The sequence below is a fragment of the Aphelocoma coerulescens genome, assembly GCF_041296385.1.
Source record: "Aphelocoma coerulescens isolate FSJ_1873_10779 chromosome Z unlocalized genomic scaffold, UR_Acoe_1.0 ChrZ, whole genome shotgun sequence".
Lineage (NCBI taxonomy): Eukaryota > Metazoa > Chordata > Aves > Passeriformes > Corvidae > Aphelocoma > Aphelocoma coerulescens.
Window position 1 is genome coordinate 61,532,508 of NW_027184085.1, and position 265,471 is coordinate 61,797,978.

The 265,471-nt window shown below is 38.6% G+C and overlaps 4 protein-coding genes across 6 annotated transcripts; 2 read left to right on the plus strand and 2 right to left on the minus strand.

Annotated features, from left to right (window-relative positions):
- The first annotated feature begins 2,183 nt into the window (after positions 1-2,183).
- On the plus strand, positions 2,184-31,398 carry GDA (guanine deaminase). Its single transcript, XM_069001514.1, has 14 exons — positions 2,184-2,404; positions 7,565-7,653; positions 9,351-9,522; positions 11,977-12,064; positions 13,311-13,416; positions 15,439-15,466; positions 16,830-16,937; positions 17,413-17,520; positions 19,649-19,746; positions 20,326-20,393; positions 20,851-20,997; positions 23,213-23,331; positions 24,150-24,177; positions 24,868-31,398. The coding sequence occupies exons 1-14, from the start codon at positions 2,282-2,284 to the stop codon at positions 24,936-24,938; spliced, it is 1,353 nt and encodes a 450-aa protein (XP_068857615.1). The 5' UTR covers positions 2,184-2,281; the 3' UTR covers positions 24,939-31,398.
- Positions 31,399-47,745: 16,347 nt separating this feature from the next.
- On the minus strand, positions 47,746-63,131 carry ZFAND5 (zinc finger AN1-type containing 5). 3 transcript variants are annotated; one of them, XM_069001387.1, is made up of 6 exons: positions 62,849-63,131; positions 59,640-59,797; positions 59,120-59,231; positions 58,611-58,708; positions 49,641-49,766; positions 47,746-49,395 (listed from the first exon to the last, which is right to left on the minus strand). In XM_069001387.1, exons 2-6 carry the CDS (start codon positions 59,788-59,790, stop codon positions 49,247-49,249), a joined length of 636 nt encoding a protein of 211 aa, XP_068857488.1. In that variant the 5' UTR covers positions 59,791-59,797; positions 62,849-63,131; the 3' UTR covers positions 47,746-49,246. The 3 variants fall into 3 exon arrangements, with proteins under 3 accessions (XP_068857488.1, XP_068857487.1, XP_068857486.1); XM_069001386.1 differs by lacking the exon at positions 62,849-63,131 and adding an exon at positions 62,119-62,796; XM_069001385.1 differs by lacking the exon at positions 62,849-63,131 and adding an exon at positions 61,594-61,755.
- Positions 63,132-84,138: 21,007 nt separating this feature from the next.
- TMC1 (transmembrane channel like 1) lies at positions 84,139-182,529 on the plus strand. The gene is made up of 23 exons (XM_069001782.1): positions 84,139-84,251; positions 95,186-95,260; positions 96,620-96,731; positions 123,661-123,829; positions 132,020-132,082; positions 132,224-132,587; positions 138,231-138,371; positions 146,744-146,834; positions 147,879-147,960; positions 153,638-153,744; positions 156,575-156,673; positions 160,209-160,351; positions 162,637-162,781; positions 164,783-164,977; positions 166,949-167,128; positions 167,332-167,484; positions 168,789-168,917; positions 171,825-171,892; positions 173,483-173,722; positions 176,248-176,373; positions 177,931-178,009; positions 178,105-178,240; positions 179,107-182,529. Exons 4-23 carry the CDS (start codon positions 123,796-123,798, stop codon positions 179,373-179,375), a joined length of 2,844 nt encoding a protein of 947 aa, XP_068857883.1. The 5' UTR covers positions 84,139-84,251; positions 95,186-95,260; positions 96,620-96,731; positions 123,661-123,795; the 3' UTR covers positions 179,376-182,529.
- A 17,673-nt stretch (positions 182,530-200,202) lies between these two features.
- Positions 200,203-230,934, minus strand: ALDH1A1 (aldehyde dehydrogenase 1 family member A1). The gene is made up of 13 exons (XM_069000781.1): positions 230,750-230,934; positions 223,445-223,549; positions 219,436-219,576; positions 216,326-216,455; positions 215,188-215,249; positions 213,079-213,207; positions 210,526-210,639; positions 208,805-208,907; positions 208,054-208,238; positions 206,387-206,551; positions 204,425-204,582; positions 202,887-202,961; positions 200,203-200,800 (listed from the first exon to the last, which is right to left on the minus strand). The coding sequence occupies exons 1-13, from the start codon at positions 230,837-230,839 to the stop codon at positions 200,728-200,730; spliced, it is 1,530 nt and encodes a 509-aa protein (XP_068856882.1). The 5' UTR covers positions 230,840-230,934; the 3' UTR covers positions 200,203-200,727.
- Positions 230,935-265,471: the final 34,537 nt, after the last annotated feature.

A 265,471-nucleotide genomic window follows, 5' to 3' on the forward strand; every position in this document is an offset into this window, starting at 1 on the left:
TCCATAATTTTGTTTTTTTTTCTCTTGCATAAATACTATCTGGATTACATCTCACTCAAATCACTGCACTTCTTTTTGTAAGGAAGCTGGACTCAATACTTGAGATTTTTAATGGAAAACCAGGGTTGAAGCAGTCAGAGATTCTCAGGAACAGCCCCCTTCCCCACCAAACACAACCAAACTCTGCTGAATATTATTTTGAAAGGCAGTGTAACTGAGTCTGGTAGCAGCAGCTGCCTTGGTTTACCTCCCCAGTGTGCTGCCCTAGGACAGCTGTGTGCTTCACTTAATGCAAATCAGGCTAATACAGCTTTTGGCAGCAAATCCCGAGCTCTTGTGCTGCCTGCTGCCACCAGGGCAAAGGCAAGTTGTGTGGAGCAGCAGAGCTGTTTTCACTTCTCTCTTCAGGAGGAGGAAGTGAATTTACCGCTGCAGGGCTTGGTCCCTTCACCCTATTTCTCATCTCCACTCACCTTATTATTCAGCCTTTCTCCCACTCTTTATCCTTCCTGCTGCAAAAGACAATTTTCCTTGCCTGGAGTAATAGCATGGAATACAGCTCGTTTCAGCTGCTGCCTTGACAAACACAACAACATCACCCTGAGAAACAACTTTGGAAGAGCAGTTTTGAACGTACTAATTGAGAAGGCTTTTAGTGCTATTTTTTAAAATTTATTACTCTGGTCTTCAAAGAAACAGAAAGTGTTATTGTGTTTTAAACAGACTGAACTGCATGAAAGATTTTTATGCCAGTCTCTTCTTAAAAGTAGATTAATCTGCAAGGCTTGTGATTTGTTTTGTGTGCTAGATTCTCGTGTCAAAGATGCTAGAAATACAATAAGAAACTGCTATGTGTCTTAAAACCCCAATTTTATTTCATAGTGAGTTTTCTTAAACTCCAAGACCTCCTACAAGAACTGCCAACATAAGTAAGTAAAAGTCACTTTCACAAGTGTGTATTTTTTTGGACACTCTTTAGTGCCTGTTTAAGCTGATCTCAAAATCCATGTAAGAACATCCCATTGATATCAAGAAATCCAATATTTTTTAACTTTATTCTCAGCAACCTAATGCACTCTTTTGAAAAGAAGGCAAGATGAAGGTTAATGACTTGCCCATGGCAGGCTAAAATTAAATTTATTCTGCGCTTTCCTGCTGTGTTTCTCTCTCCTCCCACCATTAGTCTGGAGAGTTTGTAGGATAGATAATCTGCCATGCATTTGTATAGTGTCAGCACAATGGGGGGTGCAAAGGTCTTTTAATGATAAACCATGTAATGACAAACTTCGCAATGCAGCCTTGAGAACGATAGTGTCAGTGCCCTCGGTGTCAAGTTCATTCATCACTTGACAAGTTGATGAATAAAGGTGCCTTCAAACACAAATTCAGAGGACATTTGTGGTGTTACCCTTGATGCACATAATTCTGCCTCTGTGAAGTCTTATCCCAATACTCTCAATAGTGATCCTCTTAGCATGTGTTTATTATGTACTTTGACCTAGGTTGTTGGAGCAGAATATCGTTCTGGGGACACATTTCTCTGAGTTAACAAAATTAATTTTTCTCTGCCTTTCATTTTCCTGGGGTTGTTTTCTCTTTTTCTGTAGACCATCTCCATTGAATGCGGCTGCCTACTTCTGGTAGGCATCTTTTCCACCTGGTAGGCATCTTTTCCACCTCAGCTGGCATCTTTCTCTACTGCTACACCCTTCTAATATCCAGCACAGAGGCCGAGGACTGATTAGACAGTCTGAGATTTGAAGATCTTAAAGGTCTTTTCCCACCTACAAACCCAACCTCCTGTAAATTAAACTTCTGCAAGTGATTACATCCCGCAGGTTGGTTGCAAAAAGTGAGTTGCCAGACACTCTTAAAACACTACCAGACTACCTCGTCGAATCCCTCACTGCTTCCCAGGGAGTAACCGGGACCTCAAAACCCACCGGGCATCGTTCCGGGCGTTCGCGCCTCTTGCACGGAGGAGGACACACGCCTGGGATGGGGGGCTCAGGGGCGGGGAGGCCGAGGGTTTGCGGAGCACCCCTCGCACCTCCCGGGCACCCCCGGCCGCCTCCCGCCCGGCGGCGTCGGGGGAAGGCGAAGCGTGCGGCCCGGCCTCCCGCCCTCCTTGCGCCGAAACCACTCCCTGAAGAGAAAGTCACCAGGGGGTGGGGAAATGGTGACAGCTCCAGGAAGCCGGCGGCGGCACCGGGAGACACCGAGGGGACGCAGCCCGCGGGGTGGCAGCTCCCAGCCCGCGCCCGCCAAGCCCGCCGCCGCCATGGGCTCCCCGCAGCGCCCGCCGCTCGCCCACGTCTTCAAGGGGACCTTCGTGCACTCCAGCGCCTCCGCCCCCATGGAGATCCTCCACGGACACCTTCTGGGGGTGGACGATAACGGGACGGTGAGTGGGGGGCGCGGGCGGGGTGTCGCGGCCGCCGGCGCGGTCCGGGCGGGGGGAGAAGCGGGGCAATCCCTCCCGGTCCGCTCGGCGGGGGCGGTGGTCCCCGGGAGCCCCGCTCTTCCGCAGGGTCCATCGGGGCGGTGAAAACGACCCTTTTCGGCCCCGAGTCCGCGTCCGGGGGTGGTGAGGCGCAGGGCCGGCTCCGGCGGTCTTTGGGGAGAAAGCGGAAAATTTTCGCACTTCTGTCTGTCGGGGCAGGCGCCGCGGAGAAGGGTTTTCGCACTTGCGGGAGCTGGAGGTAACCGGGATGGAGCGTTTCGTCGGCACGAGTCTGCAGTTGGCGTAAATCTGCTTTTGAGGTGTGCTGAGTGTTCCCAGAACAGCAGCGTGCCTAAACCTGGCATTCTTTCAGATTTTCTGTTTTCTTTCAGTTTCACAAGCTGTTTTGTTTTTCTTAGGGTATCTAAGCAGGGATTGTGAATAATTGCTGTGTACCCACTGCACGGCCGTCTAAATGAGGCTTTTTTGTCTTTTTGTCACAAAAAAAAAAAAAAAAAAAAAAAAAAAAAAAAAAAAAGAAGCCCCACGACATATACCCATAAAGAATTAGAAAAATTGTGATGTTGGGCATGTCAGTAGTATGAGCCAAGCTTAAAAGAAGCATTGCACTTGCTGAAAATGCAGGATAGAGTCTAGCAGGGAAGCAGTGTCATTCCCTTTACATCACACTTGAAACTCAGTTTCACAGTGCAGGTTGTGTAGGCAGACTGGTGATTTCTTATAGACTCCATAACATATATGGGCACCCTATACAAAATTTTTAAAAGTAATTTTCTTTCTTGTGGCTAAGTAACAGGCTTCAGTGTGCCAGGCTTCAGTAACATTTGAAATCTGTGCAAAGCTCATTTTGAGCCCTAACTGTTTATTTTCTTTATTCACACCAGTCCGTGAGGGCCTGTTTCAAGACAGCCCTTTTATAGCTGTTGAGGAGTCTGGTGCAAGGTATATCAAGTCTGTGAGGAGCTGTATTTTGATGTACAGGAGGGGAGTAAAAATTTGCAGAGGTATGTATGTATTGGCTGGTATTCACTAAAATAATAGATTTGAATGAAAAAAGGTTTGGGTGGTGTAACTCAGATGCAGAAGACAGAATTTCATACCCCATCAACTCTTTAATGGCAATTTCTGGAAAAGTGTCTCTTCACAGCACTCATAGGAAATCAGATTTTTTAGTGATTTTCTTGAAAAAGAAGTACCTTAGTAAGCTACACCTAGGGATCTGTGCTCTCACTTATTCTCTCTCCTTCTCCTAGGGAACAAGGATTCACAGTACACTGTTTTCCTTGCATAAATTAGCAGAAGATTTTGGTTTGTTTTTTTTTTTTTAAATTTCCATTAAAACACTATCTTCTTAAAATAAAATTCCCACCCGAATACAGAAACAAGCCCTTTTAATTTATTCTCTTTTTATTACAAATTCTTGGCATTTTAATATTCTGGGGGTTGATACAGTGAGTATCCCATATGCTCTTTTCCTTCCCTATTACTCCTAATGTAGCCCCATGCAGAACAACCTCTGGAATCACAGAAGAGTTGGCTTTTTGAGAAGGACATAGTGGTTAGAAAATGTCTTACCTTTATTATTCAAATTTACACCAAAACTTCTTCTCTTTTCCTCCCAAAGATGTAAATTTAACTGAGCAGGTGCTTTTGCCTCACGTCGCTGACTCCATCATGGAAGATTCTTGCATGGTCTCTGATACTGTGAACAGGTCAACTTGTATGAACGTCTGGGTCTTGTTGTGTGAGTCCCTGCATATTCTCCAAGGGATGTAAAATGTCATCTTTCTCTGCTTTTACCCAGATGTAAAGGGAGTTTTATGAAGAAAAACATTGCTTTTGGGTATAAAAACCCAAATTATCATCAATTTAGCAAAGTAAAGGACCATGTTTAACCAAGTGGTTTGCAGAGCAGTGTAGTGTCTCTCTTGAGGAACAGCAAATAGAAGGAACATCATTCCTTAGGGTAAAGAAAACAGACATGAGTGCTGTTCAGTAACATAATTGTTATTGAAATGTTGGTGTAATTATCCTATGTGAGTAGAATATTTAGTAAATAGAAAAAATATTAAGATAAAAGCTCCTGTGAAAGTCATGAAAAGCGCAAGAGTTGAGGAATAAGGATTTTAAATCTAAGGTTTGATTTAAGTGAGTTTGGACAGCAAGTGGACATGTGTCAGCTGTAAAAGGAGGAAGGTACCAAGGTACCAACAGCCACCTGGAGTTCATTGCTTAGCCTTTCTCAGCAGGCTGGGCAGTTCCTTTAGCAGCTGGGTCTAGTAAGTGTTGTTGTCTCTCATTTAGCCTCACATTCTAGTTTTGGGAACCAGTCAAACAATAGGCATCATGTCTATAATTGCAGAAGTAATTTAATGACTGTGGGAATAGAGAGGGAAGAGATCATGTGGGAGGGGGAAGAGGGATCACCCCTTCTCATGCTCACCTATGAATGTCATAGCCAGAAATAAAGTAAGACTGGCACTGTTGGGTCCAAACAAACCATGTTTCTTCAGCCAGTATCATTCATTTTCCATTCTCTTGTTAGCAAAATATTTGCATTGTGGTGCTTGGAGGCACTCGGGGTTTGCTGCACTGGGGTTGATGCACAATTTAGTTGCCCAGCTACGCTTTGATGGAAGAGCTTTGGGTATCACTTGGTATAAAAAAGACCTGAGTTAGTCACAAGCATAGGGAGGTCTTTACCCCTGATCTTTAGATGCTTCAGCCCCATTACAAGGGTAACACATGAGAACTTACAGAAGTGTTTGGTGTTAGCAGCCACTGATTCTGAGTTTTTTGATATACCTTTCCCAAAGTGCCAATTATTCTCCTTGACTTTCTTCTTTAAAGCTGAAGTTCTTAGTATTATGCAGTTCCCTTGACTCTGTAGTGACACTGCTGTAAAATTTTTTCATGCTTCTAGAGTGTTGAGGTGCAGAACTAATTTAAAGAACAGTGCACCTGGTTGGTTACCTTGAATGCACAAGCAAATGCTGGAGCAAATATCCAAGCATAGAATCCCAAAGAGCTTAGAGCATTCAGTATTAGAAATGTGTCTAAAGCAAATGCATCCTAAAGCAATAGGGAACTACTCTTGGCTGACTAAAGAGTTCCATTGGTAAGTTTGTTTGAAAAGAGTGTAGATGTCTTGCTGATTTACCCATAGTGTCATTTGACCATAATGGACCAGGTGTCAGGTTTAGAATTGATTTCATGTATCCAGCTTCCTTGAAACATATTTTCTTCATTTTTCCATGATTCAAGTATTTTATTTTTCTGCGCCCTAAGAGTACATAACAGCCACTGCTTTTCCATGGCAACGCCTGTTTCCAGAATTTGTCGTCTGGTGTTTCATGTTTTTCTCTCTCTCTTTTTTTTTTCCTCCCTCTTTACCCATCTCCCCCCCAGCAGCTCTAACATTGCTCATTGTGCATCCATTTTGACTTCAGTATCTGAATGACATTTTCTTTATTGCACATCAGATATTTCAGTAGGTCTGTGTTCCAAGCCTTCTGCAGTTATAGAGTTAATTAAGTTGGCTGTATTCCTCTTTGGAAGGAAGATGACACTGCTTTTTGCGAACTATTAATGGAATACTATAATGTTACAATTTTTGCTAGTGCGGTATTTATTTATATGGCATTATTTTAATTTTTTTTTCTGACTAAAAATGTAAAACATCTGCTCTTTAGACAATGTAAATCATACCAGCCATAATTAATTTAAAAGACTAGGCAGCTGATAACTTCTTGTCTACAGTTTAACAGCCTTTACAGTTTTGCAGCTTTGCTTATTTTTGTCTATAGAAAGAACACAAAATGGTAAATTTCTATGCAAAAGAAAGACACACATAAAAAAATGGCATGCAAGTAACTGCTAAACAATGCTTTTTTGGTCCTCTTGCTCTTCCTCCTAAGTTTCTCCCTATTGACTTTTTACAAGTCTAAGTCTTGCCTTTTTTAAATGTGCTATTTTTTTTTTTTCTTTTCAACTGTTGCCCTAGAAACTGCTGTCATGAGGGTGATACAGGCCCTCAGCGTGGACATCTTCCCAGGAGAAGTATACTGGTAGCAGAAATAGTATTCCCTTGAACTTAGGGGAATGAGCTCTTACACCAAGGGAGTTGGAAGACCATGAATTGGTTTCTGGCAGAAACTGTGGTTAGGCAAGAATTTCTGCAAACTCAGATGGGCAGTCGTTGGCCAGGGGAGACTTCTGAGTCCTCTAAATTGTCAAGTCATGAGGAAACCTGGATCCCACCTGGACCCTGTAGCAGGAATTGCAGTTCCTAGGCTCCACAATCTCTGTTTCCTGGGGAGTTGTCATGCCTATTATTGACAGACGAGAGAATCAAAGAGTTGAGAATTCAGCTGCTAAGAGTCATTTTGTAGATTAAAACACCATGGAATTTAAAAATAAGTAGGAAGTATGCTAAAATTCTGACTTGGCAACAGCAACTCATCATCAGTAGAGTCGATGTTCTCTAGGAGTCAAATGGGGTTGAGTTTGGCTCCAGATTGCAGGTTTTTTTTTTTTTTTTTAAACAAAGATCTCAGCATCTTTTTTAACTTGTTCTGTAGAATGAAAATATTATCCACATTTTCCCCCTCAATTTCTTTTCTTATCCTAGGCACTGAAAAAATTAATAAAGCCCAACACAAGCAGAAAATTAGAAAATACTTCGCTCGATGCCGGTCAGTTGTAGGCAAAGCAAGTAATATGACCCCTCTGGTTGTGAATACTGTAACTGCATTCCTGTAAGGCTGTTGTGCACCTCCTCAGCAAGTGACTGTACTGCTAGCATGATGTTACATTACAGGACACCAAGGTCTGTGCCTGTGTTCTGCCTGTGTATTACCTGAGAAGAAATTAATTGTTTCATTACAAGTTACAAGGTGGGTACGGTTATTCACTGGATTATGAGAAGGTATTTCAAAATCATGCTTGACAGTCAGGAAGAACAAGTGTCTCAATGCAAACCTAACACCTTTGTAGTAAGCATGTAAAATTTGTTTTAAGATATAACTTGTTTTGCCTTCACATAAACCTGATGAGGGATGCACGTTTAAAGAACCTAACTGTGTTTTCTTTTTTTTTTAGATTGTGTTTGTGGAACAAGCTGATCAGCTAGAGGAACTGGCTAAGACATGGGGGTTCAAAACATCTGACATAAGACAACTGAGTAAACAGTATGTGTTCTGTTGAGATTAATTTCAGCAAACGCAGTTTATTCTTTGAGTGAGGGCAAGTGACGCAGGGAGCACATTAAATCCACATAATACCCATAAATATGATGGGCAAAACTCTGCTTTGGTGCAGTGACATCTCTTTACCCAAAGGTGCTTGTGCTCTGGAAGAGACTCGGAGGCTGGACAGTCCATGTTATTTTTGCATTCCTTGGTTTGGGATGGCAGACATGGCTGAATTGTGCTGGCTGATGTATACTGCACAGAACAAAATGCCATATTTACTTTTCAGGCATAATCTCTTCTGTGCTCACAGAAGTAAGTGCCATTCTTTCTTGAGATTACATTTTATATCCCTTTTGTTAGCACTGGGCTGTGCCTAACATGAAACTCTAAATGCAGTAAATGTAGGTAACACTGACACTGCAAATATGAAACTCATTGGCTTGGACTTTGACATATTCCATGATAAAATTTAATACAATTAGAAGATTTAAAACTTCTAAACACAGAACTTCTGATTTCTCACTATACTGCAGCTAGAGGATTTCCTTTTTCTTCAGCCAGTGGAATGCCCCAACTTTATGGTGAAGTTAAATAGTTTTGGACTGTATCTACTATGCTTTGCTATGTAGTATGCTATGTATCTACTATGCTACTATGTAGTAGCACTGTGAACAACTTGTGGCTTAGAATTGAGAGCTACAGCATCCTTCTAGTAATCAATTGTTAAAAAACTTGTATGTTTTGCTGAAAGGCTAATCATATAGTATACATCAGTCATCAGATATTTTCTTCACCTGAAATAGCCTGAGGAAAGTGGAAGGTGCTGAGAATATGGATCAGGTTGAGGAAGACTTTTCAGCATTTATAGCCTGCAAGAAAACAGAAAGAAGGGGAATTAAAAAGAGATAAAATTCAGCTCATTCAGTAGTCAGGAAGAAGGAAAGAGGAGTGAGAGAAATGTTACGCAGTAGGGAATTTCAGCACAAAACAAAATAGTCATAGCAACTTCCTAGTAATGTTGATATATTCACCCCTGTTATTGCATGAACATTACATGACAACATATAGTTTTACAGTTCCATTGTAAACATGCCTTTTCTGTCAAGATATTGAGCAGAGCTTTTTTCACCAGTGCCTGTGTCTGCATTTTTAGGCACAGTGTCTGTTCTTCCATCAAACCTTGAAATTAATTGATTTTATATATCTATATAGACATACAAATAATGTAGAGGAAAACTAGCATATAGAAAGGCACATTTTGTAAGTATTATGGTCTGGAAGCTAAAAGCATTTAATATATATCCATACTAGAAATCTAGCAAGGCTGTGTACAAATGTCTTTTTCAGGTGGATTCGACAGTGGAATAATTTTAGTTACTGTGAAGTCAGTTTGCCTTTGTTGGCATTTAGGGTGGGTCAATACTAGAGGTAATTGGATTCATGCTCTTGTACTGTTATTCTCACAGGTAGATATGTGTATTTTGCCATGTAAGTGTACTACTCAATTGCTTCATACCAAAAAATGGGTGTGGGTAGAGGTACAGCAGGAATTATAGGCTGGAAGAGACAGGTTAATCTGTACTTGCTATTTACTCTGGTGGATTTTACTCAAATATACTGTTTAGAACAAAGCTACTTACCAAGGAGAATTTTGAGGCATTTTGGATTACTATAATTTTATTTTCTTTCCTTAGTGAATTCTTCATGCCAGGATTGGTTGATACACATATTCATGCCCCTCAGTATTCATTTACTGGTACAAGAGTAGACCTGCCTCTTTTGCAGTGGTTGACTTCCTACACATTCCCAACAGAAGCCAAATACCAGGACAGTGGTTTTGCAGAAGAAGTGTACACCAGAGTTGTTGTAAGTCCTGCAAACAACATTTACCTGCTTGACGACATTAATTTTTTTGTAATATAGGTATGTTTTCAGAAGGTCAGCAGAAAGAATAGCGCATGTTTTACTGTCATGGAAACCAGATAAAACCAAGATAGCCACTCTTCTAATTGCTAGCCAAGATTGTTTGTTACTAGTTCCAGTCTCATTCTGTTGTTGCTGGCAATAGAGTTCATTTAATCACAAGGTTAACAGTGAACTGTTTATCACATTTTCTGAATGACCAACATTTAAGGCTACTCTCAGAATTAGTACAGCCAGCAGGTGCAGACAACCTCAATGCAGAAATAACCAAGCATAGTAAAAAAAAATAAAAAATTCAGGGGATGTTTCCTTTGCTGCACAAAAATCATCTATTAGGAACTCATCTTTTGCCAAAACCACATGAAAGAGAAGATGCTTCTCATAGACTACAAATCTGGGGTGTTTTGGAGCAGTAAAGGAAGACACTGCTGCTGCTGAGGTCCTTGTAGTAGGAATGTCTTTCACTGCAGGGCCTTTAGATGGAGTCTCTCAGTGGTATTGTGGGACAGAACTGTGAGCTAGACTGGTTCTGAGTGATGTGAAGCCTTTTTGTCCACTGGATGGACAATAAGCAGCTAGGTCATATTGCAGAGTACTAGTTCTGTCCTATAACTGAAATTTATCCTTTAATATGTGGACTGAAGTATCTTCAACAGATTAAATTATTTGGCCAACATAATTTGCCTTGCATTTGTCTATTAGTGTGACAGCATCTGTTGTCAACATAATATAACAAATCTGAAATAGTTATATTGTTCCTTGCCACACAAATTTAAAAAGAAATTACTTTCTGCCATCTGCCATGATAAAAACACGTGGGAGCAGCTTGGTCATAAGCTCTAGTGATAAACACACGTGCCTTCAGCTGCTTAAAACATCGAGGTGACCTCACCTTCGAGCTCTGTGCCCCCACATGCTGTTACAGTGCAGACTGAGTGACCCCGGCACAGCTAGAGAGCTCACCGTGCAAGGTGTGTCACAACATCATCTGGAAAAGAGCTGCCAGCGAGAGGTGGAAGTCAGTGGTGGGAGCCTGGACACAACAGTAAGGCTCTCCCCATGTGAATCAGATAGAACATGGTCAGGAAATCACCTTCAACCCACAGAAGATGCAGCATACCAGTCACTCTGCAGTGTTTGATGGGGCCAATAATAACCTTCAGCTGTTAGAAACAGGACTAAACCTGCACAGAACAGATGATTTTTCATAAGCTTCATTGTACCTTTGAAGTTGTAATGAAAAAAAAAGTGGATTTTTTCAAATCAAAATCCTGTTTCCACCAAACACTTTCTATACTCAGAAAGAAAACCAATTTAGGTGAAATTTACCTGCTTTTAGCTGGAACCTCCTCTTTCATCAGATTGTTTTTAGATTTCATTTAATAATGTTAGGATTTCAGAAGTAGAGAATTCTGAATTTTAAAAGCTAAGAAAGACAAAGGTAACTTGTCTCAGTAATGACATTGTTATTTTTGAGACTCATTTTTGGAATTCTTAAAGATTTTCATTTGAATATTGTAAGGAAAAGACAGAGCTTGGCTTCATGTTTGTCAAATAATTAGCTCTAGCTTTTCTCAAACATTGTGTTGGATGTCCCACCTTCTATCTCACTGAAAAAACTTCAAGAAAATTCTCAAATTACTTGGCAACCAGAATCCAAAAATATGGTTTAAACCTATATGTTGGATAAGTAGTCAATACAGTTTGCATCAGTCCCAAGGACAAGAGAAGCTACAAATTTCATCATGAATGAATGTAACTAAAATAGCTGGTCATTTACTATTATGTTCCCCAGAAGTGTAATATGAAGGAGTGTCAGCCACCAGTTCTTTTCAAATGATATATTAGATAAATAATTAGCTCATAGTCTGAGTGGTTGTGCTCAGTTTACTTTTACAGTAAGTTTGTTACTTTGTAATTGGGGACAACAAAGATTTTAGATACATGAAAACCTGACTTGTTTTTCCAGCTAGATCAGGTAGCTAAAAGAAAATGACCATGTTCCCCAAAAGCCTTGCTTTGCTAATGCTAGATAAACAGTGCTTCACTGTGAAAATTGGAGAGCCTTTCATAACTAGGAAATAACAAAAATGACTAGTTGTTTGTATTTCTAAATATAAATTGGAGTATTTCCAGTTTGGGGGAAGGAATATAGACTGGTTTACATGGGTTTAGCCATTGCAAGAATTCTGTGAGGAATTCTTTGTATTTATTAACACTCAGACTTAAAAAAAGCTATTATGAAATTAAAAATCTATATTTTTACCTTCCCACTTCACTGCACAATTTCACAATAACTAAATGTTCTTGCAGTTTGAAATGAGACTGCCTGTTCTGCATTTTGGCAGCTTTATTGAGGTTTTTTTCCAGACAGTTGAAACTGATTTCTTTTTTTAGAGACGAACTCTAAAGAATGGCACGACTACAGCTTGCTACTTTGCAACAATTCACACAGATAGTTCTCTTCTTCTCGCTGAAATTACTGGTGAGTCTAACAGTGAATTCTGAAGGATATTGTGTGCATCGTATTAATTGAAGGAAGCAATGTTTAGGAGTTTGAGAATAGCTAGGGATCTGTCTTTCTTCTAATTTGTTTTTTATTCACTGTACCTGTCACACTGTGTCCCCAAACCCCATCTGTTATCCACATTCACTTAAGCACCTCTGTCCTACTGTTGCTTCTCCTTGTCTCTTCACTCCCAAACCTGCTGCTGGCTGAGCTTGAATTAGGTCTGCTGGAGCTATTCTCCAGCTGCAGCTCTCTGCTCTTTCTAACCTTTTCTTATTTGAAGTTTAAAAGAACTGAATGCCAAGAGGCCCAGCAGTGAATTAATTTCCTGATACTCTGAGGTTTCAGCTGATAATCAATGTCAAAAATCTCAGCCTCTGAAATTGGAGAAGTGGAACCTGCATCAGAATCTTACCCTTCCCTTCTGTTCACAGTTGCAAATGTCTGCTGTTTGAAAATGCTGTAGTTCTTGCAGGACTTCTCAAGGCTCAGACAACTCCCAAAGCAGAGAAATTTAATAAAAACCTCAGATTTCATCAAAAATTACCTTGTCTTTCCGATTTAGTAGAAAATTTTGAAGCCATTACATTCAACAACTCAAATAGTAAAAGTGGACAAAAGATCTGATTTAGAAACACATTTGACAGCCTAGAATTGAATATTATATGCATTTCTTACATGAGTTCTGATTTATTCATCTGTCATGGGTAAATCTCAAGAAAGAGGCTAGAATAGATCTGGAAATTTCTCCCTCTAACTGCATGTGGGAGGCATGTTGGCAATCTTGCTCCTTTCCTTTAAGAAGACATGGTTTGCTGAAATCTTTGTGCCTTTTCTCATCTCCAGGTAGACATCTACTACAGCTACTGGACTTCAATGCTTGTGTTTCTCATCCTCTATTTCAGAGCCATCTTCATATACTACCATTATGAATTCTAGTTGTGGTTAAATTACAGTACTCTAGTTCTCATTTATAAAGTTGGGTAATAATGTGGAAGACAGCTCCTATTTAAGTGTGTTTGTTTCCTTATTTCCTCTTTTCTTTTTATCCTTAAAAGTCACATGAATGAGCCCAACTTAGAGCTAAGAAAAGAGCATAAACTCTGGTCATCTTAAATGAAGCTGGGTGGGGTGGAATTTGTTTTTTATTTCAGTACAAGTTTTGATAATGGTTTCTGGGAACCAGTGATTCTGAGATTTTTATTCTAATGCATCTCAACAGATAAATTTGGTCAACGAGCATTTGTTGGAAAAGTCTGCATGGATATGAATGACAGTGTGCCACAATACAGAGAGATTACTGCTGACTGTGTCCAAGAGACAGAAAGGTAAAATGATAAAATTTATGGCATAACCTTTTAAAATAAGATTTTTCATATGTCTGAAAAGTGAATGTGAATCTCTCTAAGAGATTACAGGTGTGAATTTATTAGCAACAGGTTTTTTTCTTCCAGCAAGTCCTGCCAAATGGGCCTGAAAGCAGCAGAACTTCCAATTCTTATAGTTTTAAAAACTTCAGAATGATCTAAATAGCTTTCTTTTAAATACCTATCTTGTGCCTCCAACTCATTCCTTTTTGATTGTGTAATAAGAACTATTTCTCAGCTTTGGGTGAGAGGTTTCCACAAGTACTCCGTAGCTGACTAGGGAAGAGAGCCGTGTGCTTCTTGGAATGGATCTGGAGTACTTACCTGAATCAAAGCAATACAATTGCAGAAGGATGAAAAAGCTATTTCATTAAGAGGACAACATTTTAGTTGTGTTTTTGCAATTTGTTTTTTTAAGAATCGAAGAAGTGTGATCTGTCACACTGACAGAAAATGAACTACAATAATTTCAGTTACTTACAGTTAACCTCCAGAAATACTTATATTGTATGCATGAAAATAAGATACAATTCCAAATGCTTTATATATTAAATTTAAATTTGTCAAGAATTTGAATCTACCATTCTTTGTCAAAGAGGATTTAAAAAAAATGTTAGGGAATTGAAATCTAGATTACCATATATGGTACTATTAGTTACAGCCACCTGCAAAGATGAGAACCTATGTGCAAGTCTGTTCTTCTGCTACAGAAGGCAGTGATTTGAAGCAGAGCTTCTTTCCTCATAGAGAAGTCCATAAGCCAACAAACTATAGGGTATATTTGCGAAACATACTTCATCACAATTCATCAGTTTTGAAACAGCTCACACTGTTCAAAGAATGTGAAAAAGAATGAAAACAGCTGCATTGAAGTTTTAGCTTGTCACCTGACTATTATACTTCTGTTGGAGTTTCTGTTCAAATGAGTATTTTATTATATCAGGTTAATCAGTAAGAGGAGAGAGACAGGCAGATGATACCTAATTAACTTTGCATTTTGGCTCTCAAAGTTAGACAATGGTGGGCTCAAACTCCTTTGGTCATTGCAGAAGTTGAGGTCAGGTCTCTCACTTCCATTTGGTGATCTAGCACAAGTGCTCTGTACCCAGCCTCTAGCATTATTTTCTTTTCTCTCTGAAGATATTTGATAAAATTGATACAACACATATTGTGATCAAAATTACATGGTTTTCTTACTATAAACTATGAAATAAAAATTCACAGAGATCCTGCCCAGAAAACATCTCAAACTGTCTTTTGGAAGTCACTTACATACACCGAAAAAACAGGCTTTCAAAGAATTTCCTTCTTCCAAAGTCAGAGGAAGTTTAGTTTGCTATCTGCATTATCCATAGTGACTGCTTGGAGTTTTTTGTAGAGGTCTGAGATAGCTTCTTTTATTTAACAGAGCAAGTAAATCTTTATTTTCCAAACGGTAGATCATCTGTATGTTAACATTAATAGAAGCATTTCCAGAAAATCAAGGGTTCTTTAAGTGAACGAGGCCATATGCATCTCTTGTAAGATATGTGCTGCATCTTTTAAAAAATTGGATTTGAAAAGATTTTAACACTGCAATTTAAATTCATGGACAGGCAAATTTAAGTTTGGTTTGTTTTTTCTTTCTCTAATATTGCAGCTGTAGGTTATAATTATGTTTTCAGTTCATTTAATGTAGCATGTGTTTGGTTTTCAGGGGAACTCAGAATAATTACTGCTTGTCTAATGCTAAGCATTGCAAATGAAAAAACAATAGTCTACATGTTCAGGGTCAAATTCAAAAGTGGCATAATTTGGTGTCACTATCCTGGCTTCATTGTGTTCCCTCTTTATTTCATCTGAAAATCCGGCTCAACTTTCCATAAAAAATTGATCTATGTCTGAAATGTTTAACAGGGTATCCAAGTACATATTTTTTATATTTTCCATAATTTATGACATTGAGGACAGATTTATAGCAACTTTATTTCTACCCTTTTTCAGGTTTGTCAAAGAACTACTGGAAAAGAAAGTAAGTAGTGTTCTTTTTTGAATTCACTTCTGTATTCAGAAGACGCTGTGTGAATACATTAAATAGTTAATCCTCCTATCCAAAGCTGTTGTCTTGGTGACAAATAAATAAATATACATCTTTCTGTGTAATAGACAGATATCATCACTCTGATAAATATTCTGCTAGTTTCATTTAGAAATGGACTTGCAACAGTGTCAAGTCGGTTTTCTGTGCTCAGAGCAGAGCAATGTCACACGTGTTTGTTTCTCTATTGAGTTTGAAGAAAGGAAAATTTTCTGTTAAAGAAAGCTGGAATTCAGTTTATCACTCTGTGGTACATAAGTAGACAGACTAATTAAAAGAATTCTCACCAGCAGAATTCATTGTTTTTTCAGTACAGTTACTGATCCACTATAAAATTAGTGTTTTGGATCAGCACGTCTTAAAGTGTGCTTCTAAAGAAATTCATGCTTGCGCTCCTGTGGTAAAGATAGAGGTTTACACTCCAATATTACAAGCAGTAGTACTTTTCTTACGAGCCTTTAGTTTTCAGTGGCTTCTTTTGACATCCTATCTCAAAATATTCAAGAGCAGATGCCTTGAGTTTAATGCCTAGGCCATAGGTATTACTAGAGTAAGTTGGCTGATTTGCAAGGACTCGAGCTCCTTTTTTCTGGGAGATAATACAAGGAACTGCAGTCCAAGTTATCACTTACTGGCTTGTGCAAAACTCTTGCCTCTGACTCATGACAGAATTGTAATCCTGTTGACTTATTTTTTATGAAAATTTTAATCTAGAGATGCAAGGTGTAAACCTCTACAGTTCTTGGTGTCTTCTCCACTGTTTCCTACTGTGTAGCATATCTGATTATACCACTATTCTTCCTACCTAGGGAGTATAGGAGTTTGTTGCTATTATAAATAGAGAATGTTGAACAAGAAAAGGGCTTTGGTTTTGCAGAAGCTTGCAGTTTTGCAAGCTTCTTCAGTAGTCACAGAAGTGGGACTCAAAAATATCTGGTCATTCAACCAACTTATTTCTCATCATGCATATGGGACTGTCAGCAAATGTGAAAAAGTATCCAGTGCTGCTGAAGGCTGGTAAAATCACAGTGACTTGATGAGAGTTCTAATGAAAACAAATTATTTAATAAAGTTCATTAAAATTGCTGTAAGAAATCCCCACTTTAATTCTCTGTTTCTGCAAAGAAATGTCTAAGGAAAGCAAGGAAATGACTATACAACTTAATTTGAGTTGGCAAGGATGCAGTAAGCAATAAGCAATGAAGACAAAATGTAATTGCCATGTAAATGCTAGTCTTACTTACGGTTACTGAAAGATACAGGTGGAATACAAACCCTGTCTTTTTATTATTTTCAGTATCCCAGAGTACAGCCTATAATAACACCCCGCTTTGGCCCCTCCTGCACAGAGGACTTGCTGAATGCCCTTGGCAATTTAGCAGAGACTCACGATCTCCATGTGCAGGTAAGCTCTGAGAGCTCTGTATGCAATTTAAATGGTGTGGACAGAACCGACAGCATGCTGACCATCTGACAACACCTTCAGGAGGAGCTACCTATCTGCTGCCGTGATCTCAGCATCCACTCTGTTGTGGGCTGCTTCTCTCTTTTACCTCACAATCACATCATGTGTTATTTTAGCTATTATTTTAACATTTTCCAAAAAGTAAGTGGGCCATTGTGTCACCACACTATTGGGATGGACATGTGTACCATCTCTTATCCCTTTTAAAGGAACAAATGGAGCTACTTCTTTGGGTCCCATGGAAACTTCTTTGGGTCTGATGAAAAAAGAAATCCAAGGAGTACATCTAACTATAGGCTTTACAAACACTAGTTTCTATGAATGTATGTTTAGCACCAGTAGATTGCTCAGAAGGTTGTAATGTCAGGTTCAGTGCTGTTTAAAGGACTAGCTGCTATGCATTTTCTTATTGCAGAGTCACATAAGCGAGAACGAAGAAGAAGTCAAACTTGTGGAGAACATGTTTCCTGCCTACCAGAATTACACCGAATTGTATGATAAAAACAAGCTGCTAACCAGCAAGGTAGCCACATAAAAATTTCCCCACCATAACTTACATTAATCCATGTAGAGAATATGATGGTTTACTGTATTTACCTGAAAAATCTGTTTTGTTCTTTGAAGGTCAGTGACATCTGGGGGAAAGTAAATTTGTTTTATGTTCTCTGTTAAAGTGTTGGATCTTTAAACAAGCCCACACTGTTCCTAAGTATTTTAGGGGAGATGAAAAATAAACATATTTTACGCTCCCTGATCTGTTTTCCAAAGGCTCCAAAAAGAATTAGGGCAATGGGATTAGAAGACTAGGTAACTGGTATTGTAGGAACTGGTAATTCTTGGACAGTACTCAGTTATCCTTATATTCCAAGGATATTATCCTGTTTTTGCACACTGGTTTGCCTGAAGATTTCTTCTGTGGTGTTATGGTAGCACCAACTTCATTTTTTTCCTTTGGAGAAGCAACCCTCTGTGTTGAGTTCTGAGCATCAACCTCACTTGCAGACAAGTGCACTTTACTGCTCTGACTATCCAAAAGCACTCTCATCTCATTTTACCAGCTGATTCTACCAAGCTTTGAGAGGCACACTAGCCTGAAGAGTTGAAATTCATTAATGGTTTATGCTGGTGAGATAAATGTAATATAGCTGCCCACAGTAATTACAGGTTGGAGTGCCAAGGCACATGTTATTAGACAGTGGGGTGCCCATGCAGAAGTGAATATGAACAACCCAACTAAAGTCAGAATACTTAAATATCAGTCAAGTTAATTAAAAAATTTAGGAGAGAATTTTCTGAGGCACAAGGGGCAGCTGGCAACTCCCTGGGAATTAGCTATTGAACTCCCATTTCTGTGTTTGAAATTGAACCCCAACACATCACTTGTTTTCTGTCCTTTTTGCTTGAAAAATCAATATGGACTACAGAAGTATGTACACAGCATTAACCTTTGTTTTCTTGCACAGTCCTTTGCATACTGATTTGGATTGTGGGTGTTAGTGTTCTAAAGAGCATATTCATGCTGCAAAAGCATAGGTCTTAATTCTGCAGACTTTTACGCACACAAGTGAAAATGGTCACGAAAAATCATGATTACTGGTGCCTTCTGGAGTCAGGCTCCTGGTTGTTCGGGAAAGCATTCTATTAAACACAGGTGTAACAGAACCTCAGATATTGTCTCCCCATCCACCCAAACTGAGACAGCAAGTCAATTTTTTTAAGTGTTTCTAAAGCAGGGTTTTTTTGGAGATGTTGCTGAAATATTTCTTTCTTTTTAAAAAAACAATACAGATTTGCAGGAAGGTAGATGCTTCAGCAGCTACCATATAACTGAAGATGTGGCTATTCTCCTTGTCTTTTCAGCTACATTGAACTTGATAAGTAGAGATGGGAGGGGTATAGTGCTATTAGGAGATGCTCAGTGGAAACTGTCTCCGTGCCATTCTCAATTTTATGTCCAGATTGCAAGATCTAACTGAGCCCTTGCTCTTCTCTTTCAGTGGGCATTTGGCATATGAGGTAATGCCAATTAGATTTGTGCGGAAGTAATTGTTTTATGTACTATTAAATTATCCTATCCTGTACCTCTATATTTTGCTTGTGAACTTATTTTTGAAGTCAGCTATGTAGGCTAAGAAATAAAACTAATTTATCAGTTGCATAAAAAATTAGATTATTTTACTTAAAGAATATTTAGTATCTCTCTCTCTCCCTGGTGCAAAGCTTTAGAGAGCCAATAGGAAGCATGCTAAGAGTACATACACCTTCCATTGTATCTGATGTATTCCTAGCCCCAGTACTTAGTCTCTGTGTCAGCTAAATATAAATTGTAAGGTTGCTACAGCACTAGGACAATTGAGGGATTCTTGCTTTTGTTCGTTGAAGGTCTTTGGTCACAGCAGTCACTGCAAGAGCAAGCACCCTGTATTCTTATATTGAAAAAATGAAAAAAAAGCTGAAGGAATGACATGTCAGGCACACTGAAGTTAATCAGTTTTTCCCATGTGGATTTTAAGAGTTTCATTCAAGAAGTGCATTACTTTCACTTGATGGTAACATGTGTCCTTTTTGGCTATTTAAAGCAGTGCAGCAAAACTCACAGCCACAGAAGTAAATGCAGTATTGAGTAAACTGGTGATTCTCTTTTTCTTTAGACAGTCATGGCTCATGCCTGTCATCTTTCTGAAGAAGAGCTGAAACTTTTTAGTCTTCGTGGAGCTGCAATTTCACATTGCCCCAATTCTAACTTTTCGTAAGTTAAAAAAAAAAAATAAAGTAAGAATGGTGTATAATTAAATAAAGCTGTTGATCATGTAGTACCCTGAGTTGATGCTACCATTGCAAAGCTATTTATATGATACCTCATTACACCATCAATGACATACTGGATTGAATGTGACCATTCATCATCCACTTCTGCATAGCATGCTCTGGACTCATTTGCGGTCTTTCAGTTCAGTTATTGGCTCTATATCTATATCTATATCTATATCTATATCTATATCTATATCTATATCTAATCTATCTATATCCATATCCATATCAATATTTCTTTTCTAAAAGTTTGTTTCTTTTGACTGTTTTGTCAGTAGTAGATTCAAGGCATCTCCCTTCCCCCCCTGAAGTGTGTTAATGTTTTGGGGGAATGGGCTATATAATCTTTCTATTGAGCAGACATGAGATACTGCATGGTATCCAGCCAGAATAAATAATAAACCAGATCTTGCAGACATTAAGGGAGAATCTTTGTCATAAAATGGCTCTGCAGCCTTGCTCTTCCTGAACTTTTTCTGCATGCATCACACACAATGTGTTTCTTTTTCCAATCCAGGTTGCGCAGCGGTGTTTTAAATGTGCGAAAGGTTCTTGAACACAATGTGAAGCTTGGTCTTGGCACAGGTTAGTAGTTTGCTGTAGAAGTGGTTTCTTCTGGAAACCACTGGGAGATACAAAAACATCCACCTGTTCATATTTAAAAATCAGCAAGTCTCCAACTTTTGGTCCTCCTTTGTTTTCCCCACTAGAGTATGGAAGTCTAGAGTATTGAAATCTAGGGTTGGTCCAAAACTGTTTAAAAAGAATACAAAAAATTAGTGAAGAGTTTTGTTGCTATTGTGAGCTTAAACAGGGCTTGAATAACAACTTTGCAGTTCTCTGTTTTTTTGTTGTGTTCTGTTCACTTGAGTGTGTGTGAGAGCATGTTTATTGGGAATTATGCCTTCAGAGACAGTGCTTAGCAGCAGAACTTGTTCAGTTTACCACATATGTCTCTTCAGACCTTTGAATTAAAGCTTATAGAAATTTAACATGGAGAATTATACCCAAAGCTTGTTTCTAAAAGTCTGATCCCTTCTAGATGTTGCTGGTGGATATTCAGCTTCTATGCTTGATGCTATAAGGAAAACAATGATGGCATCTAATAGCCTTCAGATCAATAAAGTGAATGAAACAGGACTAACCCTTGAAGAAGCTTTTCAGCTTGCCACTCTGGGAGGAAGCCAAGGTAAGAAGAAAATTTTTTAGAGTGGACACAGAGAGCTACAACCCTTTTTTATTATATTTCTCCCTGTCTTCATGGGAGATTTCATGGATTTTCTGGTGCCAGAGTGAAGTCTAACTGGTGGGCAGAGATAATCTTTCAGTCTCTCATACCCATACTAGGCTTTTTAGAGAAGAGTACTCTATTACTCTTGAGAGTTTAATAATAAAATCTTAATGGCTTTTCAGGTTGTACATTTGCTTTGCAAAGATCCTGAGACTTCTTAGTGATAAGGTTGTAAGTGGTTGTCTATTTATTGTACCAGCTGGAAATTTGTTTTCTCAGCAACCATCACCTAGAAGAAAAACTGCAATTACTGTAAAATCATGCATTCTATTTGTCATCAGTTTCTAATTTTGCTTGTGATTTTTGAGCTGTTAGCGAGGCAGTTTGTCACAAATCAAAACATCATGCAAATCACTCCTCCCTCAGGGAAAACCAGAAAATTTAAACAGGCTATCCACCATGGTTGTTCAAAACGCAGTTGCATCTGCAGAATACAGTCATATAGTATGTGGGTTATCCAGTTTTGGATAACCAGTTTTCTTATGATCAGTGTGCACATACAAATATATGCAATTAAAAATGTTTTAGTGGAGCCGGTATGATTTAGCAGAGAGGAAATCCACACATAAGGGAAAACCTATTACTGTTTCAGTTAGCAGAAATGAGCTTACTACCTGCTAAAGCATGAGTCCCAAATCTTTTCAGTGCAGCCTCTCCGTAGCTGCCAAAAAGCTCCATTGGGAATTATTAATGGAAGTTTGAAAGATGTAGTGAAAATGTGACCGAACAGGTCTTGTCGGGACTGTATTTGAATTCCTGAAGAGTGCAATGGGGGAAGTAGAGAAGAGAGAAGATGAGCAGGGAACAAAAAGTGTTCTTTTTCCTGCAATATATACTGTTCCACAAAGTGTGAGAACAAACTAGCTGAGACACAGAAAGGAAGACTTATAAAAATCCCGAACTCCTATGTGGTTTCCCTTCCCAGCTACTCTTGTGCTTTTTCTATATTAGGCTTCTTTAGTAAAGTGTTAGTTCTGTATATTTATTTTAAGCTGGTTTATCCTTACTGAATTACTTTTAAAGGTAGAATATATATTACTTCTACAAGCTTTCAGTAGCTTGGAGACTGAAAGTGAAAATTTTAGTAGCAGAATTTTAAATGAGTGGTTCTTTTGTTGAAATAATTTGCTTTGTTAAGACTCCTAAACACTTGTCACCCTCTTGTGTTTAATCTAAAAATTGCATTCAGCTCAAAAACCTGAAGGAATATGAGATCATTTTAGTTGAAAGTAGCAGGTAATCAAATATTTCATAATTTGTAGAAGTTTGAATGTCTTTAAGATACTGTGATATTCCTGCCACTCACAAACTTCAATGAAGACTGAGGTTCCTTTGTCAGAGCAATCTGAAAATAAATGTACAACTTATTTGTAGATATTATGCTCTTTGATAACTTAATTTCAGAGTATTGGAAAAACCCATTTAATTCAAAGATACTTTCTACAACTTAAAACCATCCTAATTTATTTCTAAAGAGACACAAAGGCCTCTTTTTAGGTATTCTAAGCACTTGCAAGCACTCAGTTCCTGAAGATGAGTATATAAGTTTTTAGGACCTGTGGACCTGAGACCTGTGGTTGTAATGAAACTTTGAAAAAACAAAGCTAAATAATAGACCACAAGCCAAGCCTTACAGGTAGATATGAGACCTTCAGATCTGGCTGTGATTATTTTTCCATGCCATACTATTCTTTCTTCCTGCTAATTACAATTAGTTATCCTCACTGGACACTTCTTTTATTATCATTTTACTATATATTACTATTTTAATAGGCCTATACAACCTTTCAAAGTTGCTTAAACTGTTTAAAAAATGCAATCTAATACTGCCTTAGCAAGGTGAGTGTTATTATATACTTTACAGTTTCTCTGACTTATTTCATTACCCTGTTTGTAGTTTGAATATTTTTGCGATATAACCAATTGTTTCTTAAGTTTCTTAAGAACTCAGGTGATAACATACTCAGTATTCAATTTTGTTTTGGGTTTTTCCTCATAATCATCTAAATTCTTGTTTGTTTTCTGAATATTTCAAGTAAGTTGCCAGGTATGTCTACGTGGTGGAAAGAGGTTGGTGCTGAAGACGTGTTTGTGAACTTGTTTTCTTCCTCAGCTCTAGGACTAGATGATGTGATTGGAAACTTTGAGGTGGGCAAAGAATTTGATGCACTGCTAATCAACACAAAGGCTTCAGATAGCCCCTTTGACTTGTTCTCTGCTGATGATTTTGAGGTAATCAGAACAGGATTGATCATCAAAAAGTTAATGGAAATGCTGTGGGGCAGGTCTGCAATACAGACAGAAAAAAACCTCTTGAGAGTTATTCTGGTGACAGGAATTGGTGTACTACACCCCTGCTGTCTGTGCTTCAGCCTAGAGGTTCCATGCTTGCTTTTCTTCAGAATCTTGCTGACCCCAGTGACAGTTCCATAACACCATGAGCAAAAATGCATGTAATGTTTTTAATGCATGTTTTATCAGCCCAAGAAGACAATTAGAGTTATCTGTTTGCAGTGACAAATGGCAGACAAGAAAAAGCAATTTAGTTTTAGTCAAGAGTTCAGGCTGAACAATGGCAACCTGTTGCCAGAGGAAGGTTATGTTGCCTTTTCTATATTGCTGTTAAAAAATGAAGCAAGCACTCAAGATAGCCAATTTGAGTTAAAAGCACAGTTTTTATGTTAGCATTAAAGCAGTGTTGGCTTTATGGTACGGAAACACCTTCTCATACAAAAATCTTCTCTGACTAAAAAGATAATTAAGAGCAGCCAGTCTGATGTAGCCAGACTGCCTGGAAACCATTCCAGTTCTGTAAAAACTATTATTTTTCAGTTTAAATCTAAACCTTTTAAGGTCAGTTACTGGTCCTTAGGACTTTAAAAATGTTTAAATTTTATTTTCAAAACGTAGATGATGTATGTTAAGTTTTGATTTCACTGTTACTAGAAATATTTAGGAGAACTGATTTATCTGTTCTTTCAAGCTTCAAATAATTATGATCTCGGACAACAGTACTGCTTTCTGAATTGTTTTCTCCCATTTTTCTATAGGACACTCTCCAGAAGTTCCTGTATCTAGGTATGTTTTGATTTTCAACTCAGGTAGAATTCTCATTTCCTACATCAAACATTATCTCAATTAATGCTGGGTTTAACATAAACGTATTTATATATAAGTAAGTATACATTTGTTTTCAGTAATAAAATATATTTATTCAACTCTTATATAAACATTAACATGTGCCTGATAACTAGTATTATTATTTTACATTAATAAATAAAAATTTACTTATATTTATCTGTAAATATGCCCAGGCAGTGTCCGGACTGGGGCTGCACTGCCTCTGTGTTGTGATGTTGAGGTGCCTGGTGCCAGCTCTGGCCACAGCTGTGTCATGCTCTACCTAGACCTTTGCCTTTTTGGGGTCAGACCAGCTTTCTTGCTCAGATACTGTGCAACAAATCATTTTCTGTACAGATACATAATATTTTTGGGGTTTGGATCTACTGAATATATGGAAAATCCATTCTAGTATTCCAGAAGCTGAATGCTATGTTTATTTTTTTAAAAAAGCATGGGTTGCAAAAACATTTATTGATCTTTTTGGTAGCCCTGGCTATTTCTCTCCAAATGGACTTTCTTAGTTCTAGGAAAAGGTCATTGCAAATGATGTGTTCCAAAACGGATTTTGTGGACTGCATAATTTTCATTAATTAAATCAGTGCATGTATTTATGTGCAAATCTCTGTTTTGACCATGTTATTTCAGGTGATGATCGGAATATTTCTGAAGTGTATGTGGCTGGAAAGCAAGTGGTTCCTTTTTCAAGCTCTGTATAAATCCATTTCCCTTTTGCAAAATACTCTGCTGATCATTCTGCATCTGATTTGGAAAAGATTGTTTAAACACAGTGCCTGATCATCAGGAATGACACCTCTCTTTTGGATAATGTTATAAAATTTGAAAACATTGAAAATTTTGTTAGACCTCTTGAGAATTACTGTACCAAAATTTTCATCGTTCTAGAAGGAATGGCTATTTAAATATCTCTGTAAAAATAGCATTTGTGCATTAATGGGGATTTGAGAAATACCTTATTTAAAGAGGACACCTGCTGTTCTGTTAAATAATAGTATAGGAAGCACTATGTGGAACAATGAGATGCTCATTGTCTATAGGAATTTTAAAAACCCCCACTGCTTGTAAATTGATGGTCCAGGTAATGGATATCATAGAAGAATGCAATTTCCATAGTATTATTGTCAAGTATGGAAAAATTAGTGTCATTTTGGAGAATGTAGAGCAGTTTTCAGTTTTTCCCAGGAGCTTTTTTAAAAAAAAAATATTTAATTTAAAACATTATTTTTAAAGAGGAATTAAGTAAGATGTGTGTGTTTATAAATAAATAAGGATCCTTATCAAAGAGTTCAGAATTGTCATTTGTAGTCAGGCAGTCCATTGAATTACCTTGATCTGAGTAACGGCTGAATGAAACTTTTGTTTATTAGAAGCAGGCACTAAGATATCTCTGCAGGCTATACAATGGCAAACAAATAAAGAGGGTTTTCTGGACTAGAGGGAGTGCTTCATCTAGTTCAGCATCCTGCAGAATCTTCCCAAACTCATTTGCTCCTGACTGTTCAGACAGGATGATGATGTCCCTTCTCCTTTCTGCAAGGGAAGTGAGTGCATTTAAAAAATTTCCATGAGAAATGGTCTCTTTCTGGCCAGTACCACCTTTGACTTGAGGTGAAAATCATCACTGAAAAAAGCAGCTCAGCTTTCATGTGCTCTTTGTGTCTTTCAATGTGGCAGCCATAATTCCAGCCCTGTACAATTCCAGGATTCCAGGTAAAAAATATGCCTTTTTTGTTTTGGAAATCTGTGTGACTTCCTTTCCTAAAAAGGCATATTTCCCTGCTTTTTATCAGAGCCCTTTTTTTTTTTTGTGATATTTGTTTGAGGAGGGGATTACTTCTTATTTCTTTATTATGTTTTTGCAACACAAAGGATGTAAGCTTTAATTTCAGGGTCATTAGAGACCAGTATTGTATTTAGATACTGTAAACATGTGTTGAATATGGTTTTAAGGCCTGCTGCAAGCTTCTTTGATTTCACTAAGCCTTGTTTCGCACTTTTATCTCACTGCCTGGGGATATAGGACTTACCTCTGTTCACAAAACAAGGGAAGTCACTGCACCAAAGTTTCACTTTATGTCTACTTCTGACAGAGTGCTTGGCCTAACGTCACTCATAATGTTCTGATTTTAAAAGCATTTTCAGAGCTTATTGTATTGTTATGATTACACCTACATGAGACAGCATAGCATCAAGGGGAAGAGTAACAGCTAATTTGGGCACTTAAAGCAGTACAGTCTGTTCAGTGTGGTTTTTTTGCCAAAGCTGAGGGGCCATACCAAACAGCAGGGAATAACCAGGAGATGTCTTGCAGACATCACCTGGATGCAGCCGCTCACTGAGAGTTCACTCAGGTATCTTCCAGGTTGCTGCACTGTGCCACTGCTTGCCGAGGTACAGCCTTCCTACCCATTAGGTTCAAAGACTTCTAAGGCTTTAGGAGTCAAGATCTAAGGATTAAGATTTACACATTCCATCAGGGTGTTTTCTCAACCATTATGTTTTTCATGTGTCCCGATCACCTACACAGTAGCACACTTGTTCAGCAAGTAACAATCTTCAGCTCTTTCACTTGGTTTCCTGATTCAGGGAGCATTTTTTCTCATGAATTTTGACATGAATTTAATTGACCAAATTTCACATTTCAAAACCAAAGATCTGTGAGACACATGTTTTAATCCTCCCAGTTACTGTTTGAAACTATTTTTAGGAAATTACATGGTTTTCAGCTTTGGCTTTCCTGTGGTGGAGAAAGATCACACAGCCTTGTGTACAATGTATGCTAGTGCCCTACTTCTTTGCCTCCAGAGCTATGAATTAAGTCAATGCTTTTATTTTAGTGGTAGTCTTAACTGTCTCTGACTTAATTGTTTTCCCATTATTTTTGGGTGTTTTTAAGAAAGGGATTCAGATTCTTCTTAAAATACTTTTGAGGATGGACAGGTTGCTTATTTAAAAACCAGGAACACACTAAAACTTTAACAAGTTCAGGACTACACTGCTGGCCCAGTTACAAAGGGACTCTCTAGGATAACTGCTGCCAGTGAGCTTTGTATCTGAATTTTTACTGTGTCACGAGCAGTTTGACTCTTGTTAAATTCAGGGACAAGGTAGGAACTCACCTTTTGACCAGGAGGAGGGAGGACCAAGATGGATAGGATTACCTTAAATGCCGAGGTGCTTAGGCATAAAGGAAAGAAGTCTGAATTTGATGTTTGAAGAGGCCAGTAGAGGAATTCATACAATAAATAAACTGTGAGGGTCTTTTGACAGCAACATCTTAATTAGAATTGAATGGACAAAAAAATGCACTGCCAGAAAAGTTAAGTGGAGTCATCTGAGGCAGTCCCAAAATCTTGTTCAGTGGAAGATTGCTTATGCACAGAAGTTTTAAGGTTTTAGGTCATACAGAGAACGTAGTAGTCAGATTTCTCTGACGTAATTTTGGGAAAGTCACTAAGGATCCCACTGTGAAGTTTTAGTCCTTGGGACCCTCTGCCTGTGTGTAGATTGCCAAGATACTTGTTACAGTGGAGGAGGATCAGTGACAAGTTATTGCTGAGACTCACACATCTACACCACATGCAGCTCAGGACGACATATATCCCGTTTCCTTGGATAGATGCCCATACTGCATGTGCACTTTGAAGCAGGCCAAGTAATGGGTTCAGATTCTCAGTGTCTCTTTTAGAGATGAGTATATTTGGAAGGCAGCTGAGTTTTCAGTGTAGTTTCCTCCAAAAGGACTTCATTCTTGTATGCCAAAACCACCCTGCAAACTGAATCAAAGTTCAATTAGGGAGAATGATTGGGAATTCAGAACAACACTATTGTCTCAAACCAAAATGCCAATGGAGGCTAGAACTTGAACTATTCTCCCTCTAAGTTCATCATAGAACTTAGTAGCTGAATACAAATTGAAGCAACCTTCTTCCACCTTCCTCCCTTTTCCCTAACCACCTCACCACAAAAAAAAAAAATACAAGAAAACAAACAAACATAACGAAAACAGAAAGAAAGAAACAAAAACAAGTTAAAATGAGACAACTGAACATTAAGGGGATATGAGTATGTGGAAGAAAATAAAGGGATAATTTTCAGTCAGTATAAATTGACACATATGACAGTATAAAATGACTGATTTAAGATAAAACCTCTGGAAAAATGCACATGCAACAGATTCCAGATGTCTCTCCCCACGAGTTCTCTTACCAGATGGTGGATGAGATCTTTCTTTCCTAATATGTCTTTATGTTCAATGGTAGCATACCATTCAGACAAAGGAAGAAAAAGGCTATTTGTGTAGAGCTTGCTTGTTGGGACAATATGCTTACTGTGCTGTATGGTCAGATGAGCACTTATTTATTATAAATAGAATGTATTTGAATTACTGTTATATGTTGATCTCATTGTGTCACTTTAGGTTTTGAAATACTAGTAAGAACTGCCAATGCATTATGCAGCATTATTTGAATTATTCATGTGTGGCAAGTGGAGTTCTGCACTTTAAAATGTTGCCTTGGCCTAATGTTTATATTTATGCTGTATTTTTTGTGCAGTCCTAAGATTTTGTAGGGGAAAAAAAAGTGTATTTTTTCACTGTACTGAAATTTTCAGTAAGTCAACTTTCTTTTAAAAAAGGGAACTTTAAAATTACCCTGTCTAAAAGTCTGTGCCTGATTATACACTCATGAATGAAAAAATTATAATGGTTTTATGAACTTGGAGAGTAACATTTAATGTAAAAAAAAGTGCAGATAAATAGAATTTTTTAGAATATAATTAAGATAGTGTGGTGCAAGTTAGCAAAAGGTATTGTTAAATATCTAAAGTTTTATTGAGCAAAAGAGAACATAGTTATTATTGATTATTCATTTTAAAAAGATACATAAGTTTTGAAAAACAAAAAGCCCAAGTTCTTTCAAAGAATATCCCAGTTTTAAAAGGAAAAGATACTAATGTCATTACTCAGCCTAGCTGTTTAAAAATATTATTTTAAGAATTTCCAATAACAATCCATGAGAGATGGTCAGGTGGACATCTTTTAAAGTTCTGGATTTTTATGAATAAATGGTGCTGCTTTATTTGCAGCCCGGTATGTGTTAGGAGTCAACTCACCTGTAAAATTATAGTGTAGAGTCACAGAATAAGCTGAGTTGGAAGGGACCCTCAAAGATCATCATGTCCAGCTCCTGGCCCTACATAGCACTGTCCTCAAGGACAGGGAAGTATGAAGACATTTGCAGAAGTGTGGTAGTGGAACACAAAATACTGCAAAGTAGAAAGGAGATAGGTCAGAGGAACTCATAAAAAGAAGGTGATATGTCAGAGGAATTTTAGATGGGAAATGCTCAGAAAAGAAGATACATTCTCAGGTGACATTCTGTTAAGTCATGGATGTCATTCCTTCTAAAAGTCACTGAGGTCCAAAACCTGACCAGGTTTCCAAAGCAGTTCCGTACGTGCTTAACAATACAAGCCCAAATACCTGCTAATGGCATAATTATGAAGCTCTTCACAACTTTAAGACCTCTGCTTCAAGATTTAAATCAAAAATTACCTGCAATGGCTCCAGAAGAAACATAATGTAAGGGGCACATTATGTTTTATGTACACCTGTCTTGTAAAACATTTAGCACCGGCCAGGACAGAGGCTGAATTAGTCTGGTCCCAGTGAAGAATATCTGTTCCTGCATGCCCCAGACATCATTCCCTGTCATGTGCCTGGTGATGCAGTGATAACTGAGTCCAGAACAGGACACAGAATCTGGTGTGACTGAAGTGACTGAATACAAATTGTTTTAGGTATCAGATTGTGTAGAAATGAAGCTCATTGCTGAGACCACAGCACATTTTAAATTACACAATCATATGTATCTAACATTGAACTTCTAGATACTAGGACTTTGGCTTAAAGCTGTGGGGTTTTTAAGCCCTTGCACTGTAAGTGCAAAAACTCATGCTTCTCTTAACCAGCAAATGACATCTGCAAGGTATGAAAATGAGTAACAATGTCGACAAAAACAATTCTTGGGAAGCCAAAAGGATATCAGTAACATTAACAACAATCTGTTGTTTAAAGTTAATAGAACTATTAGTTTATGTGGAAAGGCTGAGCAATGTTTTTGGGAGGCAGTTTCCTGGAAACTTCAGTGGAAATTCTTTCTTAGAAAATGACCAGAATCAGTCTGCTCCAACCAAGAAGGTCCCTTGTGGCTTCTGCAGAGGCAGTCACTTCTATAGCAGTGAATGCAATAGCCATGCCTAGACCCTCACTTCTTTACCCTGCCATGACTCAGAAGTGTGTGTTAGCTTTAGTTCTGGCATTGGTTTGTGGTTTCTCATAGATTTAGTCTTAGTTTGAAAATAACTATGCTAAAGTAGTGGAGCTGGGAGAGGGATAAGGACAAAGGGCAATCTTACACCAGCCTGCCTAATGATTCAACCCAAAATATTTGTCCCACCTTGTAGATGTTATTATGTTTGCACAGCTCTTAGACGCAATGATTTGGCTTAATGACTTGAGTGAACTCGTAACAATTAACGTCAGTCAAGGCTAGGACATAAACTGTGAGCAGCTGATAAACACATAAAAATGTTTTACTGTGATCTGCATTTAAGTCACCACCACCTTGGCTTTCCTTAGCCAAGGGCTCCTAGGCACATTTAGGTACAAAAAACTCCCTGGAGATAAGCCTGCAGGAGAAGGGGCCAGTGTTAGTGACAGCTGAAGGCTGTAAATAGCATCCTGTCTGGCCTTGTTTTTTGGAGCTGGGTTGTGTACTCCTCTAACAACTTCTACTGATGAAGCTTTTAGAAAGCATTAGTACGTGCTCCTTATCTGAGGATGTGTGCATCCCTTGCTTCAAGACAGATTTTCTTTTCCCAAAGGAGAGTTCACATCTTGCTGGAGTAAGTTTTTCTGATGCTGATTTGTCTGCTTGTCACCTGTTGTGCATAAGCTCTGGTTTATGTGAAAATGCCTAACTGGAGTTAATGTTGTTGAATTTATCCTTCCTTTTGTACTTGTGCAGTTTCAAGGAAGAACAATGTGTTAGGAGAAATGGTATGTGCGATTTCCACTTTTCTGCTTGGTTTTGGTCATGCTAAATAGGAAGTCGTACTGTTGAACAAAATAAAGAGGCCTTGTGTTTACACCAACCCTTGTCTCTTTCTGTGTCTGACTTTTGAGAAGAGAGAAAGCTGACAAGCTGACAAATAAACAGCGAAGGCCGAAATACACAGCAACATACCCTGTTTGCTGGGGAGCCTGGGCAACGCCCCATCACAGGAGTTTGCAAACTGTGCTTAGTATGTATGTTATTTTAGGGGCTCTTTATTCAGATTCAAAACTCTTACAGCTTTTGATGTATCTTTATTATCAGACTTGTGGGCTTCATAAATAAAAGCCAGCGTTTCGGTAACCAATTTATTTTTTTTTTGTGTTGGATTATACTGTCCTGAAACGCTTGCTTCTTGTGCTTAACAACAGTCACATCTCCTTTGATGTGTGTTTCTTCACTTTCTTACAAAGCTTAGGCATAAAAATGTCCCCAGTCTAAGCAGCTCTGAAACGAACGAGAAGTGGGTTTTCTTAAAACAAAAACTGCCATAAAAGGACCAGTAATTACACACTGAGGAATTGTATACTGAAATGTTGAGAATTATGTGCAAGCTGTTACCAACTTACCCAAAATTTTGTGCACAAGAAATAAAACTGTTCTGTATTTTCATCAACCAGCTTACCAACAAGTCATCGAGCTACAGAGAAAAGAAAGAAAACTTCTTTGTAGACTACTGTTCTGAACAGGAGGGTCCATTTAGGCTTTCAGCCTGGGAATTTGGCTACTTAAAACTTTACTTTTGAAAAACAACAGGAAGAAATGCTTTTGCAGTATTTCACTGGAAAACTGTGTTGAGACTTACCTGTTTAGGGCGGTATGAGCCCCAGATGTGAGCACAGTTCTTATGGTGTAGAGGGTTTCCAAGTAAATTTGAAAATCTGAGAGCCTTTGGTATACTCTCAGTAAATCTCAGGCTACAATTACCCGTTTCACTCAAAAAAAAGTCACCGAGTAATCCTGAACACTTTATCAACATAATTTTCATTAGTCTTCTCCCATGAATATAAAGAAGGAAACAAAGATTCTTCTTGGTTTGAGATCAGATAATGGATTGCATAATCTCAGTTTAATTTGCAGTTCATGACTTAAGAGCATAGTTAAAATGCAGGTTGCTTGCCCTATGCTTGTATTCTCTAATCAGCTGTCTTCCTTTCAAAGCATTAGCATTCTTGCATTAATTCTAATTAAATACTAGAATTAATATTTTAAAGTTTAAGAGTTACTTTAAAATTATGGCCATACATGCCATGAAATCAAGCTGAAATAATGAGTAATGTCTCTTCATAATTGGTCTTAGCTGTAACATCACAAAATACAGAAGTATTTTTCTTCTTAGAAATTGAATATATTAAACAGTAGATACATTTTCATCTCCGCCCCTGCTTAAACCAATCTCACCTTCCAGCACACTGGTGAAGGTTCATAGCTGTCAGAAACCCGTATTCTCTGATAATTCATAAAGAATATTGATTCCAGCTAGCTGTGGGCAATATTAATACATGTATTCTCTCGTTGCTCTAAAAATTACTCCCTGGCCTTTTATTTTTGAGAAGGAATCCCCTTTGTTGCATTTTGGTGGCTTGTGAAATAGCAAATGTGCCAATAGAGATCAGCACTGCCTTACAGGACAAAGCAGCCAGTGCTGAGCAATCCTCCCTATCCCAGCTGAGGCGCTGCATCTGGGCATTTCCAGGATCGTTAGACAAAAATTCACTTGCTTCAAGGGTACAGGAAGAAGAGTTTGAGCTGTGTGCAGCAGATGCTCTTACAGAAAGAGAGATTCACAGACTTTAGAAGTGACCGCTGCTGCCCACTGCCCAGGCTAGCTCCAGCGGTGTGTGGCAGGAGTGGGGAGCAGCCGGAGGCATGGAGCTTTAAGGCTGCCCCTCTGAAGCCTCTGCTCTACCCTGGGCAGCGAAGGCTCCAGGCACTGTAACAGCCAGCCACCCTCGAGGAAGGAAAAGACAAAAAGTAGCACGGAGGTTTGCCACGGGAAGAAATTCAAGCTCATTGAAGGGAGTCCACAGCAAACAAGCAACAGCTGCAGTGCTGCTACACCTTATAAAGGAGCGTTGGACTGGAGGCGTAACCCAGTTAGGGACCAATAAGCAGGTTAGGAGGGAGGGATGCTGAAGGGATGGACTCACATCTGGCCCAATGGTTTGGTGGGTGGAGGGAGAGGGGTCACATGCCCCAATGGGGCGTCGAGGTTTAGAGGATTTCCAAGAGGGGAGGTATCCGAGGGGGCAGGATCTCGGGGGACTGACAGGGGCCATATAAGGGTAATTAGGGAGGGCTCTGGTGACAGACACAGAACGATGCAGAACTCCAGGAGGGGTTTGGGTGATTGATAGGGAAGGTGCCAGAACAAAGGGAGGGGATAACCATTTTGGGAGCACCGGGGGAGCGGCTTGGGTCTGGGACAGACCAACTGGGAATAGAAGTGGGGAAGGTAGGGACGAACCATTAGAGTACAAAGAACATACAAAATACAGTAAAAACATCGCATCACCACATAAACCTATAAAGAGTTGAACAGTTGCAATCCTCTGCTCTGACCTTTCCAAGTCAGAGGGGGTGGCTGAGGCATCCCGTGAGGCCATGTCTCATGTCTTCATCATGTACCCACGCTTGGGGCCGAATGCCTCAGTGGAACACACACTGAGTGAGTCTGAGTGACCAGGATTAGACTTGTTTCAGATACAGTGCATAAGAGCAACATAACACTGCACACATTCTAAACGCTCAGTTTATTAAACCCCCTTACTATGGGTCTGGTTCCCTTAAGTGCAGTGCTGTGATGAACCCCGTGCTAACAGTTTGGGAGGTTGCTTGGACACCCTGTTGCTCAGCCAGCCTACAGAAGCAGCCCAAACTCTTCACTGGAGGCCTGTTGGAGAGCAGGAAGATCCCATCCTCAGGGCATCCTCATCTTAATCTCTCAAGAGTAAAATCAAATTCAAATTGCTGCACTTGCACTTCTTCTGATACAAAAGCCATTTCAGTGCAGTTTATGTGCACAGACAGCTCTCAGCTGTACCCCTGCCTGGCTTGGGAGCTGCTGTTGTCCTCTAGCTGCTGCCACTTCTGGCTGTAGGTGCTGATGTGGAACTGGGACAAGGTGAGGCAGCATGAGGTGGGGTCATGAGCTACCTTGATAAACTCCTGCACTTCAGTTTTTCCTCTCTTTAAAATGAGCCGGGCTTGGCAGCATTATCCCTGCTTTGTAAAACCCTGTGAGGAGTTAAAGGGGAAAGAAACAAAATGAAAATAAGAGAGAAAAAGGAAAGAAAGAAAGAACAAAAGAAATCATGAAAAGAACAGCAGGAGGGGGATCAAAACATGTGTCCAGCTTTTTCCCACTCTGTTTCCTAGGCTATATCTTACTGAGGCACTTCATAGCCAAGAAGAGGTCTTCTGCCTCTTCTCCTGGAGCATGTCTCCTCAAGGCTGGCTGGCACGACATCTACAGTGGTCCTAATGCCTGGTAAACCCATGCCATAAAAACCTTCCATTTAAAAAGTCCTCCAGCCTTCTAGTAGTACTGAAAGCTGCACTGGAGAAAAGGACACAACCTGCCCAAAGAAAAACCTTGTTGTTTAGGCCACGAAAATTGCATTTATGAAGCCACTGTAACAATAACAAAAAACAGCAACACAGACCCTCCAGGATCTGTGGAATTACCTGATGGTTATTGTCCAAAGTGCAAATGTTGCACAGGCTGCAATGCTGAGGGCTACAGCCTGTGGAAGCATGAAATGAGGGTGGGCCATGGTCTCACCTCACACTGCTTCATCTTGCCCCAGTCACACACAAGTGTGTGACTGCACCATCATATGTGGCTGCACCATCATATGTGGCTGCAGGATTTGTGCCAGGCTTCACAACAGCTCCTTCCAGGACATGAAGCTGTGGACTCGGGCGTGCTTGTGCTTGCAGCTAACCCTCTCCATTATATTCTAGGTCTTTCCTGCAAAATGCAATTTAATTTAAAGTGCCTGGAATTGGCTTGGTAACATTTTTCCAAAAAGAGATTTTCTGCTGAGTGGGAAGGAAGTAGATGTAATTTTAAGGTGATGAAGGAGAGGTACACAGTGGTCACAAATGAATGGTTTAGGTCACTTGAGGAATCACTGTCAAAGGTATTAAAAAAGCAAGTTTAATATAAATTTCCAGAAGCATGGCTTAACAAAGTTCAGTGGCCAGGTTCACTGCATTAGGTACTACATGGATGAAACATACAAGAAAAATCAGGTTAGAATTGATTTTAAATGATTTACAAGGAGACAGGAGACATAAAAAAGGTTAGGATGCAAAAGGGGAGACCCTCCTTCTGAGTCATGAGGTTTTAGCTCATTTGCTAAACTACCAGCAGATATCTGTCATGTTGGAATCCCCCATGAGTACAAGGGTGGCCCGTGTGAGATTTCTGCCAGCCTCCTGTAGAATGAATCATCTGCCTATCCATCCTGGCTGGGCAGTCTGTAACAGACTCCTACCGGGACACCCGCTCTGCTGACCTTCCCCTGGTCTTTACCCACTCAACCTGTCACCATCATTATGGGTCTCAATGTAATCTAAACAATTCCTCACAAACAGTGCTACCCCACTGCCCCTCCTGCTTCACCTATCTCTTCTAAAGTTTTTATAGCCACCCGAGAAAGAAAGTAAAATTTCGTCCATTGCAAAAAAAACCAAAAAACAACTTCTCCTGGGAAATGTTATCTGTAAATCCTGCTGAAAGTATTAAACTGTTGTGGGACGAATTAGGCATCAGGCTGGCTTGAGCAACTCTTTCTCCTACAAAATACCCATTCTGTGAATTCACTGAAGTCTTCAGCCATCACACTGATGACCCTGGCCCTTCTGTCTTAAGACCAAAAATCCCCATAACTTTCTGATGTGTTAAAAACAATTGATTTGGGGGGAAAAAAATACAGCAAAGGGAGTGGGCACAAGAACGCCAGAGTTGTTAACAGTATAATATTCTTCACATGGACAGCAGGTACATCTCCATGGCACACCACCCTCTCCTCACTGTGTGTCCTCTGCTGGGATAACTGCACTCTTCCTTTTGTACGAGTGTGAAAGGGACTGAGCTGGGTCAGACCAAAGGTCTATCTAGCAAAACTGTCCTGTTTCTGGTAAGGTTGATAAATAATAAGGATGTGCAGGAGGAAAGCAGGACACAGCACAAGCCTTCCCTTGCAGATGCCCCTGCTTTCAGCCAGCAAGTCTTATAAGGTCAACACTGCAGTAGAGAAGTTTGTTTTAGCTCTTTAGTTTGTCCAGTCCCTTTCTGATACACCCATATTTTTGCTCTTTGGAAATCCAGTGACTGTGAATCCCACCTGTTCATTTTGTGTTGGGTGGCACAGTCCTTTCTTCTGTATGTTTTACTGGCTGCCTAAACACATCCCTGCTTCCCAGACTGCAAGCTCTAGTGAATAGTGTAGTGTCAGCTTTTTGATTAGCATCACTGTCCTTAAAAATGATTTAAAGGAAGAGTAAGAATGTTTTGTGCTTCTTATATTTTTGGTTCAACTTATCAAACAGGTGTGTTCATGTATTTATTTTGTAATTTGGTTTGACAGAGAAAGATTAGGGCTGGGCAGTAAATTACATGTGAAGTAGACTGGACTGGTTTCACAGAAAGCAAGGAGGAACTGCCAGTACTGCCTGTGCCCCAAATAAAGCAGACCGTTTCATAGAAGCAGCAGAACATTTTGCACTTTTGGAAGGGCCAAACAGGTTGTCATTTGCCTGAAGCCATTAAAATATCTTATTTCTTTATGCCAAGGCTGACAGACATGCTGAGCTGGGAATTGCTAAAAGATGGTGTCAGATTCAGGGTTCACTGGACTTTAAAAGAAATAATGTGCTGCTAACACCCTTTCCTTGATCCAAGACTGACTTACAGCATCAAGTTTCCACCTTTTCCTCCTTCCTGTATAAATGTACTGTGTGGTATGAGAGCCATTATGAAGAGGATAGCAGAAACTCTATGACAGGGAATAGAAGGAGAGGAGAGAAGCAAGAGAAGGGTATTTCTTTCCTCCCCACTGGCCCTTGTGTATATAAACCCTAATTCTTAAATAGATCCTTTCTGACAGAAAAGGAGTACAACAAGAGTATGGAATGTTGCACTCCTAGTGAGGACATGAGAGCAACAGGCAGTGCAGCTGGCAGTGGTGTCACCCTTCCCATACCCAATCATCTCCTTTTGGAGATGTTTTGTGAGTTCCTGCTAACGTGCATTCTGTAAGCACTATCAGAACTTTACATTCTGGCACAAGTTTAAAAATTTGCGTCAAACTACAGACATACTTGAGCTCTGGCCTCGATGAATTTAAAGCTTGACTGCAAGTGGATGCACAAAGTGCAAAATATCCCTTTGGATCATCATTCATACTCACTTCTGTTATTCACGTGAGCACTCAGAACAATTTTTTCATAATTGTCCTGATAAACATTCAGATCTGTGGTGACAAATGTGGAATGCATAGATGAACTACACAACATTATGGTATTATGATATCCTTACGATAGCAAGGATGAACATTTGTAACTTGTTTTCTAAACCCAAGATTACCATGCAACCTCAATATCCTCACAGATGCAAAGACCATGTAAATATCAGCTGCCCTTCTCTTGGAATAAGGTCACAAAACCAAGGTATTAGACATTACCAAGAATTACCTCATAATAACCACAACAGCTTTTTGAAAACACTTAGCATCATTTTACTCTAGAGGGCAAGAAAAACAGCATGGCCCCCCTGCTTTTTATGTCTTTGGCAGAGCCCAGGAGAGACCAGCTGGACACTATTGCTCCTCTGCCAAGGCAGGAGATACAATGATGAGCACCTCCCTTGGCCGTGAGGATTCACCTGCCAGCTCTGCCCCTCTCTGGAGCAAAGGAAGACAATGCTGACTGCTTGCAGAGGTCTAAGCAACTTGCTCTGATAGACAGTGAAAGATTGCACTGTATTGCTCCCCTCTGTAATGTTTGTGCTGCTTTGGGAGAGTTAAACCTTCCTGCAGGCATAATTTAACAACCACTTCCAGTCTCAACAGCATGTGAAGATTTTTATAAAGAGGATTCTTGCCTGTTCAGTAAACTCTACACCCTGGTTACTAAAAATATCTATGTAATTGTTTTGGGTCGTTCTGTTACTTAGGCAGGTTTCTGAAGTGTTAATTGTGATATTAGTGCTAAATGCACTGAGCTGTCTTTTGCATTTACTGAAATTGTGACTCTTTGAGCTGACTAAATCTTTACATATTTAACTTCAGAACAAGACTGAGCTACTGTATTTCCAAGTGGTATTTGATAAGCAGATTATTCCACTGCCTACAAAAACCCATACTAATAATTAGGCAAAATTAAGTATGAGAATGATTTGCGTGGCATCTCTCACTGACATAAGTAGCTCCCACACTCTTCTCTACATTTCACTATGCAGAAGGTGAGAACCTTGAAGCAACCATGGCCTCAACATTTTATACTGGACTTTGAGACTCCTGTTTTAACATTTTATCATATTGTCATAAAAACAGAACAAATACTCTTATCTCTTATTACTGCCATTTGCATGACAATTCACCTAAACATGACATAAAACTCCTTGTTGCAAATCTTTATAAAATCAGAAAACAGGAAAAAAAGTACTCCCCCTTTTCTCACAGGTCAGATCACATGTGGGCAAAATTCACATGGAGGCATTATAAAGAGCAATCATACTGCAGACATTACATCTTCTTTTTTGTTAAAGGAAAAGCATTGCTTTGAAAATTGAAAATTGAAAAATGAAGCACAAACTCCTTCACTGGACGATCCGATCCACATGGCCGCTAACAGGGCTTTATGCAAGCTTTTGTGGCATATTTGTGCCTTGCCTCTGAGCACAGGTAAAAGTGAAGTTAGCATGTCTTGTTGAAATTTGGTATTCCCTGGCACTTGCAGTGAGTGTGGGGGTGTGAGACTGCTCATGCTGGAGCAATGGTGATGGAGGAGGTGTTGTCCTCCCCTCTTGAAGGCTCAGCTCTGCCTGGTGACTTTGAAAATCTTCTCCATCTGATAGACCCTTGTTGCAGCATCCTGGGGACCGGCAGAGGCAATATGTTGGGCATAAATACTCGTCCCCTCCATGGTGCCCTTGGCAGGGCCTGGCAGCTGACTGCATGCATATACTGCTGAAACTCCACATCCGTCATCACAGTGGTGGTGTGGCACAGACAGCCCCAGGGCACCATGCCCTGCCCTTTTGTCTTACTCAAAGTCTTTCTAAGCTCTGGTGCTTAGCAGTATATGGTCAAAGTGATCTGATTGTGCCAGAGCTTGGCACTATCAGCACACATAAAACAAATGTACCTGCCATAAATATTTACTTGTTCCTGGAACTTTGTTCTTTGGTGAGCCAGTGTGACTTACAACTTCTTTAACTGAAAAAATGGGGTTGTTTTACCCTTAGTTTTTAGCCTTGGAAAGGGGGGCCTTAAGACACCAGTTAGTTTCTTTTATTCTAGTATTTTTTTAAAAGCAGTTTCCTTATACTGAAATTCCTTTTAGATACCCAGGGAGGAGGAGGAAAGAAAAAGGCTGTTATTTAGATGCTGAGTCACCGAAGGGAGAGGTTTGCAGTGTGAGGATGCATTGCTGGGATGGTGTGGGCTGGAGTTGGCACTGCAGCAGGTGTGGCTGGGACCCCCACAGCCCTGCCAGCCAGCCCGGGACTGCTGCAGTGACACAGGTGGCCCAAACCGGGCTCTTGAGAGGCATGGCAGGGGGGATTCCTGCTCACATGGGGATGGCAGTGTCAGGGCCCAACCTGCAGCAGGGACCTGCTGGGCTGTCCTGGACTCCCTTTCTCTACAGCTGATTTTTGTGAATCACTTTCAGACATGCCGGAGGGAACCTGAGGCACAGTGAAGGCTGTGGTTAGCCACTGGTTATATTAAGCTGAATCAAACTCCTGAGCTGGTTGCGTTTCTACATTTGTGGGCAGAGGATGGCTCCTTCCTTGAAGTAGGAAAGAAAAAAAGCTATACAGTGTGCTCATGGCTGTAACCCTGCATTCACAGAAGGTTTTGAAACACAAAAGCATCTATCTGATCTCTGAACATAAGGCTTTGCTTCTCTACACACGGCTTTCAGATGACTGAGGTGGGAGAGTGAGGGGCCGGGATTTTCAATGAAGCTCCTGCCTAGAACAGAGCTGAGCAGCAAGCAGGTGTGTTTGAACAACAAACTTTTTAAAAACACAATGACCAGGTTTGGGAAAAGAGAGCTTTCAAACAGTACTCTTTGTCTGTACTCCACCTAACAAAGTTGTGTTTAGTTAAAAAAAGACAAACATAAGTTAACAACTTAACCGATGTTAGTAAAACATTCCCTAAAAGAAGCATATTTAGCAGAAAAAGAAGTGGAAGTTACCCTGACTGCTTAGGACTTGCAGTCCATAGTGGCATTCTTGCTTTCAGCTTTTTAAAAAATTGTTCTCAATTTGTAGCCCAAACCAGCATACTACTTATACTGCAGGGTGTGCATATTATTAACTTACTTTCTTCAGCACTAATAAGGTCTGCAAAGATACGTTCTTGGCATAACCTTTTACCACAGTTAAAAACACACACACACACACACACACACACACACACACACACACACACACACACACACACACACACACAAAGCAGCTTTTCAAATTCTGTGAACTGCTTTAAGAAAATCAGACATGTTTGTTTCAGACTGTTAAAGTGCTATCGTGAGTGGGGATGAAATAAAAGAGAAAAGGCCAGCCAAAGCTTGTGCAGGAATTAAATTGCAGTGAAGGTGTTCCTGAGGTCTGGCAGAAGTGTATGGGTATTCTTGCCTATTGGTGCTTTTCTTGTTTGGCGTTGGTGTGTCACTGTTGTTTCCTGAGCTGAAGTGCCAGCAATCAAAGAATTTTAATAGCCTAATGAGGACCAAGTGTGGTGGTGGATGGATTTTGGCCTCCAGAGAAGCATACTGGAGTTCACAGACCTTTTGGGGTAATATTTGCTGTAAGGTAAATATAGAAATGGCAACTCTAGGCTTCATCTGGTTTTGCCCACCAACATCATATGGTGGAGCTGCGTCTTGAGTAGTGCCTGTTCAGGCCCCAGCCAAGGGGCTGCTGCTCCTCCCCTGGCCCTCTCTTATACCACTCTGGAGCTTGGGGGAAGTGGGAATGCCACAGTGACCCTTGAAGAAGCAAGGAGAGCTGGGTCTAGAACCTGGCACTGCTGCTTTTCATGGCCAAGGGCAGTTTAGAACTCAGATGTTGCACTCCTCTTGCTGAAAGATGGGTTTAGTCAGCACTTAGGGCATCCCTAGATGTTGTACATCTGCTTCTGGTAGCATAACTCACCCACCCTCTTTGAGATCTGCAACATTGCTCTTTAAAATGTGGCTTTTAAACTTGGATCACTTGACCAAAAGCAAATCAGGAAGCAATTGCACAAGTTAGGGTAAAACTAGTGCTCTAGGACAGTCAAGCGACTGGTGGCAGCAGTCTGGTAATACGGCACGACTGGAGCCAGAACTGCAGGACCGTGTCCTCACTGACCCCTTCCGTGCTTTGTCTTCTCCTCTGTGCACTGGGGACAGCAACCCTTACCCACCAGCACGAAGGGCTCTGGGAAACGAAGAGGCAGAGTCAGTAAAATTCCTGGTGTTACTATTCACTGATATAACCTTTGGTCTCCAGCAGCTATTTGCAGACTGAGTGTTACATGCCTCTATTTACTGAAGGCTGGCCAACACTGAGAAATGACTCTGTGCTGAACTGTGATTCAGCCTCAGCAGGTGACAAACACAACCACCCCTGCTTAGGTGAAATGATGAGTAAATTAACTTGAATCTCAAGGCCACTCCCTAACATAGTACAGTTTTCAAACTCTAGCTTAGAAAATGTTTCTAAGGAGCCAGTGAACTACTACTGTTGGACCTTTATTTATTGGCAGGTCCAGATATGTAATTACTAACTTGTATCAGCAACAGTATCACCTTAAATGTAAAGCTATTTCTGCAACCTGCAGGTGACTGGCTCACACTCAGCCAGCAAATGTTGAAGTCACAATGGCAAATGCTAATCTTTGCATCACTGCTATGCTTGAAGCTGCCAGCCAAACTGTTTCAGCACTGAGACTGAAACCGTAATTCCTCAGCAGCGTGTACAAATCCGTGTGTCGTGGTTTCACCTCTCCTGCCTGCCTGTGCATCATCCTCACACTAGACCCAGCACTCAGTGAACTTCCCGCAAGCTGCTGTGGTGACTGAATTGACAACAAAACATCCAAGACTTTGGTCATACAAGGTCAGTCAGGAATTCTAGCTGAAATACACAAATCTGTATGGGTATTATCCATCATATGAGTCCAGCAATCAAAGGAACCATCTCAGTCTCACTCTGAAGACTGAAACCAGACTGAGAGGAATCAAGATTTTTCCAGGGTCATCAATCTACTTTCCCCTCATAAATTCCATTCTACTTAAAATACAACTAAGGAAAATCTATTTTAGCCTACTCCTGTTTAAACCTAATCTGACCTGGTCTCCCAGAAGCATTATCAAAGTCAAATAGCCCTGTACACAAACTGTTTCACAGGCTCCCTTGGGAACTCAGGGTACATTCATCATGTACCCAACTTCTCACTGATCCACTAAATAAAACTTCAATCAAATCTAAAAATGTTTTTCACTCAAGGAAAACCCTCATCAGAAAATGACACAGGTTGGGTGGATTTTAAACAATATACATGTGCACTGTGGTAAAGAGTCGATGAACTAGAATGAGCAATAGTGAATTAAATTGATTTTCTTTTCCTCACATCTGTGCTACAATCTCAGTGATACTACCAAGTGAAGATTACAGTGGGACTTCATTCTCTTCTGCTATATTGGAAAATCATTAACCGGGCAAAAATATTAGAGACAGGGATTGTAGGTCTCCAAAGGTGAAAGATGTGAGCTGTAGGTAGCATTTCTTCACCTACATGCTTGCCATGCAAGAGCTCAGCACATGCTTTCTGCTTCTAATACCTCTCACAAGATTATGCCAACAATGTCAACAAACATCACCACCAAATGCTTTCAGACAACAAAATATATTAACTACCTGTCAAAACTGCTATCAATGAAATCTGAAAACAACCCAATAAAGATAAGTCCAAATACACATCTCTAAATAGGCCCAGCTAGCATTTAATGACACCTTTCAGACACTGGATAAAGGGACTGAGAGATATGATTGCAGTGGAAACATGAAGCTGACAGAAGAGTTCTGCAGTGAGCAGGGCCCCATACTGGATAATGGCTTATCTTTTTTTTTTTTTTTTGATTTAATTATTGCAGCATCTAGGAGCTATAGGAAGAAGCTAGAAACACATGGACCAGGAAAAGCCTAAAAGTGACTTCCCATCAATAGTGCTCACTGCCCTATTAAAATAAACTCAAGTGCCTGGTAAAATCCCCAAACAAAGCATTTTTAAAGTATTGATTTTTCCCTACTCAAACCAAACCATGGTGAGGATAGCTGGATATGGAGGAGGGTAACAGCCACATTGTACAGCAGCTTAGTAGGCAGCTAAGATGTCTTGAGTCCAGTTAGGCAAGTACATTTGGCTACTATGCAGTCTCTAACTCTTCCCTTGGATTTCAACACTTTTCGTGAAACATGCCAGCCTTGGTAGTTCATTTAGCAAACAAGCCTCTGGTCTATCAATAGAGAAGATCTCACTACACTGATAAGTGGCACACACAGTCCCCTCTACACTTTATAAAAAAACCCACACACGCATAACCATTAAAAAAGCAAACAAAACAAAGAACTTGATCCACAGTGACAATAAGATAATTGAGAAATGTTGTCACCTGTGCATGCATCAAATATAGCATCACAGAGCAATGGTAGTAATGTGGCATTTACAGGCATCCCAATGGGAACTTGGAAGGAGGAGGAGGGTTCTGGAAGTGCCGTCTCTTGACAGAGGTCATGAGTAACCTGTAAAATGCTGACAAAGAGGGAGGCACTTCACCCTGCAACCCTCTCAGATGCCTAAAGTTAGTTAAGTGAGACCTAACCTGCCTTGGACCAGGACTCATCACAAAATGATTAGAGAATCACCGAATATTCTGTGTTGGAAGGGACCCACAAGGATTATCAAAGTCCAACTCCTAGTCTACTCTGCATTACTTGTACTTGGGTACAAGAGTAGATATAATTATCCCATTTATTTTTTGTTTTCTCTCCATAGTGAATAAACCCAGATTGTGATAAGCAGGCTTATTGCTGCTTGGAAATAAAGGCTGGTTGTAGATACAGGAAGAAAAGAACTAGCACCACAAGGGAGTTTAATAAAAGCACAGATACCTTACTTAGGCAGTTTGAGCCAAAGTAACACTCACCTGAGAAACCCAACTTCCAACACTTACAACAGAAACACACTGTGAAACAGAGCTTACAACAGAAACACACTGTGAAATGAAATTGGCATTGAAAAAATAATTTGCCATCTGCATCTTACCATCTAGTATAAAAGGCAAGTACAAGACAGCTTCTTCAGGAAGCTATGACACTAGCAATTTCAATTATCAACTTCTTTTTAAATAGTAGATTTTACCTATGCAAATAAAACAGTCAAGCCAGTGTCTTTGGTTGCCATTGTAGGTGTTGATTCTTGCATTTATTTCAGTACTCCCATCTTTACCTCTACTTTTGTTTAATTTATATCAAATCACAGACTGCTGATATTCTGCTAATTTGTATCCTACAGAACTCAGTTCTTCATATCATGAATGATCCAGTCTTCAGTTCTGTGTTACTAGGCTGATGTGCCCTTTCAAGCAGAAATGGTCTCTGTACTTCCTTTGGTGAAAAAAACCCCAAACTCAACCCTGTTTCTTTGGTCATCACTAAATTACTTCTAAAATAGGCAGCTTATAGGCTGAAGCACTTTCTGCTAAGTGTTTACAGTAGATTAAGCAATAACTCAGGTCTGCAAAATGGCATTTAAAACTCTCTCTGTGGTGGTAACTCTCACTACACTCACAGACAGAACTTTGTTCCTGCACTGTATTTTGACAGTCACTCGCTATTCTTCCAGCTGAAGTTTTCTAACTATTCACATGTGTCCTATGTCAATTCCAATACCATCCAGGAACTTTCAGGTGTACTGCCAAAGCCCTTTGTGTCTCCTAAATCAGAAAGTAGTCGATCAAATATCCTGGGTGTTAATTACAGAAAAAGATCAAGAGAGTCAGTAATACATAACTTATGAGAAAATGCTAGCTCAGAAACTAATGAACAAGCAGAAGAATCACACATCTATACAGAGAGCAAAGTTCCATTTGTGACTGAATCATAGCTACTTAACACAACTGGATACCTGAAACAAACCAATTCCTTATTTGCTGTGTATTTCTTCCTTCAAGCAATGCATTAGATGATACTGTAGAGCAGCTTAGGAACACAGGAAAAATGACATGCATTTTGACTCATTAGACACCAGACCCAAGTCAAATCCTCAAGTACCCTTTTAGTGACTAGGAGCCGTGACAAATACAAGCACCTAGGACATTACACTTGTGAATAATCATCTTCCAAGGGAGAATAACCAATGATCAGTAGCATGCTTTCAAAGAACTAAGTATCATGAAGATAGTCATCAGGACTTCTTGACCCCATGGCATCCTTACGCATCACAACCAACAACCAACCAAAGCATCTGGCAGTTCATCAGCACTGGAACCACCACAGGAAGGCCATCCTTACTTCAAATTTCAGGTTTAAAAGTAATAGCTATCAGTAAGTTTGCCCATGATCCTGTGGAACATAGTAGTGCACAGCCATAACACTTGAGGCTAGGCAAGTATTTCACAGATTGAAGATTATCAAACAGTTTTTCATGACCTAGGTGTTTTCATTTACTCGTGTTTATATGACCCTTTTTGTTTCCTAATCAAAAAAGCCTGCATCATTTAGAAATGTTTAAAACAGAGTGAGACTCTTTCCAGAACATTGTGCTTATGTATGAGTTAAAAAGATCTCAGTCTAACAGGCAAATGTTAAATGAGGATAAGTGTTATGTGAAGCAATTATGTCTTTTTCTTGGAAGATGTACCAGTGCAAGTCTAAATAGTGTCCCCAGACATAACTTTGCCAATACCTGCTCTTTTCAAACAACCTTCCCCTCCTTTGTTTAGTGAATCGTAACAGAATTAGAGCTCAGGAGTGATTATACACACTACATACACTATTAAAAGAACAAAGCTCTGGCCAGCTTGCAGACTTAACTTTGAGGACAGGCTCACACCCCACTTAAGTGTAATTTACATAATACAGTTTGCAATTTCAGAGGAAAAAGAGGGACTTTTCATTTTGTACTTTCCTGTACAGATGTGCCAAGACCAAGTATTTCAACAAGTGTTCACAAGTACAAACTTTGCACAGAAAAAGTCAGTCTGAGACCACCATAATCATTAACTAACAGTATCAGTACTACCACCAGTCTTAAGCCACTCTAGCCAAGACAGTATCAAAACCAGACAGTCAGTTCCTCAAACATCCAGCTACAGGGCATTCTCAGGTTCCAAAAAAAAAAAAAAAAGAAAAGAAAAAAAAAGAAAAACTTATGGAGCCACTGACATCACTTTAATACAAAGGGTAGAAATACTGTAATTTTGGTGCTTTAAAGCAGTTCTGTGATAAAATCCTAAAATTCATCCAGGAAAATGAAGTCCCGGAGCACGCCTGTGTTCCCTGTTCCCTTATTGGAGGTATACACACAGTGGCTGGAGTATTAACTTATCACGATGACTATCAGCTGACTGGTGGGATACACATCCATTTCTGATATAAGCAATTTTTATGGATTATCTAGTATTAAAGATGTCTTCCTCCATGGCAACATGTGCTGTGTACTGTGTCCTTTTCCTTCCCACTGGAAAGCATAAACCAGACATATTTAACACCTGTATTTGGTTGCTGACACTGACAGTAACTGCCCAGGTCTGCTGCTTAAGATGTGAACAGAATGGTTTAGTCAGTGTACTGGCTCAATCATGACAGATCCACTGGAAATAAGTTTGAAGTTTATTGCTAATATTTTCCTTTGTTCCCTTTAAAGCACATTGTTGTTTGCTGACATTTTCGTCAAGTCATCAGGTAGTTACCTGTATTGCAGTTACTCATGCAAGTTGTCTCAAGAGAAGTTGGTATATCCAAAGAAGGACATAAGCAAGCTCAAGTATAAGACAACATCTGTAAGAATTTGTATTAAACTTTGCACTTGAGCATCTGCAAGGTCACATTCTCATTACATCAAGAACTAAAGCCAATGAACTACCATAAAAGGAAGTATTTCCTTCTGTACATTATTTTTATTATTTACATAATACAATATAGCATAGATGCGGGGTAGCTTATGTGCAATACATAAATATGAACTATCTGTACATGTTTGCATATCTAATAACTCAGAAGTACAAAGTTAGAAGCGAAACCTGATGCTTTTAATAGTGAAGTAAAAACCAAGACTGAACACTGGCAACAAAACTCATGTCAGGAGTAGTGCCTTGTGTACATATGTAACTATTTACAGATGAGAACAGGCATTACCACAACACTAGTCTAAACCGTATTTGTTTATATAAAAAACACAAGTTTCATACATCACAAAAACCCCTTCCATTATAACACAGAAGTGATATATATTACCAGACAAGCATCAGTGAAGAATACTGCCTTTTCTAGAGTTGTTATTGTACAATGCCGTAAATAACGCAGCCCATGCAATACACCCAAGAACACTACAGTCCTATACCCAAGTACAATTAAAAATGATAAAGCAGCCCTCCAAGAGTTGTTCCAGCTACCATTTAAGTCTACAGCAGCCATGTTAGGTATGGTTTTCCATGCAGAACGGTGCAACTGTTACATTTAAAACTAGAAAAATTAATTCCTAATATTCTTCTGAACTTGGAACACACAGAACGTAAGTAGTACATGAATAATAAACTGCTCTAATACTTCAGCAACTTATTTAGACCTGTGTTGCTTGATAGAGATGCTGTGGTATGTCTAGAAACATTTGTAACTGTTTTTTGAAAACCAATCTTACAATATTGTGCTACACAACATTTTTAGCTATGCAAGGAAAAGCAGACAACTCTGTTGCAGGCCAGTTCATAAGCTCCTAACAGGACATTTCCTTTGGGAACTTTTTTTCAAGATTCTAAAGCTCATATAATCTTTTCCAAAACAATTTCCTTCTCAAGGTATCTGATTTTTTTCCCATTTTTCTCAGTGCAGTTGTTAAGTGACTTAAATATGGCATTGAAACTCATCTTACTAGGATGGTAGACCCCTCTACACAGCTCACATTCTGCTGGAAAACTAAAATGAAGTGTGGCAACTAAAAGTAGAATGAGATTTTAAATGATAGTAGTAGACTGCCAGCTGTTTTGATGTATCCTTCTCCAAAACAGGCATATAACATTAGCCGAACATTAAATACCTCATGCACATCTCAAAAGGCAGAGCTGCTGCACACATGCAGATTGCATACATCTGTTTGGCACATGTGAACTAGAGTCTGTCCTCTGTGCATGTGTATTTCTGTGCAGGTTTCTGATCATCCATCTATTCTGGGGAGGGCATATATATTTTCAAGGGCTGTATCTATCCAATTCTGCCTGTAACAAACACCTGAACATTTGAAATATCATTTAGACAGACAGGACTAGAAGTAAAACTCTGGAAAACAAAGGAAAATGACCATGCACCTGCTCTTTTCATGTTTTTTAGGATGTATTGAAAAAAAAGCCCCACAAAAAGTCAGTCTTTTCATAAGCACATTAATTTATATTCTCTGAATTTTTTCAGCCACCACAACTGGATTCTCTTTTCTGATTTTTGCTGCAGCTTCTGCTTTGTAATCATATGGGCAGTTATGCTTGTCAGAGTAACGGTGAAGTCCACAAAACAGGTTTCCACATCGGCAGTCAAATCCTGTACACAGAAAAAGAAGTAACATTACTAGGAAGATTAGTTTTTAATTAAGGTATTAATTAAGGGTGCAGTCACTACAAAGAGGATATGTTTGTCTACTATGACGTAAAAATAAATGGTTGTACTAAGTTGTTTGAATTCTGAAGAAGCTTGTAAGGTTAATAGAACACATATTTTATCAGGTTTTATCTAGCAAGAAGTAACTAATAATGCAAATTTGTTTAAAATTGTCAGTGTTCTCATACCTGTAAGGCCAACCTTCTTCCTGCACATGAAACATCTGTTCTTCTTTGGTTTCGGCAGTTCAGCACCTCTCTCTTCACTCTCTGAAGTACCAGGCTGAGAAACTGATGGGCTTGGTTGAGTAACAACTGTTAAAGCAAGCAAAGGAAATATGGGTGAAATTTATCTTTTTTGACTTTACTAACTATTCAGTAGCATGCACACATTAAGAATTAATTCATCCACTAAGACCCTGACAACTGTTGTTTAAAGTATTACATACACTAGCCTAAAAATGTGAATCATAAATAAGGATTTTTAGGTACTTTATTCAATCCTTCCAACTCTCCTTGAGACAATCAGATTTTTCCCCACACTTCTATGAGCTAGAAAATCCATGGCACTTATTCATTATACCTATACAGGCTTGAAATGCATGACAGAAATTCCACATACACATTTCATATTTAAATAATCTAAAACAGTAACAACACTGTCAGAGCTAAAGTTGCTGAACAGAAATATCTTTGTAGGAAATAAAACTAACAGGAACGTATTTTAGAAAAAAATGAAATTCAGTAGCGTGTTACTGTCGTAGTACTGGGTAGTTTTACCACTGCTGCAGTGAAGTCAGGTATCTAAAGCAGTTCACCAAGACAGCAGCTAGGAAGCTGCTAATTCTGTGACAGATCCAGAACACAGCTATAAAACACACAGTTCAAAAAAGCCCTCATTTAAATAACAAAGTGCAGATTTGCATTGCATATCTGTATTTTTTGTAGTTTATTCCGTTTTAGTGTTCAAGTAGGTACAGTCAAAATAAATACTTTCTCAATTGCCTCTTTAGACATCTTTAGAACATCTTTAGACACAGCTATTTTATTGAAAAAAAAAAAAGGTTTCCCCCCCTGAAATTTAGTTTTCTAAATTGATATCCTCTTCATATCCAAAACTGGAACTAAGAAAAGCTGAGAGATGCACTTGTACACAACTATAATACCTGTTCTTGGCACAAGTTTGCTGAACACTCCCAGAGTATGATAACATTTATCATAATGTCTATTCACTACAGAATGCATTTCAGAATAAATGGAGTATATAAGCCTCAAGGACTTATTTGCAATCAACTTCATACAAATACGGTTTGTTAGCTGTGATTCTTTTGAATCAGTACTTGTTTTTCAAAACTGTGTTTGCACTGTCACTCAAAGGTATTCTAAAAACACCCAGAAAACTTCACTGTTCACCTTACAACAAGAAAGGCCTCAGGTGAGACATCATAATCTAAACAAGATTTATAAGCAACAAACGCTCAGAAGTAACAAGGAACCTTCAGTGCTCATCACCAAAAAATTTCATGCAGTAAAACAAATGGTTGCTAGTATTTTCTTGTACTTCTACATTACAGCAACAGCCCCAATGAACAACCAAGGTCATTTACAACCTGGGTTTTTTGTTACATCACAGATTTTTTATATATTTTCTTTTGTGGAAACCATTTTTTTTGATAAAGATTTTCTAGATGAACAAATATGACACTCAGAACTTGTCTTTAAATCTTAAAATTAGTGTTCAGTACCAGTTTGTCTACTTAAGAGTCTGTGACTAAAAACTGGCTGAACAACCAGCAGTATCACAAACTGAGTGTACCTGTTGGATGTTATGCGCCTTGGCTAACAGCCTTTAACTATGGCCTTAAAAAAAATAAAAAGACAAAACAACTCCCCAAAAGCATGGTCACACGCCTTTTTAAAGATTTGTTATATTGCTAGTTGGTTTCAAAATGAAATGCTAATTGTAAGCCAAGACAGATAAATAAGAGGAACCAGAAACACACATAATGCAATTTGGTGTGTAGTTAGCTATGGGAAACTTCATCTACATCAGAACCAACTTAAAAACTGAGCCCTGGGAGCATGCATGCTGTTTCAGTCATATGCAAAAGCAAATGCAGAGGGGGGCAAATCAACAGTGACACAAAGTCACTCACAACTTACATTAAGAGAAAACGGAAATGAGAACCATTTATATCACTGCCTATCATGTATCAACAAGGAAGCAAAAATGAGAACAGCAACTCCCCAGGAATTACCAAGGCCAAGAGACAGCCTCGTAGAGCACCCTACTACAAAACAAAGCCTCTGAGAACAAATGCATCTAGGGCAAATGTTACCAATTACTACAGGTATACTTTCATCTTTGCATCAAGAAACTGCAACAATGGCAGCCCACAACCTGTACAGTGATGAAAATGATCCTAAGAAACTGCAGCAGCACATTTCCTGAAAGGGCTGCTGAACTGGATCCTTCCCCCCTAACTAAAACATCTTCCAAGGAGGAAAAGCAGTACACAACATGGAGTAATGGTCACTAGAAGGTACCAAGACAAGAGGGAACAAAGTTCCCTAAATCCAAACTAAAACGTTCCATTTATTAATCTCCATGAACAAAGGATTCTCCTATTATTTTATGCCAGCAGATTTAAGTCTGATTTGTTTTTATGATGCTAAATGTTCATAAATGTGCTTCTGAGTGATGGCTAGGACAGAAGAAAAAGCTGCCTATCCTGCCCCCTAAAGCGCAGAACAAAACTCCTTTTTCTTCAACCTGTAGAGGAAAAATACTGAAAATTGTAGCTGTTCTGACATGACATCAGGAGCCCATCTAAATCAAAATACTGTTCTTACAATTGCTTGTCACGAAAGGCTTCCTTTAACACAGAGGACAAATCCAACTGGGCAATTTGTACAATTCCAGTCCTCAAGATATCCAATTAAATTCATGTCAGAAATCACACAGTGTTAATCAAAGTGCTCTAAAGTGATTTCTGTATCACCACAAAACAGGTAGCTGAAAAAATGCTGACAGCTGGAAAATAGTGGTTACTGGTACCTGTAGACCTGGTTTCTCAGTAACAGTGTTCAGATGAAGCAAATTCATCACCACTGAAACACCTCACCACTGCAAAAGAGCTCCTACTGGCATGCATGCACATTCTCATCCTGATCTCCAAACTGGAGAAACATGGATTTTAAGGATGGACTATGTGGTGGATATGGGATTTACTGGATGGATGCAGCCAGAGAGGTGTGGTCAATGGCTCTATGTCCAGGTGCAGACTGGTGATGAGTGGTGTCCCTCAAGGCTCTGTCTTAGGACCCCTGCTCTTGAATATCTCCATCAGTTACACAGACAGTGGGATTAAGTGCACCTTCAGCACGAAGGAGGGGATGCCAGACAGGGAGAACTGGACAAACTTGAGAAATGGGCTCATGAGAACTCAAACAATTCAACAAGTCCAAGTGCACAGTGCTGCACCTGGGTTGGAGTAACCCCAGACATGAGGACACACAGTGTGGCTCACTGAGATCCCTCTACAGAGAAGGACTTGTGCATTCTTCTGGATGAAAAACTGGACATGAGCTAGGAGTGTGTGCTGGCAGCCCAGAAAGCCAACTGCATCCAAATAGGAGTCAACACATCAAGGGAGGGCATTCTGTCCATCTACTCTGCTCCTGCCAGACCCCACCTGGAGTGCTGAATCCAGCTCTGGGGTCTTCAGCAGAGGAAAGATGTGAATCTGTCAGGTAAACACCAGAGGAGGAACACAAAGATGCTCAGGGGGCTGAAGCACCTCTCCTACGAAGACAGGCTGAGATGGGGTTGCTCAGCATGGAGATGACAAGGCTCTGGGAACCTCATTGAAGCCTTCCAAGCTTAGAGAGCTTACAAAACAGGGATAGATTTATGCATGGGCAGATAGTGATAGGACCAGGGAAAACATTTCTGAATTACAAGAGAGAATTATATTAGATATTAGGCAGAAATTCCTTACTCCGTGAGTAGTGATGCACAGGAACACAAGGGTTGGAATGAGATGATGTATAAAGCCCTTTCCCCTCAAACGGTTCCATGGTTCTATGTAGCCCTCTCCATCACCTTGGTCATGTCCCTTCCCGTCTCTGGCTCAAGATCTGCAAAGATTTACTTCGCTTGAATTTTACCAGATCAGTTCTCCTACTACAATGCCAGAAACTTTAGGCACAACTGATTTTCAGAACTGGGTAGGCTTTTATTAACTAGTATTTTGGTCTTAAATGATTGCCTGTAGGCACTGTAAGATGCATTCCCATCATGTCCAAGGACAACTATTATCCTAGCAAATTAATGATAAACACTGACATAATTGAAGTACTGGAGGTGGGTGCCTGAAAAACTCCACAAAAATACAGGCATTTCATCATGAATTTGGGAAAATTTCCTTCAAATGTAGCCTAAAGATAAGATCCATGAGGAGCAGCAAGGCCGCTGATGGAAACAGTTAGCCACATGATGAAGTAAAATAGCTACTCAACCTACATGCAGAAAGGTTCTACAAACTGGAGAATAAAGTTCTTCTCAGACCCTAAATTATTAAATCACAGTGACTACATGGGACTGCCACTCAAAATTGAAAACCACTCTAAGAAAAGAATGTTTAAAGCTGTCAGTAGTTTTTCTTATACAAAACAGTACGGCTGCTTCAACAAAAGCACGTGTATTATCAGTATGACAGAGATTTCAGACTGGAAAGGAATGAATATGATGTTTTGGTTGAAAAAAACATGCTGAAAATAAATCAGTGCTATTTTCTAACATTCCCCATATCAAAAGTGACCAAAAAGGGATATAAAAGTAAAAGAATAACGTTTTTAGAAGCTTCTCTGACTAAAGAAAAATTCACCAAAATAAGATCTAAACACCTTAAACTTCAAGGATAACAGGCACAAATTCTTGAAAGCATAGGAAAAAAATTGATTTAAGGACTGTGACTTGATGAAGCTAACTGCCAACTCCCACCATTGAAGAAATGGAAAAAAACAAAACAAGAGAGATAGAAGGTAAACTCAGAAGTCATCCAAAAAACATTAGATGCATTTCTACAGTTCTGGAGCTGAAACAATAGTAGAAGTAGTAGTAGAAGTACTAGAAACAATACAGTCCTTATGCTGCAGCCAATGCCAGCTGGCTCCAGGACAGGTGTGTCACTGGCCAAGGCTGGGCCAATCAGAAATGATGGTCATGGGCCACTCTTTCATGGGTGCTCCCAGGCTGGAGCAGCCTGTCCTTGAAGGACTGCACCTCTGGAAGAGCAACTCATATTGCAGCAGTTTGAGGGGGACTGTTGCCTGTGGGATGGACTCACATTGCAGCAGTTCTCAGGGAGCTGCTGCTCGCGAAATACTCATGTTGGAGAAATTCATGGAGAACTGTCTTCAGTAGGAGGGACCCCATGATGCAGCAAGGGAACAACTTCTCCCTCTGAGCAGGAGGAGCCTGAAGTGACGAACTGACCACAACCCCCATTCCCTGGCTCTGGGGTAGGAGGTAGAGCTGGAAGGAGGGAGGAGTGGGGGGAAGGTGATTTTAAGGTCTGTTTTTACTTCTCATTATCCTGTTCTGAATTTGTTAGTGTAATAAATCAATTTCATATCTCTAATTAGAACCTGCTTTGCCCATGATGGTATTTGATGAGGGATCTCTCCCAGTCCTTCTCTCAACCCATTAACTCTTAGTTAAATTTTCTCTCCTCTGTCCAGCTGCAGAGGGGAGTGAGTGAGCAGCTTTAGTGGGTGCCTGGCATCTGGCTCAGGTCAACCCATGACAAGTGGTTACTATTAACTCAACTCTATCTCTTTTACACATCTTTTATTTCCACTTGAATATCTGATAAAATAATAATAAACCAAACAGAAAAGGGTCCACCATGCTTCACCCACTTGGTGGATATACTGCTCTGATAGCTTAACACATAGAAAAGAAAGAAGTTCACTAAGTTTTGCTTTTAATTCCTGCAACTTAGCAGGGCAAAAAAAGGAACTATGAATCATATTTCTAGAATACTTTGGGTATAGTCTGTCTTCAATCCTTAAAAAGTGTAAAAGCTTATCAAAATCCTATAAAATTTATTTTTTAAATAGCACCCATTTATGAATTTGAGGACATAAAGGTCCCCCTGTGGGGGACCCACGCTGGAGCAGCCTGCCCTTGAAGCACTGCACCCCATGAAGAGTGACCCGTGCAAGAGTTCATGGAGAACTGGTGCTCGTAAGATGGGCTCACACTGGAGAAGTTCATGGGGAACAATCTCCCATGGGAGGGACCCCACTCTAGAGCAGGGTAAAGACTCCTCTCCCCGAGCAGCAGCAGAAACGTGTCATGAACTGACCCTAACCCCCATTCCCCATCTCCCTGTGAGCTACTGGGGAAGAAGTAGAGCTGGGAAGGAGGGAGGCACGAGGGGAAGGTTTTTTTTAAGATCTGTTTTTACTTCTCATTATTCTGCTCTGATTTTGTTAATAATAAACTCCATATCTCTAATTCAAATCTGTTTTGCCTGTGATGGTATTTGGTGAGTGATCTCTCCCCATCCTTATCTCAACCCATGAACCCCTCATTTTATTTTCTCTCCCCTGTCCAGCTGCGGAGGGGAGTGAGAGAGATGCTTTGGTGGGTGCCTGGCATTCAGTCAGAATCAGCCCACTACAACAAGTTACAAGAAAACAACAATGTGAGTTACTGAGTTACATCCACCATGCCTTTCTTCAAATGTTAAGATACAATTAATTGTCTTAGCACCAGGTTTGTTCTGAAGGTGCATCTAGGTTGCAACCTCAACCTGCACAAAGAAGAAAAAAACCAAAACCCCCCAAAAATCAAGAAAAACAAGCTTGTCAAACTTAATTGTTTAATTTTTTTCTCAACTCCTCCACCTTCTAGTCAGTTGTTTCAATTCCAAAAGCAAACAAGTATAATTTTATGCTATAGACTACAAAAAAAAAAAAAAAAAATCGTTTACCACATGTAATCCTTCTTTTAAACTTTCTAACTTGTAAGGGAAACATACGAAATTTCTTTTGCTAATGAACATCTGGCAGAAGAGCATGTGACTTCATACTGTTGAAGATACAGTTCATGGTCTATTACCTGGTTATGAAATTGTCCCTAGCATCAGGCTATGCTTACACTTACACTGTGTTTCGCTAACTCCATGATTGCATTATCTTAGAGAATCACACCTCAAAGTATGTATTAACTTTTGTTACTATTAGGTGATACAAATTATTTACCATTGTTCCAGTTTGTCCTTTAGAGACCAACACATAATGGATGCTACTGGAAAAAAGGAAGATAAAAAAATCTGTCTAGTCCAGACCCACCAGGAATTTTTTTTATAAAAAGTCTAGGCCAGCTTCTCTTGCCTGCAAGACACAGAGTAATGTACCACTGAATATAGCCAACACTTGTTAATTAAAGATGTCCAACAAACTCTAAGAATAGTATATAAGGACTTATCTTATGCTGTCCAGGATCTGTGCGAAACAATAATACTTAAAAGGGAGCTTGGGCATTAGAGCAGCTGAGGCTGGCTGACAAATTTATAGGTATGGTCTCTCAGGAGGTAGCTTAGTTCTTCAAGTTTTTTCCAGAGGCATTTAAGTTTCCTGGTAGTTTTTCCAATCATCTCTACACATGCCTGTGACAGCTTTTACTGGTTTTAACCTCTGAGATAATTTACTACAATTCATAAGTGTCTTTAAGCTGCTTTGGATTTTTTCCCCCCATTCTAATCAATAGTGAGCTGTGTGACCTAACATACAGCTGACCTGAAAAACAGGCTACATATCAAAAGTAACTATTCTCTGCAGCTGGCAAAATGACAACAGTTGTAAGAAAAGTAAAATCACCTATTACTTCCTCACTACCACCATTTTATGTATTCCTGTTTCCTTCTTGACGCATTCCAGTGGGATTTCATAACATGGCACAATGGGTTAATGAATATTGCAGCAAAGTCTAAATTACTTTTCAGTCACATAATGAAAGCCTCTTCAGATGACATCAGTTAAAGAAATTTAGTAATTGCAAAAATTCCCTCTCAGTCCATACATGATGAAAAACACAATATATTGTATAACTGTACTTTAGTTCGTGTCACAAAACCTTGACTTAGCATGACTTATGAAAATGGTAAAACCCCCTGTGCAAATACTGAGCAATTAAGCATCAAGAGGCTGATCAGCCCATGTTGGCAAAGATATAACTAGATAAGAATCACTTTGATACAGTGCTGAGTAGCATCTGCTGCCATTTTCATCTCATTGACTTCAAAACTGAAAAATGGATTTTATCTTCAGCTTGAGTGAACAGACTTCCTACTATACATCAGCTTTCAGTTTTTAAAACTGTTTTAGAACTGGTAAATTAAATAAAAAAGTCTGGATTTGCTAAAGTACAAAACAAGTGTGTTACAATATGCATTTGAACAAACTGGTATGAATTCAATTGTTCACTGGTTAGGTTAAGCAAGCTGCCCCTCTCTCTCTGCCTCACTCCAAGAAATAGTTTACACGTGGACGTTTTACTACTCCAGCTGCAATTATCTAACAGCAAGAAAACAAACACTTAAACAGACGATTCATGCACAGCAATTAAAGCTGCAACTATCCTGTGTCCCTGAAACAATGCATTGGTTATATCTACTGATTACTCAATTAGTTCAAGAACCCTAAGCAACTTCTGTTAATGTTTTTAAACCACATATTGTCCCTTCCCCCACAGCCCCACTCCTCTGTTGAATGGAATTTATTAAGCACCCTTCTCCAAATACAAGCCATTTTGCTTGCCATGAGTTAGCTGGAATCCCAACAGTTTGACTTCAAAACCGAACACCTTACCCTAATGGAATTTTAGAGTACCTCACTTTTAAAAAACAATGTTTGGGATCTAAGAACACCCAGGTAAGTGTCATTTTTTTTTACTAACAATTAACATATATTTTAAAGCCGTTCTGGAACTAGTCCTTTTTCTTGATTCTGAGGAGACAAGACTCAAAAGCATCCTAAGCACATTTTTCAAGACCATCGCAACAGGAGATGGCTACTTAGAAAGTAAACAAACCCTCCAGCCATATTAAGTCACTGGTTGTGCCCAGTGTCACTCTGAGAACATACCTGGCTCAGTCTCTGTTTTCGGTGTTAAGTCGTCTTCTCTTGAAATGCTCATTTCTGTCATTTGCTGCGTTACAGGCAAAGCGGCAACAGGCACATTTCTGTTTAAGCACAGCGAAACACATAATTCACATCAGTTTTACATTCCTAATAAAAGCTTTAACTGTCCAGACCCATTAATGAACTATTGTTTCAGTTACTACTGATATGTTTTCCAGACCTATGCTTCTACTATCTTCAAAACACACTTCTTTATTTTAGTTTCCCTAGAAGAAAACAGGCGAGCCTGTAACAAATTATTTCTGTAGATAAATAAAACCCATTCTTTTTACTCCAGCTCTACAACACCAAATATTTGAATGATTTTTCAATTTACATGGATTCATAGAGTCCTGTCAGGTCACCGGTCCGTTTTCCTCTGCAGACACTCACTGCAACAGGGAGGGTTGCTGCAGGCCGTTCCTGCACACTCACAGCTCATTTAACCCTCACAGGTACAACCTTAATTTTACCTTGTTTTTTCAGATGTGCTGCCAGCAGCACCTTCACAGTTGTTTAAGCTAGTGTCTGGTCTCTGTGCAGATGAAGATTCTGAGGTAGGACTGTTTGAACCATTGGTTGTTCCTATGTAACAAGAATTTGACAAGTTATGAACAAATTGCAGAAAACACATTAATCAAATAGTCCTCTATACAGCTATGAACTGTCTGCATACAATCTTCACTACTACTGCTTATTACTTTTTACTTAAAGACACTTTTTACTTAACCAAAATACAGATTGCGTAAGAAAAAGCTAACAGAAGAGGCTAAGTGGGAAAGCAAGTTATGGTTGAATGCCAAGCAAACCAGAACACATTACACAGAAATGTATTTTTATCTTTACTGTGCTTTAAAGTAGTATTGAATATTCATTCTTTCAGTTCAGCTTTCAGAAGTCCTCCTAAAAAATGTTCTAGTATTCCTTGTAATCCTCTGTACATTTTATTTTAAAAGAAATAAAGAAACCCCCAACAACTCCCCACACCCTTACCCATTGGGCTGATTCTACCACTATTCTGCTGTCGCTGAAGATGTTCTTTGTAGCAAACAGAACACATCCCATTTGTCCTAGGATTTCCATAAAATCCACATCCTGTACTACACAGCATAGGCCCTGGGGTCTGGTTTGTCTCCTGAGTCATCTCGATGCTGTAAATAAAACCAAAAACTGCATTAGGAGTTGGCATGCCACCAAAATCAATTACAGGGTTAAAAGTATTAAGAATTAAAAGAATTATAAGAATGTCTGTTCACCCTGCCCTACCAAGTGATATCATTCTTAAAGAGGGTTATATGAATGTTAATATACTGTTCAAGACTGCAATTTATTGCTAAGTAATATCATTATGAACCTTTAAGACAAGAAAAAGTGTAATCATACTAATACTGAGAAATAATATACTTGAAATAATATACTGAGAAATAATACACTGGGCACTGAGCTGCATGTACAGGTTAATTTAATTTGACAGCCAAAAAAACCTCCTTATGTACCAGCCTCTAAGCACTAACAGGGATATGCAGAGTAAGTAAGACCAAGTTCATACCCACAAAGCAGTTCTGGCAAATAATATAGCTTATTTTTCCTAGACTCCAGCAGGGTCAAGAGTCTCCAGCAGAAGAGCCGTGCTTTTTTAGTGCCAACTTCATATAATTTTGAAGCTAATTCCACTAGCAGCAGTACTTACTCTCACAATAATCTTCCAAGGGAAATAACACTAACAACTCCAAACTGTTGAGTATGTTCTATTACATAGCTTACACGTTTACAAAAGAAAAAAACCCTTCTCTAATCAAGTTGTATAAAGACTTCTAAGCCTCCCAGAGGCAGTCAGTGCTAACTTTTGCAATGAACCGCATGTTGGATGTAAGGTTTTCACCTTCACTGCCTGTTAACCTCTGCAAAGCAAGGTTAGTAGAAAACTGCACAGCAGCCAAATCGTTGATTCCCAAGGGCAATAAAACTGGAACACAGTAATCATGCATTTGCTACAAATTGAGGACACGTAATAATATTGCACTAAAATTCAAATTTAGTAGAAGCTGTTCATATGGCATCTGAAAACATTTTAGTATAAACTCTGGATTGCTGTTTTCCTACTCAGAAACTGTCACAGTAAGAGATATTTGACAGCTGACACTTGCCAGAAGTCAAAAATGCCAAAAGTGAATTCATTACAGAATCTAGAAAAATACCTCTAATTAGGAGAGCCCACACTGTAAGTAGTAAACTTATGTTTCCCTAGCTCTACAACTGCAACTGACAGGTGCCTTTAGGTAAACTGAACTTCTGGGATCACAGTAAACCAAAACCAGGAGAAAGTAAACAAGCAAAATTCATCTTGCCTGCTGGTGGTCACAGGACCCAATTTTCCAGGTATAAATAGCTGTACTATTTAAAGCTTTATAACACCTTCCAGGTATAAATAGCGTCCTTTCTGGCTACAACACAGCTTCACACTTATTCTGAATCAATTTTACAGCCAAACACAACAGTCAAGGGAGCTAGAAAAAAAGCCTGACCCACCTAGAAAAAATCTAAAAAAAAATCTTCTTATCTGTATTGTAGACCAATGTCTATATAATACAAAAAAATACTACTTCTGCCCTTTTTATTACTAACCAACTAAGATCAACATGCTATCAAACACGCTGCCAACATCAAGTGAGCTGCTTAACTTTCAAGTTAGTGTGCTAAAACAAATTTCACCACTTACTAAATGTTGCTTTAGGAGCCAATTCTAACATCCTAAAACAAACTAGACACTCAGCAGCTCCTTTGGTCAGCACAGTCTTCCACTACTTGAAATGCATGCCCCTAACGGAACGATCAGGTCGTTCCTACCCATCGCTGAACAAGTCGTGCTTTTCCAGTGTCCGGGAGGCGGCCCGGGTTTCGCCCCCGTTCCCTTCTAAGGCTCCTCCCGACAGTGGGAACCCCTTACCGCAGCTCTGCGCCGGGCGCACGGGCGGCAGAGGAGCCCCGGGCTGCCCGCTCGGTGCCGCTGCCGCCGCGGTGGGTCGGTCACATGGGCTGACGAGCGCCGGCGCTTCCGCCTGTCAGGCGGCGGCGTGACGGGGCCGGGGAGCCCGGCCGCCCCCGCCGCCCGCTGAAGTCAGTCCCTATTTATATCTCCCGCAGGCCGCCGGCTCCGGCGGGAGGAGGCGCCGGCGAAATCCGACTGCCCTGCCCTTCCAGGCGGGAGCGGGGAGAGCGGGTGCCGACCTGCAGCCCAGAAAATGCGGCATCACCAGCCCGCCGCCCTCCGCGATCGGGGCCCTGGGGCAACCATCGCTCCACAAATGCGCCCCGCAACCCCGGGCGGGTGGGGTTACACACAACCGCTCCTCTTCGAGAGGAGGGAAAAAGATAATTGAAAAAGGTCTCCTTCCACCAGCACCCTCGCAGTCACCAGCTCATCTCGCGGGAAGGGGCGCGTAAAATCCCGTTAGCGACGCCGGCCGCGCACCTCAGTCACCGTTCTGCGCCGAAGCCATGGCCGTGCCTCCTCCGTCCCGCCGGGCGATGCCACACTGGCGGCGTAACGACAAAAACGAGGGCCCCGACGCGTGCGAAACCCAGCCCCAAAACCCGGGCTCTGCGTTAGCAACGGGCTCACTGACCTGAATACCCAATTGCCTCAACATCCTCCTCCTGAAAAAGGATCACGATCAGACGCGAGAAGCACAGGAACAAAACAAAAGGAGACCTGCGGGGGTCACTCGCCGCTCACGGCCGCACTCGGGCGAGGCAGAGCCCAGTGTCGGTACGGGGGACCCGAACCAGCACTGGGCGCTCCCCAGGCGGGTGCAGTCCGGCGGCTGACTCAGACAAAGGGGGGGCCCCTGCCAAGCGCCCGCAGTGCCGCGCGTCTTAACTGCGTCCCCCACCCCCTCCACCTCCTTCGACACCCGGACACAAAAGACTCGCGAGGCTGCCGGGCTGAGGAGCGGTGGCACCGGGCGGGGATGTCGGGCCGGGCCGCTGCTCGCAAGCGCCTGAGTCACGCTCGGCCCCGCCGCCGGCAGGCCCCACGCCGCCGCCAGCCACAGGAACCTCATTGTTTCGCCGCCTGCGTTGTCCCGCACCGGCCGCAGCGGGGACCGAACGGAACGAAGCCGCCGAAGAGGAGGTCCGGGCGCACGCCGCCACGGTGAAGGCCCCGCGGAGCCGAGCCCAGCCTGCCATCCCTCACCCACCTGTTCCCGGCGGGGGCCACAAACCCCGCGGCGGGTGCTGGAGAAGGCGCCGCGGATAGCTCCGGGCGGCTGCGGGGAGAGCGGAGGTTGCGGGGAGCGCCGGGCTGGCGGCCGCGCCGCCGCCGCTTCGCTCCTTTGTTCCCGCAGCGGCAGCGGCGGCCGTGTCGGCAGCGGCGCGAGGCGGGACCCGCCGTGCGTGGAAGGCGGGCGGCGGGAAAGCGCTGGCGGCGGGTGAGTGGGGAGGGGGAAGAAGAAGACGGCGGCGAGGAGGAGGAGGAATAGTAGAAGGAGGAAGAGGAGGAGGAGGAGGAGGAGGAGGAGGAGGAGGAGGGAGGAGCCCTGCCCGCCCGGCGGACGCGGCTCCTCCCCCTGCTCGCCCGCCGGTGCATGCGTGCTGCCGCCCTGCGCTCCGCCCGTTGCCGCTCTGGGGCGGGGCGGTCCGGGCCCCGCGCCGGCCGTTCCCCACCGAGCCCCGTCACGGAGCGCGGGAGCCCCGGGCGGGGAAGGAGCCGCGAGCGGGGCGGTGCGGACGGGCTCCGCGCTGGCGGAACGCCTGCTCACCGCTAGGTGTCAGGGGATCGAGTCTTAGAGAACCTAGGTTGCCTTGAAAATATAATTTTCTTGGGTATTTTCTTGGTTTTATTTGACCTAAATTTGCCTACAATATCTAGGCGTCTTGTGAGATGGAAAGTAAAAATGTAAGAGAATTGCCGCGAAACGGAAGAGAACTTCCAATTCAAACTGCCGGTTATAAATTTCATTGTCAGTTGTCTGATAACATAGTCCTTTCACTGCTCTGAAGGGCAGACCTTCACAAAAAAAGAAAGAATAAAAAAGCAACTATACATTCAACTATGCATTTTACTTAATCCAATGATAATGAGCTAATTCTGCTTGCCATTTGGGACAGAATCTTATCTTCTAAGTGGTCGCTACCTTCAGGAATACCGTGAGATTCACAAAACTGCATTGGAGACCTTTTTTAACTTGTGATGTTTGGAATATCCGGGACCCATAAAAGGAGGACACTCCCAGGGTAGCCTTACGATTTTACCACAAAAAGCAAAAGAGTGTGTACATCCTTAGAAAGCACAGCTTCAGAAGATGGTGGTGATTTTGGACCTCCTGTTGTTTGCTTAGCAGCATCACAAGCAAGGTGCCTTCTGAGGAAATGGATGACTGGTTAGAGAAAGACACACACTTTAAAAAGTCTTCTCAGGTGAACATACTCATTGTAGATCAGAAACATACAGCTTCCATTGTCTTACAGCTGTTGTTTCCAGTTGTATGTTGTGAATTCTTCAAGAATGTGGGTACCTGGAACTTGGCAGATGAGGGAAGAAGGAAATAAGTGGTTTGTGAATCTGAGCAGGGTTCCAGGCAGTCCTTTGAAAGGCTGTAAGCTCACCTCCTGATGAAGGGTACCTGCCCTCTGAAGAGGCTTGAAGTATAGCATTCCTGAAACATTTTGGTGGAGATACTTGTTTTTAGACATATATGGTGAGCAGTCCAACAGAGGGGATAAGTGACCATCTTTCCCACAGATTCTTCTCTAAAATGTGTTGGACTCCCTTATGGCACATAATTTTAAGCTTTTGCCTAAGGAGGGTAGTAAAAGGCTAGCAGTACTTTCTCCCTGCTACTTTCTTCTATAATGCCGACATTTGAGTATCTTGCCTTTGTTGTAGGGACTAAAAGAAATGCAGAAGATGACTAGACTACAGGGTCTTCATGCTCTTTTTCTGTGTACTATGCAAAATATTGTGAGCTCCTGTTCCTATGTACAAGATAATAGTTAATTATTATTATCATTATTCATATTATCATAATATTAGAATTATTATTACAATATTAGAATTATTATTACTATGGTGTAATTTAAGGCAGGCTGAGTTGTGAATCTCTGTGACTGTGGTGAGCAAGTGCCTCAGTGAAGCTGGCTGTGTTGATCCTAGCCAGTGCTTCTCAATTTCCTCTCCTTGTTGTGCCAATGACACATCAGTCTTTTGCAGACTCGTTTTAATCTTCAGAGTTTGCTGTGCTTCCAAAAGTTGTGTCAGTTCATGGACTATTCTGCATAGTATTCTCTTTGTGCAGATCCTCACATCCTGCTCTCATATTTCTCATTTTCAATCCTCAAGAGCTCTTTTTAATATTTGATACTTTAATACTTTTGTACCTTGTTTTCTGATGGTGCATTAGATAGTTGTGTACCAACAGATTACCCAGGGGCTGGCTCAGCTACTAGGTTAATTTCTCTAATGACTGCATTACTTTGAAACCAAAATCAATGCACAGAATATAATCCATCATTTGACAGTCTGTACTTGTGACTGAAAAACTATATGTGACCATAGGGATTACAGATTTCTCATTCCAGCTCTTTTCTGCAACATTGCAAGGAGGAAGCCCATATGTTTGGATGTTTCTGTCATCCAAAGCACTGCAATTGTTTCAGATACTTAGATGATCTAAGTCAGTATTGGGTGTAAAGAAGTCAAAATGATTTTATGACAAATGTGGAGCATTTTAAAGGATGGAGTTTTAAAGGCACAACTGAAACTTGCCTATCAGGACAAAAGTGTTCCTCAGTAACAGGAATAAGACAGAGCACTGCTAGCTTCAGAAGACTAGAGCTAATATGAGGCATTACTCAGAGTTACTGGTCTTTGAAAAATTGCTTCCTGTTTACATTTTCAACAGGCCTTAACTAAGGAGTAGGGATTATGCTGACTTTTCACTGAAAGATGCCTTTTGTGGGAAAACCGGTTGATAGCCCCTGATTCTAATAGTTATTTATATTATTGTATTGTTTTATAGTATTACTTACATTGTGCATTATGTGTTATTTTTAGATTTATTTGGATTTCATAGCTACATATGGATAAGTAACAGTCCATGGAGTTTGTGACTACAGGAAATAATAATCATTACTTCAAAGAAGACTATTAAATATAGTTTGATTTCAAAGGAAAATAAACACATTACAAGAAGTATGTTCAGATGCTTTAGGTGGACATACACTTAAAAAGAAGGGCAGATTTTCCTTTCTGATACACCCTTTCTCTTTTTTACATCCTTGCACTGAGGAGAGACTACTTCTGAGTACTGGACACTTAAAAGTAGTTTGTTTGAACTTTGGTTCAGTTCTCAGGGGTGTCCACAAATACATACATCTCTGCAAAACTGGATAAAAAGGAATCAGTACACAAATAATTTCTTTCTACAAATTTAGGGGGTTTTTATGTTAAAATGTTTTTCTGGGATGATAAGGACTGACTGAAAATTTGGTCTATTTTATGTAAAGCATATCACCTTCTGACAGCACAAGCTCCTTGGTGAAGCATCCAAGCACCCCTTTTAACGAAAATGCTGACATGGTTCTGAGGGCTTGCCCATTTTCTGGATGTTTTAAATGTTCAGTGGCCTGTGGAAGATGGAGTTACAGTATTTCAATGTGCTGTAGAGTATGTATGTTTGTGAAAGGGCATCATAGCAGCTATTGTAATTTAAGGTGACTTAAAGACACTTCTCTGTAACCACGGGTACTCCTTAGCAGAGTTTCATTAACTGATAACACCAAATTTGTACGTATCCCTAGATCTACAAGCACAGAAGAAATTTCAAGTGTCTCCATTGTATGCCCTAGTATTTCTGTTGTAACTCACATAGAGGTTAAAACAATGCCTCCCCTGAGAAGCCAGCTGTCTCATGCATAGCCAGACTGAGTCTGTCTTTAAAGAAGATGCTTTGGCAAAGTTCCTGTAAACCCCACCCTGAAGAGAAGCCTAATGTGTCCTTCAAGGTATCCAAGTTACAACACCTAGAGATCCATTTACCTAAAATTCTTAAAAGCTTTTGAGCACCTTGATTTAAGTGACTTTTAAGAGGTATGTAGCAACTCACGGAAACCAAGGTGTGTGTTAGTCTGATTTCCACAATGACTTGTTTCATGTAGTGGCCAGTTTGGGCTTTTGCATAAGAATTCTTCCTAGGCCAGCCCAGTATTCTTGCTGTGGCAGCCTTGGATGATGTTTACTTAACTTGTGAATGTAAAAACCTTCACAAAGAACTTTCTCTCATAAGCCATTTGCATCAGACTCTTTTCAGAGCAGTCCATGTTCTTGTTTTGGCAAGTCTTTAAGCTCTTTGCAACTTAGTGTATTTAAAAAGCCTTGTAAATGTAAACAAATACGGGCAATTTTCATTAAGATAGTAGTTTGATATTCATGTTTCATTTCCAGAATGAAGATATGTTTGGAAAAAACACTCAGCTACTGCTGAGAATGCAGTTTGAAACATAAAGAATATGCAAAATTAACAACTCAGAGAAATTTACTTAATGACACTCCAAAGTCACTGCAAGCCTTCACGTTACCTGCTTAATTTCTCAGTACTTGGAGATTTCTTTGTCTCTGCATTCCTGACCCATTTCCAGATATCTGATGGCATCAGTTTCTAGATTCTGCTTTTCCCTTTGATGGTCTTACTACTACTAAAAAAAAAAAAAAAAGATAATTAATTTATAGAAGAATAAAGGTAGTGTTTACCCATAATATAGGATAATGATGATACAGAAATGAGTGCAGATGGCAGCAGGGAGAACTGTCTATACAGACGCACTGTCTTGCCATTTTGGATAATGCTGCATGCTCCCTTGTATTTTGATCTGAATTAAAATGAAAAAAAATCCAGTGATTGCAATATTGATCTATAATATTGATACATAAAACATACAACGTTTTCCCTGTTGATGATCTCATTACATTTGCTGCTTCTTTTATATAGCCCCCACTGCTTAGAAGAGGATGCATTTCTCTCCTGGGATGAAGAGGGCCTGCTGTACTGGGACCAAAGTGGGAATTACAGTGAAAATTTCTAGAAATCAGGTCAATACCTAAGTATGGATTTATGTACTGACTTTAGTCGAACATATTTGTCTAATAGACTGGGACAAGAGCACATGTGGTGACAGTGAGACAATCAAAGATCCCTGCCATTTTTTTAATCCCTGGGACACTGCATCAGTGCTCACAGTACTCCTCCTTGTTAAATATTAGCCCAGCCTGCCATACTAGTTAACAGACTCAGTTAAACCTGTTTCTAGACATACAAGCCTGAGAAACGAATTTACTGATATGAATGTCTCTCCATGGGATCAGATTACTTTTTCTACTGTGCTGATATGTGGGATTGGCCAGTTTAGTTTGTTTTCCTCATAACCTGGAAGTTGAAAGCTGCAGAGGCAGAGAGAATCTCCACTGAGAGCTGGCACTCAGAGTGAAAGTACTGAGGGAGATTTCCAGGCCTATCATGAGCAACACCAGGGATACCTCCCCAGGCACTTCAGCTTTATTCACTGAGGCTCACCTGTGGTCTTGCAAACTCAGTCACCATGAAAATCCCTTTATTAGTCCTTTAATAAAATAAGCACTCAAAAAATAAAATACAGTAAAATAAAATAGTATTATAAAATATTTATTCACCTGGGAAAATATATAAATTACCAAAACTGTAAGGAAGCATTCATTCTTTGGACATTCCTTGTCTTCTCTTGCTTCTTTTTCCAGTGTGTCTAAGCATGCTATATATCCTATATTTCTTTTGATCCTGTTAGGTTTTCAGTACCTGGACTTAATTTACTTGTTTTAAACACTTTTTAATTTTCAGCATTATCCTTTCTGATGGGTTTCTGTTGTTGATAAACTTTCTATTATCCTCTGGTTTCGTCATCACATTTTTTTTTTCCTTATATCTCTCAGTTAATTACTGAGGCAGATTATAAGGCTAGGTAGCCATGGGGCAGCTTACTGAACGTGTTCATACTGGACTGAATTCTTGGAGCTTTGGATTCTCAGTTCATTGGAAGTTGAAGTCCTTTCTTGTCCATCCAATTCTGTTCCTCATGGTCACAGCAATGGTATGAACATTTATGGTGCTTTTTCAAAAGGTGTTTTTTTTATCATCAGAATCTAACCAGAAAGAAGCTGTGCAAGGTCCTTTTCTAAATGTTGAAGAAAGCCTTCTTTACAGTGTGTTCCAACTTATGCGCATATCAGAGAAACTAATTATTTCTTTTTTTCCTGGAAAGAGATACAGTGGCCAGATACCTTTCTTAAGTGGTCAGTTTTTAAGAAGTAATTGAATATCACCTCATTAGCCTGGTCTGCTCCCTTCTTTCCTAAGAGTCAAACTATTTGTTGAAGGAGGTGTATGTCTTGGTTTAAGACAAGTTAAGGAGGTGTGCAGTCTAAAATGGGTTACCTTCCATGTAATTTAACCAATCCCTTTCCACCAATAAGGAGAAGCAAATATGAGTGAAAAAAGAAAAGTTTGCAAAAAACCCCCAAAACAGCAACAGGCAAAAAATATGAGTATCAGTCACTAGTTACAAAGGTGCTGAAAGCTCACTGACCCTGGGGACAAAGTGACACTCCGGCTGGCAGAGCGACCCCCAGGATGGAGGCCCCACTGCCAACCGCTGTGGGGAGACAAAGGGAAATGCCGACAGCCCTGCCCTCCCCCTCCATCTCTGGTGGCAGCAGCTCCGTCTGCAAATGCAGCTGGCAGCTCTGGCAGCTGGTACTCGGTCAGGGGCTGGTACTTGGTCAAGGGTTGGTGTTTGCTTAGGGACTGGTACTCAATCAGGGACTGATACTTGGACAGAAAACCACAGCAGTTACTAGGTCTAACCAGAACCGTGTAGAAATACCTGTGGATGATAACAAATACCAGTTGTTCTCTTTTGGGGAAACTGATTTTATGGAAAACAGGTAATCAGGATGAATATTTCTTCCCAAGGAAGGTACCAACGATGCATAGGTGATAAAGCATAGAAAATAGCATTAACAGTTGCAGGGCATCAGGACAACTGAACCATGAAGAGATTATAGTTTGCATTTTTCCATTCTCTGTTTCTCTTTTCTGTATTTTGGGAAAAAATACCAGTGTTTTCTTAATAAAGGAAACAGTGTGTTTACCCTCTGGACTTGAGGTTGTCTATCCCAGAACATTTTAAAAGGAGTCTAAGTGTCATTACGATAAAATTCCAAAATAATATTGAGTAGTGAAACTAGTAATGAGAGGAAAATACAAAAATCTATGGAAATTCTGCCTACAGATTTTCTTGTTGCGTCTCTTGCTTGTAGTTTCAGTCTTTCACAGGAATTCACCTGGAAAACATTGATGACTTTTTGGTCATGATATCTCACCATGTCCTGCAAACAGACACTTAGAAAGTTTTGTGTCTGAGCATTGCATATTAGTCCCTTCCCTCTGCATAGCAAAACTGACCCAGGTGTTTGTGCAATTTTGTTGGTTTCTTCTACTATTAATTCAGGTTCTGGGACTCTGTCCTGTAGCAGAAAGACAGGAGAGAGAGGCCAGACCTTTTCTTGGGTGCAGGTGAGCCCTGATGCCAGCCAGGGCACAGGCTGGGGGGTGCCTGTGGGTGGTTAAGCTGTGAGTTAAGCAGTTCAGAGCAGCCTTTTGGTGACCGGAGATCTGATTTACACTGCCAGCAAGACAATATTATAGGACTAGCAGGGAAGGTCCTGAGCTGCTCTTGCTCTGTGTTTGCTCAACAGCACAATGGGAAAATCCTCATTGTGTTTGCTTACCCACAGCGTAACCAGCTTAGCTGGCTTTATTTCAGTTTAGTTGTTAGTGGTCTTTCAAAGGTATTAAGCTGTACTGACAGAGCTACACTGAGTGGAAAATAATCTTGTTTTAGATTTCTAGCCTGGGCCTAGATTTTATAAGTCTAGTGCATAGGCAGTAGCAATGGGGTAAGTTAGGAGAAGTCTCAAAGATTATACCAGTGGTATTTCTGTGGAGATCCTGAGAATGGCACAAGTGACTTAGACCTCTCTATTTGGGAGTGTACCAGAAGCTTTTCATTGATGTTTTATCTGGGGATTTTCTAAGATGTTTCTCCCATAAACTTTCCTGAAAACAGGATAATGGAAAGGCAGTGTTGAGATACAGCATGGCTCTGTTGTCTGCTTTCACATGGTGGCTGGGGCCTGCCTAGGATTCTTGCCCATTTGCATGTGGTGACCAGAGCATTGCCTTTCCATTTTCTTCTTCTCACGTCCTCCCACTGTGATGCAATCCTCCACTGTAGATGACTCTAGCTGTAGATGATGGAGGGTGATTCTGTCCCTGTACCCCTCCTGAGATAAAAAATCACAACAATCCTGCCATTTAACCCACACATCTCATTCATATTGGTAGGAAGGCTCTTTACTTTGGCTTTAGAGCAGCCCTGCAGCCATTAGAAAAGATACTGGAAAAATATTTAAAAAGCCCCACCAAAAAAAGGTGTCATACCTTATGACATTGAAACTCAGCTTGGCACATCCACTGCTTAATTGATTTATTTTACCATTCTCTCTATAAAAAGACAACCAACACACACTCAAGCCCACCTCTGATTTTTGTTTTTCTCCAATTTCCTTGATGCTGCTTTTAAATATCCAGGAATTATTGAGCGCTTCTTGCTTGACTTCTGGCTGAGCAGATGAATGTGAGTGCACTGATTTGCGCTTTCCAGCTTGCAACTGTTTTGTAGCAGTGCTAGTGTGTGCTCCAGGAAAAAAAGCAGACAAAGAATTGGCTTGTCTGCATGCTGCTGTCTTTTCTTGTGTCCAGATTTGGGCAGGAGGGTGGTGGAAGGCTTTCCATGCTTTTGGCTCTCATCTCCCCTTTGTGCAAGGACTCTTGTATTTCAACTGTAAAATTTGTCATACTTGTAAGTGCTTGTGCCAAGCCGATGGGTTAGTGACTTTGTGGAGGTTACAGTCATGAACCCTGGCTTTTAATAAAGGATTTGAATGGATTGCTGGCTGCTTACAGGCTCAAAACTGCAGAGAATAGGTATGCAGAGCCCATTTGTATGCCTTTGCATGGTATTTTACGTGGTGCCAGTGTCTGGACATTCTGCTTGCTCCTATTCCTCTCAAAATTTCCAATCAAAATTTCAAATTCTTTCTTATGGTGTAGGCAGCGGATTTTATATTTTTGGATTAATTTCTTCTACCCATGTTTTAACTGCTGTTTATACCTTGGAGGAAAAATGCAGCTCATTCCTGTCAGGTCTAAAATACCTTTTGGGAAGGTTTGTTGTGATCCCTTCTTTCTCTGCCCTTTGGCCACAGATGTCAAGCCTCATCCCTACTGCAATGTAGTACAAGTAATTATTTCTTCTTTTAACTGTGGCATGTAAAAATGCCTCTCTCTTTGCCTTTCTGTGGTCAGGGTTGTGTGAAATTACATCACTTTAACAGGGTATCAAAGTACATAGATGGGGCACAAAGGAAGCCCACCTGTTGTACAGTAGTGAAGGGCTGACAAAAGGTCCAAGGGGGGCTGTGGTCACACCCTATCAATTGAAAGAGTTACCTGGCAGCTCACAGGGGCAGGTGGTAGAAATAATCTTGTAGACCATCTTACTAGAAAACACAGCATTATAGAAATGTGCATTTAGCTGAGTCCCCAAAGGCTGAAATGATAAGAACAAAACAGCTGCAAAGATTTATATTAATCTTTGGTGTACTGTTTTATTGCAACATGTGGAATATGTAGAAGTTTTCTTAAGAAACAATGTTCTTTGATGTTTGATCTTTGTATACTTTCAAGATTAATCAACAGGAAGGGAGATTTAATCTGGGAAACAGATAGCAGCTAACAAGCAAACTCTAAATGATGCCCATGTATCAGAAAAATAAATCCTTGTTTAAGTTTAGGGTTGACATGCTTCAATGATTTCAGATCTAGGGGGAGGTTTAACAAGGCTTGGGAAGAAAGGATGTTCACTGATATTGGACACAAAGAATGCAGAATTTATGTGACATCTGGTAGAACTCCCAAGATAAGGGAAAAACTAATAAAGCCAACTCAGCAACTGTGCTGAAATTAGCTCTGACTGGGTAAAAGGTAATTCCTGCAGGGGAGTCTGTGACCACCAGCTCACAGACCACCAACCTGAGAGGCCCACTGACTCAAAAGAAGGAAAAGACTGAGCATGCAGACTAAGTAGCATGGGAAGTGAGAGAGTCATTAATCAGTAGAGAATAGGATGCTGATTAGTAAGAACTATGTAATAAGAGCTAACTTTTAGCAAATGAACACTAATTCCTTTGTTTGCTAAAATGTATATATAGTAAAAAGCTTTAATAGTTGGGGTGCTTAATTTGTGGAATTCCATAAGGCATCCAGGCTTGTGCAACCTTGAAATAAGCAATCAATGCCTCTCTAGAGTATATAAATATTGGCTTGTTGCAAACCAGAAAATGAATCTGATTTTTGCAGACAACAGTCTATTTGTAAATAGTCTGCCATTACTGAGTCACTGTACATGACTGCATCTCCTATGATGACTTTTTCCTTCCTTTTTTAAAAAAAAAGTTTATAGTAATGATTTTTAGTATATGGTACTGCTTACATTACTGAAATAAAAATTTTAGGTTAAGTCTTACAGCATGTTGTAACTTTAGGGATCACAAGACCATTAATCCACACATCATTGCATGTCTAATATAAGATGAATTCTTACTGGTTAGGGGAATGAACGGAAACTGTCTGTTAGTGTTCTTCACCCACTGAAGAATCTTAGCATCTGCTAATAGCAATTTTGATTTTTCTGAATATTGCCTGTGGACAATCTTCATGAGTGTCCCTTGGCTCAGGAGCTCCGGTGTTACACAGAATTTTTTTTTCATCTGCTTTTTCTAAGTTTACCTGAACACTTCCTAATTTTCACACTTTTTCTGTTCCAATGGATAGTGAAGCAAGAGATGGAGATATGCCCATGAGTGTGTGTTTAGATATGTGACACAAAGAATCACCCATCTTTAACTTAGCAGACTCCTTTTGCTGAGCCTTGTGCATTCACACCTTTGCAGAAAGGAGAAAATCATTTTGAGGAGCTACTGGTATTGTTGAGTAGTAGTGGCTTCATTCATCAGCAGAACTTTGCTAGATAAGGCAAGAGGTCACAGGAGAAGTTCTTGTACTGAAAATGCTGTGGTTCCCAAGTATCAACAACTAGCAGTTGTTAGGTTTTCAACGCAAGAACTGGGAGTTAAGATGCAGGTTTTCTGGTAAGAAGGTTTTGTGGTTATTTTATGAAATTCAAAAGTAAGACCTAAATGGTGTACCTTTCCATGGTCGCTGTAATTATAGCACCTTGCTCATCTTTAGGAACAGGGAGACTTCATTGAACTTTAACCTTTGCAGAGTCATGAATGAAAGTTTTTGCTTTCACCCCCCCCCCCCCCCCCACAAAAATCAATTAGAATGTTTAAAAAATCCATATTTTTTAAGGTTGTGTTTGAAGCCCAGGCGTTATAGAAAATTTTGCTTTCCATACAGCCAGAAACAAAGCTTTCCATACAGCCTTAAGTGGATACTTTGTAGTCCAGAAGTGCCTGAGAACATTGTGAAACCTAGTGTTTGAAAGTCAAAGTTGCCAGCGTGGCCTTAATTCAGGCCCCTTGAGGTTAGGCATTATGCTACCGGGTTTAATTACATTTTTGCATACATTTTTTGATACTTAGAATTTTGTCTACTGTTGTGCTAATGTTAATAAAACTTCCAATGTTTGATTTTTTTTTTAAATGGTCCACTACCCTACGAATCTGGCTGCTCTACATCCCTGGAATTCTCTTTAGGCCTCCACCTTAATTGATGGGCAGTTAAGCTCCCTCTGAGCTTATCAGAGACAGTGTTCCTTGGAAATTCTGCTGCCTAACCAACTGCTGTTGTCTAATGCCTTGGAATGTTACTTACGTGTACCATTTGCCTGGATGAAACAATATTATATTTACTGAACTTCTGAGGAAATTTCCAGCCCAGATTATGGCCAGGAGGAAGACTGACAGACAACTGAATCCAACCCTAAGCAGCAGTCCCGCATCTCTTTGAGCTCTGCTGGGCCACAGTGGCTGCCCCAACACTTCCCTCCCATTGCAACACCTCTTGGAACTCAGCTGTTTTGTGGTTTACAACATGCGGGTCACTGAAACCTGGCGTTAGGGTCTGGGCTGATTGTCCTCTTCTTGAAGTTCAGCCCTCACCTGCTGAGAGGTACAAAGGCATCTAATATGAGTATTTCACTGAACTTGAGGTGGGTTTTTAGCAAGTGTATATACCTCTATGCATATTTCTTTGTGCTTGTATGCATGCGCAAATTGATTTAAATCTGATTTTCCTTTGTATGTTTCATTTGTATAGTAAGTAATACAGTGAACCTTACCATTGAACTTTGTTAAGTTGTGCTTTTGGAAATTTATACTAAACCTTTTTTTTAAAAAAAAACCCAAAAAAAAGGCCTTTGATGGTGATTCTTTAAATGACATAAATCACTCATTCATGACAGATTTGGAGGAAGCTGGAAAAATGGGGAGGTAATTTCTTGGGATTTTTAAAAAGGACCTTTAAGAGCCACCCCTTAAACTTAATAGTTGTCTTCTTGAGATCTCCTGGCCACCTTTCATATGGTCTTTAACAGACATAAGAAATCCTAACACTCTTCTCATTATTTGAACTAAAGGAGTGATTGCTAGTGGTAGAAGCCCAATTGACTTAAGTTTCCTAAAACGCTAAAGGACAAAACCATAGACGTGTAATGCAGCTCGGGCTACTGGCCTCTCTTTCTGGATGACATACAGCACTCTCCTTTTCCTCTCCTTTTCCAGTCTGAGAGGCTGAGTATTAAACATGAAGATGCTCCAAGAAGGATCAAAACTCCAGGCCTATAATACTGTATTATTTTTAGTTTGTTCTGCCAATGAACACAGGCTTTGTTCTCTCAGCAGCTATTCAGCTTCTTTTAAGACAGATGAGAATTGCAATCAGCCTTTTCCTAGTTCCATCTCAGTGCTCTTTGTGGGATGCTGTTTTGGACTTCCCTTATGGGGAGCTAATCACTCACACTTTTCAGGAGCTGCTCAACTTCTCAGAGGACACAGACCATGTAGCAAATGACAAAGTATTTTTCTAATGAAAAGAATATGTTGGAAGAGAAAATAAATTAATACTTAAACAAGGCCTTTGAGATTGTTCTTAAAGAAAAGCAGACATTTGAAAAGAGGAACAATAAGAACATATTTTTAAAATCAAAATCTCATGGAAAAAGATCTTTGTGGTTGAGGGGATGGAATACAGACTCCAGTTTCACCAACTGTAATTAAAACCATAAACTTCTGTTGTGATCTGAATAAAAAAAATATCCTGGGATCCTTATGGAAGTCATTAGTCAATCTCCTGGTGCACCACTGAAAGAGAGAAGAAAGCTCCAGTGTCACAAGTTACTCCAAAATGGCAAACTCCTTTACCTACCATGAGTTCCACTAATTTTACTAATTAGTAGGGTAATTTTATCCCAAATGTGAGCTTGTTACCTGGTGCACAGCACCAACTCACACACCAAGGTGAGGTATTTCTATCTTTTATTCTAAATTTGTGCAAAGTAGGGAGCTTGGTGGTAACCCATGAAATGCTGGCTTATGGATCATCAAAACTGTACACTATTTATACATTTTAACAAACAGAGGCATCAGCATTCATTGGTTACAATTACATAACTTTTTCATTTTTTAATACTCAACCCCTTATTTATTAGTTATATCTCTTGTTTCCTATGCTTCTTAGTCTGCAGGTGCAGTTCTTCCCTTCAAGTCTGAGGTCTGTTTTGAATAGGTGAACACTGAGTCGGTAGATATGGTGGCTCACTGCTGGAATTCTTTCCCCCAGTTACTGCTCAGTTCTGCTGACTTCACCCCCGTGGCTCTCATCCAGACACCCCATTCACCTTGGAATTGCCATCAATTTCTCTCAAAACAAAAGATTAGACAAGCATACAACATTCACAATGCAATTGCTTAATCATAACTGTCTAGCTATAGCTACTGATTAACTAAAAGTTTGATTCAAATTTTGAGGTGCTTAAATCTTGCCGGGCTTGATATCAAGGCCTTAAAGATACATAAGTGGCAGCTTTGGGGAACATCAGTGCTTGGCTTGGTCTCTGCTTTTTTAGTTTTATCAGCATAGACTTACATTGGCTGGATGATGGCAACAGCCCTGGAGAGGGTTGATTAGTGAAGCAAACAGAGGAGCTTTGCCTGGCCCAGTGCCTGCAATGTGCTGCTGTAGTGATCTGCTCTGTGCATCACTCCAGCACTGTGCAGCGTCACTGTGCAGGCTTTGCCACACCTTCAGGGAGGTGAGGAGTGCTGGCTCTGCCCCCCCAAACTCTGCTTTAGCACAGTAGGATCCTGGGTCTGCATCAGCCCATCTGCCATCCCCATCCAATGTGTACGTGCCCATCCTGCTTCAGTGACTTGCAGCATGAAGGCCTCAAATATACAGACAGACAGTGCTAAACCATGAGTGCCTGCAGAGATTTCCCAGCATTTATAAAAGGATCCATATAATCAATAAGATCTAGGCCTTTGAACTTTGCAACTGTTTAGGTAAGATAAGAGATGTGCTATGAAAAGGGTGTTGTTCTTTTTGACCATTATAACTTTAAATCTCTCCTTTAGCCTTATCTTTTTTGAAAATACTTAGGTAGCCATTGTCTCAGAAAAGAGAGAGACCAAGAGCAAAAGATGTCCAGTGAAAGGGATTTTATTTTCGTGTCTTTCTGTCCAAGAAAGAGTTCATTGTTCCACCTCCACAGTTCATTGCTGCTTGTGAAGAAAGGAGCAAATTACTGAGTGCCAGCAGAGGAAAAGAATGGTTTTGAACCAGGATAAACAAGGCTTGTCATCATGACAAGAACAAGCCAGATAAGAAATCAGTTGTTTTGTGTCAGATAGATGATGTTATATTTTAATATTCCAGTAGTGGTCTACTGCTGTCTCTGATGCCTTTTGGAACTGCTTGTACTTTGATTTAATCTAGAATTAAAGCTTTAAAATAGATCAGTAAGCCCCTGGGGGAATAGCTACTTGTCAGCTGTGATTACATTTGATTAGTACAAGAGGGAAATTTGCCATTTTACCCCTTAATCTTAGCTCACCGAGCTCTATCGAGTCTCTTTGGAGTTCCATATTCCCTTTTGATTCTCTGAGTTCTGAGTTACACTATACTACCATGTTCCTGTTGTGAAGTTTTGTAGCAATCATTGTTGATACAGAAAAAGATATAAACCCAGCCAATATAAAAAAAAATCCTCCCTTCTGCTTTATGTAGAGAATAAATTTATTTTTCTTTCTCTGTGTACATAAAATAGCAGTAAAGAAATGTGGCTGAATAAATGAAGGTGAGCTGGTATTCTTTTTTCTAATAATTTTGATGACACTTTCTAGATGGGAATTTTGACCCATAGAACTCTGTTGATCTGATTACAGTGCTATAGTTATGTTGGAATAAATTCCATGAAAGCAGTCTTACTCCTGAAGAAGAGTGTCATGCCAGGATTCAGTATTGATATGACTCTACTGAGGTATTTTTACCAACATTATTTGACTGTAAATTTCTCCATGTAGATAAAACGCTTAGCACAAATGCCTGGGGCAGAGACCCACACTTAATATACACCAGGACTTGAAGTTATCTGGAATGAGGTGCTGGAGAATGGCTCAAGCACCCTCCCTTTTGTTCCACATATCTGTGAGTTCCTCTACTGAGCTTTAACCATTAAGTCTAACATCGTCAACTGGAAAGGCTCTTCCTCAGTGAAACAATATCAATGCTTCATGATATGCTGTCCAATGCAGTCCCGTTTTTTTTCCTCACAATGTATGGCATTCACTGAGCAAAATCAAACTGGGAGACATCTATAGCTAATACTGGTTTGGAGGAGAGGAGTTGGAATTTTCAGGCACAGCTGTAGACCAGAGATGTTAACAATCACATGAGAAATGTGTATTTGATATAAATTAGTTAAAAGTCTCTGAGCAGTGCTGCTGTGGTCTGGATAGTTACTATGACAGTACGTCAACTAGCATGATGGCTGATTTATGTGCAAAGTTGTGATTAATTGTAAGTGGGTTTGGGGGTGCATTTGAGCTCCTTTTTTTATTTCACAAGAACCACTTTGTGATAGAATTTGGCCTTCATTACCTCTTCATAAATACTTTCAGTTGGTTTCATGTTGTGTAACCAGGTCCTAGCAGCATGGGCAATGCAATAAGGAAAAATTAACTTTGTGGATGAGTGTTAATTGTACCTGGGACTTTTGTGCATGTTGAATTTACTTAGTAGTAACCCAAGCTGCACTGATACGGAGATCTTCATATAGGTAGTGTATTCCCCAAGTTTGACATGATTGCCAGCTGCTATATTGCTGGGGTCTTTTGTGTTTGGCCTTGCTATCAAAATGTCAGAATGATGAGGAGCAGAAAATTTACATTCAAAATGCTCCAGAGCCTTCCTGCTGCTGAGTGTTACACAACATCTGCAAACAAAAGTTTGATAACCCATGTGAGTACGATGAAATGGAGGAAAGAGGCTTGTCTTTGGAAGGGTTACACATGAAGGACACCCAGTAGGCCAAGCAGACAAAACCTAGGAATTGCTGAAGAAGGGAAATTGCTATATTCAGGGAACTGGAAAGGTGTTGCAGAAGCAGATCTTATGGTTAAATGAACTAACAGAGCATGCTTTCATGCTTCTCTTCTACTTCTTCCACTTTGGTGTCTGACTGCCTGTACATTAACCTGAAGTCACATCAGCAACAGGCTCTGAAAACCCTGTGCATGAGGAACAGCTGCCCATAAGAATCTGTGGCTCAGAAACTGCAATAACACTGCTTCAAAGACAAGAATAAATCAGGGCTGTATACAGACAGTCCTCATGGAGCTCGACACTGGGAAGCGTCCAGCAAATTTAGGGGATGGTGAGGTATTTCCTGCTACTCTGCAAAGGATCAGTACAAGGGCTGGTGCTGCTGGGCAGAGAATTTCTTTCTGACAGGCATGAATTACTCTGCCTCCTCCAAGAAGCATACCTTGAAGTGTCATAACTGTTCCACTAGTGATTTCTTTTGTAGTGAAAACAGTGACCCATGGAAGCTGAGTTGCTTTGATCCGTCTGGAGCCAAAGGTGGTGCGTTATTAACTCCTTCAGCCTCTGGATTTCCTAGGGGGGTTCCAAGAGGCAAGAAACCTTTAATCCAAAGATTAAAATTTTCAAACTGAGATCTTTCTGATCTTACAGAGCCTGTACTGTTTGCCCAGCCTGTAAGAAGTTGCAGTTTAAGAGAGAGATACTGTTTGTGCAAATTCTCTTTTTGCTCATTAAACCAAATGTTACTGCCCAGAGAGAGCTGGAAAACACCATTTTACAAAGCATGAGGACAACTTCCATGGAGAGTAGTGAGCCAATATGTTTCTCTCTTTCTGTGAGCCTATATGTTTCAATAAGGCATACTGAAGTGCAGCAAAAGCGTATTCTCAGGAGACCTTGGCTAGCAGTTCACACCCCATGAACTAGGATAGCTGACCCAATATGCTAGCCAAAGTCTCTTTTGCCAAATGGATGTCTTCACATCTGTGTGAGATGTCCCTGATACCATATCCCCAGCAACTCTCCTTCAGGAAGTGGCATCTTCTAGTGCCACTAGTGAGTCTCTAGTGTGACTGCCTGGAAAATTGGTGTCTTTCTCTTTCTGCAGTGCATCCCGTACTGCTTCAGACAATACTGGTGCCAATGCTCCAGAACTGGATTCTGAGGCTGATATTACACATCAAGGATCACTTTTTCCCAAAACTTGCTCTGTGATTCCTCTGCATCTGTTTTGGTGACTGTTAGTTCCTGGTAAAATCAAGTCTTCATCATCTATTGTAGATGATGAAAATACAGAAAACAGGAAAATATACAGTAATGTCCATAAAGCTAGTCAGTAGCCATCTTGAGGACTGCTGAGGGGAAAACAGTGGCAATAACTGTAATTCAAGAGAGGTGCTCACCTTTGTCGTAAGTGTCCTGCTTGTCAGGATATCAGCACTGCACTAATTAGCACCTGCAGGCACCTGTGGAACATCATGAACTTCCAGGTGCTCTGTGTGCTTGCAGGAGCTCTCCTATGTGTATGTCCCTGTTGCTGAAGCTCAAAGATCCTTGTCTTTTGCAGCCATGCATTGCTCTCTTCTCCCTGATGATATCTCCTTACTGCTCCCAGAACCACAGTGGGCTAAATGAAGCTATTCTGTGTTGTCCTTGCTGAAGCAGCTACCCAGGCTTCTCTTTCCTTGGTCTCATGCTTGTTCTCTTTCTTTTGCAGCTGCAGAGGAGACAGAGGGTCCTGTGACTTCCCATGCATCCCCAATCTTCTCACCAGCATGGCAGGACGAAAACCAGAAGGGGCCTTTGCTCAACAAGAACAAAAACATCTCTGTATTATCAACCCTGTGTTCAACACAAATCCAAACCAGCCCCATGCCAGCCGCTGTGAAGAAAATGAACTCTACCCCAGCCAAAACCAGTGCAGGCCCCTAAAGCCATGGTCACAGCTGCTGACTAGCACAATTCTTGGCTTGCAGCCAGCTTGCACTGACCAGTGGCGCATCAAGTGCATGCACACCATGTCTGTAGTGCATCTGCCTATCAGACAAATGTGGGCTGCCCTTCTGGTGGTTGTGGCTGTCCACTGACACTGGGTGTTGAAAAGAGTCATATCATGAGATGGCAGGAGAACATTCCAGGGTTTTTCTTGTGTGATCCTAAGGGGGGGGCATAGCATTTTTTAGAATTGCTCCATGGCCTACATCTTAGTACTAGGAAAATGCCACCAGGAATGGAGGTCAGCACTATCATAACAACGTGAAACCCATCAGAGGAAACCTTCCTTGCCTGAAAGCACCAACTCACTGTAAAATGAAAGCTGTTGGGAGTGCTGGCACTGAGTCCCTGCTCAGATGGTATGCTGACCATGAGGTACATAATCCTGATGTAACTCAAAAAAGCAGACAAGTTCTAATTTCTGTGTTGGGTTAGCTTAGGTTGGTGTCACTGAAATAAATGGAGTTGCACAAGTGAGATGATGTACATATTCATTGCAACTGCTCTAGACTGCTTTTTACAGAATTTGTTTTCGTATTTTATATGATCCCCAAACTAGAATAATTCTGACACTAGAATTCAGCTCCTCCTTAGAAAATAATATTATATAGGCATTCAGCAGTCTGAGTGTACCCCTGCCTTTTTGCACCAAAGCTCCACTTACAAGCTGGTGGTGAAATCCTTTAACATTACCAAAATACCTCAGAAAAAAAACTACCTAGAATTAGTTACCGGTCCTAGACTAATAATAAACTGGGTTGGCTTCCCAGTTCTGTTCCAAGTTATGGCCTAACTACAAAATGCCAAGATTTGCATACTGTCATGAAATGCCACAGACCAGAGTTAGAGCCATGTCAGGGTACAGAGGCTGAGCTGCCAGGCTGGCTGAGCACCACTGCTGTACTCAGAGATGCTGCTGGGTCAGCAGACTGCCAATTTCCTGAACACTAATTCAGAAAGTCTGTAAGCAATTGGCTGGAAAACACAGGATATTTATCTCACTGTTTCATTATTGCTGCACAAGTGTCACAATTCTTCTTCTTCATTGGTGGTGGTGGGCTGACCCTGGCTGGATGCCACGCACCCACCAAAGGAGCTCTCTCACTCCCCTGTGCAGGTGGACTGGGGAGAGATAATAACAAAGAATTCATGAGTTGAGATAAGGACTGGGAGAGATCAATCACCAAATACCATCACAAGCAAAACAGGCTAGATTTAGAGATATTAATTGAATTTATTACTAACGAAATCAGAGCAGGATAATTAGAAGTAAAACAGACCTTAAAAACACCTTCCCCTCATGCCTCCCTCCTTCCCAGCTCTACCTCCTCCCCTGGAAGTGCAGGGAGCCAGGGAATGGGGGTTATGGTCAGTTCATCGCATGTTGTTTCTCTCGCTGCTCAGGGTGAGGAGTCCTTCCCCTGCTCATCATGGGGTCTCTCTCATGGGAGACAGTTCTCCATGAACTTCTCTGATGTGAGTCCATCCCATGGGCAACAGTCCCCCTCAAACTGCTGCAACATGGGTCACTCTTCCATGAGGTGCAGTCCCTCAAGGACAGGCTGCTCCAGTGAGGGCATCTCTCTCCATGGGCCTCCTCTCAGGCATCTCCCTGCTCTGGTGTGGGGCTTGTCTGGTGCTTGGAGCATCTCTTCCCTCTCCTTCTCCACTGACCCTGGTGTCTGGAGGGCTGTTCCCATCACGTGTTCTCACCCCACTCTTATCTGGCAGTGATTACAACTGTGCAATGACTTTTTTTGTCTTTGTCTTCTTAAATATATTATCACTGAAGCACTACCATCATTTCTAATTGGCCCAGTCTTGACCAGTGGCATGTTGGCCTTTGGAGTGTCTTGGTATTGCCTCTGTTGGAAATGGAAGGAGCTTCTGGCAGCTTCTCACAGAAGCCACCCCTGTAGCCCCCTGCTACAAAAGCTTGGCCATGCAAGCCCAATACAAGTAGCTAAGCAAGGGAAATATTAATTTAAAGGCATGAAAATAAAACCAGACTGTCACTCTGGGCACTGTTAGAGACAATGGTGAGATTATAGTAACAATGAGGAGCAAACTCCTTTCTTTTCACAATTTTCTCATCTTCATGTCATTGTCTAGCTTTCTTTGTGATGAAACCCAAAATATAATAAAGGGCAGCTATATTTATTCAGTTTGACTATGTGAGATCAAATTACTTTTTGTCTTACAGTTAACTGCTGCTTACTTATTTGCTGTGCATTATGTAAGACCACGATTTCAATACTCTCCCCAGCTGCATGAAAGAAGACTATGTGTATGCACGTGTGTGTTCAAACTGTCTTTTCTCTGTATGTGGTGACTGGATTCCAAGTACATCATCCTCATTACCAAAATACAAATAAATAAAAATAATGCAATACGCAATAATCTGTTTTTCATGTACATGAGGTGTGCAGGCAGACCTGTTTGGTGCAGCTTAGCAGCCCAAACCTTAAAGATTTGCTGTGCAGTGTCTTGACACAAAGCTTTCTGTGAACTATATTGCAGGCTGATGCCTTGTTATTTATGGTGCAAAATAAAAAGACACCATGTATCTTTCTCATGTAACTCCCTGGGTAAGAGGAAGCATGTGTAGCCACTATGACCTTGCAGTAATGAGTATCTCAGTTAAAGGAATGGAGAGAAGTACAGCAATTAGAAACTTGCAATGTCTGGTTAATACTCAACCTTAGCCCCACATCTGAAAATGATTGTTCATTTATTAAAATCTGAACACATTTTGAAAGTTCAGGGCTCTTGACTGTCCTTCCTTGAACTGACAACATGAGAAAATAAAACCCTGAGCAATTTTCATCCTTCAAGGCTACTCTCTCTGTTTCCTTAGGAGCATACAACTTGCTTGGACTCTTACAAAAATGTAAGTATAAAAAATTAAAGGTGGACCCTAACCTACCATATAGACGCTGTTTAACTGCATGCTAATGGTTGAACATTTCTTGCAGCTGTCAGTGAGGTTCTTCTGTGACCCCTAGCAGTACTCACAGTCCCTTAGGGAACTGTATTTTTTAAAAAAGCAGTACTTAACACTTGGAAATGTGACACGTCTCTGTAGAGCCATAAAATTACAGGCAGTTTTGCACAAGTGTCTATTGAAAGGCAGCAGAGCATCCCTGCTTCTTCCATTCAGAATTGATTAAAAAAACTTCTGCCCATACCTCTTCCCTACTTTTAAACTAGAACACAATGTGCTTTTCTCTGTCTTGAATAAAATTTATTTTAATGAGGAGTGCACAAAAAGTTTGTATGTCTGATGACTTGGAAAATATTTATACTTACATTCAGAACATGTTGGAGTCCACTGAGGGGCGTACATTGTACATAGTTTAGTATACACAAAACGAACAAAATGTATTTGGCATATGTCTAGATGTCCTTTACTGTGGTTGAGCAAAGCAAACATAAAAGGTGCCAGAATACATTTCTGACAAGCGTTTTATTAGAAAATGTGCAGAAGAAGTGTGTTAATATCAAAGTTCAGAAGAAATCAAGCTTATTTTGCTGGCTGGCACTTCTCTTAAACAAAATGAGTAGGAAAATGTTTGAATCACATGAAGATTTCCTACTAATACTTAAGTGGAAGAGTTACAGTGTGTAATAAATACCTTTCTCTCTCTTAAGTATGTGTACAATGTATTTCATCTTATATATAATTCAATATAGCAGTTGCAAAATTGACAGTAATACAGTAATATTTTAAGATATTTTGAGCATTCCAACCCTTTCTCCCCAGGTCCTTGAGTTTCCTTTCTGAAGAATTTTGAAATTTTGGGTTGTTGGCCATTCAAAAGAATAAAAACATGAAAATTCTTCATAAAACTGCCACTGCTCAGTACTAGTGATGACTGCTTTATTGACAGAGCTCTGGTGGCAATAACAGATCAGATATAACACTTCAGAGAAAGTGGAAGAAACTGATTTGAGACAGCTAAAAACTAGAAAACATAGCTCAGTTGGTCAGAGCATGGTGCTAATAATGCCAGGGTTGTGGGTTTGATCCCTGCACAGGCCAGTCACTGAAGAGTTGGACCTGATGATCCTTGTGGGTCCCTTCCAACCCAGAATATTCTGTGATTCTGTAATATAGTGTTCTTGAGATTCATGATAAAAATACTGTCTTGCTTTCATATGTGCAGTGAATTTGTTGATAGAGGATAGCTTAAGACTGGACAAACAAAAATGGTTTTCCTATCTTCTGTTTTTCTGATTCTGTGAAGTGATACTGTCTGCTAACAGTGCTACTGTCTGTTAACCTATTAAAATAAGCTTTGAATGCTCACCATCAATTTTCAGTTCTACGTTCAGTAACAGCAAAATCTGGGGCATTACTCAGGCTCAGACTCCTGCCTGGCACTAGTGGGTGTACTGTGACCTGACATGGTCAGAAGATGATCAACCCTGATTCTGAGCCTCCCCCTGAGGCCACCAAATAGTTTAGAAGGTAACTATTGAGTAGTAAGATTTTCTTGCCTTCCTGTTTGTCAGGTAGGGCAACTTTTTTCATGAAGAAAGAGGATGGAGGCAGCTGAAGATTTCAGTTAAATCAAATCCTGAATCACCTCAGGGCAAATGTTAAACCACACAAGTGCTTCTGATTTCTATGGCAGTGTCACCTTTGTAGTTGGAGGAAAGAAGTTCAGGTAGGAAGGTAATCTAGCGTCTGGTTCTTTACACTGGGCTTCAGCATACTGAGCAACTGGCATGGTCTAAGTGGGATATCTTTTGCAGGGCATGCAATTTCAATTTGAAGAACAGGTATAAATTGTAACAGAAAATACATTATATGAAGCTACCTGCATACTTGTAACTAACACGTGCAATTACCCATGAATGAAACTGACATTTTAAGAATGCAGAAGACTTGTCCAGTCACAGAAATCTTTCAGTTTCCACTATAGGAAGGCTTAAACAGCAAGAGAAAACCTCAAATTTTGACATATTGTGGGTTTTTTAATACATTCTTCTTATCATTTCATATACAGACTTTGTAAGATGTAGCAACATTCAGGAAAGCCCGTTGATCTTCAGTAATGGCTGGGTCATGCCTGCACTAGCAGAAACCCTGCACTTTTTTATAATTCTACATTTCCTTTTTACCGCTGCTCACCAGCAGCCATGTTGTTCTATATAGGAGTGCTTTGAAAAAATTTGAGGATGCTAAAAAATGTCACCTTTGCAAATCTGTTCCTTTGCTGTGGTATTTGACAGGAATGATGCTGCAGAAGTGGAAAAAAAATGAAAGAGACTTAAAAATATATAGAATTTACAAAGGGCAGGCCAAGGAGATAATGCCATGAAATTAAGCAAAAGCTGCACTTTAAAAAAGGTTTTCTAGCTGGGGAAGTATTAGGCTTGTGCACTGGCAAAGAATTGGTGGAAGTCTGTATGCACCTGTCATAAAAGGACTTGAAAGTAGTGCTGAATATATGTCAGGGAACAAGACTGGCCTGGTAGCAGAAGGGTGGAAGAGATCATAGATCATTTCTGTCTTTAATTCTTGTGATTCACGTTCTATCAGTTAGCACATGGTATAGGGAGAGAAAATGTGGTGCAGCCAAATTGGTGCAGTTTTACAGATGAGATTGTTTTCAGCAGTTATTTCACACCTGCCAAGAACCACTTGAGTAAAGTCCTCAACCCATCAAGCAGGGCCTGACTGACACTAAGGGAAAAGAAGTCCACCTTTTTGGCAACTCACTGTTTTCCTTCCTGAGGGGTGGTGCTGCACTTTGTAGGCAAAATGGTTGTATACAATCCTGTAGTGTTGACTTCTTGCATTCAAAAATCAAAAGACCTCAAAAGTATATTACAGAACAACTGTAATATACTTCGGCTTCCTTGAATGTTTGTTCTAGCTTTAAAGTCTTTGTGTTTACACTATTATTAATTTTCTTCTTCAGGAACAGAAAAGAGAATCTCTTTCATAAAACCAGGGATCTCTGTAATAAGTGAATACTCAAGGAACTAAATATCCATCATTAAATCAGACATGATTCTGGGTGTACTGTTCACTTACCTGCATGAACAAAAGTTACTTATGGGTCAAACAAGTCCTCAAGCTTTCATATCATTTGGGAATGCAGAGTAAGGGTTGTAGTTTTGAACATTTCAGTCCGTATTATTGTAACCTGTGCTAATGGCAAGGAACAACATTATTCTGGATCCCCAGAGTCCATCGGGGATCAGAAAGAAAGAATTAAGTCACAGGATGGGATGAGGGTTGGTGGGAGTGTGCAGAGTTAGTCGGCACTTGTACATCTGCACCTTCACTTCAAAAAAGAGAAGCCACTGTCACCCCACACTAATCTGCATGACATCTCATGGGATCTCCTGATAGACTCCTGTCCACCCACAGCTTGTGGTGGGTGACTTAATGACTGAAATACTCCTGAGGGTCAGCTGAGGATGCAGTCCCACTGGAGGGGACACTGTGTGACATGGCTTGGGTCCTGTCTGCCTGGCTAAATTGAAGGTCAGGCCACTGTCAACAGCCTTCTTGGCCTACTGCCATGAGATGCTAGCCAGACAGGTAGTGCTGCACCTTTTGAGGCAAAAGACAGCAGAGATAAGTGTTTTGTGATAATTTATTGTCTCCTGTGCGATGTCATTCACTCATGTCCAGAAATTCCGGTCTGCTAATACACAGAAAATGTGAATGTTTGAGCAGTATTTACTTTCTCAGCTGATCCAAGGTTCCTGTGTTGCAAAATAACCTGGCAATGACAGGGTGTTTAAATGGACAAATAGCCGGCAAGAAAGTGAGCAAAGCAATCAGTGTCACTAAGGAGGTGACGATTCCTGTTCCACCCTTCCATTAAGGTGCCGCCTTTTCAGGTTTTGAAGCAAACTTTACTCTCAGCCTTCTGTAAGCCCCAATGATCCTATGTTATCTCTTCTGTTAATCTTGAGGAAAATACTTGTGTCAAAATATTCCAGTTTTCCAGGCTGAACTGATCTGGATATTAGGAATTTAAAATTAAGATCTTGTCATTAAATTGATATGGAGAAAGGTGAAAATAATTTCATGAGGCAACTTTACTACAAAAAGGACAAAACTTCTCATTAAATTAGTAGCTAAGATGTGTGTTATTTCCTTTTCTACAAGAAAGAGAGTTGTTTTCAAGAAAGAGAGTTGTTTTCCTCCCCCTTCTATCCTTCTTCTGTGGAAGGTTATCCTTCTGCATGTTACAGTCCTGGATATGTGTTAGCCATAAGCACAGTGAAAGGCTAAGTCTTTAAACACAGCTCTGCTTGACAAATATAGAAGGCAAATTAAGGCTGATAATTCATTAATAATTTATTTCTCCCTCAACAGGTATTTTTAACACAAACTGTGCAAACACTGGAGAATATAGATCAACCTAGAAAATGAGTTGTCCCCTTAAGATTAGTGGGATGATTTGCATGAATAAAGTACACTCATGATACTTACTACAGGCTGTCCTCTATGGCATGGGTTTTGCAGCTGTGCAGTCTGAAGTCCTGTTCTGAGCAGGTACTGGTTAGAATGAAGAAAAAGACAATATCATCCCTGTACTACTACAGCTGTATCCTTTCGGTTTGAAAACTGAGCAGAGATTTTCCGGATTTTTTAAAATTTTACTTTTCCTGACCTTGACTGGGCCTTTTGCTTCTGAAAAAGCAAAAGATTAGGCCAGAAAGCATTTTTTTCAGCATTCTTTCTACATTGAAAATAATTGTAAAATTTGAAACATAATCTGTCCAATCATTTCTTTCCACTTTTAAATCTGGAGTACTTCTTTTGGAATACAAACACAACAAAAATTTGGATTTTCAGAGGCCGTTTTCAACCAGCGTAAGTAGTCTGTGAGGTTCTAAATATTTTGGAAGTCTGTTCAAACCCAAATCTTTTCTACTGAAAGTCAAAGCAAGGTTGTAGTACTTTAAAGCAAACTTATTAACAGTCAGCAGAGCTCACTGCTTGGTAAGAACTGTTTGCCATCTTCCACTAGTTAGGCTAAAAATTTTGCTGTATAAATAGATGTAGTAAAAGGGATTGAACAAGACTGTAGGCTGATCATGTGTGCAGGTGGTCTGAGAGCTGGGAACCCGAAGGCAGTAGTCACCCGTTTCCTGGGATGCAGCTTTGGAGCTGGAACATACCTGCTTCTCACCATTACTTGCCACAGCCAAGTGTCAGGCATCAGCAGAAGGAAGGAAAATGCTTTTACTGAAATCTCATTCTGGCAACTCTCAGAATTCAGGAACTGTCTGCCTTGGGAATGGTATCTTTGATTCCTCAACCTCTTGGTTTGCAGGTAAAATTTGAGGGTCTCAAAACTTTTGAACTGCTAATTCATCTGTAGATGCCAACATTTTTAAGAATCTGACTCTTTTTCACTCCTATAATGCTGTCAGGAAGAGAAACATCAACTGACTTGAGCCCAGTGAAGATCCTTAGGGCTGCTGCCTTCATGTTGTGCAAAATTCCTCTAAACAGAATGGTCCAGTTGTTTTGAAACAATATTGTTGAAGTGTGGATGTTTTCCCTGCGACAGATTATATAAAACCATCCTATTAACCAGTTTCTGTGGTTCCACAGACTGTTAGTGGAAGTTAAGTGGAAAGAATTTTTAAAATGGTGAGTGTAATCGTCTGTATCCAGTTGTAGTTCCTCACTGATAGTGGTGTCAGGAAAGGAATTGTGTCTGGCCTATCCAGGGTATGACTGGGGGGACCAGGCACATGTAAGGCTTAGGTTTAACTTAGTAACTGCAGAAGAGGATAACACAGCTGTACAGTGACCAAGTGTGAGTGCAGATGTATGACATCCCTTCACCTTTATGAGATAAACACCAGAAAGTACAACTGGAGGAGCAATTGTGGACTCAGCTGTAAAAGCCATTTATTCTGCAAACCTTGCAGAGAAAGCACTGAGGAGAAACTCAGAACTCTTCTTGGTGTGATGCTGGGCTAAAAATAGCTAAATTGTAGACATACTTTTTTTTAGTTTATGCTCTAGTTTCTTAGGATGGTGAAGCTACTGTAACACAAGGGAACAGAAAGTTATTAAAAAAACCCCAAAAATTTATTCACCAAGCAGCAGTATTTGGATCACCATTACCCTAAATACAAGATTCTCTACTTAGTCCATAAGGATACTGTGTCAGGGGAGGTTTAGGAGGGATATCAGGAAAAGGTTTTTCACCTGGTGGGTCTCTGGGCACTGGAACAGGCTCCCCAGGGAAGTGGTCACAGCACCAAGCCTGACAGAGCTCCGGAAGTGTTTGGACAATATTCTCAGGTACATGGTGTGACTCTTGGGATGTCCTGTACAGGACCAGGAGTTGGACTTTGATGATCCTGATGGGTGCCTTCCAGCACAGGATGTTCTATGATTCCATGACTTAATTGGCACACATACTCGACAGCAAGTACTTTCAGTCTGTCTGCAAGAAGAGATGAGTAATCAGTGTTGCAGATCTGGCACGTTCATAACAGCATGTGTTTCATCCAACACACACAACACACATGCACACAATGTTATGTTAACCTAGTTGATAATTAGTCAAAGCTTTTTTATGCCTTATCATATTCATCCTGAAGCAGCTCATTGAATTATCTTACACTATAAATATTAACCTATTATTTCTCTAATATCATCCCTTGAAATAACAATAACAAAGTTCTAGTCTTGTCATGAATGTTAATTTGCAACTGATGTTTTTGAAGAACCATTTTACTGTCTGAAATGTTTTTCTTATAGTTGGCTTTATTGCTTTTGCCGTACTGAAACTCCTACAAGTTGATATTTGGATATATCCAAGTGAGATTACATATAAATAGCAGTTCAAACAGAACAATGGCAGTTTGGCATTTCTTCTGGAAACATTAGGTATTTTGATTTGGAGATAATGACAATTAAACTTACATACTTAATATGAAAGAAATTTGGATCAGCTCTAAAAATGACCAAGGTATTAATTTTCTCCTCCCCTTCCAGAGAGGAATCAGGGAACATTTATTTCCTTCCAATGATGTACATAACTATGACAGTAATGGAAAGGAGGCACTACCATAGTGATAGGTGTGTTTTTGTGAAAAGATGGTTTTGCAGAGTGACCTTGCTGTAAACTGCACGCAAAGACTGTTCTCACTTCAGCTGGCAATTATTTACAACCTTCATCCTATTCCTGTTAAAAGTTTTGTCATGGTTTTGACTACATGAACAATCTTTTCACTCTAACAGTGAAACGGGGTGTTTTGAGATTTTCTGATCTCAGGAAGAAAAGATCTGCCTCAGGTTGCTGGAACCAAATTCATTCAGGTTTTAATTTTAGTTAGCTTCTGAGTTCAGTTGTGAAGTGGGGCAGACATCACCAAACTGATTATAAGTGACTTGAGATGCAGCAGGAGTAGGCCATGAGGTGGGCTCAGAGTATTACAGGAGTTTTAGTTTGACATGTTCATTACAGCTCAGCTTTAGTACTGGGATTTGAGCAGTTTATTAATGCAGTGAAATAGTTTTCTGTTTGTGCTCACTTCTAGTATTCTTCCCCTTAAAATTAATGATGAAAACATGTTAGAGTATAGATAATATCTGAAGAGCAATAAATCTCATTGATGAAATGTGTGAATATCCACTATCCAGAAGCAGGCTGGACAAAGAATCATAAAATAATAAGATCCTACTCGTTCAGAGATTGTTTAAAGCTTTCCTTCTAAATAGGGTGGTTTTTGTTTTGGCTTGGGGTTTTATTCTACTTTTATTCAGGGTTGTTTCAGTGGTGCCCAGCACTATTTTCTCTGTAGTTTTTGCCAAAATATGTATTTCCAGCAACAAAGTATCAAGTTCATAGAGTGACATGGGCAGAGAAGGAAAACAAGAGGGAGAAGAGGTGCCGAGGAAAATAAACGAGAAATTCCAAAGCAGTGTGTCCCATGTCCCTTTCCTTGATTAGTCCTGGGCTGTACCAAATATCTGCTGTGTAAACATGACCCAAGGTGGACGTGCAGGCTGTTTTTCAGGACCATTCCCACCTGTCACAGGGGAATGTATTTCCCAGGGGTTAAGGGTTTTTTTGTTTGATCATCCCTGTTCCAGTCCTTGGTGGAGCGGTGTGGGAGAGCATTGCGTTTTGTTGTTAACTAGGGAGTAACCTTCACCTCTTGCATCTGCCTCCAGCTCCAAGATATTTAACCAAGAGAAACATGTAGTGGGTCCACAGGGTTCAAATAAACAAGTTTCAGCTCATACACTTTGTGTTAGTCAGCTATCTAGAGGGATTTTATTTACAGCTAGTTCTGCCTACATTTTGACCTCACTAGCTTTCTGCCCCCCTTCCCCAAATTCTTGATTGGTTTCCAAGGTATGACTAATGCATTTCTCTAAATGCTTTGGGCTTCACACCCCAGCTCTTTTACTTCGATGATTTGTTTCGTCATAATCCTGTTTACTAATGTTTCAGTCAACAAGACTTGTTTGCTCCCTGAGGGGAACACAGGAGTAACAACGCCTAAAATTATTCCTAATCAAGTTCCAACTACTAAATGATGAGAAAAATGAGAGATTTATTATTGTTGACATAATCTTATGGGACATCAGATGGTTTGGTAATGGGCATCAAGATAAGCGGTCAGGTACTTAATGGAGAAGGAGATAAAAGAATGGTGATATAACAGTTTAAAATGGAAGACTGTACCCTTCTGCCAGTGAGTGTAAATCAATTGAGAGAACAGTTGCAGACATTTTCTTTTGTTTCATTTAGACTTGTCTAGGCTAGCATTTATCCAGAGATTTACCAGTGTTACAGCTTCAATAAAAGTTTTATAGTCTAGGAAAAATGAAATTACTTAATCAGTTCTAGCCCTGGTTTAAATACCATTGATTTCTGTCTGATAAACTGGTGGCAAGCAGTGCAGGAAAGCCACCTCAAGGAGACACAGTAGAGAAACTGCAAACACTGGAAAATGACCATCTGTGTGTCTCCATCCATGTCCAACAGAAAGGGGAGGTTGGGGTCTGGCAGGGATTAGTAGCTGGCAGGAGGTCTTTGGGGAAGTGCAAAGGAGCCCTGAACTCCCTTTAGTCCTTCCTGTGGGTATGGGGTGATAGGTATGACTATGAGGGTGATCTGAGCAGGAATTCAGGACTGGGGACTGGTGAGGTCACTGGGACTTTATGTTCTTCTACGTCTACTCACTTCTGCTTGGCTGAAGTGAGACTCTTTCTCCATCCAGCACTTGCGTGACTATTTATGTTTTTTTCTGCCTCGTGTCACCCCAAAAGACATTGAGATCCTGCTGAGTTGTTCACAGAGACACGATCATTACCAGGATTGCATGGAGGTCCACAATGTTATGATCAAGACATTGTGCTCACAATATGTGGAAAAGTTAATTAATTTCAACACAAGAGAATAAGGTGTTGAAGTCACCTATTCATCTGAAAAAGCAAGTGGACATAGTGGATTAATTTGTGTAATTTCTCTTCAATATCACAATATAGGGATATGTAATATTCCAGGGAGGATCCTACAGACATGGGAGAGAAAGTGACTTAGTCTGGAACCTCAGTGGGAAGATGAAATAAGACTCACGCTGTCTTGTGCAGCCAGGCTGATGATAACAATATGGGCAGTTATCTGGGAAGAGTCCTAAGCCTTTGCTGGAATTCCAGGCACATAAGTTGGTGTTGTATAAGAACTGTCCTCACAGAGTTTTCTAAATTCTAACCTGTTTTAAAGACTATGGTAATCCAGGTAATTAAGAAAAGGCACAATTTTTCTCTTGTTGAAATCCAAAAATCAAAAAGCAATTATACTGAGAGTGTTTAATATTCCACCTACTGCAGCTGCTGCTTTATCATTTCTCATTCCAAAATATGAGCAGGTGAATTCCTTTCATTTTTTACATTGCAATTGAGAAGAACTCATCAGCTAAACCTTTTAGCTCTTGCTTTGCGGATATCATAGAGCTGATAAGTAAACACTGATAAAATCAAGTGATGCTTCAGCTGCTTTCTCCAAACCATACTGAAAACCAGTGTTCACAAAACAGGAACTATAATGAAGTTTCAGCCACATCTAATCTAGTTTGAACCTTAGATGCTGATAGCAGTGTTATGTCACTTTTTGGGAAAAAAGGTATCTTGCTTGATGTTAATTAGGTGAATTCTGTATTTGAAAGTCATGCCCCAGATATTTTAAAGCCTGTCTGATGCTTTTGATACTCCTCTCATTTAGATTGATATGAAAGTATTTGTTTTTGTAGCATTTTCCTTGTCAGGGGAAAGAATTTTGCTGCATCTTCATGTGTTTTAATTGGCATTTAAAATCTAATCTTTATTTAATACTTATTCCATTAAATTACACGTTTAACAGCAAAGGAAGTACATATTCTGCTATGTAATGTCCTAAAATAACACTAATGCATGCTGCTTCAGGCCTGTATGGTACTTGATAAAGAAGAAATTGTTCAGGGAGTTCTTTCTATTCTATTCCCAAGCATTTATTTAGGAAAGCAAACAAACAAACAAACCCAATCAAACAAACAAAACCAACCCAAAACATGAACAAAAAACCAAAACAAATGCCAATCAAACAAAAAACCCCAAAAAACCAAACGTAAAACCAAACCCAAAATAAAATGAAACCAAACTCACAAAGAATCCCCAAAACAAACCTCTTTCCCCAAACCAAAACCTGAACAAAAGGAAAGTTAATCAGTCACAGTGACAAGGATAAGATTTACCCAAGCGGGATTCAGTGTGCTCATCAGTTAGAGTCCTTATCTGGCGCATTCTTCCTCCAATTATAACATATTTTTTTACAGAAAGATGAAGTTTGCCTCCTGCAAACAGTTCCAAAATTCCATCAACTTTGAGTATGGACAAGCTGGAGTCGAAAAGTGAGTAAATTTTGCTGAACACTTGAGCCAATATTCACCAGTATGTGTGTGAGGAGTGGGTGAACCTGGGTAGATAGGGACTTCCCTACTGGACTTCCACTCTATCCCTTCAGTGTTTTCCAGCTACAGTTAAACTGTGTGACAGCTCAGGAAAAAATAACGGCTATAAATGACATGATAAAAGCACTGGGGAAGCACTGTAGTCTGCTCCAGAGCTGCTGGCTGCTAGGAGTCCAGTGGCCCATTTCAGTCCAGCAGACACAAACTAGTGAACAGGCAGAAGGAGTAAAAGGACTTGTGTTCTTGTTAGGAGTAGATTTCTCGGAAGTCGCTCAGCTGGTGAGGAGCACTTGCTGGATTTCTTGTCAAGGCTGACAAGGTTTTAGAGTGGTGGTAGGGTGTTCTAGTACCTAAAGGGGGCCTGCTGGGAGAAAGCTGGAGAGGGACTTTTTACAAGGGCATGTAGTGATAGGACAAGGGTGATGGTTTTAAACTGAAAGAGAACAGGTTTAGATTAGATATTAGGAAGAAATTCTTTATTGTTGATTGGAACATGTTGCCCAGAGAAGATGTCGATGCCCCATCCCTGGAAGTGTTCAAGGCCAGGCTAGATGAGGCTTTGAGAAACCTGGACTAGTAGAAGGCATCCCTGCCCAGGGCAGGAGAGTTGGAATTAGATGTTCTTTAATGTTCTTTACAATTAAAGCCGTTCTGTGATTCTATTGACTCTGATTTACTCAGACACATGGAAAGGTTGCTCTTATTTTTGTTAAAGAGAATTCCTGTAGGAGAATAACACCACATGAGGGAATGAGGAGTTGGGGTGTTACTGACTGTTATTAGCCTGGGCTGTTCATAGCAAGGATGATCCAAGCCATTGAATATAGCAAAGCTTTTTTTTCAAAGTAAATCAAGGACTCACAACACCCTCCTAAACCAAAGCCAAAATCCTTCAGGTAAGTTACCTCTGACAGGCTGTTTCAGCTAAAGAAGCACAGTTAGTAGCTTATTCTCAGATCTTTTCTGGAAATGAATCTGTACAAAATTAAAAAGGAAATATTAGGGCATGTCCATATAGAATCTATTGATGTTTCTTAGAAATCCTTCTGTTTGGATATCCTACACTTAAAAGCGAAGTGTTAAAAGGTGGAGTTTTGATACCAAATGCAGTTGGTTATGATACTAAGATATTTACTTGACTGACTGAACTGCTACAAATGTAATTTGTCCTTTATGTATTTCTCCTGAATTTTAGTGGGTTGACTGGTAAGACTCAGGTGACCGTATGAGTGTACAAATTTCAGGAAATAACATGGCATGGCATTTCCTAAGCAATAAATTACAATCTTTTTCTTACAGCAGTCACAATGATCGGCAGTGACAATGACATGCTAGGTACTTTGCAAACACACAGAAGAGTCTGCAGTGCAATGGAATAACATCTAAGAGGAAGACAAAGTGAAAGAGAAGAGTAAGTAGACAGTAAAAGCTAATTGCTATTGAAACAAACAAGATTCTCCACAAGAGAAAACAAGATAAACAAAAATCCCTAAAGACGTCAGTAGTTTGTTTGGTGTTGGGGGTCAAAAGTGGAAATAATTATGGGCTGTGGGGAAATTAATGTGTTTTGGCTGGAAAAGAGCTATTAATGAAGGTATATAAATGGCTTTGTGTGAAACTGCCAGTCACAGAGAAACGGATGATTTTTCAGCAGAGTGTCATGGGACACAATGAATGTAGGGGGACACATTTACAAAACTGTGAAAATGGAAAAAATATGCAAACCCAAACAATCCTGTAATTTCAAGGAGAAACTGGGCAGAGAACAGCAAGACACATTGCACAGGTAAATAGCGAATAAAATACAGCACACAGAGCCTATGTGGTCATTTCTTTTGTGCCATGACACATTTTCATTTTGCTGTCCCATTCCACTAGTACAGTAGTAGTGAGAACACTAGTGCAAGTAATGCACCACTAACATTGCTGCCAAATTCTTCCCTGTTCTCAGAGGCAAATCACCTTCAGATATGGTACACAGACATGAGAAGGGAGGTATCTTGGGAGGACACGGAGAGGCCTTGCAATTAAAGAAGGGAGGAAGTTGTAAAGCCAAATAAACAACTCTGACCACATCACTGTTTCTATTCTAGATGAATCATCTGTATCTTCCTCACCTTTACAAGTGGTTCTGTGCAGACCTTGTCTATAAAGGAAAGATGTTCATGACAAACAGCGAGGGACAAGGATCTTAATTTGTTCTAAAGGCTGCTAAAATTACTCTCTGGATGTCTCCAGCCTACTTCTTCCTCCTTCCATTTTGCATCCTTTCTCACCGCTCTTTGAAATAAGTCGTAGTTATTTAGAATGAGGTGGAGTATGAACCACTTCAATGTTCAGCTGCTTTGATCCTATTCCTTGTGGCCTTTACAGCTGCAGGAACAAAGATTGTTCCTGTCCTATTAGTTGCGGAGCTTTATTCAGCATGTGTTGTCGTGACTTCCATGGTAAGGGGGTGCTCATCAGTGTGTGCAGCAGCAGCAGTAGCAGCAACAATAGCAGCACCATTTGGCGCAGTCTAATCTGTGTGAGAAAGTGTTTTGTGCAGCCTGAAGGGGCTATCTTATAAGAGCTGTCAGAGTAGTAATCCCTTTCTACATGAAAGGAAAAGAAAAAATGTCACAAAAGCAAATTGAAAAGAGAACAGAAGGTGAGGGTTGCACGTACCTCAACACCACACAGCAAAGTTCAAAGTTTCAAACAAATATGACAGCAAGGTTACATTTGTAACCAGGGAAACAATTTTTCAGCGGTGAAGGACAGGGTGGGTGTAGGAGAGGCTTTTGTTGTTCAGACATAACCAGAATAAAGGCAACAGTGTAGCAATCTGCCTTCCTCCTATAGCTCAAGAGAGTAGCTCAAGTTACAGAAAAGGGTGTCTGGGTAGAACTAAGAACCCTAGGAGGGCATCAGAGGTGTGAAAGTGGAGATCATGTCAAACAACCAGGGACAAGGGTCTTAATTTGTTCCAAAGGCTGCTAAAAGTACTTTCTGGATGTCTCCAGCCTACTTCTTCCTTCCATTTTGCATCCTTTCTTACCGCTCTTTGAAATAGGTGAGAAGTGCTGACTGAAAATACACTGGAAACCCTTTGGTGCCTCAGTGGGAGTGGGAGAGGAAGGGGGAGTAGGGCCTGCTGAGGAATCATTGCAGGGACTCCACTGCATCTTGCTATGGTGGGCTTACTTCTACTTATTTCAAAAGTGCTGCAGAAAGGGATTCCTGGGTTAACTGACTACATCTATGACTAGCTTCATGTTTTATTTTTTTCTTTTTTAATCATAGATTCTGCTAGAAGTATTAAGATATTACAAATATCTGCTGAAAGGAATGATTTTTTAAAAAAAGAAACAATAAAGTTGGAGGGAGAAGAGAGAGAATGAGGCGAGGAAAAAAAAGGCTAGTTCTAACTAATCGAATGTTATTAAGATTATTAAACTTATGTGAAAATATTTAGTGATCTTTTTGTGCACTCCATTATATTTCTAAGCTATGTATCCTAATGGCTGACTCTATTGCTTTGTGGACAAGAAAGGACTGACAAATCAGCTATTTATTTGCTGTGGTTATTAGGCTACACATCTTTTAAGTTGTGTAAAGGACAGTAGTGTATCACAATTGTTTTCAAGAGTAAATGATTCGACTGCAGTCTCCTCAAGGCAGGAATTTTATGACGTGTACAGTGCTTGCCCGAAGAAGACTTTGTAGAGCAGCATTTACTTGTGATGCTGTCAAAATGCTTGTAATAATCACCTCTTTTTAGCTTAGTGAACATTTTTACTTTTAAGGGTTTAAGTGTCCAAGGTACCTTAAAGATGTACCCTACCCTGGGAAGGATTTTTCTTTTCTGCAGTGGATTCAGTGTTCTGGGTTCACAGATTTATGGATTGTAACTATTTTATCTCCCACAAAATAATGAAAAGCAATAACTGATAACAATTTCTAGATAATGAAAAACAATAACTGCTAACCCTAACTCCTTGTATTTTTAAATTTTTGTGTTAGATGGCAATGCTCTAACCAACTTTGCTTAACAGTGAGTGACTCTCTGGAGATGCCTGCTGTATAATGTCCTCTTAATTTCAAGATGCTTGTTTAAGGACTTGCCTAGTCTATTAACATCTGAAAGAAGTTGGTTTATATTTTTGTGGTGCATCTTTCTTTCTACCGGTGCTTGCTCTTGGCACTTGGGGTAGGTGGTGTATTTTGACCACCAACTGCTCAGGTCCATCACCCCCAAAACCTCTGGATCATCTAAAAGGGGGTTTTCCCATTTCTGAACATTATTCTCTTAGGTTAAGAGATGATTGTTACCAGCTTTTTGCTGCCATCAGCCAAGGAAAGATTGTTCTAGTTGAAGGGATCTCAGGAGCTGTGAATCATCCACATGAGGAAAAATCAGGTAGATCAACTCAGACTACCTGGCTGGATAAACCAATTTTGAAATTAACAGGAGAGTGCTCCTGTAATCCATTTTCCAATGTTGTTTATAGCTGGCAGAGAATGGTAACAATCAACCATCAACCAGAACATCCATTTACCAGCTAAGCATCTCTGTAGTCCCCTGAATATTTAGTTTGGGTTTTTTGTTTTCCCTGAGTGATCTGCGAGTCAGGAATACCAAACAAGAGTCTTCTCTATATGAAATATCCCCATAAGATGTGAGTTTTCTGCAGTCTTTCTGATAGTTTATTCATATTTAATTGCATTTACCATATTCAGCCAAGCTGAGAATGAAATCTAAATTAAAATGCTCAAGTAGGCCACAATTCTTAGATAAATTAAGTACAGGCTAATAATCTCTTCCCTTGAAATCTTAGATGGATGATGAAAAGAGAAATATAGGAGCTAAAGTCCATATGAAATCAAACATATTTTCATTAAGCAACCACTTACTGAAAGACCATCACACTCAAGGCTGTGTTTTCTGAGTGTAAAAAACAGTAGAAGAAACAGGTTTTGTTTGCACACAACAGGGCCCTTTATATTACCATTGCTTTTCTTGTTAGTGCTAATAAACAGATGCATTACCCCACAGTCCTGATAATTAGTCTATCATCAGAAGGAGCTGGTGTTGCAAGTATGAGGGATGATAAGGAGGGATGAGGGATGATAAAGATGAGGGAGATAAAGATAACTCATCTGGAACAGGAAGGGCAATGTGGCTGGTGACTATCATCACTGCACTTCCACTCTACAGGGAGAAAAATAGGTAAAAGACACAAGGACATTTTTTACTGCTGCAGAAGATTTTACTGGATGCCTAACAATAGAAAAAAACATTTATGTGGTTACATTTTCTAGGTTACCAACTATAAGAAGCACCCATTTTCTCTGCAATTGCACCTGTGGTGTTAAGTTTAATTTCTGATCAATACAGAGAGACAGTAATTGAAGTCAAGCCCTCAAATTGTAGTGCCAGTTTGTGTAGCTGTTTTCCTCTTTAAGAAGCTACTCATTGATTTACTGATTTCCTACTGTGATCCTCACCCTTTTCCTCTTTAGCAGTTTGCTTTCCTGTGGAGTAAATAAATAATTGATCACCTGGAGTTTATTTCTCCCTCCCTGTCCTATGTGTAATATTTAGAAGAAACTTAAACATATCAACAATTTTACACTGCTTTTTCAACTTAATAAAAACGATCCACTTGAATTTTTTTTTTTTTCAGAGACTCATATTTTTGAAGTCCTTAAGGCTATTCAGTTTTGTCACTTGAGGAAACATGTACACATTTCCAGAAGATATGTAGAACATTTTTCAAGTTGTAGATTGGAACTGATTATAACTGCTGGGTTTTTTTTTGAAGTATGTAATCAGATTAAGTTTTATGTTTTGCCCTGCTTTTTTTTATACCACCTGTTACAGACTCCCAGCAAACAATAGAAATATAAAATGTAGTTCTTTAGCCAGTTGATCATGACTATATTTGCATAGCATGAACTTTTCCTAACTAGGCTTTGGAAAAGAAGGAAAAATAACATTTAATGAAAGGTACTTTTCATAAAGAAACTGTGAATTAACAAGCATTTCTTTTAGCAGCGGTGCTGTTGTTAAAGGCTGTTACCCCTTGCCTTTATTCTCACCCTATACTTGAATAACTTTAATTTAACCCTTCATTGTCACAGGTGAAATGGATTTCCAAGCCAAATTTGCCTTTACAATGGGGTTAGCTCAAGTTAGTTATATAAACTCTTAGCTATAAAGATAATCTAGTGGGCTAGATTAGAGAGCTCATCTGTGACAAAAACTGGAAAAAAGACAGAAAAAAATATTTCACAAGCAAATAATTTTCATGAGCTGTAACAGCTGAAGAGCTGAAATAAGGATGCCTTGAAGGCTAGGCCGTGGCTGAATACCGAAGCCTTCTATCACTCCTCAGCTGGGCAGGGCAGAGACATATATTTATGGAGGGAGGCAAGGAAAGGGAGAGGTCACTCAGCAGTTGTCATCATGGGCAAAACAGAGCCAGCTTGAGGAAAGTAATTGAATTTAGTCAAATTTGAATGAGAGTGGGATAGTGAGAAGTAAAGCCAAATCTTAAAAACACTTTCCCTGGCAACCTCCCTTCTTCCTGGGATTAACTTTATTCCCAATTCTCTACCTCCTACCTGCAGAGGCACAGGGGGATGGAGAATGGGGTTGTGGTCAGTTCATAACATGTTGTCTCTGCCACAGCTTCCTGTTTAGAGGGAGGATGCCTTCCCCTGTTCCATCATGGTGTCCCAAAGGGGACAGTCCTCCACAAACTTCTCAGAAATAAACCCCAGAATAAACTTCAGTTCTTCCAAACTGCTCCAGTGTGAGCTTCCCCTGTGGTGCAGTCCTTCAAGAACAGATTGCTTCAGCACGGATCCCTTGCAGGGTCACAAGTCCTGTCAGCAAACCTGCTCCAGTGTGGACTTCCCATGGGGTCACAGCTCCTTTTAGCATCCCCCTGTTCCAGTGTGGGACCCTCCACCTGTGGGGTAGGTGGATCTTTGCTCCATCACAGACCTCCAAGGGCCACGGGGGTGCAGCTGTCTCACCATGGGCTGCACCAGGGGCTGCAGGGGAATCTCTGCCCCAGCACCTGGAACACCTCCTGCCCCTCGTTCTGAACTGGCCTTGGTGTTCATAGGGCTGCTTCTCTCACATGTTCTCTCTTTTCTCTGTCTGCAATAGCTTCTGTGCAATAACTTCTTTAACCTTCTTTAATATGCTATCCTAGAGGCGCTTACACCATCACTTGGTGGTTCATACTTGGCCAGCATTGGGTCTGTCTTGGAGCCAGAACGAACTGGCTCTATCAGACACAGGGGAAGTTTACAGCATCTTCTCACAGAAGTTGCCCCTGCAGGCATTCACCCCATCCCCTCTTCCCAAAATAACCTTGCCACACAAACTCAGTACAGATGCAGTTCCTTCAAGCAGGTGAATTTCCTTGTGGCTGATTTTTGCCTCAATACTTTAGTAAGTGGGGTTAAGTGCACTGCCAACCCCTTTCATAGAGTGGTTGGGACTCCTTCTCTGATGAAGGATGATAAATGTCTAATATGTATCCGATACTGCCTGAAGGCTCAGCATGCTTCTGTTGATGTAGTAGTAGTCAGTGTTTGGACATATCATGGTCATACAATTTCATTGCCAGCTATTTGCTTGTCTGCCTAGTGAAGGTAGTAAACAATGCATACTTCACAAAATTTACTCAGATCATTCAGATATGAGCAGAAGTGATTGGGAACTTCTCCAAAGTTGCCCCACTGCCTCCATACTGTCTTTGGAGGAGATGTCCTTCACACGACCCCAAATCTGAACTCCTTTGTCCATTAGACTTAGTTCTGTGTCCATTAGAATAGGACAGAATAAATGCAAAGTCCTATCTGCATGGGAAGCCCCTATTCTTTCCAGTCTTGTTGGCTTGCTTCTTGTTTTATGTCCTCCTGAAGCTGAATTAGGACAATAAAAATTCTGTTACTCTGTGGTGCCACAAGCATAGGCAAATAGTGTGGTAGACTAACATGATGGAGATGAAGGATATTATACTGGTGGACTTGTAATTATGTGTATCAATATGCTCATTTTATTGTTTGTTTTGTGATCCCTGGATGGAAGTTATTAAAGATATACGGAGAAAGCATAACTATTCTTATTAAGTTAATGAAGAATATTAAAGGTAAATCTTAACATTCTGTAAGTGAAGAATAGAACCATATTAATTTTCATCATCTTTCTGAGCAGGCATCTCAGTAAGTGCTGGCCACCTCTTCTTTCAGGCTGCAGAGCAGATTATGGAATTTCTGTTAGCTAAGAAAAAGTACACTACTGAAAGTCAGTATGCAAAGTTATGAGACAGATTCCAGCCTGGGCTGTAGTGGTCTGTCTTCTGTCCCTGGCTTGACTGTATTTTGGGCAGGATTCAAAAAGTGGGGAACTGGTGAAGAAGTGGTGGGAACCACCAGTGTTTTTATGGACAAACATGAATGAACCAGCTTTTGAGAGGCTTTTTGTTGCTATTACTCAGCTGATATTTAATATTCAGAAGGTGCAATTTTATCTTGTAATAATTCACTTGCTCTTGTCATTTTCTTTCAGTGATCTGCTTGGACAGTATTTATCAAATATTTCTGTTTCTTCTTCAAATGGATTTTACTTCACCTCTCAGCAAATGAATGTGTTTGATGAAAAGAGGATCAACAAGAAATAGGAAGTCTGGTGTTTCCAAACACAGAAATGAGATAATCTTTTGTAAGATGAAAACTTGCAAACATTCAAAAATACAAGGGGTACTAGTAGTTTGAATCACAGTCTGTCTCCTCATTCAGAACTCTGTGAAATGATTGCTACTCTCACAACAATGTAGCAGCTCTAAAACCTGTAGTGTAGTTGAGAACCAATTCATGGTGTGAGTTGATACTGTTCTTGAGAGAAAATCTTTCTAAAGGTACTCTTCTCGGAAGCTATAGATACAAGAAGGTATTTCAGATGGCTCTTGACAACGGAATATAGAAAATGTGTTGTGCTTCCTAATTCACAAGAATACCTTTTGGTTTTGTTTGTTCTTCTCTGCTGACTTATAAAGAACAGATACGTGTTCCTGTATCCAGCATTGCCCTTTGCTAAATAATGGTTATGGTATTTTCTTTTTTCATTCTGAGCAAGTTTCATTTTTTAAATGCAGGTAAGTTAAATGTATAGTTTTGGGTCCTGTTTGATGTGACTGTTTTGTCAATGGTACTTTGCTATGGAAGAGGTGAGATGCTTTGATATTAAATAAACATACTGTCAGGGTGTGAAAGGCTTCCTCCCCTGTGTTGTGCTTTTGTGAGTTGGAATTATCATCCAGTACAGCTCAGGTGTGCTGTAGGGTCACCACTGAGCACCACTGCTCTTCCCTACTAGTGTCTTAGTGAGGTGCACCTTGTGTGGCTTTAAAAAACAGATAAAGCCTTATTGGTTGCTGTGATTTCAGTGAAATCCAATCTAGAGAAATTTGACAAATTGTTTTTATGAGCACTGGAGGATTCCTCGAGATAGAGCTATATCCATTTTTAAACCAGACTTACAATTTTGGAATAATTTCACCTGCATTAATTCAGACTTGGTAAAAACAAGAAAACAAAGATACACTTTGGTTTGTGATATCTGAGTCAGTTCATGGAGCAATTTTGCATATGAGTAGTATTTTAATGATATGACACAAAAAAGACAAATTTTTTTGAGATTTACTAATAAGAGGAATAATTTCCTCAGGAGGCTGGGTGAGCAAAAGGAAACCAGAACCATAACTCTATCTACCAGTGGAATTGTTTGCTTATTTGAAGCTGCAAACAAGTATGGCTTGATAATTTCTGTATTTTCTTGCTTTTGTTAAAAGGGAAGGAAGACAGTGTGAAGTGAAACTCTTAATATATTTTTTTTCCCGGGCCCGGGAATATCAATTACTGTTCTAGGTTCTAGGTCTTCCTACACAGCTGATGAGGGACTGAATGGTCTGAAGGATAAGATGGATTCTGAACACAGAGTACACAGGTATCTTTTACAGATCTGTGTGCTCCTTGTGCCTGTGCCTGGAGCACCACATGGATTTTGCTGTCCTTTTCAGTTTACATCCTTCCCATCTCAACAATATAATAAAGGTCTCAGCTTCACCCCCCTTGTAATTTTTCTTTTTCTTATTTAATCGAGTGTGTAGGTGGGGATGTCTTACAGATCACACTACAGCGTAAAATCTGAGTACTCAGTCTTCTGCCCAGGAAGTAAGGGCTTTATCTCAGTGAAATGAGACAAAGCATTTTAAGAACATTATTAGAAGGCTTGCTTCAGGCATATTTTTAACAGAAGTTTTCTGTGTCATAACATTTGGCACATTACATTCCTCATTTATCTTAACAGAGAGTGTGTCTAGATCAGATAGCTGAAAATCCGAATAAATCCAAAAGCATGTGGGTTCTTCAGGCTTTCTAAAAATCATTTACTAAATGGTACCAGGTCTGCAGATCAAAATTGCTAGTCTAAGAGTCACACTGAACAGGACACAAGAACCAAAATATACATCAGATGACCACAAAAGTATTACCCATATTCAGCATGAATATTTAAAAGGAGGGAAAATGGGCTTTAACCTCAGGTGTATTGAGAACAAGAGCTACTGCCTGAGCCCTGGTTGCCTGTGGTGTCCTGTCCTGCAGGACCAGGCTTAGTGGAATGAGTAACAAGTAACTTTATGCACAGAGTCTTCAGCTCCTGCAAAATGAATTAGTTTTGCTTGGTTCGGCTGGACTAACTTTTAACTAAACTAAATCACCCCAAGACTAATGACCTCATCAGAGCCCATCTCTTGTTCATACAATGTAGTAAAACATCTTACCTTTTCCCCTTCTTTCAGTTACTAACAAATAAGTTGCTTTGGAGACAGCTCTGCATTCATCATTCACCCCCTGATACAAACCAGGCACAGGAGTGGTGCCTCTGCCTTATGCTACCCAGTGCTCCCAGAGAGCAGCCAGAGTGACATGGTCTGGAGAGAGAGGGAAGGATGACAGCAGTTACCATACTTTTATCTAGGCTAACACTGAGCTCAGCTTTAGCAATTTAGAGCATGAGAAGATGTATTTTGCTAGCAAAGACATAATAGGTAGTTAAAGAGCATGTGGAAAGCAGATATTTTCAGTATTCCCCCCACCAGGTTTATTTAACATGCAGACTAATTGAGAGCATCTTCTGATATCAGCTCCAGGGAAGTATATTTTCTTTGTTTGAAAATATCTCGGTAGGAAACCTGATACTTCCTTGGCTACCTGATTGCTGTCTTTGCAAGTCCAGGCTAGAATATCATCTGGAACTGAGAACTAAAAAAGTGTTAAAGGGACTAGAAGACCTTATTGTGCTAAATTCATTCACTGCTCTTTTTTTCCCTCCAGGAACAAAAAAAAATTCTCAGGCTTTTCAGCCACAGTGTTATAAGCATCTGATTAATTTCTTGTGTAATACAGATCAGAGAGGGGAAGTAGCTGGTTGAAGAGGATGGTTTCTTACTGGTGGGGAAGGTCCTGCAAGGTGTGGCCTCGATGGCAGCTTCAGATGTGATGCTGCAGACACTCCTATTGTTTCTGAGTTGAAAAAGTCATTGGAAAGCAGCTCATGCTTCTCTTCCTGTTTTTGTTCGCTTCATCCAACTGCACTACAGTGAGAAACCCTGTAATAACATGAATGAGTCATTTCTTACGTTGCTTAATATTTGTTTTGAAATTCTGACACAGATTTGAGCACCTGACTTCTTCTATGATGACTTGGTTTTAAAATCAGTTGTGTAGTTGTTGAACACTTGATTTAAGGAGCTACAGCAAGTGCCAGCTCTGATCAAGCAGAGACATGCTTCTGTGTGTTTGAGAGTAGAGTTAGTCTCTGGAACGGCTCAAGGAATTTTTGTGCATGGTGCAGTTATTCACTCTCTGGAGTCTCTAAATATTTTTGTGGTCCCGAGGCACACTTGGGGACAGCATCTATGCATAAAAACAGGCAGGGAACTTGTTTTTGTACCCTGCCACTGAGTCTCAGCCAGGGAGACCATCCAAGGTGGAGAGAGTGGAACAGGAGGAAGAGAAAACTTTCGAGGCCCTATCAAGCAGGACTTTTTCCAGTGTGCATGCTCTGGCTCAGGGTGTTAGAAAGGAGCTTTGAAAAATCTTATTGCCTGCACACATGAACGTCACAGGGTGAAACAGATTGTTTTAGCCTTTTTTTTTTTGGCATGTTAAAATCCGAACTCCTCCTCGCCTCTTGTAGAAGAAAAGAACATTGCTCAGTAGTGTATGTAGGTGCTGGTCTTGTTTTTTATTCTCACTTTCTAACAGTCAGTGAAAGCATAAAAGCATCAAGAATGAATAAATAAACAGACAAACAAACCCAAAAATCTTAATTATTAATTCCAAGTGGCAATCTGTGAGTTTTATTTTGGGAATACCACTTGTCTCTACAGAGAGATTCCAGGGGTCCAAACTTCCCCTGTTCCACCCTTCAGTAGGTCTCTCTCACTGTAACTTGTGGTGAGTTATCCTACTGTGTCCCCACAGGGTCTCTCTGTTACTGCCTCAGGAGAACTGGCACTAGTTCCTTGATGGTAAACCTTCAGCTGGCCTGTGTATGGCATACTTGGCATGGTGAGTGAGGGCTTAGCAGAGGCTGGCCATGGCTGAGATATCTGATAAAGCCAGTGAGGCTTTTCCTCAGGGATCTATCAAATCATGAATGCAATGTACCAGGCAGGGACATCTCATTGCTGTCTCTTCCAAAATGAATGTTGGGAGGAACCAACAAGCAGAGACACTGGTTCATCAGGCTGATAGGGGTCAGGGTGTGAAAGGGCACCTAAATCACGCACGGATTGATGGAAGAATTAATGAAAAAGAATTCCCCCGAGGACTGGTTAGTGCACAGTGACTGTGTCAGGTTTGGGAGGTCTGTGATCTGAAAAAGGCGAGAGGCTGTGAGGAGGGCACTAGAGGGAAGAGTCAGAGATGCCTGTCTTCCACAGCTGGAAGTGCTTATGTGGCCATAGAACTTATGGCCACAGGCAGGAGGGACCTTCGGTCCAGTCCAGAAGAGCTGTTCTTATGTCTGTTTATGCAAAAGTAAGAAATTATTTTGAAATAATAAGCCATAAGAGTGGAGTGTTGCTTTGAATAATGTCCTAGGAATATTTTTGAAGATGATTTGTCATCTGACAAATGACAGGGGATCTTGATTTTCCTGATGCTTTTTTAAAATACTGTTCTCTGCTTACTCATCTAAAATGTTTCTAACATGTTCATGTGTAGTCAGGGATATTGACATTGCTGGGAACGGTGGGGATTGTCCATTATGGATGAGTGACTTCCCCCTTTGCCGTGGGGAAACATTTTAACTCAAAATTTTTGTATGGGCTCTTAATGTAAGTTATACATTATTTTTTAAGAATTCTGTGAGGTAGAAGGAAATTAAAAAGTGGAATGGTTTCCAGAGGCAGCCTCTGTCTTGCAAGAAGCCTTCCCTACACACGTTTTACTACTTGTGACTCACGTTGGAGTGTGATACTAATTGTTAGTGCCAATACTTTCAGGAGAGCCCACTAATTCAGTGTGGCTCCATGTTTGGGTCCTCCGATGAGAATGTCTTTGGAAACTTCCTCTAATTAAGTCCCACTAGATTCAGTGGGTGTTAAGAGCCGCACTACATAAACATGTGAGTCTCACTGGTTGTTCTGCATTTTAGTGAATATCTTCATTTATGCTCTCTGTTCTGTCCTGAAGACAAACAAAGGTGTCTAAAGGACTTTATTTGCCCTCACACATGCCTCCACTATGGAATCTTTCCATAGAATATCCCCATAGCCTCAGCTCACCAAAAATTGATTGAGGTGAGGTCTCTGTCAGGGCACGGACAGTCCACACAATGTTTTCTTGGCTCATGCGGCAATGAGTAACTTAGCTAGACTTGGCACCCTCTACAAGAGTGGCACAGCTCTCACATGACAGATCAGTGTGATTAAAAACAGGAAGGTCAGCTTCCAATTTTAAATCATGGGGTGCCATATAAACACTAAGATATGTGAGCTTGTCATACCTAGCAGTGATCACTGCAGCTAAATGATGTAACTGGCACACTGTCACAAGGTGGTAATTAATCTGAAGCACATTTTACCATGATTGTTCTCTTTATATTGACTCACAATAAACCAGCACAATATAAAGACAGCCATGATATAAAATGTCATGATAAAAAATAAATATTTTGTTGTGACAAAACAAAATTTAAGTGCTGGATTTTTTGCTGTCTAAATCATGAGAAACCAGAGACAGAGCACATAACTCTTGGTTATGGTTGTGTTCTGGGGCATCCTGCCAATTAGGAACACAGCATTTTCTTGAGCATACCCTCTGTGAAAACAACCAAGTGTTGATCACTGGCAATCTTGCAGTACCTCTGTGCCCTACACTGCTTTGATTGACCTACTGACAGTAATGATTTAATTACTCTGACAGGCACGGAATCCAGGTTGCAAATGGTCTCTGTATTTTTTAATAAAATTATTATTATTAAATTATTTTTTAATGATCAATGTAAAAGCAACTAGTAGAGAAACTATCATCAACAGCTGTACACACCAATAAGGCTCCTGCTCATGGAGGGCCATCCCTGTTCCCTACCCTACAGAAGGAATTAAAAAAAGATAAAGTAATTATGTTAACTCATTAATATAGATACTGAAATCTGAGCTGTATATGTACACACAGTATTTAACCATCATCATCAAAAAATATAATCTTGTATTTTTTTTTTCCTCTCTTCTGTATTATGTAATTATGTCAAGGAAATTTTGACTTTAAAAATTAACCCCAAAAAGTAACATATTAGTACAAAAATATGATAATAAAATCTATTCTGGTTTCATCTCATCAAAAGTCAATCTTTTTGGTTGAAAATATGTGATATATGAAATATTTTTTAAAACCAAATTTTAACAGAAGAAAAATGAGTGAAAACAACAGGAGTAAATCTCTCATAAGAGACTAAGCTGTAAATTAGTTGAGACAGAAATATATATTCGGTTTGTCATAAATTCTGAGTAGAATGTTAAGGATGCCTTCCTTCCTTCCTTCCTTTTCCTTAGCTTTTATGTGTGAGCTGATGTCACTTGGCATGAAATATCCCTTTGGTTAATTTGGATCCACTGCCTTAGTTGTATCCCCTCCAAGGATGTTGCTCACTCCAGCCCCTTGATGGGGGGAGAATGTTGGAGAGACAGCACTGAGGCTGTGACAGCCCTGCTCAGCAGCAGCCAAAACACTGGTGTGCTATCAACCACCTTCTAGCTACCAATGCAGAGCACAGCGCTGCAAGGGCTGCTATGGGAAAATGAACTCCAGCTCGCCCCAACCAAATGCAAATGATTTGCCCTTAGAGAAATCATCCTGACTGTCAATTATCACCTCCTTTCACATGCAGGAGAATCTGCTTCATGATCTTGCTGGGCACAGATATGTGACTGGAAGGTCTGTAGTTCTTGGGTCTTCCTTTTTAGAAATGGACTTAATATCCCTTTTCCAGTGAGTGGGATCTTCACCAGACGATGCTCTGACTAACCATTCAAATCTGTGGATATATGTCATTGGGTACCATGGACTTGTGCACCTTCAGCTTCCTTAGACGGTCTTGAATTTGATCTTCTACAGCTCCTCATTCTCCCAACCCCTGCCTCTGCCTTCTGCAACCCAGGTGATGTGGCTGGCGTACTTGCTGGTGAAGATCAAGGCAGAACTTTGTTGAGTTCCTCAGTCTTCTTCATACCCCAGGTAATCAGGTCTCCAATTTCCTTCTTGAAAGGGCCGACATTTGACCCTACTCTTCCTTTTAACACCAGCGTACCTTTAGAAATTTTTCTCATTGTTCTTGATGTCCATGTTGACGTTTAACTCTATCATGGCTGTAGATTTCCTAACCCATATTTTCCTTAGGTTATCTATCCCTGTTTCCACCCTCTGTAGGCTTCCTTTTTGTGTTTGAGTTTTTCCAGGAGCTTCTTGTTCATATACACTGGCCTCCTGGAATTTTTGCCTGACTTCCTTTTTGTCAGGATGCATTGCTCCTGAAGTCCAGGGCAGTGAGCTTGCTTCTCGCCCTCCTCACTGGTGCAAGGATCTTGAACGGCACCATTTCATGGTGACTTCAGCCCAGTCTGCCCTTGAGCTTCACCTTTCTCGTCAGGCCCTCCTTGTTGGTGAGAACAAGGCCCAGCATAGCACCTCTCCTTGCTGGCCTTTCTCTTGCTTGGAGAAGGCAGTTGTGACCAGTGTATGCTAGGAACCTCCTGGATTGCCTGTGCCCTGCTGTAGTGCCCCTACAACAGATGTCAGGGTGTTTGAAGTCCCCCACGAGGACCAGGGCTTCTGAACGCAAGGCTGCTCCTCTCTGTCTGTAGAGGGCCTCATCCACCTTCTGTTGCTGGTCAGGCAGTCTGTAGCAGACCTGCACTATAATGTCACCTGTCCCTGCCCTCCCTTTAATCCTGACCCATAAACTCTCAGATGGTCCCTCATCCATGCCCAGGCAGAGCTCTGTGCACTCCATTGGGTCACTGACATGAAGGGAGACACGCCCTCCTCACCTCCACTGCCTGTCCTTCCTAAACAGCCTGTGTACTTCCATTCCAAAACTTGAAACACAGGAGTCATCCCTCTCCATCTCTGTGATTCCAGTAAGATCATAGTCCTGCAGGCATGTGCATGTAATTCCTCTTGTTTATTCCCCATGTTGTGTGCATTTGCATAGAGGCATTTAGATATGACTCCCTATGAAGCTGACTTGCTAACTGCAGTGGCTGGAATTCTTTTGAACTGTCTTAGCTCTCCTGCTGACCTGTGATCCCTCTCTAGTCTGTGAGCATCTGTTGCTGGTCCTGGCACAAGACTGGTAGGAGTGGGATGGATTGAGGTTCCCCTCTTCTGGCAACTTTAGTTTAAAGCAACACCACTCCTCCCCACACCACTGCTTTGTTTCTGTCTTAAATTGATGACTTGTGTTTAGATGAAGGCAATGACAAATATTCTTTGTAATTAATGATGAAAATTTAAAGAGTATTTAAGCCTTCAGCAAGACCTTATTATTAACATGAAAAAATGAAAAGGACAAGACAGGATATGTTGTGCAAAGGAGCTTGGAAGAAACACTATACTTGACAAAAACCCTCATCCCCTCCCCAATCTTTTTACTGATTCACTACATGAAGCTCAAAATTCAAGAAATACTTGAATTTTATGAGTATTTTAATGTCAGTTTCTTCATTAAAGGTATCAGATCTCATTGGAAAGGTTTGGTGAAGCTTGGGGATGCTCCAGTGCTTCCTCTCGACATCCAGCTGGTTATGTGGCCAGATACTGCAGGCTGCATCTGAAGTGCTATGCTTCTGCCTATTTAACTATTTCAGTACAGCCCAACCAGTGCTGCTCCACAGGAGAAAAAAATAATGGTCAGCTGTAATTTTGAACTCATTGATGTTGGTAAAAGAACACTCCCTAAGGAGGCACATCAAAATGTTGAATCCTGTTGGAAGACAAGAAGGGTCTGTGCATTCACAGCACAGCTATCCTCTGCTTGTCATTTTTCTGAAACACTTTCCTCTGTTAAGTCCTTGCTGACTCTGGTTTGCATGAACACTTTGACTAACTGATTTCTGTAGCATGTCCTGCTGAAGTGAAGAAACTTTAGTGGTTCAGTGTAGAGGCCACAAGGTCCATGAGCACCTTGGGGACTGTGGAGACCTCCAGGAACACTCATGCTGACTGCTTGGGAGATGCCTCGTTCCTGCACCTGCATTTTTAACATCACTAAAAAATTCAGATTTTGCTTTGTGGGTGAAAAGCCGCGCACAGCATCCCGAAGGCAAGTGGAACAGCAGGTGCTATGTGTCCTTGTCAGCCCCAGGAAGAGTGTTACATATACTGGAGTGCCATCTACTGGCTCTTTTCCTCTGTAATAGGTTCGTAAAAGTAGCTGTACTTCTCTTAGAAGAACTTTTCTATTATCTCCTTCACGGTAGCTTTCACTCCCTGCTTTGCGTGTGTATGTTACTTTACCCAGGATTGTAGGGTAAGTTGCATCCCAAGGAGGATCCCTCACTTCTCCCACTGCATCCAGGACCCAGATCCCCAGAGACTTTCACCCAGCTCCTAGACCTACAAAGTATTTATGCTGGTATTCAGACAAGCACTATACATATCTCAGCATCCTAGTTCTTCCCTGGTAGTAGTTCTTCCCACTCCTTACCATTTCTGCTGCCTTTGAAGGTATCTTGGGAGACAAGCTCCAGTGCTTCCACTGAAACATTCAAGCACTGTACACATAAGTAATGGCAAAACAGTAAATCATAGAATCATAGAAACATTGAATATCTCAGATCAGAAGATGCCCATAAGCATCACTGGGTCCATCTCCCTGCTCCTCTCAGGACTAACCATAGAACTAAGAGAGTCATCCATAATCTCCTTGATTTCTGATAGATTTGGTGCTGTGACCACTTCCCAGGAAAGTATGTTTCAGTGACTGACAATGCTTTCAGTGAAGAATCTTTTCCCAAAGACGAATCTGAACTTCTCTTAAGCAGCTTCATTCCCTTTCTTCATGTCCTATCACTGGTTCCCAGAGAGAGGAAGTCAGCATCTCCCTCTCCACTGCTCCCCTTCAATGGGGTCACCCCCTGCCTTCTTTTCTCCAAGCTGAGTAAACCAAGTTACCTCAGTTGCTCCTCTTAAATGTTGCCCTTGATTCCTTTCACCCTTAGCTTGGTCACCCTCCTCTGAAAATGCTCCAGAGTTTGATGTTCTTATATTGAGGTGCCCAGAACTGCAAAAGATTTAAGGTGAGGCCACCCCAGTGCAGTGTAGAATGGGACAATCACATGCCTTGACCAGCCAGTGATTCTGTGCTTGATGTATGCCTGGGAATAGTTGGCCCTCTTGGCTGCCAGGGGACACTGCTGATTCATGTTCAACTTGCCACCAACCCAAATACCCAAGTCTCTTTCTGTGGGGCTGCTTCCCTGCCTCTTTTCCCCCAGAGTTTGTATGTATACCCAGCATTTTTCCATCTCAGATGCAGAATCCAGCACTTGCTCTTATTAAATTTCATGTGATTGGTGATTGCCCAGCTCTCTAGTCTATCCAGATCTCTCCCTAAGGAGATCTACCTCCAAAGGAGTTCACAGTTCCTCCTAGTTTAGTATGGTAGGTAAAATTATTGAGTAAATTTATGTTTGATTCCTGTGTCCAGATACAGGATTTACAAAAAAACATTAAAGAGCACTGGCCCTAAATGTCAGTTTGTTCTAACCCCACTTCATATAACCCTTTGAGCCCAACCCATTAGACAATTGCTCATCCAAAGTATAATTGACTTGTCCAGCTGTATGCTGGCCAATTTATCCATAAGGATACTGTGAGAGACACTATCAAAAGCTTTGCTAAAATTAAAAACCCCACACATTTCCTGGCTTCCCTTAGTCAACTACATGGGTGACCTTGTCAAAAAAGGAAATTAACATAGTTAAGCAGCATTTTCCCTCTGTTAACCTGTGCTGGCTGCGACCAATGACTTTGTTGCCTCTCAAGTGTTTTTCAGTAACTCCCAGATCAACCTTCTCCATAATTTCAGCAGGCTGAAGTGAGACTGGCAGACTGCAATAACCAGCCTTCCTTCTTTCCTTTCTTCAAAACTGGGGCATCATTTGCCAACTTCCAGTCCAATGGGACATCTACAGACTCCCAAGATGTTGAAAGTAATGGAGAGAGACCATGCAATGCCATCAGCCAGCTCTCTCTGTACCCTGGCATGAACCCCCGTGGATCAATTTATGTGCATCCAGGTGAGGGAGCAAGTTTTGAACAAGTTTGGAGTTGACAGAGAGTGTATCTTTCTCCCAGTCATGGTCTTCCAACACCAGACTCTGAGGGCACTAGGGCCCACCACCAGTGTTGAAGACAAGAGCTGAAAAAGGCTTTAATGTTTTTGCTTTGTCTATATTCCTATTTATGACCAGCCTTGTCAAGAAACAGACCAGTGTTGTGCCTGATTCTTCTTTAGCTTTTCAAATACTTGTAAAGCTTTTTTTGTTGTCCTTCACAGTGCTGAGCAGCCTGAATTCCAATTGAACTTTGACTGCATGCATTTTCGCCGTACATGAGGAAACAGCATTGCTGTAATCCTCTTGTGTTGCCTGCTCTTGTTTTCAACATCTGTACACCTTCATTTTTTGCCTAAGTTCTGGAAATAGATCCCTGCTCAGCCAAGCTGGTGTTCTTCCCTGCTAGCTTGACTTCTGACACTTTGAAATTGCATGCTCCTGCACTCATAAGAGATAACAGAAAAGCAACCAGCATTCATGGATCCAAGTAAATTCAAAGCCAGATCCTCAGAGTAGGATCCTTACTAAGTAGCTCCTTCTGCACCGTGAAATCTTCTCTCCCTGTACCCTCTTTATTTTCTTTCCCCTTCATCCTTACACAAAGGGTCTCCACCATGTCATCTCCAGCTGCAAGAGCCATACATTCCAGACCCACCTTTACATAAAATGCCACCCCTTCACCTTGCCTGCCCTGCCTATGCCTCCTTAGGGGGCTGTACCCCTCCAGCATGGCACCCCAGTCACAGGCATGGTTTGCTTTTGTCAGTGATGTTCTTTCTCTAGGACTGGGCCAAATCTTCTACCTTCTCCTGTATTTTCCTTGTATGTCTTTACAGTCTTGAACAGAAGCCTTCTGATAGTAAGGATGGGAGTAACAGTCAGATTTGAAGGGATGATACAGGTAAATAAATTTATATGACTGATTATTAGAGGAAAACTGGACTTTATTTAAAAAGAGGGGACAGGTGAATCGTAAGGTCAGTATATTTGAAAATACTTATTTACATGTGTCCACCTGTCCGTCTCTGTAGTTATGTCTGTCTTCTCTGTAGCAGATTGTTGGTACAAGTTGTTCCTGTAGTGGTGGGTTCACAAATTTTTTTTGTAGGTGTTTATGTCTTACAGCCATATTTAGGTTTTTGATTCATGTGCTGTTTGAATACATGGAGATGGAATTAAGTTTCTACTCTTTCTCCTGGATGGAATAAAGCATATAGATCTTCTTGCATATAGAATAAAGCATATAGATCTTCTCTAGTTCTTCTTTGCTGTGTCAAGTGGAACAATTTGTGCATATAAGCATTCATTTACTGTTGGAAACACCAGCCAAAAAATAAGGTTTGCATGTCATAGCAGAAGTAAACCATTTCCAGAGCCTTTATCTCCTGTAGCTAGCTGCTCTTTGGGTGCCGCTTTGAAGTTATTTCCATACAATGAAGCAAAAGAGTGCATTGTTTATATCACTGACAGGTTGACCAAGAATGGTATTTTATCTGGACCGTCCAAACAGTTGATTAATTTAGATGTAACAGGTCATGGAAAGAACGGACATTACTGACACGATGCAGGATTAATGCAGTTTAATTTCATGCTCTCTCTTTTGCTGCTTTTAAGCAAACCATCTGTTGAGTGGTCCGCTGCTTTCATAAGTAATGAGACTGTGATTTTCCTCTGATTTAGCTTTTGCTGTGAAGGGAGCTCTTGCATTAAGGTGCAGTTGGTTTGCATGCATTGCCATCTGTTGATAGCTGAAACTGCAGATCTGCAGGAGAGGTCATAGAAAGACAGAATCACAGAATAAGCTGAGCTGGAAGAAACCCATCCAGATCATTTAATCCAACTCCTGGCCCTGCACAGGACATCCCAAGAATCACACTGTGTGCCTGAGAGAATTGTCCAAACACTGTTTGAACTCTGCCAAGCTTGGTGCTGTGACCACTTCCCTGGGGAGCCTGTCCAGTGCTCAACAGCCCTCCGGGGGAAAACTTTTTCCTGATACACAACCTAAACCTCCCTGACACAGCTTCATGCTGTTTTCTTGAGTCCTTTCACTGGTCACGAGAGTGAAGTACTTGCCCCTTTACTTCTTTATGTGAGGATGTTGAAAACCACAATGATGTCTCCTCTCAGTCTCCTCTTCTCCAAGCTGAACAAACCAAGGGACTTCAGCTGCTCCTCACACAGCTTCCCCTCAAGAACTGTCACCATCCTTGTGGCCCTCCTTTGGACACTCTCTAACAGCCTAATGTCAGTTCTATACTGTGGCACCCAAAACTGCCCCCAGCACTCAAGGTGAGGCTGTCCCAGTGCAGAGCACAGTGGGACAATCCCCTCCCTTGCCCAGCTGGTGATGCTGTCCCTGATGCCCCCCAGGACATGCTTGGCCCTGCTGGCTGCCAGGGCACTGCTGACCCATATTAAACTTTCCCTCAACCAGGACCCCAGGTGCCTCTCTGCAGCACTGCTCTGCAGCCTCTCATTCCCCAGTCTATACACACAACCAGGGTTACTTCATCCCAGGTGCAGAATCCAGCACTTGTCTTTGTTAAACTTCGCATGGTTGGGGATTGTACATCTCTCTATTTTGCCCTCAAAGGAGTTGACAGCCCTTCCATTTAGGGACATCTGCAATTATTTCTTTGAGTCTTGTGTCCAAGTTGTTAATAAAGATCTTGAAGACTGCGGGGCCGAGGATGGAGTCCTGCAGGTCCCCACTAGTGTCCCCACCAGTGTCTGATGTTTTCCTACTCACTGGAGTTTTCCACAGCAAATTGTAATCCAGTTTTGTCTGTTTGGCTCTCTGTCATCTGTGCGTGTGTGTATGTATGCATGTAAGTATGTAAGTATGCATGTATGTATCTATCCGTCTATATAGAAGCTAGAGATATGACATATCATTCATCAACACTACCTATGCTTTTAGCTTTGAACATTTTTACAAACACAATGATAGGCTTTTAAGGTTCTTGAAGGCTCTGTCCAGTCACTTCTCCTTATTTCGATAGCCGAACAATGATGGAAATAATAAAATAGTAATTTTTCTCTACTTCTGCATAAATGAGGAGCATTAAGTCAATTAATATAATTTGACAGGCATGAATACGTCTGTGTGGAAAACTGCAATTAATGCGTGAGTGTTGAATCATGTAATGAAAACAAGTATGTGCTAATAGAATTACAAAATTATTTCTCAGAATTTGGCTGAGAGGCCTTGGCCAGGACAGTGCAAAATGGCACGTTACCCACAGAAAATGGATAGTGATACCTCTGAGGCATTAAGAAGCTTTAGGAGGAAAAGAAAAGAAAGTTCTTTCCATGGCTCATACCCAGCTGTCTCATCTGCTCTTGGGGATGATTAGAAGGGTGAGCCAGGGCTTGGAGTACCAGGAGCACCATAGATTTAAAATGTTGATTGAGGCATTTTATCTCAGTGGTGCTGGAGATCTTTGTGCTCAGGAACACAAGGCTGTGTTTTTCCCAAGGATCTCGTGTTGCTAAATGATGACACAATGCTGTGGTGTTAAGACACAAGGACAAGGGTATTCCAAAAAAACTCTTGCAAAATTGCCTCTGTCTTCCTGCAAATACCAAAGTTTATGGGAAGAAAAGCTCACTAGCACGTCATAATGGTGCAGTTTTCTGCAATATTTTCAGAGTATTAGCTGATGATCTGAATTTTGTCCAAATCATAATATCTTTAAGACAGGCTTTAGTGTCTATTACATCTAACCATGCTTTTTTCTCAAAGGATCTTTTATGTTGCAAATAATTCTTAACTTTTAGCTTCAATTTTAGGGAGAATGCGATTTTATGGCTTCAAGCATGTAGTTCAAGCCTCAATTTGTGTGTCCAGGGTTTGAACACGTTGGTATTTTTCTAGTCATGGAAAAAGATCTGGAGTTTCTCCATTGGGAGCAGCCACAACTAAGTAGTAAATGCAATTATTTGAGCAGTGTGCCCATTTTTCAGCAAAGCAGGTGCTAGCAGCAGTCACACTGGAAGTCTCTGCTGGCAGTGTGTGCTGCTGGATTTTAATAAAGAAAGCAGCTCTATTAATGACCACTCACTCAGCCATTCATTTTGGGTAGAATAAAGACAAGAATATGATTCTAAGTGGAATTTTTTCATTCTAAGTAGCATTATCAATAGAGGAAATATATATATGCATTTCTTCACATGAAATTCCCAAACACTTCCAGCTACAAATTTTAACAAGTGGTGCAAAGAACAGAACATATGGATCTGTAGAAACGCTGCTAAATATCTCCTTTTCTAATTAAAAAAATAATTACAGAATTTTAGTGAATATTTAGTGAATATTTAGGATTATAAAGTGTTTTTTGATGTTTTAGTAAGACATTCCAATTACTAATAGGGCAGGATAAATTCATTGATCAAGACCAATTTGGATAAATTCCTCTAAATCGTATCACCCAAATTTATTGTCATTTGCATCAATTGATCAGAATTTTTTTTAATGGCTTCTTTGTGAGACTTTTGATGTTTTTTCTCTCAAGCCAGTTCTTTTTTCTACCATGAGAATCTAATGAAAATTACATCCTGCTGTACTTTTAGCTTAAATTCCATTTTTTCAGAAAAACATGAAATACAGTATTTCAGAAATGTCAGAGAAGTTACGAATGGCTTTACAAAGAGTAATTGTAAAAGTGTGTTGGAATTCCCTGTAGTCTTTTTGACTTAGTTGTTAAATTTCCTTTTCACCAGGGGCTTAGAGATCTCTACACAAATAAAGTCTGTCTACAAGAAAATTTAAGCTGTAACTCTTTTCTCAGTCAATACCTGTGCAGCATCAGAATAATGTTACTTGTTTGGCATTCGTTATGTTTGGAATTCGTTATGTAACATCATGTTAATGTTTATGCCATTCCCTAATCAACAGCTGAACTCATTGACTTGGGAATTAATATTCGAAAAGACTGTGAGTCAGCTTTTGGAAGTTTCTGGCTCGAAATTAATCAATCTGATTTGTCATCTGACTGTACCTTTCACCGTTGCCAGGGTCCCCCCCGTGCCAGAGTCAGTGTCACCTCCCTTCTCTGCTAGCACTGCTGCAGGCTGATGCCCCTAGAGGAAGTTTTGACCCCTATCCTACCCCAGACGCTTCCTGGTGCAGCCTCCTGCTGCTCCCAGACATGACTGGCAAAATCATCCACTCAGCTGTGAAAAAGATGTGGGATAATGAGGGTCGTAGGCACAGACTTACCAGTTAATGCTCTTCAGACTCCTCTGAGTCATTCAAATGCAGAGTTAGGGAAAGATTGACATTAAGCAGTATATTAGAATGAAAAAAGCGTTTCTGCTAGCACAGTGACAGTGCCATGCCTTCAGATTGTTTTCCTATCTACTTCCACAACTCCCTGATTTTATCATGTCCTTCAACAGGCAGAATATACATTTTGTGTGCCTCTAAACAAAATGGCATTTTAAAATTCTGTCCTGAAGAGAGTAACCTTTAGCCAAATCTGTCAGAAAATAATTTACTGCCCTAAGCTTTGGATTAAGTTTAGAAACAGAGGAAAAATTCACCTTGAAACATATAAAAATCAACATTCAGTGCATTTCGTGGTTGTACAAAGTGTTTTTAGCTGCTATGTAGAAGTGTGAAGAAGGAAATTACAGTGGTTCTTTGTGCAAAGGTTGTGGCACTGTAACTTAAAAGCCGTTTACAAGCAAAATCGACACTTGCAGATTTACTGAGGCATTAATGTTTGCACAAAACATACTTAAGTTGTCATTCTTTGGTGTCATTGCTCTTTTGCCTGGGTAGATTTATCTGTTTGGCAGATGACTATCAAATGGGTTATCACTTCAGCAGTATGCAGACTGGTATGCAGACCAGTACTTTCCACTTCTTCATTATGGGTTTTCAGCTGGATTAGAGATAATTGTGTATCTCCATCCTCAGCTTTTGCCTGCCATGCATGCTTCAGCTCTTAGAATATATACTAAATGTTTTTGACAAAGAGATGCAGATTTGAACAAAGGGAATAAAATGTGATGTAATTGCCAACAATGGAAACTTCCACGGTTTTCAAAAAACTCAGTCAGGACTAAGGCCAATTCTCTAAACCTGTCTGCTCTAGGGCTATTTTTGTAATTTTTTATTTATTAATAGCATTCTGCATTGTTCTGGTTTCATTGTTATTGTATAGAGCTAAGTTAAAGTTGTTTGGGGTCTTTTTGTTTGTTTGGGTTTTAGTTTGTTTATTTGGTTTGGTTTGGTTTTTTGGGGGGTTTTTGGTTTTTTTATCTTTCAAGCCTTGTATGCTGTAAAGAGAACCTAGTGTTAATGAAGACTGTTCTCAATCTCTGATTAGTATTTGAACTCCCAGGGTAAAGGGAAATCTAGCACGTATCTCCTTGCTGTGTTAGCTCCAGTGACAAGTCTGTCTTCAGAGGTTTGCAGCCTCTTCCTGTCTCCTGTCTCCTGACCCTGGCTGCCCTTTCCTACATCATGTCAAAATTTGACTAGCTCCTCTGTGCTAATACAATTGTTTGTGGACTGTGCTGTGGATGGGATCACTGCACTAAGCTGACTTAAGAAATTGATTATTTACTTTGATTAGTGATCCAGTGTGCAGCCCCACAGTGGCACATTGATGAGGGCAGCAAGTAGTGGAACTTAGAGAAACATTTGACTCTACAGCCACAAATATAAACTACAAACCAGACTGGAAACACTAACAAGTCGTACTCTGATAAAAGTGCTTTATGAAATCTGACTGCTGACTGGGTCAGGACACCTTAAGAAACAAATGAAATGGAATGTGCAAGAGACATATTTCATAGCAACTGTTTACCCGCAGACTGCATTCAGACTGCGTATATGACTTTAATTCTTTTGTTTATGTATCTTTTTAAATACTGCCTTTGCAGCTCTGATTTTCAAGTTTTGTCCTTTTTTAGGGTAAGATTGGTAAGTCAGCCCTCAATATATTTCCCTTTCCTTTTCATACATCCAGTAAAATATTTTCCAATGTGGCCAATAGACATGAGTTTTATTAACTTTAAATTCTGAAGAAGGCTTATAGGACTAGTGCTATTGTCCCGTTTTGACTGCAAGTACAAAATATCTTGTTAGAATTTTTTGACTGTTTCTTTTTGAAAATGCTTGGGAATCCATGCTCATCATTCTTCCCAAGATGTTCTTCTTTCTGTTATTGAAGAAATACAGAAGTCTACCAAATGAATTTTTAGAATAGGATTATTACTTTTCTGAATACTTAAAACATAGTCTAACTAGGGATATTCAGAGATTATTCGAGTGCTTTCTTAAATTTCTTATTTTGCATTAGAAATCTTTTCCAAGTATAAAAAAACACAGGATCTAGGATGTTATGCAATGACTAATATAAGAATGCAGCAAAAGGAAATAATACCAGTTCAGAAAACATGTTTTATAGCACAGGGACTCTTATAATTGTAAAGGCAAGCTTAATCTCTTCAGGAATATTTCAAACATGTGATTTTAATGTTCTAACAGAAATAGGCATATGTTTCAAAACAAACCTCAGCCCAATGCTAAAGTTTGAAAATGAAAAGGTAAGGTAGCTAGCATCACTGGATTAGTTTCCAGATAAACTTCCTCCAGACACCTGAATGACAGCTCCAAAGAAAAAAAATGGCTTTCATAGCTGTGTGTGTAAGAAGATCCAGAAACCACTGAGGAGCATCTGAGAAGGTATGCTATTCTGCAGATGCTTACACCCTTTTTCAGCTGGATGACACTGAAAGAATTTCAGATAAGGAGTTATGATGGAATCATCTAGTTAAATACAAATACTTAATGCAAAAATTGCATTTCATGCTGTTTTATTTGTAACATATTCTTCCAGATTTTTACTTCCAAGCCTGACTTGTCTTGTAAACTACATTTTGTCTTTCTTTCACTGTTAATTTAAATAAAAGGCCAGTCTGGGTAAAACTGGTAAATTTAGGGCATAATATCCAGAAGTAAGAGTCCTAATAGAACTGCAAGGAGATGCAAATGTAAACCAGCTGATATATCAGAATCTGGCTAATTTTGCTAAGATTTTTTAAATCCGTGACAGGCTGTTCTATTAAACCTATGAAATTTAAGCATGTCATAGGTAAAAACTCACTTTCCTGACAGAAAACTAATCTACGTAACTTCCTCCACATGCAGACCTGTAGGTTGGTATACAGCATGAGAGCATACTCATGTGGACATTGTGCAACCTCCTTCCTCAGTAAGGCACTTAAGCACTTAAACGTTAGTGTTAGTCATAAGTAAGTACATTGCAGAAGAGTTTTTTCAGCAATAATAATAAAGAAGGTGAAAAACTTCTTTGATTCTTTTAATCCTAGCATGCCAAAGCTAAATAGTAAACTAAACATTCATGAAAGATTTATCACTTACGAAATTAGTATCTTCTTATATTTCAGTGAGTGAAACTTCACCAGCACCATCCGTTCAGTGACAAAGAGGATGATATTGTGGTGTGCTTCATCTTGAACCACTCAGCCTCCAGACGCTCTCCTGTATAGGCAGCACCTGCAGCAGCCCTGTGAAATATCACAATGACCAAACAGGACAAGTCAACAGAAGGAAACGGTAATTACAAATATAATTATGCAACTTAAGCACATATTTATTTTCTGCGTGTAGCTCCACAGTGTGCAAGTTTTGATTTTTTCTACTTCTTTTTAATATAAAATCTTGTTAGGCACAATTCATTATCTTTTGTTCAGTGATGTGTTTTATTCAGAATTGACTAGCTGTAGCATGGTAGTGTGGCTTTCCACTGATTAGTAAATCAAAAGATTGTGACCACAGCCCTGTTGTCTTACATTTATATGTGGTTTGTAGGAAAGACTAGGAAAACAGTGCTATTTTGTGGCTTCTCTAAGGTGCACAAAAACAATGCCTCCTTTTCTTACAGCTTTCAATATTTAGTATGAAACGTCAAACTTTCTTTACAGTAAGATTAACAATATTTCCATAGTGATACTATACTGTTCTAGATCTAAGAAAGGTTTTTGTAGGATAATAATGGCTAATGGCTTGTATTGGCAATGTGCAAGGAAAGTCTAATATGGGAAGTGCTCTCAGCTCTCATGAGCAGTACTACTCTTTCTAAAGCAACGATCTCTGTTGTATGCAACAAGCATGATATTTCTTATTTTCAGCATGGAAGAAAATTTCCAGGGGCCTTATTCTTTAGCTCTTGCTAAGTACCAGGGCTGGTACTACAAACCAGGTCTTTCTAGATTTTTAATCCATAATTGTAGCACTCAATAATAATAAAATATGTTCTACTACTATAGAAAATAGCAGAAGGGACTGCTGAGCATTTTGACAGAGTATAACACACCATTCATTTTAGAAGTCCATCCTATTTTCTTTCCTTTTATTGTCTGATCTCTGTTATTTTTCTTCACCCCGATTTTTTTGCTACAAGACCCTTTACTGACCAATTTAATTTTCAAGCAGTATATGCTAATGGATCTCATTTTGACATAAGAGAATCACAGAATTTAATGCAGCATAGGCAAAATCCTTGATGGCTACAAAAGAATTTTTATCTCCATAAGAAACATTGTGAGCATGACCCTAAAACATATATATTTTTATATGCATTTGTAATGAACAAATTCTAAGACTAAAAGGGTTCTAAGTCTGCCACGAACATCTGCCTTTTACTTGAAAATAGCTGATTTGTATGGTGATTCTGTGACTTTATTATTAATTCAAATTATAGAGGATATAATTCCCATGGCAAGTCAATGCTGCACACTTTTTACCTGGAGAAGGCAAAGAATTTTGTTGCGGAATCATGATCACTCTTTGACAATTTTTTTTTTAAATGAACACTTATCTTGTATATATAATTTACAATAAAATCTAACAATCTTAATGACAGATATGTGTGTATTTGGAGATGAAATCATGTGAGTAAACTTAGGACTGCATTCTGATTTCAGAACACTTGAAAACTCCATTACAAGTAACTATGAGACACTTTCAGAATGCAGTTCTCAATCCACTTCTAACTTAAAAAGGTCCAAGGGCTGGAGTTGTGCAGCGCAGAGTTCAGGAACTAATCTAGTTGCAGTTTCTTTCCAGGAGGGTTTGTTTCATCACTGCTGATAGTCCTGAGGAATATTCTTGCAACACTTTCAAATAATGCATTTTTGCTTTTTGATATCTTTATCACCAGTGAAACCATTCTTGGTTTGGTGATTCTTCTTGTGTCATAACATGCCTGCTGCTAAGTCTAAAGTAGTAGAAGATGTATGGTTCATTATACTGAGTTCATGAATGTGAACTCATTGTTCCTGGCATCTCATACAGGAAAAGACAACCTAGGCCAAAAATCTTCAGAGTGGAAAGGGAGCAGTTGAAAAGTGCCTATTACCTTCTAAATATAATAAAAAGAATGTATGATGAGCTGGTCAGCTCTAGTTATCAACCATTAAAGAGCTTTCTTCTCATGAGATAGCAAGAAATAAAATTGACTTCAGGTTCACTAAGAACATTTGTAACTTGAACATAAACTCTTTTCTCCATATTATCAAGTATTCTTCCCATTTTAACAGTATTATTAGTGAATGACAACGAGCGAAATAAAACCCATTTCAGAACCAGAAAAGGCCAGATTGGTATGGTTTACTGCAGTCTCAGACTTCTCAGAGTGCACTGAACACTTAGTATTCTGACCCTAATTCTTGCAGTAAATACTGCAACAGAAGTGAAAAATTGCCCACCACTACACCATTGTATGATGGAGACCAAATGCAAGTGTCACGTCTCCTTGTTGTTTTATTGCAGTAACCAATGGATCCTGCAAGTTTGTAATCTCTCTAGCCTTGGATAAGGCAAAACACTCCGAGGTAGATCTTTGTCAGGCACAAGTAGGGGAACATAGGTGTATCCACAGAGATGGAATAAGATACAGAGGCCTGGAAATTTTTGTGCATGTCTCCCTGAAGGGGGTGAAATTCTGGGGGGCTTCTCACTCAGTTGTCTTCCTCCTCTACCTTTTGTAAGCTTTATAACCATAAAATCAGATTTGGCCTAAAATACTTGCACGGAAATCAAGCAATAAACAACTTATTTATCCCTGAAGGGAAGATTAGCCTAGAAGAAGTCCTGACTCACAAACTGAGAGCCAGCTCAAACCTTGCTATATGTGAGTACAGCCCAGAAGGAAACTGGGAAGAGGAGAATGTAATCAGATGATGTACCCCATGCTAGCTACAGTGTCAACATGACCTATGTTAGATTGGTCTCTGTCCTTTCAGTAGAAAATCAGTAATTTTTTCTTACCAATGGAGAAGAAATGAGCTATTTATGGATGTGAATTGAATGGATTTCATTTGCTCCCTGTGGTGCCCAGGTGCAGTTTTCAAATACTGAGTGGGTTACAACTAGGTGGGCAAATTTTCTTTGCTACAGAGAGGGAAAACTCATTTCCCCTGAGACAATTTCTGGAAACTCTTCAGGCATATAGGCTTTCAGGGCACAGCATGTACATTAAGACTAGTAAGTCTTCCAAGACCCTGGTGTCATTATGACATTGCAGCATAAATATTCTGCTTACTCTAGTATTTATGATATTGCTAATTTAGTGGGAAAAATAAGCAATATATTAGCCAGTTTCTGTGTAGCTGAATAGTAATTATATTTTACTTTATAAATTCATAGCTACTGCTGGTCAGGGTACATTTTTTGAGTTGTGTAATTTTTATTTTTGTTCATTGGAAGTAAAATTTGTGACACTGGGAAAAACAGAGGAAAAATAACGCATGGTCTCAAATACTGAGTGCTATGGTTGCTCTATAAATGTAATTTTCATTTGAGATTCCTGTGTTTCAAGCTCCCGTCTTTTGTGCCCAAGGTGGGCTAAGGTGTTCTTTCCAAAGTCTGGAAAGAGACTAAGAGGATGGGGTCTCTAGTGTTACAGTCTCAAATCTTGGATGTTGAAGTCTGCACTAATTCACTTTTACAACAGACTTTCTGTGATATCTTGATATTTGATTTCGGGTGTCTTTCACCAGAAGGGTGTTACTTCTAGTGATATTTATTGTTACAGAAGTGTTGTGAGATACTCTCATGTTTCAATGATCAGAAAGAATAATTTGGAAGTGTGTGTAGATATGTACAACTGAATATTACAAAACTCTTCCCTCTTTTTGACTAGTACTTAACAGGCATTTATTGTCTAATACAATCTTGCATTTCTGACATTTCCTTGTGTTGGATACTTGGTTTATTATCCATGTAGGCTGATGTCTTTCCAGCACTGAAAAGATGTGGTCCAATTCAGAGGAAAACACAGTAATTGCTTACAAGGCTCTGTTGGTAGATGATCCATTTAATTGGCTTGACAATTAATTAATAAAGTAGAAATTTATTTTATGACATATATAAAAAGTCAGACAGCATTTTTTGATATACAGGTTACTTTGCATTCCACTGAATTTTTTGTAGCACCAAAATGCAGAATTGCTTAGCAGCAGTCAGCTTTACACAGCAATAGTGGGAGCACAGATATTACAAGAATGGGCCATGTTGTACGAATTAGTTTCAAGAATTATTATCCCTCTCACAGTGAAAGATCCTGAAAACTATGTAAGTATAGAATAAGTTTTAAAAAATCCAAAGCATGAAATCTGGGTAGTAGCTTCTGATAGAAGGTGTACGAACAACTTGGGAAAACAAGGAAAGGATAAAACAATCCTTACGATCTACTAAATAGACACCTCATAGAACAAAGACTATGGTGTTATGCATTTTTTTCTGTCCTTAGTTTCCTCAGCAGCCAACATGTCAATGTTTGGAGCACTCTCCTGAGCTGTCTGATATTCTGCCTTGTGGCTGTGACTTACAGGTTAGTCTGAGCCCATATTCAGGACACCATCTTTAAGTCTTGTAGTCTTATATATGGCTATAGTCTAAATAAGACTTCAGGTAAAATGATAGCTTACTTAGATTACACTATCACTGCCCTTAATCTAGAAAGATGAGAAAGTTTCCCTTAAACAACTGTGAAAAAAAAAATAAGAAAGTGATTGGATTTCCTAGAGTAAAAGGACTTATGGACTGTATCTTCAAATATACTTAATGATCTATATGCAAATATAGATCTTGTCATTAGGACAAGATGATGTATCCTGGAAGATGTAGAAGTTGAGCTTTTGCTCTGGGTCACGCTAACTCAAGTTAGCGGAGTCAAATGCTGCTATTAGACTATGAATATTAATGATGCGAAGATAAGGGGTTCTATCAACCCTCTTCTGGAAAAATTAGTAATTCTAGACAGTGCTTTCGTGATACTTAGTTATTTTTACAGGAGGATTCACTGAACTTTCGATAAGTGGGATCACACGATCTGTTTAAATATTCCCTCAATATATGATTTTCCCATATAGTGAAGATTTTGTTCCTGCAATGAATACTACCATTTAACTTCAACAATCCAAAGCATAAAATATGCATTTCATCTTTCTTTAGGATAACAATACAGTGCCTGAGGAATGTACTCTACTGTTTCTCTATGTTGTGGTTTATAGCAGAACATTTAAATTAACTGCTAAACTGCATTTAGATATAGTGTCACCACGAAGCATAATTTGTGTATTGTTAAAATGCTTCTGTGATAGTTCATTGAGACAGGCTTTCATGCAAGCACCTGAACTGCTGCATTGTGAACTGCCCAGCCTGTTCCTTTCCTCTTTGAAAAGTATCACAGAGTTTATGACCTGAAATAGCTTAATAATAATAATAATAATCATCATCATCATCATTATTAAAGATGGTAATAATAATGTTACATATGGTAATGTTTATCTCTTGTTACTCAAATACCCAGCCAGCTATCAATACTGGTCTTTCACTAATAAATGCAAAACAGACACAAAAAACAGTTATTAAAACAGCTTGTCTGAAATGCAAGTTGCCAGGGGTAGCTGTAGTGTGAATGCAGTGTGGGGTGGCTGTGTAGCTTACATGAACCCATGCACATATGTGGTTCAGGACAATTCTCAGGGGTGGTAAAGATCTTCCAATCCCTCTCCTCAGTGATTTTTTTCTCTTCTAAGCAACATGAACTGCTATCACAGCTGTCACAAGTCAGTAACTTTTAGTTCTACCTTGAGCTTCAGCAAAAAGCTCTCTGCATGCATCTATGTCCTAGCCAAAGACGTGGACGAGGTCTCTTATTTTGTAGACACACTGGAATTAGAAGGACACACCTCTAACAGTCTTCATAGTAACATAGCTTATCTCTATGTGAAGTTCAGTTTGGAGATACAATTTTAAATCTTTGCAGACACAAATTTTGAAGCTGCACTAGTTCTTGCTGGGCATGTTTATAGTACCCATTTTCAGCTGCATAATTCCATGTAATCACTGGTCATGCTTTCTAGGTTTGTTTTGTGGCAATAGCTATTTCTGTTTGATTTTAGGCTTTTTCTTTATTTTTTAAAAAATCATTCTTTATCACTCATGTACCTGGTAATTTAGATGAAAAAAACCTTTAACACATAGAACTTAACATTCGGATATACTCACCCTAGCAGTGTTTTCCATGCTTTTTTTTCAAGCAGTCTGAAATCTGTAAATTAGCTTAGAATTTTATCTCAAATTTTTAGTGTAGTGAATCTGTTATCCTTATGCTACTAGAATTAAACAGACTCCAACAACTATCTTCTACCTTGTTTAAGTCTCTGTGTCTCACAATCCCTTGTCACTGTCATTGTTATGTCAATATGATGTCGACTCAAGATTCTTCACTGCTAATGCATGGTCCAGTATATATGATAAACTTCCATTTGTTTGCTGGTTGTATGGGCTCATCAGACTCTGCACTGAGGCCAATCTCTAACCCATAACGTACTTTTCTTTTCTGGGCATTTCTCTTTGGCCATAGGAGATCAGCCAAAGCATTTGTTTCGATAAGAAATAGTGCCCTAGTGTGGCATGTGAAGTATCTCTTTAGAACTGTCTGTCTTCATCTTTGCAAGCTTTCATTAGCAGCACAATGGTCTTTATCAAAGGAGATCCTGTTACTGTCAGCAGCAGAAGGTATGTGTCCAGGCAGAACAAAGGAACACTTATTGCCACATTTCAATGATGATATCAAATGACAATATTTTTGCATAATCTTAAAAATCATGGTGCAGATGTTGTAGAAATGGTAGAAAGTGTTAATTACAATTAAATGTTTTGCATAGGGAAGTTAGACCCAGTTTTAATATGCCACTTAAATTCTAGTTAATAACTCTTTTCCTGTAACTGCACATAGTGAAACAAGACCCTGGATTCCTTCTTGTTTGCAGCCTTACATCTTTTACTCATTTTTTTGATACTAGGCAAAGTCAAGAAGTTGCCCTTCATAGTTTGCTAAAGCAGTCCCTAAATAAACCAATTTGTATATAAATTTTCAATGAGTCATTAGCATCTTAGTAAAATTTTTAAAAGAAATTGGGGAACCAAGGAATGTGTGAAGAAAGAATATAAAGAAAAATTCAGAAATGTTAGAGATGAATGAAAAAGGAAGATACCTACAGTTTCTTGCCGAAAAATGCAACTATATGGATCATCATCTATCACCTATCCAGAGGGGAAGCTGGACAATATATACATGGAACATGCAGATTATATAGGTGTGGAATGACTGCTACCTACTTCTACTGTTTCATGGTAATCTCTCTTAGACTTCTCTTTAATTTCCTACTACCATCTATTTCTATAAATACCACTGATGTATCTAAAGTGCTTTCCCATGTGTAAAAGTTCAAGGATACCTTAAAAGAGCCCATTAGAACCTGGCTTCTCAGATATTGCTTCTGAAGAAATTTTGCTAGGGAATATCACTAGCAGTTTCAGAAACAACCCATTAAGTAATATGTCCATACCAATGTATTCAAAGAGCACATTAATTAGATATTAATTAGATATTATGATGTATATAATACATATGAGAGTATTTTAATTTATTCTCTATAAATCCATGACTGCAGTTTCAAAGTGTACCAGGCAAATGAAGTGGATAAGTTTCTACTTATTGATGGGTAGCGCAGACACTGTCTCTTGTTGAACTTATGGAGAATGAAAAATTAAGCAAGAGATCCACTCCAAATCAAAGATGTTTCTAAGGAGACCCACTACAATCTTCTATAAATAGACTATTCCTCTAAAGCCTTCAATGTTAAAATCATCTCATGTGGTAGAGTGGTAGAATAGGATTGTGGTAGAGCATACAATGAGCTGGATCAAGTTTTGTCACTGTGCTTAGAGATTTGATTGCTGGAACTCAAAGTAGGTCTTCTCTTTCTTCTGCAGCTGCATTCTGGAGCTATGCTGCAGCTCTGGATCTTCATGCCCTCCAGTCAGTCAAATCAGAAAATGATTCTTTCAGTATTTTTTAATCTCAGCCAGTGTTTTATCTTTCATGTTTAAGAAAATCTCAGAGAATTGTCTGAGAAGCATTTTCATCCCTTTTCTCCAAATTTTAGGGTATTTTTAGCATCCTTCTTTCCTATATATTTCTTCCACGAGAAAGAGCTCTTCTCAGCATCCCTTTGAGGTTTGTTTATCTGAGTGCTGAAGGAAAGTGTAACTGTTTTTTCTATCTTCATCTTACCTCTTGAAAACTATTTGCCATGTTCCAAAAAGCTGGGTTCGTAAAATGTTGTAAAGAAATATAAAGCAGTAATTGCCAAGAATTTCTTGAAAGCCCTGCATTCCTAATGATTGATCTACTCTTCACATGCACTGGCCTTTCTTTTCATTTCACAGATGGAAGTGATGACAATGAAGAAGGCAGTGCAGTTGAGAATGAAGAAACTGTCAAAGGAACAGGTCAGTAATGTGGGTTATTTTGAGGCCAGACACAGATGCTTTCTGATTATTCATAAGAATGAAGGAGGAAGAAAGGTCTCCTTCTGACATACTCTCATTCTCTCATGTGTTTTTAATTATTTTAATCAATCACAAATAAAGGGAGGAAGAGAGCGACACCAAGAACCAGAAGGGGACGTGCCAGAGGGAGAGATAGGCATGGTGATGAGGAGGATGAGGATGATGAAGACGGGACAAGGAGAGCTGGGCATCGCAGGCACAGAAACCGTAGACGAGGACGAGCAGCTGGAAATGAGGCCAGTGATTCTGATATGGAACCTGCAAAATCCAGAAAGAACCAGGAAAATCAGAAATCCAAGGAAGATGATGAAGAAGAGGAAGATGAGAAAGGGGGTAAAAGTGGGAAGGGTAAAAATGAGAAGAAAGTGGACAAAAAGGCTGATAAAAAAGGGAAAAAAGAAAAGGCCAACAAGAAGAAAAAAGACAAAAAGAAATCAGGATCAGGGTAATGACGTTACTTTTTTTTCTTATAATAAAACCATAGTTATCTTACAAAAAACTTGTTTTCATTTATAACTGTGAAATACCAAGACTCAATATGAGTCCCTTGTGACAGCCAAATTAGAGCTGGACAGATATTCTTTCTTCCTGCAATGAGAAAATGCTGGCTGAATGAAATGAAAACTTTCCAGGAAGTCATATCTAGTTATATCCTAAGTTTATGAGCTGTTTTCTGGAGAAAGGGAGCAAAAATGACAGAGGAGAAGTGAAAGTGGTGGACAGAGGTGATAACAGGTGAGATCTGCCCCACTTTTTTCTTTCCGCAAAACCGAAATGCCCCAAACCCCAAGCTGATAACCCTCCAAGAAAGACAAGTTTTATTTCCAATATAGAACTAAAATCTTGATGCTTCCCAGAAGATCATATTCTTGTTTCCCAGACAGCTTTGAGCCATATTTTTAAGATCAGTGCCAAAATTTCAAGAACTCAGAACCAAAAACTGAGATGAGATTTTCCAGTCTGTCTCCCACTCGCTTCCTCTGAAATGTCATTTACAACTTTCCAAAGCATCTAATACAACCTGGGGCTTTTGGTAGACTCCAGAGACAGGGAGCACTTCAGAAAAATATTTCTACTTCTCTGCCATCCTAGCATTCCCTTGCTACTTGTCCATTCTTGTGCTTTTGAGGGGAAGCAGCCCCTGGGAGCGATGTATAAGGGAGCAAATGGAGCTAGGCACACTTATCTCAGTGGAGGGGGAGAGAAACTCCCATTCCTCATTCAGCACTTTTTTCAACTCTTTCTCTTCTGAGAGGCATCACTGGAGAGCACAGCAGGAGTAAAAGGAAAGAAAAAATACAGTGAGATATGCTGTTGTATTAATTTTTCTGTGATCCCATTTCTGTATATTTCTACTTCCCTTCCTGATGAGAATGGCTAAAATCTCTTTTCTGCTGGCTCTTCACTATGGTGGCAATTATACTCCTGCACCCAGTTTGCTGTACTCATAGAGCAACAGTCCTGAATGTGCAAACCTGTGTTCCTTTGTTTATTGGTTTCTTCATTGTAAACGTTTACTCAGTGTTAATTAAAAAAGGTCACTGAAAATAGAAAATTGAATGAGGGCACAAAGTTTTTCATTTCAAAGTTCTTAGTATTAAAATACTGAAATTTTGGGCTAAATAACTAGAAATTGATACCTGGAACAAGACCTTGTTCTTAAAGTAGTAAGCCTATCAACATTTGAGGAAAAATTGAGGATACTCTAGAAGATAGCTCAAGAACATTGTATTTTTCGACTTTTACAGGAGCTGCTGAAAAGATTTCAGAAGAGTATTTTAAAGTATATTCAAAAGAAAAAATGAAATAATGTAAGAATGAAGGATAGCAGGCTGGTGGTCTGTTTGGCTGTGATCCAGACAAAGGATTTGCCAAACTTCAGGAAAGAAAAGGAGTCTGGCAGTATAGAATATAGCCTGTCTAGCAAGTCCATGAGGACTGCCCTGGGAGAGGACCTATCACAAAAAGTACTCTCTACTATTTAAACATAGACCTTGCTGATGCAGTTTTTTAATTGCCAAGGTGTTTCAGCATGAAATAGCATTAAAAGAGTGAAATCAGAAGTTGAGAAACAAAACACCAAAAAAATTTCCCCACATTAAAAGAAAAAATCAAACTATTTGACAGAGAGATAATGTTGTATTTACTGCTGTCATTGTGGCCTTTGCTAACTTAGCAACATTGCCCATTTTGGTGAGCTCACAGTATGTCAGTAGAATCTGCTGCTTCATGGTCTGTACTTTTCATTTAAATCAGATAAATCTCTTCACACACTACTTATTCTACCTAAAGTACATAAGGGAATCCTGGAAGAACTCTGCATTGATTTGCAGAGTTTGTTTAGTTGTTTTGGTTTTATTAAAACTTAAATATTCTGCTCTTGGTTTATTTGTGGTAGTGAGTTTCACAGGGTGATTCCATGATGAAAGGAGTTCTTTCTTGGTGGGTTTTAAATCTTCTGTTCTTAGATGTTAGTGGTTGTTGATGAGGCTGATTGTTACCTGTAAATGAGGGTTTGAGGAGGGTCTACTCTACACTTTTCATAATCATCATCCCCAAAATATCAATGATAAATTGCTCCCTTAGTCTCACTCTGGGGATCTGATTCATGGATTAAAAAACCGTTTAGTTCTTTACTGCCTTGTTTCATTTTGTCCGACTGATCTTAGAAACTGTGTGCAGTCACATGAGGAAAAGATTTTAGAAAAGGAATTCTATTTTTCCTATTGCATAGCTCTATCTGTGAGTAGATAAACTGACCTTTATTAGGTTTACTTGAGAATATAAAACTTATGCAAAAGCCCAGAGGTACACAGAAAGTTAAGGCAGTACAGACACTGCTTCTTTTTGCTAACTGAATAGCACTAATTGAGAGGCAATGCTATGGGGATTACCCATAAAAATAGAATTTACACAAAAACCTAGAAAGAAAGGTTTCAAACTTAGTCAAATTTATTTAATTGTCATGCTATACTCTCTAAGTCGTACCAGTCTTATCCTGTAATGTCCAAGCTCAAAGAAAACATTTTCATCCTAATTTTACTGCTAGAAGCAGAAGTAATGAGAAAAGTAGTTTACATCCATAAAGAGAAGATGAAACTAAAACCAAACCAGAGATGTCTAATAAAGTCATAAAACCAAACTATGGATGAATAGAATGAAGTCTATTATGTATGTAACTTGAAGAAGCAGTTGATTTCAAGAGTTCTACTGACTTAGATGTGTATTGAATTGGAGCCAAGGAAGATGGGGGCTTGATGTCAAGTTATTTACTGACACTTTATGCTGTATGTTAGCCTGCAGGTCACAATGAACCCTTCTGGACTTCAAATGTACGAATCAAAACCTTTTATGAAAGGCTAAGACTTTTGGTTGCAGAAGATGGAATTTTGATTTCCTGACTTGAATAACATGGGGTTCCACCTCTTGAGCTAAAGGGGAATAGTCTGCTGTTACTGCACCAAGTTTGGCTGCATAATACAAACACATTAGAAAATTCTGATTTCTTAAAGAAACTCTGAAATTTGGATTCTTTATTATTTTTCTGGTTCCAAAGGAAAGTGAAGAATGGAAGAAGAGATCTATTTCTAAAGACAAAAAAAGCAGTAGTTGGTAAAGGGCACAAAGTCCATTTTATCCCTACCTGACCTCTTGTGTTTTGTTAAGCTTCCTTTTCTCCATAAACACACTGCATCAGGACAAAGCCCTCATATTTCCCACCCTCTCTCTGCAGCATTGTAAACCACCATATTCCAGCTTTGCATAACCCAGCAATCTTCCATCAAAGGAAATATTTAATATCAGGCATGTCACTCTGCTTTATAAAATGCAAAGCAGTTGATAGCAACAATGGATTCTGAGCTCTCTCAAACCAGACTCTTTTAACCCTTTCGTTCTTCTTGGAGGCATGACTCTCTTTGCATTCTCCCTCAAACTTTTATGCACAAATCACTTTGTTATCCTCCATCCATTTGACTTCAGTTTTCTCAACTCACTCTTCACAATAGTGGTATGACAATAAATAGATGTGGTGTTCAGTAGCAGTTTTTCTTTATGTAGGTTTAAGTTTTCCGTGATACTGTTTTTTATCATGTGAAGCCTGAAAGTATAAGATTGATGGGTTCAACTTTCTAAGGTGACAGTCTATTCAGTATGGATCACAAAGATTCTCTGAGCGTTGGAGCACCTCTCCTATGAGAGAGGTTGAGAGAATTGGGATTGCTCAACTTAGAGAAGAGAAGAGAATGTTCTGGGGAGATCTCACTGTGGCCTTCCAGTGACTTAAGGCAGCTTATAAAAAGGAGGGAGACAGATATTTTACATGGCCAGACAGTGACAGAACAAGAGGCAAAAGTTTTAAACTAGAAAAGAACTGCTTTAGATTAGATATTAGGAAGAAATCTTTTACTCAGAGTGTGGTGTAGTACTGGAAAAAGTTGATCAGAGAAGCTGTGGATGCCCCACAACTGGGGTGTGTTGAAGGCCAGGCTGGATGGGGTCCTGAGCAACTTGATCTAGTGAATGGCATACTTGCATATGTCAGGGAGTGTTGGAGAGAGATGGTTTTTAAGGTCCCTTCCAACCCAGACCATTCTATGATTCTATGTCTCTATGATAATAAACAGCATTTTAGCCTTTAATAGCAGGGTGACACACAGCTATGACAGCCTCTTTCTTTCCTACACTAACTTCTGTGTGTCTGAAAGTTTTCAGCTCCTCCCCTAATTTTTTGCTATTATTAAGTATATTTTATGAAGACTATAGGTAGATGACCAATGAGAAATTTGTATTTTCCTGTGTTTCAAAAAGTATTTTGCTTTTATTTTATTTGCTTGCTTTGAGTCTTATGAATATTCTTACTGGTAAACCCTTGTGTCATTTATGTCATTTAGATCTCTAAAAACACTGTTTTGGTAGAAAAAAAGGTTTAAAATTTTTAAATTATCCAGGAGATAGAACCTATGCATTAGGTAATGAATCATTCAGTGCTCACATCAGATTTCAGATATCAAACTCTCAGAATGGTGAAGTATAAGCAAAAGAGTCTGAAAACTACTTGCTTGATAAAGTCTGAAAGAATTGGTCCCCAAACAAGCCAGAAAACCATTAAAAAAATACAAACCAACCTGCAGTACAGTTTTAAATAGTCAGAAAACAAACAAACAAACAAACAAGCAAACAAGTAAAAGAAGCTAAAGAAAACACAGCAAGAACAGATAGAAATGCATCAATCTGCTAGTACCAAGACGTCACTTAGTGGTAGTTGTCACTGTCAACTTTTTTAGGGCAGAAAGTCAGAATCTAATGATTTCCTTTTTATTATTTTCCTGTTTGCTGGCATAACAAGAGCAAACAGCTGTTGCTAATGAATTACTACATACCATTATATGAGATGCAAGACTTCTAACAAAAAAGGGCACCTATGCAGATTTTAGGAGAGTGAATATTGTTTTAATTGGCAATTCTTTGCAAAGATACTGCAAACTGATGTATGGGTAAGTTCAGATCACAGACACAACATACCTGGAGATGCCATTACAATTGCATCTCCTTCCCTTGAGTGCTTGCTGCTTTCTCATGGTCTTGCTGCAATGTGGCTTTGAATTCTTCCTGTCTATGAAATGCTATTGCCTTGCTAAGTGCGTGGGCTGTTATTTGGTATTTAAATTTGTCTTAGCTCTGGCTGTGGTGTCTCTTCTTTCTACTGTGACACACTAAAGAGAAGGAGTTCACTTTTGTGGCTGCAGTTATAGCATCCTCACTTCACCATGGTGGGTTTGGGTTGGACTCATAGGAGGCTAGTTACAGCTGCGGGAAAAATCAGTGACTGTCAGATGTTACCTCAGGAGTGCTGCCCACTGTCCCTGAGATGCTGAAGGTGTAGTGCTCTGCACTTTGTGTGGGCTTTTCTTTTCACACTAAAATTAATAACAAGTGTAAATGAAGTGTGTCCTCCCTTCTGTGCAAATGTGAAGGTGTTTCTCTAGTCTCAAATTTAAATGAAATTAACACTAAGTATGTTTTTCTGTGAAAACTTTTGTCCTATCTGAGTTTTGGTGGTATTTTTTGTTTCTGCTTTTGCTTGAAGCTCTGATTCTGAATCTGAGGAGGAACCAATTACAGAGGAGGAACTGGCCAAGCTGAAAGAAGAGGTAGAAGAAAAAAAGAAACTCATTGCCACGCTACGAAACAAGCCATGGAAGATGAAAAAGAAGTTGTCTGTCCTTAAGTATGGTTTGATTTCCATAATGGATATCTGCTATCCTGCTCTACACTGTTTTTTCTGAATTTTCACTTTAGTTCTGGACCTACTCACAAACTTAGCTTCAAACCACCTCTAATCTCTCTTCCCTAGGATGTGTTGTCACAGTAAATGGAGATAAATGGTGTTGCAGATCAGTGCTTTCTTGTCTTTGTAAAGCTGAAACCAAATATGGAAAGCTAATACCTTTTTGTTTTCAGAATTTTCATTACAAGCCAGTGCAAAATATTTTCCTTTTCTTCAGTTAGGTTGATGTTGGTAAATTCTTCCATTGCTAAGATTAATATCTCATTAATATTTCTCAGAAAAATGATCCAGTTTCTGGACTACCTCAAGATTGCTGGGGAGAGCAGAGAGGATTTATCTCCTAGTCTAACTTTTAGGAAAGAAAAACTTTTTAACTTACAGAAAAGCAAACTGATTGGAAGCAGAACTTAGACTTTCATTCATTTTTATGTATGCCACATAGGAAATTGTATTTTGCCCTAGAAAACCTATGGCTATATTTACTTGGAAGCCAAAACTGAAGCATACATTTACAGTTAAATTTCCACCAAGCACATGAACTGGGTAAATAGAGAGAACTTTATTCTTTTGACAAAACTCTTGTGCTTTCCTGTTTTGGATAACTCGTTCACTGCAGCAGTACCTAAATACCAACAAAACATAGCTAGCAGAGAAAGGATGGTCTGTCCTTCAGAGAGATTTTAATATGGACAGAAAACACAGTCACATGAAATATGGTATGGAAGGTCTATAGATTTGTCCTTCTAAAAGGTAAGGTAATTTTGGAAAGGGTAAACTTGCAAAGAGGTAATGGAAGGAATCAAAGGAGGTAGAAGAGAACAGTATCTAGGAGATGCAAAGTAGAAGCATTGTGAAGGTAAGAGAAATTTCAGAAAATATAAATGAGCAGAATACATTTTGGATAGTCTATAACTGAAGGATACCCATGTACATAAACTTAGTACTTGTTTGTATTCTTCCTATGGATAAAGCTGCTATTTTTATAGCCATTCTTCAATCCCATAATTCCCAGCAATTCCTAGGAAATTTCCTGACTTGGTATGTCCCTTGGACTATTGTTCGTTATTGCTTCTCCATGTAGTGGGCAGCGATCGCACACCTGTACTGGGCACTGGGGAGGCCACAGCCCAGGTCTGTGCTCAGTTCTGGGCCCTTCACTTTAAAAAGGACATTGAGGGGCTGGAGCGTGTCCAGCGAAGGGCAACGGGGCTCCTGAAAGGACTGAAGAACATCTCTCATGAGGGACACCTGAGGGAGCTGGGGTTGTTTAGTCTCAAGGAGGCTCGGGGGGGCCCCATTGCTTTTTGCAACTCCTTGAAGGGAGGCTGTGGTGAGGTGGGGGCCCGTGTCCCCTACTGTGCCTGCAGTGAGAGGACAAGAGGAAATGGCCTTAAGCTGAGACAAGGGAGATTCAGATAAGGTATTATAAAAAGCTTTTTTGCTGTTAGGGTGGTCATGCATTGGAATAGGCTGCCCAGGGAGGTGGTGGAGTCACCATCCCTGGAGGTTTTCAATAGGCATCTGGATCTGGTGTTCAGTGATTTGATTTAGTGTTTTTGGGGGTTACAGTGTGGTGGTGCTGGTTTGACAGTTGCACATAAGGTCTCTTAAAGGTCTTTCCCAACCTTGAAGATTCTATGATTCTATGATTTTTGGATTAGAAGAAGGTACAAAAAATTAAAACTAATGGGCCGGAGCTTCAGCTGCTGCAAACTGGAAACCCCTCAGGGAAAGCTATCCCACCTTAAGTCTGAGGGTTGGATTTTGGGAATAGCATTCCTGTTTGTGCATTTTTCTGCTTGAGTTTTGCACCCATGTGAAGAAAAGGGAAGCATTTAAAAGCTGTGTTACTGTGTGTGTCTCTGGTATACCCATCTCCCTCCCCTTATTAGTCCTCATAACACTTGAGATAGAAAAAAATTTGTACTATAAAAACACAAAGTCCTTTAGTAACTGGGTAGTTTATATCCAACAGCAATGTTTATTATGGTACCATATAATTAGAGAATTGAGCACAAGAATCCAGAGATGTGCCAACTGTTCTCTCTAAAGCTGTGCCACAAGACAGTTAGTACACTATCAAAACAACTGAAATAACAAATTATATAAAAAAAGACAGTAAAACCTCAAGCTTAGGCTTTTTGAAGGACTTCCAATTAAACACACACTATAAAGAGAAACATGAGAACTACTTTTTTTTCCCCTAGGAAAATCAGAGCAGTGCAGAATTGGTTATTCACAAAGAATCATGGAACAGTTTGGGTTGGAAGGGACCTCAAAAATAATTTTATTCCAACCCATCTTCCATTGGAAGGGCACCTTTCACTAGACCAGGTTGCTCAGCACCCCATCCAGCCTGGCACTTCCAGGGAGCACTTCCAGGGATGGGGCATACATGACTTCCCTGGGAAACCTGTGCCAGCACTTCACCACCTTCACAGGAAAGAACTTGTTCCTAATCTGTAATAAATACAAACTTACTCTATTTCAATTTGAAGCCATTCCCCCATGTCCTGTCACTACATTCTCTTCATAAGAAGTCCTTCCCCCTTCTTGCAGGCCCCCTTCAGGTACTGGAAGGCCACAATTAGGTCACCTTGAAACTTTCTCTTTTCCAGGCTGAGCCAACCCATTTCCTTCAGGCTTTCCTCATAGGAGACTGGCTCCATCCCTCTAACTAAGTTGCTCTGAGAGCAACTTGGTGTCTCTCCTTTGGACTAGGTCCAACAGGATGATGGACTTTCCTTTTCCACTGATGTGGTCACTCCATCATAGCAGATCACATGCTAGGGACATATTACGGTGATTTTTCAGTATTTTTGTAGCATAATTCATTTTATTACAGGACTTAGATTACCCATCAAGACAAATGAATTAGAAATAGGTTATTTTATAAGCATACAAACCCAAAGATGTATAAAGTGCATGTGTGAGATGGTGGAAATTTCTAATCTTTTGTTGCACTCTTTGTACTCCCATCAATCAGTATTTCATCTCTCTTACTGTGGACATACTGACAATCCTGGAGGCCAGACTAGTTGTCTTGGAGGCCAGCTGGGTATTAAATAACACTATAATTTTCCCACTATTATTGTTGAACTGCTTTTCAAGTGAGCTGTGCCTGACAGTATTTGTTTTGAATTCTGTTTTCAGCCAATCTTCTGAAACTTGCAAAACTCCTGGATCATCAAGATTCATGTGACATCTCTTTTTATGGAGTTTTTAGTTCTGAGAGTCTGAAACCTTCCTGAACTGTTACTGAAAAATGTGATCAATCGTCTTGAATCCTATTCATTAGCAATAAGCTCTAAGAGTTGTAATGCATCCTCTCTCTGCAGCACAGAAGTGCCTGAGGTACCGTACACCTCGCACTTTGGAAGCTGTAACTCCACACCTCGTATTAATAATTAACTCAGGCTTCTCTGGGACAATAATGCCTGGCCCCCTGAAACATTTATTAGTTCTTGCATCTGTAATTCAATTAATAAGCTCTCTCTAAAGCTTCTTTAAATTCACAGTTAGCTAGAGGGGCACACTTTGGCCTATCTTGTGATACAGATAATTTACCTCTAACACATGATACCAGTGATTACAAAGCTTGGTTTTGTTGGTCTGCGTTGTTTTTGACACATCCTTGTGTTTGTGAAGTCTCATTACTTCCAGATGGGCATGAATAGGTATATATGTACTTTTGGGTTTTGTTGTGGTTTCTAAAGTAGTTCTAAGACTTGATCATTCTTCCTGTTCTCACATTTTATTTATAGGACAAAAGAGACGGAGGAAAGGACAAAGTTTGACAAAAGTCTGCAGGGATGTACAAATAGATGTCTTTCATTTATATAGTTTAGACATCAAGGTAGAAACCTTAATTAAGTAATCTGTTGAACTATATTTAACAAGAACACATGTCACAGACATGGAAAGGATGTGGGAAGCCTTGTCTCTGACTGAATGGTGCCAGGTTGATGCTGAACTTTTAAGGCCAGGAGGTTTAAGTAACTTACAAACCACAGAGGTCAGGAGTAACTAGTCAGTGGAGTAATTAGTTAGTGGGGCTAATCTGCTGCAGAGCTGGTGGGGGAAGAAAAGCTGAGGAGAGAATGAATACATGTTCTGTTTAATGGCTCCAGCAACATAAGCAATATGAAAATGTTATTTAGAATGTTATTGGTAAAATCCACCATGTACCAAAAATATGAGCTATGCCTGTAGAACACCAAAGGTAACTCGATTTCTTTTATTCAAACAGAGGGAAAAGACTTCCACTACTCTTTTACAAAGTAATTTATTTAAAAAAATTATTTCGATTTCATAACAATAATACAAACCAATTTAAATTGGAAAAGAACCCTATGATCCTTGAGTCCAACCATTAACCCAGCGCTGTCAAGTCCATCACTAGGTCAAGCCCCTCATTACTATATTTACACATCTTTTAAAAACCTCCAGGGATGGTGATTTGGCTGCTTTCCTGGACAGCCTGTTCCAATGTTTGACAACATGTTTGAAGACATTTTTTGTAATATCCAATCTCAACCTTCCCTGGAACAAATTGAGACTGTTTCTTCTTGTTCTGTTGCTTGTACCTGGAAGAAGAGACTGAGTCCCTCTTCACTATGACCTCCTCTAAGGAGGCAAGCTGACTGAGGGTGCCCTCGATCCCCTCCTCCAGATCATCAATAAAGGTAATAAACAGGACTGTTCTCAGTACTGAGCCCTAGGGAGCACCACTGTGACTAGATGACAGATGGATTTAACTCCATTCACCACCTCTCTTTCGGCCATATAGCACATGCTACTCTTTCATTAATTACATGATGGTTATTAACTATGTGATGATTTTCACCAGAGTTAGAAACATTATTGGCAGTTTTTAATGCATATTTGAAACATCTTGTCATGGTCAGCGTGCATTAATGGTCAATGCATGAATACCAGCAATTCTGTTAACAACAACAACAAAAAATTAAAGTTCATTGTTATTAGACCAGAGTAAAATTCAGTGTAAATCAAAATAATACTGCAAGTCCACTATTTGGACTTAGGTCATTTCTTTCAGGATTTATACAACAAACTTTTAAGTATGGAAAAGCAATTCATAAAAAAATTAAAGGAGTTGCTTCCTGCTTCTTTCATGAAGCATGAAAATACCTTCATAAGCATTGTGTACATATGGATTCAATGTTTTTTTGGTCCAGTCTTGCATGTGCAACTCAATTGACTGCACGTGTAACCACTCAGTAAGAAAGAAGTGGTTTGTTTGTGATTTAGTGATTAAATTAGTCCACTGCAGGGAAACAGGATGAAAATCAGTGAAAAATATGTTGTAAAGCATTTAGGGAAGAAGGGGTGCAAGGGGAGAGGAAATTTCAGCCACTGGCAAAGCAAAATCCAGGGAAGCATTCAGGAGCATCAGCAGCTTAAAACCTGTAGGTCCAGATCACCACTTTCACAAAGCAATGTTTTGGTTTGTCCTGGAGAAAAAGCTTAAATGCTGACAACACTTGAAAGATTGCTTGATAGGGATCCAGGAGGCAAATGAGGATAAGTAAAACTAGTTTTAGTAGAAAACATTGCAAAATTAATTTAAAACTAGTCAAAAGAGGGTTTGGATTAGGAGTTTAAGATAAATATTTTTAGGAATTTCGTTGTGTAAAATTCCTTCCTGTTTTGACTTAGCTTCATTTTATAGCAGAGCAGTTTGTGGGGAGTTTTAATGTTCACCTATAGATGCAAAATGTACTCATATATGCTATTGAGAATTTTTTAGTGTATTTATTGCTGTTTTCAGATTATGTCCATAAATTTCTAACTTATTGGATCACCCTAAAAACCCAACCTACAATTTAAAGATTTCATATTCTGCAGTGTAATGTAATTAGTGACTGCAAACACAAGCTTTCTACTCTGTAGGTTTTGATTTCAGAAAATTTTCATGAACAAGCCTGAATTACCCAGTGAAAGAAGTGGCAGTAGAATACAGTATGCTGACCTGGGACATAGGTAGGCATGCAGTTTATTGAGTCAGCCTGCTTTTATGGCACTGTTCCAGCACTGACTGCTGAATTTAGGAGGAAGCTGCCATCTGCTGTCAGGACTGCCTTATATCTGTTGATAGAGCAGCAAGATTTTAGATTCTGAGGCTTGGATTTAAAGGTGACCCTTGGACACAGGTTTCCTGCAGCTGAACCAATCTATTTTCTCTGACTTACATGGGAGCGCTGTAATTTAAGTGTAGATATTTTTGGGAATCAAAATGAGAAAAATGGTACGTGAGCAGTGAGCTGCAAAATCTCAGGACTCAGAGTGGCTTGGAAAATACAGAACCCTCAGTCAGTGTCAATGTTAGCTAAGTACAGAAAGATCAGATTTCAAAATCCAGAATACAAATGTGATCCAGAAGCATGGAATTGGAAATAAAGAATCTGGATCCTTAAAAAGACACTGACTCCATCCTCAAGGAACACTTTTATAGTGATGAATAGGTGGGCTCTGTGGCTGTGGGAGTGGCTGGGTATTTTTAACTTTTAAAAATCTGAATCTTTGCTTTCCTTGTGCTATAGAGAGAAAAAAAGAGTGATTCATGATCTCAAATGTTGGGAAAATGCGTGCTGAAGTCTTGATGAGGTCAGGTGAACTTGCACTGGCCCTGATGTTTCACCAGCTGGGGTTGGGTGAGAGCGCTCTGAAGGAGAGAGTGCTCAGAGTGCTCCCAAATAGGGAAAGCTCTCAAGGACTGAAAATTAAATTTAGTAACTCGTTTTTGCACTTATGTGCACTTATATGGATCCTTGGTACTGCAAGCTAAAGCAATTGTTGCAGTGGATGTCTAGGTTGTGAAATGCTTCAACAGATCTTCAGATTGAAGATCACCCTAAGCACTTGCAGTTACTAAAAATATACAGTTAGTTTTATAGATGTTGAGATTTTTAACCATTAGTTTAGAAAAGTTATGACACGGCTAATGGCCACCTTCTCACATAATTTTAATTCTCCTTTATCTCAACTTCACTGCTATACTGCCACTAACACTGCCAGATTTTGCAGTTTAACACCATCTTTTTCCTTCCTTGTATTAAATATGTGAGCAGAAAATATAAGCATAATAATTAATTTCACTCAGTATACTTACCTGTAGCTGTTCTGGAAAGAAAGAGATGTCATCACAATCAATATTTTCCCAATAGTCTACCTTTTCCCAAGTGATTTGCAAAATACCAAACATAATGTGCAGTGCTTTCAAGTTATCCAGTGTGATGACAAAACAGTTTAAAGGATTGTGAGTACACTGACAGCTAAGAATCCTTGGTCTGTTTTCCAGTGGTTTAGGACATTTAACCTCTAGAGCACATTTTCATAGGAGAGATGTAATGGAAAGTCATAAACTGAAATTGGATTAAGTGGAGGAAGCATTAGTATGCACTTGTTCTCATCTCTTTATTGTTTTAATCCACGAACATTATGCATTTTAAAAAGAGCTTAAAAGTCTTCCTTTCATATTTGTATTATTAACTCAATAACTTACATAAGCTAAATTTTAGCCTTTTGGGGACCAGTGAAGCTGCATTTTGAAGAAATTACTCTGGGACTGGTAAAGCTAGAGAAGGTATACACAAAAATTTGGAAGAGCTAAATTAAATGTAGAATTGAGAAGGGTAGACACAAAGGAACCAAAGCTCTAGTGTCCACATACCCCTCCCAAACTGGGAATGCATCCTAAGCCACAACACAGAGGCAGGAGGTTCAAATGTATCCAGAGCAAGATTAAGACACAAATGAGGTCAAATTTTGGTAATCAAAATGTTAATTCACTCTTATTCATTATCAAAGAAGAGAGCAAGGGAGAAATTAGAAGAGTAGGAAAAAGTGAAGAATTACAGAAAGCAAGAAAGGTAATCACCACCAAGAATCTGCACCATCCTGCAGAGATCCTTCTTTCTTCTGTTGGAATAAGTGCTGGAATAACAGGAATAACTGTTTGTGCATCACACAAATGGGCGGCAGCTGAACTGCAAAAGTCACTGTGACAAAGTATTTAATAACATTGACTGGATGTAGGCAGATCTTAGAGCTACAAATAAGTTTGTATTAGAGCAGGTGACTGAAGTTTTTGTATTTTTGCATTACATATACATTAATTATATAGTCATCTGCAAAATACAAAATATCAGAACTTTCCTTTCCAAACATTACTGAGGGAACAAGATTTTATAAAGCTCTATGAGGAATAAAAAAATTATATTAAAATGATAGAGACAATATAAAATTTCCTATACCATAATCTGTATCTCTCTTCTGCCCTCATTTTCCAGGGAAGCACAGCTTTTTGTTGAAAAGTTTGAAGGTGCTCTTGGGAAAGGGAAAGGAAAAAAATTCTATGCATACAAAGTGATGATGACCAAGGTAAATTCATTGTTTCACTAATTTCCTGTAAAGCTAATGGGGAAGCCTTCTGGAGATTATTGCCATGGGTACTCATCTACCACAGTAGCTTTTCTTGTCTTTCTATGAATTTTAAAACTTTTATTTCCACTGCCCTTGCATGAAAATATTTCTAACAAATTCTTACAGATTGATTTTTGAAACTTGTCATCAAAACAAAAATCAACTGTTTTACAGGAGTTTGCAAGCATTCAGTATCTCATGAAAGTAATTTCTCTTGGTGTAGATTGGGTATTTGTGTGGACTGAATCCAAAACTCAGTCTTTCCCTTGAGACAGCCCTCTGTTAAGGGTGAAAAAAATAAAGAAAGAGGAAGAGAAAAAAGAAAAAGAGGGAAAGACAAAAATAAAGAAAAAAAGAAAAGAAAAAAAGAGAAAGAGAAAGAGAAAGAGAAAGAGAAAGAGAAAGAGAAAAAGAAAAAGAAAGAGAAAAAGAAAAAGAAAGAGAAAAAGAAAAAGAAAAAGAAAAAGAAAAAGAAAAAGAAAAAGAAAAAGAAAAAGAAAAAGAAAGAGAAAGAGAAAGAGAAAGAGAAAGAGAAAGAGAAAGAGAAAAAGAAAAAGAAAAAGAAAAAGAAAAAGAAAAAGAAAAAGAAAAAGAAAAAGAAAAAGAAAAAGGAAAAGGAAAAGGAAAAGGAAAAGGAAAAGGAAAAGGAAAAAGAAAAAGAAAAAAAAAGAAAAAGAAAAAGAAAAAGAAAAAGAAAAAGAAAAAGAAAAAGAAAAAGAAAAAGAAAAAGAAAAAGAAAAAGAAAAAGAAAAAGAAAAAGAAAAAAAAAACTGGCATTAAAAGAAGTGATTAGCTAATAATTCTTGTGGTAGAAATAGGAAATTCACACAAACCCAGTAGGAAACAAAAGGAGATCACTCTTCACAAGCAATTACTTTGTGGACTCTGCTAAAGGATGTTGTGGATGATTAAGGGGTTACATTAGCTCATGGAAGAACTGAGCATCTGGGCACTGAGATGATAGTGTGGTTTTTGTTTTTTCTTTTCTGTGACTCATTTCAGAAATGGATGAAATTTCAAAGAGATTTTGAAAATTTTAAGACAGCCTGCATACCCTGGGAAATGAAAATTAAGGAGATTGAAAGTAAGTAAGTAAGAATAGGATCTAGTACCACATTTCTGATGTCTGCCAAAGTGATAATTCCTTTAGAATATATGTCTGTATTCAATGCATCATTTAAAATCAATGAGTATTTATTTTCTCATTGTTGAGCTTGATATTATAATTAGTTGAAAATTTTCTTCAGAGACTATCACTTTACAGATAAAAAATCGTCATTATACAGGTAGCAGTTCAAGAGCCAGTGTTTAAATTAATCCTAGAAAAGTGTAATTGTGATTTAGCCATTCACTTTATTCACCTTCACTTTATTTTGTCTGTATTTATTTTATACATATTATACTATGCAGGCTATAGTGCAATTATTTCTGCCACTTTTTTCATTAGCTTGAGCTTCACGTAAGTTGTATTTCTCTCATTTTCAGCCACATCATACAACACAGAGAGAACAATAGTGGCCCTGGATGCCCCATGTATAAACGAGGCAGTGTAGTCATTCCAATGGGTATGTCTGAGAGTAGGGGTCTGTCACAAGTTGGTTTTGTGTTGCAGTTCCAGTGATGAGTTTAAATTGCAGCCCTTTATTTGAAGGAGATTTGACTTAAGTGCGTGGATACCTGAGTGAGTGACTATTAAAACGCCCTAGGGTATATCACTGTGTCCTGCAGCCGTAGGGAGGAGGAGAGAAGATCCAGGAGGCAGGAATTGTGCAGCAAGGTTGATTTATTTAATTATTTTACAAACTCTTTTATAGACTTTTTTCTTCATAGTCTAATTGGACAAAGGATCAGCCACCCCTTGGGGTGATTGACTAGAATCCTAAAATATCCATTGCCAAATATGTTTCTACTATACTATACTATACTATACTATACTATACTATACTATACTATACTATACTATACACAAGACTTTTCAAGTTGCAGGTGTTTAATTGTTTACAGAACTCTGCTACTATCTTTTGTGAGAGAAAAAAGTCTCTCATGGACTTAGAAAATAGCAAGAAAACCCTTGCTAGCAGCATTTTTGTATCCACAAGGGACTGCCACTTAGATTCCCTTTACAACAAATACTTCCCACTACAACTTAAAGAGCCTTTCTCAGTTGTGTCTGACTCTTCAAGTCCTTCAGCTATCTAGACAGATCAGGTAACAAACAGCTTGAAGCACTGGGCTATCTCGCTGGGCTATCCCTTCTTCAAGCTGAGTCCCTTCTAGGACTGGGAGACTGGCTTCAGAGCAAAAGGCATCAAGCTCTGCTGTGCTGTGTCCTCACGTTGGCAATACGTGAATCTGATGCTGGGGCTTTGGTGTTCAAAAGAGATAGACGTTGATAAATGTATGAAGTATATATATTTAGAAAATAGAGGCTTCTTTTCCTTACAGGACAGGTATGTGGTATTATCTGTGTAACAGGACTTTATCACACAGACCTGTGCTGGGACAGGGTGACTCTTACTCCACTGATGAAATTTATACAATGCACACCAGTCTGCATGCCAGTGCCTACTGTGGTGAGGCTGTGGATGCAGGAAAAGATGTCTAAAGTCTACTTAGAAGCATTTCATTCATACATGGAACATGTTGCACCTCAGAGTGGATTTGAAATACTGGTAAAACTTGGACTGATTTCGTTCACAGCTAGTGCAGTCCATTTGCAACATTTTCTGTGTTCCCTGTTGCAGGTCCCTGTTTGGACCTGCCCATTCTGAAAATGCAGTTAAGGGCAGTCATGGCTAAACTACCCTCATCCATAGTTAAGCTTCTTACTTACCAGAGGTGTCTGTTCTTTCCTGATTGGTGAAAAAGAATAAAGCCCATGAGAAGTCTGTGCATTGGCTTGCAATAGCTATAGTGATGCAGGTAATTCCAACGCGTTGCCTCACTGCAGGTGTTCCAGGTGGATGCATGGCAGCGGTTTCATCAGGATAACTGGTATAACTCAGTGCGTGAAAAGAAGGTATTCCCATTAGAATGGGGATATCAGGATTTGAGCAAAAAAAATAATGTGGCACAGAGAGGTCTACAAAAGTAACCTGAAATCAGAAATCTTCATAATTTCTTGCACTGTATTTTTTCATAGCATGCCCCAAGGCTGTAGCTTGGTTATAATTGGGTAATGTGCATATCACAACCAGATAGACTAACTCAAAGTCTCTCGATCTATACCTCTCCCCAGACTTCCCAGTATGGCAGTCACTGCTAAGATTGGCCACTTCACACAAAATTTCAAAATTATCATTTAACTGAACTGCGAATAAAGCAGATTCAAAATGCTGAAATCCTTGACAGAATGGCTTGTTCCTCCCTTTGCACTGTGATAAATGTGTCCTAGTAAAGAAGCTTCAGTGGATCGATGCTGCATTTGTCCCTACTGGGTCCCTCGTGGACATGCTTAGGCGGCACTCTCCTAGCACCTATGGATGCACACAATCTCACCTTTGCAGGCAGTCATGAACAGCTTCGCACCCACACAGTCTGTGCACGAACCGGAGACAAAGAGGTGAGAGGGGTTCTCTGCATGCAAATCCGAGGTGTTTAATGGCAACACCCCGAAGGGAACAGAGGCAAGAAGAACAACCAAACCTAAAGCCCACGCCAGTTTTATCCCAAGAGCTCCCAAAGCCGGGCAGAGCATCCAAAACCAATAGTCTGAGGGCTAGGGGGCAGAGGCAAGGTTGAATGACATAACAGGGGCCAATGGGAGAAGGGATGGGAGGGGGAGAGGGCCAGTGACCAGCAGAATCTAGACAAAGGGAGAACCTTCTAGCACAGTGTTGTAAGGAGGGACCACTTTTAAGGCAACCTGAGGGGTGTAAAGTGGACTTAGCTACTGCAACACCTCCCCCTAATTTACCTTAAAAGAAGCCCTCCTCCATTTACTTGGAACTAACCAAGGTGGGAATCATACTTCCCCTTCCTATGAGTGGGGAAAGTGTATTTTGATTTTTGACAGGGTCCAGGGTTGTGGCAGTATTTCAAACAATGAATGGATGGCAGAACAACTAGAAGCACACGCAAAGCCCCTGAAAGGAGGTAACCTCTCCCCTGAGTTCCCAATGTCCCAATAAGTCCCAAGTTCCTTTGACAGTGCTGAGTGCAGTGGACCTTTCTGGGCTACCGAGGCTGCTATTTCCATGCTCTTATCAGCCACAGCATCTGTAGCCACAGCAGTGTCTCTGTGTACTTGCTCGGATTAGGGACATTTAGGAGATGGCAGGGTGACAGGTGCCGGTTTCCATGGGGGAGTTGGTGCCAGTGTCTTTGTAAGGGTCTCAAACAAAATTGTTAAGAATCAAGGCTAGATTATTGAAAGGTTGAATCACTCGAGAATAGCTGAAACTGAAAATGTTCATTCTCCCTTTATCAATTTCCCTTTTCCATCCCCCCTTTTCAAAAAAGAAGGTAAGTATGGGGTATAGGAAGGGTAGGGGATTATTCGGGTGGGGAAACCATGAGGGGAGGTGAGAGGGGTTCAGGGGGATTTTTAACTGAAGCAGTCTGGAGGGGGCGCAAATTAGATGTTCACGTGGTTTGTCACTTTGCATCGACATCGCCTCCAGGCAGCACTAATCTCATCTTTGGCTGATTCAGCATCAGGGTTATCTGTGTTTTTTCTTATGTTCTCAAGAGCTGTTGTCGGTGGTCCAAGGTAGGGTTTGATATTCTTTCCCGGTATCCATTTCAAACCTGCTGGTGTGGAAGCAAGCATATCCCCTTCCCCAAGTGATGAGTGGAAAGGGTCCCTGAATTTGACAGCTCTCTGGATCCTTGATCAACACTGATGGCTGCTCTTTTAATTTAGCCTGTGTTGAATTGGTAAAGTGTTGGAATATAGGGGGGCAGGGTTCTGAGAAGGAGTTGTTTAAGAAATTGATGGTAAAGAGAGCTTTGGAGACTCTCACAACAGGAGAGTTAACCTCTGCACCTCCACGTTGTTGGTCAAGGACCCTCTGGAGAGTTTGGTGGGTCCTTTCAATAATAGACTGTCCTGTGCGGGAGTGGGGCATGCCTGTGGTGTGCTGGATGCTCCACTGACTAAAGAAATCTTACAACTTATTAGAAACATAGGCAGGACCATTGTGTGTTTTCACTTCTTTGGGCACTCCCAGGGTGGAAAAGGCAAGGAGAAAGTGTTTTATCACGTCTGTTGCCTTTTCTCCCACATGGGCAGATGCAAAGACAGCTCCAGAGAATGCGTCTACTGACACGTGGACATATTTCAGTCTCCCAAATTGGGGGACATGGGTGACATCTGTCTGCCACAATTGGCAGCTGCTGAGGCAGCAGGGGGTTTATCCCTGTACCTGATACTGCTGACAGCTAGGGCACGTTGCTACAATTGCCCTTGCTTGATCTCTGTGAATGTTAAACATTCTAATGAGGGCAGGAACATTTTGTTGGAATTAACTTGGCTTGTGCAAAGATGTCAGGTAAGTTGGGACTGTGCACAGCCATGGCCAGGGCATCAGCTCTCCAGTTTCCCTCTGCTATGGGTAATGGCAGATCTGTGTGTGATCCCACATGCATCCCATGATAAGGCTGCTCTGGCCTCTGTTTATGCTCTGGGATTAAACCTGTGTAAGTGTATTAAATTTTCTACTGATTGAGCTGTTACAGTAAAATATTAATATATGTGTCCCAAATAGCACAAGATATATTAGGTTCATATTATTGACTGAAAGAATTTGTTACATATCTGCAAAACAGTGTGGAAATAACAATATAAATAACAATATAAGTTCCTCTGAACAGAGAGATTTACTTCTCATTTGCTGTCTGAGTGCACCAGGCTCCTAAACTGTGTGTGTGAAAAACCTATAGAAAGGTCATTTTTTCCCCTGCAAATGAGTGGTAATGGAACTGAAATCTAGTACTTTTCTAGCTGATGGCTCTCCTATAATAAGCAGAACTGTGCTGAATCAAGCTGGGGTTGAATTTGGGTTTTTATTTTTGTTTGGCCTGACCTGCAGAGTATGGGTCAAATCAGGCCCTTGGTTCTTACTTCTTCTCCTGCAGCCTCTTACCTGTGCACAGGGGAGTGTTTGAGGTCAAATCCTTCATCTAGGGATGGGGTTGCCTGCATTCCCAGCTACAGATAGAGCACATAAACAGAAAAGTAAGAGAAAGAAAGGGTACAAACACTTGCAGATAATTTTTTTCGTCTCTTGTGAAAAAAATCTGGTGAGAACTCTGGTAACAGCACTGGAAACTGTTTTGTCTCCTTGGAAAGACTTTTCTCACTGGCTAATTCTGCACTGCTTCCTATTAAAACTGGGCTGATTCTGGCTTAGCATGTCAAGAATGCTTAAAATCCACATCAGAGAAAATATAAAAAGAATTGGAACCTATTTCTAGAGGTTACTTAATAATAGCAAGTATCACAGCTTCTATCAGATCCTAAATACTCAGTTTAACTAATACTATATTTTTGTGTCTGTTTTCTTAGCCAGCTCAATGCATACTAGTATGCAATATGCAGAAAAGTTATTAGAATTATGGTAATAAAGAGCAAAAATTAAAATTAATTAAATTTAGAATTAATTAGAATTTAAAATTAATTAAAATTAGAACCAATTAAATGTGTAACTAAAACCCTCTCCTGATTTTATTTATTTTAAATAAATTCTGTGCATCTTTAGATAAAATAACATCAAAGGACTACCTTATCTGCCTTTTTATCACATCTCATGTCTTCACAGGTCACTTTGGCTCATCAGTAGCATCCTATTTCATATTCTTGCGTTGGATGTATGGAATAAACATGATTCTCTTTGGACTGACCTTTGGTCTGGTAATGGTGCCTGAGGTGGGAATCTTTTCAATTATCTTTGAGGATTGCATTGTGAATTTCTGTCTTTGCAGTGAGATTTCATAGGACTGGAGCTTTAAACAAGTTTTTCATCTCTGTATGTTCCATTTGAAAGTATTAAACTGTACCAGGCCTATAAAGATGGTCTTCCTTTGTGGATAGTTGTCTCTACAGAGAGATGTCTTGAAATAGACAGGACAGAAAAGTGTAAAATACATATAGGGTTGTCTTCTCAAATGGTTTGTTAAGTCGGTGATGACATAGGTATGGGGTTTTTTTGTTTTCAGGGGGAGTGGGTTTGTTTGTTTGTTTGTTTTTGGTGGTTGTATGCAGAACTGAGTAGAGGAACTGAGACCAAGAAGAAGTATGACCAGAAGACCAGGTGGAGTATCTTGTCTAAATGCGCATTGCAATAGCAAGATGTATCTTGGGGGTCAGAGGATCCTTTCAGATGCAATACTCACTTGCTGATAGGTGTAACAGGGCTGTAAAGTCATGAGAGACCTCTGTGTTTTGCACTGTGCAACATCACTGTTAAGAGTGGTATGTAGAGCAGATATTAGACTTAGACATGAATTACTTCTATGAAATATATACTTTCTGAGTTTCTTTGAGCCACCATATTGTCCTTCTAAAAGCAGAGCTTTTACAGAATTAAAAATATTGTGTCTTATCCCTGATTTCAATATTCCATGTTCCTCTTATCTTTCTTATTTTGTAGCAAGTAGATGAGAAAGAGTCAGGTAGGAATTTCCATCAACTTCCTAGCCCAGCATTTCAATAGCATGATCCATCCTGCTAGATCCCTACAAATCTCTGTGGTTTGATGGGATTCACCATCTGATATCACTGTAAAAACCTCTCTCAATTATTTTTGAGTGGCCTTGGGAATCCAGAGAGGTCCTAGATGACTGGAAGCTGTTGAATGTTGTTCCAATTTTCAAGAAAGGCAAGAAGGAATACCTGGGAAGTACAGGCCTGTCAGTCTCACTTCAGTGCCTGGTAAACTTAAGGAAAAGATTTTCCTGTGAGGTATTGAAAAACAACTGAAGAACAATCCAGGCAATGGTCACAGCCACCACGGCTTCATGAGAGGAAAGTCTTGCTTATCAAACCTGATTTCCTTTTATGACAAAGTAACCCACCGAGTTGATCAAGGGAAGCCAGCTGATGCACACTTTTTGGACTTCAGTAAAGCTTTCAATGCTGTCTCTCATAGTATCCTTCTGGACAAAATGTGCAGCACACAGCTGAATGAACACATCCTGGGATGGGTGAGCAGCTGGCTTATGGTTAAGTCATGAAGGGTGGTGGTGAATAGGGTGGCATCAGATTGGTGACCTGTCAATGATGGGGTTCTGCAGGCTCCATCCTTGGCTCTCTGCTCTTCAACATCTTCATGAATGACATGGATGCAGGACTGGAAGGGATACTGAGTAAGTCTTAGATGCAGATGATACAAATCTGGGAGGAGCTGCTGACTCCCTCAAAGGCAGGGAGGCCCTGCAGAGAGACATTGATAAATTCAAGGCCTGGGCAGCCACCAACGATATGAAGAAATTCCATGCCTGGGAAGGGCAACCCTGGCTGGGTGTATAAACTGGGGAATGAGAGGCTGGAGAGAAACATTGTGGAAAGGGACCTGGGGGTCCTGGTTGAGGGACAGTTGAACTTGAGTCAGCAGTGCCCTGGAAGCCAGGAGAGCCAAGTGTGTCCTAGAGGCATCAGGCCCAGCATTGCCAGTTGGGCAAGGGAGGGGATTGTCCCACTCTGCTCTGCACTGGGGCAGCCTCACCTTGAATATTGTGTGCAGTTTTGGTCACCACAACAAAAACAGACATTAAGCTGTTAGAGAGCATCCAAAGTATTGTGAAGGGCCTTGAGGGGAAGCCGTATGAGAAGCAGCTGAAATCACTTGGTCTGCTCAGCCTGGAGAAGAAGAAATTGAAGAGGGATCTCATCACAGTCTACAACTTCCTCATGAGGGGAAAAGGAGGCTTTGTGGTGACCAGTGACAGGGCCCAAGGGAACGGCCTGAAGTTGTGTCAGGGGAGGTTTAGGTTACATATTAGAAAAAGGTTCTTCACCTAGAGGATGGCTGGGCACTGGAACAGGCTCCCCAGGGAAGTGGTCACAATCTCCAAGTCTCCAAGTCTGACAGCATTTGAGAATTGTTTGGACAATATTTTCAGGCACATGGTATGATGCTTGGAGATGGCATTTTGCAGGGTGAGGAGTTGGACTTGATAATCTTTCAACTCAGCATATTCTCTCATTCTGTGATGTTCCTTAGAAGCCAAAACAGAAAAAAATGTCCAACAGTTTTCAGGGTGAGCCTGGAAGGGACCCTGAGAGGAGATATACTGTGCCTGAACAAGCATCTTACCAGCAGCAGGGGAATTGTCAGAATTCAAAAATTGATTCCCTACCATCTTCCCATACATTTCAATTAAAATATCCCAATAAAATCTGTACTGAAAGAAAAATTAGTATTTTGGTCTTTGTAAGATAAACACTGCTCATTAGAGAAATATGGGTGGACTTCTGTCCTTTGAATGTAAGCTGCCTTTGAATGTAAGAGGCTGTGTTTGGCAATCCATGATACCAGTGGAATTTTAAATTTAGAACACAGCACTGAATGCATATACTAAGCACAGTTTCAATCAGTAACATGAGGAGCAGTAAAAGGAATTGTAGAAGGTGGTCATTCTCATTAAGGAATTTACGACCATGAAACAAGTCTTTCAAAGAAATGACAGATCACTGTCCTTTTCCTTTGTTGCTTTTTTGCTTTCAACTATAAATCACTCTCATTTTTTGGTTTCAGGCTTTGATGGGTAAGCCATATGGCTCTTTGCCTAGAAAAACTGTCCCAAGAGCTGAAGAAGCAACTGCTATGAATTTTGCTACTCTCTGGGATTTTAGTGTAAGTTCATGATCTTGCAATATTGCATATCCACATGACTTTTATTCACAATTACTTAATTATTTAATGCTCAATTATTTAATATGAAGTATTTCAGGAGATAATTTGCAAGATAATTAATTTACATTTTTTTTCACAAGCTCTCTATATAGAGGTTTCTTTCAGACAAAACACATAATGAAGTTCGATATTCACAAGCACGTCTCAGTATATGTAGCAATACAAAGACAATGGGGAAATATCTCAAAGCTGGTTTGTTATTTCAGGGTAGTGGATTTCCATTTCTTAAGTGTGAATTTGGTCTTCTCGTTTTATATGATTAGGATTCTGAATTTTAAAATGCAATATGAATTTGGAAAAAAAAGGAGAAGAAAATAAATAAAAAATAATAGTGATCTCCCTACATCTTATCCCTTCCATTACATACAATGCCAGTGATGGATTCTCCTTGGATAGAAAAAGAATTGTAAGATCTTTCTAAAAATCTACATATGTAACATTTTGCAGTGATTGCTTCATGAAATAACATTGCATCTAGTGCAATCAGAAGTTGTGTATTTGAATGAAAGTAAGAGTGAATCTAAACATGTAGCTGGGAAGTTAGATAATGATAATGAAATTATAAAATGAGAAATAAGATCAGGGAGACATTGGAGAAAAAAGGAATTCTAGTAACTTGAAGATTTTGTAACAAGAATAGAGACTAGAAGAGCTTTATTCAGAAAATCAGAACAAAGTTTGTAAAATAAATGTATTTGAGAAAAGATGGATGAAGACATGGTGGAAAGAAAGGAGAAGATTATAACTGTGAGAACCAGAATCTGACGGATCTGAAGAAGTATAATAAATAACAAAGTAGTAGTTAACGCAAGGAGCAAATGCAAACATAACAAACATGGAATAAAGAAATGAGAGAGATGGAAATATTGGGGGAAAAATTTTTTTTTTTGAGGCATGTCAGATTGACAAATATTCCCTGAAGACAATGACACCTTTGTTTAAGCAGCACAGGAGATAGTACCTTTCATCTGCTAGCAATGCTTATATGCTATCAGGTAAGTTAGAAATTAATGATCACACATCAACAATCACTATTTTATCCTAAACAAAACCCCAACAAAACCCAAAGGAGTCCAAGTTCTATGAAAGGACTTAAAAAATGCAGCTGGAAACACTGTACCCCATAAGACAAGTGACCATAATGGAACTTGAGATAAGCACAGATGCTGAAGTAGGGGGGAGTTAATTCCAGGCCTAAGAGGCTTGGTTAGCACTTGGACAAAAATTCCCAATGTGGCAAAGGAAGCAAGTGAGACAGCAAGCAAGTGCTTATGTACATACCAGCCCAAGTCATAGGAACCTCGTGGATACCTGGAACTTGGGCTATATAGAGGTGATACTCCAGAAGAATGTCTTGGGACCTCACCACTGCGGGGACCAGGGTGAAGAAGGACCGGCAGGATGCCAAAGGAATTCATGTGGTGATAGTGGTATCTTTCAACTGGTGATCTCCTTCTACTTAGTTTCTCTCTCTCTCTCTCTCTCCCTCGCTCTCTCTCTCACTCTGTCTCTTACACCCCCTCACTCCCATTTCTTTCTCTCTCTGTCTACCTCCCCCTCACATTCACTCTTACATAAAATCTGCACTATTGGCTTCAGCGTATGGTCTCTTATGGTCACCTTATTTCAGGCAGAGGCATCTCTTTATAAATGGGTCATAAACCCCACCACTCTCTGAGACAAGCAAAGGAAAGATGAGCTCAGCATGTCTATTGTTCTTTTTGTTGTACTTGAAATGTATGCACATTACTGACATGGCAAAAGGAAGCATATTTGGATTTTGCTATATTCTACTTGGAATTCAGTTTTAACATATTTTTCAGATTATAATCCAAACATAAAATATCACACTCACAAGGCTTATTGCAATAACACATTCAATCAGTAGTCTTTTATGTTAGGCTCAGAAAGGAGTGAAAGAGATTTTCCCTGAACACCTATTTTTACAGAGCTAAAGTTATTTCTAATGTTATGGTTAAATGCTGTGGAGTAAACATACTGAATGATACACAATGCAGGAATTATCTCTGACTTGCAGAACACAGACACTAAAAAGTCTCTCTGGAGCTGCATTAGGCTGTATTGAAACCTGGGCTGAGATGGAATTGTAGGATGCCTTAGTGACCAAAGAGATGCAATATATGTACTATTGAATGTGAATGTGTCCTGAATGGTCTAGATGTTTTACTAGTAGTTAGCTAGAAATGTGCTCTATTATAATACTTGCCTTATTAGAGATGAACATATTTTTATCCATTATGCATAGGCACATGTCTCAAAGCTAGTCAGAGATGAAGAAAAATGAGATATGTTGTTCGTGATATTTTGAATAATATTTATATTTACCACATATTAATATTTGATTTTCAGCTTAGAATTGTGAATTAGGTTTTTCAAATAACCCAGTGACACATTTAATGTATAGTAAAAACTTCAATAAATTAAGTTCATGTTTTGAAAAATAAGTAAGAGAAAGATGTTATTAATTTAAAGGAAAATGGGCAACTGAAAAACAGAAGTCAAGTAAAATGGCTTTTTAATTCACCAACCCTTCATCTCCTTGTATTACTGTCAAAATTATTCATGGCCTATCCTCCAACTATGAGGTCAAATACTATTGCACTTGGAATTCTTACCTCCAGCTGGAGGTTTGCCACTGCTGTGCATGTACTGAGTTGTCCATGTAAAGGCTCTGGCTTTGGTCTTCTCTTAGGAGGAGAGTTCTTGCAGTAACTTGAGAATTAACAGGAAGTTCTAGCTATTTGGTCCATGTAGATACCAGCAATTTCTTACGGTTAATAAGGTACTAGTAAATATTTTTGAAAAATCGTCAGTCTGACCAGTAGAAGAGAGGGAAACTCATACTAAGATGTTTAGAAAAGAAGATAGATTTTGAATTGCTGAGAGAGACTGTGTACTTATATTGCATTTTTTGCAGCCTTGGAGTTGAATCTAAGTGTGCAAAAGCTCTATGTACTGAATAATTACCCATAAAATGCACCTACCTATTGGTTATCATATATACTGAATGATCACCCAATGAACAGCAGACAACTGTGGTTAGACAAAGAAGGCAGATGAAATTTTCACTCAAATTTATGCAAATAAATTTTAGAAAGGTGAAAATTAAGTTAAAAATCCAGCATTTTATGTGCAAGTAATCTGAAAAAAAATTTTGTAAAGCAATATGTTTCTTTCTTTACAAGAAGTGTGTTGATGAACTAGTTTTGACTGATTAAATTGTAGGTGGATTGTTAATGAAGAATTTTAAAGACAAAAGATTTTGAAGTTGCTATGAAATATACTATGTCTTTTTCAAATTAAGGGACACATTTTCTATCTTGTGAGATTTATTATAGAGATGCTTGTAACTGATTTGAATTCACTGAAATGAATGTTTTAATACACTGCTATTGATACAATTACTGATTATGTGTAAGTAAGAAAAGTAATATAATTTTTTCTGACTTTTCAGGGCTTTGCACAGTATTCTGTACTCTTTTATGGTTATTATAATAACCAGAGGACAATCGGGTGGCTCAAGTTCAGGATGCCTCTTTCATATTTCCTTGTTGGAGTTGGGTCTATTGGCTATAGCTTTATGATTGTCACTCGAACGTAAGTTCTCCTTGGCTCTGGAAAAAAGTAGGTAATTCCACTGTTGACCCTGGAGACTGCCTTTTTAAAAAATGCAGTAATTCTAAGGACAGGAAAATGCAAGATCAAGAGCAAGGTCAAAGTTATGTAAGATTCCTTAAACCTGTATGTATTTATCTGTTCCTCTGCATCAGAAGTTTTGTTACAGTGTTGTGAAAGTGGGAATAAATCTTTACTGAAATAACAAAACATTTCTCCTCTGAACTTCAAAATGAAAAATGAATGCATAAAGTGAGGAAGAAATTTGTCATCCCATCTTTTCATAATACTTGGCATCTAGTAGATCATCAGCTAAAATCCAGGAAATTCAATAATTCTACCTTTAGTGATATTTTATGTGAGTTAAACTCTTCTACAGAGGAAGAACACAAGAAAGAAGCATATGGTAAATAATTCTGCATGTAGCTCACAGTTCACAGTAAATGCTGCCAATAATATAATCTTTAATACCCTTGGTTCAAGCAAGATGACCACCTAACACAGTAGTACAGTAAGCTCTAGCAGTGCTATTAAAAAAGCCTATAGTGAAAAAATAACCTTGCAGGTCAAGATTCAAGGACACTGTATGTGTTTGGCACGGCCTAGTTTTAGGTAGCGTAAGTTAGGTATACATACACATATATGTATTTTTGGAGAGGAAACAAACCACTTGAATAAATTAGCAATTAGTTTAGTTAAAAAATTTATTTAAAAATATTTCTGATAAAACAACTGCCAAGATTAGAAAAATCTTAGTCTCGGAAAATTTTATTTCAATGACTTTCACTCAGATAAAAAAATATTCCTGATAGGAGGAAAAACCTGTAGCCCAAAAAAAAGGAGAAAAAAAACATTGCGTGTGCTAACTTTCCATCTGGCCATGTGACACTAATGATGATTAGTATTTAGGAATTCATATGAGAGTTCTTTTCTATTTCTCCAGAAAGAATCACAGTGAGCACAGAAACTAAAAGCAATGTAACAGGAAGTGCTATAATTTTTCTGCTGTTGACTGGAAACTTGCAAAAGTCTACATGAAAGAGGTAGTGAGGATTATAAGCACTATTATTTTATTTAGGGGAAATATTTAGATGTAGAGAGATGAGAGATGCTCCTCTCTTCAGCTCTTGAAGTGTAAAACATAAAATGGAAGCATTTCTGATCTCAAAGAGATTATATTCTAACCACAAGTATGTTCATTATTTTGTTAGAAACTCTTGAGAAGGAAATTTCTTAGTCTATAAACCAGAAGCAGGGCAGATTCTACCAAGAACCTTTCTTGATCTCTGACCCTTCTGGACACGACCAGCCCTGCTATTGATTTTTGGCATCTCAGAAGGATTTTCTGTATTGTTGACTTACTATTGACTTCCTAGATTTGAGAGTATTTTTAAAAATGTGCTACATAGAATGCATTAATATTAATAACATAACTCAGCTGAATAATTGAGATTTAAGTGTTGCCTTTTCCTGACCAGAAATACTGAAGACTATGTGATTTGCACCTCATCAGTGCACTCTATACTTGTGCTTAATGACTTGAATTAGTTGACAAAGTATGTAGAAGCAATACCACTGTTATTACGTGAATGAAATCCCTTTAAAACAGAGAACTTTGTAGACACGTTCAAGTCTAATCTGAAGAAATATTTTTCTGAAGAAATAATTTGATGTTTCTGGACACAGCAATAAATGTTTCGTATGTGCACAGGAAATGATAGGGAAGATAGTTGTATGAGCGATATTGTATGTGTTACAACAATGTTTTCTTCTGTCTTGTTATTTTAGAATATTGATTATATTCTTTGTTATATTTCTTTTGTTCTGTTGTATTTATGTATTTATTTAGCTTATTGTTATTTTAGAATTTTTTTTATTAGAATTTTTCTTCTTTTTCTACTTGTGAACTCTCTAATAAAATCTATTGCAGTTCAGGATGTTCTGCACCTTTCTATTTAAGAGATGTGCTCAATATTGTTCTTTTATTAAGCTTCTTATCCAGCAGAATTTCTCTGAGGGGTTAATGAAATACATTCATTCTTTCTCATAAAAAATGTGTGTTGTGAACTTATAAAGTGTAGAAATATGAAAATATCCATCTTTTGCTCTTGTTCCAGAAAAAAGATTTAGTAAAGCATAACTGACAGCAAGAATGATGTAGGTTTTTTTTCAGAAAAAAAGTTAGAATTTAGGAACCTTTTAAAAGTCACGCCCACAAAGCCGAACTAGTGTTAACAAGGTCTTCTGTGCCTTTCTGTTTTTTGTAGAATGGCAAAGAATGCAAATGATGATGGTGGTGGGGATGACACTAGTTTTAACTTCAGCTGGAAAATGTTCACAAGCTGGGACTACCTGATTGGCAATCCTGAGACAGCAGATAATAAGTTTGCCTCCATCACAACAAGCTTTAAGGTAAAACAAAGTTTACTGAGGAGAGGCAACACAATCTGGCTTTCACACTGGTATGAATCATATGGAATTAAGGTCAAGAGTTAGGTGTGCTGAGGCTTAGAAACATATACTTGAATTGGCATCTGTACACCCTTCTTGGTCTTTGTGTCTGGCCATGAGATTTTTTTTCTTTCAAATTGTGAAATAACATTAGTATCTTTTGTGTCCTCTGTGCTGGCAGTACCAGTTTTAGAAAACTAATTCTACTGTAAAAATAATATTTTCCTTTTTCTCATTTCTGGTGGCTTCCAGTTTCTATGGTGTTTGTCTGAAAATCTTTTTTAAAATGTTCCTCCCATTTTGTCAACCTCACATTGTCAACTTCTCTTTTTACAGAGAATAGATATAAGACAAACTAATAGAATAATCTGTATAGGGCTATTTATCAGAATATCAGAAAATGGCTGCAGAATTTTGAGTTTATACTTGTTTTTCAGAGAGAAAATTTTCTTTTTAAATTTTCAAGTTAGCTACAAAATACAGCCCAATTTGCAAGACAATGTTCTTAGGCCCCTCTCCAGTGTATAGGGTATGCTGATTTCAAGAGTAATTGTGTAAGGAATCTGGGGCAAGGTGTAAGATGCAGGGCTGTGAAAGCAGTGAAGGGGATATATTCTGTAAGCTGGATGTTAAAGAATGTGTTTCTGCACTAGGGTGGCTGGCACACACCAGTGTAGCATGCAAAGGAAGATTTAATTTTCAGTGTAATGATGTACAGGGAATACACAGGCAAAGTATTGTGAGACAATGAAGAAGATGCTAGGCTTGCAGTCACAGTGACAAGTGTGACACCATGGGAGCTGGAAGACTGAGCACTGGCTACTCTACTCAACTGCAGATGTTCTGTCCTCAGTAGTGATACAGCCATTCACCCTGCCTGCCTCCTAAGCTGCAGGTGTAACACAGAACTGCACTCAAGTGTAAGTCATCAAAAGAAGATTGCAAGAAAGCAAATTCTGGAGAAGTACTGACTGAAAGCACTGAATCTGTGTGAGCTTGCCCTGCCTGTCTACTAAGAGCAGATGCTGAAAGCTGTTTGGGAATACAAATCAGTTGAGGAAAAGGCTTAATTTTGAGAAATAAACTCATGAAGCTTTCCTGTAATTCTTGCAAACAAACAAGGAACTTCAGAGAGAAAGGGTGAAGTCCTGGCTTATGTGAGATCATGGGCGTTTAGTTTGAAAGCTGCTGCAGTCTCCTGTCTTTTATATGACAAACACACGCTGTAAAAGGAGCAGAGCCATGAAAGGCAATTATTACAATGCAGTTCAGCTTCCCCTCTGGACAGCTGATCTCTATACCAAAGTCAGAAGCTGTAACAAAACTTCCTTTCATGAGGACACTCCAGAGCAAACGCTCTTTCAGCTGGCAAAAGTAGAAACTGGAGATTATAGTTGCCTCAGAGTCTTAATATTTATCAGTCATGATCAAGGGTAAATGTGAGGCAAACATTTTGTTCTGCAGTCTGAAACTCTGTAAAGTCCAATTTTTTTTGGGATTTCTACATCTCAACTGTCTTTTCATTCTTTCTGAGCTGCTGACTTTCAGAATGAAACTTTTTCCTCTTTTCTCACAAATGCACATTTTTACATGTGTTTACACATGATGTTTCCTTTTCTGACAGATAATCACATATTTATCCTGCTGTGTCACTCAGTCTCATATTACCTTGCAAGCTGAAAGAATGTGCTGGGTTTTTTTGACACGAGTACAAGTGTAACAAGACTCATTGGGGACACACTCAACAAGGGCGAAGGAAACCCTGGGGAGCCAAAACCCCAGGATCTGCCAGGACCTAGACAAGATTTTACGAGATAATATACATTAATCTCGAAACATGAAGCTGAGATGTGTATTTGCATCTTTGTAATTTATTTAACTGACTTCTAACAATTGAGGAAACAATGTGGGGCCTTGAGCAATAAATTATTCATAAAATTCTTTTCTTTCTAACAAGTGCAGGAAGCAATCGTGGAGGAGCAGGAGAGCCGAAAAGAAGAAAATATTCATTTGACTCGATTCCTGAGGGTACTTGCTAACTTCTTAGCCCTATGCACACTTGCTGGAAGTGGCTACCTCATCTTTTTTGTTGTCAGAAGATCCCAGCAATTTGCCTTGGAAGGTCTGGAGAACTACGGGTGGTGGGAAAGAAATGAAGTTCGTGCTAGTGCATTTCTATAATAGATGTGGTTTGAAACTGTGTTCCTCTGCTTTGCATGTTGCCTTTTTTCCCCTGGTAATTTAAATACTCTGAGTGTGGGTTGTAAATGTCTAACAAAAGAATTGCTTATGTGTCTCTGCTTCCTACTTCATCAAATTTCTTCTTTGCTTCTTTCAAATATTCCTTAGTATTTAGCTTTCATTTGACGCCTTTACATTTCCTCCTCTGTGCTCTTAGGATTATTTTCCAGACACTCTCTGGCTTAATGAGATCTCTTCAATCTTGTTGCTTTTCTCTTGAGACTGACCCAAACAAAGTGATTGGTCTGTGGGCACAGAGAAAGTTATTTGGGACCTCATGGATACAACTCTGCAGGGTAGCAGCAGGTTGAAACTGATACCTTTCAGTTCCACTTGCCCTGTCCACGGGTCCTACACCATTTGTTTTGTGCCTAATCTGTGCCTAATGCTTTCCTCAAAAGCAGGTGCAGCCTGCCTGATAGAGGTGTACAGTGATGATGGTGACTGTGTTTGCTACGACAGCGTGCAGTATGCACCTGAAGTCAGTGTGCCATGTGAAAACCTGGAAAGGTTTTACTTCCTTAGCAAAAATGCTGCTGTGCACGTTGTAAAACTATTTTGTTACTTCAAGCTTATCTTCTGAGCTGGAGTGTAAAGTACATACCTGACTTAAGGTAAGGAAAAAGCCTCACAAGGCTAATGAGATGGGCAATGATGGAACAAGGAAAATCAATCCAGAATTTTCAAAACCAAAGCCTGACTGAGAAAGTAGTGTTAAAATATCAAATAATCCACCTCTAAAATCCAGAGAAATAGGGCTGTTGAGAGTGGATTAAGTTACTTGTTATCACATTTCAGTTTGATAGGAAAGGAAAAATTGTGTACAAAACTTCTTGATTTAAGGCAACACAAGCTCTGAGACAACTGAGCTTGGAGGAATTCAGCTTTCTCTCAGTTCAAAGGTGTGTTAACAGATTTGTACTAACAAGAACTGGGCTACCGAAAGCTGTTATATCAGTTTATGCTGTAATCTGGAAGGTAGGTAACATTGTCTTTATGCTCATAGTTTTACTTTTGTTTCTGTACTAAAAAGAGAGTTCTAAGGAGACAGAACTAAGATCTGGAGCAGGTGTATCTGTAAAGGAGAGTGGATAAAACAACAATGACATTATTTGGCTAAAAATTTTTTTCTATTGACAGGTAATTAATATATTTGTAAGTACAAAACATTGCTCTTGATTGGATATTAATATTTGATTACATGAATATATTTGGCTTCTGAGTGACATTCACACATTTTTCTTATTTTATAGATCAAACTTTCTTATGTCTGCATCATTAATATATGAGTTGAAAACTTGATCAGAAAAAATCCAAGCACCTAATGTACAACTTAAAGTAAACAAAAATGCAGCTCCTGCATCTAAGACAAGCAGCAATATCTAAAAATTTATATCCTTCATAAAAGTATCAGGCTGCTTTTGTAGAAAATGTCATTACACTAGATTCATTAAGAGATTGAACACTGTTTACATACAGTTATGCAATGGAGAAATCCAGGATGAATATATTTTTTTTCATTTGTTCCTGAAGCTCACAGCACAATAAAGTGCTGCTGCTGACTTTGCAGAGACCTTTTTCTCTCTGACTCTCCTTCCCTCTGAGAATGTTGTAAGTTTTTATCTCCCTCTCCATATCAGCAGTACCTAGTTCTGTCAGAACACAGTTCAGATACAATTGTCTAGTGAGTCATGGAGAGGAGGAAATTAGTGGAAATAGGCAGACTGGGACTGTGTGGAGATTTCATCAACTTGTGATATTCAGAGAGGATTTTGGTTTCTATTAAATCAAAACCCAAATAAAAAGTAGTAATGGAAATATATTTTTCACCCAAATCAATAATAATAGAAGAATTTCTCACATTTCACTGTAAACATTTCTCCTCAGGTGAACACAGTTATGTCACTTTTGGGAATGTTCTGTCCGACTTTATTTGATGTAATCAGTTCTCTGGAAAATTACCACCCTCGAATAGCTCTGAGATGGCAGTTGGGAAGAATCTTTGCTCTTTTTCTTGGCAATCTCTACACTTTCATTATCGCCCTAATGGATGAGATCAACCTCAAGGCAAGATATTTACATTCCTTCACTATGTTTGAAATGTAGCTGGGCAACACTGAGGACCTCCAGACAGGCACAGACACATTCTTTTCTTTCTGTACAGTAAATTACATCCATGCCTAAGCTAGCAATGGGAATTTTGGAATAGAAAAGCTTGAGGGCTGGTAACAAGTTCATGTTGTTTTATTTTCCCCTGATTTATTTCTTAGTTGGAAGAAGAAAAGATAGTCAAATATAACATGACAATATGGGAAGCCAGTCTGTACAATGGCACTATTCCAGAGAATTCAACTGCTCCTCCAATACAGGTGGACCCTGCTGATGTCCCCAGAGGGCCATGTTGGGAAACAATGGTGGGACAGGTAATGTAGCTGCTCAGAGCTCATATTTGAAAATAGGTCATGCAATCTCTTGCAGGACATGATATCTAAATCCTATTTATTTTGGCTAGCAAGTGTCATTTAGATGAGAAAATGTGAGAAGCAGGTGTGGGAGTTTCTCTTGAATGAAATTTAAAAAAAAAAAATTATTTTACTTTCTTTGTCTCCTGTCTAACAGGAATTTTTTTTTCTGTTAGCTGACAGAATTGAAAGCATTTCTGTTTTCCCCCTCCTTTTCACTATCCTCTTATATATTTCCCTTCCTGATGCTATCTTTGCCTTGCAAAACTTGTCTAATAATTCTGATAAAAAAGGAGTAATGCAACAGGGATATGTGTGCAAGACAGCTCTTACAGCAGTATGCTTTTGAAAAGACATCTCTGTCTTTAGCCAAGCAAAATAATGCAAAAGTTTTGTGGCAAATCTGCTCAAATATTTTATTTGATTCAGTTGAATATTTATTCTTATTGACCCATTAGTATAAACTGTGGTTTCCAAGCAATTTTCTAACAATTCCAAACAATTTTCTTCCCTCTATTTTATCCTACTTCATTATTGTTGACTTGGCCATGACAACAACTTCAATATTGAATCACTTTTGCTGTTCCTCCATCACTCTGACAATCTGTCCTCCTGAATGAACAAATCACAAGCAGGGACCATATTGGCAAAATCATCCCCTCTCTTCTTTTTACTGATGCTGAATAAAAAGCTAAGAACACCAAGAGCTCATAAAAGAAATAATTTTACCCTTAATTACCGATCACTACTGATCAGGGACAGTAATAACTTTCTGGGCGATCAGGGTAAGGCCTGTTACAGCAGGTTTTAGTGAAACATAAAAAGCCTAAAATAAAAGTTGGGGCATGAGGATTTGAATTAAGATTTTCTTCCTTCCTCTCTGTATCCACTGGACATTGGAACTCCTTGAGAAAGAAGCCATTTGCTTTAGGTTTTTTAAATAATGTTCTCAAAGTCAGAGGAATCAAAAGCAGTTTAAGATATCAGCTCAGATTTCTGTTATAGCAGTGATCTTGACTTTCTTAGTTTAATCATATCCTGGAAGTCTCATCTGATAATATGAGCACAAATTAGAGCAAAGGATACCTCTAGAAAATGAGGGGCAGTAGTTCTGGCACATTACATAATCAGTGAATGTAGAGAGGATGAGTTTTATCCATGTTGAAGTAGGATAAGCACAATTACTGAACTAGTACAGTATTTAATTATTTTTGTAACTATTAATTGCTTAAATATGTTCTTAAAGGAGAATATTGCTCTAACAGGAATTTGTGCGCCTGACAGTCTCTGACATGATGACAACATACATCACAATTTTAATTGGTGATTTTTTGAGAGCCGTCTTTGTTAGGTTTTTCAATTACTGCTGGTGCTGGGACTTGGAGTATGGATTTGTAAGTATCTGATTTTAAATGTCTTTGCTATCCATCACTTCACAATTAAGTAACAAATTTCATTTTCCTTTCAAAACTACAGGGTTAACTTTTGGTTAGATACACCATCTTCATAATCCCTGCACTATATTGTGTTAGCTTTTCTCAGAATTTGTTTGTGCCTTCATATTTGTCTTCTTCTTTAGACTTTGGTAACTCTAGGGCTTCTTTAATTTATTTGATTTTGTGAGAACACTGGGTGCACACTTTTCACACCCTTACAATTTGAACATTCCACAGAATACAATCTCATTGATTGGGTAGGCTCTTCTAGCACACAGTTCTTGTGGAGAAAATTAGGAAAGGTCCTCTTCTAGAAGTATTTTTATATATATATATATATATATATATATATATATATATATATTTCATTAGAACTAGTTTAGCTGATGTAAAGTTAGTAAGGCCCATAACATAAGCAGGCATAGAACTCCTCACTTGGAAGTTGAGACTTTTGGTCTCACACTGACCTGAACCAGGTTAAATTTGCCACCTATTATTCTGTAAGGTCTGATGCTGTTTTTCATCTTGTAAGTAATAATCATGGTATTGCCAAAGCTTGTGAAGCTCCTGAAGCCTCTTTTGTGTTACTGAGAAGTACAGAAAAGAGCTAAACAATTTAAGACTATCAAGGGTACCTCTGCATAAGTAATCATTGTAGCTGTTATTTTGTCCTTCTTTCCTCAAAATTTTGTCTTTGTACAAGTAAAAATTTCTTGCATTGCTAAAAACTGCATCTTGGGAAATCCCAATTTTCCAGAGGAAGAGAAAGGTTTGGTGTTTTCTATTAAAAACCTCAGGTTTCTGGTACAACAATCTCATTGTTACTTGCTGACTCCTATGAAATGTCAGCATTATTTCAAGGTTTTACCTTCTGCCTCAAACAGGACTAGTGTAGGGATGGAGACAAAGACTACCAGTTGGGCAGGTTGTGGTCAAACTGGTAATAAATGTTGCAATATCAAAACCAAATAGAGTTTGAATATAGCATGAGCAGAAATATTGCTAACAACACATCTGCTTGTAGGGGGTCCTGAAACCATTTTATAATTGATATTTTTATTTGGCTGTAAATAGGAATGTCTGTAATGGTCTGGTCCATTATGGTCCTCAGGTCCAGTAATCTGCCTGAAACAACAGCTGGAAGTAGAAGTTGAAACTGGAAATCACTGAGTTTCTGGAAATATCTCATCTTAAAATCTTCCTTAGGAAGTAGCTGTAGCTGTGGCCATGGATATATATCCATTAATTTTCAGCCTTTTTCTACAAGAAAAATATTTTTGACCATCAAAATGTCCTTTGGTGAAGAATTCCAGAAATTAACTTGCACATTGTGTGGGAAAACCTTCCTTTTCTTTGTTTAAAGGTTGGATTTAAAATTATTATATCTGTTAATGCTAGCACCTGTGTTACAAAAAGCAGTCATACATTATTTGATTCCATATGATCTTATTCATCTCTCCATGTTGCTTTTGATATTCTATCTTATACAGATCTCCTTAGTCAACTGCTTTTCAAGTTTAATACTAGTAATCGATTTAATTGTTCCCTTTATGGAAGCAGATTCATAAATACATATGACATAAGTATATCAGTTCACTGTAAACATATATATATATGTGTGTGTGTGTGTGTGTGTGTGTATGCACAAAACTACGCAGCGCAGGAACTTCAAATATTTCAACAGCACAGCACAGTGCAAGTCAAAATTGTGACTTTAATTGAAGATTTCAATAGAATGACTTTGTCTTGTTTCAGCCATAAGGGAATTATTATTTTTGCATCTCATGCCCCTTACACCCTCTATCAGTTATGGATATAATAATTACCTGGAAGAGGTCCATTATTCATGGTCTTTTTGTCCATCAGTATGGTGAATCATGCTATGGTGTATACATATGTAAATAATATTTGTACATGTATAAATAGTATGTTTGAAACAGATATTTAGGTGTAAGAAAAAAGTTTACAACCACAATTACTTACCAGAAAGTTTTGATCTGATGGATATAAACAAAAATTAATATGCGTTGCCTTTCATTTGTTTCTTAAATTCAGTGTATTCAATGTTTGCAACTGTTTCTCATAAATTAGAAATTAATAATTAAGGTAAAAGAAGAGCTGGGTAAGTGATTAAAGATTTGCAAAACCAGAATGAAGGGTCAAATTAATAGTTCAGAAATAAAAGACTAAACAATTTTTGTGGTAATTATGCATCTGCACTAGAAATAAAAATGTATGACACAGGGCTTTCTTCAGCAGACAAAGTGATAATGAGACGCAATGGAGTCCCTAAAGTTCTGAATCTTAAAGGAAAAATTAGAATCAAACACTCAAATTAGAAATAAGATATTCATATTAAACAAAGAAAATGATTGGCAACTTCTATCAAGGTTAAAAGGAATACTTCAAAAGTGCAACAGCTGAAATACAAAAAGAAAATGAAAAATAGTGCTAGAGTTCAACCAGATATTAAATCAAGTAAATCACATTCCTCACATTAAATTTCACTGCTGATGCTATACTGGAGGACACATTATTTTGACAACCAGTAGCCATTCCGATAGAAGTTTTCTGAATTGTTGCTTTAAAATTTACCCAGTACCCAGCACGATTTTTAGTTCTCCATTAGCACCTGTCTCTGAACAAATGTCAGAAAGATTTTCAGTAAAATACTGCAAACTATATTAAAGACTATCCTGTGGCCTTGAATTTTATTATTTATTTCATTATTCACTGATAAGATGCAACAAGAGGCCTTGTAACATGCTGCCATTGTGCTGCTGCTGTTGTAAATGAGAATTTTAATCTACTGTAACCCATCTTAAGATGCTTTGTGCAAACCTAAATCTCCCTCATGTTTTTCAGCCATCATATTCTGAGTTTGATATAAGTGGAAATGTGCTGGGACTGATCTTTAACCAAGGCATGATCTGGTAGGTGTGACAAAGTGTGTTGTATCTGCAGGATGACATCAGTTATCTGTGTCTGTGAAGGATTTTTCTGAAATCCTGATTGTGTCCCATTTCCTTAATTTTATGGATGTGTAATGCAACATGTACCAAACTCTGGTAAACTGCAACCGGTGGGAACACTTCAGAACTATTTCTGGGCTAAGATTATTGGACAACATACATCAGGCTTTTGCACTGAGTTGGTAAGATCAACCAGTAAAAAGCTGCAAGGATTAATCTCATGCTTTTGTTGACTGAGCGCTTGCTGTAGTGTTTTACTTTGAAATTTAGCCTTTCAACATACCTTACCACTCTTTTCCCATGTTCCTGTGCAAAAGGCCTTAAAGCGAATGTATTTACACTTATCTGTGCAGTCACATGGATGTGTAAACAATGCTACTCCTGCAGCATTAGTCCTTAGATGTAGAGGAGAAAAAAAATTTAGGTTTTAGTTCCATTTTTGGACTTTACATGACTGGTAAAGAGCACCATCATGTAGAGTCTTCGTGCAAGGTGCTCAGTCTTCCTCAGAAACTGTTCTCTGCAAGCACTGTTGACTTCTCAGTTCTTGCTAAGGCCTAATTTTCACATTTATTATGACTTTGGTGATCAGGCTTTTCGTGTGGTGAAAGCCCTCACTTCTGTAAAGTCCTTTGTCTTTTCATTTAAGGCATATGAAAAGAGGAAGGAGATATATTAATATAATAAAGCCTGTCATTTTTCTGTACTCAGAAGGTCTTTCCAACCCTAATGTAAATATATTTCCTGTTTTTAAATAGAATGTCTGAGGCACTCAGGGGCAAAGCAGCTTAGCTTGATCACCTTATCAACTGATCACATGGGCAAGGATTAAGGAAGAAGCAGATTCCTGATTTCTTATATTTTGTATCATTTGGCCAGGAAAATGAATTTAGCTGCTCTTCAGTCAGCGTGACACAAGAAACAAGGTGTGATAAAAAAAATGTGCCAACTATTTCAGTGTCGTAACCATGCAACCATATATAATGAGGAAAAAAACATATTCAACAGAATCAAGAAACAGATTGTTGGCATGACCCTGGCAAGAGAAGATAAAGTAAATGTCTATTAAGCAAAAATATCCTTCATAAAAAGGTGCTAGTATATTAATAAAAATAATAAATTACGAATGAAATTATTTTGTTTATACTTAGCTGTAGGAGTTGGTAATACCTAGTTTTAAGGCTGTTCTTTCTTATACAACACAAGCAAGATGCTACTTGGACAAATTAAGAGTGAATAGCATTTCATCAAGTCTTCACTTAAGTTGCAGAGAAAGGGAACTTGGAAACAAAAATTTCATACAGATAATTCTCTTCATACACCTTCAGCTTTCCTTAAAATAGAGCAAAGATAAAAGACCAGTTAAAAAACCCCATAAAGTTGTTTGTATGAATTTCTTAGGGCACTGTGTGCATGGTTGCAAAGCACATTGACAGAGGGAATGGGTGGCATACGTAGGAAGACAGAAGTCCAAAGTAGTTAACAATATAACAAAAGTTAACCATAAATAACAAAGTGGTTATTTTTTTTTTTTATTTGCTTCTCTTCTAGGATGGGATCTTTTTATGCTCCATGTCTCCCAGCAATCAACGTGTTCCGCCTCCACACATCGATGTACCTGCAGTGCTGGGCAGTGATGTGCTGCAATGTCCCCCAAGAACGGGTCTTCAAGGCTTCCAGATCCAATAACTTCTACATGGCCATGCTGCTTTTCATCCTTTTCCTCTCCACACTGCCTGCTGTGTACACCATTGTCTCCATCCCTCCATCTTTTGACTGTGGTCCTTTCAGGTTCTTTGGATTTTATCTCCATCTTTTGCAGTTGTTGTAAAGAACTGCTTTGGCACATCACAGTGAATAATGCAGGAATGAAAAAGTGCCTCTATAATAAGCGTTAGCACCTGATATGCTGAGTCTTTAATCGTGGTGTATTTCTCACTGTGGATAATTACTGAAGCTGGAATCCTGAAAAACTGACAAATTCTTTAGAAAGTTTTATCTGAGGTGTAGAACAGAAAATATTTTCTTTTTGTCAATTTCACTGTAAAAAAGTTATCCTTCCTGCTGCACTGAAGAAAAATTATTCTTAAGGAGTAGAGCAGTGAGCTGTTGTGTTTGAAAGAGAGGGCTTTTAGGATATGTCTATATGACCTGTAGGAAGGGCAGATCAGAATGTGTGAGGGTGTGCTAAATGTACTGTGGTTCAGTCTTTGAATGCTGGGACCCTTCAACTCACAGAATTTCATGTGTCTGTTCTACCTCTGTGAAACTGAATTTGTTTCTGAAGTCTTCAAGGCTTCCATAGTCATTGATCCCCTCTAAACACTTAGACCTGCCCTGCAAACACACGCTTTGCGTTCAAGCTAGTTTAGACTTTGCCACACTTTCTCCTTCTGTGCACACTACCTGAAAAGTCTAGGATAATTTTCATCATCTTTATCTGCCAGGCAACATGAGATACAATTACAACGAGTTGTATCACATGACAACAGACAAGACAAGAAATTAAAAATTTTGAAAGTCTTTAGCCTTTGAGGCTTTTCTTTGAACAAAATATTAACGAAGCAAGAGTAGGAGAATAATAAAAGAGACATTCTGGGTGCAATGCAAGGTTGAAATAATACATTACTGTTGTGAGTAAAATGACATTTGTATGATCCCCAGTGCACTTTGCATAGGAGCATAGAGCAAAGGCAAAATGACAGAGATTGTCATCACAATAGTCTCAGGTACCTAAAAGGGAGAATCACCTGACGTGACAAAAATTCTGATGAGGCAGAAACTTGCTTGAATTTAGAGAAGAATTTAAAGAAAAACAAGTGGTACAGATTTTTTTTTTTTTTTTTAATTTGAACCCTAGCAAAAAAATATTGAGGGAGATATTTGGGGTCACATCTCAGTAGCAGCAGTTATTGAATTGGGTGTAAACTAAATGGTGAGACTACTCCTCAAAATGAGAAAGACAATGCTTGCCACTTTTTCTCTGTGAAGTGCAGAGATATGTTGTTCTTAATCAAAAAAGTGAAACCTTCAATGTAACTCTTAATGGGGAGCGCTTGAAACCGATGAGGGTTCATTCAGCCCCTGTATAGGTAATGCTACAGTTGAACATCGAGTGAATAAATACTGGTAGAGCATGCCTCTACATGTGAAAAACAAAATATTTTCCTGTTGGTAACTCAGTGTCCCATCCTTTTTGAAATTTGTGAATATTTTGGGGTTTAGTTCTAGGTTTTTGTTTGCTTTTTTTTTTTATTTAATCCATTCATTAAATCAACATATGAAACTCAACAGAGGCCTGCCAGGAGTAGGGAAGACAGGATAGAATTAGCAATATTGCAGTAGAGAGAGCTTTGTGCATGCTGGAGAGCATGAGGAGAGAAGAGAATGGAGTTCCTCATCTACTGTGAGTGGGTAGGGCAAGTAGAGAGAAAGAAAAGGTCTGAAGAATTCTACCGGAAATATGTTTATTACTTGAAAGGGTGTAAACACTCAGAATGAGCTAAGATAAAGACCCATTTGCCAGAAAATTTGTCTCTGAAGACGGTGACAGGAAACTGCAGTGACCGGACAATCAGGTGGCAATTTGGTGACAATTCCTACAACTAAGTAAAACTACTAATTAGAATTAATATACAGAGACCCATTTTGCCAGTCTTGTCCAGGTTACAAATGTCAAACTTTTGTGCCCTGAGGCACAGAAAAAAGCAAAATAAACAGAAAGTGACTTTTGGAACAACTATTGATACACTTCTGAAGGAAAACAGTCTAGGAAGAAAACACTTTCTAATGAGCTGGAACAATTACGTATGAAGGTAACTAGATTTCTGCAACAATAAGAAAAATATCCTGAAACACAGCCACTGACTTGTGTAGTATTGTATATTGTATACACACCAAAGAGAGAGGAGAATTGGGCTGAACAAAAAACAACTGCAAACAGACCACTTTTTGCTTGTCAGCCATAAAACCCAGGATTTTATTTTTTTCCGCATGTATTCATAGACCACAAATAGTACTTCACTCATTGGTTGGTGGTATGGAGTTTGCAACTCATACACTGATTCACTGAAGAATAATTTGGGTGGTAACCTAGCAAAATCTATTAGCATATAAGAATTTTGGTGTCTATTTTCCCCCCCAGAATACATAAATACTACTTTAGACAATATTCCCTTCAGAGTGTAAAGTTTTAAATAATGTTAACATAACATTTATTATCCTTTTACCAGGTTTGATGTGATTAGATTAACTTATATATTTGTAGTTGCTACAATATAAGTATGTGATATATTGTTAACTTTTCTGTTTAATAGTGGGAAGACTAGAATGTATGAAGTCATATCAGAAACTCTGGAGCACGACTTCCCTTCCTGGTTTGGGAAGGTATTTGGTTATGCCTCTAACCCTGGACTTATCCTACCTTTTATATTGCTTATGGTGTACGTATAGAATATTAACTCAATTTGCTTTATCTAAGGTCAGCTAAGTTTCTTTCACTCTCAGTCATCACTGCCTGAATATCTAATAAATGCAGTGCTCATTGTCCAGTGATGAATGTCGAAGAATTCATGAATCTTTTTTTTGAGCATACTTAATGTGCATTTGCAGAAAGGTTGATATCTCTTTTTTGTTCAATGGCTTTCTTTGTGGTTTAGTTATACTTCTAAAAAATGTTGTTCTTGTCACAAAAGTTACAAAACTACTAAAATGCAACAGGCCCATAGGGAACCTGCAGTGCTGTAACTTTGATCACCTTGTCCACTATTCAGAACAGCACACCATAAATCGTTACCAAGTTCAGTGGAAACATGAACATCATGGAGCAGAGTTATCCTCAGTAATTTTCAGCAAATCTGATATTCAGTGCCTTTACACATAAAAACTGTATTCTATGTTATTTGGACAGGAGTATGACACAGGGTTTTGGAGACTTTGTGAAATAAGGTTAGTAGAGATTTTTGAGTCAGTACCTGGTAAAGAAAAATGACCCCAGAATATTTGCTCTTAGAGATTTTATAGAGTCCTGTTTTTTCAGGGCAATTTAACCTGCTGGGTTGGGTTATTATATTGGGTTATTTAGCATACTGCTGAACTAAAAGTTAATTCTGTACAGAGATGAGCTGGGATTTAACATTGCATTGAAGAACTGCAAGTAAATGTAGAGACGATTGCAGAACACAATAGCAATTACAAAAGGATTTTATATAAGCAATGTGAAATACTGAGATGAAATTCTGCCAAGGTTCACTTAACATCATGTTCTATTTTAACCCTTAACTACAAAGGGTAAGGACACTAAAAGTAAGAGAGAAAAAAAAGGAAAGGGAAAATACAAGGCAAAATCAGGCAAAGCAGAGGAAACAGCATATGCTGATTAATTATTTACTCCTTATGTCTCTTAAAGACTTCATAGCAGATTTTTTCTTACTAAATCAGGATGTTGAGGACTACTAATTTCATAGAGTTATCACAATAGTAATTCCATACACTAGAAGATTAAAATGTTCCTACATTTTTGCTTAGTAGAAGAGGGAGGTAGCAATTGAAAAAAAAAAAGGAATATTATTTTGGTTGTTTTTTGGCAGTATTTCAGATTGCTTACTATATTTGTTCAGAAACTTTCATAAATATGATTTACGCATTTTTAAGGTGTGTCATGCAACTTATTTAACTTTTATACGTTGTTCTATAGAAGTCACTTCACAGTTAAGCGCTACTTAATGAAACATCTTTCTTAAATACTGTAAGATTGAGTGTAGAATATTAATAGATAGAATAAATTCTTTTGTTTTTCCCCCCCTGAAATAACAGTGCCTGCTTCATAATGTAAGGAAGCACATTGTTCATTGTCAAAATACTAGTACTGATTAAACATAATAAATGAGAAAAAGATACAGAGCTTATGCTATTACAACTGTAATGGTTGCTATAGGAATGTTCTGAGTCTTTATATTTAAATCACTGTCTAACAAGAAACTATTATTCTTTACATTTAGCCTGAGTCTTTATTATCTCAACGCGACATCCAAATCCTACAAGGAAGCTAACTTGGAACTTAAAAAGAAGTTACAAAGTGTAAGAATTGAGACTTATTGATATTTTGCATTTTACAGAATATTAGAGAAGCTGTTCAGGTCACTGAAAGATCCCTTCTCTCTCCCTATCATTAGCAAGCAGAAGAAAATAAAAGAAGAAATAAACAAAAGGCACAAAAATCAAATGAACAAGAGGAAAATCCATTTGAGACAGAACCACCACAGGCAAAGCCTAAAGGAGACAAGCAAGATGAATCCACTCCAAACAAAGGTAAGATCTGGTCTGAATGTCTCAGGATGAGGAATTCATGTATGTATGATCCTAGTCTTCCTCACAGACTTGCCTGCTTCCTCTTCTATAATCTCCTGAAACACCTTCAAAATACTGAATCACAAATATTAACCTAATCTCCAGTTCACATTTCTTTCTTTGGCTTGTTTAAGAAATTTTGCAACATTATTCCATACCCAGAGGCACCAAAGCAAAAAGCTGAACTATAATGAACTGAAAGTCTCAGTCCTGCTGAAAAAAATTAAAGCCTGGTTTAAGTTTCAGTGATCCATTTCATCTATCACAAACCAGTCAAAGCCTAAATCTCCTACCCTTCTGTCATATTTTGTTGACCCAGAGCTATGCAAGAGAGCATTTTTCACCTGTGTCAGGTTCGCCTGGAGAAGGTGTACTGAGAACACAGTAAGCAATCCTTATCTGAAAGCCTGGCTGGGGCAGGTGGGTGTCAGTCTGACCTGAGGGATTTTGCTGGCTGTTTCCTTTCCCTCATCATGCATGTATGCCCTACAGCCACTAAACTGCCTCGAGCCTAAGAGGGAAACCCAAGTTAGAGATGACTGTCTTTGCAAGAGCCATGTGTAATTACTGCCTTCATCACCATGGGTAGATGGTATCTAACTGCATCTTGAGAAAGTCCCCACCTGCCCGCATGGGAGCCGTGCAGAAAGAACTGGATGGAAAACACAGCACAAAGGTCATGAAGGTGCATAACCCCAGGTGTTGGCAGGGGAGGCCCAGACTTTGTACTGCACTCTAGGGTGGTCAAGCAGCTGCTGGATTTCACTGTCAGGGAACTTCTGATCTGCATGCTCATTTGTTAATTCTGTCCTCCAAACACATTTCAGACAGCAAGAAAGGACAAGATGGCAATGAATCAAAGAAGACAGCCCAGCCACAAGAAGTCAGCTCCTCTCAGATACTCCAGCATCCTGGCCCTGCCCTGAATGGCCACTATCCTCCACAGGGCCGGGGAGGAAACCTTCCTCCACCATCCATAGCTGTGACAAGGCCACCAGGGCCCAGGAGGCCTGGAGTGCCAGGCTATCCACCTGGAAATCCATGCCTCCCAGGGATGCAGCCAGGAATGCCCAGGGGTCCTCCCATGTACAGATAAGGAGCCTTAAGAATAGTGTAATATGATGAGGGACACTGAAGGATGGAAGAGTGGCCCTAAACCCAAACACACTCCTGTAAGAGCAGAACCTCACCATGTTTGTTGTAAATCTTCATGTGCATAGAAGTAACCCATTTGCTTCAGTTTTTTGCAGCATGGGAGCTTCAGAAGAAAACATGGCATATATCTTCTTGTGTTTGGAGGCATTGTGGAAATGTGTTCCCTGTATCAATAAATTGTTAAAGTTACAGATTTTTATTGGGGATACTTGTTAGAAGAGTGGAAAACAATTTGTATTCAGTTTTTTATTGGGGATACTTGTCAGAAGAGTGGAAAACAATTTGTATTCAGTTGACTTTTCTTAAGTGCTTAAAAGAAATTGTGTCACTAATATCTTTTGCTTTTCCTTAGAAGAACATTTCACTGAAAATACAGCTGTGTATAAAGTTTATGAGAATCAGTTAAACCCTGCATATATCTTGTCCTCTGCAGGTCAGATATGCGTAGCCAAAGATTTCAGATTGTACATGGGAAAACTAGGACCAAAACAAGGGAAAGCTGCATATAAAGTCTCTGTAAAAGTATTAAAAAGGAAAAAGAAAATAAATAGTTCACCTGTAATTATGAAGAAAATTTAACTCATATTACAGTACCACTTTTAGCTAGTAATAGTTTTATCATGTTCTTAAAGATTAGAAATAAATTTAAAAAATCAGAGTGGAAAAGAAATAGCTCCTGTGCAGGAAAGTGTATTTGGGGAATGGAGGTAAGACAATTATTCATTAATTTCACCTAAATGCTGTAGTGGCATAGAGACATTTAACATTGCATAAGAATAGGTACAGTATAATCTTCTCTGTGAATTTATGACTGGATACTTGTATTGGTCTCTACATAGCCCAAGGTGGAATAGGTTATTTTTCTGACAGGTCTTGTGGAAACACAGGATAGATGTAAGCCCAGGGGCAAGTTGATGTTATTTATTCCAAAGAGATGGGTTGATTTTTATGTTCTGATCTTATTTCCTTTTTCAGAACATTGGTCTTAATAATTATTTGAAGGGTCACAAGCTTAGTAACAAAATTAATCAACTGATAGTATTCCAAAAAATAAATGTAATTCCATTGAGGTCCTTCTGTGTAATAGAGGTTCATTTTGTATAGTAGAAAAATCTTGACCATATCCTAGTATAAAACAATCTGTGACATCACAAAACAATCTGCGCGTAATTAAATCATGGAACACATTAAAAAAAGGCTTACAACCAACCTCCTCCTCCCCCCCCAGCATAACCTATGCATCACCATAAACCACAATTATCCAGATACAACTTCCAGGTCAAGCAGTCTTTAAATCAATTGCCAGAGCCCGGAAGGATTAACCAGAGGAGAGTTCACTTTGTACTTGACTTGATTCTTGTACTGCTTCCATGAGTGTCGACTAGTAGACATATCTGCAACTGGCAGGCTGTGAGTCTTACATTTTAAATTAGAGAAAGCACAGATAAGTGCAGTGTAAGTTGTTTCATCTTTCTTCTCATCTATAAACTTCAGATTAATGGAAAAAGTACAATAATTCAAACTGTTTAATAATTTGAAATTTTCCAACAGGATTAACTTTTAAATTGCCTATGTCTCTAGCCCAGAAACACAAGATTGTCAGTTGTCTTACTGAAGCTAAGCACGGGACCCAGTATTCTAATGTTCATTCTTTTAGAATGAACTTTTTCCTACAAGCTGGGCTTTATCTATCCTGAAATATTGACTTGCACAGAGACTTTATCTCATTGTTTGTTAGCATTTCATAATAAGAAAACTCTGGCTATTCCTTAGAAGATGATTATTTTTTATAGAAAAGGTGAAGAAATTGAGTTTGAAGATATTTTATAGCATGGTGATCTTGCTGAGTTTTTCAAGAGGTGTTGGAGTAAATTAGCATTGTAAAGTACTTTTAATGCAGTCTGGTTCCCTAAAACAGAGAGGGATGTTTACGTACACAGTCCTCAATAAGGGTTCCTTTTTCTATCAGGAGTGAAAATTTTCTGTGGATGTTAAAGGCTTTCTCATTGTTAATGGGTTTAGTATTTCATTCTGTGGGATTGCTTTACATCATGAATAGAGGAGAGACACAGCAAAGAATCCACCAGCTGAAATTTTTCTGGGGAGCTTTCTGTTAGATCTGTATGCTGTATTGATTTTCAACAATCAATGTGTTCTCATAATACATGTGTATATGCAGAGATGAGCATGTAATAGCCAATATGAATAACAGTAAAGCTAGATGTTCATCAGGCTGCTGTGACTGAAAAGGAGATATTTATTCTTATTCTTTGGTACTTAAAAGTAAAGGTATTTCATCACTATGTTTTGCGATGCTGTGATTTCAGTACAACATAGAAATGTTGCTAATGTTAGGATGCAAAAGCACTACCAGTATCATATGTAATGATATACCAATATCATATGTGTAAGCATTCTCTGTGAAATATTTTCTTGTACTTACATTATTAGAAGGTTTTAGATTAGTGTAAAAAGCTGAAAGATATTTGGCATTAATAATAACTCAAGGTAGGAATAAATATAATCCCTGTGTGTCTGGGGAAAAACTGAATGTACTGATCTACACTTCAAGACTGATTATTTTATTCTGCTTAACATGAAGATTTAAAGAAAGGAGCTACTATATGACATCAGAATATTTTGCTTTCTTTTGAGATATAACATCTCAGTTGCAGTGCATAGTTATAGAAAGTTATGAATCGCATCTGTTGGAGTGTTAGTAAAATAATAATGAAAAGTAGTATTACACACTTTGAGGCTTGCTTTGGTCATTGACTCTTTGTTGAAATGTTCTGTACATTTTTACATAATAGTCAGTGCTCTTAATGTCACAGGTATGTACTTTTTCAAAAATATTGGCAATTTAGCTTTGAAATTGCAAAAGGAAAGAAAATTTCCAATACCTGTGGTTGGTTTTCCGCTAAGATCCATTCTTATATGTGCACAATGCTATCATACACAACTAATGATGTGTTCAGTAAACAATGTTCATCACTTACTATTTGACTCCTATCCTTGCCAGCTCTCCTCAGTTGTGGAAAGCTTTTGATATATCACATTCTTAATCCATTGTGAAGAACTTAATAAATAAATAGAACCAGAACATTTTTCCTTCTCTTTCTCAGAAATAGATAAGAAAAAATTCATTTTGTAACTTGCTATCAATAATAGTTTTAACCAATTGTCTCAAAATATTGCATCAGTTATAACAGTTACATTGCAAATATTTAAATTCCATAATTCTTAGAGCCAATAGTTTTCAATCTATAATAATTGTATCCATCAAAACTATAATTTTAAATATTGAACTTTCTGACTACAAAATGGTACACGTAGATATCCCAAGTGATTGATCCACAAGCTAAAAACTACTTTCATGCAATGAGCTTTCCAAAAGAGAGAGAACTGGCTAACAGAAGATTGGGACAATTAGGTTGCACAATTGATAGGGAATGAGTCTTAGATTTTTAAACTTAAATAAATAAAAATAAAAACTTTTTAAGACTTGGAAAAATTAGTAGAAGAAACATAAAAGTGATATGTAATAATTTCAGGAAACAAAATCTTCTAAAATAATTTCATAAATTCTTAAAGTATGAAGACCAGTTCTTGAGCAAAACACCATAACCTCTGGAAATACGGTATCAATCTAAACCATAACTTATATAAAGTAACAATCTGATCCTTATAGTGTGAAAATATGCAGCAAAATTTCATTGTAATTAACATGGGATTAACTTCTTGCTAGCTGAAATTAAACGTGATATTTCAAAACTTTTTTTATTAAATCACCTAAGAAATGCTCTGCAGATAGCACCATGGGTCCAGATACCTTGGATAAAAGACAATTTTGGAAAGTCTGCAAGTCACACTCACTTGTTTAAAGGAATCATATTTAAAATGCTGAGGACATTCTTCCCAAAAGCTGGTAAGCCTGGTGGGCTTGTTGTTAAGATGATTAGTGAGAGATGTTCTGCCTGAATTAAAGTGCAAACGAGACCATATGTTGAAGTAAATAATATCACAGGATCACAGAATCACAGAATAAGATGAGTATATGGATTTTATTTAACACTAAATATGAGGTAGAGACATAAAAAAGAAATAGAACGGAGGTTGTGGGGGTGGGGATGGGGAGAGAGAGAGAAAGAGAGAGCTCAAGCTGAAGATAATCACACCCATGGAGCCAGGGGCATCCCACTGGTTCTTCTTCACCCTGGGCTTCTCCATGGTGCGGATCCAAGAACTGTTCTTCTGGGGTTACCACCTTTATGCATTCCAAGTTTCTGGTATCCATGGGGTGGTAGTAGATGCTCTTCTCATAACTTGGTGGGGTATGCATATGAGCATTTCCTTCCTTTCCCACAGTTTGCCACATGGGGAATTTTTGTCCAGCTATGTTAACCATGATGTGCTAACCAGATCTCACCTCTTCAGACCTGGAATTAGTGCCTTCCTGTCATAATTTTTATCTCAAGTTCCTGCTGTGGTGGTCTATCTTATGGTACATTACTTCTGTGGCCTTGATAGTGATTTGAGCCAAGCAACTGTGCTCTTAAAGTCCTTATATGTGTAAATAAATAAGACTGAATGACTCTAAAACCTCTTACATAATTTTAAAGGCATGCTCTTGTTGCCAGTGTATTGCACCATTCTGGCACCTTCTGGTGTCTCTGACAACCACACACAACAATAATGCTGAAGGACCATATATCAGCCACGTTCCAGCTGCAACTGCATTAAAAATAGAGGAGTCTTTGTTGCATTTTTAACAACCAGTTTCTTATTTTCAAGATCTGCTTCAGTCCTACCACGTGAGAGAAGACTGACTGTTCTCTCTGTGCCACTGCTGCTCTTGTGTGCTTCATGCAGATGGGTATTCTCAGTTTGTAAACTGTGCTCTCTAATATTGTCTGCTAAAATAAGCTCCTTGGCACTTGGTGTTTCCTATCCTCAAATGAACTTTGCTGCACAGTGGAAAGCAAATACTCTGTTGTTTCCAGAAACAGAGGAAAGTGGCATAACATGTATCGGAAGTGAGATACTCTGAGACACAGTGACAATTTACTATAAATTACATCTTTCAGAGAAACTTAATGCCCACCATCTGCCAGTATAATATGAAGCTACTTTTATCACCAGGCAAGACTAGGAGTAAATCCATCTGTCTGTCTGTCTATCTATCTATCTATCTATCTATCTATCTATCTATCTATCTATCTAACAGCTGATGTCCTAAGTTCCAAAGCAGGTTATGTGTTAATATCTGGTCTCCTCTCCTGCTTCAGTATTGCTTCCCAGGGGCAATTAAAAACCTGTGATTAAAGCATGTTGTCCAGACAGCTCCCTGTTGCCTGGAATTGAAAAAAACTTTCCAAACAATATTGAAGTGGTAATATAACATGCAGTTCTATAATGAAAGCTTTCAAGTGCACAAAATATAGCTATTATGTGCATGCACGGTATTAGATTTCCACACTTTTAATGAGTTTAATTAGTTACCATATCTAGCAGGTATATCCAATAAAAGACTGGTTGTCCTGGTAACCCACTCTCGGACCTGCCCTATTGGAGAGACTCCAAGGGGTTCCTTGTGCTATATTTTTATGTGTCTCCCAAATGCTGGTGTAAAACAGGGTGTTCTTATTAGAAATTCTTTTCTTTAAAATAAGACTAAACAGAATTTCAAGAAGGTGACATAAATGTGTGAGAAAGGGTAACCTACTCTTCTAAAGTTTAAGAAAATGTTAAAAACTATACACCTATATAAAAAAAATCTACAAAGCTACAAATATATAAAAATATATATAAAAAGCAAAAAATCTTTAGGCATCATACACTCTAGCCCAGCCATTCTCTCTACATCAGGATGCTGAAGTTGCTGCGAATCCTGATCAACAGCCTGTGGGTCCCCATCTTCTAAACATTGCCTTAAATCAAGGAGGACTTAAATCGCGGGGCTGTCTCCTGGCATATCTGTTCAGTGGAGATACAAATGAATCATTGTCAGTACAGAGCTGCCTCTAACCTTGGCTTGCTCTCTGGTTCGGTTTCCCTTTGCATCAGGATTTTAGTAATATTTCCATGGGAGGTTGCAGCAGGATCAATGAAGAGCAGACAGATGCTGACGAGAGGACAGTGACTTTCTTTCCTTTGTCTGTGTAGCACTGTGGTGGTGGCTGTAGTTCCACTACCCTGGTGACAAGCTGGTCCAGCCATGCCATATGGGACCAATCTGACAAAGCAGAAGCAGGATTTGTTTTTTTTTCCTGAGCTACCAGGCAGCCATGCTACCTCAAGAGGCTTCTCACCCTTTTCCAGACCTGCAGCTGCTGCTCCTTTATGCGCCATACCTGGGACAAGGCACAACATGTCTGTGTATCCTCTCTGTTCATGAAATATATCCATGCTCTGTCTGTGAAACTGGCAATCCCTGTGTGTTAAGCACGCATACTACTCTAGAGGCACTGTGCTGGGATGGCCATGCCATGGCTGAGACAGGAGGAGGCGTGCTCTGTGTTTGACCAATGTTGCTGAAAGCGCAAACTGGCCAGGCAGTCCTTTTCTGACTGTAGGACTTCCTTTACGCATGGGTTCCATCACTTCATTCCTGTTGTGATGTATAGATGAGAGAAGTGCCAGTACTCTTCCTCTTGCTCTTAATTGAGTCAAAGGCTAAAATGATATTTGCTTAACGTATGAGTTTACCTCACTGTCCTATAGTCAGTTCCATATGCAATTTTACAGAGTACCACTAGAATGCCACTGGTTATATGTATGATTATTTAGGCCTTCACCTGAGGGAAGCCAGGCTAGATATGTTTACTTTTTAAAGATTATATCATTTATCTGGCATGACTCCAATGCTTTCTAAAGGCACTCTTTGAATCCTGCCTTTAACTTGTTCCTTTATCTGAAGGTGCCTCTCACCCCAATAAAATTTTGTTGGTAAATTCTTTTCTGTATTTTTATATTCCAGAGTGTTTCAACAATGAAATAGTTTGTCTCAGTAGTTCACCAGTTTTAACTGAAGGACAAATATGTCACATTTTTCTTGCAGCATCTGAACTTAATGAAATTGTCCCTCAATTCTTCCTTGTCTTTTTCTCTCTCCTGAAATCTTGCTCTCTGTCTTTCTTCCTTGCTAACTGTGGACAGCACTTTTAGTTTAGCTTCTACACTATTCAGTCTATCACTTCAAAATAAAGATCATAATCCAGCATTTATATTCATTGACTGCAGAAGGATGCCTGGTGTCCTCACGTTATTAATTGCTGAATTCAAGTTGAATTTAAATTATTTAAAAAAAGAATTACCTTCACTTTTTTATTTCCAACTATTTTACATTGTGAAATTTACTGACTACATCATGTCCTGAATGATAGGTGAACTTTTTGAGGTAGCTTAGCCTTTTTACCTGTTTGTGAGGATCCCACTGCAAAGGTGCTCTAAATCTAATAAGGATCATTGAGAACTACTAATAAGTGATCATCTAGGTGTGTGAGTACCTAACCATTATTTCCCACTGATATGGGCCATCAGATATGTATTATTCTATTACCTGTATGCATAATAAGAAATGTTTTTAAAGCTTACAGTGAAGTAAAAAGAGCTTTTTTCCCCTTCCACTTGCCTCAAAAAAAAAAAAAAAAAAAAAGAGGGAAAAAAGAATAATTACATGTGCCTTGGTCTTCTCTCCAGTAGAGGTCAGGACAACATAAGATACTTCCCAGCATCTGTGTGAGTAACTAGGAAAGAATAAATCATTACTACTTGATCGCATAAAAGTTGACAGAACTAAGGCTGCTAAACTTTCTGATCAACTGGGATTTTGTGGACGTGCCAGAAGTCTGCGATACGATGTTTCAACTGATGCCAGTGGTACAAGTTTTCCTGTTCTGTGGCTATCTAAAAGAAACAATTTATTAGGCCATCTGAAATATTGCATGGGAAAATTCAGGGATAAAAAATCCCTTTCCAACATTAATGCATTTTTTAGAGATAATAACTGTTAGTGTAACTGCTTGAGAATCAGTCTTTTGGTTTCTGCTCTTAAAGCAACATTGCTGAATCATATACTCCAACCTATAAGTACTCTGCAGTTCAAAATAGTCCATCTATTCTCTCACTTCAAATATGAAAATATGTAATCCTTGTTCAAAAAGCCAGTTTTACACATTATTTACATTATACTTGTCAGAGGAAATTTTCACTTCAGAAGCTTCTATTTGGACAAAAAACCAGTGCCCTCTGTCTTACATGTCTTGTATAAAATAACCGAGTATTGATTAAGTATTGGTTTTCATTTTCCTGGATAAATTCACAGGTGTGTAGTAATATTCAGGTAGATAAGTCTTATGGAGAAAAATTTGGGAAACATTTTTGCACAGCAAAGATGTTCAGATAAACTGTAAACTGTAGCTCCTTCAATAGAGGCAGCAAACAGCTCTGCAAAGAATTCATATTATGGTGAATCTGTAATAGCCCAACCACCACAGTAATGAGAGGCTTCAAGCAAAGATATGATTAAAGAAAAATCCACAGCCTTTATAAGCTGTGACAGAACAGACAGGGCAGAGGGATTTTCCTGCCTCACATGAACTGCCCATGGAGGTAAATACAACACTGTTTTAAAAAGCTGAGACATCTGTTTCAGGAGGTACAGGCATGTATCCCTTCATTTTCCACATCATGAGTGAAAAAGTTCAAGAACACTTCAGACTTCACATTTCCATTTCCTAACACCAAACAAGTATGAAAATGCAGAAAGGATTCTGTTCTCAACTCAATCTAAGGTAGAACAGCCAGGTTCCATGCACAGCAATGGTGAATCCAATTCCCACTTTTCGTTTTTGTTGACTACAACAAATAAATGTACATCAGGGAACAATACTCCCTCCAGACAATTTCTGCGCCAGAAAAAACCTAAGTCACCTAGGGTCTAGCTATCACTATACAGTGTGGAGTAAGTTTGTTTTGTCTCTTGTAAGTCACAAGAAAATTAAAATAGTATTGGAATCTTGCAGCAAGAAATGGGGAAAACAAATTCCAGGAGATTGTGAATATAGAACCCATATCATCATGGAATCACAGGATCACAGAATCACAGAATGGGTAAAGCTGGAAGGGACCACAGTGGGTCATCTGGTCCAACCTCCCTGCTCAAGCAGGGTCATCCCAGAGCACATGGCACAGGACTGTGTTCAGACAGTTCTTGAGCATCTCCAGTGAGGGAGACTCCACAACCTCTCTGGCCAATCTGTTCCGGTGCATGGTCATCCATGCTGTAAAGAAGTTCTTCCTCATATTCAGGTGGAACTTCCTCTGCATCTGTTTCTGCCCATTGTCCCTTGTCCTATTGCTCGGCACCACCAAGAAGAGCCTGGTCCATCCTCTTGGCACCCTCCCTGCAGATACTTACATTGATGAGATCACCCCTCAGTTGTCTTTTCTTGAGGCTGAACAAGCCCAGCTCCCTCAGCCCTTCCTCATAAAAAAGATGCTCCAGTCCATAAACCATCTTCGTAGTGCTCCACAGGACCCAGTTGCTCCAGGAGCTCCATGTCCCACTTGTACTGAGGAGCCCAGAGCTGGACACAGCACTCCAGATGTGCCTCACCAGGGCTGAGCAGAGGGGCAGGATCACCTCCCTCGAGCTGCTGGCAGTGTTCTTCCTAATGCACCCCAGGATACCATTGGCCTTCTTGGCCACAAGGACACACTGATGGTTCATGAATAGATTGTTGTCCACCAGGATCCCCAGGTCCTTCTCCACAGAGCTGCTTTCCAACAGGTCACCCAGCCTGTGCTGGTGCATGGAGTTGTTCCTCCCCGGGTGCAGGATCCTGCATTTGCCTGTGCTGAATTTCAGAAGGTTCCTCTCTGCCCATCTCTCCGGCCTGTTGAGGTCCCTCTGAAGGGCTGCACAGCACTTGAGTATCGGCCACTCCTCCCAGCTTGGAGAAATCAGTGAACTTGCTGAGGAGGCATCTGCCCCTTCATCGAAGACATTGTTACTGGGCCCAATAATGAACTTTGACTGATACCTATAATGACAGGCCTCCAACTATCCCTTATGCCACTGATTACCAACCTTTGATATCTGCCATTCAGCCAGTTCTCCATCCATCTCATTGTCATCAGTAGGATAATTTTTTCTCACAGCATCTTTGCTAGCAATATTTTACTGCTTATGTAGGATTATTTGTGTGTACTCCCCTATGGCATGCCAAAGATACGTAGCAGAATCACGCATGTTACATTTCAAGTGATGGTATAATCTCTGCACCTGTGATGAATTTAGGTTACATTCCAGCAAGGTGGCTTGAATCTGCTCTTTTAGTTTGGCTTCTCTTGCTAGGGTTGGTCTACAAAAAAAATTAAGGCTATCCAAAGTGACTCAGTTGAGATCTCTCTGTTAGATGGTCAAGGAATTGGTGCATGCTTTTCCTGTGTCATCTCCACCCAGCAGAAAGATACAACTGAGGGGCAGTACCCAAATCCACAAAACCAAGGCATTTAACTCCCACTTTTATGGCTTGCATTCGAAATAACAGAGTAAAATTTTTCTTCTTCTGGCTACCTTGTCTGAAATTAACTGATGTTTCTGTGGACACATCTTTCCACTAGCAAAATTACTCTGATACCCATATGTCTCCTAGAGGATGCCTAGATGTGCTTAAAACTTGATGGTTTCAAGCACCAAAAGCTGGGCTGCCCAGTATACGCCTAAACTTTACAAGAAGTAACAAAATCAGTTTCAGGATGAAATCCTGTCAGCTGCGAGCTTTGCAGACCACAGTGTAAACAGTCAGGCTAGTGCTCCCATTTTTCTGTCCTAGGGTCCTGGTGGCAAATGGACTTTGTTGAGCAGGACTCTAGTGTCAAATTTCTGACACCAGATTTTACCCAATGTCTTTTGCCTCTCCAGGAAATATCGCTACAGCAACCTACTCTGTAGATGGCACTTTCTCCTTTTCTGTTTCACTAGCAGCAAAGCATCTCCGTGCCAGAGATGGACTCCAGAGCACAGTGATTATAGGGGCTATTCCCTGAAAATGCAGGAAACTTGCTGCTAACCTGTGTGCTGTGTTTACTCACCAGTTTTGCAATCGCTAGCTTGGTGCTTAGCCCACAAGATTTTCCAGATTTCTTTTCAACGTTCTTAAAATGCTCACTTGGATATTGAGATTTCAGGGTGCCTCCTGGAAATGTTCACAGACAGCAAGGATGTGTTACAGGTAACATTTATGTTATTTTGTTGGTCTCCTAGGAAATCACAGGTGTATTCTACAAGGGATTCCAATGAAGAGTAAAAAAAAACCAAACCAAAAAACCGAAAAATAATTTTTACTGTACCTCTGCACATAACTTATATGGGATTGTGACATAGAATGTATGATTATGAAATAAAGAATATTTCAATCCTAGGTTAAAATGGGATCCTTTCTTGTTCTGAAGTAATTATATAATTTTCATTCATGTGTTTCTTATTGCACTGACTGACAAGGCAAGTTAAAGTACTGCTGTGCCTCTATGTCCTTGAACCCAGGAAGATTTCTTTTATATAAATCCTTCTGCAGGTACTCTTTTGACAGATTGTCTTAATCTATAGATTTTTTGTTGCTGTTGTTGTAAGGAAGTGTTTGTATTGCATTATGGCAAAGGAAAAATGTATTTACCATGAAGAGAAAATAAGACTGATCTGTCAAAAATGTTGTAGCAGTAGAAACAGATTTTACAGATGTTCAAAACATTCTTGAAATTCACATTAATAACTGCATCAAAGATTGAGCTGATTGAGCTGATCAACATCCTACCCATTAGGTTATTTGTGGATGATTCTGCTCTTTTATGCATCTGTTTTATAAGTATTGGCAGGAAAATGGAATGTATAATAAAATGACACATAAGTTGAATAAATTATTTGCTCTCCTTTGCTGCATAGGTTCACAAATGGTTTTTTCTCCTTTGCTATCTATGGAGCATCACTGTCAGTATTACTGATGTCTGCAGGAGTTTCAGCCTTATGGACTTGCATTTCTTCTAATATTAAACTATGAATTCTCTGAATCTGTTCATTATGCCAAGTGCGTTCTATATAAATTTTTTTCTCAAATCTAAATTCTTCATGTGTGTGTGCTGACCTCTAGTCTTACTGGAAATGTACTCCTAAAGGAAATATATAAGGAAGAGCCATAATACTTAGGATATAGACATTTTAGGTGATGGTTTAAAAATGTCATGGGGATGGAATGTTTAAATTACTTTTGCTTTCAAATGTTGTAACCAAAAATGCATATTTACAAATGCTAAAACGTCATAATTGACCAAATTTTTCTGCCTGATAAATAATAATATTTATTTCTACCTCTGTAAAAGGTTCAGTATGGTTTTCTGCATCAAACTCATATTGACAGCATAACTTTTCTCTTGACATAGAAATATATTCTCCCTCCTCAGTAAGGATTCCTGATTTATTTTATTTTCTCCTGATTTGTTTTTCAAGCTGTTGGGGTTTTAGTTTAGTCCTAGTTTTTTTCTGTTAGAGGAATTTTCTCCCATATGCATGTTGCTAGGGCACAAATGACTGTACTTAAGAAAGACAAAAGGGGCCTGTCCAAGCTTTTTGTTCTCACCTGGCTGGCAGTTCAGTTCGTTCTCAGCGTCTGGAGGGAGAAGGTGCAGAGAAAGGAGCTGCTGGTTCCCGTTTTCGGCGTCTTTCCTTTCTGCTGGAAACAACACCGGGGATCCCAAAGCTGTTTTCCCTGCCCTGCTGGAGCCTGGGCTGCGGCCGCCCTACCCCGCTGCTGCTTCGAGCCTTCGCTGCATTGTAGCTGTGCTCACTCTGCCTGCCTGGAGCCCCGGGGGGTTCCCCATTTGGATACATCTCGTCTGCCACCCGGGATTTGTGTTTGTGCCTGCCGCTCCAGCCTACCAGTCCAGCCTGCTGTTTCCGGGAACCCGGGACCAGCTGCCCACCGGTTTGTGGAGCTCCTTTGTTCCATCCTTCCCCGGGATCCCAGGGCACCAGAGCAGCCGCGTGTTCCCCGAGCTCGCTCCGGAGCGCCCCCTGCAGCCGCGGGGGAACCATCGCACCTGCCCTGCTCACCGGGAGCCGCCAGCGCCCCTGCCGGCTGCGAGTGGAACTGCACCTGAGGGGAAAGGGCCTGACAGCCCAGAAGGCTGGGACTGGGTTTGTGTTTGCTGTTACTGCCAGAGTTGTTGTTGTTTTGTTTGACTGGTTATATATATATATATATATAGTAAAGAACTGTTATTCCTATTTCCCACATCTTTGCCTAAAGACCCTTGATTTCAAAATTATAATAACTCAGAGGGAAAGGGGTTATATCTGCCACTCCAAGGGAGGCTTCTGCCTTCCTTAGCAGACACCTGTCTTTCAAACCGAGACACAAGCTTTGTTTTTTTAAGTCTGTAAAGTTTCTGGGAGATGAAATCTTGTCCACCTTCTTCCCTGGAGTACCTCTGCCTTCATCTGATTATTATGAACAAGATTTGACCTTGCAGTTGTGGATTTTACCAGGCATTGTATTCTGTTGTCACACACATTCACAGGTTTGTGCATCAGTACTTTAAAGAAGCAAGATTTCTCACAGAGAGCACAATAACAAAAAATTAAAGAGATTTTTTTTTTTTTAACTATGTAATGTCTTATTTATACAGTAAGAATTTCAGTTTTAAATATTTAACTTGTTTCTGGATTCTCTAAACTGGTGTGCTCTTTTTTTTTATCCCCACATTTCTTGTACATTTTCCTGGCTCAATACCATTGTTATTAGTCTCAACTTCAAAATAATTCATTGCATTAATCATTCAAAACAACAGTTAAAGAGGTGCATTTTCTTTCAGTATAAAAGAGTTAAAGTGTATCTTTTAGAAAAAAATATTTGCTTGTATGCTAGGGAAGTAGGCACAGAGAGAGGCAATGAAACCACTGTGACCTTGGCCTGGACAGGTATGTTTGGTGAGACAGAGAAGACATATGTCTCTTTCTTCCTATATGTCTAGTCTGTCAAAGTTTTTAATTTTTATAATCTCCCTTTATGAAATAAAATTTTGCCATGTTCTGTTCTTGTAAATATACTCCATAATAAAATTATTTACATCATATTAAGGACATCATATTTGTGTATCAGTTGCACAGGATTAGTACTTAAATGGAAGTTTTTCTGTCACTAAAGTATAAACAGAAAAAAAGAGAAATGAATAGCATGTGCAACAAGCACGTCTCATAAAAATTTATTCATTTTGATAAATAAAGGTTAAAAAGTGTCTTCCAGTGTCCATAAAGCCATGTACTTACATAGCTCAATTTCTAGCAGTAAAAAAGCCAGTGGAGGTTAGCTATAAAGCCTATATATTCTCAGAGGTGGGGAGATGTGAAAGATAAAATGTTGAAGATTTTACAAGGGCCATCTTAATTAGTGGTGGCTAGTACATCATATACAGAAAAGGACAGAGTCTAGGTTGTTCCTGAGATAATTACACGTTGTTAGACATGATCTATTTTGTCTCAGTGAATGCATGGACATTTTTCCTTTAAATATAATTTTGTTAAGATAATGTAAACCTCTCTGAAGAGGAGTGCAGTGACACGGTGCAGACTGAAGAAACATATTGCAAGGAAAGCACATATCCTGCTTTGCTGAGTGTAAGGTTTAGACTCCTGGGATATTTTCTCATAGAGCTGGATCTCTCTTTAGACTTAGTGGCACCCTTTTTTTTAAAGTAGAATAAAATCATTAATGTTGGAAAAGACCTCTAAGATCATCAAGTTCAATTATCTGCTTCTGTTTGTTTGCTGAGGTCTAAAGAGAAATACAGGGAAACCTAACCTTTCCATCAGAAAACCAGCAAAATACAAGACATGAAACAAGCTGTTTATCAGACCACGAGGAATCTTTTGTTCTGTAAGGGGGACTCTTTCCATATAACTAATTTGCATGTAGGCAACTCCAAAATTTAATTTCTCAGTCATATGAAGGGGAGACTAATGAAAAGCTACATGTTTGGGGTTTTTTTCTTACATGGAATTTGTTTATGTGAGCTAGGAGTGCTTCTCTCTTCTACCTCCTTACTGTTACTTTGACCATGATTGCTTGTTCACAGGAACACATGCTTTTTAAAGATTGCCACCAACACAATGGATAATAAGGGCCAAAGGTCCTTTATTGTGGGAACCCAGAGTGCAGAGAACATTTCTCTGCCTGTTTTGAAGGGTTCTACTCCCCTGGACAACACTGCTTTTGACCTTTGTCCATGGAGAAAATTGCCTACCCTCTGGGAAAAATAAGAATCTACACTGGTGTGAGCTAGGTGATAGAATATTATGTAAGATTGTCACAGGGTGAAAAATTTAGAGGTTTTGGGTTTATTAATATAGTAAGTAGATAAAAGCAAAAAAACATCAAAATGGAGGATTGTTGGTCTCCAGACCTTCTTCTTCTTCTACTACTACTCCATATTCTGCAGTAGAAGTAGTTTGGGATGATTGGATAAAGAATTCCTCAGTTCCTGTCTGCGTGACCAGACAATTTATTAGACATTGGCAGAAAAGTGAAAATATCTTTCATTTAAAGTTTTCATTGGGTGATTTACCTTTAAAAGGCTGTTTAACCTTGATCATTCAGCTTTTCCTGCATTCTCTGCTTCATGCTATGTCTGGGTCACGTCAGTGGCTTGTACTTCTCTGATAAGACTAAATAAACAACTACAGAAGGAAGAGAAGGCTAAAAGTCCCGTTTGTCTCTGATTCCTGGCAAAGACTAAAAAGGCGTCCCCCGTCAGGGGAGACACAATTAAGGCGCTGGACTGCGCCACTTCATGTAAGAGTCAGCTCTCTAACACGCGTAGTGCTTAGCAATACAACGTTTGTCTGTATCAGGAGCTCTAAAACAGGTGCTAATATGTCCACGCATGGGACATATTTATGCTCCAAACAGAAGGTTCACATGACACTTTTGCTTCATTACACTCCTACAAAGTCTTTCTTGTTCTTGAATATAGGTTGTTGTGGACAGTGTTGCTTGTTCTCACTTGGTTCACTTATCTGCCTGTCAGACATTTTTCTCTTCTAAGGGCAATACATCTCTAATACCGCTCAGAGTTTTGAAAAGAGGGAGAGCATAAGGATCGGGAAGTTGAAAAACAATCTGACAGCAAATATAGTGATGGAAGGGCTAGGGAAGAACATTTCATCTATTAAAGTTCAGACTCATACTTGCTGCCACCACAGTCATAGGCATAAGCACTACATATTCTACGGAGCTGTATTCAGAATGAATTCAGAATCCATGTTGCTGGAGTCACCAAATTTCAAGAAGGCCATAGGTAAGGCCTCAGCAGTTGGTACCATTTGGCAAGGTTTGATGATCAAAGGCACTGTTCTGTTTGCTGCAGGAGGGTTTGTGCTGTGTGGACCATGCTGTATGATCAAAGTTTTTAGCAGTATATGAAATTGTACCCATAAGGTATACGAAAAAGTAAGGGATTTTTCTGCTCTGATAGTGAGAGGAAGGTGGCCAGGTGCAGTGTTTTGTTTAATAACTTAAATGCTTGTCAGAGTGTGTCAAAGTGCTCTTTATGTTGAGAGCCATCTTGGATTGGAGTGTAGTGATCATTTGTTATTGTCAAATTATTATTTAGTCATAATCTTATATTCCATATAGAACTATAAACAATATGAGAATATAAAATAAAGTAATAAAACAAACTCTCCCATTGCTCCTATCTGTTCTAGCTTTCTTCCTTCTAAAAAATGTGCAGTAATAATATTTTTTCTTGGGAGAACTGGCTACTTCTATTCTGCTTCTGTCGAGGACAACCTCATGCTATTTTGGTTAATGCTTCTGCCAAATCTCTCTGCTTTGCCTGCTAGTAATGTGTAAAAGCAGCTATGGTCTCTTCTTTTTGCATGGCCAGTTTATTATACTGTGTATGCATCATTGTTGCTGCTCTTTGAGGACTGTTTCACAAGCTGGATTTTCAACAGTCATATCACCCAATACTCAGATCTGTTTATTGGATCATTGCATCTGCCCAATTTTTCATGCAACATTCAACTGACTGACCCAGTGTATGTTGTGCTTCCAGATTTTTTACTTTTGTTTCCAGAGCACTATATTCATCAAGTCACTGTTTTTCTCTCAGCATAACAAAGGTCATAATTCAGTCCTTCAGACCTCCTTCTAAGTTCACAGGGAACTATTATTTCCAAATTTTTAGAGATCTTTTTTTACTACTTTATTTTACAGTGGACTTTTCATAAGAAGGAGTTATCTAAATCTCACTTTTCACCATGTGGAAGACAATACAAAGATCAAGAGAACCATATCATGACTTGAATGAAAAGAGGGAGAGCAGAAGGATCAGGAAGTTAAAAAAAAATCTGACAGCAAATATAGTGATGGAAGAGCTGGGGAAGAACACTTCATCTATTAAAGTTCATGTTAAATCTTTCAAAATTATAATGACATCTTAGAGTGAGATCTTTCAGAATCTCAGGATGAACCTTTGCTTTCGTTCCTCATCAGACTCCTTATACTTCTGTTACTCTTCCCTTCCTTTCTCCCTCTTTTTCTTGCACTTGACTTTTTGGCACTTATCTTTTGTGTCCCAGATGAAACAGCCTAGTCTTCTCTCCAAAAAACCTTTTGACTGCCAAGTTCACATCTTTTGAATTCCTCCCTAAAACCTACTTCATCAGGGAATTTTCACTTTTTATCCAAGCCAGATGCCTTTCTTGCTCTGACTATTTTTTCCATATCTTTTCTTGTTTGTCTTAAGACCTGCATACCTGGTAGTCAAGGATTGCCAGTAATTTTCTTTCTTGAAACACAATGAGAATTCCTTACAAATTCACTATTTTGACTGAAATAGCCTAAGGGTCCCTCTATCCTTCTGTTGCCATTCAAAAGCAACTCTCTTAAATAAAATAGTGTGTCAGAGGCAGGGAAGGCTGCAGGGATCACCTCACTAATGGCAAGACAATGGCCCTAAGGACTCCAAGTTCCTAGAGCTGGCTTTTCTGTGTGGTATAAAGTCACTTGAAACAGATAACTTTCCAATAAGACTGCAAAATCATGTTCTTGGTCATACTGCCATGAATATTAAAGATGCGCCTTTAATAGTGTTAAGGGGATAGAAACAGAGTTTACCAGAAAAAGAAACAGTCCTGCTTAAATCTGCTGGAATGTTACTCTATACTATTTACCTAGACAGCCGGTGTCTTCACGAACTATATGAAAAATATCATAGTTCCAAAAATAAAAATGTAATAACTGCTACTGACACTAGCAGTCAGTTTTCAGGAGCCTTGAAAAGACATGCAACAAGCTCACTTGTCTCATTAAATTTCATCCTCTGTAAAATACTGACTCCAACTTCACTAACATTACAAGCAATATTTACATAGAGATCAACTAGTGCTCTTCTCGTGTTTCATTTCAGTAATTTCAATGGTGCTGTTTTGTGTTTCAGATCACAAGTCACCATACCCATGTACAGATATAATTCAAAGGCATAGCAAAGACATTTCACCATCAGATGGAGAGTCTAATACTATGAACATAGTTACAAACACTCCTAATTTTGAAAGGACACTTCTTTTATTCACAGAGTCATTATTACTAATTTATTACTAATTATTACTGTGTGCATTTTTGAGAGAAATCCACTTCTGACTTTTAAGTCAGTAAACTGGCAGTTGAGGAACAAATGGGACAATATTATTCTTTTCTTCTGGCTTGGACATTGTCATGCACTGTGAACTAAGGTGCTCATGTAAAACAAACTGGACTACGAAATTTATTGCGCCCTTGTTTGCCTCTTTCAAACGTAAGCCAAATGTTTAAGAGAAATACACACATATTGAATTTCTTAAACTTACTAGATGCCAAAGGGTGTATCTCTTTACACTGGCATCTCATGGGAACAACTTCTGTGTGTCGTCAAATCGATCCAAACCTGTACTTGTCTCTGATGAGAACTTTGGGTGTTTAACCTCAGCTGACCTACAGACTTTGCCTCTCTCCCTTTCTCTCTCTGTCTCTTTCTCCTCCCTTGCCCACCCCCCACCCAAAATGTAATATACACATGAAAGCACTTCTATGAGTCAAGGCATTTGAAATATGAGAACTTGAAGTCACTACTCAATGTTACATTTTGATCACATTGAAAAATTAAAATTGACAGAACAAGACCATTGCCAGCTTTCTTTTACCCATCAAGACTGTCAAACAAGAACTAAAATATATATTTACAATATTGTTGGGAACAGTATTAAAGTATTTCAGACATTATAAGGAGAAAATACATATATGCATTCAAGGGTCGAGTTGGTCCTTCTCCTATACTCCCGTATTATACTGTGTTTTCCCTTTCCTTGTGCTGTATTTCAAAGTCATTCTTTGGGCTTGCAGTTGCAGGCACCATGGGTATGACTGGATTTGCAGTCCTGTGCTGCCAAAGGACACAGTGAGGAGAAGGGAACCAACTGCCTGCATAGCACACATCCAGAGGGGAGTTGCTTCAGACTAGCCTTAGTCTGCTTTTAAGACCTGAATGGTTACACTCTTTGGACCATACCAGAAACAAGCCATGTGTGAGCCTTCTGGCTTAATGTCACCAAAAAGGAACCCCGTTTTGCTCCCTTTTTATCCTTCTTCCAGGTGAAGAAGGCACGTGGGCAAGACCAGGAATACAATATCAGAATTGCCCTCCTGATTGAATACAAAATGTAAATGTAGGCTTAATGTAATTTGGCTTATTTGTCCTCCCTTGAGACTTCTACTCTTAAATGCAAAAGTGGAATTTGGATGGTAGAGATTTTTGAAGACCCACACCAACTCTACAAATTGCTTTTAATTTCTTTTAAAATATAAAATCCTTCATTGTATCTATTCACTAACACTGTGTTCATTTCCACTTTTAAAGACTTCCAGATAGTTTTGCCATTCTTTTCTTATCTGCAGTTATTTTTAAAGATTTTTTTCTTTTGCCTTTATTTGGCATTCATTTTTATTTCTCTGCTTTCTTCTGTCTACTATCCTCTGCAGAAAAATCTCTGCTAATTATTTCACAGTACACTCTTACTTTTGATTCATTCTTCCTTCTTTTCCTTCTTCTATTAGTCTTCTGTTTCTTATCTGGAACCAGAATTCAATTTGTTTGAAAATTATGTCTAATGAAGTTATTTTAGAGGCACAAATATGGGATTTGGAATGGATACCTTTCGAGAATAGATAATGTAGGGGCTGTGGAGAGAAATACCTATGCCACAAATTTTATGCCCAGTTCTTCATGGAAAAAGGCATCCTTAGACTAACAGGGTAGAAGTCTGATCTGTATTTTGTTTTAGCTATATTATTAAAAGTAAAAATAATTAAAAAGTGTCCAGTGTATCCAAACAAACAGAACCCTCCCTCCTTTCAATACTGTGCAAATTCTCCTATTGCCCCTCCTCTCCCCTCCCCTCCTTTCTCTTCACTATTTCTTGTTCATACGTCTGTGAAGATTTGTTATGCACTCACCACTGCAAAGCCAAGTGCTGGCTCTTTGCAAATTGTCTACTGTTCTGTGTGTTCATGTTTTTCCAGTTAGAAATACTGGCAAAATACTGGGGACTTTAGCCTCCATATAGCAGGTGTAGTTTACATCTGATGGCCTGAACACACTCGTGGTGCTCCTGTGCTACATATTGGCCAGTGGTTAACCAGTGTAATAGAAAAGACTTATGGAGGGAGAAGTTCTAGCTTTTGAAGGTGAATTTTAATATTTTTAAATTTTGTACAGATTACATTCAGGTAGTATGATGAACAACTTTAAAAGTCTAAGAAATATATCTAGAGAAACATAGAGTATCAGATAACTACTCATAAGTGCTTTTTTTAAGGCCACAAAGAAAATGCAAGGAGAACTTGCCATCTAACACTGACAAGAGCCCATAAATTCAAACTGTACTTGTAGAATATACTGAAAAAGGAAAATTTTCATAGAACTACAGAGAACTACAGCTGCAAACGAGAGTAGATATTTTTGAACATGAATTTTGAAATGAGTTAGCTGTGAACCAGATTTTAAGGACTTCTTTTCATAATTAATCACATTAACTTTTCCTATGCTATTCCTTATATTGTTAATGATAGAAGGTACCTCTTATACAGCCAGAAAGCAGAAAGGTTAATGAATCACTTGGAAAACTAAACACTTAAGAGTTCAGATAGCTTTTTCAGATTCATTCGAAGAAGTTAAATTCTGCGTCTCAAACAGCATTATGAGTTCTTTTGAGGGATTTTGATTGTGACAGTCTTTACTTCTGTGTATTCATGAAGTCCATATTCTCCCCTAGATAAAAGAGAACCAAGAGCAATAGTTATGCTAATGCTTTTTATATGAGTTTTGTTCTGGATGGGATTTTCAGTGGTACTGTGCAATTGGCCAGATATGTAACAAGTACACTGGACATATTTGGAAGACATCTGTGCAGCTAGAGTGATGCTGGAAACCTTCTGAAAAGCTACAGCAACAGTCTCCTGAGAAAAGTGGGACAGAGAGTAATTTTATTTCTGTGCAAAAGAATGGTGTTTAATTTAGAGCATTTCTAAACTGCATTTCTGTACAGCAGATCAAGAACATGTTAGATCTTCACAAGCATGTTAGCAAGTTATTTATATAGATCTTCTTCTGATGTCTAGAGTTTTCTCCAGAGTCAAAGAACAGACACTTCATCTCAAGTAAAGGGGGGACAAAATTATTCCATGATGAAAACTCCCAGACAGTGAAAAAGAGTTAAAATATTGAATATGTTACGAGCAGGTTTCACCTGTATGATTTCAGTGACGAGATGAAGCTTGTTTGTATTCCTAAATATTTGATATCCAATGCAGTCAAACTACGTAAGACATAACTGATTGCTCTATGGAACAAGGGTTTACTACAGTATAATGTTACACAGTTCTCACTGCTGTCTCATCAAACAGACACATAAGCAAAGGAGAAGTCTGTGCTCAGGACACTTGTGCTGGGTGAGAATGTTTACTGATTCCCTTCATTTTTGGAGAGGCATTTTGTTAGTATATGACAGTTGGTAGTTTAATTCATAATGGTATTATCACTCCAAGAATTATGCAGAGCATTTTATTCTGGGGTTCAAGGAAGTCAGTGGCTTAACACAACCACATCCTAATTTTTTCAGTGCAGGTCTTTCACATATTTCCACTTCTCCTAAAAATGATTGTACAATATTTACAAATTTTCTCATGACAGACATCTATCTGGTGATGATTCTTTCCTTGTCCTTTAGTGGGAATATTTTTATTTGTCTGATAATTGTGACTTTGAACCAGAAAACTTTCTTAGCACAAAAGCTTAACTCCTTCAAAATGTATTGTTATAGAGAACATTTTTGATGGTCTGTTATTTCCAGCAAATATAACAAAAAAATATTTCTGAAAAAGGCTGTAATTCAGAATTGATTATCTCCCAATTTTTGGCATCCAGCAAAGGCAAAGCCATCTTGGATTATAATTGCCTAAATTATTGGGAGGTTTCAACTTCCAGTTTTCTAAAGCTCTCAGCATTGGCTTGACTGTTTCCTTTGAAGTCAGTGGGAGCTTTGCCATCAGAAGCAGATTGTCTCCAGTGATGAGCAAGTGTAAAAACACTAGTCTTTAACTCTGAAAAAACTACATGAAAAGAAGCTCTGAAGCTCCTCACCTTCACATAAATTTTTAATCACTTCAATTGTTCATTAGAAGTGTCATGTATTTGTCTTAATAAAAAAGAAAGCTTACATGTACTAATTTTTAGTAATTTCTTTAAAAATAGTTTGTTCTCAAATATAGGGCATTTTAAACTAAGAATGAATACAAGTAAGACAGGATATGATTCAAGGGAAACTGGATTAAAACTTAGAAGTTTGAAAGTCCAAAGACTACAGAGGATTATTTTCATCATAACTTTTGACCTAGCTGGCACACACTGTAAAATCATTGGTTTCACAAACTTTTAAACTTGCTTAAATCTTGCTTAAATCAAGGATTTTGAAAAGTCTTGTGTTTTCAAACCTAACATTTAAAGGGGGTTTCATAAACTACCCACAGATTTATCTTCATGAAAATGACAGTTCCTCTATATATGCAAAAACTGTAGACCATAAACACAGTGGTCAGTTTTTACAAGTATACTGCAACCGCAGTAGACTGCAAACTGCTCAGATTGAAAAAGTGCCCATCTAAGCAATTTTCTTATTAATTTTGGAGAGGAATTGTTGGTTGACATTGCCTCTGACAACATGATGCCTCTAAGCACTCTAGAGACTAATTTGACAAAATCTCAAACTGGATATCCTAGTTATGCATATTTAAAGTCAGGGCTTGGAATTTCATTTTGAATTTCCTGTGAATCTACAATTTTAAAAGTATTTACTTACATTTCTCGTCCATTTCCTGACATCTTAAAACCTCCAAAGGGACACTGAGCAGACAATGCACTGTAGCAATTAACCCTGGAAGAACAGGAAAATTACTTTTGACTGTGGTTTTCTGTCACCTCTAAAAAGCCTACAAATGATATCTGAGTAATGTATTTGCAAAAATATATGTAATTTGAAGTTCAGACAAATGAAGCATCAAAAGCAACTACAGTTATTACCAGGTTACCAACACTCAGCAAGGGTCTTCAAGCAGAGAGACAGTCATATCTTCCTCTGATAGTTGCAATAAAATTCCTAACTTGTACATAAGCTCTCCCACAAAAGATTATCCACAGCTAAATGTTCTGCAGGTACATTTCTGATAGATAAACTCAGGACAGCTTCATTACATATTTAGGAAATTTTGTTTGGTTCTATTCAGTTAAACCTTATTCTGTATTGTGGTTGAGAACAAAGACACAATAATGAGTAAGAAATGAATTTCACAGGCAAATTTTTAGGTATGAATAATATTGGCAGAATGTGCACCCCGCTTCCAAGCTGAGAAGCTCTTTTTGTCTTTCAACCTTGTCAAATCAAATATTCTCTATTTTCTTATATTATAATCTCTCCTCCTGCTAGTCTAACTGGTTTCAACAACAGAGATTCTCTTCATAGTTAAGGATTCCTAGACCACCAATCATATAAGAGCAAATCCCAAATATTCCACTTCTAAACTTTCTTCCATATAAAGAATACCAACTCCTAAGTCAAGACAGCTAACTTATTTTTAGAAAGCATATGTTCTTTGATCACAGGACCTGGGCAGGAATTTGTGCTGGTTGTGAGGGCTTTCAGATAAAATGTAAATTGGACACAGGTTTTGTGTTCAAGTAAAATTGGTTGTTCTCCTTCTGATGCATTGAAATAACTGTAGGGAAATGCAGGTCTTTGTCAGTGATAGACATTAGACCCCGCTATGCCTCCAAGCTTTCACTCTTTCATCTCTTAGCTTTTTCTTTTTCAGTTCCATGTAGGTTGCCTCTTCTTTTCCATTGCTGGAAAGAGTTGGCCTTGCAGTCATTCTCCCAGCTTGTATTTCCTTTCTTTATTCAATCACATTTAATCAATCTTTTCCATTACAGATGGGTGTTCTGCCCAGGCTAAGGGCCACTGAACTTCGGGTAATTAATGTCTTTACAAAAAGCCAAAACTAATCTCATAAATTATGTATTGGGCTATCCCCAGATCCTGAAGTAAAAGAAAAGGGCACTCTCACCATATTATCTTTTGTTTCCTTTTCTTTTTAGCAAGTAAATTTCCTGTTTTTAGACAAAGTTTATGGGAAAATTGTGTGAAGACTTACAAGAAGTAATTATTTAGTAACACATTAAATAGGGAAACTTGCAGGAAAGATAAACAGAAGAGACCTCTATAAAGATGACAAGGAACAAACATTTTAAAAAGACCACCCAAAATACTGTGACTATGTCTTCCAATTAGTGCCATTGACATCTGTAGATCTAAAGGAAGAATTTAAAAAAAACATTACTTACCATACTGTTCCAGCCTGAAGAGCAGTTGCAAATGTCAGTGCTTTATCAATGTCTTTGGTAAAAACTGCTGCTGCTAAACCATAAGTAGTATTATTTGCCCTCTTGATAACTTCGTCTATGGTTTTAAACTTCATGATTTGTTGAACAGGTCCAAATATCTGTATTAAACACATGTAAACATATGAAGTGAACTAGAATAACTTACTATTTGAAGTAATTTACATATTTCAAGTTTGTTTCTGTCAGATGGCCTTATTCTTAAATCCATTCATCCAAGAGTGAATAAAGTTCTAAAAAATACTATAAATTCACATAAAGATTTTTATAATATGAAGCAAGTTGAGGTAGCCTATTGTAAATAATTAATAAAAAAATCAATAAATAATGAAAACAAATAAATAGCAATTAGAAGGCACTCACCATAAAGGTAGTTAACATGATGTCACAGTGTGCTACCTATCTATACTGGTGACCAACAAACTTGTGTTTTCTGGACAAGCTCCGTTTTTAAAGTCAGGAAAGACATTTGGTTTTTCCGTCACCTAAATTTTCTATTAAACTTTTATGCCTGCAGGTAGCTGCACAACTGAGAATGTACTCCAGGTGAAACAACTAATTCTGTTTTTCATATGGGTGTTGGGTAAGGGAATAGTCCCTCAGGTTTGGCTTTCCTGCTACCATTGTCCAGTGTTCTCAGCCAGAGGTGCCCATGCCTATCCCTCAATACCAAGACTGTGCAGTCTGGGGGCGCATTACAATGTCTGACTAATTCTATTTCCATAGGCTGTGAGCTTTCTACTTGACTGAATTTTTAGTGCTGGTTTATAAATGGAGTTGTAAGGATTTACATAGATCAGAAAACCACTTAACATTCCCATGCTGTTCAAGCCGTGAGCTTCAAAACTTTTACATTCTTTAAACTGTCTTGGCTATCTGGGGCTTTATTGTTCATTACACTTAAAATAATGTGAGAAGTAGTTCTTATACTGCTGACCAAAGTGTAACTAATAGAACTGTGAAAAAATCATAACTCTGTGCTGTTTTCTACCTGACTCATAGAATGGTGGAAACAATCCAAATTCTGTCTCATTCAGCTCTATCATGTTTTACAGCTCTCTCCCTGTCACAACTAATTCTAAATGCTGTGGTGTTCATTTTAACTCAGGCTGTTGACTTTTGCTGGATGTAGTAAGTATGTTTAGCCGACCACATTAGCTTTCTAGTATGAAGAAGTATAATGGACACCAATTGCAGCAGATATTAATTAAGATGAACGTAAAAAAAACAAACACAGCGAGGAGGTCATGACTGAACTTTGAGTCTTTGTTTAGAGAACTAGCTGACATGGCAGCTCAGCATTCCTAAGTGTCTCTGTTTCCTTGCAGACAATCACTGATACCCTAGCACTGTCATCTTAGTTGGAACAGTAGCAGATTCTGCAATGATGTGTAGACAAATCTGCAAACTGATGTAAGTAAAAAAACCCCGCGAGGCAAAAAGACCTACCACAAACAAAAGGCCTCTGGAAGCACAATCCAGCTAGTTTCTCATATTGCAAAATAGCTGCCTGGTGCATGCAAGCACCAAGTAAGTGGCTCCTTAGGCAGTGCAAAATGTTCACAAGTTGTGCCTCCAAGGTTTGCATCTCTGTTACAGGTCATTGTGACTTTTATATCTGAGACATGGACAGTATGGAGCAATGAAAACAATCCAAACCTCAGCATTTATCTACTGCAGAAGCCTTTGTTGGCAGGGCAGCCTCATAATCCGCTCCCTCCTTGAGCAAGCTGGTGAAATGGGCACCAGAAACCAATAAAAGCACTTTGAACACCACCAGGATGGAACAACAGGTTTACTGAGAGAATTTTCATATAGTCACTTGACCTTCTAACTGGATATTTTGTACAGACATTTAAAGAGACGACTTTCAGTGAGAGAAGAGACTGCTGAAAATTTATTTACCTCTTCTTTGGCGATGCGCATATCATCTGTGACATTAGAAAAAACTGTGGGCTGGATGAAGTAACCCTTGTCTCCCCATGGACCTCCTCCACATTCCAGTTTGGCTCCTTCTTTTTTGCCACTCTCTATTAGATCCAGTATTTTTTCAAACTGCTCCTTATCAATCTAAATGGAAAGATATTTGAAGGATGAAAACAACACACACTGACAGCCATTGATCTTCTAGCAGTTAACCTAAACCTGTGGCCCTTTGAGTGGGAGCAAAGTATGGCTTTTTCTCTGTGGCAATAGACCACAGTGAACAGAGCTGATACAGGCTATCATTTTTTGTCTCTAGAAAGAATTACTCAAAACATAACAACGGATTTGAAGACAAGGATAGATTTTTCACACAATTACCACAAAAGAAATGCAGCTACATCCCATGATTACAATTTTCCTTTAAATGGGATCATACCAGTTCTAAAAGGAGTAACTTTGCTAATCTGTAAAATAGTTAAGTGTTGGTTAAAGCTTGCTAAGGAGAAAAAATAAGTCAAAAAAGGCAAATTATGAGACTAGAGAAGAAGAGTCTTTATGCCCATTCAAATATTTTCATTTTTGCTTTTTCACATGTTTAACATCATTATTTTTTTAGTAGAAATGTATTTACTTCTCTCTTTTAAATTGTTAGCATGAAATTCAAACTCAGTAAAGCCACAAGAACATGAGAGAGAATTTCTGTTAATTTTATATTAGCTGTACACCAGACACCTGGAGTTTACTTTTCTTAATCTTCCTGCCCTTTGGCTTTTAAATTTATTCAGCTGAATTTATTATCTTGTATCAAAACATGTTCCAGGATGTCCAAAAATTATTTTCAAATTGCCCAAATCTTCTGTGGCTTGGAGTGCATTTTTTCCAATTTACTGGGTGTCTTTTATTACACAAAAATACTGTGATAACCAATAAGGAACACATTACTCTATCAAATGCATGGGAGTGATTTTGTCTCCTGCTTTTTCTTTGTTTCTACTACAGTGCTTTTATTCCATATCCTGCAGTATAAGATGGTATGGGAATAAGACTAGATGAGAGCTATTGTAACAGTGCTCTGAAGTGATCCATTGAATTCACAGATTTGTGATAGCTATACTTCTAAATGCTTCATTTTAACATTCTTTTGATGGGAATGCTGTTGGCATAATCTTTTAATAAAAGCAGGGAAAGAACCCAAAGTCTTGCATTTTAATTGTGTAGTATTCTAAAACGGAGAGCAGCATAATGAAAGTCTAGCACCTTGAAAAAGGGGAAAAGATATTGAAACTCTCATTTTTTTAAGAGAGGCACTTGCAGTGGCACTATTTGAATGTAAAGTTAGCAAGCTAACATGATATGGGTGATTGTACTTTCACTTTTACAGCTGTTGTATAGGACCTTTCTCAAAGCATTTGAATTTATTACAATTTTTCCACTTCAATAATAAAAAGAACTAGAAAAGAGAGAGACACCTTAGGCCAATGATATTGGCACAAACAAAAATCACTGCAATTTCTTCCTCCTTGTACTCCAGACTAACCACCAGAAAACTGTACTTAGCTTTGAAACTACTGCAACTGTAGGTTTACAAATATATTAAATTGTGATATCATGACAGAATTATGCTGGAAACATGTAATATTACTCACTTGAGGGCCCTGCTGTACACCAGGCATTAAAGGATTCCCAAGAGTGTACTTCTTTGCTCTTTCAATGCTCCGACGAACAAACTCATCATAAATAGGCTCTTCCACAAAAATCCTAGATCCTGCTATACAACACTGTCCCTGGTGATAGAACAGACCAATATGGGCAAATTCCACAGCAGCGTCCACTGCAAAGAAATGCGGAGTTCATCAGATCCTAAACCTGAATTGTCACATCATAAAATCTTTACTAACCTTTGTCACCCATCTAATTTCCCTTTGTAGCACTTTTTTTTTTTTTTTTAATGGCCCTTTAAAAACAGATATACAACCATTTACTTATGTCCAAACTACCCTTATCAAGAGCATCATGGTACACCTAGCTGAACACACATTTAGATGTTCTATGAGAAATTTAGATTTAACATTATTTGCCCTGTCAGGAGTACCAAGCAGAATATTCAGACAGAAATTTAATAAACCTGTACAAGATCCATCTATCCACTTTTCGTTCTGCATTCTTGTTTCATTAGGATGATCATAAATTACATTAAGAGTGAACAGGTTATCAGAGGTCCATATCTACTTAGGAGCCATTGGTTTTGGTGGCAATCTAACTTAAAATTATGGCATGACCAGAAAACATTAAAAATTATTCCTTTATTGAAAAGGTTCAAATAATTTACTGACAAGAAAAGAAAAAGAGCATTGGCTTAGCAGTAGTAGCAGTTTATATGATAAGATTGCTACTAACAGTCTGCATCTGCGAATATAATGTTAGGACTTTTTCCTCCAAGTTCCAAGGTAACTCTCTTCAAGTTGCTCTTCCCTGCTGCTTCTTTAATCAACTTGCCAACCTGAAAGTAAGGGAGAGGACAGCTTCATGTCAAAAAGTTTTTAATGACCTCTATAATACTTTTCTGATTTCCTCAAAAGTGCAAATCAGTTCAGAGGTGTCTAATATCCCAGTAATAAAATGAAAAATAAGTTAAAATAAAACAACTGAAAGGAGTCAGGGTGCAGGGCACTTGTACCCTATGACCTAGAAATGTTTTCTAGAAGAGTTTCTCCCTGTACCCGTTCATGTTAACTGCCAAAGACACATGGTGCTTTTTCGGTTACCACCACTCTGCTTGCATGTATCTGTAATCTATAGCAGGCATAGGTTGCTGCTCCACCAGTTACTCCCATTAGGTTAAAATTCCTCTGTTTTATGTGTTAGAAAGCGCTTTAATGCACAAATACAATCTACATTGGCTGCATGGACACTCTTCCTTATTTCAATTTCTCCCTTAGATGAATGAAGAGGAGGAAATGGACACTGCAAGGTAGAACCCCTACCCCGTTTTTATCTACTGATGACATAATTAAAGGAACTACTTACTATGAATTGCCCTGGAAAAACTGTGAAGGAAAAATCTGCTTGCAGCTCTCGTGGCTTTTGTCTGTAACTGCCTGTGCGTAGCAACCATCAGGGAAACTTCCTCCCTCTATCAGCCTTCCTGCCACCATTTCTCTTTGCTAAATTATACTGCTAGAAGAGAACTGTCACCAAACTCTATGAATACACCCTCTGGTCCATCTGCCTTTGGTGGGTCACTGGGCACTGGGAACAGTAGTTGTTACTGTCTATTGGTAACATCTGTGGGATATTTCTCAGATGTCAGGGTTTTGGGTTGTTTTCTTTTCCCATTACTGTAGAGCTGAAGGTTTCTGAGAGAAAACATAGCTCTTGCATTCAGTGTGTACTGATCCCTGACATAAGGCAATGATATTTATCTTTGCAGTTTACATCCAAGAAGTTAAAAGACCAGATGGCAGCTTTTCCATTTAGCATGCATGCAGTCAGACAATATAAAGAACTGTATCAAGGATATTGCTAATCCTTAATTCTATATATAGCCTGCAAAGAGAAATCTTCATTTATAGCGCTCCCAGTTCTTCAGAGTGACAGTGAGGGAAAATTAACAGTGACCTTCCTTTTAAACAAATACATATTCAAACACTCTTCTAAGACCACCCAGATGGTCCTAAGTATCACTGTAATACCAAAAAGCTGTCACCTCACCTAAGCATGTGCAGACCAAAGAATGAGATTTCTTAGGTACCTTCCTGCCATCCTGTTGTTATTAAACTTAAAAATAACAGAACTTCTTAAGAAAAGATGTAAACTATGTTATGAAAAAGTTTTGGTTTGAATGAGTAAGACTTAAAATAGCCTTGGTATACTAGAACCTACCGTATCTCATGGACTGTCTTTGTTTGAAGGGCTTTCCAGCAGTACAAACATTGTTTAAATATGTTTAAAGTTAATGATAACCAACAAATCATTAAACAGACTTTGTTTAACACACCCGCAGCCATAAGAAAGAAGAGAGTTAAAATAATTACATAGAATAAGTTAGACATTAAATCATTGCTGGGAATCAGAGGGGCACATTTCCTGCTTATATTCTCTTGCATTCATTATAGTACCTCTGTGGAGCCTGTGAAAGCTACTTTATCTATATCCATGTGGTGAGAAATTGCTGCTCCAGCAGTGGGTCCAAAGCCTGGAACAACGTTCACAACTCCAGGTGGAAATCCTGCCTGAATTGGAAGAAAGAATGTGTAAATTGGAGGAAGGATAATAACTAGATGAACATGTGTCACATAGTCTTACCTCTGTTTTCAGTTCTCTGGTCACCTTTTCTCAGCCAAACACTTATTCTCAGCCCTAAAGGCCCAAAAGATTTCATTCTCACGTGATTTACACTTTCTTTCACCTGTCTTTTAGGTTATTGAACTACCTCTTTTTTTTTTTTTTTTTAAATAACATATTAATTTATTTCTTTGTCAGTACATTTCCAAAGAAATATTTTTATTTATTTTCTCACTCAGATGTATAAAAAAAATTGCTTACTTTCATATCTGCTTCATTAAAGCTGTTTGAATCAACATATGTACCTGCTGGCTTGAGCATATTAATAACCATGCTAGACGGAATTTAATTAATGATCTGCTGACTGAAATTCTATTAAGAAAAACCATGGAACTCTGGATGTAGTTTGAAAGTTTACAGTAAAAAAGAGGCAGGTCAGCTACCAAGTGTGAAAAAGCTGGCTGAGACATGCACAGTTTTAATATCTTGCACATTTTTTATGCAAATAAGGGTTTTCTATGGCTCAAAACAAATGTATTTCTTCTCATAAATCCTGTATTAGATATGTTACATTCACAGCAAAATAAGCTATTTTCTTCCAGCAGGTTGTCAGGCAAACTCAAGGATATGTAAAGAGTAGATGGAATTTTTGTTGGTTTGTGAAGCAGCTGTGCAATCTGAACGGCACTTGCAGAACAACATAGAATTAAAATACCAAAAAGATTAATATCCTGCATTATCACTTTAATAAGTTTCTTTACAGCATTAAATAGGACTTTGGGATTACATCCAAAAGTTCCACTTTTATTTGGAAAATGGTGAATTTTAGGTGGTGAGTTAGAGCTGCTGTAACTCATGTCCTGCATTTTGTATATCAGGTTGTTACTTTTATTCAAGCAACTTTTATTCTTTACAGTTTCATGCTCAGATACAGTCTGTCAATGCTTGCTATGCTCATTTAATTTTCCAGATAAATATTTACCCTGAAATTGATGAGACAATGAGGTTCTTTCCATTTGCTTGGCATTGTGTTACACACTTAATTTGTACAGAAAAGTCTCACTTTGAACATTTAATTTCTGTGTTTGTTTTAGGAGCTCTTCTCTATATATTAGCAAGGGAGCCTTGTGAGTGCTATAAAGAAGGATAGTGAAAGTTACCCAAAGTGACTATATATATATTTTTTTCTTTTAATGTGGACACTCGGGAACTAGAAAGTTGAATTAGACCTTCAGATATTTTCACAAGTCTAAAGCAGCTATTGAAGTAATCACTGGCAGGGATTTGGGCTCCAACATTTTTTGGATATTCTGGATACTGATCATGTTCCCACTTATGAGCTTTCCTTTTAGGAAATCAGAACATTAGAATAGATATTTCATTAGATCACAGCAGAATTGATTAACTTCTCTGTAAAGTTACTTTTTTCAGAGAAATACACCTTCTGATACTTACTGTTAAAAATTTACAGAGAAGGTTTCTTTGATATTTTTTAAAGCTATTGCTCCTCCCCAGTATTATCTAATAACATTTACTATGTGATGCAATAACAGCAAGTCTTGGTTCCACCCTGATAATCATTTAGTTTCTGTGTAATATTAACTCACAACCAGTCAGTATACTCTGCTGAACCACTGTTTTGAAGCAGAATAATAAAATGTGCCAAGTCATTTCCACTAGAACTCTGCAAGGTTACTGCACTGGCAATTATTGACATCTTTGCCAACTTTTGAATCACCTTAGAATATATTCGTTGATTTTATTGGGAAGAAATCTAAACTATTTTACTGTTCTCTTTGGGTGTTTTCTCAACTGGGCATAATAGTTAGCTTTGAAGATACTAACTTTCTGAAGAAACTGGCACACTCCTTGTTCAGGAGTACAGAGTGCCTTCTTGCAGCTACTAGGTGAAGAGAGTTCACAGGTTTGGCAGCAGTCACCAGTTTGATTTTACAGCTCCCTGTTAATAAACTCAGGTGGATGAAAACTTTGTTCAGTTGGAAAAAAAAAAGCAAAGCTGTACAAACAGGTTCTCTTCTGTGATAACTATGCTAATAAAGTCATTGCCACTCACCTCCGAGTACTCTGCACTTGACTCCTTGTTTACTTTTGACTTTGAAAGGTACTGTGCTTTTGTAATACAAATATATTTGTTAAAGAATGAAGTTTACTAAATTGTTGTTGTGGGGTTTTGTGTGTGTCTACTGGGGTGAAAGATATGCGTGCTTTTGCCCTGGTTTGGCTTTCCTGGTTTACAGCAAGGTAAGTTCCACAGTGCAAGGCTAGGCATGCAATGAGCCTGGCTTATATCACCTTTGTGGCATTTCAGCTGCAGTATGCTCTTGCACTTCTGAGAGGAACAAGTAACTCTGTTGTTGGTGACTTACCTCTTTAATTAAGGATCCCATGTAAAGGGCACTGAGTGGAGTCTGTTCTGCTGGTTTCACAACCACTGTGTTTCCACAACAAAGGGCAGCAGCAATCTTCCAGATGAACATAACCAATGGGAAGTTCCACTGAAAGACAGACCAGAAAGTGTATCCTATTTCTAATACATCACCAAAATGTCTCAGCTTTTTCTATTATAATAGTGCAAATTGTCAACTGGGTGGTTGAACTTTTTGTTGAATTCCTTTCAGAATGAAGATGTTTTGAAAAAACAACTGGCAAACCATGTAATACAAAGACCGGTGATTTTTGTATATATACAAGTCCAGGGGATTTAAGGTTTTAGTTAAAACCTCAAGAGACAATAGGTGTACTCCGTTAATAACGTAGTACAGAGTTGTTGGATTAGTGGTGCAGTTGGGAGCTTTTCTATCTTAAATGGTCACATCCATTCAGTTTTCTAAGGGATACAAGGTAATAATACATAATGCTGCTCCTGCTCTCTCCCCTGGAGGTTTCGCTGGCAGCTGTCTGTTGTGGGCAGTTCAGACAGGTTGAAAGGCACCTGCCTGCTTTGGATCACATGTTCTGCAGTATGAGAGACAACATGACCAGGGGAAAACAACTTTTCCCTTTTGAGAATATTTACAATAGTTTGGGAAGCATTGAGGCCATGAGCCTCGGCTCAACAGACACCTTATTAGAAATGGGAAAAAAGGCAGTAAAGATAGGTAGTTACCTATTATGCCAGAAAGGCTAGGAGGAAAATACATGCAACACTTCATTTTTTCTCTCCTTGTCTCCTTTCAGTCTCACACCAGCCCCAAAAATAATAGGAGCATAAATAACATAAAGTGAGGGATTACAGGGTTTTCTGCATATTCATTGTTAAAGTGGAACTGAGTAAGTGAAAGGAAGTGGAAATGGTGAGCTATCAAAAGTGGTTTGTAACATACACATAGTCCTCACAGTTTTGGTTTATGTAGAAACCTACAGTTTGGTGGTTCATATTTTGATAGAGAGAAAATGAACTCAGAAATACTTAACATTTTATAAGGGAGGTCAGCGTTTGTAATAACGGCTGCTTATATTTCCAGGAGATAATTCTATTTTAAATGGCCACATCTAATGTTTCTAGCTCTTTAGCATATCTCGACTGAGTGTTTTACTTGAAATGTCTTGTGTCTGACATACAAGAGGATCTAAACCAGTTTCTCAAGCTCTCCTGGACACTGGATACAAACATATTTGAGCCAGCCACCACATGTATGTGGTGGTCTAAAGATACAGCAAATGTTCAAGATCAACTTAAAGACATCAGGCAGGACCCACATGTCTGAGCAGACCTTATAGACAAGATGACTTTTTCAGAAGTTGAGTTGCCAAGAAGGTCAGGTGAGGCTGCTCGTAACTGCCATGTGCAAGGGAGTGGGTGGATTGGGACTGCCTAGTGCATACAACTATTTTTACAGGCACCCACCAAAATTATGCAGACTTCACAAATAAATTTAGAACTTGAGCTCCTCTAGTGTTTTGAGTGATCAGACTCAGGTAGGCCTTTTGCAACAGTTAAAATGAGTGACTTCAAAACTGGGAATTTAGATGGGACAAACAGGAGCTTTATTGGACACATTCTTTGTGTTGTAACTTGTACCACCATCATGGTGAATGAGTCTTAGCCATAAAGATCCAGCTGTCTGAATGCTGTATGGAGCAGAACAGATATTCTGGGTCTTAAAGAACTTATTGTTTACACTCTTATAGGCTTAAACATTATAGATTGTAATATTACACTCTCTTATATGTTTGTTTCTAATTCTTTTGGTTTCTACAAAACAAAATTCCATCTTTCAAATTATTTTGTAAGTCAAACATTTGATATTTATTTTCTCTCCATATACAGCAAGGAGAGGGCAAGGTTGGACCAAACTGACTTATCACAAACTGATGAATCAGAATTACAGTACTCAGGATGGTTTCTGTCTTTCAGGACCTGAAAATTTCTGCTTAGGGATGTTTCACAAATGCACTTGCAGAGGTAAAATTTCAAAAGCATTTCTATTTGTAACAAGGAACATTTATGTTTTGCATAAATGGTTCCAACTTACAGGAATAATTTGGCCACAAACACCAATAGGCTCATGTCTTGTAAATGTAAAAAAGTTTCCATCTATGGGAAAAAGAAAAAAATTAGGCATTCAGACAAAGCATTTGTGAGAAACAGTTAGATCAGAAAAATGATAAAGTTGGGTACCAAACTTAGCTGGATACAATTTTACTTATAAATGATATTTTCAAAATCTTAACTATGCAAAAAGCCATGAAATACATCTGGATTCAATGTCTACTTTCTTCATAGCTCCAAGGTTTGATTTTTCCAGTCTGACTGACTTTTTGCAGTGATAACCCTGCTTCTCAATATGGTATGCACAGCACACCAACAAGCATTCCTCATTTCTTTTATCACCTTTTTTTTTCTTTCAGAAAGTTCTCTTTTAAATCCTACATACATATCAGACATTTTTTAATATTAGATCTTAGCTTAAATCAAATCCATTAAATATAACATTCTCTTTGATTCAAATAAATATGTGTTCCATTAAACCTAGCATAGAGGTCTACATGAGGCAAAAAAGTTGGAAGTATTTATCACTCTAGTTTTCCTTAAGTCCTTCTTTATTACCTTTTCCTTAATTCCTTCTTTATTACCATTCTTTTCTTTGTCTTCCTGAGAGAAGGTAGCTAGAGAGACAATGTTTTCCTAGAGCTGCTTAATGGGAAAGGGAATGGAATGAAATCTTAGCAAATACTCTTTCCTCATTCCTATCTCTTAGTACTTACTCTTCCTAATAGATTATCCAATCACTGAAATAAATATTACTGCTTTGTGCTAATCTTTGCTTAAATACCCAGACACCCAGGTCCCACTACTGTAGTCTTGTATAAACTATACAATGCTATGCAAAAGTAGCTTACCACATTTCTTAGATGTACACAAAGCTTAATTTTTTCGGTCCATAAACAACTCTTGTTAGTAGTGTATAGAACAAGAAATAAATGTGAAGACCTACACTAAATGTTTAAACTGAGAACTATAATAAATCTTTAATAACCCATCTTAAAACTTTTCTAAAATATTTTCCATTTGAGATATTTTCTATGTTGCACAACTTTTAGATAAAAGGCAGTTATCTACAGCTTGTGTTGGACTCAGTTCTCTAATTTTGTTATCTCGGAACTACTCACCCACTGGAACGGTACGTCCATGGATTTTATCAGCCCAGCCTGCACAGTAGCGTAAAGTTTTGATACAGGCACCCAAGTCCATTAGGTAGGCCGTGGAAAAGAGCTTCCCACCATCAATGGTTTCCATTGTCTGCAGACAACAGCAATTCAAAAAAATATCAAATACTGATAACAGTTCTTTTGCTTGTCCTTTGTAATTTAGCTTTTGGTAGTTAACTCTGAGGATTTCAGCTTTAGAACAAGCATTTAGATGAATTCCCCTGGGAAGGACACATTTTGAAAAACTGAATGTAGCAATTTACACGTGAGAAATTTTCATGATGGTTTATTTGTATTGAGCTATGCAGATAGCATGATCATGACATGTTTGTAATGGTAAGATTTACTCAGACAACATCTCTCCCCTATGAATCAATTACACAGTTCTCATTTATATTAAATATTCTGCAAGCACAGATCAAGAGATCAGGTAGGAAACTGATGCAAATAACTGATGCAAATAAAATGAGTGGTTTTCCTCAAACACCAGCAGGAAGACTCAAATCTTGTAATAAAATACCCTAAATACACCTTGAGTGTTTGATGTGCAAAGGAAAGAACTGAGCCATCTAGAACTCATAAATGAGAAAAATTCAGTATGAAGAAAAAATGCTTATAGAGAAGAGACTCTCTTTTATTAGCTAACTAGTAACTGAATGAACTAAGTGGTCTTATTTGAAGACAACAGCAGATGGCCTGACACTCCATGCCAGGTAGATACAAACTTTTAACGATCTGTAAATATTCATTCATGATATACAAATTTTTGGCTGAGCAATTCTGTTCCACCCACAGAGACACCAGCTCTAAATAGGGTTGCTTTCCAGCCAAATCTAAGGAGTGTGGTTTGGACTAATTTCCATGCCTCTTACTATTGGGACATAAAGATCATGAGCAGCTCTTGAATAATGTCAGCATATTTTTGACACTTCAAAAACATTTTTCGCAACCTTTCCAAAACAGAGAAATCAAGGATCTTCAATTTTATGAACAATCCTGTTACAATATTCAGGAGAGGGAGCCCAAACTATAGTTCTAAGATCTAAACTGTGGTTTTAAGATCTAATCAGATTGGCATTCTTTATTATTTCAGGTTGGATCAACAGACTGATCTTCAAGAACAGTTGTTCACCAGCAATTCCCCTGTGAAGTCCACAGTTTTAGTTAACTGGGCACATTTCAGATATCATACTTGGGAAGAGAACAAAACAAACAGAGAAGATAGCAATGCTTCATGGCTCTTAGCAGCAAGAAACTGATGTATCTGGTGCTTTTTTGTTCTGTTTGGACACGGGAGAAAATTATTCTCTGGCCTCAAACTTAAGAATTCTTTAGCTTTCAACATCACAACAAGTTGAAAACTAAGAAACACAATTCTCATTGGCTCTTTCAGTACCTTGCTTTGACTTATTTTTTCAGTTGCCTATCTGTAGGTGTGCTGAGCCTCTGAAGCATAACAAAGCACTGAAATGGAGTAATTTTCATCCTGGTCAAATGCATGAACACAGGAAAATAACTTTGCAATTAGCTTTGGACATCTATTTTGATTTCTAGTGCACAGAAGTATGTGTTACTCTATAGTACTAGTTTTACTGGTAGAATAAACTGTGCCTGGATAAAATCTCTCTACATCAAAGTCTGGAAAGCACTTCACTCATACATACCTTTTCTGAAAAGGGAAATAGTTAATAATGTGACTAGAAATAAAGTCAGTAAAATAGAAAGTTGGGAGGGGCCCCAGAGAAAAGTAATTCTTTCATATTATGAAAATGGCAAACAGGAACAAAAACTAATACAATGTGTCATCCTTCCTGTGGAAAAAAAAATGGTATCTTCATCCTCTTTGCATTTTTAATGCAAATAAAGCAATAAATAATATAAAGAAATAAATGCCAGCTTATCCAATTATTTAATGGACAAGAGAGCATACTTCTCTATTGAAAATATACCTCTCTTCAAATTTTGCCTCTCTCAACTCAAATCTAGCATTTTAAAGGATATAAGTCCCACTCATCCAAGGCTTCTGCTGAGAAACTCTTCTATAGTTGTAAGGACATATAATGGGCAGCAGATGCTTGGCAGATTTTACATATTTGAAGGTTTAAATTTTATGAGCTTATCTACAGTGTGTTTTGTGGTGAATGGCTAAATACATTAAACTGCAACTAGATCAGTCTGAGTGATGATCCTGAATGTTGGATACTCCTCCTTCTCTTTAAATTTTTTTATGCAATTGGCAGAAAACCAGGATTCATCTTCAGCACAAACAGTTACCCCACCTAAATTTTAATTCCAGAATGTGCTTGAAATAGCAGCGAAATCACCTTAATAATAGTACCATATGTGGAGTTTAAAACAAGGAGGAAAGGATACCAGCCTTTATCAAATTGGTGGTGCATTTCTATTTTACATGTCTTTTCTTGCCTTAGTGCACGATTGTAGGTGAGAGCATTACAAGTTATGTGTCTTCTGTTAAGTGGCAATACACAGTAGTTCTTTAAGAGAGGACATCATTCCCCAATGCTCATGTTATTGTTCTTCTTAAAATAATCCATTGTTCTCTTTGATTCTGGTTAAGCTTTATCCCTCATTGCTAGTTGCAAGCTGGAGTTAATGAAGGACCAGTGATAAGAAACTATAGAGCCTTGAAGTTCAAAGTTTCTTCCAGTTCTGACTTGTATCATCTATAAACACTGAGCCAAGCTTTGAGTTTAGGCCTTGATTCAGGCTTTGATTTGAGTTTAGGCCTCAATTCCGTCTTTGGTTTAGACAAGCATTAACCATGTGATATATGTTTGTGTGTCCTTAAGAATCAGCAATTCAAATTACTGTGATTGTAGGTAGTTTAAGTATCACTTTAAAGCTAATCAAATAATCAACTACTTTGTGGATATAGGGTGTTAATAGACCTGAGTGCAAGCCAGCTTAGTGATGTCCATTTGCTATAGAGGAGAAAACCATGTGTTGAGACAGACTGGCTTTCAAAAGATGAGGCATGTTAAACTTGCTTGTATCTTTCTTTTAAAATCAGGCCTTTTCTCCTCGTCCCTATGTTCACATATCATACTCACAGCTAAAATCAGACGGTCTCTTTCCACTAAGTCAGCTAGTTTATTCAGGAGCCTTCCTCGCTCTGAAGCATCCATCGTACGCCAGGGTGACCCAAGCTCAAAAGCCTTTCTAGCTGCTTTAACTGCCTTGTCTACATCCGCCTGTGGGGAAAACAAAAAAACTTACATAATCAGTGATTGGTTCTGCCATCAATAATTGGTTCTGCCATCATCCATTTTTGCTGTTAAACAAGTAAAGTTTAGCATAAGCTTAACATAAAGTTTAAATAAGAGGAACAACCCCAATATAATCAAAATTAGTAACAGTAATGTTAAATACGTGGGTTATTTTCTTTCAAAACACTTGCTATATCAGCAATGTGAAATTGTATGAGAAACAGATAGTTTCTCATAGGCTTCTAAAATAAAAATATAGAAAAGAGCTCTATTTTTAAAATTTAGATTTTTAAGCCCTTTCTGTACACCAAGCACTTACATTGATGATACAATTTAATCTCATTTGTTTACAAAGAGATACCACGTCTGTAAGTTAAATGCTTAATTGCTCATCATCTGAAAGTATCTTACAGTGTAATGAAGACCAGGTTAGAAAAACTCCTTAGGATGTTCCTTAGGATGCTTCATAAAATGAACACAAATTTATTATTAAGGAAGACAAATCAATAAATTTATTTTTAAAAGTTTTGAGAAATATTTATGTATAAAATTATATCAAAAACTAAAAATAAGCCAGGTTTAAAATGCTAAGCCTAAATATTTGAAAGTCTAAGCACTGTCTTTGCATATGCAGCTAATTTTTCAGTACATTAATGTTTTTTATGGCATATTTTCTTATTTATCATTTGGATTTCACTTTGGAAGAAAAATCTACAGTGAAAAAATTCTGTGCAAAGGGTGTTCCAGGATCTAAAAAAACCAATTGCAATATCTTGAAAAAAGGCTTTTAGTATTTGGAATTCTTCTGCATTTCATAATTCTTGTAAAATTTACCAATGAAAACAGTGACATAAAAAGGAGGTTTATCTTAGTTTTTCATCAGAAATGAGAAATTTTGAGAAAAAAAAAAGAAAAAAAGAAGTTTCTTTATGTGTCACATTTGCCAGAGAAATTTGCATACAATATTTGAAGGATTTCTTTCAAACATTTTTTGTGCTGCTCTTTGCTAAAATCTCCTTCAGGGAAATCATTTTCAAGGTTGACTAAATCAGCAAATTCAACTAAGTCAACACCAAGGTCAATTGTTTTAAATGTGAACCAGATCTTGAATCTTTAACTGGTGTTGGTAGCCATCAACTAACTTTAGGACACTGTGAGTGGGGTGTGTTAGTGGCTTGGAAAACCCAGCACAGACCTGTTAGGCAGAAGGTCACAGACCTTCCAAAAGTTTTTTCTAGGAAATTTGGGAAAAGATAGGAAGGAACTATATGAATAGCATAGACATTCCTATGGGCTAATACTGACCAGTCACCTACACCAGGTAGCTGAAATCTACCAAATTAAGAATTGCTTTTCTTCAGAATCTGTCAGCATGTTGTCAAACAGCTCATCACTACCTGTGACCCCTATAGTAAATTTTCTACATCTTTGCAATAGGACTCAAGGGCTGTGGCTTGGCCTTAAATGGAAAAGGATAAGGGGAAAAAAGTCATATGAATATGAATCATGTAAATTAAAACTACATTGCCCAGTGTTCTTTCTACTAGAAGTGCAGAAATAATTAAAACCAAGAAAAATCATAAAAGAATAAGATAGGGCTATGAATGAAAAATAATTAAAAAAAGATTGTTCTTCAACTGTGTGAAATCTAATTTCATTACATAAATCTACACTGTGAGTATGAAGACTTCTTTCTGATTCAGTTTAGATTTTTTACAGAAGTACATTTACTTTATGTATGCTGACAATTTGGTGAGCTGCTTTATTATTACTAGAGGCCTTTAGGATTAGGAATGTAGTTTGAAAGAACCATCAAACTGGAAGAAAACAATTCCCACCCACATATATGTCTGTGCTTTGTAACCTCCTCTTGTTTTCTAAAATACCACTGCAAGGCAGTGGACAGCCCTTTGTCAACCCTATTGTAAGCACAAATTAAGTTCCTAAAATCTCTTGGCTCATTATCTGAAGTCTAGCCTCTTGCATATTAGGTTCATAATGGCTGTGTAATTTACTAGATCTGTACAATTCACTAGGCAATTTAGTTAATAGCAGTTGTCATCACACATCAGTTTGCAAAATTATTGAAGAGAAAGCAAACCTGTATGTTGAATAGTATTATCTCTTTATTTAATGAGTTGTTAGAGAGCTCGTAAGGAAAGAAAGCTACAAAAATTTTGAATGGTAACTGAACAGTTGCAGGTTATGAGTAATTTAATTTGAAGATGATCGAATATCAGAGTCTCAGCACTATGTATAGGTAGCTGGTATTAAAGAAAAGCAAAACCTTTGAAAAACTCCAGGTTGAATATATGAAATAATTAAAAGCCAGACTTTCTCAGCCATGTTTCTCTAAGAAAATGTTTAAAATATATCTTCATTATGACCTTCTGGGAAATTGGTGGTCACTATTGCTGAAATGCTAGACAACACTAGAGACAAATATTATTAGGATGAAATTACAGATCAGAGTAACAAAGATTTAATGAGAAGATGATTCTGAATGTATTTCTCAAAAGAGAATTTCATTTCAGCGTGAATTTCTCTACAGTAAATAAATAATTCTGGAAAAGCATGTGCTTATTATATTGGCAGTAAACTTTTGGTGAACTTATAATATAGACAAACAAGTTTTACATCATTTCTACAGGATAAAAAGGTGTTTAATTAACATTTTTATGCTGAGCTTAAAAAAAATCTTGTTATACAAAACATTCTAAATATGCATCTTTCTTGACTAAAATTAATGTATCATTTTGTGAGAAAAATGAAAAAAAAATTCCCCTTTGGATGCAATATTAACCTTGACAGGGAAGCACAGAAAATTAAATAAATATGTACAAGAACGAAACCATGAATATTAAAATCAGTTTTATTTCCAATTACAGTAATCTTGCAAACTGGAAATAAAACCTTCACTTCTTGTATTTACTTTCTAAGAATTTATTAAAAAACCCTTTCTTTGGTCAGAACTTTAATTCTGTTAAGAACATTGACTGTCCTATTAAAAAAACTACCCCTTTACTTACATTTAAACTGTATGCACTAGACAAATCCTGTTTGTAAGAAAAACACGTAATGCAAAAAAAATACCGAGATTAGGGCTTAGGTTTTCATTATATCTTTGATTACATGTCATCTGTCCGAAACTTTCCACTACAGAATCTCATAAATATATTTTTAAAAATATTTCTTTACAGTTTTCCACAAGTTTTTAGTCCTTTCCTGAACACTCACTGATTCAACATGCTTTAATTTGATCAAATTTGGAGGAATTAGTGACTATTTGATAGGCCACCTTCAGCTTCAGTGTAATTTTTAGGACTATGTTCCAGTATGTTTTTCACAAAACAAGATATTTGAAGGGGGCAGTGCTGAGAAGACATATAGCTAGAAATACTGCTGCTAGTGATCATCTTCACAAAGTCTGTGGGAAATTATAAGTATTTATTCTCTTTATCCATAAGGAAAAGTCTTATATAAATGATTATATTACATGTAAAGAAAAAAAACCAGAAAAAATAAAATAAAATCCCAACTATATTTTTAGATATCATTGATGACTGATAAGAAAAAGAATCAATAATAGTAGTAAAACAAATCAGCAAAAATATTTCTTCAGAACTTTTCTCATATGAGCCCGAGGTAAAGCAGTTTTTCAGTGTCTCTTTACAAAAAAATATTATGGCTTAGTAAAAAGGGGCTAAGAATTATATTTGTGGAAGAAGGTATACAGGATGAATCAGGTACATCTGAGGTGATGTTTTACATCACACAAATGGCTGCTTGCTTTCCTGCTTTTAAGATCCAGTGAAGTTAAAGTTGCAGTTAAGTTCAAGAAAGAAAACCCTACCTTGTCGCCTTCTTCAACCTCACAGATTTTCTCTTCAGTTGCGGGGTTAAAGACTGCAAATTTTTTACCACTGACTGAATCATGCCATTCATTGTTTATAAATATCTGCAGGGGAAGAAAGAGTGCAACAATATTAGTAATGCATACATAGCTGTTGTCTGTTACATGTTTTAGTGAATAAACATATCTTTCATAGCAGAGAGCTGCCGGATTGATTGGTGCCTGAACTAAAACTGGATAGCTGTTTCTACATTATTCTAAAGAGATGAGTAATCACACATGTACTTAACCAGGATCAGCTTTTTAAAATTGACTTCCTTTGGAGAGGCAAACTTTCTCTACACTGTATTTTTACTTTGTTTCATGTCATAAAAATATGCTGTTACATAGGGGTCTTTCCACTTTGTGAAGTAATAGGGAAGCCCTAAATGACCTATGGAAAACTACCTGAGTTTCCTGGGCTCACAGGGTTGGTAAAAATGAAGGGCCTTTCTGTTACACAGCCTCACAGAAGAAAACACATTCCTTGGATTTAGTCAGTGTAGTATATTAAGAATATCTTGGATACCACTGTTGTATTTAGCTTTGCTTTGATTTCTCTTCACTCTCTCCCACCAAAAAAAAGAGAATCCCAACCAGAACCAAAACAAAACCCCCAAACAAACAAAACCAATAATACGATTTTTTGAAATTAAATCTGAGACTGAAAAAAACCCTGCCATAGTCAATTGAATGAATTACAGAATCATGGAATGTATAAGGTTGGAAGAGACCACACTGGGGTCATATGGTCCAATCACCCTGCTCAAGTAGGGTTATACTAGAGCACAGTGCACAGAATTGTACCCAGATGGTTCTGTGTACTTAGGCCAGGCATACGGACTTCTGTGTGAAATTTGACATACTTGTCTCTGTTCACAAATGCAAAACAGATCCTGAGTCTTACCTGTGGGTGCACAAGATCTGTACTACTCTACAGCCTGCTGTCTCTGAGGTACTGTTGGTAAAATGGTCAAAGCAGTTTAATTTTGTTTTAACTGTAGGTTAACCTCGAAACAGAAAGGAAATGCTCATTGGAAAGACCTGATAAATGCACAGCTGTTGAAAAGAGGAGGATAAGCTGCTAATAAGTGTTTTGAAGGTTGCTTCTTGAAGTGGACATGATAAAGTATACAGTCCAAACTTAACAGTACCTGACCTTCCCTGCCTGACCTTCTCTGTGCTCTCTGGGCTCAGGTCAGGACTGAAATGGGGGTGCCATGCTAAGCTGTCCTCCCGGCATCTGAGCCCACCTTCCTGATGCTGGTGGGCTGGTTCCCTCCTTTCTCCCTGTCTTCCAGTGCCATTGCGTTGCAGGCATGAATATGAGATCTTTTTTGTACTCACCTCTGAGGCCATGTCAGGCTCTGAATGACTGTACCACGTATTTTGAGCTCAAATTTTGCTTCTTTCTAGAATCAAGTCATCTTGCCTCACCTTTACTCACTGTAGTCTAGCTGTGAGACTAGCTAGCAGGAAAGATGTGATTCTTGTCTCCTCTCCATTAGGACAAAGAACCTAGTGTTGCTGCTTAGAGTAGCAGGAATTTAGAAATAGAAACCTAGAAAATACTTTGGGATTGGCAAAGTAGACAGTGGTTGACTCAGGTCAAGACAATATCGAGACACCAGAACTGCAGGATAAATGCTTTTTTTTCACAGAAACCTGAGGACTAAATCCTTCCACCTCAACCACATATGCTATGAAAATGTGACAGATTTCACAGAATACATTTTCTGCATAGTATTAAAACTAGTTGAGTAGTTGTTAATAACTGGTGAATAATTTATAAATAACTATCAAGATTGATAAAATTATTATCTCTAAATGGATATGGCAACAATCTGTTAATATATTAATACATTTCTGTATTAGATTAACACAATTCTGTATGTTTTTCCTTGTCTTTACGTGAGTACCTTATACAGAGTGTCATTGCCACCTCTGACCATCAGGACTGACCACCGAACTCCTGATTTAAAAAAAGCTGTCTGTAAAATAAGTATCTAAGTTCATGGAAACTTCTGATAGGTGATGAATCAAGTTATAAGAATATCCACACAAAATTCCAACAGTGGTGAAAGGACAAAGACAGAAGTTAAATGGTTAATATGAAAAAAGCCATTGCCAAGAGAAGAGAAAAAGTAAAAGATAAATATTAACATAACACTGCTATGATGTTACAGTATGCCAAATTCATATCTGTCTGTGAAAGGAATAATAGAAAAACATCCCATATTTGGAAATATTTAAAGTGCTTGTTTAAAAACTACATTTATTGCACCATTCAATATCACCTATAATATTAGTTTAGAATATATTTTTTATTAATGTTTCTAATATCATTCCTGTTTAAAACATAACTTCATTATATTAAATATATTTACAATACTGTATCAGAGTTGTATAAATCAAACTACCCAGATGTCTTTCATAAGCTAGATAGCAGCCTTGCAACTGGAAGTAAGAAAGACAGGAAAGGAAGAAGTCAAAACTCTCCAAGTAAGCTGTATTAACACATTTCAGGCAGCTGTACTCATTAATGTGCATGCAGCCATGCCCATAAAATGCTGTGGAGTATTTACTACATACAGGATGTGGATCTCTAAATCCAGGCAGCACTGAAGTGCCAGCTAACAGCAGCCTCTAACAACAACCTTGACCTGCTGAGGAAAACAATGATTGGGATCATCTTCCAATAGGTTACAGTGTTTTGTCAGTGAGTCAGAACTCCACTGACAACTCTTCAGACACAAATGCAAAGGACCTCTCTTTTGCGTCAAGTGCTGTGCAGTGGGTTATCTGTGGTGACTGGCTAGGCCCCATGAGGTCTAGAGCTACAAGTGTATTTTGCAAAAAATTTAGAAATACTGTTACAGGTGTTTTTAACTGTTACTTCACAGGAATTTTAGGAGAGAAGTTTTTTTTTTTTAATTTCAACAACACAAAGAATTGGTGACTATTCAGATTTCTTTGCAGTAGAACTGGAAATACAGATTTCCAGTAGATGAGACTGTATACTCTTAGAGCTTAGTGTTTTAAATAAAGCCCAGGCAACAGGCAGTCAAAAACCATCTGATTGTCTTTATTCCTCAGTGTCATAGTGCAGTAAAATCTTGCTTCTCTGAAATGCTTGATTTCAGTTTAAATGATCTAATACCATCCACTGTTTGGTGTTGAAGTTACCTGGAAGAGTGCAGTATTTCTGTCCTTGCTTACACAGTTGATTTAGTCATTCAGATGACCTCAGCAGAGAATGGAGAGACAAGACCTGAGCTTTGGTTTTTTTTCTGCCATCGCAGTGGTTTCTTTTCCTTTAGCTCTGGAGTATTTTGAAAGAACTGTGAATTCATTTTTAAGTATTTGCTAGATGGGAAGTGCCATATATGTGCTGCATGCGAGAAGAGAGCATTTGACTCTGTACGTCTTTGTCTCAGATGAACACCATACCTCTGCTCAAAGAAATTTTAGGGTCTTTACTTAGGTGTCATCACCTCATGAAACATAACTTTTTGCTTAATCTTCCTTAGAATAAGGATCTCGTTTTTTGTGGGCTCAATATTGTACAGTCTGTACACTGTTTCAGGCTTCAGTGCTTCTGCAAAATAACTTAAAAGGCCAGCTTGAAAAGAAAATTTCTGCTGTTGCATTGATCCCATATTCAGCATCTGTCTATAAACTTACTGTTTACTAGGGAAAAATTTTTATATAATTCACTATTATTGATTTACATTATAATTCATACAGAGATGTGGTCAAGAAATGGAATGGAACTAACTAAAATGTGAACCATCCCTAACATAGCCATTAAGGATAGCTTTTTAAACACAGAAGTAAAGGTCTAAGCTGTCTTCTGTTTAGATATCAGAAACTCTTCCAAACTTACAGTATAAGAAAAAGCAAAGCCTTTTCCCACCTTAAATCTGCCTTAAATCTCTTAACAAAGTTTTTCTTGAAAATACTCTTCAAATGAGCCCAGCTTCCTGTTTCACAGAGATAAAAGTGTTCACCAGATTTGAACCCTTGCTCATCTGACTGCTCTCGAGCTTCCTTGAGTAGACTATGAAGCAGGGAATTACACAAACAACAGGTTTTTACAGGCAAGGAACAAGGAAGAGACACCAGGGCTGAGGCTGGACATGTGCTGGAGGCAGTTCAGCATCACTTGTGTGAGGTGGTGCAGAGTGCTGAATAACTGCTGCACCTCTTCAGACCTGCTTATATAGATTGTGACAGCCATTCAGGTATCCTTGAGTACAGTAATTCACTAAAAATTTACTTGGCAGTAAATTTTACAGATACACTTAAGCCTTAAAATTTTGTGGCCTGAGAGGAGGCTCATGTCAAGTGCTGAAAGGTCTAATTTACTAGTCTCAAAATATGTAATGGAATCTCACTGTATTCTTTGAGCAATAAAATTAAAATATGTGACATTTCTTAAGGAACTACTAAAGAATGAAAATGTAAGCTTTAAACAAATACATCAACATAGATACTGCTGTAAAATCCTTTTCTTTTCTCCCCCTCAGGTTTTTCCTTACAAGAAGTTTATATATGGCTAATATTTCATGTAATTTTTTTCTCTCCCTTGGACTTACAGGCTATTATTGAGGTAGGAATTACATGCAATAGACTAATGATCTGAAAACATATGCTTTCTATTAAGTATTTATGCAATTTTTTTTTAGTATTTTTCAGTTACTATGTGTCTACAAAGTGAGTTGATCTTAGAAAGAGTAAGTTTCTTTAGTACCTTTCTAGCTGATTACCTTTCCCCAGCTACTCCAATTCCATTTTTGTGGTTTTATGCCTCACCTTTGTTTTTGAAGCTAGTCACTGCAACATTTTGATGCTTAGCTATAATTTTTCTTTACTCAGAGTGTCTTACCCTTCCACATTTTCTGATATTCCACATGCAGCTTAGCAAGAGAATGTTCAGACCTTTTCTCCCCTTCATGTAATTTGGCAACCTAATAATTAACTAATCTGAGTTTCTCTGATTAAAAGAGTACCACGGGGCTTAGTGTATGTGAAAGCCTCATGACAGAAAGCATTTGTGACTTCACATTGTCTAATCATTGTCTAATTCCTCAGTGTTGGCTAAGTAAAATATTTACTAGCACATTTTTAACTAGCTACCAAAACTCATTGGGTTCATGGAAATATCTTTAAAGGAGATTCATATATGAAACCAATTCAAGATTACTTTATGGTTCAAAATACAAGCCAATTTCAGTGCTTAAAATACATTTGATTTGATAGCTGAAAGTCAAATTTCATGAAGAGTGTTCAGAGTTATACGGTACGTAGAAGGCTTCTCTCATATGTAGCTATACCAATCTATAGATCATTTAGTTAAGTGAACTATGTGAAAAGCCACAAATGATCCCACACAGAGAAAATAAAATAGAGAGACTGATAAGTAGAGAGTCCTTAGAACATCTTCTGCAGATCTCTTTTCAGATCCTTTTGTGGTATTGTTGGTATTATGCAATGGTAGAAAAAGAGAAATTGGAGCTTATGAACATGAAGGATCTGGCTGTAGGTGCTTTGGACAGAAAGGTTACTACACCAGTAGAAATTAGTGTTTCCCTCATCTTCCAATGTAACTAGTCACCCACACCCAATGTTCTAGCTTCTATGGGACAGGAGAGGAATGGGATGGGTAAGAACACAAGAATGCAAAGGCTTTACTAAATTGTGGGATGAGTGTTGTGTAGGGGGTGACATTTCTATTATCCCAACTCCCTCAGTACACTGCTGGGGTTTCAGACAATCCTATGTGATATTTGAAGAGATGAGTAAAGCACTGCAAAAATCAAGCCTCCACAGAGGTGTGCTGGATTTTGCAAACAAGTGCATTGCATTTCTACATAGTTGGAATCGTTAAGCAGCTTTCAAGGAAATGGTATCTAATGTCAAGGCAAAAGAAACATTTGCTATGTGACACTCTCCTTGCTTGCACACTACAAACTAGGCTTTTCAACGATGCCGGCTGTCTCCTGGTTGCCTTTTTGTACTAACAGAATAGATTTTTGCTAATTAAATATTTTAGAAGGATGGCAATATTTACAGGAATTTGTGTCCTGCATATTCAGTTACATCATTTGGTGTTTTTCACATATTAGTTGTTTTCCTTTGGAAAACAAAAAAAATCAAATAGTAAAATGTTTTGGGCTTTTTTTGAGACTGGAAGAGCAGTGGCAGGCTATCACATGGCAGAACTACATATCTTTCCTGTTAAATATTTACAAAGTAAGATCCTGCATGATTTATTCAAGAAAGACATGTACTGGAACATGGTTACGTTTTTCCATTAGAAAAAAAGGATAGAATGGAATTTAAAAGGACTAATTTAGATGAATACCTGCTTTTGGAAAAGAAACTAAACAGTCATTTTAGAAAATAAAATTATTTCCCTTGCAATGGTATCAAGAAAGAAAGAAAAGAACAGTAACCAAGAATTTCCAAAGATAAGAGGTCCTTTCTGATCAATAGTTCTACCTGGATGTTTCAGAGGGCAAAGTTTCTGCCAAAGAAGTTCTAGCAGATATCTGTGTGTTATGATATAATATTATGATATAAAACTGGCAAAGAGTCTTTTAAAGCTTGAAACACAAGTCTGGATTCAGACATTCTTTATCTGTATATTTTTAACTCTATATAGAAAGAATTTTCTATTTCAAGAAGTTTAAAGTAATATTTCATAGTTAGTTTCATAGTTAGACTATATCTAGTTTATAAGCAACTTGTTTAGCTAAAAAACAAATATAAAACCAGATTCATTTTCTCTAATGTAAATATGTGACCAGAATTAATTTTTTTTTAGTTTCATTTTCACACATCCCTTTCTATGTAAGCTTATCTGGTATAATTGTTTGAATCTGATTATAACACAATGCAATATGCTAACATTTTAATTTGTTGTCACTGTTTTGAAAAATGATATAATAGAAACCTTTCTTTGCTCCATTTATACTTCCTGGTAAATTTATCACTGCTGAAAATTTGTTTCAGGAGAAAAACAACATCCACACCATGTGAAATATAGAACCATTCTATCATGCTTGCACATATAAGTGCTTTAACAGGTTAAAAGGATCACTGCAGATCACTTGGTATGTGTGAAATCAGAATTCAGCCAGAATAAACATTTTAAGCACTGGTTTACAGCAGCTTCCACAGTTCATATAAGGTTAAAATGAGCCCATCTTACTGTCTGAAGTGAATGCATAAGAAAGATTAAGAAAAGCAAATATTACTAACCTTGGTGTACTTAATTTTCAGATCTTTTAATGGTTCTGGCAGTGCTGGTGTAACTGGAGCAGGATTGTTGTCTGACCCGTGCTTCTTCATGTCTTCAGTTGAGAAGTTTGAGGATGTTCCTGAAACACAGGTGAAATAAGGTATAAAGGGAATACGGTGATTTTTGCCCTGACTGAGCTCTTGGCTTTATTTGTGCTTTTTTATCTGAACCAGCCATGGTATATTTGCATACAGGAATACGATTGGATGAAAGAATTTATTGCAAAGAGAAAATGACACTACTCATTTTTATGACCAAAAGCAACAGCCTTTTCAGTGAGCTGAGACCTCAATGAAGCACATGCTGCTGAAACAAACTGCCGAGGCAGAGGCTCTGAATTCCTCACTGGGGAACAGAGTTTAAGGCCTCCTCATCTCACCTGTAATATTGCTTTCTCTCAGCAGGCAGGTGTCCAAATTCTAAATGAAGTTCTTCGCGTACTTGAAGGCAGGTCTGAAGGTAAAGACAGACTTGTTAGGTCTGAAAACAAACTCAGCCCTTCTTACTAGAAGGTCGATGAGAATAATTACCAGAGCTAGAAACCATGCATTAAAAAACAAGCCATCTTAGGTTACATTTTAATATGTCCACATTACATTAGAAGTACTGTAATTAATGTCTGTTTTGTACATCAAAGAGAAACAGGGTGATACAAAATCCTTCATGGGTTTTTCAAGAAATGTGAAGGTAGGAGAAAATTGATCAATCCAGAAAAAAAATCTCTGGGTAGAACTAAGCAAAAGCTTGTTGTTTTTTTCTTCTAGACAGCACCACAAATTTAAGGACAAAGTTTTTACCACAGTGTTCTTTGGAATATTTGAGTCCAAAACAAATTGTTCAATAGACACAGGTTTTCTACTCTGGGTAGAACCCACTTTCCTGTTTTGATTATTCCATGAAAAATATATATCTTGCATAGGCAAATAATTTTTATTTTTTTTTTATTTTCTATAAGATACAAGAAACTCCTTTCTTCATGAAGTCCTACCTTTTCTGATTAGTGGTATAACAGAATTTGTTTTTATATGTTAGGCTTCTGAAAAATGCACACTGGATCCATGCCATAGAAATAGAAAGAAATTATCTTATTGCTTTCATTAAGACAACATAAATTCTTGGAGAACTCACTGCTCACAGTTAATTAATGTATGAGGTATCATCTAAATCATCTGTCAATGAAGGACCTTTAACTGACAGATGAGGCAGGACGTATCATGAGCTTAATCTTACCATGCATTAATTCTATTTCACATGCTTTCTGAATTAGAGTGCATGCCATAATTTTTATTGATGATTTTTATGTTTGGACATATGGTTTGAGCAAGAGCTTCTGAAATTTAGAAAAGTTCAAGTTATTTCTGTGTCACAGAGAATTCATTCTCAAAATAGTCGTCTCTCGGTGAGAGGTAAAGAGCTGTGTGGACTGAAACAAGTTTCAGCCATTCAACTTGTCCTGTGAATGAAGAGAACCCCTTTCCATTGCTAAAACCACTGTGATATTGAAGGATACCTGCTCACTTATGTACTTTTGGATGCATCTGTCAGATTTTCTGCCTTAGCTGCCAGAGGTCTGGCTGAAGACATCTGAACATAGAACAGTACATTTGAAAGTTTTTTGAGCATTTTCAGACTTTAACATTTTGGGTTACAGTATTTGCCTGCCTTAAGGAATGTCTTTGAGTCTCACGTCTCATGCAAAACCCAGAATGTCTAAATAGGGTTTGTTCATTTTTATGTGGAATATAAATTTTCAACTATCTTTATGTAGCAACCTTTTTTCTGTTGTTTTTTTTTTTTTTTTTCCCCATGTAATTTTCTGATTTAGACACTAAAGTCTACTCTAACAATCTTCTTGCCACTAATTTCTCCATTAACAACAAACAGTTTGTCTCTAGTCAACTTACATGCCAATTGCTCAGATTTGCAAAATGGAGATCAGTGGATTTCTCTGGTTTCAAGTAGAGCAAAAGATCTTTCTTGCAGATGAAAGTGTTCTAAATGCATTCTCATATTTAGTTACCATTACATTCCCAATTTTTAAAAAAACTATTTAATCTAGAAGTTAATTATTATAGTTTCTTATGAAAATGTTAGCATTTATCTTCTTTTCCTGTCTATAAAGGACAGCCTGAGATCTGTGTCGGTAAGCTTTAAAGATGCTGCCCTGGATGAAAAGTTTCAACTTTTCCAAACATGCTGGTAATCACTGCTTTGTTTTCCGCACCATTTCTTCATTCAAGACATACTTTGGCCCCTCTTTTCTCTTTCTGTTTCCCTCTTTCACTCCTGAATTTCATGAATCACTTTCACTTTTCTATTTATTTTCAGCCTAGGAATGCTTTTAGCCTAGTGCAGAAATTATTTAATTTTCGTCATATGCCATGTTCCTGTTTATTGTAGCTTTCTGCTATTTTCACTCTAGGACATTTTTTCCCCATCCTGAGTGACATCCTTTCATATTTCACCTAAATGATGAGCAATTCAAGAACTATAACTATTTATAGGATTGTATTATTATTTCAAGTAGTGAATTATACAGCACTTGGATATTACAGCTATTGAAGATTACATAGTTTTGTTGTTAATGTTTTCTTGGGAACATTGTATTCTATCTAAGTTTTTCCTTTCTTTTGAACAATAATTTGATTCTTACTTGTTATCTTTTCACTACTAAAGGAAGGAAACCCAGTTACTCCACACCCTGGCAAACTATGTGATGTATTTTGTGACTTCGTGATAGTGCTTTCTATACTCCAAAGCATAACATTTATTCCAGTTCAAAACTACTGAGTTCCCTGTTTGATACAAGTTCAGGGAGGAACAAGAGTAGAGGTCTACTGTGCAAGTTGTGTTTAAGCTGTTATATGCCTTGCTGAATGGCACTGGCAGTAGTAAAACACAAGACCAATGGCTGCATGATCTTTAGGTCTGACTCTTGCCACCCTGCGTCAGGAAGCTACGTAAAAGTTTTATGCTAGAAAAAAGTTGTAAATAGTTTGTCGATGTGTCTCTTCTCAAAGATTTAACAAAAGATAATTAATAACCAAATACAGCATACTGTATTACAAGTCCTCTTTGCATGTGACCATACAGTGGGATATCAACAATGTTGTAACATTTTTGTTGAGTTCATTGTAGTCTAGGTAGGCAAACTATTGGGCCTATACTGAGGTTTGTTGCAGCCCCATATTCATTACATAAGATGTAATTCAAGAACCAGAAATGTACAGATGAAGGCAGAGTTTCTATTTGAGCTAGCTGTCAATCCAACTAATGAAACCAGTGTGTCAGAAGAACAAGCCAGATGTGATCTGTGACTGGATTCTTGTCCCTAAACACAGTGCTAGTACCATCTGTAATGCCCTGGGCTTTCCTAGCTGCCCTGAGATATCAGTCCAGGAGCAACTTTTGACTCTACTTGGCATTTTTATGTTAGTGTATGCTGAGTTAATACTGTCTGAAAGCCATTATTTTGTTCTATGCCCTTCTGGCACTAAATAGAGAAATATTTACTTTGTATTGTAGAAGAAGATTATTCTGGGAATTTCGTTTATCCAGAAATTACTTTGATTTTTCTAAAGGCCATAAACTGTTGGGATTTTACACCTCAAACATAGGCACAAGCTTTTCTCTTTTCTAAACAGTTTTTTTTCCATTTTCCTTTCTTTTCCCCTTTTTTTTTTAATGAATGCCAAACTACTTTCCAAGTTCCCACAGTCCAGGTGACTCTATTCTCCAGCAACAGGGGACAGTTGACTTAATATTTTTATAAAGCTGAAATTGCAATCATAGCAGTAAGAAAATCTGGTCGTTAGGTTTCTAGGGAAAAAATCCCTTGGCCCTCATATATTTGATCATTAAAGAAATCTAATACTTATTTTGTTGTAGACATGCTCAAAGCTACATAGATCAGATAAGACTGCATTTCTTTAGCTTGAACCACTTCTAATGTTGGATAGTGCAAGTATTTTTTTGCAGGTAGACAGTAGATGTCCTCTGCCTTTAGGTTTTGTCACCTACAGCTCTGGAAACATTTTATATTGAATATCTCTCTCACCTGATGATCAATCAGAATTACACCCTGAATTCCAGAACTATTATCCCCTGCAAAAGGGGACATAACTACGTAAGTAACCTCTACAAAGTTGCTATAATTTAAAACATTGAAGGTAACTAATCTGCCATGGTGACTAATACCATACTGTCCAAAGTTCTCTGGGGTAGGAGCTGCACAAGATACGCTGCTGCACTCCACTGTTTGGTAGCTGTATTTTATCATCTGTGCTGAATTTAGACCGAGTCTTGAATGCTGAAGTACGTGCCTACACTTTATAAAACCTCACAATTAAAAAAAAAACCCTGGAGAATATCTGTTAGACAATATCACTGTTGCTAAAAATCCTGATTAACTGAAACCTGTCTTCCAAATTCAGAATATACAGGGAGTTCAGAAAGGGAATTATTCAGGGATTTGAGCAGAACCCCCATTAGTACTGACAGAAATGAGCATTAAGTAAGGAGTGAAAGATCAAGGGTGAAAACAACCAATATTTGGTTTAAAAGTGGAAATCACTGAGATTTGAGAAACCACTGGATTCTTGTTCTGAAATTCTTTATGCTCTTTAGTGATCTTCCTTATGATATCGTATTAATGGCAGTAGAACAGAAACAGTGGTCATTTTTTAGTGTGATGTGGAAAGGCAGACACATCATAAATGAAGCAGAACCAGTGTGAAATTCATACTTTTTTTCCCATCTAAATTGAGAGCCCAAATTTGGGTGGGATGTGCAAGTTCTCATAACTTTAATTGCAAACCACTGAAGTCAAAATGATAACATTTTCAAGGCTACAGAGCAAATTCCTTTGGCTTTTGCAGCATGCTGACTATCCTGCATTTCTGAAAATCCAAGTGTTCCTTTAATATAATTACCAGTATCTCTGAGCACAACTAGCAGTTCTTCAGTCATTATGAAATTTCTGTGAGACATATACTCATGGAGTGAGGCAGTAGAGAGATGCATATCTATTTGAGTTTGAAATTTGAACCCTGTTTGTGAAAAATCTTTCCCTTTTGCAACATGGACAATAACTGTATACAAAGAAATTTCTTGGAATTCTCTTCACTCTCGTGACAAGCGACAGGATTCAAGGAAATGACAGGAAGCTGAGTCAGGGGAGGTTTAAGTTGGATACCAGGAAAAGGTTTTTCACCCTGAGGGTGGCTGGGCACAGGAAAGTGGTCACAGCACCAAGCCTGACAGAGTTCAAGAATCATTTGGACAATGCCCTCAGGCACATGGTGTGACTCTTGGGGATGGTGCTGTGCAGGGCCAGGAGTTGGACTCGATGATTCTTGTGGGTCCCTTCCAACTCAGTGGAATCCCTTCTGTGCTTCCGTGATTCTGTGACTTTCATCTCACAGTGACACGTCAATAGTACAAGAATAAATTGTAACAGTGGGTAGGTTTAGGTTGCTGAATTTCATCATGCATGTTGGAGGGAAGGAATGCCATCCAGAGGGACTTGGACAGACTTGAGTAGACCTGTGAGAACCTCACAAACTTCAACAGTTCTGCATCTGGATTGGGGCACAAAAAAACCCCACAAAAACTGTTGGCAAAGAATAGATTGAGAGCAGCCCTAAGGAGAAGGACTTGGGTGTGTTGGTGGATGAGAAAATCAACAGTTTTGACAATTTGCACTGGCAGCTCAGAAGGTTAACTGTATCTTGGGCTGCATAATTATAAATGAGGTCATCGGGTCAAGGGAGGTGTTTCTGTCCGTCTTCTCTGCACTCATGACACCCCACCTGAAGCATTGCATTCAGCTCTGGGGTTTCCAGCATAAGAAGGACATAGACCTGATGGAACAAGTCCACGCAGATGCTCAGAGGTTTGGAGCAGCTCCTGTATGGAAACAGGCTGAGAGAGTTGGGGCTGTTCTGCCTGAAGAAAAGAAGGCTCTGGGGAGACCTTACAGCAGCCATCAGAAGGGGGAATCTGGCACAAGAAAGATGGAAGAGTGAATTTGTATGAGGACATGTAGGGACAAGAGGTAATGGGTCGAACTGAAAAAGGGCAGGTTTAGATTAGATACTAGGAAGAAATTCTTTAGTGTGAAGGTGGTGAGGCACTGGCACAGGCTGCCCACAGAAAATGTGGCTGCCTCACCCCTGGAAACGTTCAAGGCCAGGCTGGATGGGGTTCTGAGCAACCTGGTCTCGTGGAAAGTGTCCCGGCCCATGGCAGGGGCTTAGAATTAGATGATACTTAAGGTCCCTTCCAACCCAAATAATTCTATCATTCTATGATGCTAAATACATTTTTAGAATTATTTATTTTCTTTCTGCTAGTTGGACATCTGCTCATTGTAGTCTATTTTTTTTTGTAGCATGCATCATAATATATATTGATTTTTGGGAGCAGATTTTTTTTTTGTATATAAGACAATTTACACATAAAATAATGACTAAAATATGATGATAAAATCACCAAAGTAAAACAAAAGGAACTGGATATATTATGGGACAATGAGAGAATGAGTAGTGGTTCAGGAATTATTACACCATTTTAAAAAACATTTATCTATAGAACACATTTCAGTTACAGGAAGTAATATTCTTCATAATATAAATTAGAAGGCTATCTATTTCATCATTGCAGCCTTCCTTAACAGTTGCAGGACTATTTGGTAGAGTGTAGTATATTTTCCTTCCTTAAATTGAAATGAATTGTAATTGTTTTGTTTCTTGTCTTTAGTTTATCATAAAAAAAATCATACAAAAGTAAAAGGTATAACAGTCTGAAAAAGGCAATCAAGCAAAACACAAATAAAAAGAACTCAGTGTATTCTGATGCCACAAAAATATATCTATATTTCTAGAGAAAGAAGAAAATCCTCACAAAACTGGGATAAGACCTGTAAAAAACTGTAACTGGCTTGTAAAGGTCTGTCTCAACATTTGCCCTAAAACATGGAATATAATCAATCCTATTTTACTCATATCAATAGAATTTTTTGTACTCTCCTAATTCCTGATTATTATTCAACCTGACATCAAATATTTGCCATAAGGTCACGGAAAGAGTCAATTAATAAGTTATCATATGACAAAATTATCTGTTTTTCAATTAGGATAAATTCGTTTTCGTGCCCACAGGACAATAGTTAATTACTACATATCAATTGCTTTTCTAATTTTATGATAAAAGTTAGTCAACATTTATATTTCTTTTGCAATACTGGACAGATTATCTGGGCTGAGAAAATGAGAATGCTTAATAGAACAGTATTATCACAACAATACATTAGTTAATAAACGAGTACAGTTTTATTATAGACTACAATTCCAGTCTTGGCAGCATAGAATGACTTACATTTAGGGTATCCTTTTGTGAACCAGAAAATGTTATTCTTGTTTTTCCTGTTAAAAATTAAACTAACTTTTAAAACCCTTTTTTGGTACACAGTTCAAATGAGGGAGCAAGTAATAAGTAGTGCATAGTTTGAAGGCTTCTCAAATAATTGATAACGAATAAGGAGAAAGATTTTATGGCACAGGTCACAGTAAAAGCTCTTATCAGTGAACTTCATGAATAATTTGATGCAAATCAATAGAGTGCAAAGGCAAAACTGGTCAGGGTTAGATCAGAATCAGACCCAACACTAGTTATTAACCTACATTGTTAGCAACAATTACTGCCAAGTAATTTTCAGCATTTCCTCCATGAACCTTTGTTTCAAAGCCAAGTTTTAGACAGCCTCAATGATTTTACATAATTGCTATGTGTGCTTTTTAAGCCTCTGTGTAGTAATTGTGTTCTTCAGCTATGAAAGACTCACAAGTGAAAATAACCTTCTTTCTAATTTTAAAGTTTTGAAGAACATCTAAAAAAAGTTTCTGTACAGCTAAAATGAAAAAATGTCAGAGGTATATTTAACCTCTACCTCTTTCTTTGATATTTAGAAACAATTCTCTGAATGAATAGTCCTTAATTTCTTTACATCAGTTTTAATTACCTTAATGTTATCTTATATTAATTATAAACATCTTCATAACTACAGTGGTTTTGAAAGGTATATTTCTGTGTTTTGATATAGGGTGTATTGGGTCCTGAGTTTTCTGCAGTGAAAAATATCCAAATCTCTTTACTAGAGTTGAGTGCCTTTTCCATATATCGTGGTAGTTAGCCGCTAGAACAGGATTTTAAACTTGCAATTAATAGAACACATCAAAAGAATGTCTACTGAAGTTGCAACTGAACTGATGTAAAACTTATATGAAGTCCATGATTATTCATTTTTTTCATCCTGTGCCCCCGCTCCCCACTCTAACTTGCTATTTATTATTGATACTGTTATTTCCAGGAAGTTCCTACAGAGCTGGCTAGAAACCATGCATCAGGTAAATAATCTTGAGGTCAAAACTCCTCTTTATAACACTTGAAGTGTAATGAGAAATGCTAAGAAAGAACCGTATTTGCAGTAGGAAAGTGACTTATTAGGAATAAAAATACTTGGCACAAGTTTTAATTAATCACACAGCATTTCCAGATTGACTGTGACACTCAAGTACTTTCCTTGTATTGTAATCTCAGTGGAGGATTTCAATGGATTTCCAGCTCCTCTGTTTCCCAACTTTTTAGTTTAACTTAAACAAACAAACAAATTATATGAAGCAAGACCTGCCTTTGTTTGCAAATTTCAGGGAGGTTTCTGTGGATGCTGTCAGAGATTGCTGTTTGTAATGAAAAGTGAACTTTAACCAGATTGTAAATCTGTGCATCTCTGGTCTGGAGGGCTATGACTCAGAATTCAAATTCCAACATAGAATAAAACTTTTGTAGCACATTATGAAGAGTCTTTATTTTTCAGTTGATAGAATCTACTCTCTTTTAAAGAAAATTAGTAAGATTTATGTTATTCCCTGTTCTGTGGTTAAAATCTTCATTTCAAGTTTAGACGTAGTGAGTTGGCCACATTAGCTTGTAATTTGTTATTCCCATTTTTCTCTACTTTGTCATGGTTACGGAATCACAGAATCACAGGATCTGCTTGGTTGGAAACGACCTTTGAGATCATCAAGCCCAACCTGTGACCTAACAACACCTTTCCAACCAGACCAAGGCCACATCCAGGCTTTTCTTAAACACCTCTGGGGACAGTGACTCCACCACCTCCCTGGGCAGCCCATTCCAATGCCCGATTGTCCTTTCTGTGAAGAACTTCCTAATGCCCAAATGGTTATAATCCAGTTGTCATGTGTTTTTTGGTAGAAATATTGTACTACTGTGTGTACGGTACTCATTAGCATCACTGGTGAATGAGAACTAACAGCTTAAAGCAGTTGACTAGGACTTTTAAAAAGATGATGTGATCAGTCTAGCATCCACTGAATGCTGTCAAGAGCTTTCCCATTGTCTTGTGAATCTTCAGAAGGAGTAGTTTTAAATCCTGGTAATCATCTAATTAAATAATTGCATTCAAACAGGAATAGGAGTTGTGACAAATTTGAAATATATTAGTAGTTTCTGTAAGATCCCTTGAACGCATTTTAGAATGATATTTTGCATTTCATATCATCCAACAGATGATAACAATCTAGTGTAGGAAACCAGGTTAATAACATGCACATTGGGAACTAATCTTCTGCTTGGCTACAGAAACATGTTAGCCACCGGAATTACAAATGTAAACCCAGCAACACAAAATCTCAGAAGGAGCCATACTTACAGTGAAAACCATATCCCTGTATGTAGTGTGTGGCATTATTCACTTTTCATCTAAAATTAAAAGTATGTTTTATGGATGTGCTACCTGTGTATGTATTTGGTTTTTATTGCAGATATAGATGGAACCAGATTTACTTTTTGAGACTGATTCAATAAATATATTTCATTTCTCTTCTAAAAAGAAAATTAGAAAAGAAGGAAAATTCTTGCTCAAAGGAAAAAGAATCTTTGAAATGGGAACATTGCAGTCCAATAAAATGTTACAGTACTTAACAGAGTTACTGTAATTCTGAGGAAAAAAAATGCCTGCAAATATTTTTTGATTGTTACAGAATTTCTAAGAAAACAGGAGTAACTTTGTTTTTCGTCCAAGAAGTGTGGGGTGTGTTCTGCTTCTCTTCCTGTAAACACATTAAACCTTGTAGTCTCAGAGTACTTTTCCTCTTTAAGTTAATGTTTGGATCATCTGTGGATGCAGCCCCAGTAATCCAGGTAATTAAGAATGTAAGTAAACCTCTTTTTAAAATTCTTTTTGTGTAACATCATCTGCTGCTGAAGTGTCCTAAGAAAAGACTCAAGTTCAGACCTTTAAAGCAAATCTCTAAGGAGCTACATATATTTTTAAAAAACTAAATTAAATTACATCTATTTTGATTTAACTGCACCATTACAGGGCCGTAGAATAATTTAAAACCTCCTTGTTTCTTTTAATTTGTATAGGAAAAAACTATGAGAGCTGAGAACATCAAGGTTTCTCATTCCTGAGAAAAATAAATATGTTGATAACATTTTAGTGCATTTTTCGACATGTTGCTGAAGCCTGCCAAATACATACTCTCTGGCATATTGTCAGGTAGTGAGAATGCTAGGTGTTATGCAGAGTAATTCTACTAAGTACTGAAAAAGTTCTTTGAATTATACATTGCCTGGATGATAGTTGTATTCTGAGGTGATAATTCTAGGAATAAACTGAAATTTACTTGATGATCAGCACATCATGCTGGAGAAATCGGATGCAAAAATAAATCAAAGGCAGGAGACAGTGGTCAAAAGAAGAGTTACTGTTTATCCCTTATAATTTTTAAATGAAAAACAAGTGGCATATAGCTAAAGTCATACCTCTGGCTTGAAAAATTAAACTATTACTTCTCTTTCTTGTTTGGTTAGTTTGCCAGACTCCACTGACACAGAAGTTTTGCAGTCAGTGCAAGACAGTATTTAATCTTTCATAATCAACACAAATTCATAATTGTTCTGCTCAGGATAGGGTTTACATAAAACTACTCCTTTACTATCGTTGTCAAGAAAGATTTAAAATTTCATCTTAAAACTAAGAAAAATTCTGGTGTTTTCTCAAAATGACCCCTGAAATTTTGTATTAATTTTGCGTAGGCAAGTATGAAAACTTTTACCAAACCAGAAGGTAAAAAAAGGAGAGATTGAAGGGAGAAGCAGCAGAGGAAGGAGAGATTGCCGCGCTACATACAAGTTAAAACTTAGAACACTAATGAATAAATAAACTTTTGATGAGATGAAGATTTAGCTACTGTGGGCTAGGATATGAATTAAAAAAAAAGAGGATTGTATATATTGATCTAGCTAAACAAGTTGAGTGAATGTAAGCAAACTTATTAGGAAAGATCTCAATAGGAAACTGGTTTTGTAGTTTGGACTCTTGAGTATTTTCCCATTCTAGCTTAATGATGGCTAAATCCTCATTTTGCCACCTCAGTGAGAGCAAAGTACAGAAATTATGTTTGTTTGCAGTGGATAAACGTCCATACCTCTGTGATGTGCCTTTTGAAGAGAAAGGTTCCCAAAGCAATTCTACAATTTTTCAACTGCTGGAAGTTGGAGCTCAAACTGCAGTTCCACTTTTCTGTGCAGAAACCAGTTTTTTTTTCTGGGCAGAGTACATTTTCTTCCATTGCACTCTAGTCACTTAATCACAGTAGCTGGGGGCATACAGGGGTACTCAGTCTCTTTTCTAACACTGAAACTTCTCAGTTTTTCATTCACCGTTCCTTGATAAGTCTGCTTTCCCTATGTCTTGTTTAAAAGCATTGCAGTACATTAGAAGTGTTAAGTGATAAAGCTGACAGCTAGATATGCAGCACACTAGAATATGTTCTATTTTGTTCTTCTCTCACAAGTAACTGTTGCACTGATGAAATGGCAGTATCAGTTTGGAGTCTACTGTCTATAGATCCTTACAATTTCTTGTCTATTTTTCCCAATATTAACTTCCCTTTTATATTCTTTCACCAATAATAACCCTTTCAGCAAAATCCACATAGCTAAATTCTTGTGACAAATAAAATTTAAAAAAAGAATTAAAATGTACTTGCAATAAATATGTAGTACCTGTGTGATACTTGTGTAATATTTTCCAACATTGTAAGTTCATAGAAACTCAAACCTCTCTAAACATTCCTTTGCAAATTATCCTTCATTGCCAAGGACACTTAATGATGGAAAATAATACTGTCATACTTCTGCTACAAGAGAGGAATATTTCTACTCAGTAGTTTTTCTCAAAACGTTAGTCAGGAGTGTTCTGAGAAAAACTGCAGTGGCTGTTCAATGAGGAGAAATTACGTGACATTCAAGTGCTGTAATTTTCAATGGAGAGGAACAAAAATTTTAAAATGAGAACAAGTTTATCTAGCTAGAAAAGTCAAGTAAGTTCATATAAAGTCAAATATTAAATTGTCACAGGATGGAAGTAAATTTATCAATATTTTTAGTACTCACAGTTCAGAAATGTTCAGTGCTTGAGGAATTGCATTTTCAGTTCACTTAATACAATCACAACTATTTAATCATAGGCAGCAGTTTTTGGATGGAAGGACAATCAGTTTAAGAAGTTCTGAAAGACAAAATGCAAAAGTTGCTTTGACAATATTTTTCTCATTATTTATTTTCCCATTTCTTTTCTTTGTGGTAGCATGTAAAGCAAAACAATATGAAAATTTTATTCTATTGGACTATAAAGTCTTGTCTTGTTATAGTGTAGCTACAGTGGTACAAATAAAGTATTTCAATACAAGCCAACATCTGATCCACTAACAGTTTTTTATGAGGGTAGAGAAATAGCTATCTTCCCATGCTACCTCTGTGGCAACTGCAAGAGTGAATAAGGGTGAAGTTTCAATAAGGCATTTCAAGTCCATCCCCTTTTGTCCTACCCAATCCCTAATTCCATCCCAAACGGAAGTATAGAATTAGTTAAATAATATACACTCACAACATATTCTGAAGGCTATGTACTTTTGTACAATATTCCATAGTTCAGTTTATACAAATACCACAAAGTATAGTTCTTAAAATGAGTCATAGCAATTTGTTTCAGAAAAAGTTTTAAAATTTCAAACACACAAGAATGTCATAACTTCACAAATATCTCCAAATAAAAGTTCTCCAAGTTATTTTTCATTTTTCCCCAGACCTGAGCAAAAAATAAGAAAAGCTGCTTCCTTTGAACTAAAACCATATTATTTCTCAGGGCTCTAAATGGTCTTTACCAATTTTGGAATAAATATTAATGCTAATGGAAGTTAAAAAACAAATTCATTGACTCAAATTAAGGCTTAGGCAATACACAAGCAACCAAGAAAAGATGTTAACCTGAGTATTAAGACATTTTTTCAAATGGGTTTGTGCCTGTAGCTATACAACCAATATGGATAATTCAGCATGGCTATTAATGATAGAAAGTACTTTGCCTGATGGTGAGCATTTGCAGAAGCCTGGAGTCTGTGTAATGCCATGCAGTGAATTAAAAAGGAAGTTTTTGTAAAAAGGATGGTCAGGGTTCAAAAACAGAAAGGATATTTGGGTGGTTAACTCCATTACAGTAAGAATATGCCTACTTTTGTCCTAATAATACCAGTTATCTCTCTCCGTGATTAAAATAGAAAAGCATTCAAATATCTCTTGATGAAAGATGAAAGAAGTTTCTGTATAGATTTTTATGCTGCTTTATGAAGATGCAAAAATTTCTGTATACATCAAGCTTTACTCACTATCTAAATCTTTTTCCAGCACCACTATTAACAGATTAAGGCTTATTAATCATCAGATTTTCCTACTGAACCTCTGGCTTCTGAGGAAATTAGCAATCCAATTAATATTCTGCATGTTCCTGTGCACAAGATGATTCTGGTTGATCATAGTTAGTATTTTTCTATATGTAACCTAAACAAATTCTTTGAGTTCACAAATTCTATTGATACAGGTCAAACATGCGCTTCATTGCCTTTACGCTTTCATTACCTCTTTTCTGTTTTCCTGTATATTTTTTTTTAGCTAGCAGTATTTGCTTTTATGTACTTTTTAGCTATTTGTCTAAACATATAAGCAATGAATTTTTAAATAATTCTTAGTCTGAGTTTTAATTCTGAGGTGAATTTAAGTACTATATCAATTCCAAAAAGACCACTGTTTCAAGTGTCAAAGTGCCACTGTTTCATCCTACAAGTATATTTATTTCTGTGAATCTATCTCTATATGTCTCAAGAGTAAGTCAAAATCAACCGCAATGCAAGCATAAGCATTAGTAGCACATGATAAACTATCATCATGCCAAACTGATTTAGAGCAGTTTTTAGTATCAAAATTGTTAATCCACTAGAAGCAACATCTTTTAAAGGATAATTTATAAAACAATTGGCTTTAAGCTTTTGTAATATCTCAGGTTAGACAACCACATGTATGAACTGCTATGGGCCACTAACACCTACAGGACACAGACACCTTTGCTTTACCTGTGCGCTTTAAAAGTTATATTTCTCTTGGTTCTGTAGCTGTTTATTATATTATCCTGTATTTTGAAGCTTTCACAAAGTGTCATACTGAGTGTGTCTCCAACTGAGCTCGCTGTCAAAACTGTGTCTGAACTGAACTTCAGAGACAGAAGTGAATTGAGAGCACTTGGGACTGTAGATTCTGCTTTGCATTACATAACAATCTTCTAGTCATTTCTCTCAACTTGTTAACAATGTTTCCCCTGGTTTATTACATACTAAAATGTAAACTTCTTAGACCACAGCACTATCTTTCTCCTTCTCTTGCCATACCGTTTATATGTTGATAGAAGTCAGGGATTTTATGTGCATTGCACAGAAAATTGTGCAGTCTCAGGCATGGAAGAATTTCAGGAGCTGGCATATCAATTTGACATTAGGAAAGCTACAAGATATTATAGAAACCATGGTTCTAATCTGGGCATGTGAAGGGATAAATATATTTACTCTTGAAGAATCACTAGTATGTTTACTATATATGCGATAAAGTGTAAATTATTTCCTGCCTTTCTAAAAGTTTTTACTTTCTAGACACCTTTTTGATAGATTTTATATTAATTTAGTTTTACTATTTTCCCCATATGTCTTAATTTCTGACTAAATGAGGGGTTTATATGAGTTCATACAATTTTTATGGCTTCCATGTAGCACTGGAAGTGATATAGTCTCAGATGTCAAAACTTCATAAAACTATTAATGTCATCACTCCATAAAATTGTTAATGTCATCTAGTAGAGAGATTTTTAAAGTCCTGGATTTTTATTAAAGTACATGTTTGTACCTTTTTCTTATACCACTTTATATTGTGATCTAGGACACATGTAGAAAGAGAAAGATTGTATAAATTAAACAGTCTTAATTATGAATACTGAAATAGAGGAGTTACTGTAAATTCTTTTAATTCCATGAGTGAAAAAAGAACAATTTTTCATCTGCGGTGTAAAGTAGACCCACTAACAATCACTACATTTTTGTATTACTATAGAAATAAAAGATCAAACAGAGGAACATTATAAGGGCTGAATCTGTCTCCTCTCTGGATTTAATGCAGTTTGCACAGAACTGTACCGATAGCTAGGGAAATAAATAGTATATTAAAAATAAATTGTAAAAATATCCTAAACTTGCAACATATCCTTATGGAGATGTTTGGCTTCATGTTGTCTATGTTCAGCAAGAAATTGCTTGCCCCCTACCCCCCCAATAAAACCTCCAAGAATGTCTTTTTGAGGGGATATTATCTTCTCCAGTGCTGTAGCACTCTGGTATGTTCTGATAATCAAGCTTATACTTTGTCATTCATGAAACATTCCTTTTGTGTCTCATTAGTCTGATGTCTTCTCTGTCATAAAGAGATGTTTCTGGCAGAAAGGAAATTAATTTTCTTAACATGTATAATGACATTTTGATGGCAGCACTTTCAATGTCTCTGTTTCCTTTTTTCCAATAGATTTTTCATTCTATATCCTGGATATCAGATTTCAAAAAAGACCATAGAAAGTTGTTTAACTTTAAAGCTTTTTTTTCATTAGCATTGCTAATTAATGGATAAATTATTAACACAAATTACTGCCACACAACTTCATATGCATGCAGGCACATACATACCAAATTAGCAATTTAATGTAACAATTATTATAAATGTGGCTGTCGATAATTCATGAATCTTGCACAACAATCTTTGAAAATTCAAATTTTACATATTAATGCATTTACATATACATATATAAACAGCCTCATAAACACTCAAAAGCACTCACATATAAGTTTAATGCAGTCATGTATTTTTGCACTAGTTGCATAGCTATACCTGTCTTTCCTAAGCATACATTTCATCCAAAGAGCATCGTATGTAGTCAGTCAAAAAATGTAAGGCCTTACCTTCAGAATCAGGACTTGATTTCTTAGATGTGTTATATTTCACTTCCACAGCACACTCTGCCCTAAGATCTGTGATCAGCACTACAGACAAAACACCAGGCATGACCTCTATATATACACAGTTCAGTAATAGAAACAAGTGAATACTTAGATTCTTGTTTCAGTTCGACATTTATCAAATTATATTGCTCTTAGAAAGAGATCCTTCAAGCAAACAATCTGCATTGAATTGGGAGTGATCTTGATGATACACTTGGGAAAAAAAAGGACCTTATTGTAAAACACAGCAGATGAAAATACCCGCAGCCATTGCACGTACCACTCATTCTGTTAACCATGTAATATACATTGTCATTTTGACATGTAGACTATTTCTCTTCCTCTATCACCTCCATGTCAATCCAATTCACTCATTCTTGCCAATGATGAAATGAAAAAAAAAAAGAAAAAAAAGGAAAGGAAACAGGGAAAGATTGTTATCCAAGGTCTGCATTTGCGGAACATTTTAAAGCCAGTTAGATTAACCATTGGGAAGATGTTAGTCTGGATAAGAGAATCCCCACTGGTTTTCTGTCTCCCTTAAACAATGAAATCACGTAGTTGTGTCTGTGCCTCTGTTTTGGATTGTTCTGTTTTAACACATAACAGATTGAGGGCTGCCTACTATTCCTAATTAACTCAAACTAATGAGAGAGCGGGTGGAGGGAGTGCCAAAAAAAGAAAAGAGATCATGAGTTGGAAGAGATTGAATTACAACTTAAAGAGGATGGAGAAAGGAAAAGAAAAAGGAAGAAGGGGGAGGATATGCAAATACCATTAAGGCTGAAAAGTGGGAGAGACAACTGCCTGAGAACAGATTTGCCTTTTATTTCCAACAAAAAGTAAAGATGTCTTGCAAAAACACCAAAGAAATGTAAGCAATCCAATATTGCACTGATGTTAGATTCTTGCTTCCTTTTAGAAACTACTTCAGCACCCATCCTGCTGTCCACTCTCACTCTCCTGTTACCAGTAAGTTAGTTGCTGGGCTTGATATCACAGCCTGTAATTAAACCAGTTTTGAGATAAAGCAAGTAAAAATCAATTTTCAGATGTGCACGTACTGTGTGAAATGTCACGCTTAGAAGGGTACCTTTTTGCCCCAGGCCCAGAGGAAGACTCTGGCCAAAGCTCCCACATTTGTGTGCCAGAGGTCTCCTTTCTCTAGGGGCCAAGATGGGAGCCTGCAGGAGGCAGAGAGGACAACAGGAGTGTGTTTGCTGTGATTGCAGCTGAGGCTGTAGGACTGCCTGGAGTGAGTGGGACCTCACCTCTTCAATGGATGTTCCTGCTCCATTCATTCAGGCTGCGCCAGAGAAAAGAGGGGCAGAAAGTAACGGGAGAAGTAGAGGTAGAAGGGGAGAGCAGATCATGACAGGGAGGTGGGCAGGCTGGCAGGGGGAAGTCACTGGAGATCAGGTTGAAAGAAAGAAGTGCCATGAAGAAAATACGTTGTCAGAACAAGGGAGTGGAAGAGATCAAATGAGTCAAACTTTCACATAAGGAAAATGAGGAAAACACTGGGAAAGCAGTGAGAGAGGCTGAAAAAGTGAGGACCTGGCTGAGGAGGAGTTTTAGGAGGCAATGTGCTATGGGGAAAGGAAGAGGGGAAAGGAGAGAGGTGGGAGACGCAATGGCTGGGGTGTAGCCTAGCCCCCACCACTCAGCCCAGAACCAGGAGCTCTTGTTGGGCTCTCTGCCTGCATGTGCCTGCATACACACATGCACAAACATGTGTGTTGTGCTTGCTTCTTTACCATGGACCAACTGGGGTTAATAGAAGCACTGATGAGTTTAGCAAAAGCCATGGGATGTGACAGGTAAGCGGGAAGAAAACAGCCAGCTCGTTTTGGCCGGCTGTGGTTATTTGCATCTAACAAGGCCAGGTTGTTGCCAGGCTGAGCACAGATGAAATGAAGCAATGGGCTGTAGCAGGGCAAAGGACGTGCCACAAAGTCCTGACAGGCTGAGGTGTGACCTGACGAATCCTAACCACCCTGGACATCCTCAGGACAGCGAGGAGAGAGACAGCGTGAGCGCAGGGTGCTGGGATACAGCCTGGGCTTGGGCTTGGGGAGAAGGAGCTGGGTAAGGAGGATGGGAAAGGGGATCCTACAACACCTTGTTTCAGACTGAACACAAGTGCAATTTAATTACAAATTCAGCCAATGGAGGACAGAACTTTGCACCACGTTTTCTTAGATTTTTTTTCTTTATTCAAGGAAACTTTTGGCACATTTTTTTTCACAGAGGGAAAAAGAACTTTAAAAATTCCAACATTTTCATCTCATTAGCAACAGAGTAGTTTTTTTGGCTTGAATTTTTGTTTGTCTTTTTTCAGGTTCTATTTTTCCTGGGAGCAGGGTGTGTCTGTATAAGAGAGATACAAAAATTAGCTTTTGAAATATGTTCTGCAACACAGGCAAGGGGTAAAACAGCCCGATTTCTGTGCCATACCTATATAAGCACTTGTCTCTTTGCAATCTCTAAGTGACTTTGGACATGCATAGAAATTAACATACTGCAATGGTGAACAGGTATGGCCATAATAATCATAAGAAAACATGTTGTAGACAGTGCTATTGTGGGAATATTCTTTTTGCAATATGTGTATATGTCCAGATCCACATGGGCCAGAGGATTTACTTACCTACAAATATATCTCACTTGAAGACTTCTAGGAGAAGCTGTTGTAGTACACTGAGAGCAGTTCTATTTTAACCTTCATGTAACACTAGCTGTTTAACAAAGCAAATAAAAAGGAAGAGTGTGAATTGTAGTTTTAAAATCTAAAGTAATGGAAGGAAAATTCTGGTTACTTTGAACAGTTCCTCCCATGAGAACTACAGATGTACTGCTACAAGGCTTAAAAGCTAGCCAACAGAGTTGTGACGGAGTACATGTGTAGGTATAGAACAATTGTGTTTTGCATTCTGTGCTACCATAATTTCCTAAAAGAAAAGGAAATAATGAGAGAACGGACTAACTCAGTTAGAGAATGCTACTAATAATGCCACGATGATCCTTGTGAGTCCCTTCCAACTCAGCACATTCTGTGAATGATTACTGAAGAGAAAAAAAAGCGTATTTACTACAGTTTATTTCTCTTGGTAATGCAAAGCCAGTAGATTGTACTTTTGTTCTGATTAAGGTAGATTTGACCCTAAGAGAGAGGAGAGGTCCCAGTTGACTGGAAGTAGGCTAACTTTTTCTTAATTTGGCAAAAAATGGCAAAAAGGATGACCTTGGAAGCTACAGGCCTGTTAGTGTCACTAACAGTGCCCAGTAAAGTTATGGAGAAGATTAGTCTGGAAGGTATTGAAAAACACCTAAAGGACAATACAGTCAGTGGTCACAGCCAGCATGGCTTCATGAGAGGGAAGTCCTGCTTATCAAACCTGATTTCCTTTTGTGATGAGGTAAACCCCCCAGCTGATAAAGGAAAACCAGTTTGTGTAATCTTTTTGGGCTTCAGTAAAGCTTTCAAAGCTGTCTCTCCCAGTATTCTTCTGGACAAAATGTGCAGCACACAGCTGGATAAACACATCATGGGATGGGTGAGCAACTGGCTCAGCAGTGGGGCACAAAAGGTTATAGTGAATGGGGTGACATCAGACTGGGGACCTGTCACTGGTGGGGTTCTGCAGGCTCCACCTTAGGTCCTGTGCTCTTCAACATCTTCATGAGTGACCTGGATGCAGAACTGGAAGGGATACTAAGCAAGCCTGCAGATGATACAAATCTGGGAGGAGCTGTTGACTCCCTCAAAGGCAGGGAGGCCCTGCAGAGAGACCTCAAAACTTAGAGAGCTGAGCAATCACCAACCATATGAAGTTCAACAGGGGAAAGTGCCAGATTCTGCACCTAGGATAGAGCAACCCTGGCTGTGTTTAATAAACTGGGGAATGAGATGCTGGAGAGCAGTGCTGTGGAGGTCCTGGTCAGTAGAAAGCTGAATGTGAGTCAGCAGTGCCCTGGCAACAAAGAAGGGCCAAACATGATCCCTTCTGTTTGGTAACCAGTGACAGGACCTGAGGGAATGGCATGAAATTGCATTAGGGAGGTTTAGACTGGATCTTAAATAAAAGGCTCTTCACACAGAGGGCTGTTAGGTACTGGAACAGACTCCCCAGGAATGTGGTCACAGCACCAAGCCTGACTGAGTTCAAAGATCACTTCAACAATACACTCAGGCTTATGGTGTTGCTCTCGGGGTGTCCTGTGCAGGGCCAGGAGTTGGCCTTGATGATCCTTGTGGGCCCCTTCCGACTCAGTGGAATCCCTTCTGTGCTTCTGTGATTCTGTGACTTTCATCTCACAGTGACATTTCAAACGTACAAAAATAAATTGTAACAGTGGGTAGGTTTAGGCTGCTGCATTTCATCATGCAATCTCACACTTGGGATTAATATTTTACAGAAGCCATATCATGGTTAGCACACAGCACTGATTGTAGTCAAAGACAGCTGGGTGCAGGATACCAAAAAGGCAACTGTTTTACTAGTTTTAGACATCATTATTTAGAATCTGATATTTGTGCATACATGACAGCATCCTGTCTCTTTTTATTGGAAATACACAGGTTAGAAATCATTAAAAACACAAAAAACCCAAAATAGTTGTTCTGTGCTTTTGTCAGTTTTAACTGGCAAATCCTTCTGTATTGCACCTGTGTGCACACATAGGTAAATGAGAAACATCAAATTTACAAAGCTGTAAATTAACCTATCTTTCTGAAATTGGTTTTCTACGGTGTACATAATCTTTTTTCCCCTTATCAAAGAGACTTTTGCACCCATTCATAAATCCAGGTGAATGTTTTATGACAGCTGAAAAATTGCATCCATGAAAAAACAGGAGAAAATGGAAAAGTGATGACAATTTGGCCAAAGTCCCAGAACAAAGAGGCAAAGTTCTGTGGAGGACTGATATTAAACCTGTTACACACACACATTACACTACATATTTACACAAAGCTAATGCAGACAGTCTTGTCTCATGAGGTTACTCCAGTGTATAACTCTTCTTTGGCTAAGTGAAGCTGTAACAGTCTGCTTTAACCATGGATAATCTTGCACAAAAAGCTGCCAGAAATGGAGTTCTTCAACTGCTGTGAGACTTTGGAAACTAGATTGTCATAGGATTAAACATCAAGTATTTGACCTGTCTTGTTCTCAGGAAGTCTGAAAATGGATTGAGCATATAAGGACGGGATACAGCTCCCACTTGCACCTTTTGCAAGGCTGCTTGCTAAAAGGAATGTTTCCTTTTCCAAATTGACTTAGTAATGGGAATGAATGCAGAAAAATTAAAATCAACTGCTTGGAGAAATAAAGGTTTTCCAAAATGTATGTAGGTGCAAGCCCCAAATATCAACTTACACAAAATAACATCCAACACCCAAAGAAGGGGAAAAAAAAAAGTGAAAATGTGGACTTCTGTTATAATCCTAACATAGAAGAAAAAGGGAAATGTTTATATCACACAGTAAAAATAATGGAAAACTTCATTCGAGTTGCTGATATCAGTGAAGTTACATCAGATTAAAACTTTGTATCGCACTTATCTGTAGCAGTCCCTCATTAAAGACTGACTTCCACTGAATAATAAAGAATTTCTCATTCCTCTCATTCATATCAAATTACTATTTTTTAATGTCTGCAATTATTGTCAAGTTATTGAATCAACATTTGTTTTGGGAAGACAGGTGCAAAGTCAAGCCATTAATGTTTTCTGCATAATAATTTTAATAGACTTCTTGGGCAAGTAAATTCAGAAATAAATTTTGCTTTTAAAAGACAATAAATATTCAAACTGTATTAAAAGTTTATCTGGAAATCAATTTTTGAACCCCCCCACATCACAATAGAAAAATACCTTCAACATGTACCTTACTGCATGGTAAGAAATATCCCACAGATATGTTGATTCATCAGCAAGCACACACACATTGGATTTTATATTTTACTAGAAAAAATATTGTTCTGAAAATTCTGCAGTCTGGAGCCCAGTGAGTCTGTATGCATATGCACCTCTCTGAGCTTTCAGAGAGCATGAAGAAAATCAGTATCTGAAGTATACCCTCTCCAATGTGGTATTTTAAAAATGCTGAGGCTATGGAGATAACAAATCTAACCTTTCTTTTAAAAATCAAGATGGCATGAGAAACAGTACCTTCAATTTTGTAATAATCATTGGATCACAAGATATTCCATTGGGCTACTATTTTGTGTTCTATCACACTGTGCTAACAGGAATTTCCTAAAGCAATTGCTTTAGCAAAGTTAGTTTCGTGGTACTCCTACTTAATTGTAACCCAAGTGAAATGGGGCCAGTGTTACAAGATCTTTTGAAAAATACATTGTAGCCCAGGTGGAACTGGACCGTCTGGGGAAAAAGCCCAGTATCTCCCAGCCTGGGTTTTGGCCAGCAGGAAGACTGACAGGTGACTAAAGCAAATTATCTCCAACAACCCCATGATCAGCAGTCCAAGGTCTCCTATGGGAGCAGCCTTCTGAGCTCTCCTGGGCCACAGGACCTGTGAAAGCACCCCCCTCCCAGCGGGATGGTTCCTGGAGCTTGCCAGCTCTCCTGTGTGCAACACTTGTAAAGCTGTCACTGATGATGAGGCCTCAGCTGATACTGCCCCAACACACACATGCTCCTCGAGGTGCAACCATGCCCATTAAGAGATGCTAGGGGGTTTGATGCGAGCACTTGACTGAACTTGAGGGCAATTCTTGATGGGTTCCTTTAAACACATAGATGTAGATGTATACAACTCTGCCTGTGCTCATGAGTGAGAGTGAGAGCTAGGCATTGAAAAAAGAAAACCAAAGTAGCACAGGAGGATAAATCCCATAGTTGTTTTAGAATTGTTAGTATAAAAGAAACCCATGGCAAAGTAGAAATTAACTATATTATAAAAAACCAGTTGCATGTACATAACCTGAAAGAAGTTCTTCTTTTTCACATCCAATAGCAGGACCTAGAGGTCAGTTTGCTGTAGTATGGAATATAATTTAGAATAAGAGCTATTGCAGAAAGACTAATAATGCTTAACTTACTGTGAGGTTTAATATTGTACTCAAAAATTGAGCTATTCCAGTTTCTGCACTATAAATAATGCTTAAGCAAGGCTTGCTCATATCTTCTTTAACTAGTGAGACATTGAGGTACTTTTGATAAAAGTTGCACAGTGTTTAACTAAAAAAACTAAATCTTATAGCAAAATGTAGCAAAAACATTAACAACCTATTTTAACTGACTTTTCTTGCTTGTTTTGCTGCTTAAACTATTCAGCAGAATTTGGGGTTAGCTCCTAGAAACAACATTTCTCTTCAAGTTCCAATATATCCTAAAAATATTTATCTCTTTAATGAGTAGCTTGCACTACCAGAGTTCTGCTCTTTTCTTTCTTCCCACTGTAACCCTCACATATAACCAGCAACTAGAATGTGATTGCTTTATCAGAGAGATTACTTTTATTTTCAAAATTAGTATTGGAATGTCTTGTGCTTTTATTTATAATTTCTTCTTATTCACATTTGAGGCTATTTTTGTATTTATAGTAAGATTTTTTTGTTGTTGTTATAATGTTTATTTCATTCTATGAAACTTGTATATCCATACTTTTAAGGCACACGACTTCCTGTTTAACCATTTCCTGTTTTCAGAACTTCCCATGTACTGAAGCATGTGATACACTATAACTGATGGGCTTTCCATGTCATTAAAAAGCACAGGCAAAGCTAATTTAGCCTGAAAGTCCAGGTTTTCTGAGCATATGTTAAGTAGGTAGGTGGTATCAGCTCTCATGACCAAAGGCAGGGAGACAGGGACATACAGTGTTAGAAAAGATTTCTAGACCTGTTTCCCATTTCCACCCACCCAGCCATCTCTACAACTTGAACAATAACATATTCTCAGTTTTTCTAACTCCATAATCCTTGAGTCCCTGGAGTAGCACTTTTGAATGGGTGTCTTGTTCCCTCCAACCCTCAGCTTATTGATACTGAAATCCTTAATTCTGGGGCAGAGAAACCTGACATCTCTGCTGCATGCAGGTGTCTCTCTTCATGATTTCCTGCCTGAAACATAATGTATACTGCTTAAGGAGGATATTTCATAAAGTTCTGAAGATTATCCAAAGTCAAATTGCCATATATTTTGTTGTCATTGATTTAGAAGGTTATTGTTTGAATTTTTACAATCATTCTCTAACCAATATGGAAGATAAAAGTTAAATGAAAAAATTAATATCTGCAATCAAACATGATAAGAATAAAGGATAATTTGGGGATTTCAAGTTATGGCTGTTTGTGCTCTTTATTATTTTTCCAGTCAAAAGTGCTCCTATGATACCTTTTTCTATCGCTTGCAACAATGCTTCTGATTGTTGTTGGCTCCTAGAATTCACTGAGAGAGGAAGGAAAGGCGACTGTCCCATCATTGACAAAAGTTCCTACACATCAGAGCAGCATACCACTCATATTTGTGCTTTTAAATTTGTTTAAAATGGTCAGGTTTTCATTATTATGAGATCCTTACCTTTGTAATGAGTCACAGCAGGAGAAATGATGAAGGAGGCAATGAAGAGAGAAACAAGGAATAGTTCAGTCTGGATTCTTAATTCATGGGCACCAGATCAAGCATGCTCCAGAAAAAGAAACTTGACTGTGGAATTCTCATAAGCTTCAATTTGCTCAAGCCTTTTAGGAACATTAATGTACTTCTGAGCTGTTGAAACACTCTTTTCTAGAAGTTCAGAACAGAGATGGACCAGGTGGCAGTTACTGAAAATATCTTCTATCTTTTCTGTAAAATTGTCGATTTTACTGTCAGTTTTACCTTGAGACTTCATCTGAACAGGTTCTTTTTTGTTTATTCATAGTTTGTTACTGGGCTTGTCTTTATTACATCTGTATGACAAATGTCTAGAGTCCTATTCAAGACTATACAACCACATCACAAACTATAAAGCTACTTCTGTGAGTTGTGTGGCTTAAACACTGCCTGTATTTAGCAGTGAAATCTGGGAATCATGCTCTTAGCTAGACCTTTACATAAACAACAGATCAGTGAAGTGATGCTGATGTTGTGGTTGTGTGATGAATTAAACTGCAATTTAAGATCAGGTGAAATATAAATAAGAACGAACTTTGTTATTTATCTGCTAAAAGTAAAATTGTATTGGTGTTTTATTTCATCAGTGTCTGTAAGTTCTTTATTCTTCTCATAAAGCAATTTCAAGTTCCCAGACTGTTAATGATTTAGTTGCCTTTCTGGACTGCGTTCTATATTTGCTTTTTGTTATACGGGTAGCAGATATAAAGTTTTGCACTAATTTCAGCTCACAAGGTGTTGCATTTCCAGACTGAAACTCAGGATAATCCTTCTGTGTGTTTATATTTTATTTGTGTTAAATGACTTGATAATAGTATTATTCAATAATTTGAAATTAAAAATTCATTATAAATTAATAGCATCACTGTGTTACCCATTTTTGTGGTGGATTCAGTAAAAAAATAGTGTAACACTGTAGAGAATCAAAACTTTAGATGAGATCTCTGGCAGAGCAAAGTAAATAAGAAACTAAGATAATGAGATACATAGAAGTCAATAAAAACTAAGACTCCTGCAACACAGTTTTTTTGAAGACATTGCCAGAGATTTCAAACAATCTGTACTTAAAAGGCAAAGTTAAATATCTACTACTATTTAACATGCAGCCATGCAACCCGGAGGTCTGTTCTTTGAATACTGCCAAAATGGAGTGACTTTGGTTACTTTGAATGGCTGATTTCAAAGGGAAAAATATGACAGCTGGATTATTTCTTCTCTCCAGGAATGATGCTAAGAGGGCTGTAAGGAATTTTTATACTTTCTTGCATAGCGACTCAGTGTAAGCAGAATGTGAGAGCAAGAAATGCTTCATTTCAGTGATCTATATTGCACTGGGGTGAGGAAAAATTGCACTATGACTAGACATACTTGAACTAGTTGGAGGATATGAACACCTTGGAATGCATTCACAGAGGATATGTTAGAGCAGACCTCAGTGAAGGCCAGGTGACACAGGATACTGTGCCCCTTTTACCAAGATGACTGCAGAATTAAGTAGAAATAATTTACTAACATTTCCAGCATTCATTCACAGTAGCATAGTAATATTTAAAGATGCAGAGTAAGGACTAAAGGAGTCACAGTTGACATGGGGCTGTTTCAATACACAGGAAGAAGTACGCCCTGACCTTGGAAGTATTAGAGTTACATTTCTAGCTCAGGGGCTGGAATTTAGCCTGAGGTGAAATTCCTGCTAGAGAGTTCTTCCCACAGCACTACACTGGCCCAATAAGGATTTTTATTTATTTATTTATTTATTTATTTATTTATTTATTTGTGGGGAAGAGAATGGGAAAAGAAGGAATGTAAATCAAAATGTTCTTTGAGAAGGCAAAAGAAAACTAAAATCCTGACTGGAGTCCTGATTGTTAGTTTGCTGCAGTACTGAAATTTCTCCATGGATTCAATCTCCAAAACCCCTGTAAAGGCTGAAAAAACACATAAGGTTGTTAAAAATCTGGAAACCCTGGTTCTTGTGACTTCAGTCCAAAACTTCAGTCAGGAGGCTAGTCTGTCTGTTTAACTAATATGTCTTGTAGAGAATTTGAAGGATTCCCTCCTTCCTCTATTTTTCCCACTGTCTACCATTTGTAGTCCATAGTTTTTTCTGGCTGAAGATAGAATGGAGTAATTCACACTATACTTCCGAATTATACAATCCATAAAACATCAAGCCCCCTTTTCCTTAGCACCATGCTATGTTATGACACCTATTCCAGAGATCCTGGTCCCCGGGATTAAATGATACAGAGGGGGTTTTGACCACACTGTTTAAGATTAGCCTTTAAAGAACAGAGGTGTTTGAGATGTCCTGTGGTTGGTTCCCCCATGCCCTTAAGGTGACATTTTCTAAGCATACCCTTTCAATCCAAACTTCTTGAAATAATGTCATGATTTTTTCCTCTTCTAGAGTATCTGCAACACTGTTAACTGCTGAGAAGGAGAGAAGCCTGCTAGAATTTCGCAGAAAGCACAGTTTCTTGAAAAGCCTGCAAGCTTTTCCCTTGAAGGATGTATTCCCAGCTGGATTTTTTTTTTTTTGTCAGAAGCAGCTCAATAATTTGCTTCAGAAGAGACACTGAAAACAAACTGAACGAGTACAATGGCCTGACATCTCCCAGTAAATGAGAGAGATCATTGGCAGTGTAGTTGTGCCCAAAGAGTTTGACACAATCACAGAATGGGTCATTCCGGAAGGGACCACCTTCTGGTCCAATCTCCCTGATCAAGCAGGATCATCCCAGAGCACATTGCACAGGATTGTGTCCAGATGGTTCCTGAATATTTCCCGTGAGGGAGACTCTACCCCATCTCTGGGCAATCTGTGCCAGTGCATGGTCCCCTACACAAGTTATTCCTTTATGTTCTCATGGAACTTCCTCTGCATCAGTTTCTGCCCTTTGCCTCTTGTCCTATTGCTCAGCACCACCAAGAAGAGCCTGGTCCATCCTCTTGACACCCTCCCTTCAGGTACCTGCAGACACTGATAAGGCCCCTCTCATCTGTCTCTTCCTGGGCTTAATGGGCCCAACTCCCTCAGCCTTTCCTTGTAAGAAAGATGCTCCACTCCCTTAATCATCTTCATACTCCTCCCCTGGACCCACTTCAGGAGCTTCATGTCTCTCTTGTACTGAGGAGCCCAGAGCTGGACACAGCACTCCAGATGTGCCTCACCAGGGCTGAGCAGAGGGGCAGGATCACCTCCCTCAAGCTGCTGGCAACGTTCTTCCTAATGCACCCCAGGATACCATTGGCCTTCTTGGCCACAAGGACACACTCATGGCTCATAGACGCCTTGTCCTTTTTTCTGAACCACTGATATTCCTAAATTTGCTTCAATATGAATTTCATATGTGTTCTAATTCAGCGCATATTTTTCACCCTATTTTTTTCATATGACACTGAAGGACTTATTTCAAAACACTAAACCTCTGCCTCAGAATGATTTTACCTTGAAAGCTGGACTTTTCATGATCTGGTTAATCCTTCTAGTTTTTGTTTTTCTATAAAAGAACTGATTGCCACTCACACATTGAATTTTAAATGAGAAACAAAAATTAGTATCTATTTGAACCAGCCGAAAAATGGTCAAATGGCAAATGCAAGAGATAGAAGTACCAATTCCTTCCCCAACCCTTTTCTCAGAATGTGCATCTATAAGTGATTGTTGTGATTTTAAACTGAACTAGAGATGAAAAACTATGCAGCCACTTGCTTAAACCCCCCTCTCTTCCCTCCTCACCCCAATGGAATAGAAGAAGAATCAAAGTAAAACTTGTATGTTGAGTTAAGAACAGTTTAATAATTGAAAATAATGTAAAATACAATAATAATTGTAAATAATAATAAGAAAAATAATAATAGTAATAGTAATAGTAATAGTAATAGTAATAGTAAGAAGAAGAAGAAGAAGAAGAAGAAGAAGAAGAAGAAGAAGAAGAAGAAGAAGAAGAAGAAGAAGAAGAAGAAGAAGAAGAAGAAGGAAAAAACTGCAACTGCTGCACAAGGTAATTGCTCACCACCCACTGATCAATGCCAGACCCCCTTTCCCAAAGCCAGATCAGCTTATCCTTCAGGTAACTCCTCCAGTTTATAAACTGGGCATGATGTTCTGCGGTGTGGAATATCCCTTTGGTCAGTTTGGGCCGACTTTCCTAGCTATGCTCCCTCCCAGTATCTTTTATGTACCTCCTACTGGCAGATAAGGAAAAGAAGTCCTTGAGTTAGAATAAACACAGCTTAGCAAAAAGCTAAGACATCAGTGTGTTATCTACATCATTCTCATTCTGAATCTAAAACACAGCACTGTAACAGCTACTGAGAAGAAATTAACTCTACCCCACCTGAAACCAGGACAGTAATGATAGGAGCCACTTTTTATTCCATACCATACATGTCATGCCAAGTTCCACTCTCCTCAATATCCCATCACCTTCCCTACTTACCTGTTTTGATAGATATACACATACATATCATTCTCTTAGTCTATGGAACACTTCTGTCAAATGTTCATAAAATGTCCACACAAAAAAAAAACCCCAACAAAATGCAACAAAAACAAAACAAACAAAAAAAACCAGTCAAAAACTCCCACAAAATGTTGTTGAATTCATTTAGCCCATGACTTTGGCCTTCATTCTAGTTAACTTTTGGGCAGTAAAAATGTTGTGAGGTGTGGGATGGTTGAACATTTAAGTCAGTTCTGATTCCAATACTGCTGTGCTTCTTCAGTTTTATCAAAGTTAATTTTTCATTGGTGTGATCAGAGGGAAGTCAGGCTCAGATACCCCGAAGCCTTGTGGTTTTAAGAACAATACCATGAGGTGCTCAGTGAGGTGATGCACATGTAGCCCTCACAGAAGCGGTAATACACAGTGTTGTAGTTATTAACATAATGCAATTTAATTCATTGACTATTCTCACCCAAAATAAAATCCCCTTGGGGCACACCCTAGACTTCCCCATCATCTTGTATTACCCACAAAGCTGCACTTGGGCGCTTGAGTAAAAGCACCATCCCACAGATGGGTCTATCTTTACCTGGGGGAGGAATAATGCAGGCAGTTTTCTCCACCATGATTTTAATGTGTACTTCAATAATTTTATCCCCTCCCACAATATGTAAAATTTTTTATTGGGCAGGGCCAGCCTGATTGGCAGATCCTCTGGTGTTAACAAACCACGTGGCCTTTGCTAAACGTGTATACCAACATTTGAATGTCCTACCACCCCTTGCTCTCAGTGTAGTCTTTACCAGTCCATTACATCATTTGATCTTGCCAGACACTGGTGCATCATAGAGAATGAGGTACATCCACTCAATGCCACATTCTTTGGCCCAAATGTCTATGAGGTGGTTTTGGAAGTGGGTCCCATTGTCTGATTCAATTCTTTCTGGAGTACCATGTTGCCATAAGACTTGGTTTCAAGACGTAGGATACTGCTCTGGGTAGTGGCATGGGGCACAGGATATTTTTCTAGCCATCCAGTGCTAGGTTCCACCACCATAAGCACATAGCTCTTGCCATCATGGTTTTGGGGGTGTGTGACATAGTCAGTCTGCCAGACCTCCTTATACTTACATTTCAGCCATCATCCTCCATACCAAAGAGGTTTTACCCACTTGGCCCTGCTTTATTGCAGCACATACCATGATCATGCATAACTGGGAGATAGTGTCCACGGTTAGGTCCACCCCTGGATCACAACCCCATTTGTATGTTGCATCTCTTCCTTGATGTCCCAAAATGTCATGGGCCCACCAAGCTAGGAATAACTCATGCTTGTTTGTCAGTCCAAATCCAGCTGAGCCACTTCAGTCCTAGCCTCCCAATCCACCTGCTTGTTGTTCCAACGTTCTTCAGTGGCCTGACTCTTGGTTACATGAGCACCTCTGCAATGCATCTTTGTAGCCAGGTTCTCTACCCAGGCAGCAATATCATGCCAAAATGCAGCAGAACAGACAGATTTACTCCTATGCTACGAATTATTCTTCTTCCTTTGTTCCAATCAACCCCCAGCTTTGTTGCTGCCATCCATGAATCAGCATAAAGTATTTGCCCTTTCTCCCGTTCAGCAATGTCTAAGGCCAGCTGGATGGCTTTCACCTCTGCAACCTGACTCAATTCACCTTCTCCTTCAGCAGTTGTCATAGACTTGTCATAGGGGACTCCTACACACAGCTGCTTTCCATCTCCAATGCTTTCCTGCAAGATGGCAGGATCCATTAGTAAACAAGGTATATTGCTTTTCACTTTCTGGTAATTTACTATATAGTGGTAAAGAGAGGCCAGATATATATCTTCACATATATATCCACCTTCTCTGGTGGCATTCCAAAATCTTTGCCTTCTGGTCAGTCCATGATAAGACTGGAGATTCCTGGAGAACTGGGGTTTCCTGTCCAAGCTCGTTGTGTGATCAGTGTGACCTACTTTCTCCATGTATGAAGGAGAGGATATATGTACGTATGTATGCATGCATGATGTGCAGAGGAGATCCTTCCTCTGAACATCCAGTCCAACATGGGTAACCAGGGTGCCAGGAGGAGTTGTACTTCAGTACCCATCACCTCTGAAGTGGATCAGATATTTTCACAAGCTGTCAGTATCTCCTTTTCAGCTGGACTATAGAGGAATTCAGATCCTCTGTATGCCTGACTCCAAAAACCTAGAAGTCAACATTGAGTGTTCCCTTGTGCTTTCTGCCAGACCCTCCAGGTAGGGCTATTCTCCTCAGTTGCAGTATAAAGTACGTTTTTTACATCTTGCCCTGTTCAGACTGGCCAGAGGGCTACAGCATGAACTACCTCCTGTTTGATTTTCTCAAAGGCTTGTCACTGCTCAGGGCCCCATCTGAAATCATTCTTCTTCCGGGTCACTTGACAGAAAGGGTTTACAATCAGACTGTAATTTGGAATGTGCATTCTCCAAAACCTCACAACACTTGAAAAAACTTGTGCTACATATCTCGCTGAAGGCGATGCTTTTGTTGTTCACTTTTGAGTGGGGGAACTGCAAGAAAATTCCTGAAAGTGGGAGATGTGCTGTTTTGTGGTGATGATCCAACTGCTGAGATACTGAGTACAAACATAAACTAATCTTCAGCTCCTGAAGTAGTAAAATAATGCAGACAGACATGGTGAGATGTCTTTTCTCTGCAGGACAAAGTGATCACTACAATGATTACTAGAAGTTGTCACTGTCAGGGAGTAGCTAAGGTTTGCACTGATTTTTAAGACAGATTAATCAACTCAACTTGTATACAAGTGCAGGTAATAAGGATGGATGCAGCATTACTACCTAGAAATAGAATGAATAAATAAATGGTATCCATAAGAGAAGTCTTCGGAGTGGCACTTCTCATGGAGAGACAGGGAGCAAAATGTTACACCAAGATGGAAATATTCAGTTCTTGTCCCACCTTTACCATACAAATGATGAACTTTTTTACATCCAGGATCTCAATATACTGCTTAAACATGCAATTAAAAATTCATATTTCTTCAAAGTACATTTTTGTCTTTTAAGGATAAGAAAATGAAAAATGTAACCAGCTTCACATAGTTTTTTATTGAGCAAAAGATAAAATTTGAAAACTGCAGGATACTATAAATATCTTCCCATCATGGGAGGAGACATTAGTAGAGTCTACTAACTTCCAGAAGGTTATGAATAAGCAAGTTATGACAGATGAAAAGAACAAAAGAAAATATAGTTTTATTGTATAGAAAGGCTAAGTGAAAAGTCACAGGTTAATACAATCATGCCTTTTCACACAGAGTAAATAGAAGAAAAAATAAAGCTCAGTTGTGGAAGCAGATAGCTGAAACAATGGAAGCAACACACACCAAACATGCAGAGAGGTGTGAGGGGAAACTGAGTGATGTGACCCAAATGCTGATACAAAAAAAAACAATGGCTAAGGCATTGTTTAAGGGAGCTTGGAGCAAGCATATCACCATCTCAGTCAGATTAGTGTTGTTAATATGTCATTTAAAGGAAGAGGTAAGAAAGAGATTCAGGATAGAGTGCTGACAAAAAGCAGGAAGGGACTGTGAGCACAAGGACGACTAGTTAAATTCTAAGGGGGTCAGAGCATCCATGCAGCTTTTGTAGATACGCTCAAGAAATGTCTTTGTAGGGGTTCTGTTTCTTTCTGTCTTCAGGTTTCCAATCTACAGAAAAACATGAGCAAAATAACAAATAATTGCTGAAACAGGAGGATTAAGTAGCTGTTCATGTTGAAAGGAGGCAATACTACTTTTTCAGAGAGAAGAAATGGCAACTGATTTTGTCTGGGAGGCTACAACAAGATTTTAAAATATAAGTACTGTTCAAATGTGCTAAATCAGACCAGAAGTTGATTGCATAATGTAGATGATAAAACCTACCAAGGTCAAATGAAAAGATTCTTTAAATATTTTTTCTTTTTTGTCAAAAAGAAAGATGGCTGACAATTGATCTAAATATGTATTGGAGATTTTTATTAATAATTTTGATGGAACCAACAGCCAGATATGCTCCTTACACTGAACTAGCACTCTCCCCATATAGTGCAGAAATATCTCGGGAACTTCGTCCTTAAAGTTTACTAATCCTACATAATGGAACTTTCACACCTTCTACAAGCCAAAACCATCTCAGTATCGTGATAGTAGTTCAGGGATTTTGTTATGATCTATTTTTCTTCCTACATCATCCCAAGCAGGACACAGGATGTGAGTTTAGCAAGGAAACAGAAACACTGTAACTGCTCTATCCAAAGAAGAGGTCATACTTTAGGTAAGAGCAAAAGAACAAGAATAATGGATATGTACTGTTTTCATTTAAAGCCAAGTAGGAAATGCCAAAGAATAACATCAAAGCTCACAGGATATTAATTGTTATTAAAATGGAAGTTCAAATGAAAAAAAAAAAAAAAAAAGAAAGGAAAAAAAAAGATCAATTGCACCTCCTTGTGGTCTACGAAAAAAGTGATGAGTCTTAGGCACATGGGGTTTTTTTTACCTAAACAGAGACAACGAATCTATTTGCTTATATTCTAAAATTACATTAGATAAAAAAATCCAAACACATTTATTCAGAGATGTATTCCTGTTCTGTGATTGTGTAGAGTATTCTGAAGCAGATTACTGGGAGGGTGGTGAGGCACTGGCACAGAGCTGTGGATGCCCTACCCCTTGAAGTGTTCATGGCCAGGTTGGACAGGGGTTTGAACAGCCTGCTCTAGTGAGAGGTGTCCCTGTCCATGACAGCAGCAGGCATGGGTTGGAATGAGATGATCTTCAAGGACCCTTCCAACACAAACCATTCCAAAATTCTATGATTACTGCAAAAATTACATTAAATAGGCATCTGTAGTTTGTTGGCTATTTGCATAGGGATTGGCCTACAGGAGGGATATTTTTTGAGCAGTATAAATATATAAAAATCAACAATCATATATTGTCATTATTGCATAAAAATATGACCCAAATGCTGGCCACATCTCTCCTCTGCCTACTATTGACCCGTTTCAAGGGCACCACGTCAGGTTCTCTTTTTTCCTTTTTCTTTTTCCTACTTTCAAATATCTTGTAGCAGACTTTCTGGTAGGGAT

Coding starts and splice junctions, on each gene's coding strand:
- GDA (XM_069001514.1), top strand. CDS start 2,282: ATGGGCTCCCCGCAGCGCCCGCCGCTCGCCCACGTCTTCAAGGGGACC. Junction 7,654..9,350: donor ATAAGACAACTGAGTAAACA/GTATGTGTTCTG, acceptor TTCTTTCCTTAG/TGAATTCTTCATGCCAGGAT. Junction 13,417..15,438: donor TGTGTCCAAGAGACAGAAAG/GTAAAATGATAA, acceptor ACCCTTTTTCAG/GTTTGTCAAAGAACTACTGG.
- TMC1 (XM_069001782.1), top strand. CDS start 123,796: ATGACCAAACAGGACAAGTCAACAGAAGGAAACG. Junction 153,745..156,574: donor GTCTGGTAATGGTGCCTGAG/GTGGGAATCTTT, acceptor TTTTGGTTTCAG/GCTTTGATGGGTAAGCCATA. Junction 171,893..173,482: donor TTTAACCAAGGCATGATCTG/GTAGGTGTGACA, acceptor CTTCTCTTCTAG/GATGGGATCTTTTTATGCTC.
- ZFAND5 (XM_069001387.1), bottom strand. CDS start 59,790: ATGACTCAGGAGACAAACCAGACCCCAGGGCCTATGCTGTGTAGTACA. Junction 58,709..59,119: donor AGCACATCTGAAAAAACAAG/GTAAAATTAAGG, acceptor GTGCTTAAACAG/AAATGTGCCTGTTGCCGCTT. Junction 49,396..49,640: donor GAAGAAGGTTGGCCTTACAG/GTATGAGAACAC, acceptor TTCTGTGTACAG/GATTTGACTGCCGATGTGGA.
- ALDH1A1 (XM_069000781.1), bottom strand. CDS start 230,839: ATGAAGAAGCACGGGTCAGACAACAATCCTGCTCCAGTTACACCAGCA. Junction 208,239..208,804: donor TATATTCGCAGATGCAGACT/GTTAGTAGCAAT, acceptor ATTTCTTTGCAG/TGGACGCTGCTGTGGAATTT. Junction 204,583..206,386: donor TGCGCATCGCCAAAGAAGAG/GTAAATAAATTT, acceptor TGTTTAATACAG/ATATTTGGACCTGTTCAACA.